Below are 288,358 nucleotides of genomic sequence, written 5' to 3' on the forward strand. Positions count from 1 at the left end.
TATCTGTAACCCTGATCTGCATCACTGTATATGCATCACTGTATCTGTAACCCTGATCTGCATCACTGTATATGCATCACTGTATCTCTAACCCTGAGCTGCATCATCTGATCCTTCTGGTTTCCTCAAGAGCAAAATTCTGTAAAATTGGTTTTCTGAAAATAATGACATCTGAAAATTTGGAAGACTCACCTACACACCTACAGTCTATCAATTTCCAGAGAGGTATCGGTGGGGGCATCTGGACTTTGAGTTGGCATGGATAAGGTTAAACGCTATTGGATGACATGTTTTAGGTCAATAAGGTTTTCACAATTTTTTTATTTTTTCAACTTTTTTCAACTTTTACATACATGTGGACTAATATTGGGAATTGGGAGTAACTTGGTCTGAAGCCATGCGAGGGGATGCAGTAGACTAATGCTGGGTCCATGTGCTCAAATGTACACCAAAGAAATATGAAAAACTCATGTCACCCTTTTTTAAATGTGTTGACCATTTTCATCTTGCTTTGACCTTTTTGCCATGTTGACCCTGTGCATGTTGACCGTTTGTGGTTGACATAGACACTGCCGATCTAATTACTGTCGACCCTGTAACTGTGCTGTCGACTGATCCCATGGATTGGATCAGTCGATGGTGGGTGCGCCATATTGGAGGATCGTAGTATGCCTCCAGGTACTAAGGGGCGGGTGCTATTACCATAGCGACTCAGCAGAGACGCCTTATCCTGGCTGGTGGCTTCCCAATGTCTGCAAATGTATGTAACAGAGATCGCTGCATATCCCATTGTTATGTCGGGTGTATATCTTATTATCTGACCTATTCCTTTGTGCTGGGGGAATATGTCAGTAACACGCAGTGCAGGATATTATTATAAGACAAGCAGAAGACGTCAGGAAGAGAATAGGAGGAAATCCATTCTACTTAATGAAAACAAAACGGAGAAATCTCCAAATATCACACTTCCAGGCTGATACCTTCCTTTGAGATCAGAGACAACTGTGATGAAGGTCAGAACGAGCCCCGAGGACCCTTTGTGCATCCTAGGAGTATTATGAGAGGTAAAATAAGATTTCTATGGAACAAAAAAAAGGTCTTTTATCTAAAGGTCTGAGGAGTTAAAGCAGGTGATGAAATGACTGACTCGCAGACCAAAGGTTCTTCTCTGCTGTCAGACTGCCTGAGTCTATGAGTTATGCTCTAAATTTAACCTGTACATGGTTCATTTGTCCGGGCCTCTAATGAACCTGAAACCATTATTGGAAAAGAGTACTCGCGCGTGACTGGTTGTGTCTCTTGGCATGCAATCTGCATTCTTATGGACAATGAAGGCACAGCATTGCACCGCGTGTTTCATTGTCAGCCACTAGATGGCAGATTTGCTTTGTCTTGCTGCATGATTATACACAAAGACCAGAAAACATGTCTTCTATCTGCATTTATTCACTTCTCTCACAATAGCACAATATGCCATGTAATCTTCAAATATATTTGTTAATCGTTTTTTAAAAGCCAACCCTTATTGTTGGTGTATTTATGACATATGAGGGTTTATGTCAGTGATGGGGAACCTTTGGCCCTCCAGCTGTTGTTGAACTACACATCCCAGCATGCCCTGCTACAGTTTTGCTATGTGCCCATTCTAAAACTGTTGCAGGGCATGCTGGGATGTGTAGTTCAACAATAGCTGGAGGGCCGAAGGTTCCCCATCCCTGGTTTATGTGAATCACTAGTTAAATGCCCATCAAAATGACGGCCTCTGTACTTTCACTTTGAGCTGTGACAGTTTTTAGCCCACAAACTCTCCACCCCACCCCAGTCCCTATCTGCCCCTCCTCCAATCTCTGTCTTCACAGATACAGTATCTTTCTCCATATCCAGCAAATTTGAAACAGTACAGTGTCCCTGCAAAAATAGCTTTCACTTTCTGTTATGACCTCTTTTAGCACACAAAGGAGTACTTTGGTCTATGGAGTGGCATGTAGTGGTCACTGGCAGTATTTCACCTTATAGGCCTTTGAAACGGATTTAAATTGTACACGCCCACATAACACTGGCCACACCCACACAATAATAGTAACACCCACACAACTCTGGCCACACCTCTTCTCACAGTGGGCTTGTGAGCCTTTACAGCCCAAGGCTCACGTGACCCTTAATGAGTATCTGGATGATCCCAATCCGTTCTAGTTTCTCGTAGAGGAGACTTTAACAAACATCCTCATAATACAGAAGCAGATAAAGCTAATGCATAAAACTCCATTTGCAACCAAACTTTACTGAAATGACATCGTTCTGCTGGTAAATGGGCAGAGTGCACCTGCAGATTTATTCTCGGAACAGCTACACATGGCTTTATGTTCTGCCTTATAGAAATAGCTTGTCTCCGTCTCAGCACCCGGCACTTACTATCTCTGACATCTGTCCACAGAACAAGATCCAGTACTTCATTTTCACGTGCTCTCATAGTGAGACGCGGGGCGAGTTCTGTCTTGTCTGAGCTCCATTATTATCCCCTGGAAAACAAACAAGAAGTGACACTTATATAGGCGTGGGGTCCTAGTGCACAAAGGGCTTATTGCATTAATCTGCTTCTTGCTTTATCTCGTGTGATTGCAGCTGTGGAAATTCTAGTTCGTGTTCCACAGTGATGTGGATTTGCCAGGGCGTCCCCGTCTTGTATAACAGAGGGTAAACCTTGTGGATTCGGAATGGGATCATTCGTCAGACTGCATTTAGGTCTACAGTCATTAGGTCGACCCCACTAGGTCGACTGGCAGGAAGGTCGACCTGACTTAAGGTCGACATGGGCCAAGGTCGACATGACTTAAGGTCGAATTTGCATAAAGGTCAACATGAGGAAGGTCGACTGGTCATAAGGTCGACATGGGTTTTTCACTGTTTTTTGATCCGAATGTCGACACAGTCCTTAAGTCAGGTCGACCTTCCTGCCAGTCGACCTAGTGGGGTCGACCTAATGACTGTAGACCTAAGTTCATTCTAATAGATGACCGCATCCCGTGGATTCATTAGAATAAATAAAAAATGGATTGGGGGCTTTCCAGCAGATGACCACAAGACCCCAAAGTCCAGATGCAATGCCCAGTTCCTTATTTTGCATCACAGAGGTGTCTGATTGTGTCCGATTTCTGAATGCGAAAATGCGATTGCACCCCCCCCTCCCCCCCCACTATGTTTATTGCACAAAGGGGCTTCTGTCCTAATTATACAGTGGTGGGTGTGGCTATAATGATGCAATATCACGTGACTCGCAACATCATCCATTAACCAGATGCAGTACATACCGCCACACATTGCACCAGGGGCGTAACTAGATATTCGTAGGCCTCATAGCAAAGGTTTTTAAGGGCCCCCTATTTAGAAACTGATGGTAATAAATGTATGTAAAACATTACTTAAACAGTAAAGATGGGCCCCCTTCAGCTCCGGGCCCCATAGCAGCTGCACCCCTTGCACATATGGTAGTTACGCCCTTGCATTGCACCAATACTAATATCTACAGCCCAGGATAATAATCCCTGGGGCCAATTACACTAGTAAAATGGTAACCCATCACCAGAAGTGGTTCCAGTGCCTCGCAGACAGACAGTGATGTCATATTGCTGCCTCCCTGCTGCTGTCTCCTGGTTACAAAGAACCGGGTCACCTGTGTGCATGCATAGATTATTGGTAACAAACAATATAGATTATTTTCTGAAGAGAATGGAAACGCATCTATATACTGTAGATGTGTACATTTTTTTAGTGTGGCTTCAGTTCAATTGCGCCAAATTGCCCCTCTCTGCCTGTCACATCCTGTGCATATGTTTTGCATCTGATTTACATGTTATTTGCATAACTTATTATTTATTGAAATGGTCTCCTTATTGGCCTTCCCCAAAACAGTCTCTCACCACTACAGTCCATCATGAATGCAGCTGCAAGGCTAATCTTCCTAGCCAGACGTTCATCGTCTGCAAAGCTACTTTGTCAGTCACTTCATTGGTTACCTGTATTCTACCGTATTCAATACAAAATCCTCTTACTTACACACAAAGCCAAAAACCAAACTACACCAACATACATCTCTTCTCTTATCTCAAAATATCTTCCAACACGACCTCTACGCTCCTCCCAAGATCTGCGTCTCTCATCCACACTCATTGCTCGCTCCCATTCCCAACTGCAGGACTTTCTTCGGGCTGCACCCACTCTGTGGAATGCCCTCCCAAGCACAATAAGACTCTCCTCCAGTCTCCAAACCTACAAGCGTTCCCTGAAAACTCATCTCTTCAGGCAAGCTTATCAAATTCCAGAACCAGTCATAGAACCTTGCATTCTGGTGGAATCGATGCAATAAATACAGTATACAGATACAGTATCTATCCTTATGTATCAATGCCTATTTCCCTATAGATTGTAAGCTTTCGAGCAGGGCCCTCCTACCTTTTGATTGTCTGTAAATACCCTGTTTGTTGTATCACTGTCTCCTTTGTAAAGTGCAATGGAATATGCTGCGCTATATAAGAAACTGTTTATAAATAATAAATAAATAAAATAAATACATCAGCTGACACAACGGCAATATTAGCTTACACTGAGCAGTGGTATGTGTGACATTTGTGCATCTGTGTGCAACAGTCTAAGGGACAGCTATACTAAGTGCTGAAAAGAAATAAAATGGCGAGAGATAAAGGGGGACATTTACCAAAATGGATTCGTAGAAAAAAGGTGTATTCGTAGGGAGAAATACACCTTTTTTTTACGAATTTGTATTTTCGGGATTTACAATCCCAAAAATACAACAATTCGTAGTCCTAAAGATGGGACATTCGTATTTGTAGTTACAAATACGAATGCCCTACACCATCGATAGGATACGACAGAAATCACCATTCAAAAGAATGGTGGTTTCTGATTTACTAAGCAGCCGTACTGATAATACGGCTGCTTAGTGGTGTAAAACACCCACGCAAATACGACAGGAAAATAGAACACCATTTTCCTGTTCTATTTGCGTTTTAGCCTGCACGGATCAGTCAGATCCTTGCAGGCTGCAGTGTAAAAAAATAGAAAAAAAAATTAAATATAAAAAAAAAAAACGGCGTGGGGACCCCCCACAGCTGTAACCAGCACCAGGCTGAAGGAGCCGGGGCCGGTAATTAAAAATCAGGGAACCCGACAAATAGGGGTTCCCCGATTTTTAACAACCAGCCCCAGGCTCCAGGTCCGGGGCTGGTTCCCAAAATATGGGGGACAAAATGACTAAGGGTCCCCCGTATTTTAAGAACCAGCCCCAGGCACAACCAGCCAGCAGGGTAATGTCACAGCCGGGGGACACTTATAATATAAGGTCCCGCGGCCAAAACATTAACCCTACCGACCAGTCAGCCTGGCCAGGGGCCCTGGGGGAGTGGGGACCCCCCCAATGAAGGGGTCCTCCCCCCTCCAAGACTTACCTGACGAGGCTGAAGCCTGGTGCTGTCCTCGTTGCCCCTGGGCGGTGGGCATCGAGCTGATAAATGGTGTAAAAAAATAGATAAAACTATTGTTTTTTACTGTGGCACTACAAGTGCCAGCAAGCCTCCCCAGCAAGCTGGGACTTGGAGAACCACAAGTCCCAGCCTGCTGGGCATTAAAGGGCCCGCTGGCACTTGTAGTTCCACAGTTAAAAAAATAGTGCACAAAACACACTGACACACTTTTAAAAAAAAACTTTAATACATCCATTACACACATACTAATACTTACCTATCTTCTTCCCGTAGGTAGCCCTGGTCCTGATGTCCTCCGGTCCTGTGTCGGCGTTCCTCTTCATGTCGACGTCCTTCTTGAAGTCGACGTCCCTGTCGGCGATGGCGTCCGGTGTCCGGGTCCGACGAAATCCATGTGGAAGCTGTGGAAGAAAACCATACTCACCTGTCCCAGCGCGACATAGTCCAGGTAAGGGTCTTGGCAAAAAAACAAACCAAACACCCCGAATCCAGCCGGACAGAGAGCCGCACGGTGTTTACATCGTGCGGCTCCGCCTCCCGAATGCCGCTATTGGCCGCCTTGCGGCCTAGCGGCCAATCAGGAGCCGCTAGGCCGCAAGGCGGCCAATAGCGGCATTCGGGAGGCGGAGCCGCACGATGTAAACAAACACCGTGCGTCTCCGTGTCCGGCTGGTTTCGGGGTGTTCGGTTTGTTTTTTTGCCAAGACACTTACCTGGACTACGTCGCGCTGGGACAGGTGAGTATGGTTTCCTTCCACAGCTTCCTCCATGGATTTCGTCGGACCCGGACACCGGACGCCATCGCCGACAGGGACGTCGACTTCAAGAAGGACGTCGACATGAAGAGGAACGCCGACACAGGACCGGAGGACATCAGGACCAGGGCTACCTACGGGAAGAAGATAGGTAAGTATTAGTATGTGTAATGGATGTATTAAAGTTTTATTTTAAAAGTGTGTCAGTGTGTTTTGTGCACTATTTTTTTAACTGTGGAACTACAAGTGGCAGCGGGCCCTTTAATGCCCAGCAGGCTGGGACTTGTGGTTTTCCAAGTCCCAGCTTGCTGGGGAGGCTTGCTGGCACTTGTAGTGCCACAGTAAAAAACAATAGTTTAATTATTTTTTTACACCACTATCAGCTCGATGCCCACCGCCCAGGGGCATCGAGGACAGCACCAGGCTTCAGCCTGGTCAGGTAAGTCCTGGAGGGGGGGGGACCCCTTCATTGGGGGGGTCCCCACTCCCCCAGGGCCCCTGGCCAGGCTGACTGGTCGGTAGGGTTAATGTTTTGGCCGCGGGACCTTATATTATAAGTGTCCCCCGGCTGTGACATTACCCTGCTGGCTGGTTGTGCCTGGGGCTGGTTCTTAAAATACGGGGGACCCCTAGTCATTTTGTCCCCCGTATTTTGGGAACCAGCCCCGGACCTGGAGCCTGGGGCTGGTTGTTAAAAATTGGGGATCCCCTATTTGTCGGGTTCCCTGATTTTTAATTACCGGCCCCGGCTCCTTCAGCCTGGTGCTGGTTACAGCTGTGGGGGGGACCCCACGCCGTTTTTTTTTTTTAATTTATTTATTTTTCTATTTTTTTTTACACATTGCAGCCTGCACGGATCTGACTGATCCGTGCAGACTGCTAGAAATAATTTGTATTAGCGGCCGTATATACGGCAGCTAATACGGATGGTTACACCATCGGAGGGTTACAAAGCAGTCGTATCTGACTGCTTTGTAACTGACCCTCCGGAACACGAGTTTGCATACGACTTAAACAGTCATATGCAACCGTAGGGGAAATACCAATACGAAAAACTAGGTTTTTCATATTGGTAAATTTCCCCCAAAGTATCAACCAACCAGCTCCTAACTGTTCTCAAACCCAGCCTGTAACATAGCAGTAAGTCGCTGAGAATTTGGTTACATCCCATCCTTTTTTAATGGTCTCTATCGTTCCCTCATGTTCCACCCTCTTCGGTGATCACTCATACCTTATAAAGGCCATTAAGGGATAGAAAGTTATTGATTGGGCGCGTTTTCTGGTAGGCGTTATATGATCAGCGCGACCGCGTGATTTATGGACACATTTATGAGCAGCATAAATACTTTATAGCTTTATTAAGAGAAAATCAATTAATTCATTACTGCGAACCTGTATAGGCGTCAATATCATGAAGGATCGCTGCCCGCAGCTGGAGTGTGATCACAGCTGGGCTGCTGCTTCTCCTCTGTGCTGTGTGTTCTCTGGTTCTCTTCCGTACCACGCCTACAGTATACTCTATACTAGGACACAGAAGGCTTCCCCAAAGGGGCTACATGTTATTGAATGCACCAATGACAAAAGGGCGTGAGGTTTGCCCACCCTATGGATCAAACTCGGGATAACAAAACTTGCAGGGCTTGAATGTAATAGTCAATACCATGGCAGCAATAGATGGCAGTACTGTACTGCCCATACTGAACCATATAGAAGCCTATGGGAATCTTACTACAAAATTCCCAGACAAGGATCTGATAGGATCCCTCCCAGTGTCTTCCAGGAAGTAGGGAGGTACTGTAATAATAATTTTTAACGAGACACTTTTGTTACAGCCTCGGGAGTGTTGATGAGCACGAATAGAAACTAAGTTACTGTTTAATAAAACAAGATTATACTACATTATACTACAATTATACTAGAGTACGTTATAACGAACCCCATTGTAAAATAACACCATCCACTGTTTACTGCAGAATCTGCCCAACTCTCCGTGAAGTTATTATCACTGAGCGAGTCCTTTGCAAAAACCAGATTATCGCAGCGATATTGCAGTGACATCTGGGAAATCTAGGTCATTTTCCATTCATCTCGTGTTTAGTTTTGCTTGTGATCCATCTTCTTCTGTGGCTAAAACAGACGCGACGACTTGCTATGTCAATAGGGCACTCCAGAAAATGAACACTTCAAAACTAGTTGACTTTTCTTAAGCCCAATATAACATTTAAAGATGACCTTTAAGTGGAGTGCTGGATCTCTGCTGTGTTTATTTCTCTGCCTTTTTACATTAATACCAAACTGCGAGAGTTTATGAAGATCTAACGCCCAGAAACGTTACAGTAAATAGATGTTCTTTTCCGTGCTTTGGCTGCTTACAGCATTAGATAATTACCACCTTAGACTTAACAAGATCATGGAGAATTGAATCAGCTAATGAGTGCTAAAACCCGGTTTCAAATTCAAATCTGTAATGAGCTCCTAGTGTTTATGATTGCGCATTTCCAGCCAGCAAGTGTTGACTTGCTACGTTTGTGTCGGAGAGCGCTACCTAGTATGTAGTTGGAATAAATAGATTTTACGTTATGAAGTCTGTTAGGTTTTCTTGTCCTAGTCACAGTATTGACGACCCAATCATCTTTATTTGTTGTGTGATCAATGTATTATTGGACATGACGGTCACCAGATTGGCCATGCACGTGATGATGTTAGGTAAACTTTGTGGAACTGATCTGGCATCACCAGGAGTGCCAACAAAAATTGTGAGGCCCGTTCCTGCCACAATCCCCTCACCCTACCCCTCACCCCACCACGTTGCTCCTGCAACCCTCCCAACTTACCGTTCTTGTGCTTAGGATGATTAGGATGAGACCACCAAGCAGATAAGCTGCCCAGCGAGCCCGTAAACGCCGCCCGCCACCTGGCTGAGTCCCCTCAGTACCATGCGAGGTATATGTACACGAACACAGCCCCTCACATGCGGCCAAATGGGAGAGAAATCATTCGATTGTCGTTGACTTTTGTTTCCACCGGAGCCTTGACATAGCGGGGGCAGACGCTGACATCATGTGACCTCAGCTGTCCACCCCCGAGCAGACATTGGCCCGCTTGTTTTCCCAGATGAACGTCCAGTGTTTTTATGGGGACACCCATAACATGATGGGCGTTCCCTTGCTACCGTCCCCTACATGCCCCTGGTCCTCCCTCCCTGCAGCGGATGGCCCGCCGAGTGCCTGGGTTTGCACATGTGCAGAAATGCGCATGACCATGTGAAAACCCCGACCATTAGGGCTGGGGCCAAATTCGGATTGCTCACCTCAGGAAACAGTGGGGGTTTATTGGGCCTGATTCGGAACAGCGAATTCACAACCCAAACGACTATCAAATCACTGCAAATGCGCATGGTACGCAGTGCGCTGGGTCCTCCTGCGAACAAATCCAATGATGGTTAGCCATCGCTGGCCATTCATAAGGTGATTAACAGCCGGCGACCATTTGTGGTCAGCATGCCAGCGTTTTCTGTGAGTGCACCGGAATCACAAGTGTCGCCCAACTGTTGGGCAGGAGGGCCACTGACGAAGACAGCGGCTTCCAAATCCCTACGGCCATTGCGGCTCTGAGTGTTGTCTGGAGTGAGGTTATTATCTCAGTTTTTGAAGACTTGAAGCTTGAAGCAGTGACGGAACAGCAAAGACAATATGGCAGGAAAACATTGAGCAACACAGGCCGACATCCACAGTCATCAGATACATTGTGCCTTGCTCTTTATATTGAAGTCGTAGGAGCCAAAACCACAAAACAACAACAGTTTAGATCCCGTAAACAGGTATGCAATTTTAATTACTATTGTATTGTTCCTGTAAATTCAGCATTGATTAAGGCCCAGACCAGAAGCAAACAGCGACGCATAACATAAATTGTGTCAGCCCATTACGGCCGTCGGCGTGATGTATTTCCTATACTTTGCCGATTTTTTACCTCTAGCTGTTGTTATATTTCCAAACAGCAAGATCATCAACTTCCATCTACTGTGCAGAAAACAATTTAAAGTCTTAATTAGGCCTAATTAATAGGCTGTAACCATTAAATATTTCCACGCTTTGTTGATCACTGCATTGTAAGTAATTTTGATCACCCACAAATTAGCTTGCACAATGCAGTAGCTGCACTCTTGTTCAAATAATTACCAAACTCGTTAGCGCGCTTAATATTTGTGATAAATAGGTTTAAGCGTTTTATCCTGGGGCGCCGTCGTTCAGGAGCGTTCTAACAATACACAGATTAATGTAGATTTATGCATGCTTTATATACAGTACAGTGTATGAATAATACACATGTTGTTTGGGATGACTAGATGTTTCATAGTAATTATTACATTGTTAAAATGTTGCTTATAATTGATTATTTTACCAGCTGGCTATATGTTGTGTGCAGATTGCATAAAAGGTGTAAAGAAATAAGAATTTCATAATAACACAACATGTGTATGATTTATTTTGTATAATTTCTTCTCTGTAGTATTGGGATCTGGTCACTAGGTTGACAGTAATATTCAGATATGGTCACTAGGCCGACATTTTTTAGGTCGACATGCAATTGGTCGAATACTGAAGGATGACAGGGCTTAGGTTGACAACTGAGATAGGTCGACATGGCTAAGGTCGACAGGGTTGGACACAAGCATTAGGTCGACAATGGAAAGTTACTAAAATCTAGATAGGCTATATCCCTTATCTCCTACTTTAGTCACCCAATCACAAAAGTCAATAAGATTTGACATGATCTCCCTGGAGTAAATCCATGCTGTTTGGGATCCTGTAAATTGTTAGATTTGAGATAATCTACAACAATTTTTTAAGGGTATTTCCATCAATTCCCTTACTAATGATGTAAGAGGCTCACTGGTCAGTAGTTGTTTGCATCTTCCTTGCTTCCAATTATGTGCAGTGGTACTACGTTTGCTCTTTTCCAGTCCTCTAAAATTACTCATGTTTGTAGTGACTGGTTGAATAACTTTGTCAATGGTGGTACCAGCACTCATTTGAAGCTCTTTTAGTATCCTTGTATGTATCCCATCTGGTCTCTTTGATTTATTCACTTTTAGCTTTGATAGTTCTGTTAGGAACTTCTCTTCTGTAAATGGACTTTCATTTTTTTTTTATATCCCTGAAACTTAACTGTGGCCCCTTCCCCTCTCTTTCAGTAGTGAATATGTAGCAAAAGATAATTATTAATATTATCTGCTATTACAGTGTTTCCCTCAACAAGACTCCCACTCTTGGTCTGTAATCTTATAAATCTACCTTTTGTTTTACTCCTTTCACTTATACTTAGAAAAAGTTTTGCCTCCTTTCCCTACTGGCTGGGCCATTCTCTCCTTGCTACTTCTTTCATAAACCACAATGGCTTCTTTTTCCTCATGTTATTCCTTGCATACTTTATGCTGTGCTCAGCCATTTGCATGGGCAAAAGATCTGTCCTCCATGCTGACTTGCTTGCAACACAGAATCATGTCCTCTCTGACTCTAAATAAAATATAAATTCTATTTGGATTAGAGAAAAAGCTGCTTTTCCTTGTAAATGAAATATTGCAATGACAAAGATTTGCCAAAGGTTTTATGTCCAGTATTCATAGACTTTGTTTTACGTAGATCTTATTTGTCACCACAGTTTTCTCGCCCCAATGCGACTACCCTCTGCTACTGTAGTATGTACAGAAATGTTTAACAGTATGATTGGCCACAAACTGTATTATGTCACCCCCTCCCACTTCAAACTTGCCCATGGATTATTATTATTATTATTATAATTTTATTTATAAGGCGCCACAAGTTTTTTGCAGCGCCGTACAAAGGAACAATACAGGGAGACAAAACTTGGCATAACATTGAATAAATAACAAAAATACAGTACAAATAAAGAGCACCACAGTTCAATACACATTACAGCTTAAATGTAAGTAGTGAGGACTCAATCAACATACAACTAGAGGCTTGAGGCCAATGATGGAGATGAGTATGAAGATGGTCACTGAGTGTTGGAGTATAGGAGAGCTGTGAGTGACATGTGAGGGCTTAGACGACAGGAGGGAAGAGGGCCCTACTCGGAGGAGCTTACAATCTAGTAGGAAGGGGAGACAGACAGATTACAAGAGGTGCAAGCGAGGGGGTGGTGGTTAGATAGCAGGATGTAAACAGGCAAGGGGTCGGAGAACCAGCTGGTTTGGATGACTGATTCATATAAACACCAATGTTCTTTATTTGAATCTTGTGTCAAAATTCCCTTTCTCCAATTGGCTGCAGGATGTTTAAACCCTGCCCACTAAGTATCTCAAACATCTGTGTCTGTACTGTCTGTGTTTGCATAGTCTCCTCGGCAGTGGCTGCTGTGCTGTGAGCAGGGCCGGATTAGGGTCTGTGGGGGCCCTGGAAAACAAAAAGTCCACCCCCCCCGGACGCAGACAGGTCTCCCCTCTCCCGATAGAGGCAGGTTCTTCTGCCCACCCCCCCCCCGCCCCCCCCCCCCCCCCACCCCCGGACAGAATCAGGTCCCCCCCCAAACAGAGGCAGGTTCTTCCCCCTCCCCCCGGTACCTGGGCAAAGTAGGGATCCGGGCAGCATGGTCCAGGCAGCATGGTCTGTGCAGCGTTGGAATCTGGGTGCGGTGGATGGGAACTAGTAGCGCTACCAGTTCCCATCTGCCGTTGGGACCCCACTGCTGATTTCCCATCCACCACAGTGACCCCGCTGCTGACTTCACATCCTCCGCAGGGACCCCCTGCCCGCCCTGAACTGCCTGACACCCACCACCGCCGCAGCAGTGAGGTGGCCCCCCGGATGTGTGGGGGCCCCAGAGAGACCACCCCTATCGTCTTGTGGGTAATCCACCACTGGTTGTGAGTCATGATTAATTGTTAAACCCCCCCCTAGAAGAAAAGTCTAGATCTCCCCTTGCAGGATTAACCTGAACAGAATCACCCATATGTGCAAAACACAATGAACCAAGGATACAGATATCCGGTACATACTAGAACTACAGTATCACTGCACCGCAGCTTTGCAAAGTTCCACCCATGATCTCTACAGAGAATGATTCTCCAAAAAATGAGCAAGAAGGCGAATTTGATAACGAGCCAACCGAAACCGTAATGGACTGCTTTGGAAATTGTTACCGTTCCCACAAATTGATTTGTTGGTGATGCTTCCAGCTCTACAGTGCATTAAATGTACAAAATGAAATGACAACCAAAGTAATATGTCTGGCTGTGTCAGGTCTTCAGGAGATAAGGCCGGCTGGGGGCGAGAGGTTTGATGAACGCTGGGCAATTCTGTCATAGACCTACTGTAGATGAGAGGAAGAACTGCGTGTACTGTAGCTATATTTGGGGAGGGGACATCTGCTCAGATTATCCAACTTCAGCAATAGATCCATTATGGAACACGGGAAAAGTAATAGAAAGTGCAGGTAAATTGTCACAAAAACATGAACCGGCGGAAAATTATACGCCGCCAAAAATGTTAAAGGTGGGAGTGGTTATAATGCAGACATAAATAATATGGCATTTTTACAGCTGACATTTAAAGCGACCAAAAAAAATATATATAAAAAAATGAACTTTAAAGTCAATTATGACATTTCAATATAGTTTTACAGGCAAAGTATTTTTGTGACTTTTTTAAGATTACTGGGGAAGAGATGACATTATTATATTCCAATATTTTATTCACTTAAAAATCAGTTACAATTTGTATTTTCAGTCCACCCCAAACATTGTCCTCAGTTTTGCATATTTTTATCATCATTTTTTAAAAGTTCGAACAACAGGTTTTGGTTGGAGAAAGATGCCAGCTTGGGCTGGGCACAGGGTAGCAGCTGGTACAGAGGCTGCCATTGTTGTATCTTGTTCTCTATGCCCAAAGCAAATGAGAGACCATGGGACCCTCCAGGGGTGCCACTAGGGAGTTTCTTTGCAAGGACATTAATTAATATTATGTTGCTGTAGCCACTCAGTAGTCCCTGCTGACGACTCTCATTATGCCCCCTTGTGGGAACCCCTGAGAGATAGAGAAGGCAACACATGATCTCCTTATCTGTGCTGGTGTGCACTCATCCATAGCATGCTGCAGTTGCTCTGCTAGTTAGCACTGTGCACATTTTTGATAGTAATCTTACTATAGTTAATTTAATTCTAGTTTTCAAAAGTAGGCCAGTATAGTCTTGGAGAGAGATAAAGTACCAACCAGCTAACTAGCATTTTTCTATCAGTCTGTAACATACACCATATTGATTTACCCCTACTCTAAACTGTTTACATGTGAGGAAGCAAATCATTACACTGTATATAGAGAATTGTTATTCTTTGTTCTGTTTATATTTAGCTGGTCATTGTGTCATTTTGTATTGTGGATTATATCTTATCCATTGTTCTTTGTGCGTTGTTTAATACTTTTATACTGCTCACTCACTATGTGCAGCGCTGCGGAACCCCTCTGTACTGTACGCTTTAGATACACTGTTAAGCCAGATAATCTGTGCATTAGCGCTCCTTCCGCCAATAGAGGGCAGCGTGCCACCACCGTAGCGTCTGCCTGCTCCATTAAGCAGCTTCAGAAATATATTGCACAAGTTCAAATGACTGCAGCCTTCAGCCTGATCAGATTGATCATATCTGGCAAATTGCAAATAAAACCTATTCAGGCTCCTTCCTACTGTATATGCGAGTCAAATAAAATTCAAACAGACATTCATGTAAAGGAGAATTAATTTTCCATGGAAGGCGGTTGAACACTGATGTTCTCAGGCTTTCGATACATGTGAAGCTTTCCTGAAGCATGACTGTACATCTACATACTAAGCTGATTGTAGCTTGGCGCAGCTCAGCCGCAGAGATTATTCACACATAGGAATCAGGTACGAGCACTGTATAATGTACTTGTCGGTGGGAGACTTACATTATAAGAGGAACGGGTTAACAAAAAATGGGTCGGCTGGTTGGCTCCACCCTTTCCTTACCCCACAAGGGGGGTTTGGGATCATTTGGTCTACAGCATGATGGTCATTAGGTCGACATGGGTCTAGGTCGACATGGGTCTAGGCCGACATGGGAAAAGCTTGGTACACTATTTTATTCTCCCACCACGCCCTCGTGGATGGTAGGGCATGAAAAGCCGCCTGTCAGCACGTCGGCTCAAAAATAGTGAAAAACCCCATGTCGACCTTTTGACTGTCAACCTAGACACTGTCAAACTAATGACCTGTCGAACTAATGACCTTTTGACCTAGAACAATGTCAACCTAGACCCATGTCGACATTTCCCATGTCGACCTAATGGTGTCGACCTAATGACTGTCGACCATTATGCTGTAGACAAAATGACCGCATCCCCAAGGGGGAGATGTATCAAATGCTCGACAAAAGACAACTGGAGTTATTGTTACTAACTAGATAGCATTCATTTACTATATTCCATAAAATGATAGCTACAGTACAATATAATTGGTTGCTATAGGCAACACCCTACACTTGGTTGCTACACTTGACCCCTATAGAAGGCTTGATACTACCCCCCAGGTTTCTCCAGCTGTGTAGAACTTTCTTTAAGATCTCACCCTGCTCCCATCCTCTTACTTGTCGCGCTAAAGGCAACAAACTTCATGGAAAAAGCTTTCTTTTATTTTCTTTATATGGCAACCTATTTGTCTCCAGAGCTTGTGTCTACATTTATTCCGAGATGTCCTGCAAAGTCATTATCTCTAATTCAAAATTTCTCAGGAGAGCACACAAATATGGCTGCCACATTACAGTAAATGTAATGTGTAATGCTGCCACGTAACAACACGTAAATGTACTTAAGCTTACAAAAATTAAAAGAGATTATGTTGCCCAGTCTAATTCTGTCTATAATTTTCTAGGATGCAATAGATATATAATAGACAGAATACGATTGGTTGCTATGGGCAACTTTACCTATTTTCATTTTTTTTGGAAGCTTTAGTAAGTTTACCCCTCAGCATATCATGCGAGGGTGGAGAGGGCAGGATGGGGGATAATTTTACAGTGCATAGATGAGCCGGATCGCAAAGGAGGATTTCAAAGCCTTTCTTTTCACTTCATCGCATGTCATCTGCCTGTGGTTGCCATGGTGTTCCCTAACACTGTGCAGAAATACTCATAGCAACTTGATGGGGGGGGGGGGGGGCAAGGAAAAATAAGCAGCAAAGGTGGGCATCTGTTGAAGTTGGGATGTTGCCCAGAGCACCAATCAGATTCTATCTATTATCTTCTAGAAGGTGCTGAATAAAGTAAAATCTGCTAAATTGCAACATTCCATCTTCAATAGATCTTCCACCTTAGTAATTTTACCCCTGAGTCGGAAGCAATGTCCATGGTGAATGCATTCTTTTTTTCTGTTGCACATTTCACCAGAGACCATGCACCCAGAGTCTGTGCACCCAAAGTGAATGTACTCAGAGGGCGTGTACCTAGAGAACATGTGACTAGAATCTGTGCTCACAGAGGCTGTGTGCCCAGAGTCCGTGCTCACAGAGTCCATGTGACCATCTTGGTAATAGACAGACAGAGAGGAAGAAGGTCCCAAGTTTACAATCTATAGGGAATTCGGCATTGAATCACAAGTATAGGTGTTAATATATAAAACATAAAAAAATAACAATTGTAACATATTTAGACTTTTATTATCAAACACAAATGTGTTATTATTAACAACAAATATAAAGTTTTAACTTTCCAGAAATGACATCAGATTAGCGAGGCGCCGCCTGCTCTCCTCTGCTAGAATACCTTTCTTAAAGCAAATCGTGGCTGAAAGACTCTGAGGCCGCGTCTTACTGCTTGGCTGAATTTGCTTGTTGCATTAGTTACGAACCTTCAGCACTTCACTGACCAGAGGGTAAATAGATCGAGTCACCTTCAATAACCTAGGAAACTCGGTGGAGCTAACCGAGCAATTTGCAATGTGCGACCCAGAAAAGAGGCATAAAAAAATGACTTGTCTTTCAAAAGAATGAAACTACGCTATGTACTATACTGTACGTGACTTGGTATGAGGACAGATTAACCCATCTTCCTCTCATAACTCAATGAAAGCCGCAGGAAATTGTATATTTAATGTTTTCTGCTCTAATGTTCTGCTACAGTAAGTGAGTGGAAATATGAAATTAATCTGAGATATCTAATCTATTGAAAGTGTATTGGATCAATAACTCTTCATAGCATTTAAGCTGGGGTTAGGTGGCTGCTGCCGATTTCCCAGCTGAAGAAGCCAGTGTGTATTGTACCTGATTCAGAGGCGGCTGCACAAGCTGCTGCTGCGGTGCCTTTGGAGGTAGATACTCTGCGGAAATATACGTCACAGTTGCCGGAATATTTTGTGCTGACTGGCTGCTGCAACAAAGACACTGGGGCCAGTGCAACTGTGCAGGCAATCACTGGGTGTGGGATGCAAATTGGTTGTGACATGCCTGTGTTTAAGTGGCCACCGCCATTGGCTCCCAGAAATGCTCCCTACTGTAACTAAAAAATTACTCTGGGTTCAAATTCTCACAGCGAGCAACATCGGTCATCTATGGTGGCACCTGTGCAGTTCTTTCAGACATATGTGCAGTACCAACAACATCGGCCACTTATATAAACTTCAGCATTGCAACAGTCTGTAGATAAAACCCTGGTTTTAAATAGTGAAGAATGGTTTGGATTCTGTGGAATCTGAAGTGCTCTAAAATCAGGGATCTGAGTTCCGCAGCTCTGGTGTTCCCGCCAGACTGAAATCCCAGTGCGAGGATGAATGCCCGTCTTGGTGTTGGATTCCTGCAAAACTTGCATTGCATATAAGGCCTTATTATATCGATGCATGCATGCTACGATGTGTGTTTTGCAGGCTGTACCTCACTGTGACTCTGCAGACTGTACTCCACTGTGCATACATGTACTGTGACTGCTGGCCATACCCCATTAAGCAAACAAGTACTGTGACTTTGAATGCCTTACCACACTGTGTATACAAGTACTGTGACCAACATTGATTTGGTTATTAAAATACACAATACTATTAAGTAAGCAGTTTATTTGTACAACTTGAGTGTGTTCATTAATGTGGATCATGACAACCAACCGAGAGAAGAGCAGAAGCAGCAAGCAAATGCTAGCACTGCAGTTGCTGCAACCAGTTGTGATGATGTGTGTTGTGCTGTTGCTCTGTCACTTAGGCCCTTATTCAGATCTGATCACAGTACACATTTGTTCTCAAAATGGGCAAAACCATGTGCACTGCAGGTGGGGCAGATGTAACATGTATAGAGAGAGTTAGATTTGGGCGAGTTATTTTATTTCTGTGTAGTGTAAATAAAAGCTGCATTATTTTTACACTGCAATTTAGATTTCAGTTTCAACACACCCCACCCAAATCTAACTCTCTCTATACATGTTACATCTGCCCCACCTGCAGTGCACATGGTTTTGCCCATTTTGAGAACAAAATTGTACTGCAATCAGATGTGAATAAGGGCCTTAGTAACCAGCCAGCTCACTGCAGACTTATTTAAACAATATTGTGAGATGTAAGGTGGAAAAAATGAATTGTACTGAGGGTAATAATTCTCTGGGGACCCACATTAAAAAAGGCACACATTATGTAGTTTTAGCTTGTTCGTAATTTTTTTTTTTTTATCCCAATCCAAAACCAGTCACAAATCGAAATTCAAATTCAAAGCCGGCCGACGAATCAGAGCCATATCCAAATTGAGCAAAATAGTCCGGTGCACTCTCCAGTTTAAACCACTGGTAGAAAAGCATGGTTTAATCGATGCTTCCAGTGTCCAGTGGCAGTCCTCTAGATCTACCAATGGTCCACATTTTCCAGATCACCTAGTTGGTGCACAGGTGTAGTCTTTAATAACCGACACATTTTCAAACCTGCTGCAGTCATTCCTACTATAGATCCACAGGTTGTCTGAGACACACGAACTGTTGGTAGATCTTGAGGACAGGTTTGGCCACCCCTGCCATAGACCATCGATGATCACCAAACCATTGATTGCCAAAGGCCAACCGCAATTAGCACATTTCATTACAGAGAGTGAATGGGTTAAATTATCATGATCATTGTAAAATTTGAATATTCCCTGTTTTAAAATATGTTTTGCAATTAGAGCGCCATGGAATTGAAATGGGTTTATATTTACTTATAATCTACTACTTATTTTTTTAGCACCTTCTAGAAAATAATGGATAGAATCTGATTTGCTGCCCATGACAACATGCTATCTTCAATAGAACTACCATCTTAGTAAATAAACACCTGTGTCAGACGATGACTGTTTTTTTGGGAGGCTGCCAAAGTCAGACACACTAAGGGGGTATTCAATTGCCCATGCGGGAGATGGCCGCCGGGCCCTATTCAATGCTGTCATCCCCGACAGCATTGAGCAGGGTTTCTCGGCAGAACGAGCCCGACTTCACTAGCTGTCGGGCTCGTTCTACCGAAAACGTCCGGGAAGTGATGAGCTGCCGGCTGCAGCTCGCCTCTTCCTGGCCACAACTCGCGGCCACGCCCCCTTCTCGCTCCCCGGCAGGCGGGACATTGAATTCCGCCTGCATGTTCTCGGTCGAGCTGACCGAGAACGGGACAAGGTCACGGCGGTCGAGCAAGCTCGACTGCCGTGAAGTAAACATTGAGTACCCCGCTAATTATGCTAATGCAAAATTCCATAGTGCAAACGGGCCAATCACAGCAGCTGTCATACTCAATAAAGGCACTTGCACCAGCGCTGCACCGTATGTGCAGCTCTGAGTCAAGGCCGTGCAGATGAATTCTGGAGAAATCCTTAAACCTGTCCCTACTGTACTGTACGTTGTCTCTGACTTTGTACAAAAAACTCGTTCCAATTCCAAAAATTCCAAAAATTCCAATCAAGCGGTTCTTGTACACGATTAACACAAGCGTTAGACTATCGATGTATTGTATTGCTACTGAGCGAGCTGATTTATGTATCTGAACGAGCCGTACATGGGCAGGCTTGGATCCATTAGTGGTCAGGAGTCCTGCTCAGGAGCTGTCATGTAGACCTTGTCACTACTTGATCACTGAGCCATTTGTCACCAGACCGCAGCAGGACTGATTATATGTAAAGCCGCGAGCGCTGTCTGTCGTGTGAGTCTTTAGATACAGCAGTTACCCGAGAAACACAGGAAGAAAAATGACTGAGGACGCATTAACATTTACTGCACACAGAATAATAGAAGGCCTGGTATTTCCTAGGATAATGGTCTGAGGCGAGTTCCGGACTTGAAACCCTTTCATGGCCAGGACCATTCGCTGCTACGGTTTCTTTTTAACTCACAGATACAATGTTTATATAGTACCATAGTCAAGTATTATTATCCTTTATTTACAGTATATGGCGCCACAAGGGATCAGCAGCGCTCAATTACAGAGAACATAAACGAATAGGCATAACAAGAACACAGTGACTAGAGGTGAGTACACATTATAGGACTTTTTAATTATATACATCAACAATATATTTAATAACATCATGCACATAGTCCAGTGCACTGGTCTCCAACCTTTTTTGGGTGGCGTGAGCTACTCGCGACAAAATAAAGCGCCTGAAGAGCTACTAAAATAAAAAATAATACAAAATCTGCATAATAATCAAAAAATGCCCTTTACACATTATGCCGCACACTGTAATGCCCCTGACACATTATGCCACACACCGCAATGCCCCAGACACAATATGCCACACACTACAATGTCCAATATGCCGCATACATACCTCCCAACACTGGAGGCAGAGGAGAAGGGACATCTGCGCCCGAAGGCACGCACCCGAAATTAGGGGGGATAACTTACTACCATGGTACTCCTGCAAGGCCACGTCCCCCATTTTGTCTTCTATGAGGGCATGGCCAGGGGTTAATTTTCATTCCAAGGTTTTAATGCTTGTTGCCAAGGGGATCACTGCTTGCCCCCCTCCATCTTGCCACCTCCATTATGCCTTTTCACATGGCCATAGTGGGCAGTTGCACCTTAGCAAACTCTTCACTGCTGGCTGCTGCAGCGTTCGGAGCTCAGCTCCGTCATCTCCCTGCTGGCTTAAGGAGTCCATTCCCCGTTGTCTTCAACCACGCTTTTGACTTCTAGCATCTGACATGGAACACACCGCTGCAGCATTACCCGGAGCGCTTAGCGCGGTGCTTCCTGTCAGACGCTAGAGGTCAAAAACTTCTAGTCTCCTCCAAAACAAGGAGTGCAGGCCAAGACAGCGGTGGGGGAAGGCGGTGGCAGCGGGGGAAGGCAGCGGCTGCAGCGGGGCAAGGCAGTGGCAGCCGTGGGCGGGCAGACCGGGCAGAGAGCAGTGGTCGAGCCACCTGTTTTGCTCAGGCGAGCTACCGATAACTCGCGAGTGACGGGTTGGAGACCACTGGTCTAGTGTGCACACACTATATAGTTAACTATGCGCGGTCCTATGGGATGTAAATGACTCCCCTTGTCATCTGAACATGCAGTGAAATGTTGACTGTCTAGTAGCGATAGCTATACTCCTGGATGTGGCCGATGAATGATATAGCTAACCCTATCGTTACGTATGTGCAGTTATGCAGTTAATTATAGAGGATGAGCCTCAACTATGTCTGTCGCCATGAGACCAGCCCTGGAACCTCACAGGAAGCCAGTGCTGGAATCCCAACAGCTAACATCCTGATGAGTGAGTATGCGATTTGGGCAAGTGAGCAGCCAGGGAACGGGGGTTAGATTTAGGCACCAGCGGGGGGGATTTAGGGTTAGGTTATGGAGGGAAGAGGGGTTAGGCTGCAGGGCGGGAAGGTAGGTTTAGGTGGTGGGGTGTGGGGGATAGGATTAGGCACTATCGGGAACAGCCAGGGTCAGGGTGTGGGGGAGAGGGGGTTAGGGTTAGGCTTCTGCAAGGGAGGGTTTAGGAACATACGCTGCCCCTCTCAGGATTCTTTGAGGTTGGACTTTTGACTGCCGGCACTCTGACTGACGGTATATAATATGTAACCAGAAGTAACCAGATCTGGAGGAAAATGCATGACATTAAATGGAACACTACTATCTAATACTAATGAGAAACCTGCACAGAGGACATGCTACATAAAATGATTCAGACAAGTCAGTGACTGTTGTTTCCTATGTGTTGTCATATACAATTGTATACATGTATGTGGTTAGTGATATTGTGCCTCCTCTCTATACATGTTCCCAACAATACATCATAATCACCTGGAAACTACAAAGTGCTCTGGCCAAAAACAATTGCGGACAAGAAGACTAAGAGCCAACCGCCAAACATGTCAGTAAATCAAACATCAAAGTCACATTGGTGCCTCAAGAATTTATCCAGAACAGGTTCAAAAAGTTCTCTGCCGCCACAGACAGAGAGGAGACTGCCCTAATTGTACCGCGTGACGACAGCGGATATTTTGAAATTGCAGAGAGAAAAAAATAAAATAAAAATGATCACAGCAATAACATATATGAGTTCGAAGATTACTCTTGATTTGCGACAAGGTAAATCTGGGACTTCACAATAAAATACGCAACACGTGACCTCAATCTGTATCTTCCTGCAATCAAAGAGTCTGGCAAAGAGATATAGATGCATTGTCAATGGTAATTCCAGGACGTGTAATGAGAAAGGAGATTAGATCCAGAGTTGGGTTTTCTCAGCTACATAACCCACAGTAAGGATGTTTCACCTGCTCCAACGCTGAAGTAATGGAGTTCTCTGATCCCAATGATGGCAGTCTATGTATGTAAGGAAAGAGAAATTCCCCAGGAGACAGAGATAAGATATTTTAATAAGAACTCCAGGCCATTGTCACAACATACCCGGGGACAATCAGAATAAAACCGAATAAGGGAAAAGGCAACTCCAGAATTAATACAACCTATGAAATTACTATGCATAGGCAAATGTCGGGGGGTTTCCTGGTACCCTCCTCTTGGCTCAGATTATACCAACAATAGCAATGATACTGTATATAAAATGATTACTAGAGCTGCAGCTACGTCATTCATTGCAAGGAAGAGAGCAAAGCCGTGTCTACCAAGTTTGCTGGATGTTTGGCTCTCAATCAGTGCACTGGACCAGAGAGCAGCTGGCAGGAAGAAGAGACAGGAGCCTTACCATGAGGTGGGAGAATGTAATCTTAGAAAGTGCAGTAATGGTTCTGTAATGTGTATTTATTTACTGTCACAAGTTTAACCTTTTCCTTAGCACTTATTTGAATGTTTGATACATCCTATACTATATATCATCTATAATGTTCCACGTAGTATCCAGTGTATACTGTAGAAACACCAATGTTTCCATTCATGTCTAGGGTTGTCACTAGGTTCTTCTGCCGCACCCTCAGTCTCCCGCGCTTGCTCCTATGTTCCGTAGAGTGGAAGAATTATGGACTGCATTTGGATAACCCCCTCTAGAAATGATCAAATGTATTTGATAAAATTATACGTAGCAGCTGATGGGTTACCATAGACAACGTCTCCACCGGCTCTTTCTCTACTGTTTTCACTGCTTTGTGAATAGATCCCTATCTCTGAAAATCAACTAGTAAACAGGTACGAAGAAATTGGGATAACCAGAGTGTTGGGACAGTTGCTTCCATCAACGATGGAATATTTCTTAGCTGAAAACGGCAGGTGTGTGAGCGGTGCTGAATGTGTGCTTTGAAGGAGACACCACACTTGGAGGCTAGAGGAATTAGCAGTACCATCAATAGATAATGAGATTGCATTTCATATAGACACGTCCTGCTGCCTTTTTGGTGGATAGAACTCTGGATCCACCAAATCTCAATCAGGCCATAAGAGCAAATATTGATTAATCAATTTCAGGGAAATAAGGGGCAATATATATATATTTTGCTTTGCCTGCATGGGTGCAATAGTTTACACTGCTGTGTGGAATGTGCTGCGCCCCACATTTGATGGCATCAAATCCTGCAGATTTCTGACCCCCTGATACTTATGTCAGTGCCCCCTGCTGATGCAGCTGTGGTTATGTGCCCTGTACTTGTCCTCTATTGTATATAGCTGTAAATCAATGTCTCCTGGGTTATATACTCTGTAATAGGGTGCTGCGGATCCCTTGTTCTCTGCCCCTGATACTTATGTCAGTGTCCTGCTGATGCAGCTATGGTTATGTGCCCTGTACTTGTCCTCTATTGTATACAGCTGTAAGTCACTGTCTTCTGGGTTATATACTCTGTAATAGGGCGCTGCGGATCCCTTGTTCTCTGCCCCATGATACTTATGTCAGTGTCCTCTGCTGATGCAGCTATGGTTATGTGCCCTGTACCTGTCCTCTATTGTATACAGCTGTCAGTCACTGTCTCCTGGGTTATATACTCTGTAATAGGGTGCTGTGGATCCCTTGTTCTCTGCCCCCTGATACTTATGTCAGTGTCCTCTGCTGATGCAGCTGTGGTTATGTGTCCTGTACTTGTCCTCTATTGTATACAGCTGTAAGTCACTGTGTCCTGGGTTATATACTCTGTAATAGGGCGCTGTGGATCCCTTGTTCTCTGCCCCCTGATACTTATGTCAGTGTCCTCTGCTGATGCAGCTATGGTTATGTGCCCTGTACTTGTCCTCTATTGTATACAGCTGTAAGTCACTGTCTTCTGGGTTATATACTCTGTAATAGGGCGCTGCGGATCCCTTGTTCTCTGCCCCTGATACTTATGTCAGAGTCCTCTGCTGATGCAGCTGTGGTTATGTGCCCTGTATTTGTCCTCTATTGTATACAGCTGTAAGTCACAATCTCCTGGGTTGCCATGGACAACGTCTCCACCAGCTCTTTCTCTACTGTTTTCTGTACTATACTCTGTAATAGGGCGCTGCGGATCCCTTGTTCTCTGCCCCCTGATACTTATGTCAGTGCCGGCTGCTGATGCAGCTATGGTTATGTGTCCTGTACTTGTCCTCTATTGTATACAGCTGTAAGTCACTGTCTCCTGGGTTATATACTCTGTAATAGGGCGCTGCAGATCCCTTGTTCTCTGCCCCCTGATACTTATGTCAGTGTCCCCTGCTGACGCAGCTATGGTTATGTGCCCTGTACTTGTCCTCTATTGTATTCAGCTGTAAGTCACCATCTCCTGGGTTATATACTCTGTAATAGGGCGCTGCGGATCCCTTGTTCTCTGCCCCTGATACTTATGTCAGTGACCTCTGCTGATGCAGCTGTGGTTATGTGCCCTGTACTTGTCCTCTATTGTATACAGCTGTAAGTCACTATCTCCTGGGTTATATACTCTGTAATAGGGCGCTGCGGATCCCTTGTTCTCTGCCCCTGATACTTATGTCAGTGCCCCCTGCTGATGCAGCTATGGTTATGTGCCCTGTACTTGTCCTCTATTGTATACAGCTGTAAGTCACTATCTCCTGGGTTATATACTCTGTAATAGGGCGCTGCGGATCCCTTGTTCTCTGCCCCTGATACTTATGTCAGTGACCTCTGCTGATGCAGCTGTGGTTATGTGCCCTGTACTTGTCCTCTATTGTATTCAGCTGTAGGTCACTGTCTCCTGGGTTATATACTCTGTAATAGGGCGCTGCGGATCCCTTGTTCTCTGCCCCCTGATACTTATGTCAGTGTCCCCTGCTGACGCAGCTATGGTTATGTGCCCTGTACTTGTCCTCTATTGTATTCAGCTGTAAGTCACTGTCTTCTGGGTTATATACTGTGTAATAGGGTGCTGCGGATCCCTTGTTCTCTGCCCCTGATACTTATGTCAGTGCCCTCTGCTGATGCAGCTATGGTTATGTGCCCTGTACTTGTCCTCTATTGTATTCAGCTGTAGGTCACTGTCTCCTGGGTTATATACTCTGTAATTAGTTGCTGTGGAACCCTTGTGGTGCCATATAAATAAAGGAGAATCATAATAATCATAATAATAATTGCATTTGTGCAGCATCCCTATTTGCTGCCCCCGATCATCGTCATTGCCATCAGTTGCAATGGTTTCATGTTTGGCCAGGATGCATAATCTGCGGCTTACTGTGCCTGGCCGGTTCCTAGCAGATTGCGAGGCCAGGATTTCCGTGTGCAGCCATGGAGACCCTTGCCTCATAACTCCACAAAAATAGGGGCATTGTGCCCCCATTTCGGCGAATGTTACCCTGACATGCCTTCACTCTACCCCCAATGCGATGTGGCTTGGGGAATCTACGAGTGGATTCACAGGTGGAATGCTGCACATCCACAGAGAGTGCTGCGAGCAGGCCCCAGTGACATGGACACTGGACACGGACTAATGATGGCATTGTGGATGCCTGGAACAGGATCTGTCACTACTGCACTTACTATAGCCGGCCTAGGTGTGATGCTGTAATGTTATTTTCTTGCAGGACAGACAGACAGAGGGAGAAATTAAACATTAATGTGTTTTCTGAACTTCAGCAGAAATCTTAACAAGTTTTTTTTTTTTTTTCCTGAGCACGGTTCCCAGATTCCTCATTGCTGTTCCTTAGCTACCAGTAAGATGACAGAGACTCCTCATCTGTTTATTAGTAGATAAAAAATAGTTTTATTTTGTGATTCTGTGGGGTGAATGTATTAATAACCACTAGCACATACTGTAGCTACGTCCTTGGGGCTTATTGCATTAGCGATAGTAAATTTATTCTCTACATCTGGGGTTATAGTTACTAAATGTCGCTTTTGGTGGGTTTTTGGTTCAATGTTGATCGATCTTAATTGATTTTGGGCTTCTATGGATAGAACACACATTTACTAACATCTAAACATGAATATAAAACTTCTGTCAGTAAATGTGCATTTTAGCCCTGGAAGCCCAACATGGATTAAGATCCATTTTAGATTGGCCAACATTGACCCCATATCAACCTTAAGTAAAAATTCCTCTTGGACTCAATATTGAAAGTATCAATGCAGCACTAATTTAATACAAATCATAACATGCGCCTACTGCAATCCTACACCGTCTGCTTTCATACAGTGACTGGCTGTCAGCACTCTGATTGGTGTATAGCTACAGCCATCGACCAATCAACATGCTGACAGCCAGTAACTTGTCACGATTCGGGTAACTAAAAACACATACTTACCATCCAAGTGCCTGCTCAGACTGTTCTGCGCTCCAAGCCTGTATTTCACCTGCGCTGTTTGAGTGCCGTTCGCTGCACAGTGTCTCTATTGTCTCTCCCCAGTCATTCCGGTGCTGCTAGCATAACAGCTGCTCAGGGTGTGCCCTCTGTTCCATCGGATGGTGCGTCCTGCCCTCCTTGGCCTCCAGAGTCACGGCCATTGCTGTAGGCCTCAGCACACTGTTTTCAAACAGCTATTCTCTCCAGATCCAAACATAGAGGCAGCTATGTTTGGAGTAGTCACAAGGCTCTCAACAGCCAATTGCTGCACACAATATCCTTTGCAATTGTCTAGCCAATCCCTGCTTCCCAGCAGGTATAAAATCCTGTCTGTGCACTTCCTGATTGTCAGTGTTGGATGTCTCTCCATTCTGTGGTTGCTCTGCTCTGTCCCAGGTTCCAAGTCCTTAGACCTTGCTCCATTTAAAGACACTTGCACCACCTTACCAAATTGATATTCCAGCATCGTTCCTGACCACTGGTGTTCCTAAATCGACTTCTGCTACCATCAGTTTCCCGACATCGATCTCTGCTACCATCGGTGTCCCAACATCGACCTCTGCTACCATCTGTGTCTCAACATTGCCCTCTGCTACCCTCGGTGTCTCAACATCAACCTCTGCTACCATTGGTGTCTCAACAATGACCGCTGTTACCATCGGTTCCTGTCTGCACTTGGTGCCACTGTCATTATAACACTGTGATAACTATCTGACGATTATTGAGTCACCCTACGCCTGAGGTTTTCCCAGGTCAACCACCACAGCTGTAACCAGCACCAGGCTGAAGGAGCCGGGGCCGGTAATTAAAAATCAGGGAACCCGACAAATAGGGGTTCCCCAATTTTTAACAACCAGCCCCAGGCTCCAGGTCCGGGGCTGGTTCCCAAAATACGGGGGACAAAATGACTAGGAGTCCCCCGTATTTTAAGAACCAGCCCCAGGCACAACCAGCCAGCAGGGTAATGTCACAGCCGGGGGACACTTATAATATAAGGTCCCGCGGCCAAAACATTAACCCTACCGACCAGTCAGCCTGGCCAGGGGCCCTGGGGGAGTGGGGACCCCCCAATGAAGGGGTCCCCCCCCTCCAGGACTTACCTGACCAGGCTAAAGCCTGGTGCTGTCCCCGATGCCCCTGGGCGGTGGGCATCGGGCTGATTATGGTGTAAAAAAAAAGATTCAACTATTGTTTTTTACTGTGGCACTACAAGTGCCAGCAAGCCTCCCGAGCAAGCTGGGACTTGGAGAACCACAAGTCCCAGTCTTGCGGCCTAGCGGCCAATCAGGAGCCGCTAGGCCGCAAGGCGGCCAATAGCGGCATTCGGGAGGCGGAGCCGCACGATGTACACAAACACCGTGCGGCTCCTACTGTCCGGGCTGGTTTCGGGTGTCGGTTTGTTTTTTTGCCAAGACCCTTACCTGGACTACGTCGGTGAGTATGGTTTCCTTCCACAGCTTCCTCCATGGATTTCGTCGGATCCGGACGGGGACGTCATCGCCGACATGGACAGCGACGTCGTCATGGACCAGAAGACGACACAGGACCAGAAGACGACGACACAGGACCAGGGCTACCTACGGAAAGAAGATAGGTAAGTATTAGTATGTGTGGGCTTTGTATGTATTAACCCCTTCCCGACATTTGACGTACATTTACGTCATGGTCGGGAAGCACTTCCCGACACATGGCGTAAATGTACGTCATGGATTTAAACTGTCACCGCGTCTATAGACGCGGTGACAGTTTCAACATGTCTGCTGTCCCTGACAGCAGACATGTCCGTGCATGCCCAGGGGGGGCTGCGATGCCGCCCCCCCGTCGGCGATCGCTGTGATTGGCTGTTCAGTGTGAACAGCCATTCACAGCGTTTTCCTGTGTCACCGGCGAATAACGTTCGCCGGTGACACGGGATCAGAGGTGATTGGTGCTGTAAAGTACAGCACCAATCACCGCGGGGTGTAAGGGTGACACTGGTGTCACCCCACCTCACCCCGCCCGCCCCCAAAGGCCGTGATTGGTCCGTCGGACCGACGGACCAATCACAGCCAAGGAGGGGGATTTAAACTAACGGTGACTGCACTGCAGACGCCATTCCGGTCTGGAATAGCGTGCAGTGCGGTCACCGTACCCCCTGCCGCCATACTGACCAGAACCTTGCTCCATACTTGCTCCATACTTACCTGATCGCTGCTTCATCACTGCTTCCTGGATCCTGTTGCTACTTGTGCCTTCCTGTGAAATTGTGCTGCTGCAGTGTACTAGCTAGATAGAGAGATAGATAGAGAGATAGAGAGATAGAGAGAGATAGAGAGAGATAGAGAGATAGAGAGAGATAGAGAGAGATAGAGAGAGATAGAGAGAGAGATAGTGTCAGAGAGTGCTATATTTTGTGCTGCTGCAGTGTGATATAGTTATAGATAGAGAGAGAGAGATAGAGAGAGAGAGATAGATAGAGAGGCCTAGTGACAGAGTGCTATATTTTGTGCTGCTGCAGTGTGATAGTTATAGAGAGATAGAGAGAGATAGAGAGAGAGAGATAGAGAGAGATAGTGACAGATTGTGCTATATATTTTTTATATAACTGACTGCTGCCCCCTCCTTTTGTGCTGATCAGTATAAATTAACTGATCAGCAACTTTTTGGGGGCGCAGGTTTTTTTTTATATATAGATATACCTGTCAGTGCTGCTGCTGCAGTGTCATAGAGTGATAGATAGTGAGAGATAGAGAGATAGAGAGAGATAGTGACAGAGAGTGATAGAGAGTGCTAAATTTTGTGTCTGCTGCCCCCGCCTTTTGTGCTGATCACTATATCTGAGGTGATCAGCAACTTTTTTGGGGGTACAGAGGTTTTTTTTTTTTTATATATACCTGTCAGTTGCACCAAAGGTTGTGCACCTGCTGCACCTCACTGGTAATCAGTGTCGCATCACTGATCACCTTTTTTTTTTGTGTGTGTGCTGTGGGGTCTTTTTTTAATTTTTTTTTACACACACTGTGATTTTGTGGGTGTCCTGTGGCCGCTGTGCGCTGATCAGTGACGTACATCACTGATCATCTTTTTCGGCACAGGGTTGATCTATTTTTTTTTTTTTTGATCAAATTCCTGTTGCCTTTGAGCGCTGTTCAGTGACAGACGTTACTGACCAACATCTGTGCTCAATTTTTGGCGCAGGACCTTTTTTTTTTTTTTTAACCCCTTAAATTTTTTATTTTTAACCCCTTCATTTTTTTTTTTTTTATTGGTATAAAGTATTTTTTTTTTTCTGCACCACATACACACTACACACTACATACCCCCCGGATTGAAATAAAGTTTGTACCCCCCCCTACACTATACACGTGTTGAAACATTTCACTACCAGTAACACAAAAATAAAAATGGCATCCCAAATGTCCTCCCAAATGTCCTCCCAAATGTCCTCCCAGTCATCCAGGAGAATGTATTCAGTGGAGGAGGCATATGCCATGCTTGCTTCTGACTCTGACACAGCCAGTGATGCAAGCGGGGAATTTGAAGGATTCGCCTTAAGCTCCTCTTCCTCCTCTGGTGATGAGGGACCCCCTCAAAGACGCCCCCGTAGAGCAGCTGAGACCCCCCCCCCAATAATTGATCTCGTATGGACCCCACCACCAGACAATTTTGAGCCCCAGGTTCCTGAGTTTTTGGCCATGCCAGGAATCCAATTTGATTCCACAGGTCTCAGAGAAATTGACTTTTTCAAATTATTTTTCTCTGATGATTTTATAAATTTAATGGTGGACCAAACTAATTTATATGCCCAGCAGTTTATTGCTCAAAACCCCACGTCATCATTTGCTAGGTGGACCCCTGTAGATGCAGTAGAGATGATGACGTTTTGGGGTCTGGTGTTTCATATGGGCATAGTAAAAAAGCCAGAAATTAGGCAATATTGGAGTACAGATGTTCTGTACAGCACCCCATTTTACCGTATGGCCATGCCCCGGGCTCGATTTGAGACAATTCTTAAATTTATACATTACACCGATAATGCACAGTGCCCACCCAGAGATGATCCCACCTTTGACCGGCTATTCAAAGTCAGGCCGGTCATTGATCATTTCAGTGCCAAATTTGAAGAGGTGTACATCCCTGAAAAATTTATTTGTATCGACGAGTCCCTTATACATTTTAAAGGAAGGGTTAAATTCCGCCAGTACCTTCCCAGTAAGAGGGCAAGGTATGGCATAAAAATGTATAAACTGTGTGAAAGCACCTCAGGGTACACCCACAGGTTTAGGGTTTATGAAGGGAAGGATTCAAGAATTGAACCGCCAGAATGCCCCCCCTCCCTCGTAGGTGTTAGTGGGAAAATTGTCTGGGATTTAGTGCACCCCTTCCTGGATAAAGGTTATCACCTCTATGTGGATAACTTTTACACCAGCATCCCCCTGTTTAAGGCCCTTGGTTCAAGAGGTACAGCAGCTTGCGGTACTGTGCGCAAGAACCAAAGAGGCCTCCCAAAAACGCACATTGCCCAAGTAATGAGAAGGGGTGAAAGCAGGGGAATATGCAACGAAAATATGTTGTTGGTCAAATATAAGGACAAGAGGGATGTCCTTATACTGACAACAATTCACGGAGACAGTACCACCTCCGTCCCTGTACGAGGTACCAGTACCCACACCTCAAAACCTAATTGTATCCTGGATTACAATAGGTACATGGGCGGAGTGGATCTTTCAGATCAGGTACTGAAGCCGTACAGTGCCCTGCGGAAAACAAAAATCTGGTACAAGAAGGTGGCCGTGTATATCATCCAGATGGCACTGTATAACGCTTACGTGCTATTCCGTTCTACCGGCCAGAGGGGGACATTTATGCACTTTCAAGAGGAAGTCATAAAGGGCCTAATATTTGGGAACCAGCAGGCAGAGGGCCCCAGTACTTCTAGTACTGGCCCCCGTATTGTACCAGGGCAGCATTTTCCTGATGAAATCCCCTCCACTGGAAAAAAGGGCAGGACACAAAAAAGGTGCAAAGTTTGCTATAAAAAGGGAATAAGAAAGCAAACTATTTTCCAGTGTGACACTTGCCCCGACAAACCCGGCCTATGTATAAAGGAGTGTTTTAAAATATACCACACATCTATGGAATATTAGGTTCATAATTTCACCGTGCTTCGGGGGTCTTGCTAAAGCCACATAGCACCCACCATTCATTCCACCAGAATCTGAGCCGCAAAATCCAAAAATCACTCCTTCCCTTCTGAGTCCTGCCATGCACCCAACTGGTATTTTTTGGTCACATGTGAGGCATTGCCGTACTCGGGAGAAATTGGGGCACAGATTTTGGGGTGCTTTGTCTCCTTCATTCCTTCTGAAAATGAAAAATTTTGAGCCAGAACTGCATTTTTGTGTAAAAAAATGTAATTTTTCATGTTCACTGCCCACTTGTATCAAAATTGGTGAAACCCCTGGGGGTTTGAAATGTACACTATACCCCTAGATGAATTCCCTGAGGGGTGTAGTTTGCAAAATGGGGTCACTTGTGGGGGGGTTCCACTGTATTGGTGCTTTGGGGGTCTTGCTAATGCGACATAGCACCCACCATCATTCCACCAGAATTTGTGCTGCAAAATCCAAATATCACTCCTTCCCTTCTGAGTCCTGCCACTTTTTGGTCACACATGAGGCATTGCCGTACTCAGGAGAAATTGGGGCACAGATTTTGGGGTGATTTGTCTCCTTCATTCCTTCTGAAAATGAAAAATTTTGAGCCAGAACTGCATTTTTGTGTAAAAAAATGTAATTTTTCATTTTCACTGCCCACTTGTATCAAAATTGGTGAAACCCCTGGGGGTTTGAAATGTACACTATACCCCTAGATGAATTCCCTGAGGGGTGTAGTTTGCAAAATGGGGTGACTTGTGGGGGGGTTCCACTGTATTGGTGCAACATAGCACCCACCATTCATTCCACCAGAATCTGTGCTGCAAAATCCAAAAATCACTCCTTCCCTTCTGAGTCCTGCCATGCACCCAACTGGTATTTTTTGGTCACATGTGAGGCATTGCCGTACTCGGGAGAAATTGGGGCACAGATTTTGGGGTGCTTTTTCTCCTTCATACCTTCTGAAAATGAAAAATTTTGAGCCAGAACTGCATTTTTGTGTAAAAAATGTAATTTTTCTTTTTCACTGCCCACTTGTATCAAAATTGGTGAAACCCCTGGGGGTTTTAAATGTACACTATACCCCTAGATGAATTCCCTGAGGGGTGTAGTTTGCAAAATGGGGTCACTTGTGGGGGGGTTCCACTGTATTGGTGCTTGGGGGGTCTTGCTAATGCGACATAGCACCCACCAAAATTCCACCAGAATCTGAGCTGCAAAATCCAAAAATCACTCCTTCCCTTTTGAGTCCTGCCATGCACCCAACTGGTATTTTTTGGTCACATGTGAGGCATTGCCGTACTCGGGAGAAATTGGGGCACAGATTTTGGGGTGCTTTTTCTCCTTCATACCTTCTGAAAATGAAAAATTTTGAGCCAGAACTGCATTTTTGTGTAAAAAATGTAATTTTTCATGTTCACTGCCCACTTGTATCAAAATTGGTGAAACCCCTGGGGGTTTGAAATGTACACTATACCCCTAGATGAATTCCCTGAGGGGTGTAGTTTGCAAAATGGGGTCACTTGTGGGGGGGTTCCACTGTATTGGTGCTTGGGGGGTCTTGCTAATGCAACATAGCACCCACCAAAATTCCACCAGAATCTGAGCTGCAAAATCCAAAAATCACTCCTTCCCTTCTGAGTCCTGCCATGCACCCAACTGGTATTTTTTGGTCACATGTGAGGCATTGCCGTACTCGGGAGAAATTGGGGCACAGATTTTGGGGTGCTTTGTCTCCTTCATACCTTCTGAAAATGAAAAATTTTGAGCCAGAACTGCATTTTTGTGTAAAAAAATGTAATTTTTCATTTTCACTGCCCACTTGTATCAAAATTGGTGAAACCCCTGGGGGTTTGAAATGTACACTATACCCCTAGATGAATTCCCTGAGGGGTGTACTTTGCAAAATGGGGTGACTTGTGGGGGGGTTCCACTGTATTGGTGCAACATAGCACCCACCATTCATTCCACCAAAATCTGTGCTGCAAAATCCAAAAATCACTCCTTCTGTTCTGAGTCCTGCCATGCACCCAACTGGTATTTTTTGGTCACATGTGAGGCATTGCCGTACTCGGGAGAAATTGGGGCACAGATTTTGGGGTGCTTTTTCTCCTTCATACCTTCTGAAAATGAAAAATTTTGAGCCAGAACTGCATTTTTGTGTAAAAAAATGTAATTTTTCATTTTCACTGCCCACTTGTATCAAAATTGGTGATACCCCTGGGGGTTTGAAATGTACACTATACCCCTAGATGAATTCCCTGAGGGGTGTAGTTTTCAAAATGGGGTGACTTGTGGGGGGGTTCCACTGTATTGGTGCTTGGGGGGTCTTGCTAATGCGACATAGCACCCACCAAAATTCCACCAGAATCTGAGCTGCAAAATCCAAAAATCACTCCTTCCGTTCTGAGTCCTGCCATGCACCCAACTGGTATTTTTTGGTCACATGTGAGGCATTGCCGTACTCGGGAGAAATTGGGGCACAGATTTTGGGGTGCTTTTTCTCCTTCATACCTTCTGAAAATGAAAAATTTCGAGCCAGAACTGCATTTTTGTGTAAAAAATGTAATTTTTCATTTTCACTGCCCACTTGTATCAAAATTGGTGAAACCCCTGGGGGTTTGAAATGTACACTATACCCCTAGATGAATTCCCTGAGGGGTGTAGTTTTCAAAATGGGGTGACTTGTGGGGGGGTTCCACTGTATTGGTGCTTGGGGGGTCTTGCTAATGCGACATAGCACCCACCAAAATTCCACCAGAATCTGAGCCGCAAAATCCAAAAATCACTCCTTCCGTTCTGAGTCCTGCCATGCACCCAACTGGTATTTTTTGGTCACATGTGAGGCATTTCCGTACTCGGGAGAAATTGGGGCACATATTTTGGGGTGCTTTTTCTCCTTCATACCTTCTGAAAATGAAAAATTTTGAGCCAGAACTGCATTTTTGTGTAAAAAAATGTAATTTTTCATTTTCACTGCCCACTTGTATCAAAATTGGTGAAACCCCTGGGGGTTTGAAATGTACACTATACCCCTAGATGAATTCCCTGAGGGGTGTACTTTGCAAAATGGGGTGACTTGTGGGGGGGTTCCACTGTATTGGTGCAACATAGCACCCACCATTCATTCCACCAGAATCTGTGCTGCAAAATCCAAAAATCACTCCTTCCCTTCTGAGTCCTGCCATGCACCCAACTGGTATTTTTTGGTCACATGTGAGGCATTGCCGTACTCGGGAGAAATTGGGGCACAGATTTTGGGGTGCTTTGTCTCCTTCATACCTTCTGAAAATGAAAAATTTTGAGCCAGAACTGCATTTTTGTGTAAAAAAATGTAATTTTTCATTTTCACTGCCCACTTGTATCAAAATTGGTGAAACCCCTGGGGGTTTGAAATGTACACTATACCCCTAGATGAATTCCCTGAGGGGTGTAGTTTGCAAAATGGGGTGACTTGTGGGGGGGTTCCACTGTATTGGTGCTTGGGGGGTCTTGCTAATGCGACATAGCACCCACCAAAATTCCACCAGAATCTGAGCTGCAAAATCCAAAAATCACTCCTTCCCTTCTGAGTCCTGCCATGCACCCAACTGGTATTTTTTGGTCACATGTGAGGCATTGCCGTACTCGGGAGAAATTGGGGCACAGATTTTGGGGTGCTTTGTCTCCTTCATACCTTCTGAAAATGAAAAATTTTGAGCCAGAACTGCATTTTTGTGTAAAAAAATGTAATTTTTCATTTTCACTGCCCAGTTGTACCACAATTGGTGAAACCCCTGGGGGTTTGAAATGTACACTATACCCCTAGATGAATTCCCTGAGGGGTGTAGTTTGCAAAATGGGGTCACTTGTGGGGGGGTTCCTAACTTTTAGCATCTTATGGTGCCTTGAAACCTACATGGTGCCTAAAAAATAATCTCATAAAAAGGAGGCTCCAAAATCAAGTAGGTGCTCCTTCTATTATGAAGCCTGTGGTTTGGTCACCGTGCACACTAGGGCCACATATAGGATATTTATGAAAACAAAAGAATTGGGGGAATCAATTTTTAGTCACATTTCTCTAGTAAAATGTACTGTCTCACATACAAGTCCCTCAAAGTCACATCAGAACTGAACTGGTCCCTAAAAAAATCAGTGTTTGAAATTTTCTTGAAAATTTGAGAATTTGCTATTCATATTGTAAGCCTCCTAGTGTCCCAAAAAATTAAAAGGAAGTTGAAATAATGATGTCAACATAAAGTAGACATATGGTCTATGTTAGTTATTCACTATTTTGAGTGGTAAGATTATTTGTCTCACAAGCAGAAAATTTAACATTTTGCAAATCGCTAAATTTTCCATTTTTTTCACGATATTTTGGTATTTTTCACAAAAAAACACAGACTGTATCGACCCAAATTTACCACTAATTTGAAGTACAATGTGTCACGAAAAAACAATCTCAAAACCACTGGGATAAGTAAAAGCAAAAAAAAGTTATCCCCACTTAAGTGAGACATGTCAGATTTGAAAAAAAGGGCTCTGTCAGGAACGCAAAAACTGGCTCTGTCAGGAAGGGGTTAAACTTTTATTTTTCATGTGTGTCAGTGTGTGTTTATTGTACTATTTTTTTAACTGTGGAACTACAAGTGCCAGCGGGCCCTTTAATGCCCAGCAGGCTGGGACTTGTGGTTCTCCAAGTCCCAGCTTGCTGGGGAGGCTTGCTGGCACTTGTAGTGCCACAGTAAAAACCAATAGTTTATTTTATTTTTTTTACACCAAAATCAGCCCGATGCCCACCGCCCAGGGGCATCGGGGACAGCACCAGGCTTCAGCCTGGTCAGGTAAGTCCTGGAGGGGGGGGACCCCTTCATTCGGGGGGTTCCCACTCCCCCAGGGCCCCTGGCCAGGCTGACTGGTCGGTAGGGTTAATGTTTTGGCCGCGGGACCTTATATTATAAGTGTCCCCCGGCTGTGACATTACCCTGCTGGCTGGTTTGGCCTGGGGCTGGTTCTTAAAATACGGGGGACCCCTAGTCATTTTGTCCCCCGTATTTTGGGAACCAGCCCCGGACCTGGAGCCTGGGGCTGGTTGTTAAAAATCGAGGAACCCCTATTTGTCGGGTTCCCTGATTTTTAATTACCGGCCCCGGCTCCTTCAGCCTGGTGCTGGTTACAGCTGTGGGGGGGGACCCCACGCCGGTTTTTTTTTTTATTTATTTAATTTTTCTATTTTTTTACACTGAAGCCTGCACGGATTTGACTGATCCGTGCAGGCTTAAAGCAAATACGACAGTAAAATGGTGTTCTATTTTCCTGTCGTATTTGCTTGGGTGTTTCACACCACTTAGCAGCCGTATTATCAGTACGGCTGCTTAGTACATCAGGAACCACCATTCTTTTGAATGGTGATTTCTGTCGTATCCTATCGATGGTGTAGACATAGTAGGTAAGGCTGAAAAAAGACTTGCGTCCATCTAGTTCAACCTGGTATAGATATCCATTGCTGATTTGGTAGGTTCTGGTATTTTACAGACAAATTATATTTCTTATTTGTACCCATATATATTTTTCTCCAGTAAATGTTTGTCCAATTTTGCTTTGAACGCATTTAATGAGCCAGCCGTTACCACCTCTCTGGGAAGAGAGTTCCAGAGTTTGACTGTTCTGACCGTAAAGAAATTCTTTCTACTAGCTGAATGAAATCTTTTTTCTTCTAATCTATACTCATGCCCTCGTGTCCTAGATTCCTTTCTAGTAGAAAAGAGGGTGTGTGACAGTTCCTTATATTGGCCCTTGATATACTTGTACATGTTGAGCATGTCCCCCCTTAAACGTCTCTTTTCTAATGTAAATAGTCCCAAATTGCTTAATCTCTCCCCGTAGCTTAAATTCTCCATTCCCCTAATAAGCTTTGTTGCTCGCCTTTGGACTTTTTCTAATTCTATGATGTCCTTTTTATAGTGTGGGGCCCAGAACTGTACTCCATACTCTAGATACATTCGTATTTGTAAATACAAATACAAATGTTCCATCTTTAGGACTACGAATTGTTGCATTTTTGGGATTGTAAATCGCGAAAATACAAATTCGTAAAAAAAAGGTATATTTCTCCCTACGAATACACCTTTTTTCTACTAATCCATTTTGGTAAATGTCCCCCTTTGGGTCAGATGCACTAAGCTTCAAAAGTGATAAAATTGAGAGTGATAAACAGCCAGCCAATCAGCTCCTCCCTGCTATTTTTCAAACCCAGCCTGTAACATGACAGGTAGGAGCTGATTGGCTGTCTGTTTATCACTGTCCATTTTATCACTTTTGAAGCTTGGTACATCTGGACCTTTATCTCTCTCCAAGATATGATATGTGTCTGCCTCAACTCTTTTTCAGATCAATACAAAGGGTTCTATTCATGAAGCAGTAAAGAAAGTGGAGGGAGCCAATGGAGAGTTTGCTCATGGCAACCAATCAGCTTCAACATATGATTTTCCTGACCTTCATCAATGTTACTTCAATGCTGATTGGTTGCCATGATCAACCTCTTCACTGGCTCACATTTCCACTCTTTTCACTGCTTCCTGAATAGACCCCAACATTTCTGAAACCTGTCAAAGTTCCAAGTTGTTGTCTGCCTGGCCCCCCACCACTGGGGTCTGTTGCGTCTGCCTACCGTTTAACATTCCCCTCCAGCAATGGCTACTGCCTTAGAGGACAAAATGATTATGATTGCGAGAGGAGGCGGCGGCCATTTTGGGAAGGACATTTTTAACAGGGAATACGTGACAGACCACTGCAGCGGTGGCCGGTGGCAGGATGTAGAGGGAACTCCACTGCCAATAAGCAGGCACCAAAGGGGGGGGGGGATTCATCTCTTTCTGCGGGGGAGCATATTTTTTTTATAGTTATAGCACTGGTTCTTGCCGACAACCATGCCCACTGCATGCAGTCTCCAGGCCCAGCACTGCTCTCCGTCCCTGAGTATTTCATATCTTACAATACAATACAATGATGGCAATCCTACATTACCAGGGAAGCCCAGGAACAGAGCATTGTCTTCCTGAAGTAGAGGGTCAGGTAGGCAACCCTGTAGTATACTGTATATAATATAATATACCACACCATGCCATATATTACTATACTAGTAAGCCCGCTCAAAACCAATGATTCGAAAGCTATTCTGCTACCTTGTGATTCCCTCTGTGTTTGTGCATGTGAGAGAGAGAAAGAGATGTAGTTTCACTCACTGCCGACAGATGGCAGTGTTTTGGAGATATACAATCAGACACTAGACCAGTGGCGGCTCTTACCATTTTGGAGGAGGGGGGCTGCCGCAATGCGGCCCCTCCCCTCTGCTGCCTCTGCAGCGTTCCCCGCACCGCCCCGCACACGGCCAGCACATGCGCAGTAACTTCATACATACTGCACATGCGCTGGCCCAAGCCTCCATGGGCTGTCTTTGCAGCAGCCCCCGGAGGCTAAATTAGGTTCCTGGGTCCGGTGCATGCGCAGAACCCGATTTGGGACCTGCTGCACATTTGAGCACAGAGATGCATCCCGGAGGGAGGGAACACCTCCCAATGGGACTGCCTTGAGTGACTGGCAGGTCGGACATTCAATAGGAAGTCACTGCCAGTCACAGTGAAGCCAGACTGCATCTGACTTCACTTTAGACTCAAGCATTTAATTCCCTCAGAAGACCTTCCTAAAGTCATACATGCATTTATATCATCACGACTAGACTACTGCAATGCTCTCTACCTGGGTCTTCCAGCAAAAGAATTGCACCGCTTGCAGCTGGTACAAAATGCAGCCGCCAGACTATTAACTAACCAGCCGCGCTCCAGCCACATAACTCCCATTCTCTACGCCCTTCACTGGCTACCTGTAAAATGGCGAATTGTTTTCAAGATTGGCTTACTCACTTTCAAGGCCCTACATGACCAGGGCCCAAGGTACCTGCAACAGCTGCTGATCCCTTACTGTCCCACTCGATTTCTACGATCCACTGAAGAAGGACTACTAACAGTACCCAGAATCTCCCTGAATTCATCTGGGGGTCGAGCTTTCAACTTTGCTGCTCCAACTCTGTGGAACTCTCTTCCTCGCACAGTGCGAGAAGCGCCCACTATAGAATCTTTTAAAAATAGACTATAGACATACTTATTTACTCAAGCATTTCACTGACATCTAGTGTTAAGCTTGTTTTGTATTTCGAGCTGTAAAGACAATGTGTGAAGCACTTTGAGTCCTATTGGGAGAAAAGTGCTATATAAATATCATTATTATTATTATTATTATTATTATTATTATTATTATAGACAGAGACAGTGGTGGATTTTACCTGGGGGGGGGGGGGGGGGTGGGGGCTGCAGCCCATAGGTAAAAACCGCCACTGCACTAGACATATATATATATAGATGATCATCACTCCATACAATAATATATAAAGCTACAAAATGTAACATTTTTTATTATTGTTGGAAACCCTTTAATAAACCTGTCTATGCCAAGCACCGCTGTAATAACTGCATGTACCCACATTTCCTCTTCTTCTAAAAGGACGTTATTTGTTTTCTTCTCCCTGTAACCTTGTAAGCAGGAATCATTGTATGGATTATCTGCGCATTCTTCACTTGCTGTCAATTTACCTTACAGTGCCCACTGATTAATTCAGGAATAATCCTCGGCAGCCGGCCTGGAATATCAATCAGCCCTAGTAAAAGACTCATAAATAACTCCAATAATCTATCGGCAAAGTCACCGAAAAGGTAAAAAAATGTTTTCTCTCGTTTTCTGCTGTCGGTGACAACATGAGAAAAATCAGACTACAACATGTGATCCCGGTGACCGTCTGCGACGTGTCTGCTCTGTGTGAACCCATTTTCATTTTTTAAATAAATCCCCACGCTGCCAGAAATCACCCATGTGCGACAGAAAGCCAATTCCCCCCGTAGTCAGTGATTCGGGGCTGCGGTGTGAGCGCCGGGCCGAGTGGCTGTCGATTCATACATCAATGCATTTCTTTCTAGCCTTTCAATTCTGCTCATGAAGACTTTTAGGCTCATTAAACGGAGAAATTGGTGTGCGCGCTTTGTAATATATTTCCCAGAGTAACCCGTAGTCAAGGTCTCATAGAAAATAGATGTATACTTGTATGTTGCGGAGGTGAAATATTCGCTCATTTTTTATATGCAGGAAATCTGTCACGTTTGCTGTCAAACGCAACAATTTGAAAACTCGTCATTACCCATAGGTCAAGTTTCCTGACATAGGAGCGTTACTAAATTACTTCTTCTGTTATTAGTGCCCGGAGACAGCAAACAGTTATACAGTATGCTTTAGTTCAAGAGGAAGACTGTATCAAAGACTGAAATCGATTTATCGCCGGGGCACACTTCCAATCACTGGCAATATGGTCGCCAGCGACCATATTTCCAGCGATTTCAGCCCCTATAGCCCCCGTGTGTACACAGCATTAGAAAGATATACAACTACAGGTGGTATCCAATTACCTGAGGTATATTACCACAGATAATTGTCTAGCTGGAGGCTATCCAATTAGCCATAATAAACCATGGCTCCGTACCTGACCCTCTCCTTCAGGGAGAAAATGCTCTGTTCCTGGGCTTCCCTGGATGATTGCCAGTGACTCCTTTCGTATCAGTTACCTAGCTCCCCACAGGTGCTGGCAATCATACATTATCCATACCTCCCAGCATGCCCCTCTCCAGGAGGACACAATGCTCTGCTCCTGCGCTTCCCTGGTAATGTATGATTGCCAGCACCTGTGGTGACACCTTTCTTATCAGTTACCTAGCTCCCCACAGGTGCTGGCAATCATACATTATCCATACCTCCCAGCATGCCCCTCTCCAGGAGGACACAATGCTCTGTCCCTGGGCTTCCCTGGTAATGTAGGATTGCCATCACCTGTGGTGACACCTTTCTTATCAGTTACCTAGCTCCCCACAGGTGCTGGCAATCATACATTATCCATACCTCCCAGCATGCCCCTCTCCAGGAGGACACAATGCTCTGTTCCTGGACTTCCCTGGTAATGTAGGATTGCCAGCACCTGTGGTGACACCTTTCTTATCAGTTACCTAGCTCCCCACAGGTCAGGGGCAAACGCAGGATTTTCAGAAGGGGGTTTCCAGAGGGGCGGAGCAAAGCCGGGTCAGTTAAAGTTTTATAGATATACCAAATGTATATTAATAATAATAAATATATATAGTGGAGTGATCTTATTATTCATAATTTTCTGGTGGGAGGACAGCTTGCTTGACTGCAGATATCTCCAGTTCCCGAAAATAGATTTCTTAGATTTTAATAGAATTAAAAACTAGAGAATCCCCCCTACTAAATCCTATTGGGGACTAGGGGATCAGAGTTCAGAGCAATCTGCCAATGATTTATAAAACTACATACCAGGTGTGTGGAGCTGGAGCAGTAACCAGCTGCTGGAAGGCTGATATCTCTGGTTTTGAGAATAGTAGAGACAAGCTACTAGTGTTCATCAAAGGGGGAGTGTCCCAGCTTTTGGAATATACCCTCGGAAAACTCTAAAGGTGGCCATACACATGCAGGTTTATCTGCAGATCTGTCTGGTTGGAACAAAAACATGGTTATGGATGAGAGCAAATAACAGTTGACCATTTGCTTGGAAATGCTGGAAAACTGACAAACTGTCACTCATCCATAACCATGTTTTTGTTCCAACCAGCCAGATCTGAAGATAAATCTTACTAGTGTATGGGCACCTTAAGTCAGACAGAACCTGAAATATCTGACTGGGAAGAGCAATTAACAGGCTTGGATGGGGACCACTGCTTTGAAGTCAGATATCTCCGGTTCCCAAGGGCTCTTAAGGTGCGTACACATGGATAGATTTGTCCAACGATTCAATCTCGTTAACGATTTCCTCTGAACCTCCTGCACAAACGATTTGGTGACAAATGATGAACGATTGAGCAAACGATTACACATGAAAGATTGATCTTTAACGATTTTGGAGGGAGAGGGAGCAAGTCAATCAGCTTTACCAAATCGTTCATCGTGCATACACATGAAACGATTGGTACACATCGTTAACGATTGGTCGCTGATCTTTCTGCATGCAGGAAAGATCAGCGACCTCTACTAACGACTGGCGGGTGCGCGCATCGCTGGCCATATCGTTCCTAAACACGGAACGATTTGAACGATTGGTCTTTTTGATCGATCGGGAACGCCCAGATCTTTTGCCAAATCTATCCGTGTATACCCACCTTTAGACTCATGGGGGGTTTCTGGGTACTCAGAAATCCCCCCTGCGTGCGCTACTGCAGGTGCTGGCAATCTGCTCCTGGGCTTCCCTGGTAATGTATGATTGGCAGCACCTGTGTTGACACCTTTCTTATCAGTTATCTAGCTCCCCACAGGTGATGGCAATCATACATTATCCATACCTCCCATCATGCCCCTCTCCAGGAGGACACAATGCTCTGTTCCTGGGCTTCCCTGGTAATGTATGATTGGCAGCACCTGTGGTGACACCTTTCTTATCAGTTACCTAGCTCCCCACAGGTGCTGGCAATCATACATTATACCATACCTCCCAACTTTTGAAGTTGGGAGGCCGGGACGTTCGCGGGGGACGAAGCCGCGCGCGTTCCCGGAAAGGGGGTGTGGCCTCGAGAAAAGGGGGCGTGGCCTCACGGGGTGTCGCGAAATCCGGCCACGCCCCCGTTTTCGCCGCTCGTCGTAATATAACTTCAGCCTCGTCGCTTCTTAGGAGGCACTGGCAATTCCCCCCCTCCACACACACACCAACCAACCCCCCCCCCCCCCGCCCGCCCGTCTGTCCGTACTTACCGCTCGCTGGCTCTGCAGGACTTCATGCTCCACTCAGACGCGCAGAGATGGCAGCTGCTGGATAGGAAGAGGACGTCACTGTGACCGCCCAGCAGCTTGCGCACATACGCTGGAGGCACAGTGACGTCCTAGAGAGCGTGGGGGCGTGGTTTATATCTCCCAACCGTCTCGGGAAGCCGGGACTGCGGTAAGCAGTACCGGGGTGACGGGACATCGGCCGTAAATCGTGAATGTCCCGCCGAATCCGGGACGGTTGGGAGGTATGATTTTACATACCTCCCAGCATGCCCCTCTCCAGGAGGACACAATGCTCTGCTCCTGGGCTTCCCTGGTAATGTATGATTGCCAGCACCTGTGGTGACACCTTTCTTATCAGTTACCTAGCTCCCCACAGGTGATGGCAATCATACATTACCAGGGAAGCCCAGGAACAGAGCCTTTTCTCCCTTAAGGAGAGGGTCAGGTAGGCAACCCTGCAATAAACCATCTGCCTCAGGCAGGCGAAACCGTATCCACAAAATCAGCCCGGTTTTTGAGCGAAAACACACAGGTTTCACTGTTAATGGGAGAAAATGTATTTTTTCTTTGGGCAAACAAATTGGAAAGCCAGAAAAAACAATATCGGAGAAACACTGAAAAAATTGTGAAAGACATGCATTTTTCGTTTCCGATGTTTCCTCACAGGTAATTGAATACTCCTCAAAGGGGGGTATTCAGCTAAGTGATAGCTGAAACAATGGCACTACTGTAAATCACCCCCTAGTATTTAATATGAGATACATCCGAGAGTGCGGAGAGCAATACATTATCTAGGATATAGTTACATGTTGAAAGTTGCCCATATTGTTCAGAGGAGCAATGATGCAGCCACTTCCTGCGGACAGTAGGACTACATGAACCAGGCAATCTTGAGACCTTTGAGCCTTACTGCTTCTGTGGAACTACAGGGTTCAGTAAGCCACCATGTATCAATGACAACTAAGCATCAAGAAAGAGGTGAGTGTCAGGGCCGTAAGTAAGGTGGTGTGGCAGGTGTCACTGCACATAGCACCAGGGCAGGGGCAGCACTTGTCAATCATGTGTATTAATTATCTTCACTTGTAGGTTCCAAACTCTTTGAAGGCCAGCATCTTCTGACCGCCAATTTCCTTCCCCCAATTCTTCCTTCACTAACACCTGTACAAGGATTCATGAAATTAACTTGAAAACTCTTTGCTATTTAGTCGCACCTTCATTTATTACATTTCAGAATGCTGACATACCCGGGATTCGAACCCACAGCCTGTAGTACTGCAGTCAGAAGTCAGACATTAAACTATTTAACCCTGCATAGAAAGCTAGATAATTCTATATTTTTGGAATCTCTCCTTAATCAGCTGAGCAGATCTATGTAGTGGGTGGCTGAGATAAAATGTGGGGACGATTTTCTCTGGGATCAGTGTTACCATGTCCTTTCCCCAAGGTGCTATGTGCCTTATGGGGAGGGGGGCAGGAATTCTGTTTCTGTCACAGGGCACCCAAAAGTCTATTTACGGCTCCGGATAGTGTGACAGATTAAGGCCTAATTAGTTAAATCTCTGTATAACTTCTGCAAATATGCAACTGAGTAATTTCCATTACTGCCCCATAACCTTGAAATGAGGTGCTACCCATTACCGGAACCACAGGAGAACATTCAAAAAGATCTACTCTCTGATCCATTAAGAAGAATCAGCAGTTTCTCTTCCAAATCCGTTCTACTGCTGTTGTTGGAGTTTATGATTTTGCATTTTTCAGCATTAAGCCTACAGGGTGCAATAGGCACCACCTGCAAAATAAATGGCAGGGCACGTCGCTCTGTGGCGGCACATCTGTCTCCTGGAAATACCACGTGCGCCGGGCTGGCTGGAGCTTGGAATGCAGTCAGTATGCAGTGATTTGGCATCACACAGGCTGATTGCAGAGGAACGCGAGGCTGATGCACCGCAGATCGCACTTGTGAGACATGAAAGTTTCATATTGCAGCATTTTCTTCCTAGAGCTCTTCAGCCACTTCCAGAAACATTGCCGAGAGCCACATATTTCACTCTATTGTTCAGTAGCCGATTTAGGAGAATGAAAGGAAGGAAATATTTAGAGTGCTGTAATGATGATGATACAGAACATTGCGTCTGTGGAGAGCTCTGCACTCATGTTTCCCTACTGTACGGGAGAATGAGAATATTATCTGTATTTAAGGGGATAATTCAGAACTGCTTGCAAGGCTGCAATATATTCTCTGCCTACCGAGCGGGTTGATACCGCTCCCCGCCGAATGCGTAGCCCCACCCCCACTATACAGAGGCTGGATTTCAGTAATCTCTAGCGGAGCTACACCTCTGGCTAGCCCACGTTACCTCTTGCACATACTGGAAAGTCATCCGAAGGTCAGCGACTTGCATGTGGACTTGTCGCTAATCGCCGATCGGCGTAATTTTCGCAAGCCATTCGCAAGGTTTGGACAGCAATTTGCAGGCATACACAGGGTGGGATTTCACACTGGCTGTTTGAGGATTAGCTGGTCACAGGTCTCTGCAATTTAGCAGTCCAGTGTATGGGGCCCTTAGATTGTAATATTTTTAAATTATTTTTATATTATGAGGATGATTCTTATTTAATTAAGATGGGGCAAAACTTACATCTTGATGTACTGTAGGTCATACCTGCCAACTCTCAGATGGACTTTTGGGGCGAGAGAAGTCCTACCCATTTATAGTAAATCCGCCAATTTGCAGCTCTTCGGGGAAGGGGCAGGGATACAATTTTTGCCCAGTCTCCTCCCCTGAAGAGCCGCAAAGTGCGGAATTTTCACCCACAAAAGGTAGTTGTGGGGCGAGACAGAGCTTCCCGGCCATTCCGGGAGGGAAGGCAAGAAATAATAATTTTATATAGTGTGGCGAGCGGGCGCAGAATAAATGTAAAGTAATCCGCGTCCGCTTGCAACGCTTCGGGATTGAATATGAAATTGACTCCATGCGTAGTTGGATAGTGGGGGTATGAAATCACCCATGGGTGACTATACAATTAAAAATTTGGTCTTTACAATGAAAAATCGCATCGCATGCCTTAAGTAGTGGGATGCAATGATAAAATCGGGTGCCCAGATAATACATAAGTACCGAATCTGCTGCGCTATATAAGACACTGTAACGGAATCTGCTATGCTATATAAGACACTGTAACCGAATCTGCTGCGCTATATAAGACACTGTAACGGAATCTGCTGCGCTATATAAGACACTGTAACGGAATCTGCTGCGCTATATAAGACACTGTAACGGAATCTGCTGCGCTATATAAGACACTGTAACGGAATCTGCTGCGCTATATAAGACACTGTAACGGAATCTGCTACGCTATATAAGACGCTGTAACGGAATCTGCTGCGCTATATAAGACGCTGTAACGGAATCTGCTGCGCTATATAAGACACTGTAATGGAATCTGCTGCGCTATATAAGACGCTGTAACGGAATCTGCTGCGCTATATAAGACACTGTAATGGAATCTGCTGCGCTATATAAGACGCTGTAACGGAATCTGCTGCGCTATATAAGACGCTGTAACGGAATCTGCAGCACTATATAAGACACTGTAATGGAATCTGCTGCACTATATAAGACGCTGTAACAGAATCTGCTGCGCTATATAATACACTGTAACGGAATCTGCTGCGCTATATAAGACGCTGTAACAGAATCTGCTGCGCTATATAAGACACTGTAACGGAATCTGCTGCGCTATATAAGACGCTGTAACAGAATCTGCTGCGCTATATAAGACGCTGTAACAGAATCTGCTGCGCTATATAAGACACTGTAACGGAATCTGCTGCGCTATGTAAGACGCTGTAACAGAATTTGCTGCGCTATATAAGACACTGTAACGGAATCTGCTGCGCTATATAAGACGCTGTAACGGAATCTGCTGCGCTATATAAGACACTGTAACGGAATCTGCTGCGCTATATATGACACTGTAACGGAATCTGCGCGCTATATAAGACACTGTAACGGAATCTGCTGCGCTATATAAGACACTGTAACGGAATCTGCTGCGCTATATAAGACACTGTAACGGAATCTGCTACGCTATATAAGACACTGTAACGGTATCTGCTGCGCTGTATAAGACGCTGTAACGGAATCTGCTGCGCTATATAAGACACTGTAACGGAATCTGCTGCGCTATATAAGACGCTGTAACGGAATCTGCTGCGCTATATAAGACACTGTAACGGAATCTGCTGCGCTATATAAGACACTGTAACGGAATATGCTGCGCTATATAAGACACTAACGGAATCTGCTGCGCTATATAAGACACTGTAATGGAATCTGCTGCGCTATATAAGACACTGTAACGGAATCTGCTGCGCTATATAAGACACTAACGGAATCTGCTGCGCTATATAAGACACTAACGGAATCTGCTGTTGTATATAAGACACTGTAACAGAATCTGCTGCGCTATATAAGACGCTGTAACCGAATCTACTGCTCTAAATAAGACACTGTAACGGAATCTGCTGCGCTATGTAAGACCTGTAACGGAATTTGCTGCGCTACATAAGACGCTGTAATGGAATCTGCTGCGCTATGTAAGACACTGTAACGGAATCTGCTGCGCTATATAAGACACTGTAACTGAATCTGCTGCGCTATATAAGACACTGTAACGGAATCTGCTACGCTATATAAGACGCTGTAACGGAATCTGCTGCGCTATATAAGACACTGTAACGGAATCTGCTGCGCTATGTAAGACACTGTAACGGAATCTGCTGCGCTATATAAGACACTGTAACGGAATCTGCTGCGCTATATAAGACACTAACGGAATCTGCTGCGCTATATAAGACACTAACGGAATCTGCTGCGCTATATAAGACACTGTAACGGAATCTGCTGCGCTATATAAGACACTGTAACGGAATCTGCTGCGCTATATAAGACACTGTAACAGAATCTGCTGCGCTATATAAGACACTGTGACAAAATCTGCTGCGCTATATAAGAACCTGTAACCAGTGGCGTAGCTACAGGGGTCGCAGCGGTCGCACCTGCGACCGGGCCCCTAAAACAGGGGGGCCGATGGCAGCAGGTCCCCCCGGCCCGCTTAGCCAGTCACAGGCTGCCCTCCTGCGCTGGCCGCGGCTTCCAGAACACGGCCGCGGCTACAGGAAAATGGCCACGGCCATTTTCCTGTAGCCGCGGCCGTGTTCTGGAAGCCGTGGCCAGCGCAGGAGGCTGCCTGGCCGCAGCCAGTGACTGGCTAAGCGGCCAGGGAGAGCAGGAGGCTGTCTGACCCCACCGAATCCCCCCCCCCTCGCCCAGCAGCAGCAGCAGCAGATGGAGAGGCAGCATTGCAGCAACAATCGTGAGTTGTTGGCGGGAAATTCTGGCACTGTGGGGGCATATGTTTATTTGGCACTGTGGGGGCATTTCTGGCACTGTGGGGGCATATGTTTATTTGGCACTGTGGGGGCATTTCTGGCACTGTGGGGGCATATGTTTATTTGGCACTATGGGGGCATTTCTGGCACTGTGGGGGCATATGTTTATTTGGCACTGTGGGGGCATTTCTGGCACTGTGGGGGCATATGTTTATTTGGCACTGTGGGGGCATTTCTGGCACTGTGGGGGCATATGTGTATTTGGCACTGTGGGGGAATATCTGGCACTGTGGGGGCATATGTTTATTTGGCACTGTGGGGGCATTTCTGGCACTGTGGGGGCATATGTTTATTTGGCACTGTGGGGGCATTTCTGGCACTGTGGGGGCATATGTTTATTTGGCACTGTGGTGGCATTTCTGGCACTGTGGGGGCATATGTGTATTTGGCACTGTGGGGGAATATCTGGCACTGTGGGGGCATATGTGTATTTGGCACTGTGGGGGCATTTCTGGCACTGTGGGGGCATATGTGTATTTGGCACTGTGGGGGCATATTATGTGTCTACATTAAAATATAAAAAGACCAAGATTTTAATTTTGTTGTATGTAGGGGGGCCCCAAGCTGACCTTTCGCACCAGGGCCCATGAACCTTTAGCTACGCCCCTGCCTGTAACGGAATCTGCTGTGCTATATAAGACACTGTAACGGAATCTGATGCGCTAAATAAGACAATGTCACGGAATCTGCTGTGCTATAAAAGGCGCTGTTACGGAATCTGCTGCGCTATATAAGAAACTGTAACGGAATCTGCTACGCTATATAAGAACCTGCGCCGGAATCTGCTGTGCTATATAAGACACTGTAACGGAATCTGCTGCGCTATATAAGATGCTGTAACAGAATCTGCTGTGCTATATAAGACACTGTAACGGAATCTGCTGCGCTATATAAGACGCTGTAACAGAATCTGCTGTGCTATATAAGACACTGTAACTGAATCTGCTGCGCTATATAAGACACTGTAACGGAATCTGCTGTGCTATATAAGACACTGTAACGGAATCTGCTGCGCTATACAAGACACTGTAACGGAATCTGCTGCGCTATACAAGACACTGTAACGGAATCTGCTTCACTATATAATACACTGTAACGGAATCTGCTGCGCTATATAAGACACTGTAACGGAATCTGCTGCGCTATATAAGACGCTGTAACGGAATCTGCTGCGCTATATAAGACACTGTAACGGAATCTGCTGCGCTATATAAGGCACTGTAACGGAATCTGCTGTGCCATATAAGACCCTGTAACGGAATCTGCTGTGCTATATAATACACTGTAGCGGAATCTGCTACGCTATATAAGACACTGTAAAGGAATCTGCTACGCTATATAAGACACTGTAACAGAATCTGCTGCGCTATATAAGGCACTGTAACGGAATCTGCTGCGCTATATAAGACACTGTTACAGAATCTGCTGCGCTATATAAGAAACTGTAACGGAATCTGCTGCGCTATATAAGACACTGTAACGGAATCTGCTGCGCTATATAAGACACTGTAACAGAATCTGCTGTGCTATATAAGACACTGTAACTGAATCTGCTGCGCTATATAAGACGCTGTAACAGAATCTGCTGCGCTATATAAGACACTTTAATGGAATCTGCTGTGCTATATAAGACCCTATAACGGAATCTGCTGTGCTATATAAGACGCTGTAACGGAATCTGTTGTGCCATATAAGACCCTGTAACGGAATCTGCTGTGCTATATAATACACTGTAACGGAATCTCCTGCGCTATATAAGACACTGTAACAGAATCTGCTGCGCTATATAAGACGCTGTAACGGAATCTGCTGCGCTATATAAGACACTGTAACGGAATCTGCTGCGCTATATAAGGCACTGTAACTGAATCTGCTGTGCCATATAAGACCCTGTAACGGAATCTGCTGCGCTATATAAGACACTGTAACGGAATCTGCTGCGCTATATAAGACGCTGTAACGGAATCTGCTGCGCTATATAAGACACTGTAACGGAATCTGCTGCGCTATATAAGACGCTGTAACGGAATCTGCTGCGCTATATAAGGCACTGTAACGGAATCTGCTGTGCCATATAAGACCCTGTAACGGAATCTGCTGTGCTATATAATACACTGTAGCGGAATCTGCTACGCTATATAAGACACTGTAAAGGAATCTGCTGCGCTAGACACTGTAACGGAATCTGCTGCGCTATATAAGACACTGTAACGGAATCTGCTACGCTATATAAGACACTGTAACGGAATCTGCTGCGCTATATAAGGCAATGTAACGGAATCTGCTGCGCTATATAAGACACTTACAGAATCTGCTGCGCTATATAAGAAACTGTAACGGAATCTGCTGCGCTATATAAGACACTGTAACGGAATCTGCTGCGCTATATAAGACACTGTAACAGAATCTGCTGTGCTATATAAGACACTGTAACTGAATCTGCTGCGCTATATAAGACGCTGTAATGGAATCTGCTGCGCTATATAAGACACTGTAGCGGAATCTGCTACGCTATATAAGACACTGTAACGGAATCTGCTGTGCTATATAAAACGCTGTAACGGAATCTGCTGCGCTATATAAGATACTGTAACGGAATCAGCTGCGCTATATAAGACACTGTAACCGAATCTGCTGCACTATATAAGACACTCTAACGGAATCTGCTGCTATATAAGACACTGTAACGGAATCGGCTTCGCTATATGAGACACTGTAACGGAATCTGCTACGCTATATAAGACACTGTAACGGAATCTGCTGTGCTATATGAGACGCTGTAACGGAATCTGCTGTGCCATATAAGACACTGTAACGGAATCTGCTGTGCTATATAATACACTGTAGCGGAATCTGCTACGCTATATAAGACACTGTAAAGGAATCTGCTGCGCTATATAAGACACTGTAACGGAATCTGCTACGCTATATAAGACACTGTAACGGAATCTGCTACGCTATATAAGACACTGTAACGGAATCTGCTGCGCTATATAAGGCAATGTAACGGAATCTGCTGCGCTATATAAGACACTGTAACTGAATCTGCTGCGCTATATAAGACGCTGTAATGGAATCTGCTGCGCTATATAAGACACTGTAGCGGAATCTGCTACGCTATATAAGACACTGTAACGGAATCTGCTGTGCTATATAAAACGCTGTAACGGAATCTGCTGCGCTATATAAGATACTGTAACGGAATCAGCTGCGCTATATAAGACACTGTAACCGAATCTGCTGCACTATATAAGACACTCTAACGGAATCTGCTGCTATATAAGACACTGTAACGGAATCGGCTTCGCTATATGAGACACTGTAACGGAATCTGCTACGCTATATAAGACACTGTAACGGAATCTGCTGTGCTATATGAGACGCTGTAACGGAATCTGCTGTGCCATATAAGACACTAAAGGAATCTGCTGCGCTAGACACTGTAACGGAATCTGCTGCGCTATATAAGACACTGTAACGGAATCTGCTACGCTATATAAGACACTGTAACGGAATCTGCTGCGCTATATAAGGCAATGTAACGGAATCTGCTGCGCTATATAAGACACTTACAGAATCTGCTGCGCTATATAAGAAACTGTAACGGAATCTGCTGCGCTATATAAGACACTGTAACGGAATCTGCTGCGCTATATAAGACACTGTAACAGAATCTGCTGTGCTATATAAGACACTGTAACTGAATCTGCTGCGCTATATAAGACGCTGTAATGGAATCTGCTGCGCTATATAAGACACTGTAGCGGAATCTGCTACGCTATATAAGACACTGTAACGGAATCTGCTGTGCTATATAAAACGCTGTAACGGAATCTGCTGCGCTATATAAGATACTGTAACGGAATCAGCTGCGCTATATAAGACACTGTAAACCGAATCTGCTGCACTATATAAGACACTCTAACGGAATCTGCTGCTATATAAGACACTGTAACGGAATCGGCTTCGCTATATGAGACACTGTAACGGAATCTGCTACGCTATATAAGACACTGTAACGGAATCTGCTGTGCTATATGAGACGCTGTAACGGAATCTGCTGTGCCATATAAGACACTGTAACGGAATCTGCTGTGCTATATAATACACTGTAGCGGAATCTGCTACGCTATATAAGACACTGTAAAGGAATCTGCTGCGCTATATAAGACACTGTAACGGAATCTGCTGCGCTATATAAGACACTGTAACGGAATCTGCTACGCTATTTAAGACACTGTAACGGAATCTGCTGCGCTATATAAGGCACTGTAACGGAATCTGCTGTGCTATATAAGACACTGTTACAGAATCTGCTGCGCTATATAATACACTGTAACGGAATCTGCTGAGCTATATAAGACACTGTAAATGAATCTGCTGTGCCATATAAGACCCTGTAACGGAATCTGCTGTGCTATATAATACACTGTAGCGGAATCTGCTACGCTATATAAGACACTGTAATGAAATCTGCTGCGCTATATAAGACACTGTAACGGAATCTGCTACGCTATATAAGACACTGTAACGGAATCTGCTGTGCTATATAAGACGCTGTAACGGAATCCGCTGCGCTATATAAGATGCTGTAACGGAATCAGCTGCGCTATATAAGACACTGTAACCGAATCTGCTGCACTATATAAGACACTGTAACGGAATCTGCCGCGCTATATAAGAAGCTGTAACGGAATCTGCTACGCTATATAAGACACTGTAACGGAATCTGCTGCGCTATATAAGACACTGTTACAGAATCTGCTGCGCTATATAAGACACTGTAACGGAATCTGCTGCGCTATATAAGACGCTGTAACGGAATCTGCTGCGCTATATAAGACACTGTAATGGAATCTGCTGTGCTATATAAGACCCTGGAACGGAATCTGCTTTGCTATATAAGACGCTGTAACGGAATCTGCTGCGCTATATAAGATGCTGTAACGGAATCTGCTGTGCCATATAAGACCCTGTAAAGGAATCTGCTGCGCTATATAAGACACTGTGACGGACTCTGCTGCGCTATATAAGTCACTGTAACGGAATCTGCTGCGCTATATAAGACACTGTAACGGAATCTGCTGCGCCATATAAGACCCTGTAATGGAATCTGCTGCGCTATATAAGACACTGTAACGGAATCTGCTGCTTTATAATAAACTGTAAGTAAATAAAAAAAGCAACACTAAAGCTTCAACTCACTGGAGCTGGTTCCACAACACAGTAGACCTCCTCCAAGATGACCCCAGAGAGGTCAGCCAGCTTCTTCAGTGCCTGCCAGGTATGCACCAATTCCATCTGTTTCCAGGCGGGGCACAGTTATACAGTCACGTACAGCTACAACATGAAAATAGTGTCAGCGTTGCCTGCAATTACAACTTCCTGTACCGGCAAAGTTTCTCCCCATGACAAAGATTTGATTTTTTGTTCCTAGTAAAACATTTTATGATGGAGTAAAACAGCAGATGGACAATTTGTTTTTGTAATGAACTTTGTTCTAAAGTTGCCTTTAAATGTAAATGCAAATTTGGGTAGACGCCAAGAAAGTAATTCATTTTCATTTCCATAACTACTTTTTTGTTAAATCCAAAATAGCTATAATGTAGACTGTGAGCATTTACTAACATATGTGACTGTTATTGGCGGTGATCTCTCCCCCGACTCTCAGTGGGAATTTCGTTAACCCCATCAAAGACAAAGGCAAGACCCCAGTAAGGGCAGGGCCCTTTCCCCGGCGCTGTGTGGTCGCAATGTGTCAGTAATGATGAGGAATATATTTATAATTTTTAAGTTACTTGTACATTAATGTAACTAAATATGAAGGTTAAAATTCGGCCCATCTGTTCTGCAAGTTAATGTATGTATGAGGAAAGATAGATTATGAAGGCAAGAGAAAGTTGGACAAAAACATTATCCCCAAAAAGTTGTCACCTAACTGAAACAAATGAGCTAAAAAATGTTTTGATATTGCGGCTAGAATTTTCGTCTCAGATAAAGATAACCTCTTTCTTTACCTTCTTTTTTATCGCACTTCACCATTCCCTGGGTGAAATGCGTGTGCAGTAATAGTAATACAGTATTATTTATTATTATTATTACTGTTTATTTATATGGCACCACAAGGGTTCTGCAGAACCTGACAGAGTACATAAATGAGCAAAACCAAGAAAACAATGACTTACAGTACTAGGCCAGTTAGGGTAAGTAGATGGTAAATACAGATTGTTGGACTCTGAAATAATCATTAGGGTGGCATAGTCCTAGGTTATCAAAAAATCAAATAAGATAAAACAAATCACATAAGGAGAGAGGGCCCTGCTCGTGAGAGTTTACATTCTGAAGGGGAGGGGCAAACAGGCAGGAGTGAAACAGAAGGGGTAGCAGTGAGCATATCCAGAAGATTAGAATGAGAGATGGCTGAGTTTATTGAAGAAGTGGGTCTTAAGAACCCATTTATAGTTTTGTAGGGAGGTGTAAAGTCTGATATGGAGGGATAGAGGATTCCAGAGATATTATGCACAATGGCCAGAATAGATTATTAGAGGCGGGAATGGGAGGAAGCAACCAGTTGGCAGGAGAAGTGGTGTGCAACTGTGGAGCGAAGAGGGTAGGTGGGAGTGTAAAGTGAGATAAGGTCAGATATGTAGGTGGGACAGGAGTGGGCGATGGATTTGTTAGTGAGTGTGAGGAGCAAAAATTGTATTCTGAAGGGAACAGGAAGCCAGTGAAGAGCCTGTAAGAGAGGGGAGGTGGACATAGTACGTTTGGTGAGGAAGGTGACCCCGGCAGCAGCATTGAGGATAGTTTGGAGTGAAGACAGGCTTATGTCAGGGAGGCCAGATAGGAGGAGATTACAGTAGTCCAGACTGAAGATGACCAGAGGGTGAATGAGGGTCTTTGTAGCATCCTGGGTGAGAACGAATCTGATCCTGGCGATATTTCTGAGATGGGAATGGGGAATGCGTGGTGTGAAGGACAGTGGGAATCAATGATAAATCCAAGACAGCTCACTTGAGGGCTCGAGGAGGTAATATACAAGGAGATTGTGGGAGGTGAGGTTATGTGGTAGGGTGGGAAGATGATCAGCTTAGTCTTAAACATGAGACACTTCTGCAGTGGTGGGCACACGTGTTGCTGCTCACCGTGACCCCTACCATCATGCTAAACACCCATACAACCTGGTACTCAGTACTGCTCGGCATACACAAAATTACCCCAAAATGTAAATATTGGGGGTTTCAATGCTGGGATTGAAATCCTGACAATTTGGGGCCTACTGTAAATCCTGCTAATCCCGACCTGGGATTGGCCTCCCTACACCTACTACTAATACCCCTTTCACACCAGCCTAATTTCCCGGGTTGAGTCCAGGAACAACCCGCTACTAGCGCTGGTGTGAAAGGTTCCCGGGACAAATTACCGGGCTAATTTGACGGCAATCCCACCCTGCTAGGTAGCAGGGCTGTTCCCGGGTTCAACCCGGGGACGTGGCTGGTGTGAATGGGGTAGGGTATATTTACCCGGGTTGCCGGTCGTCAGTGTCCTGTCTGGCCGGGAATTGATGCAGGCGGCGGGCGCAAATGGCGGGACAGGCGGTGGATGAAGATGACACAGCTCTCCGGTGGCAGTGAGGGTGCCGGAGAGCTGCGTCATATTCATCCACCGCCTGTCCCGTCATTTGCGCCGCCTATGTGGATCCCCGGCCTGCACAGAGGACAAGCCACCGGGGTGAGTATTCTCACCACCTCCTTCCCAGCTCCGCCGCCATCCAGCCGACTGCCCGACGCCATCCTGCTGACTGCCTGCCTCCTCCCCACCTTCTAAAGGCCTCCTTCCCACCCCCTTCACACACCAGAAAATGCAGGGACTTTTCTGGTGTGAATGGGTCCAAACCCGGGAATGTCCCTGCTTGTCCCGGGAACTGAATTCCCGGATATGTCCCTGCATTTCTGATGTGAAAGGGGTATAAGGGTAGTGCTTCTAGAATTTGATCCTAATTGGAATTTCAGTTATCCAAAAGGATTATGCTCAAGCAATCCCACATTTCGATCTCCATTTTGCACTAACGTTGTCAACTTTCCCCGGTTTGGTCCTATCCATTTATTATTAGTAGAGAGAGTGTCGCAGTTGTGCACTTTTTGGCTTTGCTAACATATCCGACTCAGGAATCAGCCTCTCCGTGCAGCAATTCTATAGTAACATGTAACAGAATTGTTTCCTCTCTCTGTTCCGAGCATCCAGAAATGTGCAGTTCTTGTGCTACCTACTTTTATGGGTCAAAGAATTCACATGTTCACAAGCAAAGTCATTGTCCTTCTGTCCATCCAATGTGCACCAGACGTCAGGTTTCGGAGATACAGTACACACGACACGGCACCAAGGAACATTCCCAACATTTGTCCTGCCGGCATCTGTAATGTAATCGCTTCTGATCCTGCCTGTCTGATAATCGCTCAGGTTTCATTTCATTTCTTATAATAAAAGCTACTGTAGTCTGCGCTGACGTTATTTCAAGTCTAACATTTATTAATAAAAAACATTTTTGTTGTCTATATTGGAAGCACTTACAGCGTATGTTCATGAGCTGGACAGGGTCAAACTTTTCAAGGACCAGTATTGTAATGTGTTTGTAGGCATTGCCAACCTTTAGGATCACGATCATGCAGAGCCGGCCCTAGCCCAAATGACGCCCTAGGCAAGATTTTGGCTGGTGCCCCCTAGCACCGCCACTAGTTCCGCCTCTGACCCTGCTCCCCTTTCCCAGCACCATCAACCCTCATCATAGCAGTCATCATTTTGGTGCTCCTACCCGCAATATTGTAAATAGAAACAGTGCACACATTCGGTGCGCAGCCCAAACAGGGGTGTGTTCTTGCTGGGAAGGGGCATGGCCACACAATAGTACCACCAATTCAAACTATGCCACACAGTAGTGCAACTTTATTCACATTATACTAGACTCTATCTACTTGCTAAATTTGGAAAAACAGCTAAGCCGTGTTTTACATGTTGTGACAAATTGAGAAAAAAAGCCAAGATGTATGTGGACACATCTGTATCATGCGATGGTGTCCCTTATTCACGTTACATCACACAGTAGTACCACTTTACCTTATATACATTACTCCTCACATTATTCACATTATATCATGCAATGGTGTCCCTTATTCACGTTACATCACACAGTAGTACCACTTTACCTTATAAACATTACTCCTCACATTATTCACATTATACCCTTAGAAAAAAATCCTGAGAAAATATTTTATTTTAAGCACCTCCATGGCCACACTGCAACCCAGCACAAAGCAGTGTGTGCTGGGCAGAGGAGAAGAGCTGCAGCTGCTGCTGTCACTTAAGGGGAGGGGGCCCGGGGCCCCCACTGGGCCCTTCCATCAGGCTTTGGCCTGGGTAATTTGTACCCCCTACCCCTTTCTCTCGGCACCCCTGATAATTCCACACAGTAATGCCCTTACACATGACACACATTATTAATGTCCTTATAACCATAATGCCCCTTACACATTATGCCAACCTTTATTAATGCCCTTCATACACATAATGACACACGTAATGCCCCTTACACATATGTTGCACATTATTAATGCCCTTATACACATGACACACATAATGCCCATTACACATATGTTGCACATTATTAATGCCCTTATACACATGACACACATAATGCCTGTTACACATATGTCGCACATTATTGATGCATTTATACATGACACACATAATGCTCCTTACACATATGCCGAACACTATTGCACAACCAACCCACCCGCAGACAGCACTCGCACAGCCGCTAACACTGTGACCGCTGCCTCTGCTTGGATACAGATGTTTCCGCATACATCTTGCCTCAATAGGCCATGCAGCTCCTGGCCAGTTCTGCTAACGTTGGGTGCCTTTTTTGCATTGTTATGTAACCATGACACACAAGGAGCTTCGGATGATTAAAATGATATGTGGCATGCCTATATTCTGTGTGCGACTGTGGCTGTACCTGCATATGGAATGCTATGTTACAGTGATTTCCATGAATACACTATTTCATATGCAGATACAGCCTCACTCACACACAAAATATAGGCACGCTGCATATCATTTTAATCAGAAGAAGCTGCTGGTGCCCCTAGGCATTTGTCTAGTTTGCCTATGCCTAGGGCCGGCTCTGCGATCATGGTTAGGAAGCAGTAAGGGAGGGGTACAGTTAGGGCGGCTGTGGGTTGGGGAAGGAGGTAAGGCTGCGGGAGAGGATGGTTAGAGTAATGATGTGGGGGGGGGGGGGTGTTAGGTTTAAGCTTGGAAAGGGGCACATCTAGACTTTTTCTCTAGATTAGGGCTTCTCAAACTCGGTTCTCGGGACCCCACACAGTTCACGTTTTCCAGGTCACCCAACAGGTGCACAGGTGCATTTATTACTCACTGTCACATTGTAAAATATCCACAGGTGGAGTTATTTATTTGACTTGTGATTCTGTAAGGAGACCTGCAAAACATGCACCGTGGGCCTTTTTCTGCTTGATGCGGTCCGTTCCGAATTCTTTCTGAGGGCGCTTTTTAGCCGTCTGCGCATGCGTAGGCAATACAATGCCCATAAATGGTAGTAGTTAAGCGCTCACCTTTGGTTATATGCTGGTGTGAATTAAGTGACAAGATGCTTGTGTTCTGAACAAATGGTTTATTTGTCAACAATAAATACATGCAATGTACATGAAAAAAGGCAGTAATTGTGCAAGTGTGCAGGTAGTGGGGATGTCTGAGATGAGTCCCGTGGGGGAGATGGGGGTGCCAGCAGGCCCCTTTACCATAAACCTGGAAGGATTATGTCTCATTCAGTGGTGGGTGCTGCAGCAGTGGCCTGCAATGAGCTCTTGCGGGTATCAGGGGTCAGCAGAACCCTTTTTACCATAAGCCCTTGGGCTTATGTCTTAAGGAGGTCGCTGTGTGAGTGAGGGAGGGGGGGAGTGCACCCCGTGGGTGGGCGGGTGAATGCGGGGTTAAGTCCAGGTGCACTCGATGCAATGCGCATGTGTAACGTAGTGTCTCCGCACTCGTTCTCGCCAATACCGTCCAGAAATGTGTACCAAACTGGTTAAGAAATATGGGCGTAACATGGGCGTCATGTGGGCGTACACAAGTGCGCGGTTTCAAAGTGGGCAAAACTGGGCGTAAATCTGGGCATACACGAGGGAGTGCTCGAACTGTGGTAGGCGTGCATTCGGACACGACACCAACTGCAAAAGAACCAACACGCATGAAATATGCGGTGTCCATAAGCAAGTTTAACTTTGTGGAGAGCACTTGTTCATGCGCTAGGCATTCGGTTCGCCCAATTAGTACGCCCGCACCTGAAGCAATCTCAGCTGACCACAATACAATCCACTCCTCTACTCATTAGTGATTAATTACACTCTTTTCACAGGTTCAATTGGAACCACTAAGACAGGTAAAGGGGCAACAATGAATACCACTTAACATGATGTACGGGTTAATCTAAAGTGCTAGTAATGTGTTTAATTATCAATTAGGAAATAATTGATTACATTTAAAAATAAACAATTTGTAATGAGGTTGGCTAATTGCATAAGTGTGTCATGTTGCAAAAGCATGAGTTCGGAATAGAGTAGTGAGGTTTGTGGAAATTCACCAACTCGGTGCGTACGGCCAGCTTCCCGTCCGTTTGGACGCTGTAAGACCATGCAGAATCTTTGTGTTCCCACCGCACACGCACGTTTGGATGTAGTCCGAAGACACTCCCTCTTCTTAGAGAGTCCGTCCGAAGGGATGTGGACGACCTGTGTGCGTGTGTTCTTAGAATGTCCGCACGGCATGGTGTTCGGTGATTTCCGAAATAATTCGGAACGGACCACAATAACCAGAATAAGATTTGTGTGGGGTCCTAAAGACCGAGTTTGAGAACCTGTGTTCTGGATTGCTGCAGGCAGCATAATCACTGTAGATCATCAACCCTGGTAAAGCTGCCAGACACACAAACAGCAGGTTGTAGGGATCACAGCCACGTTATGCTAGGCGGGATGATCGCCCCAATCCCCCCGGATCCACCCATGGGCTGGGGAGTTGGTTTTTGGGTTATCCTGTGGAAGGGGAGGGGTTAGGAGCAGAGGGGTTAGAATTAGGCTACGGGAGGTGAGGGATAGGGTAGACTGTACACACATTTTACTAGACATGTCCAACGACCCCCTTGTTTTGTTTTTGGTCCTGGATTTTCCTTTGTGTTCTGGTTTTGGGTTAGGTTTTTCTAGGAAAACTGTGCAAATCTGCGAGTGAATTGTAAAAATATTGCTATCCAGTCACATATTCATGTGTGATTCAAGAACCATCAAAAGACTTTCCCAGTCTGCACCAATGTGATAAACACTGACCCTTCCACAAGTCTGTGGCTTCATTTACTTAAATGCACATTCTATTAAAGATGGAATGTTTCCCAAAGCAACCGGATTCTATTTATTATCTGCTAGAAGGTGCCAAATAAATAAGTAGAATCTGATTGGTTGTTATCGGTAACTGTTATGATGGCCACCAGGGTGGTACTAGGTGGCGCTGTTGCTCTTGCCCAGCAGCCCTTAAAGGCTCCTGCAAGCTAAGGCTTCGCCTATAACAGCCACTTTATCCTAGCAAATTAGGTCCACCAGGTACTGGGTGCCACTAGGTTTTAAGCTGCTACAGGAGGCAGGGCAAGGCAAATACAGGACTGGAGTTAGACTTGGACACAGGAGGAAGGACGATACACACAGGACAAATAAAACCTTTAACACTCTACCATGTGTGACTAGCATGGGATCACTGCGGAGCAGCACCGGTTACAGGCAGACAAACTGACTGTGCCAGACTGTGAGCATCTCCGGTTAAGGACAGGAACATGGACAGGATCTGCAAGGGGCTAGTCCCTGATAGCAACACCAGAATATACACATGGACATACAAGCTAAGGCTACAGGAAAAAGGAGCTCTATCAGAGCAGGTACAGATGGAGCGAGCTCCATCTTTGCAGGGGCTGGAGATTCTATTGCCAGCCCCTGCCAGCAGCCGCCATCTACCGCCTTCCCCGTTACCATCGACGGTCCCCATCGCTGGCCCGAACCCCCCTAACTCTGCCCGTCTCCCAGAAGCGGAGATGGACAGGGCCATGCTGCCAAGCCGCCGAGAGGCTGGGACATGCGTGCGCGAGATGCACGCGAATCCCAGTCTGATGGAGTCATTGTCCACCGGCTCTCACCAGCGGGGAAGGTCTGGTGAGAGCCGAGCAAAAAAGAGAGGGTCTCCATCTGTACATACAGGGTGGAATGCATAGGATATGCACAATAACAGGTGCATGCAAAGAAACAGATAGTTCAGTGAATTCAGGAGTAATCAGGCATGACCAGAAATAGCACTAGAACTAGCAGTATAACCAGCATAGAGCTTAGGGCAGGCATATATAGGGCATAATATCCATCAGAACAGCTAGAATGGATAAGTCCCCTTAATGAGGAGATTCACTGCAGCTGAACAGCCTGGCACAGAGTGCTAATCGCTTAATTATATGACAGGTGAGACTGCATACATGAGACTGGCTGCAGTTACACAGACCCGCCAGAGGTGGCTTGTAACAGCAGCATCCCATCTTCATTAGAAATCCTCTACCCATAAATATCCCCATGCATCTGAGAGAGGCTGACTTCACACACCCTCCCTGAAAATGCCTCGGCACACCTGCATTTTCCCTGACACTGCTAGAAAACGGGCAGTTGCCACACACAAACACTGGCTTCCTGTCCATCAAATTGAAAGGGGATTGTGAGTAGATATTTTCACTATTTCTGTCACTATTTCGGCTCGCACATGCATGCTACTATCCATATGCTTGTGCAGTGATTCGATAATCCGTTCTCTGATTCTTACATCAGCGATCAACTCAGGCTCAAAATCAGCTAAAATCATATTTTTTTCTATAAATCCAAACTGAATCCAAAACTCGAAATTCAGATTTAAAATCTGAATAAAGAGAACCAGTCCAGATCTATTTGCAAAATCCACACGTGGTTTTTGTCGTGGTTTGCAGCCACAAAACTCATGTGGATTCTGATTTCTGAAGCAAACGTCTCTAATATTAACACTTCAGTCCTCCCTACTGTGAAAAGAGGAGGCAGAGTGTTTCTCCCTCTGCAATTATCGTTACAGAAAAATGACGAGATAAAAAGAAAGTGAAGAAAATAAACACGCAATTATACCAACTGACAAAACAAAAAAAAAATAAAAAATACAAGTTGGCGCACACAAAACTGTCCTAAATATATTCTAAATATTGCAGAATCCTTGGTATAAAGGGAACACTTTTTTTTTTGTAGCTATCAAATTATTTACAAAAACTAATTTCATGACAATCATTAAGATTTTAGTGCTTTGTATACTGTGCGTTCATTCATTGCCGGAGCGACGGACAAAAAATTTGAGTGGAATAAATTCCATCTAGGCATGAGGATGCGAGATTCAGGAAAGTGTTATTTCATGTGGGGTATTACTTATGTTTTTCAATTCAGTAAGGCATTTCATTTTGATGTCTGAGCAATCAAAAACAAAATATATATTTATCATAACGTATAAAAATTGACAGCTCCTGCAAATTTTACTTTTTCACTGTGAGAAATGAGAACCTGAGCAGAATTCTGATTCGGCAGCTGTCTGTAGCAGTGCGAATTAGGCATTAGATCCCACAGAGTGGAACCGGGATATTTGGAATGTTTGTTTATTATTATCCCTTATTTGCATGGCGCTACAAGCCAATTTGTGATTTTCTGGGGAGTGCTCGGGCCGACTTTGCTCCCTCTCGAGGTCTCGCCCTACCCCCCGCAGGCCGGTGGTGTGTCAGAGCATCCGGAGGCTCATATTGCGGGTCTCCCAGCCATGGTCCAACCCCTCCCCCCCACTGCCAATCAGTATCTCGGTGCTGCCAATAGTCATCTGCTGTGCAAATTTGCACAGCAGCGATCAGGCTCAATCAGGCCCATTGGATGTCATCTTCTACTTATTGCCAATATTAAATATTTCGGAACATTTTTTGCGGTCGGACGTCAGTGTTTTCACTAGTGACCACTAGCTACAATTTCCGGAACCCCCCTGTATAATAATGAGAGAGGCGCCAGCCACATTCGGTATTGGCAAACTCCTACTCCACTGTAGAACACCAGAGTGGGCAATGGTTCTAGAGGGTAGCTGGTAATGTGCCAGCGTTTGGCTCTGTAGAGAAGCGCTCACCGAATAGCGAAAGCACACGCAAAAGGGGCGTGACTCGGCATGTGGGACGGCCTTGCCCTCTGCTGGGCGGCACCGCGCCGCAGCCTACTGCCGTTGGATGTAGTTATCAGCCAATCAAAATGTGTCTATTAATTCTCTGTTGCACCCTTGAAAATCATAGACATAACGTGGTTTGTTGCTATAGGCAACGTCACCTCTTTTAATTTTTTGATTATTTTTAGTAAATCTACTCCTAGGAATCAGTGGGAGGGATCAGTAAGCGCTCGGCCAATCAGAACCTTGTGCACATATTTAGCACCGGTGTTTGAGCACCTGCAAGTGACCCGCCCCCCCTGACTGAAGCATCCTCGCTGGGGCAGGCATGGCAAGTGTATGTGCATGAACCCCCTTACTTGCACAATACTTGCACCCCCTTCCTTACGGTAGGTAAGCATAATGAGGCACAAGTGTGACCTGCCTCTTTATCTACAGTACATAGGCATAGTAAGATGCAGGAAGAGGGTTCTCACATTTGCACAAACAATACATTTACACCTAAATTTCTTCAGAACCAATAGAATTCAAACCCTTTATTGATACAATGTCTGTCAATCTGTATTCCGCGCATACTGCATTGCTGAGTTTCTGTCTAGATCCATCGCTCTGACCTCCGCATGAACCGCGCTACAAATGACTGCTAATTTACTAACATCTGGTGCTACGAGATGTGCTGCAGCATTATTATACTATTGGTTATTATAGAGCTGTTAAATACTGGAAGCTGAATATTTTCATTTCAAGATTTCTGGAATAGTTTAATGTGTATACATTGCAGGGATGGGAGACCTGGAGGTTTACCGGAGTTCAGGATAGGAAGCCCTCCACTTGCCAGTGATGGCTACACATGTGGGCTCAGAATAAAGTTTGGGGGTTCAGATTCACTTGTAAAGCAGATTTGGGGCCTTATTCAGGTTTGTTCCTTTGCAATGGGGTCCAATGTTGTGCGTGTGCACATGCGTAGGCGCATTTCTGCACATGTGCAGACAACAGGTTTGGAAATGGCAGTTAGGAGCTGGCAGGATGCTTCATTATCACCGGCCACTTTATCACTTCACCAGGCTTAATAGGTCAGCCTCACAGTAACATGGCTCTAAGGAGCTGATTGGCTGCTAATTTATCTCCGTCCTCTTTATCTCTAGCCAAATTTGGTTAATCTCCCCTCTTTCTTTTCCAGAGTTGTAACTACGGCCAGGGCTGTCTTAACAGCAGTGTGGGCCCCTGGGCAAAGCAATGCACTGGGGCCCTTACCCATTCTCCCCTCCTAGGGGTCAGGGGTCAGTTGTAACTACGGCCAGGGCTGTCTTAACAGCAGTGTGGGCCCCTGGGCAAAGCAATGTACTGGGGCCCTTACCCATTCTCCCCTCCTAGGGGTGGGGGTGCTATCAGCAGCAGCTTTGATGTCCCACGGGTGGCAGGGGGTGCTCTATCTTCCATTCAACATGTAGGACCTGGAGCAGTAACTTCTGCTAATTACTCCTTTACTGCACAGGTGGTGGGAGGGAGAACACTAACGTGTGGAAGAGGGCACTGAGCTGAATGAAGGGTCCCTTGTAAATGACTTCCAGGGAGGAAGGGAGTGTTTTATACGCAGGGGAGGGTTGGATAAAGGAGTGGGCTTTATATTTGTAATTTTCCGGTGGAAGGGCAGCTTGTTTGACTGCAGATATTGCCATTATCTGGAAATAGATTTCTTAGCCTTCAATAGTATAAAAACCTAGAGTCCCAACTTTCAGGAGGTGCTGGGGACTTGGGGATCAGGGATCAGAAGCCAGAGCAATCCATTGACAAAAATTTAAAACTGTACACCAGACGTTTGGAGCTGGAGCAGGGACCGGCTGCTGGAAGGCTGATATCTATGGTTCTGGGCATGATAGAGACAAGCCGCTAGTGTCGACAGAAAGGGGAGAGTCCCTGCTTTTGGAATATACTCTTAGAAAAACTCTACATCAAACAAAACCTGAGAAATATGACTAGGAATTGCAATTAACAGGTCGAATTTGGACTGCTGTTTTGAAGTTGGATATCTCGAGTTCCCCAGGGCCGATTTTCAAAATTCTGGTATCCCTGGAAAAAGGGGATCCTCAGCTATCAGGATAGGACCCTTATACACCTGGGACCCCTGGGAAAGTGCCCATTAAGCCCATACGAAAAGACAGCCCTGACTACGGCATGAGGTCCTGGTGGCATGTGTTAAGGTCTAATGACTAAAACAAAAACTGAACTGAACAATCGTTAATCACTACAGTAGACTGTTGTCATCAAGGACGGAGATGAGCAAAACAAGTATTTGTAGTTCTGTGTGCCTGTCGACCTTCCCAATGTCGACCTAATGCATGTGTCCCCCTAACGATGTCAAACTTAGGCATGACGACCCTTTGTCTGTGTTGACCCAAGTCCTGTCGAACTTCATTGGTCAACCCAATGTGTGTGTCAACTTTAAGTGTGTCGACCTGACGACGTGTCCCCTTGTTATTTATCCTGGAAATTGACATATTGGCCAAAAATGGTAAATATTTGGTGAACTGCGGTATTCTGCTGACTCATGTACAGAGGATAAACTGCAACACTAGCTACAGTAAAGGTGTGTACGCAGGGTGCGAGGAATCACTTGCCCGATTTCGACTATGGCCAAGAAAATATTCTGTGCGTGCGGCATAGTCAAAATTGGCTTGCCCACACGCCCTGTTTTCCGTCGCGGTACCGAAGCCGCAAGTGTCCGATTTTGGCTTACTTGCCTGAGGATGTTGACTATATACTCAAAATCGGAAGGAATGATAAGCTAAAAATTTCACCGCGTGTACACGGCTTAACTTCCACCAGCTACAGGGGGAGATTCTCTAAACTGAAAATGCTGTAAAAACCCAGTTATCAGTGCTCTAAACATCCCCCGCTGGGTTACCGCGACAGGGGGCATTACCAAAAAAATCTGGCTAGGCCCCATAGAAGCCTTTGTGCTTCTACCGACCCATCGCCGCCCCACACCGACCCCTCCTCACCTGTGTTCTCCTCCTCCCTGCGCTATGATCCTCTTCCGGGTGCAGGGAGGAGGAGAGCCTGGCACAGCAGCAGCAGCACCGGGTAAGGGAGAGAGGGGGAAGCTGCCGGGACCCGATGGGACCCGCTGACTCACCGCAAAGGACAGTTCTTAACGCAAGAGCTGTCCTTTGCCATAATTTTCGCATATGTTAGAGCATATGCGACAATTATGTATGCGATGGGCTGCGAAGGGGGGTGGAGCTGGGGTGCAGATGTTAGAACATCCCGCCCACAATGTTGCATCTAGACCCCAAGTATTCGTACTTCCCTGGTATCGCTCTCGTTACAACCAATGTCTGCACTCTGTGCCTAGGAGCTTTATGGACTGTAAACTAAAGACTGTATATGTATAGTACAATTAGAAACCTGTCAAATCAAATCCACAGGCCACACTATTTACCAAGGGAAGGAAGTTGTTTCCAAACCCGGGAAAGCATAAAGTTTATAAAATCTTTGCTTAGCAGAGATAACATCTAAAATTCATTACTTTCATGGCTGCCCTCTGTAATTAAAGTCTTCTTTCATGCTGTTCTGAAAAATTCAATTAATTGAGTCTTTTCATTGACACTAGTCCCTCGTCTCCTCTGAATTCTCTGGCAGTTGAGGTGTTACCGTTAACAAATATTACTTTATTTGCTTAATTCTGTGACGGGCATATTCTGCAGAACCGGTGACCTTTAATTTCCTGATGAAGTGAGGGCACCTTAATGCATAAGCTTAAGCAATATATTTAGAAAATCTGTCGCTGATCTATTTGAGTGATTTTTCGTGTCCCCGGTGTAATCTTCCAGCTTTTAGGACAAAATCAATAACGTGACTTATCATACTTGATAATCACAATGCCTAGAATTTTTCTATAGCGTTCTTTACATATCTGTCCACGTTATTTAACGACACGTCTCTCTGGTGGTTTTTCCGAGTTTTTAATTCTAGACAAAGATTAGCCTTGGCTTCATCCAACGATTGGAAACTTTTAAAGCCTTTGGTTTAAAAAGGAATAAAAAGAAAAGAGAATGTCTTTAGGTAACTAGGCAATTAAAGGTAAGGAAAATGAAATGTATCAGAGAATAGTGAATAAAATAAAATAAAAAAAAAAAAAACATTTTAAATTTAGCTTTTATTTAGTCAATAATCCAGAAATGACCATGACATTACTTTACGTGGAGTTGTTTCTGATCTACAGTACTATATATTTTCTATGGCATAAGGGTATAAAGTGCATTCATTTCTTTGTCATAAAGGAATAATAAAAATACATTAGCTTACCTTAACCTCTGGAGCTGAGTGAAAGAGGTAGAAGTTACATTTAAATATAAATACATTATACAACATACAGAAGGCAAAAAAAAAATAAGAAAAATCTATTAAAAAAAACAACCTTGATTTCAGCACTTTAACAACTAAAAGAAAATTCACCATTAATGCGTTGATGCGTATAACCATTTTCAGAAATGTTTGTAAGAGAGAATCTTACAGAATAAATATCCATCTGTTTCTGTCTTTGATCCACAAGTGAACAGTATTATTAATATTTTAATTGTAATTATGATTATCCTATAATTATACGGCACCATAAGGGTTCCGCAGGGCCTAACAAAGTGCTAAATAAATTAGAAAAACAAGAAAAGAGCAACTTACAGAGAATGTAGGACAAGCACATGGTTTATAAATGTTACGGAATCAGGTGACAGGGTACTGAGAGAACCACCAGGGGGGCAGAAAACAAGGGTTAGGTGCCGTTGTAGGGAGTATGGTGTTGAATAAAGTCTAAAATCCAAATGTAATAGGGTGTGAGAATCAGTGAGAGATTTTGGGAAAGTTTTCCTATTGTTTAAAGCGGCATAGTTGATTTAGCTGTTAATTGCACTTCATTTTATCACTTTTTGAAGCTTGAAACATCTGGTCCACAAAGAAAAAACCTAGAGACAAAAGGAGTGGTCTGAGAACAAAACCTTGAGGTACAATTACTGTTAATCTATGGGCTCGATGCTATTAGTTGCGATGATTCACAACAACTGAATGGCATCTCACACTCTTTAGAGCTAATAGGATCGAACACTGTGGGCGGGATGTATTAATATACATCGCCGCCCAGCCGCCGCAATGCTAGGTGACGGAGACCCCCGCGATACCTGTAATGTGGTGTGCAGGGGTCTCCGTCACATCCTGTCAGTGTCCCCCGCGTCTCCTCCTCCCCCCTGCAGCCGGATGTCCTCCCGGCTGTGACACCTGCTGGGGGAGGAGGAGATTGATGGAGGATGGCAGGGGGGTCGCGCGGACGGCGGGCAGCGATAGAAGCCCATAGGCTTCTATAGGGTATGGGGCGGACGGGTAATGGTACATAGAAAAATGCGGTAAAACCCCCGTTTTACCGCATTTTCCCTTTAGTACATCCTGCCCTATGTGTGAGGGATGTGGTGTAATAGACAGTAGACAGACAAAGCAGGAATGGTCAGAGAGGTGAGAGGACAGGCAGGAGAGGACAGTCCCTCGTAGACCAATGGAGGGAAAGATTTGCAAGATGAGAAGATGGTCGACAGTATCAAAAGCAACAGAGTGGTCAAGAAGCATAAGCAGAAAGAATTGACCTTGGATTAGGCAACATGGATGTAATTGTAGACTTGTATTAGGACTGTTTCAGTGGAGTGGGGAGGACTGAAGCCAGATGGAAATGGGTCAAGCAGGGAATAGAAGGAATGGAAGGCACGAAAGTGGCTGTAGACAATATGCTCAAGGATTTTGGAGGCCAAAGGAAGGAGAGATAGGTCGGTACTTGGAGAGAGTATACAGATTTAGGGTAGGTTTTTTAAGAATACGGCAGACAAGGAGATGAGATGAGTTTGAAGGGAAATGGTGCAGTGTATGATTTGTTTTTTTTTTACTAAGATGGGATTTCTGAATCTTTCATCTTCTAGAAGGTAATTGGTTGCCCATAGCAACAGTCCATCTTCAATAGAACCAATTTTAGTACTTAAACCCCTTTAAGAGAGAGATTGAGGAGATGGGCAACATGAGATCAGAAATAAGGAGAGAGATAGTGGATGGGGGGATAAAGGATTGGGCCTGGTGGAAAGGTGGAGACTTCAATTTGAAATGAAAAGTTTGTGGCAAGGGCAGAGACTGAAGAAGGGAGTCGAGGAGGGGGTGGGCAGAGAAGAGAGTTGACAGTGGCAAAGGAACCCCAGGGGTTGAAGACTGGGAGGAGAGGAGATTCTTGATTTTGATTGTTTAGAAGTCTGCATTAGAGCGTAATTTTCTTCACTGCTGTTTAGAGGTACTGCACATGGACATTTTACTGTATTCTAATAAGCTGATATTTAGTGAATCTTACATGTATGGGGTGATCTTAGAATGCACAACCTATTTACATGAGGTGCTGTCATACTGGGACTTGTAGATCTACAAAGAAAAAACACATGGTGCAGATGCACACTCCACATTATTAAGGCCAAGAAATATGTGCCCACCAACCAGCTAGTTGGTGGGCAAATATTTATTTGGCAATAACCTTTCTTATTGATTAATAATATGGAGTGTGCATCTGCAACATGTGTTTTTTCTTTGTGAATTTATAATGCCTCTATTAAAGCGTTAATCTGTGACTGCAAAAAGTAGAAGCAGGACCCTAACACCACCACCATGGCAACCCCTGAGTGGGATGTATGGTGAGGCCCACAGATAGGGCAGCAGAAAAAGTAGGTACTTATGTAGTATCTGGGCTGCCGATTTTCTGATTGTATGCCTTACCTTAAGGCATACAATCAGATGCGATTCGACGCGATATTCGGCAAAATCGCATCGAATCGCATCCGATATCGCATGCGATATCGGATGCGATTCGATGCGATTTTGCATAGGATTCAATGTTAACAAGGTCCTGTTCATTTCCCCACTATCCAAGTGGACATAGAGTTGATTTTATAAAGTTTGGCGAGCGCAGCGAGCCCCGCGAGGGGACGTGGAAAACATTTTATGTAATCCGCGGCCACTCGCCACGCTTCGGGCTCGGTGGCTCACTGCGCTCACCACGCTTTATAAAATCAATCACTTGGATAGTGGGGAAATGAACAGGACCTTGTTAACATTGAATCCTATGGAAAATCGCATCAGATCGCATGCAATATCGGATGCGATTCGATCCGATTTTTCCGACCCGATTTTAAAATCGGACGCCCAGATACTACATAAGTACCAAAAAGTATTTATAGAAATCAAGGTTCTGTAATGGTTAAAAGAATCAAGACGTTGGAGATGAAATGAGAAAGGATGGAGACCAATTTGGGACAGACAGATCTGGCATTCTAGAGTTCAAGGGCGAGAGGGAGCCAATTTGTGGGGGATATGTGAATGGTAAGGCTGTAGCACCAAGGTGAGATTGATTTTGATTGAAGGAACAAAGGGTGTGTAGTGTTGGTATGAGCTCCTAAGCTAGGTACCCCGTGAGGGATGAGTGGCGGGGTAGTAGAGACACAATGGGGCAATGGTGAAAGAAAGTGGAGCAAAAGGATAGGAGGGTAAAGGAAGCAGAGGGGTGGATGGGAGACCAAGAGAGAGGAGGAGATATAGGAGATGGGGGAACAGGGGGAAGAGTAAAAGGTTAAGTAAACAATAAGTTATGCAGGAAGTTGAGGAAGTTGAGGAAGTCTTGGACCTAGTGTGGATGAAATAACTATGGGATGGAAGATTGGAAATAGGAGTGGAGGCTGTAAGAGGGAGACAGGCAGGGACTGATTTAAGGTTCCAGGTGCACTAGGCTAATAGACCTGTAGCTCGCCTTGTAATGAAGGTTATACAACGTACAAACCAGGTGGGTTATTTTATATATATATATATATATACTGTATTAGGACATTCAGGAACTTATTTGAAAGCTGTGGCACACAATAAGGATAAAAACAATCCCAATGGATGGGAGACCTCACCCTGAAATGGTGCTGCGGTGGACTTACAGTATGCCAAATAGCAAAGTGTTTAAGATGAGCTATTATACCCGGCGCCACCGCAGAGAAACATCGCTTATCACCCCAGTGCCAAGTTTTCCATATTTATTTCTTTGGAAGGTTATACAACTGGCAAGTAGGATCTAATGCTTATGGCATGTGAAGGAGACGTTGGCTTTAGGCTGCCCGGCTGGTACTGTAGCATAATGTACATACATAAAGTAATGGTTCCATCAGTAAGTTACATTGGTACAGACATCTGGCAATCACGTTAACTCCCCCCCTATGCTGCAGCCTAATCATTGTATTGGTTAATCAGGCACTGAAGACAGGGCGACGGAATTGCACAAATACAGGTGATAGAACTATGTTAGTAAATGGGTTTGCTTAACGGCAATAATGAAATTGATGATTGTAAGGTTACAGAACTGTAATGTTAAGGTAGACTCTGTTAGACATGAGAGGTTGGGAGAATAGGCAATAAAGGCAATGGTAACGCAAGCTTGATTTTCAAGTTTATAAAGGCAAAATAACATTGGTACAGATGTGCAATCAGATGTTTGTGAGATACTGAAATGCAAATACAGGTAAATGCAGGTGAAGTGGAAAGTTCTTGCAGCGTTTAAAACAGAGTTCAGTGCTGAACATCCAGATTACATAGACTGGAGATGGTTTTTGTGAAATTAAATCACATTTGCTGTTTGAATCCAGTACTTCTGTGTTCCTGATTTAGCCTTGGTGTAACATCAAAATTATATTTCAAATGTATCACACTTTGGTAAATATGCACCCAGCCTACTCAGCCCCAGCCTAAAGAAAGAACCTTAAGTAGAGATACAATGTACCCAATAATTGGAATCTTAACCCAATCCCAACCACCAACAATAACATGGATTTAACCAACCACCATGCCATTCAAGCAAACAAACTAGTCCACACATAATAGTTTAGCCAATTACATTTGTAAGACACTTTACACCAATAGCAATGTGGGGGAACCAGCCTTGACTCCTCCCATTAGAATCTGGACAAAAGTGCTGTAGAATGTTCAGAAAGCAGAACACGCATTTGGACTTTATTCTGTAAATTGTCAAACAAATGTCTACATAAATGACAGAAACTGATAGGGCAACTTCTCCAATGTATCCACGGCTTGATAACCCTCCCCCACTTTGTGTTCCTGTTATTACTTTTTGATTGGTCTTTACCACCTACCTACTGTAATAAATATTTTTACATAAAAAGAGGCACAGAATAAGCATTCACTCTATGGGAAATTCAAAATGAATTATTGGGTGCCAGACGGGGTTCCGACAGTTGGTATCCCAACAGTCATTTACCCGACGTCGGGATCCCGGCTGTTAAAATACAGATGCACGGGTTCCCAACGGCCACATGACCCCCATAGAGGGCGAATGGAATAGGTGGCAAGCACAGCGAGCCCGCAAGGGGCTTTGTTGTGCTCACCATGCTGTCTGAGTCCGGCCAGTCGGGATCCTGACATCGGGCTAATGACTGTCGGGATCCCAACTGTCGGAACCCTGCACCACACCCTGCACCACACCCAAATTATTCTGGGAGATTTCATTTCATCAACTAATTATAGCACTAACATTAATTGTGACACTGGCCACTACTATATTTGATCATATTTGATCATTCACTTTACGATATCATTACTTGGAATTTTGTGTGCATGACTGACGCAGAAAATGTCATTTATTAATGTTAAAGTGTAAAATTTATTTACAAAGCAACTTTTTTTTTGTTTGCTGTTAATTATTAAGTACTGTAAACAATTGTTTTTAATTCAAATTCAGTCATAGCAATTTTCCATGAAAAGAACAATTTTCCCCTATGATTTTCATAATTTGATTCAAGATCTTGAAAACAGACAAAATACCACAGTTCTATTTTTTTATGGTGTTCATTTTGTGAAAATATGATTATCTGTTTTAATTACTTGCCTGGGATCTTCGGAATCTGTGGGGGGGGGGGGGGGGGGGGTTAGGCCCCCCCCCCCCATCTAAAATCTTATTGTAGTACGCCAACTAGGTCCCAGAGTGTTCTCTACAGTATTAAGATAGGATTATTTTATTTTTTTAATAAAGACACTACTTTATTATTACATTAATAATTACATTAATTAATTACATTAATTATCTGGTACAATATTTGCAAAAAAATGGGTTCATATTTTTAATATGTATTTTAGTTGTAGGTAGTGGTACTACATTTATTTATTTTTTTGAAAGGGGGCACTGATTTATTATTGTAAAAAGTTTGAAATGCACCAAAAATATTATAAAATTGCTATTGGGCCACATTTGTAATTGATACAAATGTGGCCCAATAGCAATTTAAGAATATTTTTTACATGATACCTGGAAAGGCTCTAAGTCAGGCTTTTTCAACCAGTGTGCCACAGCAAACTAATGTGCTGCAACCGGTTGTAAGGTGTGTCACAGAGCCATAGTTTGGAGCAATGTGATTGAATTTTTTTGCAGTTAGCAACGTAGTTGTTTTTTTTCACGTGGAGGCCAGTATACATTTTTTCCCTCTGTGCAGTCCAGTGTGTGTTCGTGTGTGTGGTTTTATTCTTTTTTATTGTTATGCAAAATGTGTGTTTTTTTTTTTTTACCATGGGGCACTGATGGTGTGCCTTGACAATTTGAAATATTGTTCAGTGTGCCACAAGTTTAAAAGGCTATAAAACATTGCACTAGAGAATGGGTGGTGCACATACTCGTTAATTTCCCCACCCTTAAGTGGATTGGCCCCAATGCTGACCCAATATACTGTACTTATTACACCTGTTGGCTCAGCCCACTGGAAATATAGGGAAGTGCATTGCAGTAATTAGTATCAAGACATAACGAAATGCTTATTTTTGAATCAAACCAAAAAGAAAAAAAAAAGCAAATCATTTGTGTTGAGACCTTTAAAAAATATTGCGGTTGTGAGTTCTGATCATCGCCTAGCTTAGTTCCCCCGTACTTCTGTGTATGAGTAAGCGCTGAACTTGCCAAGTGTTCGCTGTTGTTCTGTTTTGGCGCGACTCTCTCATCGCTGCAATGATGTTTGTCTGCATAAGATTGATCCTGAAATGCAAACTATGCAGATCTAGAGAGGAACGCAGTATGTGCCCAGACTACATAAGATACTTATTGGAAACCTCGGCGCCATTACACTCATTTATACATAGACCTCAATTTACAGTATTCCAGTATCGTCACCTCAACATATGTCTTGACTGAAAGCCGATCCCATCCGTCATTGCACGCCAGTTGTGGTATTGTTTATCTGTCTGTAGCACCGAGGCAGGTGATGGATACAATCTGTAGGAGAAAATCGAGTCACGGAGACGTGAGATACAGGGGGTTATTCTGGTTCACTCACAAAGGCAAATTCACTCTCTATTGGACAAGACCAAGTGGGGCTGATGTGCAGAGAGAGTTAGATTTGGGTGCTATTTTGTTTCTGTGCAGGGTAAATACTGGCTGCATTATTTATTCACTGCAATATAGATATCAGTTTGAAGTACAAACCCCACCCAAATCTAACGCTCTAACTCTCCCAAAATCTCTTACTTTCTGAAACTCTCATCCTATTACATTTGGCCCAATATGTTTTATTGGTTCTTGCCCCGAATTTTAACATGGACCACTGTAAAATTAAATTTGCGTCATAATTCTGCTTTCTCTTTGCTCATCTCTATGTTAAACTCAGTCACTGGCGCATGTATAATCATTGTACCATTTCTGAATACTTACCCCTACCATGGAGTCCCGCGCTGACGACAGCTGCACTGCGAAAGTATTTTGTGTGTATGTAGTACTAAAATCACCAGGAAATTGGGTTGCATAGATCTGCACGTGCATGTTAACCCCTTCAGTGGTGTTTTTTTTTGGGGGGGAGCACTCCCCACTGGGCGAGTTTTTAATGGGGAGCGCTCCCTTAAAAAAAAACACCACTACCTCCCCTGGTCCGGGCAGCGCCATTGAACTGTCAATCATGTTAGAATGCAGCGCCCAGCGTCTGTCTCCATACACTGTTTAGTGTGCAGCCTACAGACTGCCTTGTCCCCTTGCAGCCACTGTAGCTAGACGTCACCCTGAGTGACAGCTCGCATAGCGAATAGCAGGGCAGAGACCCCTGACCCTGCTGGCAGCGTTTCCTTTCCTGTACGGAAGTGATAGTGTGATCGTGTGCCTCAGAGAGCGTGTGTGACATCCTCCATGCCTGTTTGTAGCTCCACGTGCACCGGAGCGCGTAAGAGCAAGCCCCGCTGTACTCCCGTTACAAGCGTGACCTTTATACAGGGAGATTCATCATTGGCAGCAGCGTCGACTGGGAGAGATACCGCAGCGTAAACCAGTTAATTGCCATTAACCCTGCACAAGCTGAACGCTACAGATAAGTAACGCCTGAGACTGTGATTCCCATGCATCAGTTGTATTACACCTGAAGTTAACTACTGAAGTACTGTTGTATTCTACAAGCCTGTCACTTGAATAAACCTCAAGTTGGTTATATCTTCTAAGTGTGTCGTCTAACAACCACACAGCACGTATTTATAGACACTCTGCCAATAGGTTATGGGCCCAGCACGTCACGTGCGCGAAGATTAACCCCCTAAAGACCAAGTGCTAGCGCAGTACATAAAAGAACACAAAGGAATTATTTCTAAATTGTCATTTGTGGAAGAGTTAACGAGAATGCACAGTACAGGGCATAGGGCGGGATGTATTAAAATACATCGCCGCCCATCGCGGCCCCCCCGCCGCGATGCCGCCGCATATGTACTAACATATGCGGCTGGCATCGCAATGCGGTGACGGAGGCCCCCCGCGATACCTGGAATGTGGTGTGCGGGGGGTCTCCGTCACCTCCCTGCCCCCTCCTGCATCCCTCATGCCGGGGACAGCTATGCAAGCTGTCCCCAGCGCCTCTTCCTCCCCCCTGCAGCCGGAAGGACGTCCGGCTGCGTCACTAGGGGGAGGAAGGTGTTACCTTCCGGGTCCAGGAGGACCTGGACCAGGTAAGAGAGGGAGGGGGAGAGGGGGGTCAGCGGGTTTTTTGGCGGAGGCGTCGGGCGGCGAAAAGAAGCCCATAGGCTTCTATAGGGTATCGCCACCCAAAGGTGGCGATACCCTACACTGCGGTGACGTTGCGGTCGGGTAATAGTACATAGGAAAATGCGGTAAAACGGGGGTTTTACCGCATTTTCCCTTTAGTACATCTCGCCCATAGCATGAACTTTCCAAAACTCAAAGGCTCAGAGAATTACACTACATGGAAGTTCGCTATGGAAATGCAGCTTAAAAGGGAGAAGCTATGGAAAGTCACAATAGCTCCAGGAGATAGTCCAAACCCAGAAGAGGTAGACAAGGCCATTGGCACAATAGGCCTGGCTGTGGAGCAGCATGTTTACTCTACAATCTGTGGAAAAGAGTCCGCTAAGGACATGTGGACAACTCTACAAGGTGCTTATGAGAATAAAGGCCTAATGAGGAGGATAAGTCTGAGACGCACACTGTATGGAACAAAGTTGAATGCATGCAAGGACATGAACGATTACATTGATAAGATACTATCGATAGCTCAGCAATTGGCATGTGTAGGAGCAAAAGTGGATGAGGAAGAAGTGGCGATGGTAATGCTGCAGAATTTGACAGAAGAATTTGACTTCCTAGTTGTCGCACTAGAGTCAAATGAAACCAAGCTTACAACAGAAGTTGTGAGGGCCAAGCTACTACAGTTCCAAGAGAGAATCCACAAGGAAGCCATAGCTGAGGGTTCTGCCTTAGTAGCAAAGGGTGCAAAACCCAAGAAATGCACATTCAAATGTTATGTGTGCCACAAAGTAGGGCACAAGGCTTCAGAATGCAGGATGAAGAAGTGGCATGCACAAGCGGCATGACAAGAAAAACGAGTCAGCACTGAATGTAGCAGACAAGCCAAGGAGGGATCTCTGGTACATGGACTCGGGAGCCTCTAGACACTTCAGCTGCAACAAGGAGCGGTTCAATTCTTTAACACAGTGTACACCCACAACAGTTACCGGGATTGGTGGAAAGGTCCTGACTGCATCAAGTGTTGGGACAATCACAGTGAGACTAAGAATTGAGGGACAGACAGTAGTCACAGATATCCAAGACATCCTGTATGTACCAGAATTGGGAAGTAACCTCATCGCTATCAGCGTACTCGAGGCAAAAGGCTACAGAGTTCAGTTTGCAAAGGGCAGGTGTATGGTGCATAATGAAAGAGGGACTGTAATTGCTTCAGCAACCCGATGCAACCAACTATACGTCCTAGACACAGATGAATGTGTAGCTTTGGCAGCCTCTGCTGAAAATGAGTTGATGGAACTCTGGCACAGACGTTTGGGACACTTAGGATATGATAATGTCCAGAAATTAGCTGATGGGATGGCAACAGGGATCGCAGTGAAAGACACCAGAAGACCTGTGTGCGAGAGTTGCATAAAAGGCAAGCAGACCCGCAACCCATTTCCCAAGTCAGCAAGCAGAGCAGAATCACAGTTAGCTCTGGTGCACACAGATGTGTGCGGACCAATGGAAGAGGAGTCAACCAGTGGTTACAAGTACTTCATGACTCTCATCGATGACGCCACAAGAATGACACACGTATACTTCATAAGGAAGAAAAGTGAGGTGGTCAAGAAAATTGTGGAGTACAAGAACCTAGTGGAAACTCAGACAGGCCTAAATCTAAAAGTCCTGAGATCCGACAATGGGGGAGAGTACGAAAATGAAGCACTAACTGACTTTCTCAAAAGGCATGGCATAAAGCATCAGCTGACGATGGCCTATACGCCTGAACAGAATGGCGTAAGTGAAAGGGCGAACCGAACAATCGTTGAAAGAGCACGAGCGATGGTGAACGATGCTGGCCTGGAGAAGAGTTTTTGGGCAGAAGCTGTATCTACTGCAGTATACCTGAAAAACAGAACACCCACAGTGGCCGTGAAGGGAAAAACCCCCTTAGAGGCCTGGTCTGGGAAGAAGCCAGACATCAGTCATCTCCGTGTCTTTAGGAGCAGAGCTTATGCGCATATACCAAAGGAGAAGAGAAAGAAACTTGACCCGAAATCAAGACAGTGCATACTGCTAGGCTATTGTGAGGAGAGCAAAGGGTACAGGCTCTGGGATGCAGAGAACAGACGTCTTCTAAAATCAAGAGATGTGATATTTCAAGAAACAGCATCACCCACAAAAGCAAAAGAGCAAGAAATGCAAGCACTAGTAGAGGTGTGTAAAATAGAAAGCATACCTGAAACAGAAAATACTGAAGAGGGAAGCGAACCAACAAACAGAGCTTCCATAAGAAGTAACAAGGGCATACCAGCCAGAAGATATGAGGAAGAATATGCGAATATTGCTTTCAGTGAACCTCAGAGTATTCAAGAAGCGAAAGCGTGCAGTGATTGGGCGAAATGGAAATCTGCAATAGACACAGAGCTATCAGCGCTGAAAGAGAACGATACTTGGACCATAGTAGATAGGCCAAGCAACCGCAAGACAGTCAAGAACAAGTGGGTCTTCTGCAAGAAGTTAAATTCAGACGGAGAAGTTGCCCGTTACAAAGCCCGTCTTGTTGCTAAGGGATACACACAGAGATCCGGAATTGACTATGGGGAGATATACTCACCAGTTGCGAGGTATAACACTCTTAGATTAGTAATTGCAGTCGCCACCTTACAAGACTTACTGCTATACCAACTAGACTTCGACTCAGCGTTCCTAAATGGAGAGCTACTTGAAGAAATCTATATGGAATCGCCAGATCATTATAATGAGGATGAACTTCAGACAGAGAAGGTGTGTCTTCTGAAGAAATCCATATACGGCCTAAAACAGAGTGGTCGTTGCTGGTACATAAAATTGGACACAGTACTACTTGAAATGAATTTTATTAGATCAGAGACTGACCACTGCCTTTATCACAAAACTCTGGGAGAAAAGTTGTTCATCATAGCAGTCTATGTGGATGATATACTTATAGCAGGTCACGAAGATCACATCATAAGTGTGAGAGATCAACTAAAACAGAGATTCAAGTTGAAAGACTTAGGTCCAGCCAATCATTTGTTGGGAATGAGAATTGTTCAAGACTTGCAAAAGGGAACAGTCACAGTCGACCAACAAATGTACATCGAGGCAACAATCTTGAAGTATGTGATGGCAGACTCCAAGTCAGTAAATACACCAATTGACAAAAGCATCAAGATTACAAAAGGTATGTCACCAACCACACAAGAAGAAGTAGAGGAAATGCAAGATGTTCCTTACAAGAACGTGGTTGGAAGTCTTATGTATGCAAGTATTGGAACCCGTCCAGACATCACTCATGCAGTCAGTCGGGTGAGCCAATTTGCAATAAATCCTGGAAGGCAACACTGGATCGCAGTGAAGAGGATTCTGAGATACCTAAAAGGTACAAGTTCCTTGAAATTAAAATTCGCCAAGACAAGCAATTCAAATTTGAAAGTCTTCTGCGATGCCGACTGGGGAGCAGATGAAGATGATCGTCGTTCCCACACCGGTTACCTGTTCACACTGGCCGGGGCAGCAGTTAGTTGGGCGAGTAGAAAACAACCAACCGTTGCTCTATCGACAACCGAGGTCGAATACATGGCTTTTACAGAGACATCAAAGGAAGCACTCTGGATCAAAGAGACTTTGTGTGAGTTAGGTCTACTTTTTGAAGAAGAGACTATCAGCATCGCATGTGATAACAGGGGAGCAATAGATCTTTCCTGTACTACCAAGCACCATGGAAGGTCGAAACACATCGCGATCAGACACCACTTCATCAGAGAACTAGTGGAGAACAAGTCCATCGATGTTGAACACATTGCAAGTGAACAGAATGTCGCTGACATGCTTACAAAAGGACTGTCGACAAACTTGCTTATTAAGTTCGTGAAGGACTGTGGACTTGTCTAAGTTCAAAATGTTGATTTGAAGTTTTGATGTTCTGAATGTCTTTTCTCTCTAACCATATTTTCGGTTACAGGTATAACAAAAGGACAAAGTATTGTATTAAGTTCTTTTATGTAGCCGAAGACAGCCTTGAGCGAGGGGGAGTGTTAGAATGCAGCGCCCAGCGTCTGTCTCCATACACTGTTTAGTGTGCAGCCTACAGACTGCCTTGTCCCCTTGCAGCCACTGTAGCTAGACGTCACCCTGAGTGACAGCTCGCATAGCGAATAGCAGGGCAGAGACCCCTGACCCTGCTGGCAGCGTTTCCTTTCGGTACTTGTTTCCTATCTGGGCGCCCGTCGTGGTGATCGCGGGTACATTTATGTGTACCCGCGACGCGACCGACGCGATGACCGCGATTTCCCATTGAAACCCATGTTAAACATGGAAATCGTGTCGGTCGCGTCGCGGGTACACATAAATGTACCCGCGATCACCACGACGCGATGCTCCCGATTTCCCATAGGAATCAATGTTAAAAGGCGCGATGGACCCGATTTTACTGTTAAATGGCTCAATGGACCCGATTTGGCCATAGGAATCAATGTTAAATGGGCCACAGAGCCCATTAACCCTTAAATGTCCCCCCCAATTTTTAACGCCACCCCACGATCCACGCCAACCCGAAGCGTGGCGAGCGCAGCGAGCCCGCGAGGGGCGGCGGTACGCGTCCTCCGACCTTTTCATGCCCTACTATCCACGTCGGCGTGGAGTGAGAATATAATAGTGTGGCGAGCGCAGCGAGCCACCGAGCCCGAAGCGTGGCGAGCGGACGCGGATACCTTCACAGTTATACGCGTCCCCTCGCGGGCTTCACAGGTGTCCGTGGCGACGCCGACACCTGTGAAGCCCGCGAGGGGACGCGTCTACCTGTGAAGGTATCCGCGTCCCCTCGCCACGCTTCGGGCTCGGTGGCTCGCTGCGCTCGCCACACTATTATATTCTCACTCCACGCCGACGTGGATAGTAGGGCATGAAAAGGTCGGAGGACGCATACCGCCGCCCCTCGCGGGCTCGCTGCGCTCGCCACGCTTCGGGTTGGCGTGGATCGTGGGGTGGCGTTAAAAATTGGGGGGGACATTTAAGGGTTAATGGGCTCTGTGGCCCATTTAACATTGATTCCTATGGCCAAATCGGGTCCATTGAGCCATTTAACAGTAAAATCGCGGTCAATCTGCCTTTTTTAACATTGTTCCCTATGTAAAAATCGCGGTCATCGCGGGCATCCTGATTTACCCGCGATGCCCGCGATGACCGCGATTTTTACCCCCGATGACCGCGATTTCAATCGTGGGCGCCCAGATAGGAAACAAGTACCTTCCTTTCCTGTACGGAAGTGATAGTGTGATCGTGTGCCTCAGAGAGCGTGTGTGACATCCTCCATGCCTGTTTGTAGCTCCACGTGCACCGGAGCGCGTAAGAGCAAGCCCCGCTGTACTCCTGTTACAAGCGTGACCTTTATACAGGGAGATTCATCATTGGCAGCAGCGTCGACTGGGAGAGATACCGCAGCGTAAACCAGTTAATTGCCATTAACCCTGCACAAGCTGAACGCTACAGATAAGTAACGCCTGAGACTGTGATTCCCATGCATCAGTTGTATTACACCTGAAGTTAACTACTGAAGTACTGTTTTATTCTACAAGCCTGTCACTTGAATAAACCTCAAGTTGGTTATATCTTCTAAGTGTGTCGTCTAACAACCACACAGCACGTATTTATAGACACTCTGCCAATAAATCGGCCCTGCTCCCCGGTGCCCTGTCCCCCGCAGTCGGCTTGTCATAAGCTGGCACCGGAGACTTGTATAGAAAAGCCAGAGGGGAGGGGGGGGGGGAGGAGGAGGCGTGGCAGAGGGGAGGGAGCCGGGCAGCGCTGAAGCTGCCTGAGTTCAGCGATTGAACTCAGCAGCCCGACTCTAAACACTGGCAATCCCAAGAATTTTCCGAGCTTGCCAGATACTGAGGCACAGCCCGGAAAATACTCGGGATTGCCACTGAAGGGGTTAAGTCTGTGCCCAGAGTTCAACAAAGAGAGAGGTCTTGGACAGAGGGGGCTGCATGCGGGTGTTCTCTCTTATAATGCTTGTTTAGGAAAGCTTTGCTGATCTACTTTAACTCCTTCAGTGATGGGTGTAAAAAAAAAAACACCCCTCAGAGGGTGTCTTTTTAAATTGCAACGGGTCCCTGAAGGCGGGGTGGGTTCCAGAGGGGGCTCGCCAGTGCCGATAGCTAATGCATTACACTGATTTCCGGGCATACCACTTAAGTGGTTAAAATAAGTTGTTGTTAACACAATCACTTGTCCAATTGCTCCAGCTAGTACCCATACTGTACTTGCCTACTTTTGAAAACTAGAATCAAGGTGATTATGTCAGGCACACCGTCGAGGAGGCGTGCCACACTCTTCTTAAAGGGCGTGTCTTGCGCCACATATGGGCGTGTCTATGTGTAAATGCTTGTTGTTGTGAGATATTTCTATATAACATTAGTAACAATATATTTTGGGAATTTTGGCAAGTATAGTCACCGATATTTATTTTCTTCTCACTCAGTGCAGTATACATTGTAAATGTAATTCCTGTCCCATGAACTCCAAATGCATGTGAATTAATTGCTCCGCATATAAGTATGTTTTTGTTGTATTAAATTATATTTTATTGAGATCACTGACTGTTTGCAACTTGTAGGCACTACCTATATTTTTGGGATGTGCTGTTTTCCATACTATTTTGACATTAGCCAAATCATTATGGACACTGGATTCTCTAATTAGACAAATGTGTTTAACTACAGAAAGATTACTAACAACAATTCTTACAGCTAACAACAGCAGCAGCAGCACAGTATGAATGAGTGCACATCAGCACAGATAAGAAGACCCTGTATGATCATGTGCTGCCATCTCTCCTGTCAGAGGGTCCCACAAAGGGGGGGGGGGGGGGGAATGAGTGTCGTCAAAAGGGTCGTTTTTACCGGGGCACCGCGCAGCTCGTCCCACTTTTTCATTGCTGCCGGAGCCTGGACGACAGGCTCCACTCAGGGACTCACTTTTTCTCAGCCCCCCTGATCAGCTACAGCAAATCCCAGTGATTACATCAAATCACTGTCATTGCAAAGAATCTCCTTAGTGGCACCCCTGTCAGAATCTAAAGAATCCAGGAGATTAGAAGTACAATGCAGGACAGCAGGAGTTTTATGACAAAGACAGGAGCCTGCGATATCCCCATTTCATGAGAGACAATATCATAGAAATATAATTTAGCCTAAAACACTATACTGTACAGAATTTCTATTTAATGTGTTTTAACGTAGCAAAGCTTCATAGTACATAAGTTTTTTTTTTTTCATTTAAATGCGATTTCCTTGCATTTTATTAGTGTTAAGAACAAAAAGTTTGCTTTTGTCTCACTTTCAGCAATACAGTAGCACTGACTTTAGTGTTATTTCATCCCAGACAACTTGTGTCAACATTACTCCGCTCTTGGGAACGCTCTGATACTTCCAGCCTGGATAATGTACTTATTGGGAGTTCCGTGTGGCCTTTGTGTCACCAGATGAGAAGATTTTGTTTCATTAAGAGCCGGAAAGCACTGCCGCAGATTCATTAAGAGACAGTACAGTGTGTGTATGTGCATTACTCACTCGCAGACTACTGCAGGGGCTACTGAATTAAATATGATGGCTAAATGGAAAAAAAATAATTTTGAACAGTTTTATTAAAAGAAAAATTACGCCTTTATTAAAAATTGAGCGATTACTTTTTGCTGCACTGTTACTTGTCCAGAGTGGAATAAATAGAGGGGAAAGGTTCATTGGGTTGACCCAATTTAGGTCGACATGCATTGGTAGACCATTGAAGGTCACGTCGACTAAAGTCGACAGAGTTGGAAGGTAAACGCAAACATTAGCTCACAATTGGAAGGTTGACTTTCAAGGGGTCAACTTGAATTTTTCACATAGTCGACATGGACACTATAAAAGTGTACCGCTGCGCTCGCCATGCTTCGGGCATGGTGCCTCGCTGTGCTCTACACACTATTTCATTCTCCCACCATGGTAGGGCATGAAATAATGGCTGTCGGCACATGTCGGCTCAAAAAATAAGGTACTTGTGTAATAGCCCGCCGCCCGGCTACACTACGTTTTCAGCAAAGGCTGCCTGGCGTACTTAGTGTAGTGAATCTGCGGCAGCCCTGCTCTGTCTGCGGCGTCCATGGCTCTGTCTGCGGCGTCCATGGCTCTGTCCCCAGCGTCCATGGCTCTGTCCCCAGCGTCCCTGGCAAGCCTAGTGAGCGCCTCTCACACAGCGCCGGTAACCGCCAGATCCCCTGCTCTGGCAGACGCCGGCGGAGGGGGATCATGTGGGTGCCGGCTGAGAGGCGCTCCATCTGTCTGAGATGCAGGTGCATCCCCCCGTCCTGTTAATACCCCCACTATCCACGTCGGCGTGGAGTTGATTTTATAAAGTATGGTGAGCGCAGCAAGCCACTGAGCCTGAAGCATGGCGAGCGGACGCGCATTACTTTACATGTATTCCGCATCCCCACGCTTCGGGCTCGGTGGCTCGCTGCGCTAACCACACTTTATAAAATCAGCTCCATGCCGACGTGGATGCAAGGGGGGGGGCACCCGGGCACGTGCCTCCCTTGCCATTTCAGACATAAGGAGCTGAGGACCGGGGCTTTCCAATGAGCCCAGCCCCATGTCGCTAGCCCCCCGGGAACCGGAGATATCGCCAGACAAAGCTAGAACGTTTTCCCCATAGGATAAAACGGGACTCGATAATTCTGACCCCAGTTCCGACGGCTGCCATTTTACCCTGCTGCATCACAGAAACTCGTGGTGGATCTCATTTGAACCCAAATCGCTGGTCCTTCAATTACCAGGCAGGTCCATATGGGTCAATTGTTTCCAGAGATATTGTGGGTATTTCTGAAATAATTTCATGGCTGTTCATGTTTTTTGAGGGCAGATTACTCTGGAACCCCAGTCTCACGGGACCAAAATCATTTGAAGCCCACTTAAAAGTTCTTCAACATGATACTTGTCTCATGTAAATGGGTCAGTTGGTTCCAAAGATATAACCGGTTAAACGAGATAGCCAGTTAAAGGGAGGGGAGGGGTGGTTTTCTCTACCCCTCACACCAGAAAATGCAGGGACTACAGATGGGTCTGGCTTCATCCTTGCCATCATGCCAGCCCCGCAAGGGGGCGCGCGCCCCCTGGACAACAGAGCCTGTCTCCGGTCCCCGCTGCCTCCCCCGCCATCGCCGCCCGTCGCCCTCGCCGCCCCAAGCACCCCCCTAACCCTGCCCATCTCCCTGAAGCGGAGACGGACAGGGACACGTAGTGTCCCCGCCGAGAGACTGGGACGTGCGTGCGTGTGAGATGCATGCGCGTCTCAGTTCAGTGAAGCCCCTGCCGCCGGATCTCGCCAGCGGGGAGGGTCTGGCGAGCCCCGGCCAAGGATGGCAGGGGCTCCATCTGTATGCTGGTGTAAAAGGGGCCAAACCGGGAATGTCCCTGCATGATCCTGGAAAAATATTACCTGGAAAATCCCTGCATTTTCTGGTGTGAAAGGGGTATTATTTCAAATATCCGGGACCTGCAGTGCTCTGAATACAGTCGGGCTGTCCCCCGCTCTCTGCCTGGCTGTCAATGGCTGTCACTTCTGCCTGGCAGAGGCTGTCTCCCAGTTACCGCAAGCATGAATTCCCCATTTGTAATGAGCATGTAATCCCACATGGCAACGAGCATGGTACCCCTGGCAATGAGCATGGAACCCTTGGCAATGAGTATGGAACCCCTGGCAATGAGCATGGAACCCCTGGCAATGAGCATGTAGGTAAGCAGCACTTATGTAGCATAATTTTTAATAGGCATTATGGTGTTTGGCATAATACATAATGGACATTATGCTGTGTGGCTTAATTTGTAATGGGCATTATGGTGTACATTTTTAATGCGCGCCTTCAGGATGCAATGTCCCTGTTTATGAAGCATATTGTGAATTTTGATTTAATCTCTGTGGCATTATGTGAATTTTTGCTCTATTTGTGAGGCATTATGTGAATTTTGGCACAATCCATGTGGCATTATGTGAATTTTGGCACAACCCATGTGGCATTATGTGATTTTTGGCTCATTCCATTTGGCATTATGTGTAAGGGGCAAATATAATGGGGTCTAGTATTTTGTTGCATAATGTGAAGAAGTTGTATATGGTGTGGTACACTACACTCAGGGACACGCCCCCTGTTGGGTGGCCACACCCCTTTTCCCGGAGCACGCACAACTACATCCTTCACTTTTGTCGCCAAGGTGGGCCTGTGTACTTTAAACGCCAGGGCCTATTTTGAATCCCATTCTCGCCCTCTCTCTGCTCTCCTCTCTCTCGCCGCTCCCTTAGCATGTACAATGGCACCACTAACACCCTCCCCCTCCCAAACCCTCTCCTATCATGGTGCCCCCCTTTCATTTTCTCCTGGATCCACCCCTGGTCGGGGGGGATGCGTAACGCATGAGCTCGCCACGCTTTGGGCTGCCGTGGATAGTGGGGGTGTTTCAGGAACACATATCTGACAGGGACGCGGACTACCGCGGGAACACTACGCTATCGGGAACACTACACTACTTCTGACTGACTACGCTAACTACGCTGGCCGCAGGAACACTATGCTACTTCTGACTCACTACGCTGGCCGCAGGAACACTACGCTACTTCTGACTGACTACGCTAACTACGCTGGCCGCAGGAACACTACGCTACTTCTGACTGACTACGCTTACTACGCTGGCCGCAGGAACACTACGCTACTTCTGACTGACTATGCTGGCCGCAGGAACACTATGCTACTTCTGACTGACTACGCTGGCCGCGGGAACACTACGCTACTTCTGACTGACTACGCTAACTATGCTGGTCGCAGGAACACTTCGCTACTTCTGACTGACTACGCTAACTATGCTGGCCGCAGGAACACTACGCTACTTCTAACTGACTACGCTAACTACGCTGGCCGCGGGAACACTACGCTATTTCTGACTGACTACGCTAACTACGCTGGCCGCAGGAACACTACGCTACTTCTGACTGACTACGCTAACTACGCTGGCCGCAGGAACACTATGCTACTTCTGACTGACTACGCTGGCAGCGGGAACACTACGCTACTTCTGACTGACTACGCTAACTACGCTGGCTGCGGGAACACTACGCTACTTCTGACTGACTACGCTAACTACGCTGGCCACAGGAACACTACGCTACTTCTGACTGACTACGCTGGCCGCGGGAACACTATGCTACTTCTGAATGACTATGCTAACTATGCTGGCCGCAGGAACACTACGCTACTTCTGACTGAAAATGCTGGCCGCGGGAACACTACGCTACTTCTGACTGACTACGCTAACTATGCTGGCCGCAGGAACACTACGCTACTTCTGACTGACTACGCTAACTACGCTGGCCACAGGAACACTACGCTACTTCTGACTGACTACGCTAACTACGCTGGCCGCAGGAACACTACGCTACTTCTGACTGACTACGCTGGCCGCGAGAACACTACGCTACTTCTGACTAACTACGCTAACTACGCTGGCCGTGGGAACACTACGCTACTTCTTGTCACACCAGGGGTCTGAGTCGACGTGACTGAGACCTCTGGTGGGGACCTGGACCGGTACCTGAACCGGAGAGGTTGGAGAGGACCCTTACGCATGTAATGCGTGACAGTGCACCTGGAGCCAGAAAACAGTCAGGGTAAGATACAACCGAGTTTTATTATTGCAGATGGTTGTACACACAGACAGTAAAGTATGCAGATGATGAATATACAAAGTCACTGTAATGGCAATACTTTACTGCTGGTCCGGATGATGTAATCGATGGTGGAACATCGGAAGGAATATGGAGATGATGACTGTGGGTCCGGAACAACGGACTTGAAGAGGAAAACTGTGGGTCCGGAATGACGGACTGGAGCTGGAGCTGTGGGTCCGGAATATCAGACTTGCAGGAAGACTGTAGGTCCGGAGTATCGGACTAACGATGGTGGAACATCGATGGACCAGAGTCCTGGAGCTAGGCTTGGAATGCTGGGCCGGAGATGCAGGATCACAGGAGATGTATAACCTGGACTTCACAGGAGATGGTATGCCTGGAGTACTCTGCAGATGGAAGATAATATGCACCAGCAAGAAAACAACTTGAACAAGACAAGGACAGCTGATCACACACTGGAGACAACTGAAGCACTAGCAATGGTTCTGAGAGCTCCCAGCATACTTATCCCCACTGGGTGGCCAGGATTGGCCGAGGAAGTATGACAGGGAGATCAGAACCAACAGGATTGGACAGCACAGGCATGTGACTTGGAAGAACATGGCAGCCCCCATGTCTGCTATGGCGGGAAAGTGTGTTTGAGCACACCATGCTGGATACTGGGAGCAATGGCGGCGGACAGGTGGATTGCCGTGCACTGGGGACTGTCACTGGGAGACAGGACGCCGGCAGGGATGACGTCTGGACCGCAAGCTGAACCTGCGGAGGCACTTAGCCGGTAGGAAAATCTGTCTGACAGCTCGGATCGTGACAGCACCCCCCCCTTTAAGGGTGGCCCCAGGACACCTTTTAGGCTTGCGGGGAAACTTGGAGTGGAACGCCCGGATGAGTCTGGGAGCATGGACATCGATGGCATTGGTCCATGATCGCTCTTCGGGGCCATAGCCCTTCCAATCGATCAAATACTGCAGACGACCATATCGGATGCGAGAGTCCAAGATCTTACTGACCTCATATTCTGTTCCACGCTGGGTGCAAACTTTAGGTGCCTTGGGGAGCCTGGAATGAAAGCGATTGAAAACCAGCGGTTTGAGTAGCGAAATGTGGAAGGTAGCTGGAACTTTCAAATAAGGCGGCAGTTTGAGTTTGTAGGCCACGGGGTTGACGACTCGCTCAACTGGAAATGGACCAATATACCGGGGAGCAAACTTCATGGATGGCACTCTCAAACGAAGGTTCTTGGTTGACAGCCAGACACGATCTCCTGGACGGAGGGCTGGCACAGCTCTGCGTTTCCTGTCGGCAAATTTCTTGTACCTGCTGGAAGCTTTCAGGAGAGAAGCACGAATGAGCTTCCAGGCTTTGACGAATTGCCGGATGGTCGTGTCGACCGCTGGAACTGAAGACACAGGTTGCAGACTGAAGTCAGGAACTCGAGGATGGAACCCATAATTGGCGAGGAATGGAGTGGCATCTGAAGAAGAGTGGTATTGGTTATTGTGGCAGAACTCTGCCCATGGAAGAAGTTGAGCCCAGTCGTCTTGAGAAGAAGAAATATATGTGCGTAGAAAAGCTTCAAGATCCTGATTCACCCTCTCCGTTTGGCCGTTTGTCTGAGGGTGATAAGCTGTGGAAAACTTTAGCTTGACTTGAAGCAGGGAGCACAGACTTCGCCAGAATTTGGCTACGAATTGGACCCCTATATCGGAGATGATTTCTAGAGGCAGTCCATGAAGCTTGAATATCTCCTTTATGAAAAGTTGAGATAATTTGGAAGCTGACGGAAGACCGGTGAGGGGAATGAAGTGAGCCATCTTGGTGAACCGGTCGACAACCACCCAGATGGTATTGAATTTGTCAGACTCTGGAAGATCAGTTACAAAGTCCATCGAAATATGAGTCCAGGGACGATGTGGTACTGACAATGGCATCAATTGCCCAGGAGGAGACTGACGACTGATCTTGTGCTGGGCACACTTAGCACAAGAAGACACAAAGTCCTGTACATCCTGTTTGAGGGACGGCCACCAGTAGGACCTGGTGATAAACTCATAAGTTTTCTGAATGCCTGCATGGCCAGCGAATTTTGAAGAATGCGCCCAACAGAGCAATTTCTTTCGTAGAGCTGGCTTTACATAACTTTTCCCTGCAGGGGGCGTGAGATTTGTTACTCCTGTTGCGGAGAAGGCCACCGGGTCAATAATAAAGTGTTGACTTGTGGACTCACCATCTTGCTCCCATGATCGGGAAAGGGCATCAGCTTTTCGGTTTTGAGTCCCTGGACAGAATGACAGCTTGAAACGGAATCTGGAAAAGAAGAGCGCCCATCTGGCTTGACGTGGATTTAAACATTGAGTAGACTTGAGATACAGAAGATTCTTGTGGTCTGTGATAATTGTGACCTCATGAACAGCGCCCTCTAGAAGATATCTCCACTCTTCTAGTGCCAATTTGATGGCGAGGAGTTCTTGATCACCGATGGCATAATTACACTCTGCAGGCAGGAACTTACGAGAAAAGAACCCACAGGGGTGAAGACGTCCATCAGGCGCTTTCTGTGAGAGAACTGCCCCCACGCCCACAGAGGAGGCGTCGACCTCGATGATGAAGGGTAGAGTGGTGTCAGGTTGTTGTAACACAGGAGCTGAAGTGAACCTCTGTTTTAACAGGTGGAAGGCTTCGATGGCATCAGCCGGCCACTTCGCTGGATTAGACCCTTTCTTTGTCAAGGCAGTGATGGGTGCCACAATAGACGAGAAATTGTGAATGAATTTTCTGTAATAGTTGGCAAAACCGAGAAAACGTTGAACACCTTTCAGCGTAGAGGGGATTGGCCAATCTTGAATAGCCTGCAATTTTCCTGGGTCCATTTGAAGACCAGAACCGGAGACGATGTACCCTAGGAAGGGTATAGACTTCACCTCGAAGACACATTTCTCCAATTTATAATACAGATGATTGGCTCGGAGTCGGGACAAGACTTCTTTGACCCAATAACGATGTTCTTCGATGTTATTGGCGTAGATCAAGATGTCATCGAGATATACAACTACATGTTGATATAGAATGTCCCGAAATATCTCATTAACATAATGCTGGAATACGGCTGGGGCGTTGCTGAGCCCAAAGGGCATGACGAGGTACTCGTAGTGGCCGTCTCTGGTGTTGAACGCCGTCTTCCACTCGTCGCCCTCTCGTATACGGATAAGGTTATATGCACCCCTCAGGTCGAGTTTAGTGAAGATGGTCGCACCACTGACACGGTCGAATAACTTGGTGATGAGGGGTAACGGATATCTGTTTTTCACAGTAATGTCGTTGAGACCACGATAATCGATGCACGGACGTAGACCTCCGTCCTTCTTTTTCACGAAGAAGAATCCTGCACCAGCAGGAGAAGATGAAGGACGAATGAATCCCTTTGCCAGGTTTTCATTAATGTAGTCAGTCATGGCCTGAGTTTCTGGAAGAGATAACGGATAAGTTCTACCTCTAGGAGGTTCTTTACCTGGCACAAGATCAATAGGACAGTCCCAGGGTCTGTGAGGAGGCAGAACATCAGCGCCAGATTTGCTAAAAACATCAGAATATTCTCTGTAGGGAAGAGGTGGAAGGTCTGTTGCATCTGATGAAGAATGACGAGCTGGAAGTACCTTTTGGAGGCAGGTACCGGAGCAGGAGGGATCCCAGGAAAGGATTTCGGATGTCTTCCAATCAAGACGAGGATTATGAAGACGAAGCCAGGGTAAGCCCAGGACCAGAGCATGAGTGGCTCTGGGTAGTACCAGGAAAGACAAAAGTTCTGTGTGCAGAGCTCCCACTCTAACAGTAAGTGGCAAAGTTCTGCGGGAGACTGTTGCATCAGGAATCCTACTGCCATCCACAGCAGTGAGGAAAACAGTCTGGGGAAGACATTCAGTGGGTAACCCCCACTTACGGACCAGTTCAGCAGTCACAAAGTTGCCAGCAGCACCGAAATCAAGAAGAGCAGAAACAGTCTTGAAATGCTGGCCAACTCGTATGGAGACTGACAAAACACAATCGATTGCTGTTGGAGAGGACTTGATTACTCCTAGCCTACCCTCTCCTTGATGGGCTAGGAGGAGGAGTTTTCCTGACACTTTGGGCATGCAGAAATCTGATGTGTTGGGTCGGCACAGTATAGGCAGAGTTGTGCCAGTCGACGGCGTCGCCGTTCTCCTGGAGATAGACGGAAACGGTTTATCTCCATGGGTTCTTTAGGATGGACCACCGGAGTAGCAGGAAAAGAAGACGAGGGAGTCGGCATTTTAGCTGGAGTCGACACTTTAACTGGAGAATTTCTGTTGCGCTCTATAGCCCTTTCACGAAAGCGCAGGTCCACTTTAATGCAAAGTGAGATAAGATCGTCTAAGCTAGACGGTAAGTCTCTTGTAGCAAGTTCATCCTTGATGCGGTCGGATAGACCCTGCCAGAAGGCTGCGTATAAGGCCCCATTACACCAGGAGAGCTCGGATGCAAGGATCTGGAACTGGACCAGGTATTGCCCGACGGAGCGGGATCCTTGCCTGAGTCGGAGGAGTTCAGTGGAGGCAGACGCTGCTCGCCCAGGCTCATCGAAGATGCGTCGGAATGATGTCACAAAGTTCTTGTAATTGGACAGGATGGCATCAGATTTTTCCCACAATGGGGACGCCCATTCCAACGCTGCTCCACATAGGAGGGAGATGATGTAGGCGACCTTGACCCTTTCAGTACGGAAGTTACTGGGTTGCAGTTCGAAATGAATCTCGCACTGATTGAGGAAGCCCCTGCAGGTCTTCGGATTCCCATCATACTTGGTGGGCACAGAGAGATGAAGACGAGGTGCGGCAGCCAATACAGGAGGATGAATAGACACGGAAGGTACACTGACAGGCTCGGGGCCACTGAGAGTGGTCTGTAGCTTATCCAGCCGGGAAGACAGGTCGTGGAGACATTGGATCACTTGACCCTGCGCAGCTTCTTGCTGATCCAAGCGTACAGCCAGTTGTTGTACCGGGCTGGGTGGAGGGGCTTGGCTCGCGGCTGGATCCATTTGGCTAGTGCTTACTGTCACACCAGGGGTCTGAGTCGACATGACTGAGACCTCTGGTGGGGACCTGGACCGGTACCTGAACCGGGGAGGTTGGAGAGGACCCTTACGCATGCAATGCGTGACAGTGCACCTGGAGCCAGAAAACAGTCAGGGTAGGATACAACCGAGTTTTATTATTGCAGATGGTTGTACACACAGACAGTAAAGTATGCAGATGATGAATATACAAAGTCACTGTAATGGCAATACTTTACTGCTGGTCCGGATGATGTAATCGATGGTGGAACATCGGAAGGAATATGGAGATGATGACTGTGGGTCCGGAACAACGGACTTGAAGAGGAAAACTGTGGGTCCGGAATGACGGACTGGAGCTGGAGCTGTGGGTCCGGAATATCGGACTTGCAGGAAGACTGTAGGTCCGGAGTATCGGACTAACGATGGTGGAACATCGATGGACCAGAGTCCTGGAGCTAGGCTTGGAATGCTGGGCCGGAGATGCAGGATCACAGGAGATGTATAACCTGGACTTCACAGGAGATGGTATGCCTGGAGTACTCTGCAGATGGAAGATAATATGCACCAGCAAGAAAACAACTTGAACAAGACAAGGACAGCTGATCACACACTGGAGACAACTGAAGCACTAGCAATGGTTCTGAGAGCTCCCAGCATACTTATCCCCACTGGGTGGCCAGGATTGGCCGAGGAAGTATGACAGGGAGATCAGAACCAACAGGATTGGACAGCACAGGCATGTGACTGGGAAGAACATGGCAGCCCCCATGTCTGCTATGGCGGGAAAGTGTGGCGAGCAATGGCGGCGGACAGGTGGATTGCCGTGCACTGGGGACTGTCACTGGGAGACAGGACGCCGGCAGGGATGACGTCTGGACCGCAAGCTGAACCTGCGGAGGCACTTAGCCGGTAGGAAAGTCTGTCTGACAGCTCGGATCGTGACACTTCTGACTGACTACGCTAACTACGCTGGCCGCAGGAACACTACGCTACTTCTGACTGACTACGCTGGCCGCGGGAACACTACGCTACTTCTGACTGACTACGCTAACTACACTGGCCGCGGGAACACTACGCTACTTCTGACTGACTACGCTAACTACGCTGGCCGCGGGAACACTACGCTACTTCTGACTGACTACGCTAACTACGCTGGCCGCGGGAACACTACGCTACTTCTGACTGACTACGCTAACTACGCTGGCAGCGGGAACACTACGCTACTTCTGACTGACTACGCTAACTATGCTGGCCGCGGGAACACTACGCTACTTCTGACTGACTACGCTAACTACGCTGGCCGCGGGAACACTACGCTACTTCTGACTTACTACGCTAACTACGCTGGCCGCGGGAACACTACGCTACTTCTGACTGACTACGCTGGCCGCAGGAACACTACGCTACTTCTGACTACGCTTACTACGCTGGCCGCAGGAACACTATGCTACTTCTGACTGACTACGCTAACTACGCTGGCCGCAGGAACACTACGCTACTTCTGACTGACTACGCTAACTACGCTGGCCACAGGAACACTACGCTACTTCTGACTGACTACGCTAACTATGCTGGCCGCAGGAACACTATGCTACTTCTGACTGACTACGCTAACTACGCTGGCCGCAGGAACACTACGCTACTTCTGACTGACTATGCTGGCCGCAGGAACACTACGCTACTTCTGACTGACTACGCTAACTACGCTGGCCGCGGGAACACTACGCTACTTCTGACTGACTACGCTGGCCGCGGAAACACTTCGCTACTTCTGACTGACTACGCTAACTACGCTGGCCGTGGGAACACTACGCTACTTCTGACTGACTACGCTAACTACGCTGGCCGCGGGAACACTACGCTACTTCTGACTTACTACGCTAACTACGCTGGCCGCGGGAACACTACGCTACTTCTGACTGACTACGCTGGCCATGGGAACACTACGCTACTTCTGACTTACTACGCTAACTACGCTGGCCGCAGGAACACTACGCTACTTCTGACTGACTACGCTAACTACGCTGGCCACAGGAACACTACGCTACTTCTGACTGACTACGATGGCCGTGGGAACACTACGTTACTTCTGACTGACTACGCTTACTACGCTGGCCGCAGGAACACTACGCTACTTCTGACTGACTACGCTAACTACGCTGGCCACAGGAACACTACGCTACTTCTGACTGACTACGCTGGCCGCAGGAACACTACGCTACTTCTGACTGACTACGCTAACTACGCTGGCCGCAGGAACACTACGCTACTTCTGACTGACTACGTTAACTACGCTGGCCGCAGGAACACTATGCTACTTCTGACTGACTACGCTAACTACGCTGGCCGCAGGAACACTACGCTACTTCTGACTGACTACGCTAACTACGCTGGCCGCAGGAACACTACGCTACTTCTGACTGACTATGCTGGCCGCAGGAACACTACGCTACTTCTGACTGACTACGCTAACTACGCTGGCCGCAGGAACACTACGCTACTTCTGACTGACTATGCTGGCCGCAGGAACACTACGCTACTTCTGACTGACTACGCTGGCCACGGGAACATTACGCTACTTCTGACTGACTACGCTAACTACGCTGGCCGCGGGAACACTACGCTTCTTCTGACTGACTACGCTAACTACGCTGGCCGCAGGAACACTACGCTACTTCTGACTGACTACGCTAACTACGCTGGCCGCAGGAACACTACGCTACTTCTGACTGACTTCACTAACTACGCTGGCCGCAGGAACACTACGCTACTTCTGACTGACTTCACTAACTACGCTGGCTGCGCGAACACTACGCTGATTCTGACAGGGACGCTACACTAAATACGCAACGGGCGCCGTGCTATTACACCAGTACCAAAAATAAAAAGAAAAAACTCTTGTCAACCTTTTGACTGTCAACCTTCCCATTGTGGACCCAATGCATGTGATGACCTTCCAACCCTCTCGACCTTAGCCATTTTGACCTCCTTCATGGGTCGACCTAAGCCATGTCAACTTTCATTGGTCAACCCAATGCATGTCGACTCAAATGAGGTCAACCTAACAACCATATTCCCTTTCTGGTACCCTAGGGGGCTGGGGCACTAACTACACATGCTGTATGCCCTAGCCAGGCATGTAGGTGGCGCAGTGCCCGCAGTGGCAAACACAGGATTTTTTAAGAGGGGGTGGGGGTGGGAGGTGTGTTTCCAAATGCAGTCTACAGTTTCCCACTCTTCAGAAGATTATGAAGTGCGGGAGTCCGGGGGAGCGGTAGAAGAACCTGGTGATGACCCTGGTCATTAATGTACACATTGGTTTTTTATACACTGGATACGGCATGGAATACAGCATTAATATTTAACACTCGGGATGGTCTATAGCTGTGCTTTTGATACTTTTTTAACTTGGGAAACACCAAACAGAAGATTTAAAAATTGCCAAGTCACACCGTCAGCCCCCACAGGGAAAAACACATTGGTCCCCACAGGAAAAAAAAAAAAAAAAAAAACCCGTATGTCCATCATAGCATCAAATACCAAAGCCAGTGCCACCACACGGTCAGATTCCCACACCCCCTCATCCTCATTTTATGCCAGTATCCATCTACAGCATTTTAATAAACTAGATTCCGACAATATACTGTAAGACATTTTCTAATGTACAAACCACACGGTGACCTGCCCAAAGACTTACCTGCTTAGTACAACCGCCACCAAACGTTTCTGAAGATGCGCCCTTGGGGAAGCCTCCCAAAATCAATCCTATGGACAGTGTATACTCAATACACACAGATATCAACATATTGCTATTCAGTGGGATCGGACTCCCCAATGTAATCAATACAACACAGTTATAACCGGATTTCGGATATCTGGATAACTGTAACCCTTTCAATTGATCATTAACGTTATAAACTTTTTTGAGGGTAGGATTAAGCTGCGACGAGGAAGGTAAATATTCTTTCCTGACCGGTGTCGGGATTCCCTGTATCAGGATACCAGAGTCAGTGTACTGACATCCTCACCGCCGGTCATCCATATGTACAGTATCCCATTACAGGCTGTGTTTGAAAAATGACAGTTAAGAGCTGGTTAGTTGGCACTTTATTTCTTTACAATTTATCTCTCTGAGCTTTTCATTACTTGACGAATACGATCAGACCAGACAAGCGCATTGATGATGTATTCATGTAGCCAGGTCAGACGGATCTGTGGACGGACACGCTGCGATCCTGCCCGGCTGACCCCTTGCCGCAGACAAACTACATTACAGACGCCGCATTTACTTCCTGTCTCGCAACCGTTTATTATCTATGTGTAGAACTTAAGTCATTCCGTAACCGGTTATTTCTTCCCATGGTGCTTCCTTATATATCCCGGATTACAGCAGATCTCTATTACAGAGGGGAATGGCCTTATTTGGGTGAAAAATAACTTTCATAAACAGCTGCCTGCCACTGGGTTCCTGAGGATTTATCTCCTAGTCAGATCCCTGTCGCCTCCGTCACCCAGCGACTGCACACGTGCCGCTGGGTTCCTGAGGATTCATCTCCCAGTCAGATCCCTGACCCCTCCGTCACCCAGCGACTGCACACGTGCCGCTGCCTTCCAGACACGTTTATTGGCAATATGATGAGGACGCTGGGCCCGGCTGGATGTACCCCCTAGGCGGTGATAATAGGCTGCAAACAGTCATCAGGTTGTCTCTTCTGCTTAAAAGCAGGTTGGCGACTTTAATCAGTTTCTGTACAAATCAAATAAACAGACGGCAACATGTAAATTGCTCATATCCCCACACTGCTGTCTGCAGGGATACAAAGGGTTCTGTTACCATGCAAACATACGGTATATAATATACTGTATGAAACGCTTCCAAACCAGGACAGAACCGAGCCGTGATGGGGATCATTTAATGATGACACAAAGGCCCTTATTCTGATTGAGTCGGACGGCTCTGAGTGCGGACGGACGGCCAATGGTTGGTGTTTGCGCATGTGCAGAGGCATATTTACGCATGTGCGAACGCCTCACACGTACGAACACGGCGTGAGTTCTGTGCAGAAAATGATCGTACGGAACCCTCTGAGCAGGGGGTGGAGAGGGGCATCAAGGGCTGTGTTGGCTCATTACCAAATGCTTACGCCCCACGTTTCATGGGCGTTCCCATGAAAACGCTGGGCGTACATATGGTAATGCGGCTGTGACGCACGTGTGGGGGGCGGACAGCTGACATAGCCGGATGCCAGCTGCCCGCCCATATCCCTGCTTTCATATGAAATAATAAGAAATGTCTGAGTGGTCTGGAGCACTCGGCGCTGCCTGACCGCTCGGTCCATCATTCGATGGTCGGCGACCATCGGAGGATGGGGGAGGTTTCCACAGATGGGGGAGGTGTTCACATGAAACATCCACTCGCGGTTGGTTTAGTCGGCGTCTTACCGCACTCGGACGGTGTGAGCGATCCGTACGGTAGGCGGGGCTAAGAACACTCGGTTCCTGTCCAAAATACGCATCCGTCCGATTCAACTGGAATAAGGGCCAAATGGCGGAATTCAATTGTTTAATTCTCCATCTAAAAAGTGACAGGAGATCACTTGTTAGCAAAGCAAAAAAAGCACATAAGTGGCAAAAGCATGCGGCATTGCAAGGGGGCAGATATAACAGGTGCAGGGTGATTTAGATTTGGGGAGGGGGGATGGGGGGGTTCTAAATCGTAAATTGCAGTGCAAAAATAAAGCAACCAGTATTTACCATGCACAGAAAAATATATAACCCAGCTAAATGTAAATCTCTCTGCACATGCTACATCTGCCCCATCTGCAGCGCAGCATGGTGTTACCCAGTTGTGTGCTTGTCTGCTAACAAAGCTGAATAAGGCCCAAAGAGCGTTACTGCACAGATGCAAAAGAAATACAAAATTCAACATTTAACATTTGCACATGTAAATAAAAAACAACCACAATTTTCGTAAAACAGAAAAAAAGAAAAAGAAAAGAAATACAAGTTTGGAGACGGAGTGGAGTCCATGCACTTATTGTGTGTGGGGGGGGGCCGCGCGGTCTAACAATGCGGGTGCGGGAGGTCAGCTGCTGTAAACTCCCACGACTACCAGGGCAGCCGGCCTACCCACACACCTGACATAGTAAACATGGACTAAAATAAAAAGTTAAGGTGGAGTCAGTAAAACAGGAAGATCCAGAAGACAGGCCTTTGTTTTATATCATGTGGTATGGACAAAGAATCTCCAAATATGCAATCTTGTTATATTTAAAAGCTAAAAGGTCCCTCTCTCGCCCCCCCCCCCCCCCCCCCCTCTGGGAAGGTCGGCAATCCTCCCAGGCAGCCCCTGCACCCCCCTTCCGTGCTGCGGGTCCGTGGCAAGAGGCGGGACTAAAAAGACGCAAATCATGTCATTTTGTGTCATTTTAGCCCCGCCCCCTACTCGCAGACCCGCGAATCACAGCGTTTCCATGGATTGGGGGCGGGGCTTTGAGTCATCAGCCCCGCCCCCCCGTCCTGGAGATCCAGCTGTCCTCTCCGAGCTTCTCCCGGAGAGGATATTTTAAAAGTCGGCAAGTATGCTTCACTGTAGTTAAATCTGGTTGCCGATAAGGGACAGGGTTTGAATCATTGGATAGACACCACTAGGTCGACATACATGAAGGTCGACATGACTAATGCTCTACATGAGGTTAGGTCAACAGGGTCATTAGGTCGAAATGGGGAAGGTCGAGAGTCAAAAGGTCGAATGGGGTTTTCATTTTTTTTGTCCCAAATGTTGACACAGTCATCATGGACACTAAAAAAGTGCACCGCGTCCCCTGGCATGGCTCGCTGCGCTTGGCACACTATTTTATTCTCCCTCCGCACCCTGGTGAATGGTAGGGCATGAAATACCCCCTGTCAGCACATGTCGACTTAAAGAAAGTAAAAAAAAACATGTCGACATTTTGACTGTTGACTAGACATGTGTATTCTAAAAGCATGAAAGAGCTTTGGGGCTGATTCAGAACATATTCATACAGGTAAGAATGCAGCTCACTCGCGGGGGGTATTCGCTAATTGAGTGACAGGCAAGCGGCGGTTGCTGGGGTCCGCCCAGTGTTTCATGGGCTTGCCCACCCAAAACAGTGTTCACGCCCAGAAAAACTGCAGATCCCTGCCCGCTCCCAATTCGGACAAGAACGGCCACCATAGCAGTAAGTCCTGGCTTTATCTGCGACGAGAGGAGAAATCATACGATGCTGAGAGACCATCGAATGTATTTTCCTCTGTGCGGGTACTAGCGAGCGGATTTGTCAGTGTACGCATCGCAGTGCGGGGAACCGGGTGGCGTTGTAGGTGTGCGTTCGTTGGGGTGGCGTTTGCTTTCTCACTAGGCAGTGAATTTACGCTGCGTAGCAAGCAGGTCTGAATTCCCCCCTTAGTGAAAAAGGTTTTAGGGGGCAACGTCTGGTCCTAGAACTGGAAAATTTGTGTGCCTACAGCAGCCGAAACAGCTAAGAACAGTCTATTGAAGTCCCTTTACATCAGGGATGGGGAACCTTTGGCCCTCCAGCTCTTGTTGAACTACACATCCCAGCATGCCCTGCTACAGCTTTGCTATATGGCCATGCTAGAACTGTAGCAGGGCATGCTGGGATGCGTAGTACAACAACAGCTGGAGGGCCGAAGGCATACTTGCCTACTTTTAAATTCTCCTCTCCGGGAGAAGCCTGGAGAGGAGTCTGCAGGCATCACGTGTGGGGGCGGGGACCTGATGTAGACGGCATCAAGCCCCGCCCCCAGCACTGGAACTCCCCCCCCCCCCCCCCGATTTGCGGGGCCTCACGGAGGGGCGGGACTAAATGGTGCCATTTGCATAATTAGCCCCGCCCTCCTGGCGAATTGCTGCAGATTGTGGTAATTCAACGATGCGGCCGGGTAGTTGCAGGGGAGATTCGGAGGGTGAGGCAGAATCCAGGAGGATTGACCCGATTTCCGGGACCCTCCCGGCCAATCCGGGAGGGTAGGCAACCCTGCCGAAGGTTCCCCGTCCCTGCCTTACATAGAGACAGTAGATCAAGCCTAGCAAACCAATGGCTCTAAAGCTGTTGTCCCAGCATGCCTTGCCAGCATAGGCGAATCTAGAATTATGGTAATGGGTGGTCCCAGACCCAGACACAACAGCAGGGGGACCTTTGCGCGGCGTAGCCGCGCGGGAAAAAAGGGGCGTGGCCTCATGGGAAGGAGGCGTGGAATTACAAAAAGGGGTGTGGTATTACACTTTAGACCATACAGAGTAATGCCCATTACACATTTTAGAAAACTCCATAATACCCATTACACATAAAGCCACATGCCATAACGCCAAATACACATAAGGCCACACACCATAATGCCCATTACACATTGTGCCACACATCATGATGCCCATTACATACTATATAACAAACCGTAATGCCCATTACATATTTGCCACATAAGTGCTGCTTACCTACGTGCTCATTGCTAGGGGGTTCTTGCTTGATGGCACCATAGTACCCATTACACATGATGCCGCACACCATAGTACCCATTACACATGATGCCGCACACCATAGTACCCATTACACATGATGCTGCGCACCATAGTACCCATTACACATGATGCCGCACACCATAGTACCCATTACACATGATGCCGCACACCATATTACCCATTACACATGATGCCGCACACCATTGTACCCATTACACATGATGCTGCCCACATAATGGGGTTTATTCTAGTTCATTCTTTCTGACAAAATCCTTCTTAGATGGACAAAACCATGTGCACTGCAGGGGGGCAGATGTAACATGTGCAGAGAGAATTAGATTTGGGTGAGTTATTTTGTTTCTGTGCAGGGAAAATACTGACTGCATCATTTTACACTGCAATATAGATCTCACTTTGAAGAAAAACCCCACCCAAATCTAATTCTCTCTTCACAAGTTACGTCTGCCCCACCCGCAGTGCACATGGTCTTGTCCATCTAAGAAGGATTTTGTCAGAAAGAATGGACTAGAATAACCCCCAATGTCCCTTACACATTATGCTGCACACATAATGCCGCGTACACATGATGCAGCACACCTTAATGCGCCTTACACATTAAGCCACACATTATGCATAATGCCCAGGGCCGGTGCTACCACTAGGCAGCATTAGGCAGCTGCCTAGGGCGCTGGCCACTGGAGTGCGCCCATTGTTCAGCCCAACATTTAAAGGAAACCGCAGGTCACGAGTGGCTATAACATTTCTCCCAGCACCATGCTTTAAAGAAAAATGATTTCTGCGGTGCCTGGGAGATGTGGAAGCAATTAAGCAGACGCCCACTAGCTGCTAGCAACCCCACCAGCGGCGCTCTAATACCCTCTGACGCTACAGTACAGTCCCCGTCTACATCATTAAGCTTCCCAGCCCCCGTACCTTCCTCAGAGGCAGGGCGCAGCTGGCAGATCTGCCATGCTACAGGACGTGCTGCTGTCACTGTGCTGCTGTGGTTAGTGTGTGTGTGTTTTTTTACAAGAGACACTGTGCAGGAGCAGGGACGCTGCGTGCCCCCGCCCCTCAGTGGGGAACTGTGCTGGGGCAGCGGGGGTATGCCTTCAGGTGACAGGTCCACAGAAAACACCTAGTGTCTGTCCAGGGCCAACTACAGAGCCCTGTATAGAGAGAGCTGTAGTCTGTCTGACAGGGTGTGCTCATAACTGTCAGCACTGTGACTGAACTGTCACCGACTGTGTGAGCACTGCAATTAGAGGTGAGGGGAGGAGACAGAAGGGGGTGCACTGTAATAGCATAAAACACTCACAGTACCTACAGCACCTCCTTGTCCCTCCTCTGTCACTGAGAAATGTATAAGCCCTGCCCCCCTGGAGGCGGAGTTCCCGAGGTCATGGGACTACCTTATTGCCAGAACCACAGTGCAGCATGGACAACACTGCTGGAGGTGCCCACCCTGAATCTTGCATCAGACTGTGAGCCAGCCCACTAGCCCTCCCTCTGACACCATGGTGAGTTGTTGCACGTGTGTATGTGTACAGGGACTTGTGTGATGATGGAGCTGTCAGTGGGGACAGGGGGAAGGGAGGATTTGTGTGAAAGAACTGGGCAGGTGGGAGTCAGAGGTGTGATAGGTGTGTGCTGTGCACTACATTTGTGAGGGTAATACATATGCTTGTGAAAGCTTTATTTGCAGGGGCACTGTGCATGCAGTAATTGTTTTAACATGGAGAACTACATCTCCCAGCAATTACAGTGTGCTGTATATGTTCATTATTTTATTTAAAAAGTTTAGGCAACATTGCTTTGGAGATGAATGGGAGCACTGTACATCATTTTACCAGTTAATGATATGTTTATAGTTTTAGCTGTACATTTTACTGCGCACCTTTTAGGTAATGACTGGCACAGGGAGAAAGAAAGTAAAGGTTTTACATCAATAGTGGGTTGTACAATGTTGTTCAGCAATCACTATGTCGACACAGCAACAGTGATTGGTGATGTCGTCGGGGGGGGGGGGGGGGGGGCACTAGGCAAATGTTTTGCCTAGGGTGCCAAAAAACTTTGCACCGGCCCTGATAATGCCCACACATACCGCCACTTGTAGCATCCCTTAAGCAATGCCCCCAAAAGTGCCACTTACTGTAAATTTTTATATGAGCCTTCGCTGCTGCTGCAGGGAGAGATGGAGATCGGTGCAGCTACTTCTATGGGGAGAGGAGCAGAGCGCAGCGCAGAGCACGCTCCCACTCTCCTCCTGGAGTCCCCTCTAGCCAAGTGGACATTTGAAATATTGTGCGCGCTGTTGTTGTGCGTAACGTCAGGGGAGCACACCGGGCGCCGGCACCACATGATTAAAGGGGGGGGGGGGGGGCGGGCTGAGGAGAAAGCGGGAAGAAGAATTGGAGCAGAAGCTGCAGGGGTGACAGTCATTGATAGCTGGGCAGAGAGCAGGGGGCTGCCCGGCTGTATTCAGAGCACTGCAGGTCACGGCTGAATAAAGAAATACCCCTTTCACCACAGAAAATGCAGGGATTTACTCAGGAATATGGTCCCAGGATCATGCAAGGACATTCCCAGGATGACCCCATATACACCAGCCTAGTCCCTGCATTTTCTGGTGTGAGGGGGAGAGACAACCACTCCCCTCTCCCTACCCCCCTTTAACCAACCAGCTATATCTTCGGAACCAACTGACCTATTTACGAGACCAGTATCATATTGAAGAACTTTTGAGTTGGCTTCGAAAGATTTTGGTCCCGTGAAACTGGGCTGTTTGGTTCCAGAGAAATCTGCCCTCAAAGAACATAAACAGTCATGAAATTACATTTAAGAAATGAAAAAAAAAAAAAACGGTTTAACCTCAATATCCCTGGAACCAATTAACCCATATGGATCCAGCCTGGTATCAGATTTGGGTTCGACTGAGATCAACCTCGAGCTTCAGTGATGCTGAAGGGGGAACTGGCAGCCGTTGAACTGGGTGGGGGTCGGAATTAGCGGGTCCCATGTTATCCTATAGGGAAAACGTTCCAGCTTTGCCTGGCAGTATCTCCGGCTCCCAGGGGGCTAGAGACATGGGGCTGGGCTCGTTGGAAAGCCCCATCCCTCAGCTTCAAAATGGGCTAATGGGTGGTCCTGTGCACCCCCGGACCACCCCCTAGATTCGCCTATGCTTGCCAGGTCTGCAAAATATTGATAATAATGAGAATTTCCCACTTGGGACATTTCCCTGTATTGTCTTATCCCTCGTTATATGATTTAACAGTAGAACGGATTCCCGTAATACCTGCTCAGGACGCGTGGATTATCCTATCCAGCCTGTATACATATCAGTTTAATAGAACCTTTAATTTCATATTTAGTTCTGTCAAACATGTACACAGGAGGGACTATATCTGTTAACAGATACAGGAGTAAGTGCCAGAGGGAATAAAATGACTTCAGTGTTCCGTGCCTAAAAAGTACAGTACAGTTATAAATAAGGGACGCGTTTAAAATCCCCCGACTATTGTACAAAATAAAGCACTCAAATACACCTAGTAAACCCTATAAGTAGCATATATAGTTGTTTTCCATTTTACAAGCATAATAATAGTAACTTGCTCACAGATATTGTATCCAGAGGGCCCCTTTAATTTTATTTAAGTGTAAATTTCGATGAAGGCTGGAGTAAAATCAGACTCCTTCGGCATCATTGCTTAGTAAATCTCCAAACTCCTCTATTAAGGACATATCCCAACCATACAGTTCTAGGAGACAGGTGTCGTTTCACGTCTACAGAGCTGTGCATTGGAGCTTTGACACCGAGAAGACTCAAAACCTTATATCCTATTGGCATCTTAATTAACGGGTGTCTGATATTAATTAGATACACTGGTTTATAGCAAGTGGAAATATTTTAATTTGCTCTTGCATTTTCTTTCACTGAGACTATGCGAGATTAAAAAACGCATTTAACTGTGATGAATGTTAAAATTATACATTTTCAAATGACGCATTTATTACCGGGGAATAACTGGGATATCCACTGTACACTAGTTCACAGCAGATTGTAATTAATGACTTCATTCAAGTGGAATGGGACATTGAAAGGCTAAAATTATCTTCCCGGCTTTGACAGCCGTATAGTGTAAAATCCATTACTTCTATATCTCTGCAATTTCCTTACGGAGACATATGAGCAGGTTAGGCCCAAAAATGTGCAAAAAACAATAACGCAAACCTGGATTTATGGGAAAAGTTGTCATTTTCCCTCAAACAGATACATATAAGAAATATATAAGAATATCAGGTTAATGGTGTGCAGCTAGGATGGTTATGTACTGAGTGTCAAGACTATAATGGTCGACATACATTGGCGGTCGACATACATGAAATATCGCCTGACGGCACAAGTCAGCTCAAAACAACCTGAAAAATTCATGTCACCCTTCCAATTGCTTATGTAAACCTTCCGTCCCTGTGTCGACCTTAGCCATGTTGACCTACTTCATGTGTCAAACTAAGCCCTGTCGACTTTTAGTGGTCTACTGAAGACCTAGTGACCATATCCCAGACTGAAAGCCCCCATTCACAATGCGATTTCACCCTTTTCTAACGGTTTGGGCCAAGAATTTGGGTGAAATTGGCCCAAATTGCATCGGTATGACATCCCATCTGATCACGGTCCTGTGCTCATCAGATCAGATCCAGAAGTCAGACCTGCTGCCGTATGACCTCTGATTCAGCCCCCCTACCGGTGACGAGGAACGGGGTGGCATGCGATACATTGCACGTGAAAGGGCCGCACGCAATTTATCACCGGGAAGCTCTTGGGCAGCTCAAGGGGGATCGGATGACCGTACACTGGGGGGGTGGGGGGGGGGGTGGTCAGAGGATTTGCCTAGGATGTTGACAATCCGTGTACCGGCCCTGCTCCAGTTATATACCTTATCTACAGTATGTGTCCTTTATCATCCTTTTTTAATACCCATACACACTATATGATACGCACTAACGATTTCCCTTGAACTTCTGGGCAAACAATCTGGTGCATACACACTGAATGATATGATTAACGATATCGGTCAGTGACGTCTTCCGGCCCCTGCTCAGAACATGCAGACTTTGACAATATCATCAAAATTTGACTGCGTGTTCAGACAACAGCAGGGTCGATGTCAACAACCCGCGAGAGTGCACATCGTTACCGATATAGCGCATATATATATATATATACTAGACCAGGCATGCCCAAAGTCAGGCCCGGGGGCCAATTGCGGCCCGTGCTGTCATTTCAAGCGGCCCGCAGCCTCCAATTGGAAGCGGGCAGAGCATCAGATGTGGGAAGCACAGCACAGGACACTAAAGGTGGGGCCCCGGCGAGCGCGCCTTTACCTTGCTGTCTGCTGCTGTGAGGAGGTGCCGACCGCCACAGTCAGATGTGTTTGGCGTCCTACCCCTGCTGCTGCAATCGTATATCACCCTACTCCACAATCACAGTGACAACAGTGTTTAGGGAGGGGGGCAGCTTGCTCCCATAACATGCAGAGTGGAGGAGGGCAGCAGCGGGAGCCCAAGCATCTCCTGTCCTTGCAGTGCCTGCTTTGCCTCTCCTTCCTCTGGCTCACACAAGGGGCTGGGAAACATACAGAGAAGGGAGAAGGGCAGAGTGGGGGACATACAGTGAAGGAGGATCAGGCTGGGGGACATACAATGAATGGAGGCACTGATGGACATTAAGAGAACGGGGGCATGCTGTGGGACAGAGTGAATGGGTGCAGAGTGGGGAACATACAGTGAATGGGGGACATGCAGTGAAGGAGGGGCAGGCTGGGGGATATACAGTGAATGGGGGCAGGCTGGGGGAAATACAGTGAAGGGGCAGGCTGGGGGACATAGAGTGAATGGGGGCAGAGTGGGGGACCATTCTGATGTGATTAATGATTCAAAGAATGTCAGGCTGAATGGTCGGCCCCCACACATTTACACTTCACCAAATCTGGCCCTCATCGCAAAAAGTTTGGACACCCCTGTACTAGACGATATGCATGATAATTTTGTTAATGATATAGTTTTGTGCACATTGTTTGGAAATATTGCACAGTGTGTACGTACCTTTAGGCTGCTGTAGCCATACTGATCGTCCATTATAGCCATGAGCTCAGAGCCTGGGGCCAGTTATGTACCAGTTACAGTAGCACGTTTCAAGTCAGATTTATCATCGAGTGATCTTCTTGTTATCCCTTGTTACAATGATACCTGGGGCTCCAGCCAATCAGTTCCTGCTATGTTTGAACACCTGACAGGAGCTGATTGGCTAACATGCAAAACGTTGATATTGACAAAGCGTCGGCACAAGCAAATGGTTGACATGAAATCGGCTGGCATGAGATTTTAGCATGTTTTTTTTTTGTCAGTGTCATCACATGTCGACATAGACCACCAATTAGTGAAGCACATACCTCGTACGTTTTGTTCCCAATCAGAGTCCATGTGGATGTTAAAGTATGGAAGAGTCCCAAAAAAGTTTAAAAAAACATGTCGACCCTTTTTAATGTCGGCTTTTTGCTCGCATTGACTTTTTGGCAATGTCGACCTTTTTCATGTTGAGATTTTGGTGTTGACCTATTGACTGTCGACTCATTATCTGGATCAGTGGCGTAGCTATGTTTTGGGCGCCCCCCCGCCGTTAGGGGGGAGGGCCCCCCCCCGTCGCCGCCCCGCCGAGCACCCCTACCCCGCCGCCCATGCAAACCCCCCCCCCTCAATCCCCCACAGCCTTACCTATCACGCTGGTCCCGGCAACACCGTTCTTCTGCTGAGGACCACTAGAAAATGGCCGCCCCCATACAGCAGACAGTTTCAGAGAACTGTGTGCTATATGGGGGTGGCCATTTTGTGGTGGTCCTCAGCAGAAGAACGGAGCCGCCGGGACCAGCGCGATAGGTAAATCTGCGGGGGATTGAGGGGGGGTTTAACTATAGCACCGCAGCCCCCGGCGCCCCCACATGCACAGCGCCCCCCCGCGGTGGCGGGGGATGCGGTGCTATAGTTACGCCCCTGATCTGGATATTGTTTCAAGCATTATAGCAGGGACACAATTTATATATTCAAAGACCCTCTGATACAATGTATCATCATTCGTCAGTCATATTGTACTGTTAATAATCGGCATAGTATTTAATAGTTATTTATAATCATCAGTACCTTATTGTACCCAGGAAATGCCAGGATAAACTCAGTCATTGTCCACTATATGCTCCACCCCATCCCACCCCCACTCTGTTAGCCCTGCCCATATTTTCCATTTCATCTTGACCTCCCTCTCAGTTGCTCTGTCCTGTCCGCCACCCTCTGGCTCCCATAACCCACCCTATTCCTGACAGTCGGTTCTTCTCTTCTAGATCGGTCCTGTCTCCCTTACAATGGGAGCCATTGTAACCTACACCTTGACTGCCTCTGCACCTGTATGAGGAGACAGGCAGACCTTCTGCAATTAATCTATAGATTATAATCAGTAGTTTAATTATAAGAGATACAAAGTAAAGTTTAAACAAAAGTTTAAAAGTATTGACCAAAGTGATTCAACTTCAAGAATAGCTGCAATGTATTCACCTGTTTCAGCGCTCAAACTGGACATCTTGCCAATTAGATTGGTCAGATTTAGCCATAATGTGCGGCTAATTAATGAGTGTGATCAGCATAAAAAAATTGTGACGTAGGAAATGTGGGTGCGTGAGGGAGAACTGCAAAAGGAGGCGGGATGATCGGCATGGTGACCACAGTTGCAAGACTGTAGCCACGCCCCTGCCGAGTTTGCCTGTGGTGGGCAGCCAGTTGCTGTTTCAGGAGGGTAGCCAGTAAGAATAATTGAGTCCCTACTGTAAATTATATTGGATATTAGAAGCCTGCTGGGATTTATATCCTTATAATCTACAGCAGGGATTGAATAATACTATTTATTCATTTACTGGAAATTTTCATCTGTATTTTCAAAAGAAAGACCGATACCAGGCGAAGTGTAAAACCTTCAAAGTATTTTTTTTTATTCCATTTCTTTAGCTAAAACCTATTTTCTTCACTGCTGTCTGTGTGATGACACCTGACAGGCAGCGTGACCTTGTTATTCATGTGTTGGCCGCCGGCGTCCACACAGCGGAGCAAAAATCTCTCTGTCCAATTAATTACACACAGATATCAGGCATTTGCATATAAATTGTGTTTAATAGCCTAGAAGCCTTTCTTAGATAGGTACAGATGAAATGAAAGGTATAAGATGGACTATAAACTGCAGAGCGATTGGAGGATGGACGGATGTGGCATAAGTGTGGAAATAAGCACAGTGCTCTCGCATAAGCCCTCAACAAACAGAGAGGAGCCCAGGAGATTGGCGGGCAGTGCAACGCTGCTGACTTCCCACCAGCCGCGCCTGTAGCTTCAGGCGTTACTGGCACTCAACAGTTTGGATCAAGGCAAACTCACCCCTAATGAAGGGGAATAACACAAAGTGATATATTTTATATGCAAAACAGAATCTTCTAAGGCAAATCATCAAAGGGAAACAGTGGAATGTTCCATAACTGATACACACGACGTCAGATGGTACAAAGTTTCAAATACAGACAGCAAGTGTACCAAACAGAAATAACTGACACAGTTATTTGTCTCGGCAGCTATACAGAAAAGAGAGAGAGAGATGGAGAGAGTAGAGAAAGAGAGGGGAGAGAGAATGAGAGAGAGAGAGTGGGGAGACAAATAGGGTAGAAGGGGGAAAGAAATAATGAAAGAGTGAAGAGAAGAGCGAGAGGGGGGATGGGAGAGGAAGAGAGAGGAAGAGTGAGGAGGGATGGGAGAGGAAGAGAGATAAAGAGGGGAGAGAGAAAGGGGAGAGAAAAAAGAAAGAGGGAAGAGGTGGGAGAGTGAGAGGTTGAGAGAAGAATGAAAGAGGGGAAGGGGGTAGAGAGAAAGAGAGAGTTGGGAGAAGAAGAGAGAGAGAGAAAAAGGGGGGTGTGGTACAGGGGTCGGACAGTCAGGATCCCGACAGTCATTAGCCCAACGTCGGGATCCTGACTGTCCGGACTCATGGTGAGCGCATACATAGTCAGGGAGAAAGATTGAGATAGAGAGAGGGAAGCACGAGAGAGTGTTAGGTAGACAGAGGATGGGGAGTAGGGCGGAGTGACAAATTTGAAATTGAGATATTCAAAATCGGCTAGTGTGGAAAAGTTGTGACTTGACCTGAATAAGAAACATGCAAAAGTGTTTCGCTCTAAGTCAATATCTTCTGTTCCGGCAAGACACCGAAAGTTTCGCTTTTTAGATAAAAATAACCAAACGTATGAGGAAGCTCCGATCTAGTCAAAATTATGTCAGGACACCTTAGAGTGGTTCATTTATATACTTTAGCATTGTATAAAAACAGTATGAGCTTGTCCTAGTGCAGTTACTGACATTGGCGGAAGAAAAAAATCCCTGATAACTGACCTGTTTTCATGGTCACAATTGTGAATATGGTGTGTTTTCACCCAAAAGTGTTTTTTTTTTTTTTTTTTTTTGGGAGAGGATGCTCTGTAATTGAAGTGACCAGGAAAAAAACTTAGGGCAAAAAAAAATCAGGGTAAATCCCTTTTGTTTGTCCTTAATAGAATAATGCACCTTTGTGTATTCTCATGTCCAACTCTTTACTGATTGCTACAGTAAGTTCAGCAAACAATGCATTACGCTGTAAACCTGATGGATTAGAACCAAATCTGAAACTGACAAACAAGGGTCCGTGCATCATAGGTTTTAAATGTACTACACCAGGGGTATCAAACTCAAATTCATCGGGGGCCGCATCAGCTGTTTGGTCATCCTCAAAGGGCCGGTTGTATCTGTAGGACTATGTGTCCACTCTTTATTATCAATAAATTATTGTCACTGCATTCAATTATTACTGTTTTTTGTAATAATGTAAGTAATAACTAGCAGGGAGATTGGCTGGGGGCCTGGGACAGGGCACAGTGACGTGATGTCAGATCGCCCAGCAGGTGACCTGGGCCTCTGGGTTCGCAGGACTCTCGCTAGAGTTCTGGACTGGTGGTGACAGTGGGACAGATAATGATAATGACCCTGGACACAGGCAGCCGCACTGCAGATTTTTGGGCTCAGGCTGCGGCTGTGTGCTGCTGGCCTGGCTCTCTGCCTGCCCAGCCACGGACTCTGGACTGGACAGACTGGTCTGGACAACAAGAGACAACACAACTGTGCCCACCCCACTGCCGAACTTACAGTAAATATACTGAACCAACTGATGCCACTGCTGCGCAGCGCGGCACCACAGGCAGGAGGCAGCTCACCGCCGGGCCGGCGTCCAAGTCCGACAGGTAGCCGCAGCAGCATGCACGGTGTCACTGGCACTGCTTTCAGGCGGCGTGTGTCACACATGGCAGCGCCGTAGCCGCTGCCCGCAGGAGGAGCCTTGGAGGAGTCGGGCACGTCACACAGTGACACTAACAAGTCTGTGTCCACTGTCCTGCCTCCCTCCTCCTCCCAGCGAGCGCCGCGGCGCAGTGACTGTGTCACCCGGCTACCTCACGTTGTTAGGTATGTCTCTCAGTCTCGAGTCGTCATGTGAGTGTCACTGAATGTGTTGTGACACTCACACTGTGATGGCTTCCCGCAGTAATGTAATCGGTGCCAGGCGTTGGTGGGTGGCGGCGGCTGCGCGGGCCACATGACGAGGTCTGGCAGGCCGGATTTGGCCCGCGGGCCTTGTGTTTGATACCCGTGTACTACACCATATTATTTCTATTTTTCCTGCCGAGTTTAAGCAACAATGTCAACTTTATTTCCCCCACAGTGCAAGTACTCCGCGGACAGAATATACTCTTCTCGGCATACTGTTTCCCAGGTGGTGGGTCCGGCGATGTGGGTGCTGCAGCCGAAAATTAGCAAGTTTATATGGCGGCCCCGCAGCGGGACTCGAACCCGTGGGTGCTCATTGATTTCCGCGGGTGCTTGGGCCCTTAAGCACCCACAGAATCGTCACCTGCATGTATCTTCTGGTTAAAGAGTGAGCAAATTACTCTTATGTTGACATCGCCCCTGATGAAGTCCTAACTGGATGAAATGCATAGAATTACTTTTTTCTGCGTGTCTCACATTCTTGAACAAGATGTCGGATGTTAAACAATTGTGAAAATTCCTAGGTGAAAAATTCAACACTAATAATGCACTATCACACTTTGAATGTTTTTTAAATAAATCTATTTGATTTTGCCATTGTCTCACATTTTACAAAAACTTCTTTTGGGTACGCACACACATATATAAATAAATATACACACACACGCATACATACATACATACATACATACATAGAAATGCGTACATACACACTTTTGTTTATGACGAGACATAAAATGTAAGTAGAGCAACTACAGAATAAATGCATTAATTGGGATATTGTAGGATAAAACGAATCCTACCCAGCGCTTGCGGGATCCTTCTCTGGAAATGTTAATCAGACTTTAAAACTGACAAAAGTGATAATTTTCTGTCATAAATTATCCAGTGTCATAATTGATGAGTGGATAAGAGTGAGCACTTTTCTCTGCAGGCACGGAGTCATTTCTGAAAAGGATTCACAATAAAATATTTTTACATTAATTGAGTACAACATAACATCACAGACAATAATGTCTACAGAAAAAATGGCAAAATCCGAATCCTCTGGTGCCCTCTGTTTTGAAGTCTATATTTTTTTTGTATCTGTAGAAAAAGGTTCTGTGAACCCCGGGGTCATGTTTAACCTACAGGAAGAATTTGTATGCTGCTAGTTTCTTTACCACTGCAATAAAAGCATGTAAAATAAAGCCAATTAAGACATTAACACATTACCTGAAGGCAACTATTTTATGTAAAAAAAATGATAGTCAGGTCCGGCTTTTTCCTTTAGATAGTTGAGAAAACTTCAAAGCTTAGATGCATATCTGCACTGAATAATTGCCCCACGAGGTACTGACTGAGGGTGCTACCACAAGATCGCTGTGCCCAATTCTTAATGCTGCCAACTCATTAATGCAAGTTGTTCAATTCTATGGAATGCCCACCTAGGTGTGGGGTGTCAGAATAAGTATATGTCATGCAGATTAGTAGATCTGAGGGCAAAAGTTCTTCCCAGTCTGTATGGCAATAACCAAAAAATAGTAAGACAGCCAGGTCTCCATGTGCATGGTGGAAGCACTCATGAGATAGGACAGCCAGGTCTCCATGTGCATGGTGGAAGCACTCAGGAGATAGGACAGCCAGGTATCCATGTGCATGGTGGAAGCACTCAGGAGATAGGACAGCCAGGTCCCCATGTGCATGGTGGAAGCACTCAGGAGATAGGACAGTCAGGTCCCCGTGTGCATGGTGGAAGCACTCAGGAGATAGGACAGCCAGGTCCCCGTGTGCATGGTGGAAGCACTCAGGAGATAGGACAGCTAGGTCCCCATGTGCATGGTGGAAACACTCAGGACAGTCAGGTCCCCGTGTGCATGGTGGAAGCACTCAGGAGATAGGACAGCCAGGTCCCCATGTGCATGGTGGAAGCACTCAGGATAAAGGACAGCTAGGTCCCCATGTGCATGGTGGAAGAACTCAGGAGAAAGGACAGCCAGGTCCCCATGTGCATGGTGGAAACACATTCAGGACAGTCAGGTCCCCGTGTGCATGGTGGAAGCACTCAGGAGATAGGACAGCTGGGTCCCCATGTGCATGGTGGAAGCACTCAGGATATAGGACATCCAGGTCCCCATGTGCGTGGTGGAAGCACTCAGGAGATAGGACAATCAGGTCTCCATGTGCATGGTGGAAGCACTCATGAGATAGGACAGCCAGGTCTCCATGTGCATGGTGGAAGCAGTCAGGAGATAGGACAGCCAGGTATCCATGTGCATGGTGGAAGCACTCAGGAGATAGGACAGCCAGGTCCCCATGTGCATGGTGGAAGCACTCATGAGATAGGACAGTCAGGTCCCCGTGTGCATGGTGGAAGCACTCAGGAGATAGGACAGCCAGGTCCCCTTGTGCATGGTGGAAGCACTCAGGAGATAGGACAGCTAGGTCCCCATGTGCATGGTGGAAACACTCAGGACAGCCAGGTCCCCATGTGCATGGTGGAAGCACTCAGGATAAAGGACAGCTAGGTCCCCATGTGCATGGTGGAAGAACTCAGGAGATAGGACAGCCAGGTCCCCATGTGCATGGTGGAAACACATTCAGGACAGTCAGGTCCCCGTGTGCATGGTGGAAGCACTCAGGAGATAGGACAGCTGGGTCCCCATGTGCATGGTGGAAGCACTCAGGATATAGGACATCCAGGTCCCCATGTGCGTGGTGGAAGCACTCAGGAGATAGGACAATCAGGTCTCCATGTGCATGGCGGAAGCACTCATGAGATAGGACAGTCAGGTCCCCATGTGCATGGTGGAAGCACTCAGGAGATAGGACAGCCAGGTCCCCATGTGCATGGAGAAAACACTCAGGAGATAGGACAGCCAGGTCCCCATGTGCATGGTGGAAGCACTCAGGAGATAGGACAGCCAGCCCCCCATGTGCATGGTGGAAGCACTCAGGAGATAGGACAGCCAGCCCCCCATGTGTATGGTGGAAGCACTCCGGAGATAGGACAGCCAGGTCCCCATGTGCATGGTGGAAGCACACAGGAGACAGGACAGCTAGGTCCCCATGTGCGTGGTGGAAGCACTCAGTGGATAGGACAGCCAGGTCTCCATGTGCATGGTGGAAGCACTCAGTGGATAGGACAGCCAGGTCCCCATGTGCATGGTGGAAGCACTCAGGAGATAGGACAGCCAGCTCCCCATTTGCATGGTGGAAGCACTCAGGAGATAGGACAGCCAGGTCCCCATTTGTATGGTGGAAGCACTCAGGAGATAGGACAGCCAGGTCCCCATGTGCGTGGTGAAAACACTCATGAGATAGGACAGCCAGGTCTCCATGTGCATGGTGGAAGCACTCAGGGGATAGAACAGACAGGTCCCCATGTGCATGGTGGAAGCACTCAGGAGATAGGACAGCCAGCTCCCCATTTGCATGGTGGAAGCACTCAGGAGATAGGACAGCCAGGTCCCTATTTGTATGGTGGAAGCACTCAGGAGATAGGACAGCCAGGCCCCCATTTGCATGGTTGAAGCACTCAGGAGATAGGACAGCCAGGTCCCCATGTGCATGGTGAAAGCACTCAGGAGATAGGACAGCCAGGTCCCCATTTGCATGGTGGAAACACTCAGGACAGTCAGGTCCCCGTGTGCATGGTGAAAGCACTCAGGAGATAGGACAGCCAGGTCCCCATGTGCATGGTGGAAGCACTCAGGAGATAGGACAGCCAGGTCCCCATGTGCATGGTGGAAGCACTCAGGAGATAGGACAGTCAGGTCCCCGTTTGCATGGTGGAAGCACTCAGAAGATAGGACAGCCAGGTCCCCATGTGCATGGTGGAAGCACTCAGGATATAGGACATCCAGGTCCCCATGTGCGTGGTGGAAGCACTCAGGAGATAGGACAATCAGGTCTCCATGTGCATGGCGGAAGCACTCAGGATAAAGGACAGCTAGGTCCCCATGTGCATGGTGGAAGCACTCAGGAGATAGGACAGCCAGGTCCCCATGTGCCTGGTGGAAACACTCAGGACAGTCAGGTCCCCGTGTGCATGGTGGAAGCACTCAGGAGATAGGACAGCCGGGTCCCCATGTGCATGGTGAAAACACTCAGGAGATAGGACAGCCAGGTCCCCATGTGCATGGTGGAAGCACTCAGGAGATAGGACAGCCAGCCCCCCATGTGCATGGTGGAAGCACTCAGGAGATAGGACAGTCAGGTCCCCATGTGCATGGTGGAAGCACTCAGGAGATAGAACAGCCAGGTCCCCATGTGCATGGTGAAAACACTCAGGAGATAGGACAGCCAGGTCCCCATGTGCATGGTGGAAGCACTCAGGAGATAGGACAGCCAGCCCCCCTTGTGCATGGTGGAAGCACTCAGGAGATAGGACAGCCAGCCCCCCATGTGCATGGTGGAAGCACTCAGGAGATAGGACAGCCAGCCCCCCATGTGTATGGTGGAAGCACTCAGGAGATAGGACAGCCAGGTCCCCATGTGCATGGCGGAAGCACTCAGGAGATAGGACAGTCAGGTCCCCATGTGCATGGTGGAAGCACTCAGGAGATAGGACAGCCAGGTCCCCATGTGCATGGTGAAAACACTCAGGAGATAGGACAGCCAGGTCCCCATGTGCATGGTGGAAGCACTCAGGAGATAGGACAGCCAGCCCCCCATGTGCATGGTGGAAGCACTCAGGAGATAGGACAGCCAGCCCCCCATGTGTATGGTGGAAGCACTCAGGAGATAGGACAGCCAGGTCCCCATGTGCATGGTGGAAGCACACAGGAGACAGGACAGCTAGGTCCCCATGTGCGTGGTGGAAGCACTCAGTGGATAGGACAGCCAGGTCTCCATGTGCATGGTGGAAGCACTCAGTGGATAGGACAGCCAGGTCCCCATGTGCATGGTGGAAGCACTCAGGAGATAGGACAGCCAGCTCCCCATTTGCAGGGTGGAAGCACTCAGGAGATAGGACAGCCAGGTCCCCATTTGTATGGTGGAAGCACTCAGGAGATAGGACAGCCAGGTCCCCATGTGCGTGGTGAAAACACTCATGAGATAGGACAGCCAGGTCTCCATGTGCATGGTGGAAGCACTCAGGGGATAGAACAGCCAGGTCCCCATGTGCATGGTGGAAGCACTCAGGAGATAGGACAGCCAGCTCCCCATTTGCATGGTGGAAGCACTCAGGAGATAGGACAGCCAGGTCCCTATTTGTATGGTGGAAGCACTCAAGAGATAGGACAGCCAGGCCCCCATTTTTATGGTTAAAGCACTCAGGAGATAGGACAGCCAGGTCCCCATGTGCATGGTGAAAGCACTCAGGAGATAGGACAGCCAGGTCCCCATTTGCATGGTGGAAACACTCAGGACAGTCAGGTCCCCGTGTGCATGGTGGAAGCACTCAGGAGATAGGACAGCCAGGTCCCCATGTGCATGGTGGAAGCACTCAGGAGATAGGACAGCCAGGTCCCCATGTGCATGGTGGAAGCACTCAGGAGATAGGACAGTCAGGTCCCCGTTTGCATGGTGGAAGCACTCAGGAGATAGGACAGCCAGGTCCCCATGTGCATGGTGGAAGCACTCAGGATATAGGACATCCAGGTCCCCATGTGCATGGTGGAAGCACTCAGGAGTTAGGACAATCAGGTCTCCATGTGCATGGCGTAAGCACTCAGGATAAAGGACAGCTAGGTCCGCATGTGCATGGTGAAAAAAACTCAGGAGATAGGACAGCCAGGTCCCCATGTGCATGGTGGAAACACTCAGGACAGTCAGGTCCCCGTGTGCATGGTGGAAGCACTCAGGAGATACAGTAGGACAGCCAGTCCCCATGTGCATGGTGGAAGCACTCAGCATAAAGGACAGCTAGGTCCCCATGTGCATGGTGGAAGAACTCAGGAGATAGGACAGCCAGGTCCCCTTGTGCATGGTGGAAACACATTCAGGACAGTCAGGTCCCCGTGTGCATGGTGGAAGCACTCAGGAGATAGGACAGCTGGGTCCCCATGTGCATGGTGGAAGCACTCAGGATATAGGACATCCAGGTCCCCATGTGCGTGGTGGAAGCACTCAGGAGATAGGACAATCAGGTCTCCATGTGCATGGCGGAAGCACTCATGAGATAGGACAGTCAGGTCCCCATGTGCATGGTGGAAGCACTCAGGAGATAGGACAGCCAGGTCCCCATGTGCATGGTGAAAACACTCAGGAGATAGGACAGCCAGGTCCCCATGTGCATGGTGGAAGCACTCAGGAGATAGGACAGCCAGCTCCCCATTTGCATGGTGGAAGCACTCAGGAGATAGGACAGCCAGGTCCCCATTTGTATGGTGGAAGCACTCAGGAGATAGGACAGCCAGGTCCCCATGTGCGTGGTTAAAACACTCATGAGATAGGACAGCCAGGTCTCCATGTGCATGGTGGAAGCACTCAGGGGATAGAACAGACAGGTCCCCATGTGCATGGTGGAAGCACTCAGGAGATAGGACAGCCAGCTCCCCATTTGCATGGTGGAAGCACTCAGGAGATAGGACAGCCAGGTCCCTATTTGTATGGTGGAAGCACTCAGGAGATAGGACAGCCAGGCCCCCATTTGCATGGTTAAAGCACTCAGGAGATAGGACAGCCAGGTCCCCATGTGCATGGTGAAAGCACTCAGGAGATAGGACAGCCAGGTCCCCATTTGCATGGTGGAAACACTCAGGACAGTCAGGTCCCCGTGTGCATGGTGAAAGCACTCAGGAGATAGGACAGCCAGGTCCCCATGTGCATGGTGGAAGCACTCAGGAGATACTGTAGGACAGCCAGGTCCCCATGTGCATGGTGGAAGCACTCAGGAGATAGGACAGTCAGGTCCCCGTTTGCATGGTGGAAGCACTCAGAAGATAGGACAGCCAGGTCCCCATGTGCATGGTGGAAGCACTCAGGATATAGGACATCCAGGTCCCCATGTGCGTGGTGGAAGCACTCAGGAGATAGGACAATCAGGTCTCCATGTGCATGGCGGAAGCACTCAGGATAAAGGACAGCTAGGTCCCCATGTGCATGGTGGAAAAACTCAGGAGATAGGACAGCCAGGTCCCCATGTGCCTGGTGGAAACACTCAGGACAGTCAGGTCCCCGTGTGCATGGTGGAAGCACTCAGGAGATAGGACAGCCGGGTCCCCATGTGCATGGTGAAAACACTCAGGAGATAGGACAGCCAGGTCCCCATGTGCATGGTGGAAGCACTCAGGAGATAGGACAGCCAGCCCCCCATGTGCATGGTGGAAGCACTCAGGAGATAGGACAGTCAGGTCCCCATGTGCATGGTGGAAGCACTCAGGAGATAGAACAGCCAGGTCCCCATGTGCATGGTGAAAACACTCAGGAGATAGGACAGCCAGGTCCCCATGTGCATGGTGGAAGCACTCAGGAGATAGGACAGCCAGCCCCCCTTGTGCATGGTGGAAGCACTCAGGAGATAGGACAGCCAGCCCCCCATGTGCATGGTGGAAGCACTCAGGAGATAGGACAGCCAGCCCCCCATGTGTATGGTGGAAGCACTCAGGAGATAGGACAGCCAGGTCCCCATGTGCATGGCGGAAGCACTCAGGAGATAGGACAGTCAGGTCCCCATGTGCATGGTGGAAGCACTCAGGAGATAGGACAGCCAGGTCCCCATGTGCATGGTGAAAACACTCAGGAGATAGGACAGCCAGGTCCCCATGTGCATGGTGGAAGCACTCAGGAGATAGGACAGCCAGCCCCCCATGTGCATGGTGGAAGCACTCAGGAGATAGGACAGCCAGCCCCCCATGTGTATGGTGGAAGCACTCAGGAGATAGGACAGCCAGGTCCCCATGTGCATGGTGGAAGCACACAGGAGACAGGACAGCTAGGTCCCCATGTGCGTGGTGGAAGCACTCAGTGGATAGGACAGCCAGGTCTCCATGTGCATGGTGGAAGCACTCAGTGGATAGGACAGCCAGGTCCCCATGTGCATGGTGGAAGCACTCAGGAGATAGGACAGCCAGCTCCCCATTTGCATGGTGGAAGCACTCAGGAGATAGGACAGCCAGGTCCCCATTTGTATGGTGGAAGCACTCAGGAGATAGGACAGCCAGGTCCCCATGTGCGTGGTGAAAACACTCATGAGATAGGACAGCCAGGTCTCCATGTGCATGGTGGAAGCACTCAGGGGATAGAACAGCCAGGTCCCCATGTGCATGGTGGAAGCACTCAGGAGATAGGACAGCCAGCTCCCCATTTGCATGGTGGAAGCACTCAGGAGATAGGACAGCCAGGTCCCTATTTGTATGGTGGAAGCACTCAAGAGATAGGACAGCCAGGCCCCCATTTTCATGGTTAAAGCACTCAGGAGATAGGACAGCCAGGTCCCCATGTGCATGGTGAAAGCACTCAGGAGATAGGACAGCCAGGTCCCCATTTGCATGGTGGAAACACTCAGGACAGTCAGGTCCCCGTGTGCATGGTGGAAGCACTCAGGAGATAGGACAGCCAGGTCCCCATGTGCATGGTGGAAGCACTCAGGAGATAGGACAGCCAGGTCCCCATGTGCATGGTGGAAGCACTCAGGAGATAGGACAGTCAGGTCCCCGTTTGCATGGTGGAAGCACTCAGGAGATAGGACAGCCAGGTCCCCATGTGCATGGTGGAAGCACTCAGGATATAGGACATCCAGGTCCCCATGTGCATGGTGGAAGCACTCAGGAGTTAGGACAATCAGGTCTTCATGTGCATGGCGTAAGCACTCAGGATAAAGGACAGCTAGGTCCGCATGTGCATGGTGGAAAAACTCAGGAGATAGGACAGCCAGGTCCCCATGTGCATGGTGGAAACACTCAGGACAGTCAGGTCCCCGTGTGCATGGTGGAAGCACTCAGGAGATACAGTAGGACAGCCAGTCCCCATGTGCATGGTGGAAGCACTCAGCATAAAGGACAGCTAGGTCCCCATGTGCATGGTGGAAGAACTCAGGAGATAGGACAGCCAGGTCCCCTTGTGCATGGTGGAAACACATTCAGGACAGTCAGGTCCCCGTGTGCATGGTGGAAGCACTCAGGAGATAGGACAGCTGGGTCCCCATGTGCATGGTGGAAGCACTCAGGATATAGGACATCCAGGTCCCCATGTGCGTGGTGGAAGCACTCAGGAGATAGGACAATCAGGTCTCCATGTGCATGGCGGAAGCACTCATGAGATAGGACAGTCAGGTCCCCATGTGCATGGTGGAAGCACTCAGGAGATAGGACAGCCAGGTCCCCATGTGCATGGTGAAAACACTCAGGAGATAGGACAGCCAGGTCCCCATGTGCATGGTGGAAGCACTCAGGAGATAGGACAGCCAGCCCCCCATGTGCATGGTGGAAGCACTCAGGAGATAGGACAGCCAGCCCCCCATGTGTATGGTGGAAGCACTCTGGAGATAGGACAGCCAGGTCCCCATGTGCATGGTGGAAGCACACAGGAGACAGGACAGCTAGGTCCCCATGTGCGTGGTGGAAGCACTCAGTGGATAGGACAGCCAGGTCTCCATGTGCATGGTGGAAGCACTCAGTGGATAGGACAGCCAGGTCCCCATGTGCATGGTGGAAGCACTCAGGAGATAGGACAGCCAGCTCCCCATTTGCATGGTGGAAGCACTCAGGAGATAGGACAGCCAGGTCCCCATTTGTATGGTGGAAGCACTCAGGAGATAGGACAGCCAGGTCCCCATGTGCGTGGTGAAAACACTCATGAGATAGGACAGCCAGGTCTCCATGTGCATGGTGGAAGCACTCAGGGGATAGAACAGACAGGTCCCCATGTGCATGGTGGAAGCACTCAGGAGATAGGACAGCCAGCTCCCCATTTGCATGGTGGAAGCACTCAGGAGATAGGACAGCCAGGTCCCTATTTGTATGGTGGAAGCACTCAGGAGATAGGACAGCCAGGCCCCCATTTGCATGGTTGAAGCACTCAGGAGATAGGACAGCCAGGTCCCCATGTGCATGGTAAAAGCACTCAGGAGATAGGACAGCCAGGTCCCCATTTGCATGGTGGAAACACTCAGGACAGTCAGTTCCCCGTGTGCATGGTGGAAGCACTCAGGAGATAGGACAGCCAGGTCCCCATGTGCATGGTGGAAGCACTCAGGAGATAGGACAGCCAGGTCCCCATGTGCATGGTGGAAGCACTCAGGAGATAGGACAGTCAGGTCCCCGTTTGCATGGTGGAAGCACTCAGGAGATAGGACAGCCAGGTCCCCATGTGCATGGTGGAAGCACTCAGGATATAGGACATCCAGGTCCCCATGTGCGTGGTGGAAGCACTCAGGAGATAGGACAATCAGGTCTCCATGTGCATGGCGGAAGCACTCAGGATAAAGGACAGCTAGGTCCCCATGTGCATGGTGGAAAAACTCAGGAGATAGGACAGCCAGGTCCCCATGTGCATGGTGGAAACACTCAGGAGATAGGACAGCCAGGTCCCCATGTGCATGGTGGAAGCACTCAGGAGATAGGACAGCCAGCCCCCCATGTGCATGGTGGAAGCACTCAGGAGATAGGACAGCCAGCCCCCCATGTGTATGGTGGAAGCACTCTGGAGATAGGACAGCCAGGTCCCCATGTGCATGGTGGAAGCACACAGGAGACAGGACAGCTAGGTCCCCATGTGCGTGGTGGAAGCACTCAGTGGATAGGACAGCCAGGTCTCCATGTGCATGGTGGAAGCACTCAGTGGATAGGACAGCCAGGTCCCCATGTGCATGGTGGAAGCACTCAGGAGATAGGACAGCCAGCTCCCCATTTGCATGGTGGAAGCACTCAGGAGATAGGACAGCCAGGTCCCCATTTGTATGGTGGAAGCACTCAGGAGATAGGACAGCCAGGTCCCCATGTGCGTGGTGAAAACACTCATGAGATAGGACAGCCAGGTCTCCATGTGCATGGTGGAAGCACTCAGGGGATAGAACAGACAGGTCCCCATGTGCATGGTGGAAGCACTCAGGAGATAGGACAGCCAGCTCCCCATTTGCATGGTGGAAGCACTCAGGAGATAGGACAGCCAGGTCCCTATTTGTATGGTGGAAGCACTCAGGAGATAGGACAGCCAGGCCCCCATTTGCATGGTTGAAGCACTCAGGAGATAGGACAGCCAGGTCCCCATGTGCATGGTAAAAGCACTCAGGAGATAGGACAGCCAGGTCCCCATTTGCATGGTGGAAACACTCAGGACAGTCAGTTCCCCGTGTGCATGGTGGAAGCACTCAGGAGATAGGACAGCCAGGTCCCCATGTGCATGGTGGAAGCACTCAGGAGATAGGACAGCCAGGTCCCCATGTGCATGGTGGAAGCACTCAGGAGATAGGACAGTCAGGTCCCCGTTTGCATGGTGGAAGCACTCAGGAGATAGGACAGCCAGGTCCCCATGTGCATGGTGGAAGCACTCAGGATATAGGACATCCAGGTCCCCATGTGCGTGGTGGAAGCACTCAGGAGATAGGACAATCAGGTCTCCATGTGCATGGCGGAAGCACTCAGGATAAAGGACAGCTAGGTCCCCATGTGCATGGTGGAAAAACTCAGGAGATAGGACAGCCAGGTCCCCATGTGCATGGTGGAAACACTCAGGACAGTCAGGTCCCCGTGTGCATGGTGGAAGCACTCAGGAGATAGGACAGCCGGGTCCCCATGTGCATGGTGAAAACACTCAGGAGATAGGACAGCCAGGTCCCCATGTGCATGGTGGAAGCACTCAGGAGATAGGACAGCCAGCCCCCCATGTGCATGGTGGAAGCACTCAGGAGATAGGACAGTCAGGTCCCCATGTGCATGGTGGAAGCACTCAGGAGATAGGACAGCCAGGTCCCCATGTGCATGGTGAAAACACTCAGGAGATAGGACAGCCAGGTCCCCATGTGCATGGTGGAAGCACTCAGGAGATAGGACAGCCAGCCCCCCTTGTGCATGGTGGAAGCACTCAGGAGATAGGACAGCCAGCCCCCCATGTGCATGGTGGAAGCACTCAGGAGATAGGACAGCCAGCCCCCCATGTGTATGGTGGAAGCACTCAGGAGATAGGACAGCCAGGTCCCCATGTGCATGGCGGAAGCACTCAGGAGATAGGACAGTCAGGTCCCCATGTGCATGGTGGAAGCACTCAGGAGATAGGACAGCCAGGTCCCCATGTGCATGGTGAAAACACTCAGGAGATAGGACAGCCAGGTCCCCATGTGCATGGTGGAAGCACTCAGGAGATAGGACAGCCAGCCCCCATGTGCATGGTGGAAGCACTCAGGAGATAGGACAGCCAGCCCCCCATGTGTATGGTGGAAGCACTCAGGAGATAGGACAGCCAGGTCCCCATGTGCATGGTGGAAGCACACAGGAGACAGGACAGCTAGGTCCCCATGTGCGTGGTGGAAGCACTCAGTGGATAGGACAGCCAGGTCTCCATGTGCATGGTGGAAGCACTCAGTGGATAGGACAGCCAGGTCCCCATGTGCATGGTGGAAGCACTCAGGAGATAGGACAGCCAGCTCCCCATTTGCATGGTGGAAGCACTCAGGAGATAGGACAGCCAGGTCCCCATTTGTATGGTGGAAGCACTCAGGAGATAAAACAGCCAGGTCCCCATGTGCGTGGTGAAAACACTCATGAGATAGGACAGCCAGGTCTCCATGTGCATGGTGGAAGCACTCAGGGGATAGAACAGCCAGGTCCCCATGTGCATGGTGGAAGCACTCAGGAGATAGGACAGCCAGCTCCCCATTTGCATGGTGGAAGCACTCAGGAGATAGGACAGACAGGTCCCTATTTGTATGGTGGAAGCACTCAGGAGATAGGACAGCCAGGCCCCCATTTGCATGGTTGAAGCACTCAGGAGATAGGACAGCCAGGTCCCCATGTGCATGGTGAAAGCACTCAGGAGATAGGAAAGCCATGTCCCAATTTGCATGGTGGAAACACTCAGGACAGTCAGGTCCCCGTGTGCATGGTGGAAGCACTCAGGAGATAGGACAGCCAGGTCCCCATGTGCATGGTGGAAGCACTCAGGAGATAGGACAGCCAGGTCCCCATGTGCATGGTGGAAGCACTCAGGAGATAGGACAGTCAGGTCCCCGTTTGCATGGTGGAAGCACTCAGGAGATAGGACAGCCAGGTCCCCATGTGCATGGTGGAAGCACTCAGGATATAGGACATCCAGGTCCCCATGTGCGTGGTGGAAGCACTCAGGAGATAGGACAATCAGGTCTCCATGTGCATGGCGGAAGCACTCAGGATAAAGGACAGCTAGGTCTGCATGTGCATGGTGGAAAAACTCAGGAGATAGGACAGCCAGGTCCCCATGTGCATGGTGGAAACACTCAGGACAGTCAGGTCCCCGTGTGCATGGTGGAAGCACTCAGGAGATACAGTAGGACAGCCGGTCCCCATGTGCATGGTGGAAGCACTCAGGAGATAGGACAGCCAGGTCCCCGTGTGCATGGTGGAAGCACTCAGGAGATAGGACAGTCAGGTCCCCATTTGCATGGTGGAAGCACTCAGGAGATAGGACAGCCAGGTCCCCATGTGCATGGTGGAAGCACTCAGGATATAGGACATCCAGGTCCCCATGTGCGTGGTGGAAGCACTCAGGAGATAGGACAATCAGGTCTCCATGTGCATGGCGGAAGCACTCAGGATAAAGGACAGCTAGGTCCCCATGTGCATGGTGGAAAAACTCAGGACAGTCAGGTCCCCGTGTGCATGGTGGAAGCACTCAGGAGATAGGACAGCCGGGTCCCCATGTGCATGGTGGAAGCACTCAGAAGATAGGACAGCCAGGTCCCCATGTGCATGGTGGAAGCACTCAGGAGATAGGACAGTCAGGTCCCCATTTGCATGGTGGAAGCACTCAGGAGATAGGACAGCCAGGTCCCCATGTGCATGGTGGAAGCACTCAGGATATAGGATATCCAGGTCCCCAGGTGCGTGGCGGAAGCACTCAGGAGATAGGGCAGTCAGGTCCCCATGTGCATGGTGGAAGCACTCAGGAGATAGGACAGCCAGGTCCCCATGTGCATGGTGAAAACACTCAGGAGATAGGACAGCCAGGTCCCCATGTGCATGGTGGAAGCACTCAGGAGATAGGACAGCCAGCCCCCCATGTGCATGGGGGAAGCACTCAGGAGATAGGACAGCCAGCCCCCCCATGTGCATGGTGGAAGCACTCAGGAGATAGGACAGCCAGCCCCCCATGTGCATGGTGGTGGAAGCACTCAGGAGATAGGACAGCCAGGTCCCCATGTGCATGGTGGAAGCACTCAGGAGATAGGACAGCCAGGTCCCCATGTGCATGGTGGAAGCACTCAGGAGATAGGACAGCCAGGTCCCCATGTGCATGGTGGAAGCACTCAGGAGATAGGACAGTCAGGTCACCATTTGCATGGTGGAAGCACTCAGGAGATAGGACAGCCAGGTCCCCATGTGCATGGTGGAAGCACTCAGGATATAGGACATCCAGGTCCCCATGTGCGTGGTGGAAGCACTCAGGAGATAGGACAATCAGGTCTCCATGTGCATGGCGGAAGCACTCAGGATAAAGGACAGCTAGGTCCCCATGTGCATGGTGGAAAAACTCAGGAGATAGGACAGCCAGGTCCCCATGTGCATGGTGGAAACACTCAGGACAGTCAGGTCCCCGTGTGCATGGTGGAAGCACTCAGGAGATAGGACAGCCGGGTCCCCATGTGCATGGTGGAAGCACTCAGAAGATAGGACAGCCGGGTCCCCATGTGCATGGTGGAAGCACTCAGGAGATAGGACAGTCAGGTCCCCATTTGCATGGTGGAAGCACTCAGGAGATAGGACAGCCAGGTCCCCATGTGCATGGTGGAAGCACTCAGGATATAGGACATCCAGGTCCCCATATACGTGGTGGAAGCACTCAGGAGATAGGACAATCAGGTCTCCATGTGCATGGCGGAAGCATTAAGGAGATAGGACAGTCAGGTCCCCATGTGCATGGTGGAAGCACTCAGGAGATAGGACAGCCAGGTCCCCATGTGCATGGTGAAAACACTCAGGAGATAGGACAGCAAGGTCCCCATGTGCATGGTGGAAGCACTCAGGAGATAGGACAGCCAGCCCCCCATGTGCATGGGGGAAGCACTCAGGAGATAGGACAGCCAGCCCTCCATGTGCATGGTGGAAGCACTCAGGAGATAGGACAGCCAGGTCCCCATGTGCATGGTGGAAGCACACAGGAGACAGGACAGCTAGATCCCCATGTGCGTGGTGGAAGCACTCAGGAGATAGGACAGCCAGGTCCCCATGTGCGTGGTGAAAACACTCATGAGATAGGACAGCCAGGTCTCCATGTGCATGGTTGGTGGAAGCACTCAGGGGATAGGACAGCCAGGTCTCCATGTGCATGGTGGAAGCACTCAGGGGATAGGACAGCTAGGTCCCCATTTGCATGGTGGAAGCACTCAGGAGATAGGACAGCCAGGTCCCCATGTGCGTGGTGAAAACACTCATGAGATAGGACAGCCAGGTCTCCATGTGCATGGTGGAAGCACTCAGGGGATAGGACAGCCAGGTCCCCATGTGCATGGTGGAAGCACTCAGGAGATAGGACAGCCAGCTCCCCATTTGCATGGTGGAAGCACTCAGGAGATAGTACAGCCAGGTCCCCATTTGTATGGTGGAAGCACTCAGGAGATAGGACAGCCAGGTCCCCATTTGCATGGTGGAAGCACTCAGGAGATAGGACAGCCAGGTCCCCATTTGTATGGTGGAAGCACCCAGGAGATAGGACAGCCAGGTCCCCATTTGCATGGTTGAAGCACTCAGGAGATAGGACAGCCAGGTCCCCATGTGCATGGTGAAAGCACTCAGGAGATTTGACAGCCAGGTCCCCATTTGCATGGTGGAAGCACTCAAGAGATAGGACATCCAGGACCCCATGTGCATGGTGGAAGCACTCAGGATAGAGGACAGTTAGGTCCCATGTACATGGTGGAAGCACTCAGGATAAAGGACAGCTAGGTCCTCATGTGCATGGTGGAGGCACTCAGGAGATAGGACAGCCAGGTCCCCATGTGCATGGCAGAAGCACTAAGGATATAGGACAGCTAGGTCCCATGTGCATGGTGGAAGCACTCAGGAGATAGGACAGCCAGGTCCCATGTGCATGGTGGAAGCACTCAGGAGATAGGACAGCCAGGTCCCCATGTGCATGGTGGAAGCACTCAGGAGATAGGACAGCCAGGTCCCATGTGCATGGTGGAAGCACTAAGGAGATAGGACAGCCAGGTCCCATGTGCATGGTGGAAGCACTCAAGATAAAGGACAGCCAGGTCCCCATGTGCATGGTGGAAGCACTCAGGATAAAGGACAGCTAGTGCATGGTGGAGGTGTTGCCAGCATCTGATGCTGGATTCCACAGAGACTGAGCTGTCTGCAGTGCTGCCTCTACCTAAGTGACTGAAGCAGAGCATTACAGGAGGATAACACACTGCAGCACCTGCTCCTCTCACTGCAGAAGAGCCAGCATTGTGGTGTCATTGCCTCCGAAGGTGACACCCAGATGTGGGCTGCAATCACCACAAACGCCTCATGATGCCACCACATGACTGCCAAGTACAGTATACACTCTGGATTGCTGATGACCTGTTTGGTTTGTTTGTTGAACTTTGATACAGATACTGTACATTTAATAAACGTAATTGAAACCTTCCTCAGTGTCACCTCTATTTGCTTGTATGATTCACTAAACTCCAGTTAGCGGCAAGGGGAGGGGAGGGAATGTCTATTGGAAGGGGCGGAGCTAGAATGACTCGATTCTAATCGAGTCCTGTCATATTAGCTCTACTCCATTTATATTGACCCGTGAATCATAGCAAATTGCCACAAGAGGGCGGGCTTTGTAATATCACACTTGCCTTTTCTCTTCTGCTGGGGGGGGGGGGGGTGTTTTCTAGGTACTCACACCCCCTCCCTGTGTGTGCCACTGCAAGTTATGCACAGATATACCATTTACTATATTCTATATATGTATGTGCCATTAGTCAGCCGAAATAAAGAGACAGGCGCATTAAGCGGGACGTATGATGTATTGCAGTGTTCATTTATAAACCTTTAGATTTACGTTACAATCTGCATCAAACACCAATTGCGAGAGAATATTTGACACATTGTCTAATGCTGATCTCATGTGGCAGACTCCCATTCACAGGAAACCTGAGTAATCTTCCCAACAAATGCCATCACTGCATTAAGTCAGTCCCTGGATTGAGACGGACAGGTTTTTCTACCAAAAGAAAGGGGAGAGAAAATTGTTTATATGGCCATTATCTCTGTGTTTAACATAAAGCAGCCGGCAAACAGCCGACCGTAGATGCAAAACTCAATGGAATTTCCATGACGACAGCCTGATCTGGAGCATATTATTCCTATTGTACATATACAGCGGCAGATTTCTCCGTACAGGAAGTGCCGTAGTTTGTGATGTACAAAATAGATTTGCATTTTAAGCGATACCAGGATATCATTACAAATGAATCACCGTATCTATATTAAAGCACCTATAAAAATGTCTCGTAGTCAATGATTATTAGAACGGGCTATAAGGAAATGTAATAGGTCTTCATTTTTATATCAAATATATTTCTTTGTAACACACGACTTTATGTGGCATATTGGATTTAGCTATTTTTCTGGCTTTTCAGTTAATGGAGATACACTTATTTTAGCAGGGGGGAATCAGAGGCAGCCATGAGTGGGCATGAGAGAACAGAGATACATGGGTGGGAATAGTTGGCCTTCCCCAATACAGACTCTCACCACTACAGTCCATCATGAATGCAGCTGCGAGGCTAATCTTCCTAGCCAGACGTTCATCATCTGCAAAGCTACTCGGTCAGTCACTTCATTGGTTACCTGTATTCTTCCGTATTCAATATAAAATACTTGTACTTACACACAAAGCCATAAACCAAACTACACCAACATACATATCTTCTCTTATCTCAAAATATCTTCCTACCGACCTCTATGCTCCTCACAAGATCTGCGTCTCTTATCCACACTCATTACTCGCTCCCATTCAGGATTGCAGGACTCTTGTCGGGCTGCACCCACTCTGTGGAATGCCCTCCCACATGCAATAAAGCTCTCCTCCAGGGTGGGATGTAGTAATACACATTGCCGCCCCTCGCCGCCGGGCCGCCGCTATGCCAGTGCATATGTACTAACATATGCGGCTGGCATTGTGGTGTGGTGACGGAGGCCCCCGCGATACCTGTAATGTGGCGATACCTGTAATGTGGAGTCCTGGGCTCTGCGGCGTCCCCGGCATCCCCTCCTCCCCCCCTGCAGCCGGAAGGAAATCCCCGGCTGTGACATGCTGCTGGGGGAAGAGGAGCAGCACGGAGGACAGGGGAGGGGGGTGCGGACGGTGGTCAGCGGGCGGCGATAGAATCCCATAGGCCTGGGTTTTAATAAATTTGAAAATGCAGTAAAACGGGGGTTTTACCGCATTTTCGTCATAGTACATCCTGCCCCCAGTCTCCAAACCTACAAGTGTTGCCTGAAAACTCACCTCTTCAGGCAGCTTATCAAATTCCATAACCAGCCACTTAACCTTCATATACCATTCCTGTATACGCACATCCCAACTGTACAGGCCACACATATCCTCTCTCTTTCTTTTTCACATATTTTATTCTCCTGGCCCCTGGCCAAACTGCTGTGTCACCGTATCATTCAGCACACCAGGAACCTTTGCATTCTGGTAGAATTCATGCAATAAAGAATATCTATCCTTATGTATCACAGGGTTGCCTACTTTAGAAAAATCATTTCAGGAAGAAAAGTAAAAGGCAGGGGGCGGACCTTGCGTCGCCAGGTGGCGGGCTTTGCGTCGCCAGGGGGCGGGCCTTGCGTCACCAGGGGAGCTGTCAATTACTTCTTCTATAAAAATATAAATTGTTTTGGGATTGGACAGGGCTAAGGAGGCCGGGAACCAGTGACATCATAGAGGCACAGATTACATAATAATCATTGACCTTTGGAGCTTAGTACTGAAATTTGAAAAAGGAAACACTGCGCTAATTACTGGTAATGGGGCACCATGGATATATTCACATATATAAAACAAAGAAAATACTAATAATAGTGAAATACAAATATTTATTACAAGTTATATAACAGTTAGGTGGCTACCTAAAATAAATAAAACAATCACAGTTGATGTACTACAGGCATATTATCCTATAAGGCTACATAGTAACGTGTATTGTCATATTTTTACATTATATAATACTTCACATGAGCAATCCTATATGATAAAAGGCTAATGCATCAACCAATCTGAAGTTGTGGTGGGTGGCATGTAGTTTATCTTTTCCAGCCGTGACATTTAACCTCCATTTGATCAGCCAGACCTTGGGCGGAGGAGGGGGGCTTTGCAGAAAAATATGCGGGGAGAGATCAGGTCACAGATACTTACCGCTCGACGACCAGTAACCTGTCTCCCGCAGCCGACACTTTCGCCTGCAGCCACCGCTCCTCTGTCCTCACTGCCTGCGCAAGATAACGGCGATGACGCCGCCATTGTGATGACGCTGCATCACGCGTCATTGCGTTGGCGGTGTCATTGTGGTTATCTTGCGCATGCGCAGTAGCCATTGCGGCAGGGGGAAGCGCTGCTCCGGGAGAAAGGGGTTCTCTTCCCGGGAGTCCGTGAGATTACCCACAATTCCGGGAGTCTCACGGACATTCCGGGAGAGTCGGCAACACTGATGTATCAATACCTACAGTATTTCCCTATAGATTGTAAGCTTGCGAGCAGGGCCCTCCTACCTTTTGATTGTCTGTAAATACCTAGTTTGTTGTATCACTGTCTCCTATTGTAAAACACAACGGAATATGCTGCGCTATATAACAAACTGTTAATAAATAAATAAAAATAGGATCGAGGCACACGTGGATGAGTGTGTGTGTGTGTGTGTGAGGGTGGGGCAGAGACACACTTGGTTAGGCGGGGGTGGGAGGGGGGTGGATCAGAGCCACCAAAGCGAGGTCATGAGAGAACAGAGATACATGGGTGAGTGTGGCGGGCAGAGACGCACATGAGTGGGCATGAGGAGGACAGAGGCATACATGGTAAGGATGATCCGGTTTGCAGAAGCACCTTGTAATTTGCAAATGTAAGCAAGTAAATCTTCTGCTATTAATAGTCTATTAAATACCTACATCAGATATATATATATATATATATATATATATATATATATATATATCGCTGGCTGACGGGTGAGTTCAGGGCTTGTGGGGGAATTACTATTTAATTTGTTTGCAAATGTATCTCTATTCCCCATTTACAGCGCCATCTGATACCGAGTCATTGCTTACCATTATTGCTCAATAAACTAACACTTAATCACAGGGTTGTAACTAGACTTTTTAGTCTAGATCAGTTGTAATATATTGATTTGTTTCGCCATGACTAGAGTACCCTTCAGCTGGACTACAATAATTAGTACTTAATAAAAACTATATTTCAGACATTTAGTTTGATTAAATTTTGCAATAAAGTCTCTCAGTGAAATGCACCTTTCCAAACATTTCCTGTAGGTATCTGACTGTACCGGAGTAATGTACTTAGATCTGATAGGGAGTGAAAGACAGACTTTTTAGCCCAGAGACTTGCCAATGGGAAAACCGTGTGTCCCTTTTGCTCAACAATGATTTTGGATTCTTTAGTAATGGAAAGCAGAGTTTGTTTTTGCCCAAGGGAATTCAATTAGACAGCTATTTAAATGAATACCTACACAAGTCACAGTAATTCAGACAGATTAACGGAAGAGGTTAGCAAGCAGTGTTTTCTTTCAGTTGGATAAGGAAAAAGCTTGTGTGCAAGTCAAATGCTAGTAAAATTTTCTAAATTCAGAAAATACATTACTCTGTGCTCTAGCATATAAGAAAGCCACCTGTATCTCACCGTCTGATGTGGAACCAGAAGTTTCAGCATGTCTTTTCATGGCAGAGTTTTACAAGGCATTCTGGGACTTGTAGTCAGCCAGTTGGAGATATAAATAGTGCAGTTCTCTCCCTAGCTAAAATTCTGTATAATCTAGATATCACCATCTTTAATGGCACAAACCTCATACCTCCATACTTTCTTGATTCTGGTTGAACAGTCCAGATTTAAGCGGTTCTTTCAGTGGTGCAATAATAACTGCAGTCCAAGTATTGGTGACGAAGGAGGATGCAGGTTCTCTACAGATTCCATGTTGTCTGGTCATCCGAATGGAACCTGCAGCAAATGGTCCTTTAAGACTGACCACCCTCTTGGAGAAGATAGATGCTAGAGGTCTAAAGGAAGATAGACGCTAGAGATGCTAAAGGAAGATAGATGCTAGAGATGCTAAAAATGTGGACATTTTGACTGTCGACCTAATGCTTGTGTTGACCTTCCAACCTTGTCCACCTTAGCTATGTCGACTTATTTTACTTGTCAACCCAAACCAGGGTTGCCTACCCTTCCGGAATGGCCAGGAGGGTCCTGAAAATCGGGTCCCCTCCCGGCCTCCCAGAAAGGTGGGAAACCTTCCTGGTTTCTGGGGGACCCCTGCTTTCCCCTCCTGTTCCCGGCTACCTGACCCCTGCCCACGCCGTTTAAATAACCGGATTGGCGACCTCCGAGGAGGGGGCGGGGCTAAAGTGTCAGAATTGCGTCATTTTAGCCCCGCCCCCTTGTCGATGATCAGCAAATCGGGTCACTTTCCATCATGGGGCGCAGAGTTTAATGATGCCATGCTCAAGCCCGAACTCCAGCTGAAAGTCTCCTCTACGGGCTTCTCTCAGAGAGGACATTTAAAAAGTCGGCAACCTTGACCTAAACCCTGTCAAACTTCAGTGGTCGACTCAATGCATGTCAATGTAAATTCGGGTCAACTCAATGACCTACAGCATAATGACCATGGTGGCCTTTTTACTCTGAGCTGAGATTTCATGTTCTCTTTTTATAATTATTGAAAACTTTACTTTGATTGACCGACTTTTGACATCTGTTGTGAAACGTCTCAGTGTTCATCAGCCTACTGAAAAATGCACAAAACGTATAACTTCTGACGTTCGTATTAATAAACTACAAGTAAGAACTTTCTGTCATTTATTGTAGAAAGTTCTGCGCTATCACAACAAAAATGACAGCTAATGGCCTTGGGTTTTGTATCTGAGTGGCAAGTGATAGAAATTGACAAATGAGCAGAGATAAAAATCTCATGGGCTATTAAACATTAGCAGAACACAGCTGCAAGTTTACTGCTCAATTTAAACTGAAGGGAATTTTAGAGATTTGATCCGTGGAAAAGGCAAGAGATTGCCTGGCCCGAAAAGTTGTGATATTGTGTTTTATGAATTACCTGGGCTAGAAATAAAATTTATGGAGCAAAAAATGTTACGTTTTGTTGATGCATTTTATTTTGTTGTTAGTAATACAAATGCAAATGGCGATTCTTTTAGAAGAATCCGTATTGTGTTATGGTAAGCAATGTATTTTTGTAGTCAACTTGAGCACATACACAACTTGAGGACACACAACCAGGAATCGAATCCTTTAACCTGGCTTTCAGGAGACGGTCCTTCTATCGCCCCCAACATGGATTCATATGTCCGGGGCAATAGAAGGACACTTTAGAACTCTATGCTGCCCCACACTACCCTAACAACATATGTCATCATGAAATCACTCAGAGGGGGGCTGGCGGCTACATTGGGCTATAGCACAATGGGAAAGGGCTGCAATAAAAAACAACATCCAAAATGTGTAGCTGGACAAGACCATAAGAACCTCTGATGTAATATTCACCAGTGGTAAAAAGCTAATTCCCATACTAGTGTTTTGGAGTAATAAACCAAATATGTTGCATTGAGAACAGACTGCTTCCCATTGGACATTTGGTAATTCCAAAGACTGTGGATAACTTTTTGCAGGTGCAGTAGTGACATTCCTTAAAATGAGGAATAGTTACACCTCTGATGAAGTTGCTTGTATGAAATGAAACGCATCAGCTTCGTTTTCCAATGACAACAAGGGACTGGCAAGGTTTGTTGCTTTCAAGCAAAATCATAATACTGTAGATGGTTCAATTAAAAATAATATGTAAGGAAATTTCTAGAGCACTCCTGGAAGCACAGATAAACTCCTACAAACACAGCTTTATCCACATGAACAGGAGTGTTTTTAAAATAAGATTTAAAAGTTAAAATAACTGTTTTGTTTTACACTAGACCCATTACACTAGATAATGAGTACCGCAATTACCCGTAGGGCAGTACGGACGGTGTAACAGTTAGCATTACTGCCTCACAGCACTGAGGTCATGGGTTCTATTCCCACCATGTGTTATATATACCGGGCAGTACGGATGGTGTAATGGTTAGCATTACTGCCTCACAGCACTGAGGTCATGGGTTCTATTCCCACCTTGTGTTATATATACAGGGCAGTACGGACGGTGTAATGGTTAGCGTTAATGCCTCACAGCGCTGAGGTCATGGGTTCTATTCCCACCATGTGTTATATATACGGGGCAGTACGGATGGTGTAATGGTTAGCATTACTGCCTCACAGCGCTGAGGTCATGGGTTCTATCCCCACCATGTGTTATATATACGGGGCAGTACGGATGGTGTAATGGTTATATTACTGCCTCACAGCTCTGAGGTCATGGGTTCTATCCCCACCATGTGTTATATATATGGGGCAGTACGGATGGTGTAATGGTTAGCATTACTGCCTCACAGCACTGAGGCCATGGGTTCTATCCCCACCATGTGTTATATATACGGGGCAGTACAGATGGTGTAATGGTTAGCATTACTACCGCACAGCTCTGAGGTCATGGGTTCTATCCCCACCATGTGTTATATATACGGGGCAGTACGGATGGTGTAATGGTTAGCATTACTGCCTCACAGCGCTGAGGTCATGGGTTCTATTCCCACCATGTGTTATATATACGGGGCAGTATGGATGGTGTAATGGTTACATTACTACCTCACAGCGCTGAGCTCATGGGTTCTATTCCCACCATGTGTTATATATACAGGGCAGTACAGACGGTGTAATGGTTACATTACTGCCTCACAGCGCTGAGGTCATGGGTTCTATTCCCACCATGTGTTATATATATGGGGCAGTATGGATGGTGTAACAGTTAGCATTACTGCCTCACAACGCTGAGGTCATGGGTTCTATTCCCACCATGTGTTATATATACGGGGCAGTACGGATGATGTAATGGTTAGCATTACTGCCTCACAGCGCTGAGCTCATGGGTTCTATTCCCACCATGTGTTATATATACAGGGCAGTACGGATGGTGTAATGGTTAGCATTACTGCCTCACAGCACTGAGGTCATGGGTTCTATCCCCACCATGTGTATATATAATACAGGGCAGTACGGACGGTGTAACGGTTAGCATTACTGCCTCACAGCGCTGAGGTCATCGGTTCTATCCCCACCATGTGTTATATATACGGGGCAGTACGGATGATGTAATGGTTAGCATTACTGCCTCACAGCGCTGAGGTCATGGGTTCCTTTTCCACCATGGCTCTAACTGTGCGGAGTTTGTATATTCTCCCCGTACTTGCGTGGGTTTCCTCTGGGTACTCCGGTTTCCTACCACTACCCAAAAATATACTGGTAGGTTATTTGTCTCCTAAAAAAATTAACCCTAGAATGTCTGTGTGTGCTTTTACAGGTGGTAGGGGATATAGATTGTAAGCTCCTCTGGGGCAGGGACTGATGTGAATGTTCAATTATTCTCTGTAAAGCGCTGCAGAATATGTGTGCGCTACAGAAACTGTTAATAAATAAAATAAATACATTTTCATACTCCTGTACATGATGTGGTGTGTTTTAGGGCAAATATCAGTCTATACATACCCATATAATGTGTTATTTTAATGGTTTGATCTACACACTTAACTGTGAAACTGATGATTTTTGAATGTTTGATTTTAATTCCCATTGTTCCAAAATAGAATCCATGAAAATGGAAAATAACGGGTGAAAGATGACTGGCCGACAGTCGGGATTCTGACGGTCAGTACTCTGACATCGGAATCCCGACTGTTTAAATGCCCAACAGTCCGGATCCCGATTGACAGGGGCTATTCTCCCTTGTGGGGGTCCACAACCCCCAAGGAGGGAGAATAAAGCCTGCAAGGGGCTTGATTGACCTCCACCCGTGTCAGAACACCGGCAGGCGGGATTCCAATGTTGGGATACTGACCGTCGGGATCCCGATTGTCGGACCACCATACCACAGCCGAAAATAACATGATAAATAAAAATAATAACCTATTTATAAGCCAGAAAAATGAATGAGATTGATTAGTTTATATCCTAAAAATATTCTAATCCAAAAACATTAATATTGTTCTCAGAGTTCACAGGACTAAAAATATTGACCACAAAGAAATCCAAAAAGAAACAATATTATGAAAGGACACTCTAAGGGTATATTTACTAAGGTGTGAGTTTATAGAAATGGAGATTTTGCCCACAGCAACCAGATCAGATTTCAGCTATTATCTTCTAGAAATTATATTGCTTGCTTTGGGTAACACCTAGACTTTTGTAAAACAGCATTTTTGTAAATATAACCCTGTCTTGTTATCGTACAGTATATTGAAAGATCCTCTGTAAAAATGGATTATAACTGATATACTGTACATTTGAAAGTTAATGGACAAGTTATCTAGTGATAAAACAGAGAATACTAAACGTGACTGAAGAGGTGCCCTTAAAAAGTGTAAGTGTAAAGATACGGACGGTGTAGCGGTAATCACTACAGCCTCACAGCACTGAGGTCATGGGTTCCATTCCCACCACGGCACTACCTATTTAATCTGGGTCTGTGTCTGGGTTGGTTACAGTGTTCACATGCAATTTTGACTATGTGTTACAGATCTGTACTATATAGTCTTGCCTGACAGGACTATTTTTCTATTCGATTTACACTACTCGGCAGCGTGTATCAGGATCAAATCTGCATCGAATGTAGAAATACGATTTGATGCACATTCGATATTCGATACGATTTTGCTTCTATAAGCAAAATTGAATAGAAAAAATAGTGCATAACTCATTGTGTGTACCCTCTATTTCTGTGTGGAGTTTGTATATTCTCCCCATGCATGCCGGGTTTTCCTCTGGGTACTACGGTTTTCTCCCATACTCAAAAAATATACTTGAAGTTTAACTGGCGCCCAGCTAAAATAAATGACCCTAGTGTACATGGAAATGTGTTTAGTGAAGACTAGATGGGCCAAGTGGCTCTTATCTGCCATCAAATTATATTATTATAAGATTAAATTAAACATTAAGAACAAATATTTAGTTCAAACTACATAATAATGTCATAAATTGCAATGCTTAAACAAATTAAAATTGATGTATCCGTAAATGTTGAATCAGTAATGTCACTAAACCAAAAAACAATATACAGTAGGGGATATTGGATGACCAGTCATAAATCAGGAGTGGTACTGTGTATAGTCGATAATGTCTAGATCTACCCAAAAAAGGTTGAAATGCACAAGGTTGACACATGAGTTTTTAATGTTTTTTGGTGTCAATGTTGACCCCTGAGCATGTGGATCCCCAGTTAGTGTATCACATTCCCTAACTTTCCTCCCTTGTCTCTTCATTATTTAGGCCAAGTACTTTATCTTTCCCAATAAGGGTCCATGTGGATGGTAAAGTATGAAAAGGTTTAAACAAAAATAAGAAAAGGAGCGCAATTGTCATAAAAATCAATACATTTATTAATACAGTAATAAAATATAAAAAAACTATACATTTCTGAATAGAAATAGAAGGTGATCACAATGACATCTGTGGGACACTTATGCAAATTCATACATTATTAATTCAGTATAACAGTAGTGACATCCATAAATTGCAATACTATCAATATGCACATATATGGGGATTGGAATTTCCGATTGCGTATGGGTAGGCTCAGATTTAGAAAAGCATGGATATACAGAGTCCCAGTATATTAATAAGCAGCCAGCAGTACCAGGTGGTTGATGTTATTATCAGTACTTCAAAACAAATGGGAGCTGATGTTGATGTCAACACTCATGTCGACAGAAATTTTATCCAGGTTAATGTCACGGCACTGTGGCCAAATAATTGCTGGAGTAGAATATGTGCTCACCAATTGTTGAAACCCTCTGTCTCTGGAGGGAAGTTTCCAATCTCCGGGGTTATAGGGGACCACACTGCGGCAGTTTTTCAGGCTCTTACCCCGCTGTCGAGCTCCAGGATCTGAAGCGTCCACACACCTTGTGAGCGCTGTGTGTGGGGGGCGTCTGAAGAAATTGCACAGGTGCAAGGACCGCTTTCAATCAGCTTTCAGATGGCAGCACCGTTGCCGCTTGTACACACTCGAGCTGGGAGCGGAGGATTAGCCGCACAAATACAGCGTCACCATGGGTGGCAGGTGAACTGGCTGTGACGTTATCCAACGTAAGCGCAAAGTGTCCCACAATCGACAATCACTGGGGGTCTTGACGCATTTCTCCGGTATAAACCGGTTTCCTCTTCTGAGGAAAAGTCCACTCTACTTCGAAGTGAAGTCATTTATATGCCAGTGTATGCGGTTATATGGGTGCCCGATAATTAATGGGTGCCATAAACTATTTTTTTATTAATGTATATGTACAGAGGTGGACTGGGCTGGTAATTTCTGGAAGCAGACCTCTTGGAGGTGGGGTCTGTTGAGGGGGTGGGGCCTGTTGAAGGGACGGGATCCTTCCTCATAGGGCTTGATTCTAAGCTGGGCACCGCGTCCTGCATTGGGGTAAATATACTAAGATGGGAGTTGTATGGAAGATGAGATGTTGCCCATAACAACAAATGAGATTATATCGAACTATTATCGTCTAGAAGATGCTCAATAAATAAGAAAAATAACCTGTTTGTTTGTTAAGGGCAACATCTCATCTTCAATAGAAGACCATCCTAGTACATTTACCCCATTGTGTCACTTCTGGCATTGGGGCAGATGTATTAAACTTTAACAAGAGATAAATGCAAGGGTGATAAGGAGAGATAAACGTCCAGCCAATCACCTGCTAACTGCCATGTTACAGGATGTGTTTGAAAAAAGTCAGTAAAGAGCTGATTGGCTGGACGTTTATCTCTCCTTATCACGCTTGCATTTATCTCTTGTTAAGGCTTAATACATCTGCCCCAGTATGCTATAGTAATTCCACTAGGATTCCCTTCTCTGGTTCATGGGCGGATTGGGAATGGTACATGGCCCCTTTACATACCCACATCCACAATCTGCCACCCCCCTACCCCCTAGGACACCCACAACAGTCTGTCACCCTCTACCCTCTCCTAGCCGCAGATGGCCCCACCGATGCACCACCGCTATATATATATATATATATATATATATATATATATATATATATATATATATATATATATATATATATAAACAAGCAATCAGGTGTTCCCCCTGTCTAGACTTAGAAATGAGACACAGGACTGCTCCTTGTGGTGTTGTCTAATGAAAGGTTCTAATTAACAGAGTATATTGCACTCTTCGCATAATTGATAGACAGGCTTCAAGCGCACTGCGAAACGCAGGCTTCTCACTGAAAGAAAAGAAGATATTGAACTATGCCGTTTGTTCCTGTTTAGTGTGTAATTAGTGTTACAATGTTTTAATTACCTAATTAGTTTCATTAGATTAATATACTTCAGTTGAAAGAAAAATGTTGCATATTTGTTGCAAATGTGTTTCTCGTGGTATCAATGACCAGGTACTTGATTATCATTATTACTCACACTGTGTATTTTTTGTATTATTTCTGTAGTTTAGGATTTGCTTATGTGAATTCTCTTTGAACAGAATAAATGAGACATCAGCATAGTCCTCGCCTGCACAAAGTGTGGACGGAATCATGTATTTGTTTTAACAACTCGAAAGAAGCATGTTAATTATCACATCTCACCACCTTCCATCCTTCCTGTCGGGGTCCCTCAGGGTTCCGTCCTTGGCCCGCTTCTGTTCTCCCTGTACACCTCCCTGTACACCTCTTCTCTGGGTGCACTCATTAACTCCTTTGGCTTCCAATATCACCTCTATGCTGATGACACCCAAATCTACCTCTCTGCTGCTGATCTGTCCCCCACTGTTCTCTCTCAGGTTTCCAACTGCCTCTCCATTATATCCTCCTGGATGTCTGAGCGATTTCTGAAGCTGAATATGGACAAAACCAAACTTATTATCTTTCCCCCACCCAGATCTATGCCCCCTACTAATATCCCTATCACTGTTAACAACACCATCATCCTGTTCCCCAACGCCGCTGCCTGGGTGTCACTCGACTCCTCCCTCTCCTTTGCACCCCCCTGGCCCATTCTTGCCAGTTCCAGTTACTCAACATTGCTCGCATCAGGTCCTTTCTCTCACAGTGTGCAACTAAGCTTATCATCCACTCACTGGTTATCTCACGGCTCGACTACTGCAATGTTCTCCTCACCGGCCTCGCTTGATCCCAACTGGCTCCTCTCCAATTTGTCCCACCCACTTGCTTTCACCTATTGTAATCTGTCCGTCTCCCCTTCCTACTAGATTGTAAGCTCCTCCGAGCAGGGCTCTCTTCCTTCCTGTTGTCAAAGCCCTCTTCTCTTACTTGCCAGCAAGTAGGCAAGTATGTCCTGGTGAGGGCCTCTGTTCACACCTGCCTACTATTGAAAATGTCCCTCCCAAAATGGCTGCCACCTCCTCTAGCATCCTTACTAACTGTCTCCTCTAAGACAGTGGACATTTTGGGGTGGGCATCTCTACCACGGTGCTGTACGGACAGCGGTGCGGTTGCCCGGGATAGTTGTCCCCACAAGTCACCTGGCGGGGTCTCCTGGGACTGTTGCCAGAGGGACTGACAGGATGTTGTCTTCACTTGTTTGATATGAGGGTGGATTATGTATATATTATAGTATATTGCTCTATGTTTGCAATATTTATTCGATACGCTATGAAGACTTTCATATAAAGAAACTTAAAAACCACATGTGGGGAAAATTTACCAATTAAATATGGGATGTTGCCTATAGCAACCAATCAGATTCTAGGCCAGATTCTCTAAGCTTCAAAAGTAACAAAATGGAGAGTGATAAACAGCCAGCCAATCAGCTCCTGTCTGACATTTTTCAAACACTGTCTGTGACATGGGAGGTAGGAGCTGATTGGCTGGCCCTCTATCAGTTATCTTCTTGAAGGTGCCATATAAATAAGTAGAACCTGATGCAGTGGCGGCTCCTACCTACTTGGGGGAGGGGGGCTGCCTCTGGCCACGTGAATACCGCAATGCTGGCACCCCCTCCCCCTGCCACTGACGCTCTCCTCCCTCCTCATGGGATCCTTTGATGACAGGCGCCGGGACTGACGCATGTGCAGTACAAACATCTGTACTGCGCATGCGGCCAGCTTCTATGGGCTGCTTCGGCAACAGCCCATAGAAGGAATCTTGGTCCCGGCGCATGTACAATATAAAGGACAGGCACCGGGACCAGCGCGTGCACAGTACCGATATATGTACTGCCCATGTGTAATTGCCATTTTTGCATGGCATGGCAGCCCACAGCAAAGCGTCCTGCAAGCGTACACATCCACTGTTATGCTAATGCGGGGATTTGCACGGTGGCGTGCGTGCATCAAGCGGGGCGGCGGATTGTATTTACCTGCTTGCTAGGCTGAAAATATACGCAGGTCTGAATCAGGCCCAAAATCACTTGTATTTTCTCTTCACCTGAATACTCGCCGCTGTGTTCCCAGCGCTTTGTGTTTGTGCGGTATGACAACTTTGTGTCACCTTGGTCAGAGTTTGATAGGTGTTCCGATGTCAGGATTACAACACTGCGGTTGGATTAAGGTTAATTAATTCAACGCCATTGGTTCATTAATGTAGCAAATCTTATAATCTATCCGGGAACGGCAAAGACGCGTGAATAATGTAATCAGCAGATTAATGAGTTATATCTCGTCAAGCTGGCAAATAAGTGACCATCATTACAGCACTTAGGAGACGGGCGACATTTATTTAAAGTTCTGTTTAAGCTTTTACAAAAGAATTTTAATGGGTCTCCGCAATAAAATATATTTTCCCGTCTATCTTGAAGTTTAACTAAAATGCATATCTTTAAAGAGATGTGTTTAAAACCGTGTCTGTACGAGCGCAGCGGCCATATTGGCGTCTTATTTCAGTGCTTGGATAGAACTTTTTTAGCCTAAGAATTGTAAAGACTGTTCTGTTGCAGAATAAACTCCACTGTTCAAGTAATAACACACATGGCAGATCGGGGGGGGGGGGGGGGGGGGTAACATTATCGCCTGGAGGGTTATCAGAAACACTGGTTCTGATTCAGACCTGTAAGCTCAGCTGTGAATGCGCAGCCTGAGTGATTATCATATGAATACTCATCCGTACAGATCGCAGTGCGCATGCTCAAGGTCTCTCCTTGATAAAACCCAGAGTCTGTTTTTCATTGCTGGCTGAGATTGACAGGCGACCGGCATTTCGGGGTGGCACCTGGCCATTTCCAGGAAGTGTCAAAGACAAATGCAGTACTCAGCCACCGCACACATAGGTACTCAGCCACCGCACACATGGGTACTCAGCCACCCCACACATGGGTACTCAGCCACCGCACACATGGGTACTCAGCCACCGCACACATGGGTACTCAGCCACCGCACACATGGTTACTCAGCCACCGCACACATGGGTACTCATCCACCGCACACATGGGTACTCAGCCACCGCACACATGATTACTCAGCCACCGCACACATGGGTACTCAGCCACCGCACACATGGGTACTCAGCCACCGCACACATGGGTACTCAGCCACCGCACACATGGGTACTCAGCCACCGCACACATGGGTACTCAGTCACCGCACACATGGGTACTCAGCCACCGCACACATGGGTACTCAGCCACCGCACACATGGGTACTCAGCCACCGCACACATGGGTACTCAGCCACCGCACACATGGGTACTCAGCCACCGCACACATGGGTACTCAGCCACCGAACACATGGGTACTCAGCCACCGCACACATGGGTACTCAGCCACCGCACACATGGGTACTCAGCCACCGCACACATGGGTACTCAGCCACCGAACACATGGGTACTCAGCCACCGAACACATGGGTACTCAGCCACCGCACACATGGGTACTCAGCCACCGCACACATGGGTACTCAGCCACCGCACACATGGGTACTCAGCCACCGCACACATGGGTACTCAGCCACCGCACACATGGGTACTCAGCCACCGCACACATGGGTACTCAGCCACCGCACACTTGGGTACTCAGCCACCGCACACATGGCTACTCAGCCACCGCACACATGGGTACTCAGCCACCGCACACATGGGTACTCAGCCACCGCACACATGGGTACTCAGCCACCGCACACATGGGTACTCAGCCACCGCACACATGGGTACTCAGCCACCGCACACATGGGTACTCAGTCACCGCACACATGGGTACTCAGCCACCGCACACATGGGTACTCAGCCAACGCACACATGGGTACTCAGCCAACGCACACACGGGTACTCAGCCACCGCACACACGGGTACTCAGCCACCGCACACACGGCTACTCAGCCACCGCACACACGGGTACTCAGCCACCGCACACACGGGTACTCAGCCACCGCACACACGGGTACTCAGCCACCGCACACACGGGTACTCAGCCACCGCACACACGGGTACTCAGCCACCGCACACACGGGTACTCAGCCACCGCACACACGGGTACTCAGCCACCGCACACATGGGTACTCAGCCACCGCACACATGGGTACTCAGCCACCGCACACATGGGTACTCAGCCACCGCACACATGGGTACTCAGCCACCGCACACATGGGTACTCAGCCAACGCATACATGGGTACTCAGCCAACGCACACACGGGTACTCAGCCAACGCACACACGGGTACTCAGCCACCGCACACACGGGTACTCAGCCACCGCACACACGGGTACTCAGCCACCGCACACACGGGTACTCAGCCACCGCACACACGGGTACTCAGCCACCGCACACATGGCTACTCAGCCAACGAACACATGGGTACTCAGCCACCGCACACATGGGTACTCAGCCACCGCACACATGGGTACTCAGCCACCGCACACATGGGTACTCAGCCACCGCACACATGGGTACTCAGCCACCGCACACATGGGTACTCAGCCACCGCACACATGGGTACTCAGCCACCGCACACATGGGTACTCAGCCACCGCACACATGGGTACTCAGCCACCGCACACATGGGTACTCAGCCACCGCACACATGGCTACTCAGCCACCGCACACATGGGTACTCAGCCACCGCACACATGGGTACTCAGCCACCGCACACATGGGTACTCAGCCACCGCACACACGGGTACTCAGCCACCGCACACACGGGTACTCAGCCACCGCACACACGGGTACTCAGCCACCGCACACACGATTACTCAGCCACCGCACACACGGGTACTCAGCCACCGCACACGGGTACTCAGCCACCGCACACGGGTACTCAGCCACCGCACACACGGGTACTCAGCCACCGCACACACGGGTACTCAGCCACCGCACACACGGGTACTCAGCCACCGCACACACGGGTACTCAGCCACCGCACACACGATTACTCAGTCACCGCACACATGGGTACTCAGCCACCGCACACGGGTACTCAGCCACCGCACACGGGTACTCAGCCACCGCACACACGGGTACTCAGCCACCGCACACACGGGTACTCAGCCACCGCACACACGGGTACTCAGCCACCGCACACACGGGTACTCAGTCACCGCACACATGGGTACTCAGCCACCGCACACATGGGTACTCAGCCACCGCACACATGGGTACTCAGCCACCGAACACATGGGTACTCAGCCACCGCACACATGGGTACTCAGCCACCGCACACATGGGTACTCAGCCACCGCACACATGGGTACTCAGCCACCGCACACATGGGTACTCAGCCACCGCACACATGGGTACTCAGCCACCGCACACTTGGGTACTCAGCCACCGCACACATGGCTACTCAGCCACCGCACACATGGCTATTTAGCCACCGCACACATGGGTACTCAGCCACCGCACACATGGGTACTCAGCCAACGCACACATGGGTACTCAGCCAACGCACACATGGGTACTCAGCCAACGCACACATGGGTACTCAGCCACCGCACACATGGGTACTCAGCCACCGCACACATGGGTACTCAGTCACCGCACACATGGGTACTCAGTCACCGCACACATGGGTACTCAGCCACCGCACACATGGGTACTCAGCCAACGCACACATGGGTACTCAGCCAATGCACACATGGGTACTCAGCCACCGCACACATGGGTACTCAGCCACCGCACACATGGGTACTCAGTCACCGCACACACGGGTACTCAGCCACCGCACACACGGGTACTCAGCCACCGCACACACGGGTACTCAGCCACCGCACACACGGGTACTCAGCCACCGCACACACGGGTACTCAGCCACCGCACACACGGGTACTCAGCCACCGCACACACGGGTACTCAGCCACCGCACACATGGGTACTCAGCCACCGCACACATGGGTACTCTGCCACCGCACACATGGGTACTCAGCCACCGCACACATGGGTACTCAGCCACCGCACACATGGGTACTCAGCCACCGCACACATGGGTACTCAGCCATCGCACACATGGGTACTCAGCCATCGCACACATGGGTACTCAGCCACCGCACACATGGGTACTCAGCCACCGCACACATGGGTACTCAGCCACCGCACACATGGGTACTCAGCCATCGCACACATGGGTACTCAGCCATCGCACACATGGGGGCAGGAAGCAATCATTCAATAGTGAGTGATTGCCAATGGATTGGCAGGTTTTAGAAAAGGCTGCGATGCCATTTGCATCCCCAAAAGGTTGACATGCAATAGGTTGTCAGGATGACAATGTCGACATGGGAAAGGTCTACAGAGTCGAAAAAGTTAAAAGGTCAACATGAAAATATTTTTCAAAACAATTTGGTGTCTATGTCGACAACTGTCTACATGGACCATCAGTCAGGGTAACCCATAACGTCACATGGCTCGCTTCACTCGTCGTGCCTCGGGCTCGGTGCCTCATTACGCTCGGCATACTAATATATTCTCCCTCTCTGCTGCCATAGATGGTGTAGTAAGAACATGCTGGTAAAAAAACTTATGTCGAACTTTTGGGGTAGACCTATTGACTGTGTATCCTGACACTGTAGATCTATTAACCAGAACCACCCTCCGAGATAGACAGTGCACCTACCCACCTTATAAATAAAATGTAATAATAACATTAACAACATACCATACAGCGCCACCTAGTGTCCCTCTATTATAACTTCTCATGCACAGTATACTTTGCTGGTAGCTGTTGTTATGCTCTGTTATGTTTGCATTCATGTGGTATACTGTAGGTTACAGTTAATATATTTTCTGTTCAAACAAATCTTCCCCCCAACAATGTAGAGTGTTTGAAAATATGAGTTCCAAATAGAAAAAGGACCTGATCAGGGAACTAAGACTAAGATTTTTTTTTTTATTTTTTTTGATTGATGGATCATTTGGAGTTTCTGTTCAATGAGTGAGTGGGGGGAGTTGGGGTATATTTTGAAATGTGAAGGTTTGTGGTTACAGCTGCTTAAATTTAAAGGGGCCACTAGGCTGGCAAGTGTATTGAAACCCAGATGTAGTGATGTATGAATCCCGCCTATTTTGGTATTAATTCTGAATATATTTGATGTACTGTAGTAATCAATCAATTCAAAGGAGTTTATGCAACAATGTGGGGGCTCCATAGGAAAGTATGTGGACTGTATCAGCAGAGGAAAATACTGGCCAAATATCCATCAAAAACCACAAGAGTGCATATAAACATTACAATTTATTCCCAATGACACACATTGGGCAGTATTCAGTGCTCCCGATTCACCGTTTTTTTTCCCGGCGATTCGGGCTGTTTTCACTCCTTGCGGTGAATCTTTTTCACTGAAAATCTGATTCACCCTATTCAATGTTCTCTGTTCGACAAAAGCGACCAGTGAGTGCCGGCCAGTTCTCCGCTTCATGCTCGCTGCAATTCGCTGGTGTATTTCAATGGGGTTTTCACTGGGATTCGCCGAGAGTGTATTCAATGCTAGGATGGAGAACTACTTTCAGCATGATTTTCGTCATGATTCACCGTTTTGCATTTGACATCTTTTTAAGGTGAACCGGAAAGTGATCTTTTAAAATAAAGGGGTTTTTTTTGTTGTAAAAAATTCATGCTAAAAAAAGGGGCATGCTATTTTTATTATATATATATATTTAAATTTTCTTTACACATTTGCCAGCAGGGGGCGGGGAGCCGCTCATTAACTATTCACTGCACACTGGTCCCGCTCATACCCGCGTCCCCTGCCAGCTCTCCCAGGGTCAGCTTCTGCTGCCTGTGTCCCCGGGAGCCCTCCTTCCCCCGCCCACATTCTGGGGCAGGCAGGGAGGCTTCCGTCTCCCTGTCTGCCGCCGTCCCCTGGCTCCCTGCGGCATTAACTGCAGGAGTTAAAAATCACCATCAGGGGCAGCCAGCCCCCGAGGCATTGAATAGGGTGAGAGGGAAGGCTGGCAGTGAATGCTCCAGTCCTCCGGAACAGTGCAAATGTGCAGCGAATCCTAAACAGGATTCACTGCACATAGCGATATTTCACATTGAATACATGCCATTGACTTACCTACCACTCTTTTCCCTTGAGCATGTGCAGGTTTGGTCTCTGCTCAGAAGAAGCTCAAATTCTCCTCCCCTGAGCATGTGGGGGTCTGGTGCCTGCTAATAAGGAGCTTCCGCTCTCCTCCCCTGAGCATATATTGGTCAGGTTCCTCCTCCTAGGAGGCATCTCAGAATTAATCCCCATTTTCCAACAACAATGGTAGGTTTTGCCTTTAAGAATAATGTTGCGATGGGTTAGAAAGATCACACTTCTTTGTTATCCGACTTTCTAGTACACAAATCCTTCAATGATGTTTTAAAAAATGAATATGCCGAGTTTGGTTTACAAATCTGTACTTCTGTTATCTTGCATTATGGTTGCACTGTTCTTTGTAAATAATCGGAAATTGTTATTTATAGATGTACATTTGTAGCCTGTAATAAATTCCATTAGACAACCGCTCTTACTATTTCCACCAGTCCTTCTCCCATCAGTCACCATTTGCTGCAATATTATACAAAGGATTTATAGATGCAGCTGCGGATTGTTTGTGATAAAGGAATCATTTTAATTTGCTTTCAACCATTCTCTTCACTCGCTTATTACTTATTATTCCGTATATTGTGGTTTAGGTACATTTCGGAACTTGAAATACTATAATTTAAAAAGCATCAAAAAGACATTAAAGAAAATATGTGTTTCTTTTATTGTAACATTAAGACAATATTATTGAACGAGGCATAATGTATCGGTGCAATTTAAATATGCGCTTAAACTTGTCTGGGAAAATTGTTGCCATCTTTTACAAAGATTTAAGTCTTTGTCCTACTGTATAAAATCAACGACGTACAGAGACCATTAGAACTGTAAGCCCAGTGGAGCATGAAAATCTATGTGATTCTCCACTCATTCATCTTAGATGATTTCTTCCGGAGATTGTTCTAACCATTGGATATATTGCTTTGAATAGATTGTTAGCAATACCCAGGGTTGACTGCCGGAACTCTGGTCCCCAACACAAAAGGAGGATTCTACTGCCAATTAGAGTTTGACGTGTCGTGGGTATACTGACAGAATTGCGAGCCCTGAAACTGAGATTTCAGTGCAGTTTCAGTGCTGGCAATGGGACGGCAAAGCAGCATTGCGGGCGTCTCCAGACCATTAAGGGGGGGGGGGGGGCGGTAGTCAGACGCAGGCGCTGTGTCCTGGAACATGGCCAGCCTATACCTGGCTTTCCAACCAGGCTGCGCAGCCAGGGGGCAGCCGATATTGTGTGACCATTTCACTGTGTAGTGTAGCAATCACACTTTAACAATGTGCAGCCTTGCCCTTTGTTGGACTTCCCCCTCCCCCACTCTGCAGGCAGTGGTGCCAAGAGGGGGGAGCAGGTACATTTACCCGGGCCCGATGGAGGGTCTTGGGTCCCGCTCTCCTCTCCCATGCTGCAGAGAGCTGGGCAGTGGGAGAGAGAGGACAGGCTGCAGCACAACCTCTCTCCCCAGCCCAGCACACACTGCTCAGTGCTTTGTGCTGAGCTAGAGAGAGAGGCAGCGGCAGCCTGTCCTCTCTCTCCCTGCCTGTGATCTCACCCTCACAGGCACCCGCTTGCATGCAAAACAAAGTTTTGCAAAATTGCAACTGAGTCTGGATCAGACCCTTCCTTACTTTATTATTTAGTTTGCTTTGTAATGATTTATTTTTTATTTCTGTAGTTTGAAGATTTTACTGAACTTTGCTGTTGTGCATGAAAGGCTCAAGTTGGGCACCGACCAAGTCAGTAGCTTGCCTAGGGCGGGAGACTCTGCCTATGTTATCAGTCCTGCCCACCACAATTCAAGATGGCTGGCCTGGTGATAATTAATTGGCAATTGGCAGATCTTAAAGATACCATATTATCCACCGATTAGTAAATTCAAGCACTTGCTGTAATGAACAATTTTTTTATTTTATTTTATTTTTGACTTTTTGGAGTGTTTAAGAAGTGTTACTCATTAAACAGATTCCTTAAGTGACGACAAACAGTTGCACATACTTCTGGTTCCTACTGAAGGAAAAGCTCCTTGAACCTCAAAGGTCTTAATCCCTTAATTACCTTCATAATTAAATATTAATATTAGGCACCGATGGAGGTGGATGGTGCTGTAATATGTTCTCACCATTATAATGTTCACATTGGAAAAGTTAGAGTATTTAACTTTATTTAACTACAGAAAGTCTTCTAAAACCAGGTCTGTATTTAATTTTCATGAGGAGTGGGGGTAGGTCAACATATAACCAATCTCAGAATCGAGTGATACCGCTGTTGAATAACTGTTATAATATTGTAGTGTGAAATGCGTTAGCCAAACAATATTATAGAAGCAGAGATCAACTGCACCGCACAGGCTTGCCAGAGAGATTTGATACATATGAGTCTTTATATTGTATTTAAATGAAAAAAAAAATGAAATGTGGTTTTATTGCACACAACCAACCGGCCGTGAAATCGGTAACTTTATATGAAAAGCTTAAAGAGGAAATTGAGCAAAAACAATCAACAGGTCAGGAGATGCTACAGTCAGAGCGGTTATAGTTTTATAGGGCAAGACTCAATGGTGCCAAAGCTATAATCACGTACAACGTGTATTCTTCATAAAACGGAATTAACCTCTGTAGTGTTATAGGCTGATTGACAGTCCCAGAGCTATTAAAGTTACTATAACAGCACCGGGATTGTCAATCACCCCATGACACTGTAGAGCGGTGCCAATCTTTAATCAAACTGGTTGGCGCCGTGCCTATAGTTGTCCTTAGTATTCAGTGAACAGAAGGAAGAAGGTTTACAAGTAGGACTACTGTATAAACTGTAAGACATACACAATAGGACTACTGTATAAACTGTAAGACATACACAAGTAGGACTACTGTATAAACTGTAAGACATACACAAGTAGGACTACTGTATAAACTGTAAGACATACACAAGTAGGACTACTGTATAAACTGTAAGACATACACAAGTAGGACTACTGTATAAACTGTAAGACATACACAATAGGACTACTGTATAAACTGTAAGACATACACAAGTAGGACTATTGTATAAACTGTAAGACATACACAAGTAGGACTACTGTATAAACTGTAAGACATACACACGTAGGATTACTGTATAAACTGTAAGACATACACAATAGGACTACTGTATAAACTGTAAGACATACACACGTAGGACTACTGTATAAACTGTAAGACATACACAAGTAGGACTATTGTATAAACTGTAAGACATACACAAGTAGGACTATTGTATAAACTGTAAGACATACACAATAGGACTACTGTATAAACTGTAAGACATACACAAGTAGGACTATTGTATAAACTGTAAGACATACACAAGTAGGACTACTGTATTAACTGTAAGACATACACAATAGGACTACTGTATAAACTGTAAGACATACACAAGTAGGACTACTGTATAAACTGTAAGACATACACAATAGGACTACTGTATAAACTGTAAGACATACACAATCAGGACTACTGTATAAACTGTAAGACATACACAAGTAGGACTACTGTATAAACTGTAAGACATACACAAGTAGGACTACTGTATAAACTGTAAGACATACACAAGCAGGACTACTGTATAAACTGTAAGACATACACAAATAGGACAACTGTATAAACTGTAAGACATACACAAGCAGGAATACTGTATAAACTGTAAGACATACACAAGCAGGAAAACTGTATAACCTGTAAGACATACACATGTAGGACTACTGTATAAACTGTTAGACATACACATGTAGGACTACTGTATAAACTGTAAGACATACACAAGTAGGACTACTGTATAAACTGTAAGACATACACAATAAGACTACTGTATAAACTGTAAGACATACACAAGCAGGACTACTGTATAAACTGTAAGACATACACAATAGGACTACTGTATAAACTGTAAGACATACACAATAGGACTACTGTATAAACTGTAAGACATACACAATAAGACTACTGTATAAACTGTAAGACATACACAAGCAGGACTACTGTATAAACTGTAAGACATACACACATAGGACTACTGTATAAACTGTAAGACATACACAAGCAGGACTACTGTATAAACTGTAAGACATACACAAGCAGGACTACTGTATAAACTGTAAGACATACACAAGCAGGAAAACTGTATAAACTGTAAGACATACACAATAGGACTACTGTATAAACTGTAAGACATACACATGTAGGACTACTGTATAAACTGTAAGACATACACAAGTAGGACTACTGTATAAACTGTAAGACATACACAAGCAGGACTACTGTATAAACTGTAAGACATACACACGTAGGACTACTGTATAAACTGTAAGACATACACATGTAGGACTACTGTATAAACTGTAAGACATACACAAGTAGGATTACTGTATAAACTGTAAGATATGCACAAGCAGGACTACTGTATAAACTGTAAGACATACACAAGTAGGACTACTGTATAAACTGTAAGACATACACAAGTAGGACTACTGTATAAACTGTAAGACATACACAATAGGACTACTGTATAAACTGTAAGACATACACAATAAGACTACTGTATAAACTGTAAGACATACACAAGCAGGACTACTGTATAAACTGTAAGACATACACACATAGGACTACTGTATAAACTGTAAGACATACACACATAGGACTACTGTATAAACTGTAAGACATACACAAGTAGGACTACTGTATAAACTGTAAGACATACACAAGTATGACTACTATATAAACTGTAAGACATACACAAATAGGACTACTGTATAAACTGTAAGACATACACAAATAGGACTATTGTATAAACTGTAAGACATACACAATAGGACTACTGTATAAACTGTAAGACATACACAAGTAGGACTATTGTATAAACTGTAAGACATACACAAGTAGGACTACTGTATTAACTGTAAGACATACACAATAGGACTACTGTATAAACTGTAAGACATACACAAGTAGGACTACTGTATAAACTGTAAGACATACACAATAGGACTACTGTATAAACTGTAAGACATACACAATCAGGACTACTGTATAAACTGTAAGACATACACAAGTAGGACTACTGTATAAACTTTAAGACATACACAAGTAGGACTACTGTATAAACTGTAAGACATACACAAGCAGGACTACTGTATAAACTGTAAGACATACACAAATAGGACTACTGTATAAACTTTAAGACATACACAATAGGACTACTGTATAAATTGTAAGACATACACAATAAGACTACTGTATAAACTGTAAGACATACACAAGCAGGACTACTGTATAAACTGTAAGACATACACACATAGGACTACTGTATAAACTGTAAGACATACACAAGCAGGAATACTGTATAAACTGTAAGCCATACACAAGCAGGACTACTGTATAAACTGTAAGACATACACAAGCAGGAAAACTGTATAAACTGTAAGACATACACATGTAGGACTACTGTATAAACTGTTAGACATACACATGTAGGACTACTGTATAAACTGTATGACATACACAAGTAGGACTACTGTATAAACTGTAAGACATACACAATAGGACTACTGTATAAACTGTAAGACATACACAATAAGACTACTGTATAAACTGTAAGACATACACAAGCAGGACTACTGTATAAACTGTAAGACATACACACATAGGACTACTGTATAAACTGTAAGACATACACAAGCAGGACTACTGTATAAACTGTAAGACATACACAAGCAGGACTACTGTATAAACTGTAAGACATACACAAGCAGGAAAACTGTATAAACTGTAAGACATACACATGTAGGACTACTGTATAAACTGTAAGACATACACATGTAGGACTACTGTATAAACTGTAAGACATACACAAGTAGGACTACTGTATAAACTGTAAGACATACACAAGCAGGACTACTGTATAAACTGTAAGACATACACACGTAGGACTACTGTATAAACTGTAAGACATACACATTTAGGACTACTGTATAAACTGTAAGACATACACAAGTAGGATTACTGTATAAACTGTAAGATATGCACAAGCAGGACTACTGTATAAACTGTAAGACATACACAAGTAGGACTACTGTATAAACTGTAAGACATACACAAGTAGGACTACTGTATAAACTGTAAGACATACACAATAGGACTACTGTATAAACTGTAAGACATACACAAGCAGGACTACTGTATAAACTGTAAGACATACACAAATAGGACTACTGTATAAACTTTAAGACATACACAATAGGACTACTGTATAAATTGTAAGACATACACAATAAGACTACTGTATAAACTGTAAGACATACACAAGCAGGACTACTGTATAAACTGTAAGACATACACACATAGGACTACTGTATAAACTGTAAGACATACACAAGTAGGAATACTGTATAAACTGTAAGCCATACACAAGCAGGACTACTGTATAAACTGTAAGACATACACAAGCAGGAAAACTGTATAAACTGTAAGACATACACATGTAGGACTACTGTATAAACTGTTAGACATACACATGTAGGACTACTGTATAAACTGTAAGACATACACAAGTAGGACTACTGTATAAACTGTAAGACATACACAATAGGACTACTGTATAAACTGTAAGACATACACAATAAGACTACTGTATAAACTGTAAGACATACACAAGCAGGACTACTGTATAAACTGTAAGACATACACACATAGGACTACTGTATAAACTGTAAGACATACACAAGCAGGACTACTGTATAAACTGTAAGACATACACAAGCAGGACTACTGTATAAACTGTAAGACATACACAAGCAGGAAAACTGTATAAACTGTAAGACATACACATGTAGGACTACTGTATAAACTGTAAGACATACACATGTAGGACTACTGTATAAACTGTAAGACATACACAAGTAGGACTACTGTATAAACTGTAAGACATACACAAGCAGGACTACTGTATAAACTGTAAGACATACACACGTAGGACTACTGTATAAACTGTAAGACATACACATTTAGGACTACTGTATAAACTGTAAGACATACACAAGTAGGATTACTGTATAAACTGTAAGATATGCACAAGCAGGACTACTGTATAAACTGTAAGACATACACAAGTAGGACTACTGTATAAACTGTAAGACATACACAATAGGACTACTGTATAAACTGTAAGACATACACATAAAGACTACTGTATAAACTGTAAGACATACACAAGCAGGACTACTGTATAAACTGTAAGACATACACACATAGGACTACTGTATAAACTGTAAGACATACACACATAGGACTACTGTATAAACTGTAAGACATACACAAGTAGGACTACTGTATAAACTGTAAGACATACACAAGTAGGACTACTATATAAACTGTAAGACATACACAAATAGGACTACTGTATAAACTGTAAGACATACACAAGCAGGACTACTGTATAAACTGTAAGACATACACAAATAGGACTACTGTATAAACTGTAAGACATACACAATAGGACTACTGTATAAATTGTAAGACATACACAATAAGACTACTGTATAAACTGTAAGACATACACAAGCAGGACTACTGTATAAACTGTAAGACATACACACATAGGACTACTGTATAAACTGTAAGACATACATAAGCAGGAATACTGTATAAACTGTAAGCCATACACAAGCAGGACTACTGTATAAACTGTAAGACATACACAAGCAGGAAAACTGTATAAACTGTAATACATACACATGTAGGACTACTGTATAAACTGTTAGACATACACATGTAGGACTACTGTATAAACTGTAAGACATACACAAGTAGGACTACTGTATAAACTGTAAGACATACACAATAGGACTACTGTATAAACTGTAAGACATACACAATAAGACTACTGTATAAACTGTAAGACATACACAAGCAGGACTACTGTATAAACTGTAAGACATACACACATAGGACTACTGTATAAACTGTAAGACATACACAAGCAGGACTACTGTATAAACTGTAAGATATACACAAGCAGGACTACTGTATAAACTGTAAGACATACACAAGCAGGAAAACTGTATAAACTGTAAGACATACACAAGTAGGACTACTGTATAAACTGTAAGACATACACAAGCAGGACTACTGTATAAACTGTAAGACATACACACGTAGGACTACTGTATAAACTGTAAGACATACACATTTAGGACTACTGTATAAACTGTAAGACATACACAAGTAGGATTACTGTATAAACTGTAAGATATGCACAAGCAGGACTACTGTATAAACTGTAAGACATACACAAGTAGGACTACTGTATAAACTGTAAGACATACACAAGTAGGACTACTGTATAAACTGTAAGACATACACAATATGACTACTGTATAAACTGTAAGACATACACAATAAGACTACTGTATAAACTGTAAGACATACACAAGCAGGACTACTGTATAAACTGTAAGACATACACACATAGGACTACTGTATAAACTGTAAGACATACACACATATGACTACTGTATAAACTGTAAGACATACACAAGTAGGACTACTGTATAAACTGTAAGACATACACAAGTAGGACTACTATATAAACTGTAAGACATACACAAATAGGACTACTGTATAAACTGTAAGACATACACAAGCAGGACTACTGTATAAACTGTAAGACATACACACATAGGACTACTGTATAAACTGTAAGACATACACACATATGACTACTGTATAAACTGTAAGACATACACAAGTAGGACTACTGTATAAACTGTAAGACATACACAAGTAGGACTACTATATAAACTGTAAGACATACACAAATAGGACTACTGTATAAACTGTAAGACATACACAAGCAGGACTACTGTATAAACTGTAAGACATACACAAATAGGACTACTGTATAAACTGTAAGACATACACAATAGGACTACTGTATAAACTGTAAGACATACACAATAAGACTACTGTATAAACTGTAAGAAATACACACATAGGACTACTGTATAAACTGTAAGACATACACACATAGGACTACTGTATAAACTGTAATACATACACATATAAACTGTAAGACATACACAAGTAGGACTACTGTATAAACTGTAAGACATACACAAGTAGGACTACTGTATAAACTGTAAGACATACACAAGTAGGACTACTGTATAAACTGTAAGACATACACAATAGGACTACTGTATAAACTGTAAGACATACACAAGTAGGACTACTGTATAAACTGTAAGACATACACAAGTAGGACTATTGTATAAACTGTAAGACATACACAAGTAGGACTACTGTATAAACTGTAAGACATACACAAGTAGGACTACTGTACAAACTGTAAGACATACACAAGTAGGACTACTATATAAACTGTAAGACATACACAAATAGGACTACTGTATAAACTGTAAGACAAACACAAGCAGGACTACTGTATAAACTGTAAGACATACACAAATAGGACTACTGTATAAACTGTAAGACATACACAAGTAGGACTACTGTATAAACTGTAAGACATACACAATAGGACTACTGTATAAATTGTAAGACATACACAATAAGACTACTGTATAAACTGTAAGACATACACAAGCAGGACTACTGTATAAACTGTAAGACATACACACATAGGACTACTGTATAAACTGTAAGACATACACAAGCAGGAATACTGTATAAACTGTAAGCCATACACAAGCAGGACTACTGTATAAACTGTAAGACATACAGTACACAAGCAGGAAAACTGTATAAACTGTAAGACATACACATGTAGGACTACTGTATAAACTGTTAGACATACACATGTAGGACTACTGTATAAACTGTAAGACATACACAAGTAGGACTACTGTATAAACTGTAAGACATACACAATAGGACTACTGTATAAACTGTAAGATATGCACAAGCAGGACTACTGTATAAACTGTAAGACATACACAAGCAGGACTACTGTATAAACTGTAAGACATACACACATAGGACTACTGTAAAAACTGTAAGACATACACAAGCAGAACTACTGTATAAACTGTAATACATACACAAGCAGGACTACTGTATAAACTGTAAGACATACACAAGCAGGAAAACTGTATAAACTGTAAGACATACACATGTAGGACTACTGTATAAACTGTAAGACATACACATGTAGGACTACTGTATAAACTGTAAGACATACACAAGTAGGACTACTGTATAAACTGTAAGACATACACAAGCAGGACTACTGTATAAACTGTAAGACATACACACGTAGGACTACTGTATAAACTGTAAGACATACACATGTAGAACTACTGTATAAACTGTAAGACATACACAAGTAGGATTACTGTATAAACTGTAAGATATGCACAAGCAGGACTACTGTATAAACTGTAAGACATACACAAGTAGGACTACTGTATAAACTGTAAGACATACACAAGTAGGACTACTGTATAAACTGTAAGACATACACAATAGGACTAATGTATAAACTGTAAGACATACACAATAAGACTACTGTATAAACTGTAAGACATACACAAGCAGGACTACTGTATAAACTGTAAGACATACACACATAGGACTACTGTATAAACTGTAAGACATACACACATAGGACTACTGTATAAACTGTAAGACATACACAAGTAGGACTACTGTATAAACTGTAAGACATACACAAGTAGGACTACTATATAAACTGTAAGACATACACAAATAGGACTACTGTATAAACTGTAAGACATACACAAGCAGGACTACTGTATAAACTGTAAGACATACACAAATAGGACTACTGTATAAACTGTAAGACATACACAATAGGACTACTGTATGAACTGTAAGACATACACAATAAGACTACTGTATAAACTGTAAGACATACACACATAGGACTACTGTATAAACTGTAAGACATACACACATAGGACTACTGTATAAACTGTAATACATACACGTATAAACTGTAATACATACACAAGTAGGACTACTGTATAAACTGTAAGACATACACAAGTAGGACTACTGTATAAACTGTAAGACATACACAAGTAGGACTACTGTATAAACTGTAAGACATACACAATAGGACTACTGTATAAACTGTAAGACATACACAAGTAGGACTACTGTATAAACTGTAAGACATACACAATAGGACTACTGTATAAACTGTAAGACATACACAAGTAGGACTACTGTATAAACTGTAAGACATACAAAAATAGGACTACTGTATAAACTGTAAGACATACACAAGTAGGACTATTGTATAAACTGTAAGACATACACAAGTAGGACTACTGTATAAACTGTAAGACATACAAAAATAGGACTACTGTATAAACTGTAAGACATACAAAAATAGGACTACTGTATAAACTGTAAGACATACACAAGTAGGACTATTGTATAAACTGTAAGACATACACAAGTAGGACTACTATATAAACTGTAAGACATACACAAGTAGGACTACTGTATAAACTGTAAGACATACACAAGTAGGACTACTATATAAACTGTAAGACATACACAATAGGACTACTGTATAAACTGTAAGACATACACAAGTAGGACTACTGTATAAACTGTAAGACATACACAATATGACTGCTGTATAAACTGTAAGACATACACAAATAGGACTACTGTGTAAACTGTAATACATACACAAGTAGGACTACTGTATAAACTGTAAGACATACACAAGTAGGACTACTGTATAAACTGTAAGACATACACAAATAGGACTACTGTATAAACTGTAATACATACACAAGTAGGACTACTGTATAAACTGTAAGACATACACAAATAGGACTAATGTATTAACTGTAAGTCCATACACAAGTAGGACTACTGTATAAACTGTAAGACATACACAATAGGACTACTGTATAAACTGTAATACATACACAAGTAGGACTACTGTATAAACTGTAAGACATACACAAGTAGGACTACTGTATAAACTGTAAGACATACACAAGTAGGACAACTGTATAAACTGTAAGACATACACAAGTAGGACTACTGTATAAACTGTAAGACATACACACATAGGACTACTGTATACTCTGTAAGAGGCAATGGCTAAAACTGTACAAGAAAAGTTATTGTCAAAAATGGTCCATGCCGTTCTGTACATATTTTTTTATATATACAGTAGTTACTGTATAAAGACATTCATTTTTTTCTTTAATTTATTATAAATTAAGAACCATTGGGTAAAATTTACTAAAATGGGAATAAGAATTCACATGTGACGTTGCTATGGGCAACCAATCAGAATCTACTTCTGATTTATTTAGCACCCTCTAGAGATATTAGGCAGCAACATCACATGTGAAGTCTTATTTCTATCTTGGTAAATTTCCCCCATTATCTAAGGCTGCATACGTGATAGATATAATATATATTTCGTTCCTATCTCCAGCACTGGTACACTGCATTAAGAGAGTTTTAGAACTTCCCAGGTGCGTTCGATCACTTTGTACTGATTTTTTTCTACTTAGCTGTAAAGCGAAATATCTGCGATATGATGCAATATGTATTAGTGTACAGTAGGATCATTTTACCTTTTGCCGTCTAATGTACAGTACCTTTGGCAGATTCATATGCAAGATGTAATACTGCTCTATACGTTGTATACCTTTGTTTAATGAATCAGAATTACTTTGATGTAGAAACTTAATAGACCAAATGGCAAGTACAAAATACAACTAAACAAGCGACAACACTAAACACGTAAAAATAATTTAAGTATGAAGTCAATTGGTCGATCACTTTTGATCAATTGGTAGAAGGACAACACATTGAAAAAGTCAACAAATTTGGTCGCCATGGTCAAACGGTTGACACAAGTAAAATGCTGACACAAAAAGGTTTTTAATCGAGTTGTTTATACAGTTACCATCTCATCGGTGTAGAGGGAGAAAATAATAGTGTGATGAGTGCTGCGAGGCACCGTGCCCGAAGCATGGTGAGTGCAGTGAGCCATGGGAGGGGAAGCGGTTACACTTATATGGTGTCCATGTCGACTTACTGTATGTCAAGGCCCAAGGTACCTGAGCAGCTTCTGATTCCATACTATCCCACTTTATTACTGCGATCTGTAGATTAAGGCCTTTTAGCAGAACCTAGAATCTCCCGTCATTCATCTGGGAGTTGAGCTGCTTTCCCCGCAAAGTTCTACAGACTTTCCTGTTTACTCGCACATTTCCGTAATTCCTTTAAGTATAGTTTATGAAAAGCTTCTCTGTACTTCAATGTTCCTGTACTGTATTAAATTAATTCTATCTGTTAAGCACCTTGGGCCTTATTCTAGTTCACTCTTTCTGACAAAATCCTTCTTAGATGGACAAAACCATGTGCACTGCAGGGGGGCAGATGTAAAATATGCAGATATATTTAGATTTGGGTGAGTTATTTTGTTTCTGTGCAGGGTAAATACTGGCTGCTTTATTTTTCCACTGCAATATAGATCTCACTTTGAAGTAAAACCCCACCCAAATCTAACTCTCTCTGCACAAGTAACATCTGCCCCACCTGCAGTGCACATGGTTTTATCCATCTAAGAAGTTTGTCAGAAAGAGTGAAAGAGTGAACTAGAATAAGGCCCCTTGAGTCTTATTGGAAAAAGAGCGCTATATAAATAAACTTATTCATAGACCCCAAAAAACTCATGTCAATCTCTCTACTTATTGACCAATAGTTGGTGGCCTGTTGGCCTTATGCTCCATGACCTAATAATTTACACCCTAAATAAATAATAATAATAATAATAATAATAATAATAATAATAATAATAATAATAATAATAATAATAATAATAATAAAAATAATATAAAATCTTAGGAAATTGCATTACTAGACATTTTTATTGCGTCGACTGTTTTTGTTTTTGTCTTTTTTTACAACATTTTTATTTCAAAACTTTTTCAAAGAGCGTTTTTCTTCCAACCTAAGCCAAGAACAGTGTTCTCACCCCCACAGGAGACAATTAAATGATGTGCTATTGATGATCATTTTAATGCTGCTTTCCAGTTCACGGGGTAACTGGATGATTCTCGCAGCACATTCGTTTTAAGATGAAAATAAGCTCAACTTTAGGTTGATACCAAAACACTATCAACTGTGCATTCAAACAAATTCAAAGGATCATTAGTACCTTAATAGTTTCAGTAGAAAACTGTCCAAATCATTACTGCTACAGTAATGCAGGGAAAACAGTCTGCATATGAAATGAACGGAGCTATTACATTAATTAGCTATTGCTTATACTGTATAAGACAATAATAATCTATTGCAGTGCCATAATTTGTCATTAAGTAAATAGACAGACAGATAGGATTCATCAGGCTGTGAGCTGATGTTGCTGGCACTCACGAGAATTGTTTACTGCTGGCAATTGAACTGCGTGTAATGCAGACGATCAATGTCTCATGAATCCCAGCCAAAGACAGACGCTGGAGTGTGTATAAAGAGACACCTTGTTTTTAAAAAAAAAATGTTAAAGAGGTTTTGCATTTTCAGATGACAATAATTCATGCCCTTCTTCAGCTTTTATTAAGTGCATTATTTGAACAGCCTGATACCCTTCTATGCTTTGCAGCTTTGCATTTACATAATCAGAAAGAATTGTTTTTATTTTGTTATACTGGGGTCCAGAGCAAAGCACTGTTGTTCCCATCACAAGATTTGTTGAATAGAGATTATTACTGAGAGTTATGAGTCTTACATAGTCAGTTATCACTAGGGATTGCAAGCTTGATGCTAAGCAGGACCCACGATTTCATAAATGTGACTTATAGCTCTGGCAGTGAACTGATGCTTAGTAAAGGGTTACATAGCAGCTGCAGATCACAGATTGGTTGCCAAAGTCAGCTGAGAAAAAGTGCACTCTGACTGGAGGAGATGTGGTCAGCTGACAAGATCCACCATTGTGATGTCCACGCATCTGCTCCTCAAAACAAATACAACTAGAAAACTGGACCTACTGGAGAGGTATGTGATAAACCATGTCGTACATAAACAGATTCCTGAAACAAATCTAATAATTATTTGTTTCAAATACAATACCATATAGTATACCCTAATTTGTCACTAATATATATATATATATATATATATATATATATATATATATATATATATATATATATATATATATGGGTTCCCCAACCTGCGCACAAAGATGAAAGGAACAGCACCTCTGAAGGATCCTCTGTTAGGAAGAATCCGGAAATAGGTATGAAAAGAAAAGGTTTCAGAGGGCACTATATAATAATATATATTTTTTTTGACAATACTCAATGTCAAATTTAGAAAACATAAAAATACTTTAAAACATGACATAAAAGACACATATATGTGTATTACAAGAGTAAACCGTTTTGGTTATACGTAGACAATTTTTTCACATGAACACTCCTTTGACAGATGGTTATGCTGTGTACACACGGGGGCGATAGGGGCTATAATCACTGGAAATATGGTCGCAGGCGACCATATTGCCAGTGATTGGAGTGCACACCAGCGATAAATCGCCGGGTGCGCGCTCCCGTTTTCTGCCCCATTGTAATCGCTGCAGCTCCCCCAGCAGAGGTCCTTTTCATCAGCGACCATCTCTGGTCGCTGATGCAAAGGAGACACTGGGCAATATATTGCTCAGCAATATATTGCTAGCAATATATTGCTGTGCAATATATCTCCCCCCGTGTGTACGGGGCTTAAGTCGCTGTTAGTACTGTTCTTTGACTGTTTGTTAGTAGGAGTTTAGTCGGTTAGGATGTAGAGTCCAACGCGTTTCGTCAGTATGACTTCCTCAGGGGCGAAAGCAAACCGATACTCGAATATTGAATAGGATGTATACCAAACCAGTATTCCAGAATCTCACAAATCAGGAGTAAACAGCCATGAAATAGAGTACTTCTATGAAGATAGTTAGCTCAAAATGAGCTCAAAATATATGGCCTTTAGTCCAGCCAACAACCATATATAACTGATGTGTCTCAGTTGGATCCCAAAGCTGATATACCCTTAGAAAATCCCCGCCCCAAACAAGGCAATTACAATAGTGATTAGTGCACACCTGAGCCAGCTCAACCAGCCGCTCGTTCCGTAGCCAAGAAGTCGGGATGCCGCCGGATCATCGCATACCTCCGGGTAGCGTCATCACAACGCTGCATCGCCGGTGGAATACATGACGTCCTCCAGCTGCCCAGACTTCCGCCACTGTGAACAGCAGTGCTCAGCCGGCTTCGGGAGTTAGCTGAAAAAAAGAAAACATACCAGGCACATACATTAATTATATGTAACCCCAAGCACATTACATACGTGCAAACAACCATAACCTAAACATGTTTAAAAAGTGATTAAAAACAAACAAACAGAACCCACATCAGATGTTATCATGTATTTGCAACAATAAAGCCTGCTGGCAAAACTATCGCAACCAATGGGTTAATTAATAATTGGAATCCACATCTTATTTGGAGAGATTTTTCACATACACTTGTATACTTAAAGCAACACATATCATATTGTGCAATTCATACATTGAATAGCCCCCAAGCTGACTTAGGGCAGAAAACACACCATAGATAGAGAGCACATCAATACAATATATCCTTATAAAGAGCTATGCAGCCCATGCTGCTCATTTAACCCACGAGGGGCGATGGTGTCCAATACATGGATATATGAAAAGAAGAAGAGAAATCATTTGCTTTTGACGCACTCCTCGTTCACAACATCTAAAATGATTTTAATAATATATCTTTAATAAGTGTTTACATGTTTTCATTTTATTTTTATTTCCTTACAGGCCATCATTTGTTATAATAACAATTTTTAATTTTATTAATTATAATGGACCCGATGATCTGTTCCCCAGTATCAGGGATTACAGTGGCGAAAATATTTAAAAAAGGGGGTGATAGATATAGAGAAAAAGAAATTTGAAAGATTAAAATAAAACTCTGCTACCCGTTGCTATGAGTTACTTTGATATCTTTGTTAGTTAATCCCGCTTCTTTTGCAGGTAAATCTTATATTATTTTATCCGTGCACATATTTTTAATAAATGGTTTCAATACCAATTCTTAGTCCTGTGTTTATTGGTGTTGTGTGTGCTCCTTCACCAGTCTCCTCTCATTTGGAGGGTTCTGTGTTACTGGTATCTAGGCATTTAGGTATACATCTGCAACATTTATTCAATGTAAAATTGTCCCCAAACCCCAATTTGAACCCCCCCTGATGGGTCAAATGCCCCCATTGTGAACGGCACCCCACGATTGACGCCAACCTGAAGTGTGGCGAGCGTATCGAGCCTGCGATATTGGCCCATTTCCAATTGTTTCCTATGTAAAATATGGTTAATCGCGTCCATCGCATCTTGTGCCATTATAATGGCACACGACCGAAACGATCAATGCGATTACGTTAAAAATAATTTAACATTGAACCCTATGGCAAAATCACGTTGATTGCGTCGGTCGCGTCGTGTGCCATGTTAATGCACGCGACCGACGCGATCAACGCGATTTTGCCTTTGCCGGCAAAATGGACCTGATTTCAAAGGAAATCGGGTCCATCGCGTTGGTCGTGTACCTTAACTTAAGGTACACGACCTGTAACGACGGGCGCCGTGCTAGGAAACAAGTACCAGAAATTGATATATCACTGACTCATAAATGATGTATAGGCATATTACCACATGGTGGGTGGTGGGTCACTGTCCACAAACCAAGAAAGGGATGGGGGGAAAAGTGTCACAGGTCCTCTCTGGTGCTGCGGTATCCCGATGTATGGCCGCTGGAGGTGTCTGTGAGGTAAGTTCTGGAACTGCGATCTCAGTACCCAAGGGTCCTCACTGGTGATACAGCTCTCCTGTGCCCGCTGGAGGAAATCACGATGGGATGGCAAGGTGGAGATAAAGGTGTCCTTGGTGTTGGGAGACCATATAGGGCAGGGGTGGCCAAACCTGTCCTCAAGATCTGCCAACGGGGCATGTTTTCCAGGCAACCTGTGGATCTATAGTAGGAATGAATGCAGCAGGTTTTAAAATGTGACAGTTAGTAATGACTACAGCTGTGCACCAGCTAGGTAATCTGGAAAATGTGGACCGTTGGTAGATCTCGAGGACCGGTTTGGCCAGCCCTGATATAGGGAGTCCACCTGAAGATTATTTGCCCTGGATCATCCAGATTGGTTTTGGAGGTTTAGGAGATTTTGTGGGTTCACTGGGAAATTTCGGAGTGGATCCCCACAATAGAGCAGTGACAACAGTAGGTATAGCAATCTGTAGGTCAGGAATAGGTTCAGGAGTGGGTATCACTACCTGTGGCTTTATCAAAGGTGGTGAAACGCGTGAGGTGCTACCCACTCCTGGACCTATTCCTGACCTACAGATTGCTATACCACTTGGACCTACTGTTGTCACTGCTCTATTTTGGGGATCCACTCCGAACTTTCCCAGTGAACCCACAAAATCTCCTAAACCAATCTGGATGATCCAGGGCAAATAATCTTCAGATGGACTCCCTATATGGTCTCCCAACACCAAGGACACCTTTATCTCCACCTTGCCATCCCATCGTGATTTCCTCCAGCGGGCACAGGGGCGCCGTATAACCAGTGAGGACCCTTGGGTACTGAGATCGCAGTTCCAGAATTCACCTCACAGACACCTCCAGTGGCCATATATCAGGATACCGCAGCACCAGAGAGGACCTGTGACATTTCCCCCCCCCCATCCCTTTCTTGGTTTGTGAACCATGATCCACCACCCACCATGTGGTAATATGCCTATACATCATTTATGAGTCAGTGATATATCAATTTCTTGTCCAGGAGTGAGCAAATCAATCCACTTTTTACTTACTATTTTTATCTATAGTTGTATTGTAATAATTGTGTACTTTCTATATATAAACTTATTCTTATACCTATGAAATGTGTGTTATTCATTGTAGCTAAGAAGCGCTGTTCCTCTATTTTTCTTTTTTATCTACCATTTGTTACGGTTTGACTAGCCCTAAATTGAACTGCAGCTTCTCTAGAGGATCAGCTCATACTAAGGCGCCCTAGTCTTGATCTCTGCGAGACCAAGACACCTTGCCTTTTTTGTTTTACATAAAATTAATGTATGTGCCTGGTATGTTTTCTTTTTTTCAGCTAACTCCCGAAGCCGGCTGAGCGGTGCGGTTCACAGTTGCGGATGTCTGGGCAGCTGGAGGACGTCATGCGTTCCACCGGCGATGCAGCGTTGTGATGACGCTACCCGGAGGTATGCGATGATCCGGCGGCATCCCGACTTCTTGGCTATGGAACGAGCGGCTGGTTGAGCTGGCTCAGGTAAGCACTAATCACTATTGTAATTGCCTTGTTTGGGGCGGTGATTTTCTAAGGGTATATTATACGATTGTGGTACCACATTTGGGTTGTACCCTGAGGACGAGCTACACGCTCGAAACACTTGTGTCGGTTTCACCTATGCAATAAAAGCATCTTAAAAAGTTTGGAGTCTCCGAGTGACACCTGTGCTTTTTACCTATATATATATGTATATATATATATATATATATATATATATATATATATATATATATATATATATATACACACACAAAGCACACGGATAGTAGTTGAAGCAAGAAGAAGTCTATTGTACAAACATCCAGCAAGAGTGGGGCAAGTGTTTTGTGTTTAAACGTTATAGGGTCCTGGCACCAGAGCCAATTACTTCTAAATAGAGTGCCATCCTGCGAACCAACCGCACAAGATGCTTGCATGCCCCGTTCTGACGGAGCCTGCCGCCACCCTCTGCCGCCTTCCTGCTGCTCCCAGTCCTCCCCCATAGCTGGCCGCACCCGCCACTAACCCTGCCCGTCACCCATATGTGGTTACAGGCAGGGAATCCGCTCCTTGCTCCTGTACGATGGGGACACGCAAGTGCGTGAGACGCTCGTGTGTCCCCGTCAGATGGAGCGCCACTCTGCCAGCCTGTGCCAGCTCAGGAAATCTTGCTGAGAGGTGCTCCATCTGTATATACATACACACACATATATATATATATATGTCACTCTCAGTCAGCTGTGGTGAGAACTTCCTGTCTCCATTGTGGTTTATTTTCCCTTGGCTGGGCGCTACAAACTTCTGAGCGATTATCAACCTGCATGGTTCATCCTATTTCCTAACCGGTGATATCAGTCATCCTATTAAAGGGATATTGATCCACTTCAGGGATTGTATTTTTACTACCTTTTATTGGTTATCCCTCTCTAGCTGGGAGTTTCAAATTCCAAGTGATCACCCACTTGAGCGATTCGTCCTATTTTCCTTACCTGGAACCTACAGGTGATACCATTTATTCAATTAAAGGGATATTGACCCACTTCAGCGATTATACAGTATGTCTACTACCTTTTATTGAATTTGCCCCTGATGAAGTCGTGTTGACGAAACACGTTGGGCTCTTTTACAATAAAAGATTATTCTTTGAACGAAGTCTACGTGATATTGTTGAAACATCGGAACTCTACTTCACACATTCAATGATTGTAATATCATGTTGATTGTTTATACGGGCTAGGTGGTACTAATAGAGCGCACTCCTGACAAACCCCCCTCTACCCATATCTATTCTTGTCTCTTACTAACAGGAGAGACGTCTTGGAGTTGCGGCTTAATATTCCCATTGATTAGCGCAAGACCCAGACCATACCCCCTGCTTTATATATATATATATATATATATATATATATATATATACAAATGGTAATAGAGAGTGCTAAAAACTCCCACCACCTTTAAGAGATTAGTTCAGCGTAAGAGCAAATATTTCTCAATCAGGTAAGATACAATTTGAATCGAATCTTAATACAAAAGTTTTATTAAAAGTGAATTAAAAATCGTTATGACATCCGTTTGATTGCAGTTCACATGATGATATACAACATGGATTAGACTCCAAACCCTAAGCGTTTCGTCTCACAACACTTCATCAGGGGTAAACGGGTATGCTGTATGTCGGTCCTAAATGTCGGATTCTTTAAAAATACGATAAATCGAAACTGATCCAATTTTGAGAAGTATCTCACTGGACACAACTTCCGATGCAGAAAATAGGTAAGTACCAGAGTGGGAGAAGCCTGTGCATCGCCTCCAACTCCTCGTGTGGAGTTGTACACAGGGATATATATATATATATATATATATATATATATATATATCCCTCACATAATATTTCTGAACTTTGCATGTAATCAAAACTTTTTAGCTTCAGCAAAAAAAAGAAACCCTTGAATATTTGTGACTAATACATTTCCTTCGGCTGCTTACCAAGCCTTATAAACAATGAGGATGAAATAAGTGGATGTTGCAGGAATTTAGGGCAAGGTGCAGCATCCATTATTCTATGTTACGCTGCTGCTGACGGAGAGCCTTTTGTGCTGCCGGCTCCCTCTCTCCCACTCCGAGTAATTCTAAGCAAAAGACAATATTCACTCAGAGCAGATGCGTCTAATGTATCGATCCTCAATTACTTGGCAGGTAGAGAAAGTCCTGCTTCCCTTTGTGGATATTTGAAAGTATAACTAATCAATCTATTTCATTATGCTTTTGTTTAGCTTGCTCCCTATGCTGGGTTTGATTAAATGTGTGTTCAATTAATACATACAGTATTCATTTGGTATATCAGCGAAGCTAACAGTAGGGCTTGGTATTTCAGGCTCAATCAATGGGTGCTTGCTCCGCACATTCTGAAGTGCGCCATACGGTACGTTTAACCCTCTCGTTACCTGTTCTCTCTTTCAGCCATGTGCAATTGTCATGTACCTCTAGGAGCTGATAAACTCTTTGTTTTATACGTTTTATAATAATATGCTGGATTTCACAGGGGGCGATTTCTGAAGTTGCCTCCCCGGAAGAAGCCCAGAGGGGAGAACCAAATATTCACAAATATTAGTCCCGCCCCCTCCCGCGGACCTACAAAGTCCGGAATTTATTTCAGTGGGTCAATGTCAAGGTCAGCAGCCACTAGGTCTACCACTAATGGTCGACAGTGACTAGGTCGACACCTAAGAATGGTCAACATTGTCGACACAAGCTTAAGGACGACATGGACATGAAAAAAAGGAGTACATATGTCAAAATAGACACCAAAAGCCATGAAAAACTCATGTTAACCAGGTCAACCTTCTGTCAATATCGAACTAGGGTATGTTGACCATTCATAGGTGGCAGCGTAGTCACTATTGACCATTAGTGGCCAACTTAGTGACGCGTGACTCAGGCATTGTCTGTCATCTATACCGTAACCTGCCTCTCAGCCTAACCCCCCCCCCCCCCCCGTAAGCGCTCTAACCTGACTCCCCGCAGCCTAACTCTAAGGGCGAGATGTATTAAAATACATTGCCGCCCTTCGCCCCCCCCCCGTCCCGTACTAACATATGTGACTGGCATCACGATGCGGTGACGAAGGCCCCCTGCGATACCTGGAATGTGGTGTGCGGGGGGTCTCCGTCACCTCCCTGCCCCCTCCTGCATCCCTCACGCCGGGGACAGCTAAGCAGGCTGGATTGTTGGCATGGCCTCATGGATTGTTGGCATGGCCTCATAGTTTGGCGGCATGGCCTCATGGATTGTTGGCATGGCCTCATGGTTTGGCGGCGTGGCCTCATGGATTGTTGGCATGGCCTCATGGATTGTTGGCATGGCCTCCTTGATTGTTGGCATGGCCTCATGGTTTGGCGGCGTGGCCTCATGGATTGTTGGCATGGCCTCATGGTTTGGCGGCGTGACCTCATGGATTGTTGGCATGGCCTCATGGATTGTTGGCGTGGCCTCATGGATTGTTGGCATGGCCTCATGGTTTAGCGGCGTGGCCTCATGGATTGTTGGCATGGCCTCATGGTTTGGCGGCGTGACCTCATGGATTGTTGGCATGGCCTCATGGATTGTTGGCAAGGCCTCATGGTTTGGCGGCGTGGCCTCATGGATTGTTGGCAAGGCCTCATGGTTTGGCGGCGTGGCCTCATGGATTGGCGGCGTGGCCTCATGGATTGTTGGCATGGCCTCATGGTTTGGCGGCGTGGCCTTCTGGGTTGAGTTGTGGCCAGAACCCCCAGTTTTCTCACTGTGGGGTCTGGGAGATGCAAGCTGTAGAGTGCCTTAGCTGCAGTGGCATAGAATCCGGATCCTTAATGTTATAGCACCTGGCTCCTGTCACTGTGGGGGAGCCAGCACTGGGATGTCATCCCTCAGCCGGGGGGGGGGGGGGGGGAGACACTTGGGTGCAGCCCGGGTGTCCCCCGCTGATATAACAGTGCCACTAATATAACATAGAGTTGTGTGTTTTACTTATACTGTAGTGGCATTCAGTCATATTGTCGACAGCACTTAGGTCGACACCGTTGGGTTGACAGGTGGCAAGGTCGACAGGGTTCTAGGTCGACATGGGTGAAGGTCGACAGGTGTCTAGGTCGACATGAGACAAGGTCAACATGGGTTTAGGTCGACACATGAGTTAGTTCGACATAGGTTTGGTCAACAGGTCATTTTTTCACTGTTTTATGAGCCGACATGTAGGGTGCCGAGATGAAGCGAAGCGAGCGATGCGAGGTGCTGCGGTTGACTTCCAACTGTGTCCATGTCGACTGTGTCGACATTCGGGTAAAAAAACAGTGAAAAAACCCATGTCGACTTAACGACCTGTCAACCTAACCCATGTCGACCTAATGCATGTGTCGACCTTCACCCATGTCGACCTAGATCCCTGTCGACCTAACTCCATTCGATAAAATGATCCACACCCACTGTAATTAACCTTTGCCACCACCAAAAATCAGAGGCCTGCATATAGTACATGATGTAATCATATCTCCAACAGTGGGGAATCCACAATACAGTCCTATCTATCTATCTATCTATCTATCTATCTATCTATCTATCTATCTATCTATCTATCTACAGTAGCTATCTATCTATCTATCTCTCTATCTATCATCTCTCTATCTATCATCTATCTATCTATCTATCTATCTATCTATCTATCTATCTATCTATCTATCTATCATCTATCTATCTATCTATCTATCTATCTATCTATATCTATCATCTATCTATCTATCTATCTATCTAACTATCATCTATCTATCTATCTATCTATCTATCTATCTATCTATCTATCTATCTATCATACAGAGTGTAACATTCTATTAATGACCTTGCCCAATATCCCTCTCCTCTCCCAATCCTCTGTCTCTTCTGCCACCAATATGACAGCTCTGACAACCTGTGGCTCTTCATCAGATTGCAGATTCCAGCATGATGTTTGGGAACCGAGGCATGGTATAGCATGCTGGGATCAGTAGTTCCACAACAGCCAGCCTGCATAAGGTTTCTTGCTCCAGTACGGGGTGTTCCTGGAGCTGACATACTAATTACATGCACGGAGCGGGGTGAAACATAATGAAAGACAGACGTCAATGGCGAGGGAGCTACTTACTGGAACGTAAAGGTCTAACCATAGTCTTCAGCACAAAGGCTCTGGAAGTAATTACCCACCGCTCTGACAGAGACAATATACTGTAAGACCAAACGGTGTCTAAGGTTTGTTCTCCTAATTAAATGAAAATCCTGAATATGATTTATAGCCATCAATAAAACATTGTGTGGCAGAAGAGACCGTACCTAGAACAGCGCTGCCGTTTATGCATTAAACTTAGTCTATAGGGGAGATGTATCCGACGTGTAGACAGGCGTTGTCCAAAGCCGGTTCCCAGCTGTTATTTACCTAGCGTGGTCCATGGAAGTTAGAAGCTGATTGATTGCTGTGGATTCTTCCCCACTTTATCTCCTTCGAAGGTTGGATACATCTCCCTTTATTTTCTGAAATTACACAGCGAGATGTCTAGTTCTTTTTCCAATTTGCAATAGAAGTTGGAGCTGCCACTTTTTTTTTTTCTCATTGATGTTGCCCGTGATGGACATTCCAAAACATTAGTGGTGTAAGCAGACATTTTACACCCCCCCCCCCCGCGCAAATAAAGTTTTAGGCATGCCCCCCCACCCCCCTACATTAATTATTATTTTCTATCTGAGCAAGTAAAACAAGACATTGGTCCCCTCAGCACACTGAATGATATTAGTAACCAGACTTGAACACTACATGATAATAGAACTCAGAGATATTGGTTACATATACCTGCACAGGTGTATGCTATGCCCCCAAGCCACATCAAGGCTTCTCTGTATATTGGGGGTCCCTAGCGCTATATCTGGGTGCAGGGTGAGGCACCCCGAAAACTATCATAAGCTAGAAAGCCCAGTGCGGCACACCAGTGAAAGACTATAGTGTTAATACAATAAAATAAAAAATGAAATGTAATTATAATAGAAGAGAGATAGTGTTAGTGAGTGAAAAGTGTTAATAGAATGTAAGAGTGTGCCACACTGAAGCCACATAGCTCAACCAGTCCAGGGGCGCCGCACCACACCATTACCCTAAACTGGGTCTACGATTAAATAGCAAGGAGCCACATGATAAAGGCTCCTTACTTGGTATATCTGAACTAAGAGCTACCTACCTTGGAGCAACCCCAGACTACTCCATGTGGCATATAAGGAGCTGCATCTCCGCCTAATACAAGCTCCTTTCTGCCTCTAACAACATACATACAGATAGTCAGTGGCGTAACTATAGCACCGCAGCCCCCGCCACCGCGCAGGGGGGGGCGCTGTGCATATGGGGGCGCCGGGGGCTGCGGTGCTATAGTTACACCTCCCCCCAATCCCCCGCAGGCTTACCTATTTTGCTGGTCCCGGCGGCATCCGTTCTTCTGCTGAGGACCACCACAAAATGGCCACCCCCATATAGCACACATTTCTCTGAAACTGTCTGCTGTATGGGGGCGGCCATTTTGTGGTGGTCCTCAGCAGAAGAACGGAGCCGCCGGGACCAGCGCAAAAGGTAAGGCTGCGGGGGATTGGGGGGGGTTTGAATGGGCGGTGGGGGGTGGCCCCCCCTAACGGCGGGGGGGGGGGGCGCCCAAAACGTAGCTACGCCGCTGCAGATAGTGGTAGATGCTCAGTTAGTTCAGTAATACCACTCAGGTGCATGTAAGGGAGGGGTTAATACTGAGTAAGTAAAAAAAGACATTGGTTCCCCCAGCTCACTGAATAGTATTAGTAACCAATCTTGAACACTACGTGATAATATAATTCAGAGAAGCCTTGACGCGGCTTGGGGGCATAGCATACACCTGCGCAGGTATATGTAACCAATATCTCTGAATTCTATTATCATGTAGTGTTCAAGATTGGTTACTAATACTATTCAGTGTGCTGGGGGAACCATGTATTTTTTACTTACTCAGTATTAACCCCTCCATCATGCACCTGAGTAGTATTACTGAACTAATTGAGCATCTACCTCTATCTGTATGCAGGGGCGTAACTATAGCACCGCTGCCCCCGCCACCGCGGGGGGGGGGGGGTGCTGTGCATGTGGGGGCGCCGGGGGCTGCGGTGCTATAGTTACCCCCCCAATCCCCCGCAGACTTACGTATCTCGCTGGTCCCGGCGGCTCCGTTCTTCTGATGAGGACCACCACAAAATGGCCACCCCCATATAGCACATTGTTCTCTGAAACTGTCTGCTGTATGGGGGCGGCCATTTTGTGGTGGTCCTCAGCAGAAGAACGGAGCCGCTGGGACCAGCGCGATAGATAAGACTGCGGGGGAGGGGGTTAGCATGGGCGGCGGGGCGGCAGGGGGGGGGTGCTTGACGGGGCGGCGGCGGGGGTGGGTATGGGCGCCCCCCTAAAGGCGGGGGGGTCGCCCAAAACGTAGCTACGCCACTGTCTGTATGTATATTATTTTGTTATCTACATGCTTGTTGCCAGGGCTTACATGAACGTTGCCAGGGGTTACTTGTTTGTTTACAGGTGTTTCTTGGAAGTTGCCAGAGGGTTACAGCTCAGAGCGTGCAAGTTCTCCTGGAATCCGCACATCCGGGTAGCGCTGTAATGGGCTGCCTTTCCCTGACTGACGCTAGAGGTCTAGCAGGACCTTTTGCATCTGTCTCCTAGACGGTGGCAGCCATTTTTGTAGGGACATTTTTGCAGATTTAATGCTGACTTCAAAGTCTCTTGGCTTGGCCTTCGTGTCGTTTTTTACGCTACTGCAAAACGTGTCCTCAGCATTTCTGCAAATGTTTATATTTTGCTGTGGAGCAGGTCTGTGGAGTAGCAAATACAGTATTTGGGAGATCATTCAAATCATTGGGCTACAGACGGGTCCTATTTAATGTCCCATTTAATGCTAATTTTGACAGAGTCAAAAGGTCGAAAAGCTTTGTGCCAACAATGGGATGGTCGACGGTCAAAAATTTGACGAGTTTTTCACTTTATTTAAGCCAGCAGGATTTCACTAGGGCATGGGGGGAGAAATAGAACAGTGTGCCAAGCGTAGCAAGCCATGCCAGGGGACACCGTACACAGATACGGTGTCTGTGGCAACTTACGTCGACATTCGGGACAAGAAAACATGAAAATCTTACGTCAACCTTTTGTACAGTTATTTGCTTATTAGAAATTATCTTCATTTTACAGGTGACTCATTTTAGCAGCATCTAAATATGTTCTGTGTTCTAAATAAATCATCCCCCGTTTCTCACACTTGAAGGGTCCAATCCTATAGCGACAGTAAAAAGGACAAATCAGAATTTTGATATGTTGAGAAATGCGCAGCGTGATTGCCGCTTTCCCTCTCTCTCGATGCCGAGTGCAATCTTTTATTTTAAATATTCAGTGAATTCATCTGTAATCACAAACTACACTTGTATTAATAAGCACCTTGTGAATTCAATGTGTCCTTCAAAATGTGCCATCAGCGCGGTGCTCACGGAAGCTGCAGATGTATACGTCTCCCGACAGGAGCGTCAGAACGTTTTTAGGTTGCGGGGGCTAAGATTATAGATCTGGATATAATGGCAGTGATTTTCGTCTGATTTTGTGAAATGTCCGATTTTTACACAAAAATCTAACATTTTACAATGTCGGGCGATGTAAGAGAGTGTAAATCGTCGGAGAGAGTTAGATTTGTGTGGGGTGTATTGTTTCTGTGCAGGGTAAATACTGGCTGCTTAATTCTTAACAGACATTTTGGTTTCAGTTTGAATATACCCCACCCAAAGCTGACTCTCTCTGCACGTTACATCTGCCCCACCTGCAGCTCAGCATGGATTTGCCCATTTGAAAAGGATTTAGCATTTGCGATTGGGTCTGCATAAGTCCTATAATTAGAGCTGATTTGTTTGGGTAAGTTATAATCAGCAATGTTCAAAAATCCCTTTTCTACACAATTACAGAACATTTGGAACAAATAAACATTTTAAAAATGATAAAAATGCCAAATATACTTTGATCTGTCAAAATAGTTCATTTAATGTACATGTCAGTCTCCATTTTTCCTATTAAATGCATCTTATATGCATTGCTATGCTAATTAGATGCACAAGCAGCTTTTGCTAATTAAAATTATATATATTTCATGTCATTGTATCTGCAGAAAAAGATATGTTCTGATACAGTGTTTTCCAGCCAAACAGTGTAACATTTTTTGTTATTCAGCCTAAACCCTAACCCCCCCCCCCCCTTAGTGCTTAACCTTATCCTACCTTTCCAGTGCCTAGCCAGAACCCTTCCTCCCAGCAGCCTAACCCTAATCCCCCCAGGTACCTAAACCTAACCCCCCTGTAGCCTGTCCCTAACCTGCCCCAGTATGCTTACAATTGGTATGCCAGCCGTCAGGATTCTGTTTTTTTCATCTACAGTGATGTTCAGATTCCAGACCCATTTTTTGACCACCAGATGTGATTGCAGCACCTTTATTTTGAGCACTGACATCCCAATCACCGGTGCTCTCAGGGCCGCCGACAGGGGGGTGCCAGGGGTACAGCTGTCCCGGGGGCCGGGGCCTGGGCAGGTGCCCACAGTGGCATGGCACCACCCTTCACCCCGCACCCGCACAGTGTCTCCCACCCGGTGCCGGCGACCAGGCGCGCACAATACACAGTGCAGCGTGCAGAGCGCCGAGCCTAGGATACAGAGGGGCGGAGGGAGAAGATGCTGCGCTGCTGCCACCGCTGGTAAGTAATAATAATGGGGGGGAGCGGGGTGCCGGCGACCAGGCGCGCACAATACACAGTGCAGCGTGCAGAGTGCCGAGCCTAGGATACAGAGGGGCGGAGGGAGAAGATGCTGCGCTGCCGCCACCGCTGGTGAGTAATAATAATGGGGGGGTGCCGGCGGCCGAGGGGGGTGCCGCTGGGGGCCCGGGCTGAAGGTCAGTCCCGGGGCCCCAACATTACTAGTGACGGCCCTGGGCACGCTACCCGCCCATCCCTGATTCCCATTATGCCCTGAGCCACAAATGGAGGGGCAACTGAGCAACATAAGCATCTGAATCACTTGTAGATACAATCGCTCGACTAAAATAGCGCCAAATCCGCCTGCATGTAACCATAATCTCCGCTAGGTCCAAGAAGGAGGCGGATCCCCCACATTGTGCTCCCAGCATCCTCAGTCCCGCTATAAATCTCACTTACTTTGCATTGCATCTTTTTGATATTTTGCACCTCGCTCCGTTTTAAATTACATCTTTGTTGAAATCAGTTGCTCTGATTTACGCCTGATATCTGAAGGAAATGTCCGGCTTACATCATTCTCGTTTTTATTGTGTCGTAAATCGGCCTTTTATTCCGAGGCGGAAAACTCAGCTTATTTGGGCTTTAGCTTCTTGGATCATGGTAATAGTAAATCTGCCCACATTGTACAAGTGATGGATTTATAGCAATTTATAGATATTAATGTAGGAATTCCGCCGCGCGTCGTTCAGATATAAATCTAAGGATTTCCATTTTAATAAACACGGGTTAGCGGTAGTAAATATGAGCAATATACCATAGTTACTTTATACTGGGAATTTAAGGAAAATAGATAATACAATAATTGCCAGTGATGACATTCGCCCATGATCAGGATAAACGTGTTTATATCATTTTTGGAGAGCGGTTACATAGTTATTAAGGTTAAATGAAGACACGGATCAACCCTTAAGCAGATTCCTTTATTGTTTCATTCACCGCCTGAGCTCTCTGCAATAGTAATTACACCTTTGTGTATAATCGAGCCTGGTAGAAGGAATAAAATTCAGCTGAAGCATATGTTACGCAGGGAAACGGTGTTGGCATGCGGCGCTTGGAACCGTGAGGTGCCATTTTGGCTTACGAGTTTAACGCGTTATATTAAGGCAATTATTTTTTTTCCAAATGAGGATCATTGCCGCTTGTTATAGGAGCATTGTTCAATAACAAAGCTGATTGCTAAGCATCGTTCTCGGCAACACAAATAGCTACAGCTTATACCGCACAGGAACCAATAATTAATATTTATTTATTTATTTATGGACAGTTAATGACATAGTGCATAAACGTTCTGTAGCGCATTACAGAGAGCGTATCAGTTACATCAGCCCTTGCCCCAGTGGTGCTTACACTCTGGGGACCTAATTCTGGTCCGTTCGTACTGCCGCGTGGGTTCACACTGGGCCGATATTTAGTAGACGTGGTCTTCCTAGATTTTGCCAAGGCTTTTGACATGGTTCCCATAAGAGGCTGATAAATAAAATGGAAAATCTGGGACTAGGGGAAAGTATTTGTGGATGGGCAAGGAACTGGCTGTGTAATACAGAACAGAGAGTGATAGTAAACAGCGCAGTATCAAATATGATACCAGTATTAAGTGGAGTGCCACAGGGGTCGGTGCTTGAGCCCCTTTTATTTATTAATGGCATTGGGGTGGATATACTCAGCAATGTTTCCATATTTGCTGATGACACAAAACTGAGCAGAATAATTAGATCAACCAAGGATGTCTCCACGCTCCAGAGCGATTTTACAAAATTAGACGAGTGGGCTAAAAAAGTGGAAAATGAGGTTCAATGTGGATAAATGCAAGGTTATGCACCTTGGGAGACATAACCAGTGTGCTAGCTATAACCTAATATATCAGGGGCCAATATAAGGAACTGTCAGATGCCCTTTTTACTGTAAGGAAAGAATCAAGGACAAGGGGGAAGGAGTTTAGATTAGAGAAAAAAAGATTCCGTTCCATTAGATGAAAACATTTTTTTTTTACAGTCAGGGCACCCAAACTATGGAACTCTCTACATGGAGAGTTGGTGTCGGCTGACACAATAAACACATTTAAAATAAGGTTGGACAAACATCTATTGGTTAAAAATATTCAGGGTTTAAAAATAAACAATAATCATAACCTGTCCTTAAAACAAGGGAGGAAGCTAATACACCAAGGTTGAACTGGATGGACGTCTTTATTCAACCTTAACTACTATGTAACTATATGATTGGCTGTCTGTTTTGGGAGACCCACTCCATTCTCAATGCCCTATAATAACTAATAATGCAATCCAATGGATTCCAATAAAGAGAAAGGTTAAGTGTGATTTATAACTCTTAGCGCATCCCATTGTGTTATTGTATAAGCTGCGGTGGTCCTGGCTCCCCTCATGGCTTCATTCTGATGCTATGAGGAATGGACCATTACAAAATGTCCGCTCCCATACAGCAGACAGTTTCAGAGAACTGTCTGCTTTATGGGGGCGGCCATTTTATGATGGTCCATCTCCATAGCATCAGAATGAAGCCAGGAGGGGAGCCGGGACCACAGCAGCGAATACAGGTAAAGCTGCTGGGGATGGGGGTGGTGGATTACAATCTCCCTGCCACCGCGGGGGCTGTGGTGCTATTGTTACACCACTGCACTCAACCCAATGGAGGTGCCTAATAACACATTAAATATTATTTGGTATACAAGTAGCCAGTAGATATTTAACCTTTATACATCTGCAATGTTGTTAATTGTTCCATACTGTACATGTTTCTATGAAACAATTTATACAGTAGCCTTTCCCCTAACAGTAAATTGATCCATATGTAGAATTATACTGTATTTGGTTCTCTAGTGGAGTAAAACAGGAGTAATGCAATACTACTGTATAACTTCAAAGTGTTCTGCTCTGATTTAGCCACAAGGTGGCACTAACTTCCTAGAAGCCTGAAGTGTTCTGTAATTAATCAATAATGCAGTTCTTCAACAAAGGAATAGATGCAATAATGTGCTAATAAATGTATAATAACCTGTCTCCTCCATTATACGGAATATTTATAGAAAACAGAATAAAAACACTTGTTAGCGGGTCTAGCCCTCCCTTTATGTATCCAAAATACTGGCGGTAAATTATGTACAATTGTTTGCTAACCTGCAGCAACCAGCTAACAATAAACTTTGATAAAACGAAGGAAACAATGAAAGCAAAGTACAAGCTGTTGTATCTTCTTATTAAATAACCATCTACTATCTCCAATCCTGTCGGACGCATTGCCACTTATTGGATCAAGTAAACGTTGACGCTAAATTCTGATAAGATACTAGGAGAAAATCAGAACAAAGTTGACTTTAAGGGGTTTTTAGAATTGAAAGAGGTTGCCACAGCCAGATTAAAGGGGGGGGGGGGGGTTGTTCAGGAGATACTGCACAGACCTCCCCCCCCCCCCCCCATGAATTTGCTTCGCAAGTGAACCAGAAGGAGGTCTATTGTCATAATTTGAGGAACTTGTCATAAGGAGGGGGGTTTCTGGGCAATCAGAACCCCCCCCCCCCCCGCTGCATTTGCCTATGCAATGATAAGCCTGGTGCGATATCACTATAGTACCCCTTTCACATTACAGCTAAAACACGGTATATTGCCGATTTTAAATGGCTTTAAAACGTTTCTAGCTGTAATGTGAAAGGTCCAGAGAGAATTTACAGTTTTTAAAATACCTGTAATCCAAAATGGAATTAAAAAGCAGTGTCCTACCCGTTTCAAAGCCAATCCATTTGTAGTGTAAATGGCTCTGAAACAGTATTTACAAGTCATAAGCAGGTCACAGAGGGTGATAGGCTGTCTCCCTTGTGATCTCACTAGGCACAGGCAGGAAGTAAAGAGCAGAGAGGAGACTTTTTTAACCCAATGCATACTGTGCAGGTATTGGGATTATTTGGTCAACAGTCCTTAGGTCGACACTGTTGGTTCAACATGCTGGAAGGTCGACAGGTGTCTAGGTCAACATTGCAGAAGGTCAACATGAGTCTAGGTCAACATGGCAGAAGGTCGACATGAGTCTAGGTCGACTGGGTTCTAGGTCGACATGGGTGAAGGTCGACATGGGACATGGTCGACATGGGTTTAGGTCGACAGGTCGTTAGGTCGACATGGGTTTTTTCACAGATTTTTGAGCCGACATGTGCCGACAGGCGGTATTTCATGCCCTACCATCCACTAGGGCATGGTGGGAGAATAATATAGTGCCCGAAGCATTGCGAGCGATGCGAGTGACTGCGGTTCACTTCCAACTGTGTCCATGTCGACTATGTCGTCATTCGGGTAAAAAAAACAGTGAAAAACCCCATGTCGACCTAACGACCTGTCGACCTAACCCATGTTGACCTAAAGCATGTGTCGACCTAAACCCATGTTGACCTTGTACCATGTCGACCTAGACACCTGTTGACCTTCACCCATGTCGACCTAGAGCCCTGTCGACCCAACGGTGTCGACCTAAGTATGGTTGATAAAACGATCCACACCCTTTAAAATGACATCCACTGTTTTCTATGGGTGAAATCGGTTGAATGTGAATGGTACAAAAACGGTATTGGAATGGTAATTTACCAGTTACAACATGTAATGTGAAAGGGGTTTAACTGGCTTTAGACCCGTTTTAAGAAACGTTTACAAAAACAGGTTTGTAATGTGAAAGCAGGACAGCTGCAAATTTCAGGTGCTTCATTTGCACATATAGATTTTTTTTGCTGAATTGGAATTTTTAACATATTTCCAAAATGTCAGTCTCTGTGTTACATGTTGTGTGGATCAAAGAGCCGACAGTGTCTAGGTCTACATCAGAGTCGACCGTGACAAAAAGGTCAACATGCATAAGATTGACACTGACAAAATGTCGACACAGGACATTGTCAACATAGAAAATGCTTGGCACATGAACATTTCGACATGAGTTTTTCATTTATTTTTTTTGGCAATGTCTAAACCTGAGCATGCAGACCCCCCAAATTGTGTACCCATACATGGTGATCATGGACCAGGTGCCTTGCTCTACTACAACTGCGCCAGACACACTTTACCATTCTCAATCAGAGTCCGTGTGGATCTAAAAGCAGAAAAAAATCCCCACATTTTTTATTTAAAAAAATCATGAAAAACTCAAGTCGAGAATTTTAATCATCAAAAATGTTGACATGATTTTTTCATTTTTTTAATTTTAACATAGCAAAGGTCTACACATTCATATTTAATATGTACACCACCGTTATGTTGACATATTTGCTTGCGTCGGCTTTTTTTCAATGACAAACTAGTACATGTTAAACTTTGTTCTACTTGATTAATAAAATAATTGTAAGCTCTGAAAACTCTTTTTGATACAATCTGAAAGACTTGGAACCAGGTAACAGCGGCCGCGAACAAGTCTAATTGCGCGGCACACGGCAGCGTTCAGAAAACTTTCACTCTGTTCCACGAATTATACAATTTTGAAAGCAGAAAAGCAATAATCAAAAGAAAATCAGAATCAAAATGACCTAGGGGTGATTCACCTTTAGTAGCGGGGAATTTACCATCATAATGAAAGCTCTGTGGTGGAGAAATATTCAGTAGACAGCAGACGACGTGTGTGACCTTCTGACCTGCGCCGGGTGCCTTATCTCCAACCATTTGCGGAACACAGACATAGATAAAATCATCACAATGCCAAGATAGACAAGCCCGTCAATATTTCAAATAAATCCTGTTCACCCGGCAATGGAGAGAGGAGACAGTAATCTGACATCTGACTGTTTCTTCACATCTGTGTGAAGTAATAAAACAAAACTCAAAGAGAAGACCAACATCAGCAGGACGTAAGAGTGAGCTACAGCGGACGGGAATGTGTCGGACTCTTATTACATGATACAAAGGCCCGGGACGCACAAGGATGCGGAGGGACAGACAGACAGGGGTGACACAAAGACTAGACAGCAGTGGCGTAGCTACGTTTTGGGCGCCCCCCCGCCGTTAGGTTGGGGCAACCCCCCCGTCGCCGCCCCGCCGAGCACCCCTACCCCGCCGCCCCGCCGAGCACCCCTACCCCGCCGCCCATGCAAAGTAAGTGGGATGCTTTGTGGCATTTATGTAGTAATGGCTTTCTTCTGGCGACTCGACCATGCAGCCCATTTTTCTTCAAATGCCTCATGAAACAACCACACCACTTTTTTTCAGAGAGTCCTGTATTTCAGCTGAAGTTAATTGTGGAATTTTCTTTGCATCCCGAACAATTTTTCTGTCAGTTGTGGTGACCTTTTTGTTCGTCTACCTGACCGTGATTTATTTTCCACAGAATCCCTCATTGTCCACTTATTAATTAGAGTTTGAACGTTGCTGATCGGCATTCTCAATTGATTAAATATATTTTGATATACCTTTCCTGTTTTATACAGTTCACTTACCTTTTCCCACAGATCCTTTGAGAATTATTTTGCTTTCCCCATGAATCCAGACACATCAGTGCAGCACTGGATGAAAGATGCAAGAGTCTTTCGGGAGACCAGAAACTCACTGACCTTTTATACACACACACTAATTACAAGCAAACAGATCACAGGTGAGGATGGTTACCTTTAGTAGCCATTCAAACCTGCTTGTATCAACTTGTGTGCATGTTATCAGGCCCAAATCTCCAGGGTATGTAAACTTTTGATCATTGTCATTTGGGTAGTTTCTGTTGTCATTATGATTTAAAAAGAGTAAACACAGTTGTCTGACAATAAATGGCTTCACACAACCACTAACTATGAGTGAAATAAAAGTTTGTGAGTTATCATTCATATTCTGACAAATGGCCAGAAAATCACCAATTATGCTACGGTACAGTATGTAAACTTATGAGCACAACTGTGTATAACATTTACGACCAGATAGGGCGGATTTCTTTCCTACTGTTTCCATTAACCCCTTCCCGACGTATGACGTATATATACGTCATACGACGGTTGCAGGGGAATCAAGCCAGCTCACGGAGTGAGCTGGCTTGAAAGAGAGCAGGTAATGGCTGTATATTACAGCCAGGCACCTGCTCTCACGGCCACGAGCGGCGAGTTCGCCGATCGTGGGCGTTTAACCCTTTAAGCACCGCGGGCAAAGCGCCCGCAGTGCTTAAATAGCTGATCGGAGGGGGGGCGCCCCCCTCCGGCGCCGATCGGGCCCCCCGCGGCGAGATCGGAGGGTGCCGATCGGTTGCCATGGCAGCCAGGGGTCTAATGTAGACCCCTGTGCTGGCCATGTCAGCATACCTATTACATCCTGCCTGAGGCAGGATGTAATAGGAAGTGCTGAAAATCACTATGTTCAGCCATAGAGCTCTATGGCTGAACCTAGTACAGGCGATCGCGCCCCCTAGTGGTCAAGTACACTAGGGGGCCTTGTAGTAAAAGTAAAAAAAATAAAAAAATAAAGTTTAAAAATAAAAAAAAAATACAAAAATATTAAAAGTTCAAATCACCCCCCTTTCCCCATTTCACAAATAAAAATAAATAAAAAATAAAAAAATAAACATATTTGGTATCGCCGCGTTCCTAAAAGTCCGATCTATTAAAATATAACATTAGTTATCCTGCACGGTTAAAGGCGTAAACGGAAAAAAATTCACAACGCCAAAACTACATTTTTTGGTCGCATCGCCTACCCAAAAAAATGTAACTAAAAGAGATCAGAAAGTCGCACATATCCCATAATGGTATTAATTAAAAAGTACACTTCAGCCCGCAAAAAATCAGCCCTCACCCAGGTCCGTAGGTGGAAAAATAAAAAAGTTATAAGCCGCAGAACATGGCGACGCGACGCAAATTAGAAAAACCGTAAAATTTTCTATTTTTTTTTTAGTGGTAAATCGTAACGAAAACTATATAAGTTTGGTATCACCGGAATCGTAACGACCCATAGAATAAAGATAATCCATCATGTTAAACGAACTATGAACTCCAAAAAAACCGTAACCAGCGAAAAATTGTGGAATTGCGTTTTTTTCCTTTTTACCCCACATTGAATTATTTCCTGATTCCCCAGAATATTATACGGTATAGTAAATGGTACCTTTAAAAAGTACAACTTGTCCCGCAAAAAAAAAGCCCTCATGTGTCTATATAGCCGGAAAATTAAAAAAGTTACGCTTATTTGAACGCGAGGAGGAAAAAAAAAAGAAAAGTTAACAAAAAAGGCCCCGTCGGGAAGGGGTTAATGTATCTCAAAAGATTGTGGAACAATTAACCATATACATTAACGGGATTTATACATTTTACATCTTTCTGCAAATTTCTAAATGTATGAAAGCATTTGATGAGGACAACAGTATCCGGGAACAGTATAAACCTGTAATAGACATACAATAGCAACACATACATTGAGCATCCTCATAGTGTCCTTCTTGTACACTACAAACATTTGGCTTTTGTACATTATTAGATACTTTAAATAAGTGTGTTGCTTTTAAATGTATTTTTCAGCCCCATCCCCTGAGAGGGAAACAGAAGGACTGGAACCACCTACGGGGACATCGATCTGCTTTCCAAAAGTATGTTCTTGTTTCATTTTTTGGCCTCTTCCAATGTGAAAAAGAAAATGCTTGAAACGTCGGGGGCCATTGTGAATTCCGTCTGTGTCTTATCTTTTCCTGTTTTTATTTTAGGTTTGTGTTGGATGGGATATATATGTATTTTTGACTGTTTGGTATGTCTCTGCCTGCGGGGCTTTCAGTCCGAGCTAATGATGTTCTTTCTCATTAACAACAACAACATTCGGAGAAACTTTCTCCAAGAGGAATCTGGGCTGGTAACTCAGACATGTCAGATGGAACAGCGGCCTACGCTGAATATATAGATCTTACATTGAATGTAAACTCACAGAACAAGGAAACACAGACAATAAATAATTAACCCTCAGTGATTACTTGATAGTATTTATTACTTCTGTCCTCTTTGCAAAAGAAGCATAAAAGCAGGATGAAGTATATATGAATATATTGTAGTCATTAATATTAACGATCACAGCAATATAATAATTTTTTCAATATATACTACGAGGTATATATGATGCAGATTTATGCTCATTAATGGACTGTATTAATTATATTATTAAATATACATTAGGGCCTAGGAAGTAAATGCGTTGTTATCGCATTAATGCTGCAGCACTATAAAGCCGATATTTTTTTAAATTGCCTTAACGAGCTGGAGGGGTGGGGGGGTGGGGTGGGGGTTGGGGGGCGCTGCAGAGGCACAGAGTCTTTGTCAGCATTCCAGAGACCCTGCGCCCAACAAAAAATGGGTGCTGCCACAGAGAAGACACGCTAGAGATAATCCTGCACCTCTAGCGGCTGTCTCATTTGTGTTGGAGAGGTGCAGGGCCTTTGTTTCTCTGCAGTGCTGCTCCACCCCCATCAGCTCATTAACGCAATAAACATATTTAACTTCCCCTCGACAATGAGCATTTAACTCCCCCTGGGCAACAAGCATTTAACTCCCCCTGGGCAACAAGCATTTAACTGCCCCTTTGGCAAAAAGCATGCAACCCCTTTAGCTACAGCATGTAACCCCCTTTGGCAACAAGCATGTATCCCCCTTGTTAACAAGCATGTAACCCCCCCTTGGCAACAAGCATGTAAACCCCTTTGGCAACAAGCATGTAACCCCCCTTTGGCAACAAGCATGTAACCCCCCCTGGCAACAAGCATATACCTTCCCCCCCCCCTGGCAACAAGCATCTAATTCCCCTTGGCAACAAGCATTTAATCCCCCCTTTAGCCCAATATATTTATTTTGTTTTCATTTACCTGTCGATGTTATGTCCATGAATTTAGACAGTTGATATTTTGATGTTGACATTTTGACTACAAGCCAATAAATGCCCCTGTATGTCCATGTGGAAGTCTAGTTGCACACACGCCATTTTAGGATAGTATGGCCGCCTTTTTGGTTCGCAGAGTTGCGCAAATAAAGTTTCCATACCTGAGTATGTGTGACAAAGTGGACCAGAAGAGTAGCCATACTATCACACATAAATTCATAATAACATACTTACACTAAATAAAATATAGTTAAAGGTTTAGAACGCCACACATAGCTTAGTTAGCCCTGCATACATCTGTCTGTATCATGTTTAGTACCGTTCCGTTCCGTTTCTTATGCGTAGTATTCCGGTCATTGCGAATATTTCGCAATAGACACGGCCCGATAGTTATGGACATAATCCATATTCCAGAGACAGTTTCTGTTGAAAGTATGTAACAAAGGAATCTGGATGAAACTGGTTCTTATCACTGCTGACGCCGAAACCATCAAACAAAGGACTCTTGAAGTTCACTCCCCTGCACCTAGTCAAACCAGTTGTATCATCTTACCCCCAATCACAGTGGACCTGACATACGATCTCTGACCAATGGAAATGGCCTTTGACCTCCCCCTTCTGACCCTATAAGATAGGCAACCCAGAGCAGTCACAGTCACTTCGGCACATCTACCTTTCCCTGACTTTCCACCGGGCTATAGTTCATTCCTGAACGATAGCGAGCTCTGACCGGACTGCGCTTCGCATATTTGATGATACGGTAACGGTTGCATTAACGGTATTTATTCTTATTATATTGTTGGCTGATTGTGTCTTGTATCTGTTTCCTTCCCCCTAGCAGAGCCTGATTATAGTATTTTATTGTTAGTCTATTGTATTACGTTAAACCTGTATTTTCTATTCCTGTAACCCCCTTTTGTCCATTAGGGACTTAAATACAACCTTTTTGCGGAGTTCTTATCTCCTTACTTCTATACTGTGGTTTGTGTCTGTTATTCGCATTTAGCGATAAAGGTATATTACGGACACTATCCTTAAAGGTGTATTCGCAGATTAGAGACAAAGTACTGCGAAGGGATCTCTTATTAAGGTATCAGTTCTTGGTGTATAATATACAATAAAGGTAAGCTACGCTGCGCTACGTTTTGTTCGCACGTAGTTAGGTATAAAGGGTACTCAGGTTGCGGACTTATTACGTAACCTGCGCTTTTCACTTATTGTCTCTCTGGTCATATTTAATCGCCATTAACATCCATTACTAAGTAAATGCCTGTCTCTTTATTTTATCAACCGAACAAAACAGTTTAGGTTCTATATGTAGATGGGTGAAAATACTGCTTTATCTGATTGCATTGGCTCATTGTCTTTGATGCATCTATGAGTGATGTGCTTATGATAATTGTTAATGGGAATTTCTCTGGGGCGAGTCAGGAGAGAGTTGAAACTTCAGGAGAGAATGATTAAATATAGTATCTGGGCAGTAAATCTGAAAATGTTTCAGACGTTTGTATCTGAAAACGAGCTTCACATCAGAGCTGTAATTACTATTGACACCGCATAGGTTAGATCGGCCAAGAGAGACAGGGTAGTCAATAAGTGAATGTCTCACACGGCAGTAAAGTAACCTTCTGTATGACACACAAGGCCCAATAAATACCAATATACAGTGTGACAATATTTCTTATACAGTTAAGTATATTAGAGGGTTAAACGCAATCATGACTGATGCATTGATTCATGTTTATTTTACTTCTTCCACTACAACTGTATTTTATTTTTAAGTAGAAGTAAAAAACAAAACAAAAAATAAAAAAACACACATTAGCCAATTGGAATCTTTTACATATAGAGAAGATCAAAGCATTCATACATTTTTTTTTTACCTCCTTCAGATTTTAGTAGTTTGGGGTCAAGACTACTATTTCAAATTTTTAATGGTGCACAGAGAAATATATATATATATATATATATATATATATATATATATAATATATATATATATATATCAGTGGCACACACAGGGGGGGTTTCCGAGTATCCAGAAAGCCCCCTGCACGTATTCATTGCCGTACGCCACAAGCCGATGAGGCCGGAGGTTCTAGGCTGCTGTAAATATGTGCGGTCCCATCCCGCCCCTCTCCTCTCCCCGGGCTTTGAGCGGCAGGGGAAGCAGGCAGCAGGGGAAGCTGTTGGCGGCTCTGTGGTCTGGAGATGCAGCCGCATATTAATCTATGAAGTGCCCAGCGCCGCCGTCCCACCCCTCCCACTCCTCTCACTCGGCTCTGAGCGTCAGGGGAAGCAGGCAGCAGGGGAAGCTGTCGGCGGCTCTGCCCGCTAGTGTGAGTGGCCGGGCTGCTGTGGAGATGCAGCCGCATATTAAACTATGAAGTGCCCAGCACCGCCATCCCACCCCTTCCACTCCTCTCACTGTGCTTTGATCGGCAGGGGAAGCTACTGGTGCTCTGTCTGCTATTTCGAATAGCCGGCTTCTCTGGAGACGCAGCTGCATATTAAATTACGAAGTGGCCGCACCTTCTTCATCTTCTTACAGATATTAGTTTCTTCCCGTATTTTTTATTTGTTTTTATTTGAATCATTCTTGTTACTGCCTATGTCAGACTCTCCCTATATATATTATACTTCCAGCAAAAAAGCGTCATTCCGGGACTCCTTAAGGTGAGTCCCGGAATGATATGATAGGCTTGCCTGAAGAGGTGAGTTTTCAGGGAACGCTTGAAAGTTTGGAGGCTAGTGAAAAGTCTTATTGTGTGTGGAAGGTCATTCCATAGGGTGGGAGCAGCCCGATGAAAGTCCTGTAATAGTGAATGGGAGCTAGTGATCCGTGCAGAAGAGAGACGCAGATCTTGTGCAGAGCGGAGTGGTCAAAATGGGAGATATTTTGTGATAAGTAAAGAGATATATGCTGGTGTAATATGGTTAATAGCTTTATATGCGAGTAGAAGTGTTTTATATTGAATACGATAGATTTGAGTATCATCAGCATATAAGTGATACTGAAATCCGAAAGAGCTGATTAGTTTGCCAAGAGAGGAAGTATAGATTGAGAAAAGCAGAGGACCTGAGCCTTAGCCTTGTGGAACTCCGACTGACAGAGGTAGTGAAGAGGAAGTAGAGTCAGAGAAGTGAACACTGAAAGAGCGATCAGATGTGAACCAGGAAAGGGCTGTATCATTAAGACCTAGGGAGTGTAGTGTTTGTAAGAGAAGAGTGTGATCCACAGTGTCAAACGCAGCATAAAGATCTAGAAGAATAAGTAGTGAGTAATGGCCTTTAGACTTAGCAGTTACCACATCATTCAACACTTAAGTCAGTGCTGTCTCAGTGGAGTGTTGAGAGCGAAAGCCTGACTGAAGCTGGTCTAAAAGGGTGTGAGAGTTAAGAAAGTTTGTGAGGTAAGAGAGAATGTGCCAGAGGGTTCAGGTGGGGAAGAAAGAGGGCTAGAGGTTGTGGAGTATACCATTTCATCTCAGATATTATCAATCTTGTGCTTAAAGTAGGAGGCAAGTTCTTGTGCACTGATGGTAGCCGGTGGGGGAGGAGGAGGGTACAGAAGAGACTTGGTAGTATGTTTGTTTGTCAGTGTCCAAAGCATTGCAGTAGGAGTGGTAGCTAGTCTTATATATGAGGAAATCAGTCATACTATGAGATTTACGCCATTGGCGTTCTACTTTACGTGACTAATTTCGTAGTTGTCTTGTTGTTTTGGAGTGCCATGGTTGGCATCTAAGCCTACGTGCAGTGGCAAACGCAGGATTTTCAGAAGGGGGTTTCCAGAGGGGTGGAGCAAAGCACAGAGATGGACACTTAGGTGACCCAGTATATGCCGGGTCATTTAATGTATTATAGATAGACCAAATGTATATAAATAATAATAATAATAATATATATATATATATATATATACATACATATACATACATACATACAGGGGCGTCAACAGCAGTGTAGACCCCTGGGCATAGCAATGTATTGGTGCCCCTACCGATCCTCGTGCGGGTGGTAGGGGGTATTATATCATCAGCTCAGCATGTAGGGCCTGGATCAGCCATTTCCACTAATTGCCCCTTTACTGCACAGATGGTGGGAGAAGGGGGCATTAGGCTGAATGAAGGGGCCCTGATACATAGCTTCCAGGGTGGTAAAGGATGTTTCATATGCAGAGGAGGGGTGTATAGTGGAGTGGGCTCATTATTCATAATTTTCTGGTGGGAGGACAGCTTGCTTGACCTCATATATCTCCAGTTCCCGGAAATAGATTTCTTAGATTTTAATGGACTAGGGAATCAGAGTTCAGGAGGCAGAGCAATCTGCCAACGAGTATATAAAACTACATACCAGGTGTGTGGAGCTGTAGCAGTAGCCAGCTGCTGGAAGGCTGATATATCTGGTTCTGGGAACAGTAGAGACAAGCTACTAGTGTCCCTCAAAGGGGAAGAGTCCCAGCTTTTGGAATAAGTCAGACAGAACCTGAAATATTTGACTGGGAATAACAATTAACAGGCTTGGATGGGGACCACTGTTTTGAAGTCAGATACATCCGGTTCCCCAGGGCCGATTTTTACAATTCTTGTACCCATGGAAAGAGGGGACCCTCCGCTTTCAGACTAGGGCTCTTAGACTCCTGGGGGGGGGGTTTCTGGGTACTCAGAAACCCACCCTGCGTGCGCTACTGTACGTGGGGTGTAATGGGTAGCTGGAGCCACTTCATCAAGGGCTGTTTCAATAGTCTGGTAGAGGTGGGAAACAGCAGAGTCAGGAGAGGTAAATGTAGAAATTAGTGAGAGCTGTTGTTGGAGGGAGGTGGAAAGTTGTGGAAAATTAATAGCATTAGTGTTTCTGCAGGTTAGAGTAGGCTTGCATGATTTCAGTGTCAGTGAGCTTGGGGTAATGGAGGAGAGTGAGAGGGTAATGAGATTGTGATCAGAGAGAGGGAAGGGAGTGTTAGTAAAATCAGACACTGAGCACAGCCTGGTGAAAACAAGGTCAAGGCAGTGGCATGGTAGTGTAGATGTCAGAGGATAAGAAATGGGGGAGCCAGGCAGATATATATTCTAGAAATTGAGTTTTGGGAAGCCCAGGTGGGCGATAGATAGCAGCAACACGCAGTACTTAGCTTAAGCTGTCTGCCATGGACTCAGGGAAACCCAGAGACTGAAGCTGTTTATGGAACAGCACAAACTGCACAGGATACTTATACAGGATATGGACCGGGACCATGTAACTACAGGAACTAAAACCTATAACCGGCACCAGGTAAAGGGCTGCCTGGGTAATAAAAGGAGACACTCCCAATCAGGACAGCTAGAGAACCCAAGACTAGTGATCAGGAGACACAATGCACCTGGGCAGCCAGACACACAGAGACAAACTGCTAATTATACAGCAGCTGAGGCTGAACACAGGGATACCTGCAGGACCCTGACTGCTGGAGTGTAGTTACACAGAAGCTCTACAAACGGCTAGGAACACTCAGCAAGCTTGGTAGAATAAGCTGCCACCACTGGTCACGTGTAGCAGCTCTGCTCTGTCCATGACATGACGGCAGTTCTAGTAATTATATTTTATACCATTTCTATTGTCATAATATGAGCCACTTGTTTCTGGGCAACTGGAAACCCCGCTCCTGTGTTTGTCCATGACTTCCTTTACCATGAACATATATTTTATCTGCATACATATAGCAGGAAACTTGTACTTCTTGAAGTGTATCTGTTGATGTCAGGATAAAGGATAGATCTAAGATAACATCATCTCAGCCTCACTCACACAACAAACACATCTTCTGCGGTGGAAGCAAGAAAACATGTTTTCTTTGCATTCCATCCAGTGTCATCTAACCTCCAACATCGCATTAACATACTTGAATGATGCTTTGGTACAATGTAATATCTTACAGGCCCAAGGACAAGCAGCACTTTGCAACAAGACAATTTACCTTCTTAAGTCAGGAGACTTCCCGGCATTACGTTACTATTCATCAGGTGAACGGGAACCATTCTTTCTAGTATTATATTTTGAATTCTTTGCTGTATAAAAACCATTATAAAGAATAAACTGACAGATCCTCATCTTAGTGGGTCGAGCTCAGATCACATCATTTCTTGCACTGATATCAGGAGGAAAGACCTTTATCCCTGTACTATATAATATAAATGTAACAGTGAATTTACTAAAGCGCCTAAGAATGAAAAGAGGTTTATGTTACCCATAGCAACCAGATTCTATTATTATAAATTATTCGGTACTTATGTATTATCTGGGCTCCCATGTTAAATGCACCCCATTTTTTAATACCCCTACTATCCAACTACGCATGGAGTTGATTTTATATAGTGTGGCGAGCGCAGCGAGCCACCGTGCCCGAAGCGTGGTGAGCGCAGCGAACCCCGCGAGGGGACGCGGTCTCATAAGAAAAACGGGAGCCCAGATATTACATAAGTACCAATTATTCATTGCATCCTAAAAAATAATAGATCATCATTTGAATGGTTGCTACGGGCAATATCACCTCTTTTTATCTTTAGAAGCGTAGTGAATTTATACCACAGCGTATGATATAGAACAACTACAACCCTCAGCGCTTGGCATAGGGTAGAGCCGCAACCAATTGCCGGGTCCCTTCCCATGATGTCCCTGCAAAATTTAGCAGGCACATCCCTAAAGTGTGACCTAGGCACAGTCCTCCGCATGTTCCGGGTCGCAGCAGCTGCGTGTGAGGTCACGCAGCCTCAGTGGCTCTCCCCACGAGGGATCTGGCCATGCCTGGGTTGTCCGTACCGATCCCACAAAGCGCTGCGTCGCGAGGCTACATCTATAACCGCGGCCTGCACCGCTGCAGTGATCAACAGGACAATCCAGCGGTTACAGATGGATTCAAGTTTGGGCACAGGTACAACTGAGCCCCTTGTATCCCCCTGTCACTGGGCCGGCTCCTTGGTGCCCCACTGACAGGTAGCGTCTGGAGGTCAAAGCCTTCTTTGCCTCCGGGAGTTATGTCACTGATCGCAGCAGTATCATTACCATAGCATTAGCATAACTGGGAGGGTTTCAGATGCATCCAGCCAATCAGAAGGGATACGGTCATATTGTCTACCCGACTTAGGTCGACACCGTTGGGTCGACAGGCAACAGGGTCGACAGGGTTCTAGGTCAACATGGATGATGGTTGACAGGTGTCTAGGTCAACATGGGACAAGGTCAGCATGGTTTTAGGTTGACAAATGCGTTAGGTCGACATGGGTTTAGGTCGACAGGTTGCGAGGTCGACATGAGTTTTTTCACTGTTTTTTGAGACATGTGCCGACAGGTGGTATTTCCTGCCCTACCATCCACTAGGGCATGGTGGGAGAATAAAATAGTGTGCCGAGTGTAGCGAGCGATGCGAGGGGCTGCGGTTCACTTCCAACTGTGTCCATGTCGACTGTGTCGACATTGGGGTAAAAAAAAACAGCGAAAAAACCCCATGTCGACCTTAAGGCCTGTCGACCTTCACCCATGTGGACCTAGAACCCTGTTGACCTTGCTGCCTGTCGACCCAACGGTGTCGACCTAATGACTGTTGACCTAAGTCGGGCCGACAATACGATCCACACCCAATCAGAAATGATCAGTGATCACCATACTCATCATTATCATCACTCTGCTCTTCACACCTACAGGTGATCCACCTCCAAACAGCAGTTGATAGGTCTACAGCAGGGGTAGCCAACTCCAGTCCTCGAGAGCTACCAACAGTTCACGTTTTCTAGATCACCTGGCTGCTGCACAGGTGCACTCATTACTCACTGACATTCTAAAAGATCCACAGGTGGAGCTAATTACTTCACTTGTGATTCTGTGAGGAGACCTGGAAAATGTTAACAGGATTGGAGTTGGCTACCCCTGGTCTACAGTGTCCATGTAGACAATCAATAGGTCAACACCGAGATTAACTTGAAAACGGTTGACACATGAAAAGGTTGACATGTGTTTTTTAATTATTATTTTTTTTACTTCATTTTCTGGACTTAGCTTTAACGTGGACTCTAATTAGAAATGATAAAGAGAGGGTACATGCTGCACTAATTGAGGGGTCCATGTCGACAAGTGACAAAATTGAAACAAAAAAACTTAAATACCTCATGTCAGCCTTTTCATGTGTCAACCTTTTTCATGACCAATTGCTTATATCCTTTTCGCTAGGTATCCCTTTTTATATGTTTACCTTTTGTCACTGTCGACCTTCTATATGTTAATGTTCATTACGTCACTGTTGATCTTTTGCATGTCAACCTTTGGTGTCGACCTATTGATTGTCTACCTAAATACCGCAGACCTTTCCATTCACACCAATTGTATACACAAATTAAATTTTAGGGCGGCATTCAATCCCAGGCCACTGTTTCCGCCAGAAGAACTAGCAATCGTCACCCATTCAGTGCTGCCGTAACCGACCACATTGGAGGCACTTTTCAACAAAACAGATCCAACTTTAAAACAAGTCGGATCTGTTTCCACAGAAACGGCCGCGGATTGTCAACTTCACGGACGTTTTTGAACAATGCACAGCCGTTTCGCAGATTTACTGACTTTCCGACACTTGGGGCCTTATTCTAGTTCACTCTCTGACAAAATCCTTCTTAGATGGACAAAACCATGTGCACTGCAGGTGGGGCAGATGTTACTTGTGCAGAGAGAGTATGGTTTGGGTGGGGTTTTGCTGCAAAGTGAGATCTATATTGCAGTGTAAAAATAATGCAGCCAGTATTTACCCTGCACAGAAACAAAATAACCTACCCAAATCTAATTATCTCTGCACATTTGACATCTCCCCCCCCCCCCACACACACACACACCACCCTGCAGTGCACATGGGCCCTTATTCTAGTTGAATCAGACGGATGCGTATTTTCGGAACCAAGTTTTCTTAGCCCTGCCTTCCGTACGGATCGCTCACACCATCAGAATGCGGTAAGACGCCGACCGAACGGACCGTGAGTGGATTTTTTATGTGAACACCTCCTCCATCTGTGGGAACCTCCCCCATCATTCGATGGTCGCCGACCCTCGAATGCTGGACCGATTGGTCAGGCAGCACCGAGTGCTCCAGACCACTCGGACATTTCTCTGTGCAAAAGTAGGGATATGAGCGGGCAGCTGTCATCTGGCTATGTCATATGTCCACCCCCCACGCGTGTGTCATGGCCGGATTACCATACGCACGCCCAGCGTTTTCATGGGAACGCCCATGAAATGCGGGGCGTATGCATATGGTAATGAGCAAAATCAGTCCTTCACGCCCCTCTCCACCCCCTGTTCGGATGGTTCCGTACAATCATTTTCTGCACGGATCTCATGCCGTGTTCGGACGTGTGAGGCATTCGCACATGCGCAGATACGCCTCTGCACATGCGCAAACACTAACCATCAGCCGTTCGTCCGCATTCGGAGCCATCTGACTCAATCAGAATAAGGACCATGGTTTTTTCCATCTAAGAAGGATTTTGTCAGAAAGAGTGAACTAGAATAAGGCCCTTGGTACAAAAAAAAATTCCTGTGCGCACAGTATTGCAAAAAGTGTCATGTTATGAGGAAAAAATGTGCAATTGTATCAACGTCCAACTTAGCACAAACTCAACTGCGACGTAAGAAACAAAACAAGACACAGACAAGTCGCTGTCCGCCATCATTAGGACCTTCCTGGGGTGCACAGTATCAGGACCTCCCATCACCGTGATGGCATCGTACAGACATCAATCTGCAGTGCAGTGCAACCCAAAACGCCTTCGAGACATCAATACGTGTGACGAGGTTAATGAATTAATCCATAACATGTGACATTGTACATCTGCTTCCTCGCACACATCCCAGTGAATGGGAACGGGGCCGTTCGGTCCACATCGTAAAAGATAAACCCACAATGATGTATCACAGTGATGCCGCATATTAATATGTTTCTCTTGTTTTTGCTCTCTGGAAAACAGACAGTTTGCAGATCTTGTCAGCATACATTTATCTGATAAGGTCAAAGTGATTCCATCGAGGGGAAAAAAAACAAAGCAAATATATTTAAAAGCTCCTGGGTATTTGTGTGTGAAATGAAGTATGCACGGAATAGACACACAAAGCCTGGAAACAGAGGATACAATCTCTCAGGGATTCATTTTTCAAATGTTAAGGATGTACAGTATTGAAAGCTCTAAATTTTAAGAAGCATCTTCCTCCGTTCTGTCTGATAGAAACATCTGCTTGATCTGTCTGTAAAGACTTATAGTGCTAACGATGAAGTGATGGCGTGCTCGCATCTCCGCCATAACGGGCCGCGAGAGCCGGGTATTATGTAAAGTGTATTAAAGCTCAATCAGCCGCCATTAGCAGCTTGGAAGATATAAAAAAAGGAGGAGGTTTCAGAATATTTTTCCTATATCAAGCGCTCATCGTTGCAGGGTCTGCTGGGTAATCGTCCTCCCATGTACTCTTCATACGCCGGGGAGAATTTTCTAAAGGCCGCATTTGAAGCCTGATATTTTCTTCTAGTTAAAAGATAGGAAACATAACAATGTAGCTTCTTCCTTGTGCTATCTGAGCGGCAGCCTGAGCAAGGCCAGTGCACGCTGGACAGCACCACCACCCTGGAGTTTTGTACTGGGGTGGGGTGCACTGGCAAGAAGAATGCTGCCGGTACCTGCCGGGAGCGCACCACGTCCTCATGTTAGCTGAGGCGGGGAGTCAGCGCGTCTCACTGTCACAATGCGGTGACAGCATTTCAAATGTAGCGCCTTTACCTGTGGCCTGGCGTCCAGGAGCTCCCATCGCTGCCACTGTACGGGGGGTGACTGGCCACCAGCTTGCTGCAGCTGCTCACTGTTCGTTCCGGCCCACTTTAACCCCTGCTGCCGTCTTTCCCATTGCGTTGGGCCCCTGGGCAAGTGCCCATCGTGCCCAATGGGAAAGATGGCCCTTGGGAACATATGGAATGTGATTGACATGAAATGTAATAGGGTGCGATTTTTAGACTAAAAAAAAATCGCACCAAATCGCACCTTTAAAAATCGCATTTTTTGCCGCGAATTCGCATATGTAATGAGATGCGAATTAGCGGCAAAAAATGCGATTTGCCGCGATTTCGGGCGATTTTTAGTCATGAAAATGTGCGCATTTTCAGTCATGAAAATGTGCGCATTTTCATAAATGCGATTTTGTTCCCAAAAAAAAAAGTTTAAAAAAAACGGCGTGGGGTCCCCCCTCCTAAGCATAACCAGCCCCGGGCTCATTGAGCCGGACCTGGTTCCAAAAATACGGGGGGACAAAAAGCATAGGGGTCCCCCGTATTTCTGAAACCAGCACCGGGCTCCAACAGCCCGCAGTGTCATGCCACAGCCGGGGGACACTTTTACACAAGGTCCCCCGGCCGTACCATGAGCACCGTGGCTGGTCAGCCTTGGACGGGGTACCTGGAGGAGTGGGGACCCCCCCAATAAAGGGGTCCCCCCCCCCAGGCTTCACCCGTCCAGGGCTGAAGCCCGGGGCTGTCACCGGCGTCCGTGGCCAGTGGACGCCGGCCTGATAGGGTTAAATCCATCATACATATCATTACATTGCTTTTTACCGGCGAACTACAAGTGCCAGCAGACCTCCCCCGCATGCTGGGACTTGGAGAACCACAAGTCCCAGCATGCGGGGCATTAATGGGCCCGCTGGGACTTGTAGTCCACCTGTAAAAAGAATGTTTATAAAAAACACACACACAGAGAAGTAAAAGTTTATTACACACACACACCTCACTTTTACACCCACATACTTACCATTCCTGGATCCAGCACTGGTCTGGCTGCTTTACAGCCGGCTCCCCCCGCACTGACAGGCAGCGGGGAGAACCGGCTTTCTCCGTTGCTTCTAACAGCCTCTGTAGCGCTGTCCGAGTGCTACAGAGGCTGAGAGCGTGATTGGCTGAGCTACAGTATGCGTCTCCATGGAGACGCATAGCTCAGCCAATCAGGACTGAGCTATGCGTCTCCATGGAGACGCATACTGTAGCTCAGCCAATCACGCTCTCAGCCTCTGTAGCACTCGGACAGCGCTACAGAGGCTGTTAGAAGCAACGGAGAAAGCCGGTTCTCCCCGCTGCCTGTCAGTGCGGGGGGAGCCGGCTGTAAAGCAGCCAGACCAGCGCTGGATCCAGGAATGGTAAGTATGTGGGTGTAAAAGTGAGGTGTGTGTGTGTAATAAACTTTTACTTCTCTGTGTGTGTGTTTTTTATAAACATTCTTTTTACAGGTGGACTACAAGTCCCAGCGGGCCCATTAATGCCCCGCATGCTGGGACTTGTGGTTCTCCAAGTCCCAGCATGCGGGGGAGGTCTGCTGGCACTTGTAGTTCGCCGGTAAAAAGCAATGTAATGATATGTATGATGGATTTAACCCTATCAGGCCGGCGTCCACTGGCCACGGACGCCGGTGACAGCCCCGGGCTTCAGCCCTGGACGGGTGAAGCCTGGGGGGGGGACCCCTTTATTGGGGGGGTCCCCACTCCTCCAGGTACCCCGTCCAAGGCTGACCAGCCACGGTGCTCATGGTACGGCCGGGGGACCTTGTGTAAAAAGTGTCCCCCGGCTGTGGCATGACACTGCGGGCTGTTGGAGCCCGGTGCTGGTTTCAAAATACGGGGGACCCCAGATTTTTTGTCCCCCGTATTTTTGGAACCAGGACCGGTCCAAGAGTCCGGGGCTGGTTTCAGAAATACGGGGGACCCCTATGCTTTTTGTCCCCCCGTATTTTTGGAACCAGATCCGGCTCAATGAGCCCGGGGCTGGTTATGCTTAGGAGGGGGGACCCCACGCCGTTTTTTTTTTATAAAAACACTTTTACACATTTTTATTAACAGAACCATGCACAGATCTCAATGATCTGTGCATGGTTCTGTCAAATTCGCCTGTCAGAACCTGGTCTATTTTTTTTGCGATTTTTGGTAACATTTACCAAAAATCGCACCCTATTACATTTGCGAGTTGTATACTTTATAATGGGAAAACATCTGGATGCGAATTGAAATGTGACTAAAAATCGCACTTCTAAAAGTGCGATTTCGCGGTAAAAAGTGCGATTTTTTACCGCGATTTTCAACCTATTAAATGTGCGATTTTCGGAAAATGTGCGATTTCGGCCGTTTTTGACCAAAAATCGCACATGTCTAAAAAATCGCACCCTATTACATTTCGCCCGAAGCGTCAGAATGTTCACAGTTCAAATCTTAAAAATGGACATTACTTGTTTTAATTCAACAGTTTATATAATGCGGCAATCCCACGTGGTCATTCTGATTTACTCGCTATATAGCGAGTTCGGCTCCGTCCGGAAGTTCTGGGGACGGCGCATGTGCGTGGTTTACTATCCGCATGCGCAGTTCCTCTTTGCAAATGGCTTCGGCGAATTGCATAGTCACTGAGCCGTATGCCACCATCAGACGGGTCGGGGGCGGACAGCATCAGGGAAGGGGCTCATGCACGGGTATGCGTGCATGCCAATGTCTGACAGGGGCGGGCGACTGACGTCCCAGGATGCGAGCGGGTGTGAATCAGACCTGATTTCTGTCATACACAGGCCCACCTCTCTGAGCATGTGATGTGACGGCGGAGGGGGGAATAGAAGGCGGAGGACGTTACAGTATATATACTCCATTGCCTCTTTGCTCACTACTGTACATCATGTGCAACAGGACCGCCAACAGGGCCGCAGACTGCACAAATCCCCCCACCCGGCGCCGGCAGCCAGGCGCGCACAATACACAGTGCAGCCTGCAGAGCGCTGAGCCTAAGATACAGAGGGTGGCTTGGTGCTCTGCAGGCTGCACTGTGCAGTGAGTGCTCCGAGCCCCGAGTAATTGGGGGGGGAGGGGTGTGTGCCGTAGCGTACGAGGGGGAGGTGTGCCGTTGGGGGCCCAGGCTGAAGGTCAGTCCCGGGCCCCAACATTACTAGTGGCGGCCCTGATGTGCAATAATACAATAATACTCCCGATGGACCATGACACACCGTGAACAATGCCAAAAACATAGCAGCAGCTGTGATTACGGCTTCCTATAGTGTTTGTTAGTTTTAATGTTAGACAAAAAAAAACATATTTAAAACACATATATGTCATTACAAGCGGTGATTGTGAATGGGGAACAGCAAACCTTGAGCTGCAGATGAATTCTGTTACCGCCTCCGGCTATCTCTGGACGAGGAACGCGAGCTGTAAATATAGAACTAGTAATTCTAATCAACCGGCGAGTGTTCTGCGAACATCAAAATGTTGAGATTTGATTGGAATTCATTGTGGTGGATATTTTGTGCATCTGTATACAAACCCATAATCTATTCTGTATGCCAGATGTACCGCTGCAATGTTTTATAATAATACGAGCGGTATACATATTTATAAAGCTTTAAAGACTGGTTTATGCCACAGATTGTAGCCTGATGGACCAGAATGTGGATTTTAGGCAAAAAAGGGAATTTTTATTATCTACGCTCCGAAGTGGTCAAATCTGATGATTTATTGTAATGGGATTATAAATGTGTCATCTGGGTGACATATGGACCGCACAATGAAAAGTTGCAACTGCCTCATGACTGAAGGGAGTTACTCCCAACTGTCCTGATTTTCACAGGACTGTCCTGTTCTTTTGGGATGATCTCACCCGCGGCTGGCGTTGTCATGGTGTGCGATACATTGCATGCAAACCCCATTCTCCTCTGCAGGTAGGGGGCCAAGTCGGAGATTATATATTCAGCACGTATAATCTACACCTCATGTGCAATTGGATGTCAACATAGGTCTGATTTGGCCACTTTTCACCTGATCCATTGGAATTGGGTGCAAACAAGCCAAATCAGAACTGTGTATGGGCACCTTGAGTCTCTGCTAGGTAGCACATCCCATTATGAGTAGTGAGAGTGTGCAGCCCAGCTCCACTTGAAAAGAACAATTATTATTTTTTTTTTACTTTTTATACGGATTATAAATACACAGATTATACGGACAATACCCATAGTGGCAGCCTGCAGTAGCCTACACTAATTCAGTATTCTCATCACCGGTCGGGGATCTCTGGCCCATACACCCCAGGCAATTTTCAGATGAAAAGCGTCTAGTGTGTATTGGCCTCACAAGAATCATGCACTGTTCATTATGGTACTTATGGTACCCGAATCAGAAGTACAGTAAGGGGGAGGGAGAAGCGACGTTCTGTGTAGTTGATCCTGCCCTAGCAAATTTACCACGGAAGGATTTAAACACACTGTACAATATTCTAAATGGCGCTATCGCTACTGCACTGTACTGTATGTGGCAGCCATGTTGATCCCTAACATGCCTGAAAATCACGATATAACATGCGCTCCTACTACTGTATGCAGTAACTGAGTCTGCGAAACAATCCATTAATGAATGCCTAATTTTGCGAACAAATCAATTAATTATTACACCAACAGTATTACGGACAATACCCCGAATCTAGTATTTACGGACAATACCCATAGCGGCAGCCTGCAGTATCTGAATACAGTATTCTCATCGCTAGTCTCTGGCCCATACACAGCAGTCGATTGTATACAGTATTTTGCACTGGTTGTATTTGAACAGTAGGGAAAGAAGGGAAACAGGTTAATTCAGGGACAAGGTGGGAACCAAGCGCTTCCGCTCAGGGACCATTTTGTCCTCGTAGGAGCCTGGCTGCTTACTGTATACTGTAATGCAGCAATCAGTCAAAATGTACAAATGACTGTACTGTACTTACTGCTCCAGCGAGATTATACTGTACTGTTCTTGTGGAAGGCAGCATGCTGATAAAGCTTGGTAGAAACAGGAATGCAGCAACAACTTGACTTTGGAGTCAGCAGAAGCTGCAGAATGAACAGTACAGTTATCTCAAGTATTTGTATGATGATACAGCCAAGAGATGAAGAGACGATCCGTAGCAATTTTACACGGTTTAGATGCAGAGTTACAAATTGGATAGTTTGACAATTTTGACGTCTGTAGCTGAATTTATGCTGGCAGAGACAAAGGAAAACCTTCACGGCTAAATGCTGATAGGTGCATTTGAATTATGTACAATAGCAGGGAAACAAAAGGAAGGCAGACTGCAATTAACATACTGTATTTTGTATGACTGCAATCAACATCGGTACTTGTGTACTATCAGGACGTCAGATTTAATGTAAATCGTATACGATATCGCATCCGATTTATCGGCTGATTTTCGGCCATTTCCTGCTGATTTCCATGCTATTGCATCCTTGCACACCCCCAGGTACTATGCGATGGTATGCGATTGTATGCGATGCGATTTTCAGGAAAATGCCCCTGATTGTACAATTAAATATCGCATAGCATTGCATGCCAGCTAGTGGCATGCAAAGCGATTCGCAATGTTAAATGCACCCCCATTGTCAACGACGCCCCCACTATCAACGCCAACTCGAAGCGTGGCGAGTGCATCGGTACGCGTCCTCCGACCTTTTCATGCCCCCACTATCCACGTCGGCGTGGAGTCGATTTTAGATAGTGTGGCAAGCTCAGCGAGCCACCGAGCCCGAAGCGTGGCAAGCGCAACGAGCCCCGCGCGGGGACGCGGATTACTTTACATGTATTCCGTGTCCCCTCGCTGCACTCGCCACGCTTCGGGCTCGGTGGCTCGCTGCGCTCGCCACGCTATGTAAAATCAACTCCGCGCTAACGTGGATAGTGGGGGTATGAAAAGGTCAGAGGACGCGTACCGCTGCTGCGCTCGCCACACTTTGGGTTGGCGTTGACAATGGGGGTGCATTTAACATTGTAAGCACCCATCAGGGTGCTTGTACAATTAAAATTCGAATCGCATCACATGCATCGCATGGCATGCATCGCATGTCGATATATTGCATGCGATGCGATGCACTATGATGGAAATCCGGGGTGTGCAAGGTGTGCAATGATGGAACAGCATGCAAATCGGACGGAAAACTAGAAAAATCGGCCAAAAATCGGCCGCAAAAACGCATACGGTTTTTGCATGCGATTTGCGGCCGACTTCGCGGGCGCCCAGATAATACACAAGTACCTCAACATCTTATTGTCTGATGTGTCGGTCTGTGTCTGAGTGCGCTGTTTTCATGGTGCAGTACAGCGTAATGATAGGCAGGTCCTCAAATAATGCTTTGTTTACTCATCCAGCATTAGCAAAGGTTAGCATGACTTCAATGTTCATACAGTAGCAATCTGAACCAACAACATGTGTAACCTTAAAGAGCTGTAGAAGCGAATTTAATCCTAAAACACGGTCCTCAAAGCAAGGACTGTTATATGAAGAGCTAAATCTATTGATGCAAAAAACAACCGTTGTTTGTAGAGCAGTATGTATGGACAATACCTGTATCGTGTACATGGCCATTGTGAATTTTTGTTTGTGGAAAAAGCAGAAGGAATTTGCAAAGCACCAAATACTGTCACTATTGATTTAATAATAAAAAAGCAGTTCCTTTAAAAGGAAAAAATACAAAAAATATTGTACCCAACTGTGGATTGAACCAGTGTTGCTGCTCACAGTGTAGCTGTGTCTCTACCCACTGGGCCACTGTTACCTGGGATTTGATTTGCTCCATTTGTGTATGACATACAGTCCAATACGAGACATGCCCCGTACAGTACGCTGTTTTCATTGCGCAGTGCAGCACCTCAAATAATGCGTTCTTTAGTCATCCAGCATTAGCAAAGGTTAGCATGACTTCAATGTTCATACTGTAGCAATCTGAACCAACGACATGTGTAGCCTTAAAGATCTGTAGATGCGCATTTTATCCTAAAACTCTGTCCTCAAAGCAAGGACTTTTACCTAATGAGCAAAATCTACTGTATTGGTGCGAAAAACAACCATTGTTTGTAGCAAAATATGTACAGTATGGACAATAACTGTATCGTGTACATGGCAGCCTGCCATTGTGAATTTTTTTTTGTGCAAAAGGCAGAAGGAATTTGCAAAGCACCAAATACTGTAACTATTGATTTAAAAATTAAAAAAAGTACGTTTCAAAAATAAAAATAAAAAATTGTACCCAACTGTGGATCGAACCAGTGTTGCTGCTCACAGTGTAGCTGTGTCTCTACCCGCTAGGCCACTGTTACCTGGGATTTTATTTGCTCCATTGGTGTATGATATACTGTAAAGTCCAATATGAGACATGCCCCGTACAGTACGCTGTTTTCATGGTGCAGTGCAGCGCCTCAAATAATGCTTTCTTTAGTCATCCAGCATTACCAAAGGTTAGCATGACTTCAATGTTCATACAGTATCAATCTGAACCAACGACATGTGTAACCTTAAAGATCTGTAGATGCGCATTTTATCCTAAAACTCTGTCCTCAAAGCAAGGACTTTTACCTAATGGGATTTTATTCGCTCCATTGGTGTATAATATAAAGTCCAATACGAGACATGCCCCGTACAGTACGTATGACATGCCCAGTGTGATACTGTAGGTCCTCAAATAATGTTTTCTTTAGTCATCCAGCATTAGCAAAGGTTAGCATGGCTTCCATGTTCATACAGTAGCAATCTGTACCAATTACATAAATAACAGTATGTATCTGCTGCTGCGAATAAAATACAAGCACTCTGTCCCTAAAGTAAGGACAAAATCTGTGGTGTGAAGTTGCATGACTACGTTTTGTAGAAAATACTGTAAAGTACTGTAGATTTTTTTTTCTTTTATAAAGGGAAGAACGTTGATTGGCCAGTTTCTCATACTCTCAATGTCAACTCCAATATCGTTGTATTCGGCACTGTAGTCTTAACGTGGAACATTAGTCACCCAGTGGTTAAACTATGTATTACATGGCGTGGTACATAACGCAGGAGATAACGCAATCTACAACTCGCGACTCAGAGCCCTCAAAATCGTGTTGTGAGCCACGATGTATGAGACCACATCTGTAGTAACATTTTTAGTTCTGTATGTATTTCCTGAGATTATTAAGGAGTCTGATGTCCCTGTGTTTTATTTCTACTTGGACATTATTTCTCTGTGGGACTTTGAGACGTGTGAGCTCAGCGGGATGATTTTTTTCATTCGTTCTTTGGATCCCCAAGAAACAGTAAGGAATAGAAGCTAGGGTCTCCTGCTGTGCTTAAGTAGTGATGGTTCACTGTCCCCCCCTGAGTTCCCACAGTACAGTGACACAGCCGCTACTGTACAAATCACATTCATCGCAGAGAAGCTCAGAAAATGGGATTAATTTAATAACAGTTTATAGTATATATGTATTAACTGGCAAAGCAACAATAGTCATTCCTGCAACTGCGCTAATGTATTGCTGCTGTGTCTGCACAAAAAAACATGAAAACTCGTATTTCCTATGTGTTACACACTGGCCCTTATTCTGGTTCACTGGCAAAGGCAAATTCCTTCGATGTGGGTGGGGTTTACTTCAAAGTGACATCTATATTGCAGTGTAAAGATAAAGCAGTCAGTATTTTCCCTGCACAGACAAAAAAATAACTCACCCAATTCTAATTCTCTCTGCACAAGTTACATCTGCCCCACCTGCAGTGCACATGGTTTTGTCTATTTGAGAAGGAATTTGCCTTTGCAAGTGAACCAGAATAAGGGCCTATGTGTGTGCACAAAGGTGCAGTTGTGATCAAGACTCATAAACGCCTTGGAAATGTGCCGAGCGTTCCAGGACGGTGACTGGGACTTGGCTATTTAGTACACACGGAGATTATCCATCTTGTGGGAGTGTGGCTGCGTTTCCACAGACACTCAATTGCTGACACTGGAGGTCACACTCAGACAGAACATCGGGATGTTGGTGCATGCTTTGATGGTGGGACGGATGTTGGCTTATTAGAGCTTTTATGTTATAGATTCTTAAACATCCTAGCACCTCATGCGTGTGTACCTCTAGCATGTTAAACCTTAATTTAATTTATCTTAACATTAAACCTGAAATAAAGACTCGGAGACAGAGGTTTGGCAGAAATTGTTAGCTGATTTATTATTTGAATATTTAAGCTAGTTTTTGATTTGATTAAACTAATTTAAATAAATGGTGGCCAAGAAAGAACGGCTACTTAACTAAACTCCACCCCCAAACTCAGCATACGTAATCAAACTACCCTACCAAGCGGTATCCACTCGACCTACTACATTGACTACCACCCAGCCAGGTGGACTCGCTGCCCCCGAGCGGGAGATCGAGCGAAAGGCCTAAGTCAATGAATAGGCGAGTGCACCGAAAACAATCTATATACATTGCATAAACGGGTAATGAAGGCTAATAAACTATTAACCTGCCGTTCTTTCCCACCTATCAGCCAACGCGATTAAAACACCCCAAAAAAAAAAAACCATTTAAAACCGATTATCACAGGGAAGGGAGGGCGGGAAAATCTCAGCAGGAAAGAGAGGAAGACTCCTCCCTTTCCTGACCCCATATTCAGCTAGCTCTGCCATTCCCAAGCACCTTATTGGATCCCCGAGTCACATGCTCCCTAATGGTCACACACACAGCCTGGGATGTTTAACCCATTCCATGCTTAGTGCTGGCATTACATTAATCTTCTCATAATTTACCATAGGAAATGCATGGTATCTGGTCGACATTAAGCATCTCAACTTTCATAAGATGAACACGACACTGTTGACATCAGAACGTTGACATTGTTCGAACTATCAACAGGCAGTAGGTCCACACCCTGTACCTGTCAACAGTTTCACAATGTCGACATCTGAAATGTTGTCATGTGAAATATCATCAGTTTGAGGATGCTGACGGTTATTGTTAGGTCGCAGGGGGGACGTTAAGCTGTGTGTGTGGGGAGGGGGGGGGGTAGGATGTGGGTAGAGCTTAGGGTTAGGCTGTGGAGAGGAGGGTAGGGTTATAGTATGGAGAGGGTTAGAGTTATGTTGTGGGTTAGGGATACAAGTTAGTTTAGGGACAGAAAAAATATGTCTATCCCTACTTGACAGGAGCAGGTATGGAAACATGTTTCATATCATCCAGGTGGACATGGTGAATGGTACCATGTTGACAGTTGACCCTGTCAACATTCTCATGTAGATATGATAACTGTCTATCAGTTATACACCATGGGGAGTATTTCATATTTTCTCTAACCATTGGCACTAAATGTTATTTTTGTAGAATTGTTGCTACTTAGCGCAGTGTAACCCTGTTTTCTCCTTGCAATCTAACGGGGGCAGACTACCCCCTTCTCCACACTGCAGCTTGGCAAAGCACCTCCTATCAGTTGCGCCCCCTACACCAGTGGCTAACTTGTTATCCACAACCCGTTCCATACACCATGGGGAGTATTCTGGTTCACTCGCAAAGACAAATTCACTATCAGATGGACAAAACCATGCTACACTGCAGGTGGGGTAGATGTAACTTGTGCAGAGAGAGTTAGTTTTGGGTGGGGTTTGCACTTTATACTGATATCTATATTGCAGTGTAAAAATAAAGCAGCCAGTATTTACTCTGCACAGAAACAACATAACACCCAAATCTAACTCTTTCTGCACGTTACATCTGCCCCATCTGCAGTGCACATGGTTTTGTCCATCCGAGAGTGATTTTTGCCTTTGCAAGTGAACCAGAATAACCCCCTATACCCCAATTGCGCATCGCTTTTAAATCAAAGAGTTTCCAAGATAGCGATGGTCTCATAAGAACAGTTAAGCACATACTGGGCCTTATTCTGGTTGGTGCGGCCGGGCCGTACGCGTACGTTCCGGGGTTTTCCATGATCTGGGCATTCGTACATTCGCTAATGCGCAGGCGCGAACACTCCACAACGCTTACGGACGGGTCTCTCCGTGCGAAAAAACCTGTACGCGAGTGTACGGGCATTGGGGGCGGCATAGGGGCGTGTTGAGGGGAGCGGCCGAAATAATGAGGGAAAATGGGCGTAAATATGGGCGTACACGGGGGTGTGCACCAAAAATGAGCGGTGCTACTACCGCACGATCGCCTAAAGCACCGTTCATTTCGGACACAAAACAGGCGGCCACCAACCGCCAGCTCAGACCACCCCTACAGATACCGCATGCCTGCGTGCGCCTGGGTTTGCTAATTTACGCTGATTACTACTCAAACACATACACCTGAATGTAAAAGGCAATGCTGCAGTCTATTAAGTCCAAACCATGATTTCACTACCTGCAAGCCACACACAGCACTCAAACACATTGGAAGCTTATCTTTCTATACTTCTCTACATTTAAAGGTTTGTTTAATTTAAGGTAAGAATCTTTTTAAGACCTGCTTATATATGCTAAGGTAGGTATTTGTTAAACAGTTAGACACATTCACTACGTGCTTTCATAGACTTTACACAGTAGCACACTCAATCTACACAAGTCGACATGTGTCAACGTGTTCACTCTAATACAAACATAGGTTTTGTATTTATGATACAATAACATAAACCACATCTAACACCTACAAAGGATGTTTCAGCAATGTTTTAAGCCCATGCCCACTATTTTGCACACAATCTTTGTATAGTACCCAAAATACAGAACTGTACCACTATCTGATCTGCTATGAATTGGATTTTACTACACTCTGGATGTAAGATGCCACCAATCACATTATTGCACTCACATCTCTATAACAAAGGATTCCTACATCTGCTTATGACACTGTAAAATCATATATATTTAAAAAGTTATACATGTTTGTTCACAAGCAATTTTCTCATGTTTGGCCGATTAACACATCTTTTTTTAGGGAGGACACATATGCATTCCTACACAAATGTACCTTTTGACCCTTGTTTGTCTGCCTCACCCACTCCATGAGGAAAGCATTGTTCTGGACCTGCTTTTACCTACTACTGTAGGAGCTACCTCACCTGCACACAAACTGCTTTCTCACCTATTAAGTTGCTCTGCACATGTGCTGACACAAACTAATTAGCAGGGAAAAGTTGGATAGGAACATGGGAATGGCCATGGAGAGGGTTACACATGGGAAACTTCTACCACACTTCAACAAATGTTCAAAAATACCCTGGTCAGTAAGTACACATAAATGTAGTATTTGTTTCACACAAGAAATTACACATACAACAATTTTGTTTTAATTGGTAAAATAAATTTATTTGCTGTTCAGCATCACAGCTTATTTGACACTTTAATGTCATAAATCAAGGTATGGGGATGGGGATCTGCACTATTTAATCAGGGAGAAACACAATTTGTGATCGTATTTGGGAGGGGACTGACTGATAATAATTGGATATTTATCCTATATTAGTAATTAACATAGCCTAGTGGCTTTCACCTTCTGGTTTTATGCTTTATTGGCTATGCTCAGGGGTGCACCCCCGAGTTATAACAAGTATATCTGAAAAACTGGGGGAGAGAAAGAAACTCGGGTGGGGTGCACTCCAAGTCCCCTATTTAAATTATTCTGCTTGAATTAGTATTTTATTTTCTTATTTTTATTTTTATTTTTATTTTCTCTGCTTGTGCTCAAATTAAATCTTTGATTCTTGTTTATTTATATGAGAGAACAAAATAGTACAAAGAACCACCTTAATGTGTGCTAATGAAATTAAATAAAATTAGCCTGCGAATATAGATAATAAAAAATATATACAATGGTGTCAATAATACCCCGTCTGTTTAATAATTTTCTCTGAAATAAAGGATGACCATCATATACCCATCAATCACACACCATTGATGATATAGGTGTCACTTATATAAGTGAACAGGGTCTAATCATTGGTCAAATAATAATATAAACAGACAAACGGAAGTATTTACACCTATCTATATTTACAATTATATGGTATATGCCTTTCCCACTTCTCTTTAGAGAAAAATTGTTTGTATGTCTAGACACATCATTGCTGGAATTTATTTAAGATAGCCATACATAGTATCAAATAATGATGTCTATTAGAAGTATCAAAATTGTGCTCACTTCATTCAGTAACAGTGTTGCTATTTAACTCTCGTTCACAGGCAAACTCAGCGCTATACCCACAGTGTAATACTTAATTAGCTGACATCTAATCTGCCACCTGTGAAATCTGGCTTGGCAGCAAAATCACTTAGTTTTTGCATATAGCAAACATAGGCATATAATTAGAATGATCGTTCAATAAGTCCGCCCATTGCCGCTAGTACAGCCCGGTGAGTAAGTGAGCCAAAGAACATATACATAAAATTAGAAGGAGAAGTGGGGGGGACCGTGGTCCTACTCAGAGCCAGCGGCAGCCTTCCCAGGTCGGCTAGCCGCGGACTCACAAGAGGGGTCCCGTTACCAATCTGGCGCTACGTAGCGCTTGTCTCCAGCGGCAGCTAACACAGGAAAATCCCGGCGTAGTGGAGACGGACAGCCGGTCACGTGAGCGCCCACGTGATCGGCTTCTTGCTTGTTTGTGACGTACGTTTCGCAGGGAGGCTTGTTCACACGGCAGCTGCCGTGTGAACAAGCCTCCCTGCGAAACGTACGTCACAAACAAGCAAGAAGCCGATCACGTGGGCGCTCACGTGACCGGCTGTCCGTCTCCACTACGCCGGGATTTTCCTGTGTTAGCTGCCGCTGGAGACAAGCGCTACGTAGCGCCAGATTGGTAACGGGACCCCTCTTGTGAGTCCGCGGCTAGCCGACCTGGGAAGGCTGCCGCTGGCTCTGAGTAGGACCATGGTCCCCCCCACTTCTCCTTCTAATTTTATGTATATGTTCTTTGGCTCACTTACTCACCGGGCTGTACTAGCGGCAATGGGCGGACTTATTGAACGATCATTCTAATTATATGCCTATGTTTGCTATATGCAAAAACTAAGTGATTTTGCTGCCAAGCCAGATTTCACAGGTGGCAGATTAGATGTCAGCTAATTAAGTATTACACTGTGGGTATAGCGCTGAGTTTGCCTGTGAACGAGAGTTAAATAGCAACACTGTTACTGAACGAAGTGAGCACAATTTTGATACTTCTAATAGACATCATTATTTGATACTATGTATGGCTATCTTAAATAAATTCCAGCAATGATGTGTCTAGACATACAAACAATTTTTCTCTAAAGAGAAGTGGGAAAGGCATATACCATATAATTGTAAATATAGATAGGTGTAAATACTTCCGTTTGTCTGTTTATATTATTATTTGACCAATGATTAGACCCTGTTCACTTATATAAGTGACACCTATATCATCAATGGTGTGTGATTGATGGGTATATGATGGTCATCCTTTATTTCAGAGAAAATTATTAAACAGACGGGGTGTTATTGACACCATTGTATATATTTTTTATTATCTATATTCGCAGGCTAATTTTATTTAATTTCATTAGCACACATTAAGGTGGTTCTTTGTACTATTTTGTTCTCTCATATAAATAAACAAGAATCAAAGATTTAATTTGAGCACAAGCAGAGAAAATAAAAATAAAAATAAAAATAAGAAAATAAAATACTAATTCCAGCAGAATAATTTAAATAGGGGACTTGGAGTGCACCCCACCCGAGTTTCTTTCTCTCCCCCAGTTTTTCAGATGTCATAAATCAAATAAACAAATAAAATAGACAAAAAAATAAAAAAACAGCCAGAACAAGAGGTTGCATATCTCCAAACATGTGTTACCCTGCAAATGCAATGGTGAAAGAAATGGGGACACCAGAATACGTACTGCAACAACCAGGGTGAATACTAAGCAAGATACACACCACCAAAAATTTATCCTGCATTTGTAGAGGTCAAAATAAGAACTTTAATACCCATGGCACGAAAATGGATCGATGGCCAACTCAAGAAGTGGATTTCCAGTGCAATGTAAACATTTGGGGTCCAACCACAGAGGAAGTGAACCAGGTCTCATTATTTGGGCCCTTTTTTCCCCCTTTTAGATGGGGCCTTGGGGACAGGGGCCTTTGGCTCAGATGGCTTGCGGCGTCTTCCCCTAGTGGACACAGGAGGGTCAGCAGAGGTGGAAGGTTGGGGAGCAGCTTGGGGTGGGCCAGCAGATGGGGGATTGTCCCTTAGGGACCTGGCGGTGGTCAGCAGCTCCACAAGAATTTCATTCTGACGGCTGAGGTGTTGGCCAATGCTTTGCATGCCAGCCGCCAGAGTGTCATTCATGCGGTTGAAGGCCTCACACTGCTGCCTGTTTGTGGCCTTCCACTCCGCCAGAAATTCCCCAACCTGCTGCTGACGGATCGCAGCATCCACCCCTTGCTGCTCGATCCTCTCCAGCATCACCATCACGCTCTCATCCCATGTCTCCTGTGGCTGGGGGTGTCGTCTTGGTGGAGGCTGGACCACTTGCTCCACCTGTGGCTCTGCAGAGGAAGATGCTGCCGGTTCATCCTGGGTTTCTGCTTCTTCTAGGATAATAATTGAAAACAATGTCACCATCACATACGCACAAAAAAATATCTTTCAAAATACAATGCATTACTGTGACTTACCATCAAAAGCAGCAGCAAAGACCTCCGCCGGGAGCTCACTATCCATATTGGATATCCCCCTGACCTCGGCCACATCAATGACGTCCAAGGCGTCCTGCTCCAGGGGGTATACTCCAAATTATCTGGCATAGGACCTCTCCCGGTGGACATGCTGTGGTTGTCAGTCATCTTCCTCTTCAGTGTCGTTTTGAAGTCTGTCCACCTACAAGTTTAAAAATACAAATATCACCATGAGATATGTGCACCACTGTGCTACGTGACATTTCCTAGTGTGGGTGATCTTATGTTTTTTAGCCATATGTGTCCCACACACACATTAATGTCTCCATTAGGAGGCATTTCAGTGTCTCATCTCATTCATTAGGCCACTAAATGCACATACATAGATCACTATGCAGAAATGACATCATCCATGGCCAAATTATGCACCTCCACCTGTGAAACTACACACTCCACCATAGCTTGACAGTGTGGTTATTATGGAGTAATTTAACTATGGGATGGCATACTGGGATGTGTAGTTTCTCACCAGCTACATGTGCACAGTTTGGTCATTCTTGTTTCAGTAGCATCATATGGAACATGTTACAACAACTCTTTCAAAAACACACTTTCTCTTGTCCCATCACATACTTCACATGAGCAGAACTGTGCCCATAACCTCACATCACACCAATGGTGCATGTTTCATATATCAATGTGGGTTATTAGACATGGTTGTGTTCACATGTGACATTGAAGTGTAGCACTATCTACAAACACACCTTTCTATTATTCTCCAAACATACATGTAACATATGTACACACATATGACATTATCAGGGGGACAAACACACTTGCCTTTTCTTCACCGCTAGCCAATCTCTGACCACTGGTGACACCTGGTTCACTTCCTCTGTGATCTTGTCCCAAAGGTTTCTCCTTGCACTGGCACCCGGCTTCCTGGTTGGCAATTCGATCCATTCGCGTGCTCTGGGCACTAAAATTCTTAATTCTGCCTCTACAAATGCAGGGTTTCTCTTTTTGGTGGTGGTATCCTGCTCAGTCCTCACCCTAGATGTTGCAGCTCGTTTTCTGGTGGCCCCAGTTCTCTCACCATGCACCTGCTGGGTCACACCTGTTTGGAGAGATGCAACCTCTTGTTCTGGCTGGTTGCTTGGCCCTTGTGGAGCTGGTGGAGGTTGAACAGGGCCTGTTAGTGAGGGGCCCGCTTGGTCTTGCAGGCTACTTCTCTCTTGAGCCCTCCTTCTCCGCTCCTGTTCCCTCTTCTGTAAAGCTTCAAGCAGGGATTCTGCTGTAGCTCTCTGTAGAGCGTCCTCAGCTGCGGAATCGTCTGAGCTAGACATGTTTGCAGCAATTCTGGCCTGCATCTGACTGAATATTTATATGTTAATCTCCCGCCATGAACAAGGGGGCGTATATTTTTCCCCGCAATGTAGTTGCTAATTTACGCCGATATTTCCCGCCGATAATTGCCGCTTAAATTACGCAGGTCTCAACGCACCTGATCAATCACCTGTATATGCACATACACAGGTTGTGGAGCATTGTGTGCTACATCGTGAAATGTGTGCACCTGTCATTCCAATGATGAGTGTTGTCAGCTGGTATCTGTTGGAGTTCGTGTATGCTTTGTGAGTCACATTTCAAAACATCACGTTATAATGCTTTCCTTACATATGTAATGAGTATGAAATTGTCATACACCAACATGTTGCATTGTGCCCCTTTTAGCAGCGTATTTATTAGTAGACGGTTGCGTGTATTCTTTTCCGCACACTGTATATACAGTACGTCTCTCCATGGAAATCAGTGTATTGTGCCCCTTTTAGCAGCGTATTTATTAGTAGACGGTTGCGTGTATTCTTTTACGCACACTGTATATACAGTTCCTCTCTATACATTGAATGCATGCTGTTGGTTATGGTGTGTGTATATCGGAACGGTCCGCGTAAGTTTCTATTCGCATCCAGTTTGTTCATGTAAGAAGGATTAATAAAGTTAATACTAAACAAACAATTTTTTACACCAATCAGCAAGCACCAAAAGTGATATATGCACCTGCAATTAATAACTGCGCCATTGCCACTATGACTTCAACCAGGGCTAGGGCGTTTTCTACCCAGGAGCTGTTGGCCTTGGTTGAGGTCATGGACCGGCGCCTGGGGCCCAGGGGCCCATATGTGTCCAACATGGACAAGCGGCGGGCGTATAATGCTGCCCGCCGGCTAATCTACGCCCGGACCGGCGTCCGCAGAAGCCTGGCCCAAGTTGAGCGGCGCTGGTCTGACCTGCGCCGGCGGCAGCCAGTGTTGCTTTCTACACTTCGCCGCCATATTGCCCGATGTAAGTTTTTATTTACTAGTATGTCTGCGTTTTTTTGCAATGTTTTCTGTACTTTTTATAAATATGTTCCTGAGTATGTGGGTGTATATGGGGTGTATATGGGTGTATATGGGTGTACATGGGGTGTATATGGGGTGTATATGGGGTGTATATGGGTGTATATGGGGTGTATAGGGGGTGTATATGGGGTGTATATGGGGTGTATATGGGTGTATAGGGGGTGTATATGGGGTGTATATGGGGTGTATATGGGTGTATATGGGGTGTATAGGGGGTGTATAGGGGGTGTATAGGGGGTGTATATGGGGTGTATATGGGTGTATAGGGGGTGTATATGGGTGTATATGGGGTGTATATGGGGTGTATATGGGGTGTATATGGGTGTATATGGGGTGTATATGGGTGTATATGGGGTGTATAGGGGGTGTATATGGGGTGTATATGAGTTGTATATGGGTGTATATGGGGTGTATATGGGGTGTATAGGGGGTGTATATGGGGTGTATATGGGTGTATATGGGGTGTATATGGGTATATAGGGGGTGTATATGGGGTGTATATGGGTGTATATGGGGTGTATAGGGGGTGTTTAGGGGGTGTATAGGGGGGGGGTTAAGTAGTTGCTCAGTTTTTGGGTGTAGCATATCAATTAGTTTGCATGATAAATGTCTGAAATATAACAGCAATGATAATTTGGAAGGTTATGAGCATGACTAATGTGAATTTTTCTTTCCCCCTTTTTTATGAAACCCAATCTTCGATTTTTATGCCATCAACATGAACATTTCAGCACGGGCAAGAGCACGCATAGAAGCCCGGGAGCAGACAGCCCGGGAGCAGGCAGCCCAGGAGCAGCCAGAAGAGGAGGAGGAAGAGGAGGAGGAAGAGGAGGAGGAAGAGGAGGAGACAATGGGTCCAGCTGGGGCCCACCAAATTTCGCCATCCCCTTCCATCAGCCACTCCCCAACCCCCACCCCCTCCCCAACCCCCACCCACACCCCTACCCCCACCCCCTCCCCAACCCCCACCCCCTCCCCAACCCCCACCCACACCCCTACCCCCACCCCCTCCCCAACCCCCACCCCCTTCCCAACCCCCACCCACACCCCTACCCCCACCCCCTCCCCAACCCCCTCCCCCACCCACACCCCTACCCCCACCCCCTCCCCAACCCCCACCCCCTCCCCAACCCCCACCCCCTCCCCAACCCCCACCCACACCCCTACCCCCACCCCCTCCCCAACCCCCACCCCCTCCCCCACCCCCTCCCCAACCCCCACCCCCTCCCCAACTCCCACCCACACCCCTACCCCCACCCCCTCCCCACCCCATTTCCAACCCCCCTACACCTCTCCACCACCCACCCCCAAACCTCTCCAATCCCCACTCCAACCCACTACCAGTATCCCAAGTCCTATCCCATCCCCCTTGCTCCTGACCCCCCCAACCACCGCACACCCAACCAGCGGCGAGCAGGATGGCTCAACTAGCCGTAAGTAAATAATGTGTCTAATGTTTACCTACACATTTCTACACATAAACAATCACAACAACCACATATGTGTATCCAACATCAACATTAGTTGCAACATATCACTGCAGGGCGACCATGAGGTGTGGCCTGTCCTTCTCCAGGAACAAGGGTCCCCTTGGTGGTTTTTTGGAGTGTGGCCATGGCTCACCCCTTGAATAATTGACATAACAGTACATCCAATGAGATATCCGACATTAGTGGTGTTGTAGTTATGTGGGTCCAGGTGTTGGGTAACTCCACTTCCCAGCATGATGTGCAACATTAATTTATAGATTGTTTTGTTCATAGTGTGTGAGGCCATGCGGATGCATGCTTTACAAACATAGCTTTAGGCCTATAATTTGTACAGCAATGTCCTAAATTTAAAATAGTAAGGAGTGCTTAAGCCGCAACAATGTCATAACCCTTAAATAGCACAGCCTAATTGTGAGGTTAGAGGTGAGTCCCCCAAAACCAAACTACCAATTGGGATACAGCATACATTCATCCAATAAGGAGTATTTTTTTTATTTTTATGTAATATGTACAGTATGTGTGTGTCAACAGAATAGTATTTTGGACCATGTTTACAGCATACCCATCTTCAATGTAGTGGAAAAATGTATGTGGCCTTCACACTTAACTCACAAATTCATATTATGTTACAATGCAATAAACATTTATGTATATGATATATTAATTATAATGTGTTTTTCCCCTTCACTACAGACACTGAACAGCACCAGGAGGAGGTGGACAACATTTTGCGGGAGATATTCCTAACCCTATTTTATTTAAATATTCTTTTTTTACGTTTGGAGGCCCTCATTTAATTTATTTTTATTCCCCCCCCCCCCCCCCCCCCCTTATTATGTTTGTACGAAATAAACGTTTTTGTTGAGTTAGAAGTTGGCTGTGTTTTTAATCATAAATATGTTATAGGGTTTGTAAGGGTAGGTACATACAGATGTGTAATGTAAGTTATATTTGTAATTTGAGGTGAGGGGTAACTATTGCTGTGTGAATGTGTTTGTTTTTTAGTTAAATAACACATAGTGAAAATGCATGAATGTTCGATTAAAACATCACACATAACATCAGGGTAGGTATACATGTTAAAAAAATCAGATCAAACTAATTATGGACATAATTTAGTACATACACACAAACACCAACATAAATTTATTTAAAAGTAAAAGCAATGTGGGGACACATAGATAGTGATTAAAATGCCACATTAGAACATAACAAATATACATGTAATGAGGGTTAAAATGTTGTTTTATTAGGGTCTTTATTAAGGTAGACAATTGAGTTAATAGAAAACAATAATTGAATAACAATTAGAATAATTAATTAATTGTCTGAATTTTAGTTGAAAGGCAAGATTTGCAGGTCCATACATGTGAAGGGTATGCCAGCGTACACGGACGTACGCTCACTCTCACGAGCGGTGACATAAGCTGAGTTTTCCATTGAAAACAATAGCGACCCGTCCGTGCAAGCTGGCGTACGCTCAGATAGCCGCAAGAAGTCGGTGAGAAGACGGACGAGAGACGTCCGTAAACGGTGGCGTACGCTCTGTTGTACGCCAGTTGTCGGAGTGTAAGGGCTGGGCCGTCCGTGTACGTTGGCGTACGCTCAATTGTACGCCACTCCCCTTTGACGTTGTTTCTGGCCGTACGTATGCGGCTGAGTTGTGGGTGGACTTAACCCCAACGGCCGCGTACGGAGAGCGTACGCTAATATGGAACGTACGCACGTTTGGCCGCTCCGATCAGAATAACCTCCACTGTGTGTAAGGAGAAGTGTTTATATTATATTTGCCCTGGCAGGGGATATGTCTGGCATAGTCTTGATATCAAACCCCCTGAGGCACTCATTGAGGAAAGGTGGTCTACAGGGACCCAAAAAAGCCCACCTTTGAATAAAAGGGTGGTTTTAGACCTCATCCCAGCCATACTGTCTCAACATACTGTTGCTATGGGCAACCAATCAGATACTATCAACTATGTTCTAAATGGTGGTAAAAAAATAAGAAGCAACATCCCATGTGATAATAGAACACCCACCCTAGTAAATTATGTGTCATCAGCCACTGAAATCATCGCCAACGTCTCGAGGTGTATGTGGATAATGTCACGTCATGAGCACAGGTCTGGTTGTGGTGATCGGCAGGACAGATATTACCATTGGCCATACTAAACCATCCTCCCAACAGCCGGACCCTGCCCTGAGTGATTTCCATACTGTAGGTTTGAACCAGTGTTGAAGCATTTTGGTGGATGGCGATCCGGAGGATCAGTTGCCATATGCTGGCTTCATACGCTTCACAGGGATCTCTTCTATGCCGGGTTAGATTCCTTTCACGAACCGGGAACAGATTTTTACAGTAGATGGAGACTACAGCTGGAGCGCCCTTCATTCTTGCAGGGGCTGGCGGTGGATTTGCCAGCCGCCGGAAGGGGACGTGCGCGCATGAGACTCCCCTTACTACAGAGCTCCCCGCCGGTCCCCACGGCTTCGTCGCCGGTCCCCGCTCGCCCCCCCCTAACCCTGCCCGTCACCCTGAAGCGTAGACGGGCAGGGTTTGCACTCCCCGCCGCCAGGAAACTGGGACGCACCTGCGTGTGGGTTACTCGCACGTCCCAGTCAGATGGAGCTCCCGCTCACAAGCGGTGGCGTCCTGGCGAGCCCCAGCACTGGCTGAGTGGCGCTCCGTCTGTAAATGATGTGTACCGAGGTGTAGTGGGTAATGTGAGACAGAGGTGCAAACACATAGGCTGTATTCCTGGCTGACAGGTATAGTCTCTGTAACAGCCTCGTACAAAGGACACATACCGCAGTTCATTATAACAGTTCAGCTGACTTATGGGTCATTTAGGGCGACACTGAAGGTCGAGAGGCCTTAGATGGACACCGGAAATAGGTCAACATGGGTAAGGTCAACAGAGTCAAAGGGTTGACATTAATTTTTAACTTTTTTGTCCCGAATGTCAACACAGTCGGCATGGACGCGATCCCACTATTTGTACGGTGCATAAGTTCACACTGGCTGTGAATTTTTGTTTTACATTTTACATCCAATCGCAGTCTTCGGGGGATCACCCCCGGTCGCCGACCATCGAATGATGTGGAAGGTTCACGCCTATCTAAGGTTGCTCAGAGCAAGAGGGAAGAGGGCGGGCAGCTGACATCACTGGATGCCCCCCCTCCCCCCCCCCATCATCGGCCCATTAGCATGAATGCCCAGCATATACTAATGGGCCGCCCCGTGCCCCCCCCACCCTCCACCCGCAAGGATGGGTGTTCGCTGTGGGCCCACGCACCTTGCGTCTGCACATGTGCAGAAATAACCCTGCGCAGGTGCAAAATACCAGACCCCTTGCAAACGAAGGAACGGACCGGAATAAGGTTCTTTATTGTAGCGTTCCTTAATTAATATACACCTTAAACACCGCAATGTCTGCCTGCAATATCTATAAAACATCAGATATTTAATTCTAACAACAAAGACAAATTAGAACTTGTGAGCTGCATAATTTAGCCGGTGTGGGACAGCGAAGGACAAGCCGGCGGCATCGAGCAAGGCTAATATTTTTATCACCCTTAAAACTAAAACGAAAATAATTTCAACACTTAGGCGGTCAGAAATGTCAGAGAACATTAGCCCAAACAATGGCGCGATTCCCACCGGGAACATTCATTCTAATGCTCAGCAGTTCCCAAAGCTATCACCGAGTTTTCCATGGTCACAGCTAATGATCTACATAATCCAGAGGAGTAAGACGATTGCACATACATTAGGCAGAAAGCTATTTCCCCTCACTGGAAATGTTTTACTCATTAAAGGAGTGCTCCGACCTACTTCATCAGGAAATATGTATTGTGCGTCTGGGGAGTCACCGTATGTATGAGGAAGACACTTCTCATTAATAGGCCGTGGTATTGTTAAAACTATCCCAAGTGAGGACGATTTGTACAGTAGTGTCGACTGCAATATTTTCTGAGAGCGCGTTGTAGCGTGTGACACCGACAAATCTGCAGAACAACACTATGGGGGTGATTCAGGTCCAAATTAGCCCCACCGTCCCCGATGGTGTGGGTTTGCCCGTGTGCGAAAATGCGCATATGCTAAAATCTGGATGGAACACCTGGGCCGGGCGTTCGCTCAATGGTGGGTGGGCAGGGTGCGGACAGGGGGCGAAACGGGACTGCCCAGCATTTTATGGGTGTCCCCACAAAAACATTAGGTTACCCATGAATCCTCGGGGCGGGCAGCTGGCGTCACGAGACGTTATCGGGCATCTGAAAAGTTAGTAGAAACGTACTCTACAGAGCGAAGGCTGGAGATCTCATTCGATGGTGAGCGATTATCAATGATTTTTCCTCCGTGCCGCCGCATGAGATTGGATGCTTAAGAGTACAGATCCGCTCGCACGCATTGCTCGCATGTCCCTCTGCCGCCATCGGCCTTGCATCACATCCAATGAACAACAGATCCGCAGATAGCGCACACCTATACCACAGTGTTTGGGTAATTACATCAGTCCCTGGCCCACCAGAGCTTGCAATCTACTATGCGTAGCCTATCTCCTATATATTTGGCTACATCTGTCACTCAAAGTGGGTGTCTGTGTCTATAACGCTCTGTTCCTGGACTTTCCTCTTAATGTGTGATTGCCTTCATCTGTGCTGAACACCTTTCTGAGAAATTAACCTGTTTAAAACAGGTGATGGCAATCATACATTAAGGGGAAGTCTAGAAACAGAGCATTGTGTCCCTCCTGGAGAGGGTCATGTTGGGAGGTATGTGACAGAGAACCAGCCCAGTGAGCCCACAGACAGTGCCAGACACCCACTGCCTTCCCATGTTGCCCAGCACTGCTACTCCACAGCCACCAGGTGAGCGCCCCCCTCCCGCGATTTGCGGCAAAACCTCCCCCCCCCCGCGTGCCCCCCTCCCGCGATTCGCGGCAAAAACACCCGCTCCCCCGCGACCCCCCCTACCGCGATTCGCAGCAAAAACACCGCCGCGACCCCCCCTCCCGCGATTCGCTGCAAAAAGAACCCCCCCACGACCTCTCCCGCAATTCGCGGCATAACCACCACCCCGCGCCCCCCCCCTCCCGCGAATCGCGGCAAACCCTCCCCAGTGACCCCCCTCCCCCGATTCGTGTAAAAAACACACCCCCCCGCGACCTCCCTCCCGCGATTCGCGGCAAAAAGAACCCCCCCGCGACCCACCCTTGCACGATTGGCGGCACCCCCCCTGCGACCCCCCTCCCGCGATTCGCGGCACCCCCCCCCCCCCCCCGCAATTCGCAGCAGCCCCAGGATTAAATGGCACATGCAAAACACTGACATGGCTATGGTCGACAATGAAAAAGGTTGACATGAGTTTTTGAAGATTTATTTTTAATTTTTTTGAATTTTTTCATATTCATTGTCATGTGTCGACATGGACACCAATGAAGTGGCACACTTATGTCAACATTTACATGTGTTGACCTTTCTGTGTTGATTTTTTCTTGTGGCGATTCGCGTCACACCCCCCGCAACCCCCCCTCCCGCGATTCGCGGCACCCCCCGTGACCCCCCACCTCCCGCAATTCGCGGCAACCCCCCACTGGAACCCCTGTGAACCCCACCCTCCCGCGATTCGCGGCACCCCCCCCCCCCGCAATTCGCAGCAGCCCCAGGATTAAATGGCACATGCAAAACACTGACATGGCTATGGTCGACAATGAAAAAGGTTGACATGAGTTTTTGAAGATTTATTTTTAATTTTTTTGAATTTTTTCATATTCATTGTCATGTGTCGACATGGACACCAATGAAGTGGCACACTTATGTCAACATTTACATGTGTTGACCTTTCTGTGTTGACTTTTTCTTGTGGCGATTCGCGTCACACCCCCCGCAACCCCCCCTCCCGCGATTCGCGGCACCCCCCGTGACCCCCCACCTCCCGCAATTCGCGGCAACCCCCCACCGGAACCCCTGTGAACCCCACCCTCCCGCGATTCGCGGCACCCACCCCTGCGACCCCCCCTCCCGCAATTCGCGGCACCCCCCCGTGATTCGCGGCAGCTCCAGAATTAAATTGCACATGGAAAACACTGACATGGCTATGGTCGACAATGAAAAAGGTTGACATGAGTTTTTGAAGTTTTTTTGTCATTTTTTGAATATTTTCATATTCATTCTCATGTGTCGACATGGACACCAATGAAGTGCCACACTTATGTCAACATTTACATGTGTTGACCTTTCTGTGTTGATTTTTTCTTGTGGCGATTTGCGTCACACCCCCCCCCCCCCACAACCCCCACTCCCGCGATTCACGGCACACACACACACACCTCCCCCGCGATTCTCTGCACCCCACCCCGTGACCCCCCCCCCCCGTGATTCACGGCACCCCCCCCCCCGCAATTCGCAGCAACCCCCGCCCCGTAACCCCCCCTCCCGCGATTCGCGGCACCCACCCCCGCGAACCCCCCTCCCGCAATTCGCGGCACCCCCCCGCGATTCGCGGCAGCTCCAGAATTAAATTGCACATGGAAAACACTGACATGGCTATGGTCGACAACGAAAAAGGTTGACATGAGTTTTTGAATTTTTTTTTCATTTTTTGAATGTTTTCATATTCATTCTCATGTGTCGACATGGACACCAATGAAGTGCCACACTTATGTCAACATTTACATGTGTTGACCTTTCTGTGTTGATTTTTTCTTGTGGCGATTCGCGTCACACCCCCCCACCACCCCCCCGCAACCCCCACTCCCGCGATTCACGGCACACACACACCCCCCCGCGATTCTCGGCACCCCACCCCATGACCCCCCCTCCCGTGATTCACGGCACACCCCCCGCGACCCCCCCTACCATGATCCGCCGCAACCCCCGCCCCCGTAACCCCCCTCCCGCGATTTGCGGCAACCCACCCCGCGATCCCCCTCCCGCGATTCTCTGCAATCCCTCCCCTCCCGCGATTCGCAGCATCCACCCCCCCACCACCCCCCCTCCTGCAATTCGCGGCACCCCCCGCGACCCCCACTCCTGCAATTCGCGGCACCCCCCGCGACCCCCCCTCCCGCGATTCGCGGACACCTAAGTTGCAATACAGGGCATCTTTCATACAATTCTAACCATATTTCTCATATACAAACGTTCACAAATTAAGGGGGCGCAGCCCCTTACGACGGTGTGAAGAGCGCCCGTAGGGCGCGATGAATCACCTAGTCACATGTAAGCACCTTACACACTAACAGGGTGATTCATCTAGGCTCAGTGAGAAACAAAACTCTCTGCTTACAAGTACGGATATGCCACCCGCCAGGCGAGTGAATGCCCGCCCCCCCCCCCCTCTTCACCGAGCGAATGTCCCCCCCCTGGCATGTGAATGTATGTGTATGCTGGATGTGGGCGTACTGATGAAAGATCATTAGATGGCCGCCAACATACAGTATATACAGTATATATTTGGATTGTGGGAAAAACTGTCAGAAAACCTGAAAAAGACGGGGAGAACATATAAACTACACACAATTAAGGCCTTGGTGGGAATTAAACACAAGATGTCAGTGCTGTGAGGCAGCAATGCTAACCATGACACCAACCGTGCCGTCCAATAATGTAATCTACAATTCTAATGCTGGCTGCACCTTTTGCAGTCCGAGGCTGAGCAACTTGGGCCAGATGCACTAAGCTTCAAAAGTGATAAAATGGAGAGTGATAAACAACCAACCAATCAGCTCCTGTCCGACATTTTTTAAACACAGTCTGTGACACGTCAGGCAGGAGCTGATTGGCTGGCTGTTTATCACTCTCCATTTTATCACTTTTGAAACCCCAGTGAGCAATTTGGCCGCATCTGAGTGATTCAATTGCGCTGATTACATTTCTCGGGTTTTGGCTCTATAACCAACGGATGATCCGGGTCTGTGATCTCTGCTGCTCTTCCAGGTCCGGGGCTCGGTGAATCCACTCGGCGCATTAGATGCAATTTATAACATCTCTTATTTTGACAACTTTAAAAGTAAGAATTGATCACTGTATTGATCCAGCCCAGTGGCCGTGTCTCCTCCGTCTCTAGCGTATGTATGTCATGCAGCATCCACCAAAGGTGCACAGTGTGCTGTCTGCAGAGATAATGAAATCCTGCTGGCACAGGGAGGTGACCCAACCATGGTAAATATCTCAGACACTGCTCATGTAAGACAAACTGGGGCTGCTGGGAACCAGGGCATGTCTGCAATGTCACATCAGGTGCAGTGGTCATTGTCAGTCCAGGATAACAGCGAGGATGATATAGACAGTGTAACCATATGCCAAGCGAGCAATGGGCCTCATTCACATACGCAAATGTAACTGCGATTTTCTTGGCTACGGAGCTGCTCATGTTAGCAAGTGAAGCTGCCGTCCAGGAAGAAATCGGAGCCATCGGAAACTCATTCGCAACTGACGTTCACCTACTATATGCAAGGACGAGGGACACTGGGTCTACGGGCTGTCATATGGCGTCGCAGCTGGTATCCCAATCGGTGAATATGCGGGGCGAGCTACAGTGCAGCCGGGGAAGGGGGGATTAGGCACCAGTCCCGCACTGGTGCCTATTCCCCCTTCCCCTTGACTTAGGGTTAGGCTGCAGTGTGCATGTGTGTGTGTGTGTGTGTGTGTGGGGGGGGGGGGGGTGTTATAGGCAATAACAGGCAGAGGGTAAGGTTTGGCCAGTGGTTCCCAAACTGTGTGCCGTGACACCCTGGGGTTTCTCTGGACACTTGCAGTTATTTATGGTCATTGTGATAGGCAAAACCGGTGCCGCTGGCTGCCAATCATGAACTACGCAACGGAGCCAGGCTTGTTCATACAGCCGGCGCACCATAACTTTCTGCCTCAGAGCGCTGATCGCTGAGAATGGGATGTGCGTGAGAGACGCTTGCAAGCCCCCTTCTCACCAATGTCACAGCTACGCGCGTCCCATTCTCTGCGACACATAAAGCTATGGTGCACAGACCTCATGAACAAGCCTTGCTCCATCTGTAGCCAGAGTCTTGTCCCTCACCACATAACTAACCCTAAGGGTGACATATAAACACAATTCACTTCATTTAAAAAGAATTGCAATAAGAAACTTTTAGAGTAGGGGCGCAGTAAAAAAAATTCCGATACTCTAGGGGGCCATGATTCAAAAAAGTTTGGTAACAACTGGGTTAGGCTTCAGGGCATGGGGAAAGTTAAGGGATTATGGTAGGGGTTAGGTTAAGGAACTAGCGTGGAGGGATAGGGATAGGTTGCTGCAAGGGAGTGCTAGGGGTAGTGGCGTAAGTTCATCCGTGATGCCCGGAGGTGATACCACCTTCATAGGGGCCCTCACTGTCCTCTCACGGCAAGGATGTGTCCCTTACATTGAATACGGCGAGGGGGTTTGACGGCGAGGAAAAGCCATCCTCGCTGTACAAACCCCCTCACTAGGCTGCATTAAATACCGCCCATAGTCATAGCCAGATTACGGGGAGGACACAGGGTATACTGTACCCTGGAGCACCCCCTGTCAGAGCAATTTTTTATGAAAACTGTTAAAAAAAAACATTTAATACTGTACATTCCAGGTATACTAAAATAATGCAAAATAGGTGTAAAAACACCCTTTTTCTCATTATTTTAGTAAACATAATGTTAATAAATGGGCCTATTAATGACCAGTGACTGCAGGTGTGCTCCTTGATTTTTAAACCTTTGACACAAATTGTTCCAATGTATTACTTGAGCATAGAGCAGCCGGTTTCAACTGAGATAACTGTGTTTCAAATTGAAAGGCAACAATCTATCTTAGCTGATACAGTGGAATCCAGAATGCCAGCAATTATGGGTGATTTATTTATACCTGCAGGATACTAGCACCACCAGGACTGTTACTTTCAGTTACTATAGTAACATTAAATAGCACAATGGTTGGGTGGTTTTTCACCTTTTATGGTTATAATGATATTGTAAGGTGAGGTATAGTATGAGGCACCTCCCATCTGCTTGTCATGTGACAAGAGATATACCTTCTAAGAGGCAATCATAGCGTTTTGTAAAAGCACAGTTACCATACGCACTCAGGGAGTGTCAGCGAGTTTGCGGGTGGTTGGAACCATGGCAAGAGTGGTGGAGAGAGTGAGAGAGAAAGAGAGAGGAAGAGAAAAAGGGGAAAGGGAGAGGAAAAGGAAGAGAGGAGAAAGAGGTAGAGAAATATAGAGAAAAAGAAAGATGGAGAAAGGGGGAACAGGAAGTGACGAGAGAAATATGGAGAAAGAGGGAGAGGAAGAGGAAAGGGAAGATATGAGAGAGAGATGGGGCGTGGAAGAAAAAAGTAAGAGAGAAGTATGAGAAAAAGGGGAGAGGAAAAGGAAGAGAGGAGAAAGAGCGAAAAGTGGAGAAAAAAGAGGGAGAGAAGGTGAGGAATTGGAAGAAGAAAGGATAGAGAGCTGAAGAGAGAAGGAGAGACAGAGGGGGACAGGGAGAGGAAAGAGAGGGAGACAAAACATAAAAGGAGAGAGAGAGGAAAATGAAGAGATTATAGGGAGGGGGAGAGAGCAACAGAGAGAGAGAGAGAGAGAGAGTGGAAGAGAAGGAGGGGGAGGAAAAGGAGAGAAAGAAAGCAAGAGAAGGGAGAGGAAAAGGAAGAGAGGAAAGAGCAAGAGAAAGAGGGGGAGAGGGAGAATTAGAAACAAAACGTGGTGCTTAGTTTGATGAGAAGATATAAATGACATATTAATTACATGCTCTAAATTAAACATATAAAGAAAAAACACACAAATAAAATAATAATAATAATAATAATAATAATAATAATTAATAGAATAAATATAAATACAAATTTAATAAAAAAATGAGGATATTAAAGGACTGTGGGGGATTCAAGATCTTGCAATCAATGTTCCATTCCTATTAGGCCGCCCAAAGATGAGGAGGGGGGGAAATGGACGCAGTTGGAGTAATACAATGCTGTTTTTATGGCGTGAGCCCAAAGAGAATGGATAATTACCCAGTACCGCTAGAGGCTTGTAATCTGGTCAGATGGCATTGCAGCAGTCGTCCTCAATAATATGTGGTCTGGTGCCTGGCTGGGCACAATTGTAATCCAATTGGAAATGGGTATTCTTGTCTTTCAAGTGGGAGTGAAAATTGATTTTAAGCTCTGACTATATACGGTGTGTTGTTGGTTTGGATGTCATATGAATCCGAGGATTGTAAGAGGCAGGCTGGTCCAGCTCAATTGCGTTTGTAGATAAGGGGTTAAGGTCTGGTCCAATAGCTCCTGATGTGTTTCACTGTTTGAGGTACAACTTTATCAAAGGTATAAGGGAGAAGAAAGGAAAGAGAGGAGAGAGAGACGGAGATGAGTAGAAAGAAGGTGAGAAATAGGGGGAGTGATGCGAGGAAAAGTAAGACAGAATAGGGAGCTGGAGAGAGAAGTAGGAGATAAAGAAGTGAGGGAGAGGAAAAGGAAGAGAAGTGATAATGATGGAGAAAAAAAGAGAAATTGGAGGAACAAGAAGAGAGTATATATATATATATATATAGAGAGAGAGAGAGAGAGAGAGAGAGAGAGAGAGATAGGAAATGTAAGAAAGGAGAGAGGGAGAGAGGGAAGGGGAGAAAGAAGGGGAGAGAGAGATGGGGAGGAATAGGAAGAGAGATGATGAAAAAAGAGAGGAGAGAAAGATGGAGAAAGAAAGGAAGATAAAGTGGGGAGAGGAATGGGAAAAGGAAAAGAGGAGAAATAGGGATGGAGAGGGAGGGGGTGGAAAGAATTAGGGAGAGATGGGAGAGGGAGAGGAAATGTTAGAGAGGAAAGGGAAATACTGAGAGAGAGAGAAGAAAAGAAAGAGGGGAGAGTAAGAGGAAAAGGAAAAGATGAGAGAGAGAAAGATAGAGAAAAAAGAAAGATAGAGAAGTCCAACATTGTTTAAGAGCAATTTTAAATTGACCAACAGCAACCTTTAGTAAATATACTGCTCAGTGTCAGTGTACATATATCTGTGAGTCCTTACTAATATTATGGGTGTGGTATAAAATGCCAACAGTCAAGATTCCGACAGTCATTATCCCAATGTCGGAATCCCGACTGCGGGGACTCAGACAGTGGGGGAAGCGCAACGAAGCCCCTTGCTCGCCACACTATTTTATTCTCCCTCTATGAGGGGTTGTGGACCCCACAAGGGAGAAGAGCAGCTGCCCATGTGTCAGTCTTTTAGCAGTCGTGATTCCGACGTTGGGGGAATGACTTTCGGAATCCTGACTGCCGGTGCGTCCTTACATACAGTAGTGCACACTGATTGTGCCGCAGTCAAAGGACATACTGTAATATGAAACAGAAGGTAAAGTTCATCCTACCCAATTGAGCTTACATTCTAAGCTGCTTGGGAAGCACTTTACACATAAAGTACCAGAAGAACCATTATAGCTGCAGGTTGGGAACATGTGCAAGCTTAAATAAACATGTACGTCAGTCAGGTATTCACAAATGATGACAAATGGTTTAATAAATGTGTTTGCAGAAAGTCTATATTCATATGTTATATCTTCAGCATCCTCAAAGAGCGATAAATACAGTTTATCCAAGAATGAAAAGAAGAACTAAGGCATATTCAAATGGCATTGGCAATTCTCACGTCTCTGCTTACTTTCTACAATAAAAGATTCAGAGAAACAGGTCAGAACCCCTCTCAAATAAAGTACTTTGTGTGATGTTTCTGCAGTGCAAATGCACACAATATCCATAATGACACTACAGTGAGAGAGAGGTACAGAAAGCAGAGGGAGGGAGGGAGAGGAAAAGGAAGAGAGGAGAGATTGAGGGGGAAAGGGAGAGGAAAAGGAAGAGATGAGAGTGTTATATAGAGGGGGAGAGGGAGAGGAAAAGGAAGAGAGGAAATAGAGATAGAGAGTAAAAGGTAGAGAGGTGGTAGAGATAGAGAGGGGAGGGAGAGGAAAAGGAAGAGAGAGAGGGGTAGAGGGAGATGAAAAGGAAGAGAGGAGCGAGAGGGGTAGAGGGAGAGGAAAAGGAAGAGAGGAGAAAGAGAGAGAGGGGTAGAGGGAGAGGAAAAGGAAGAGAGGAGAGAGTTATAGAGAGGGAGAGAGGGGGAGAAAAAGGAAGAGAGGAGATAGAGAGTAAAGGGAAAAGAGGAGGTAGAGATAGAGAGGGGAGGGAGAGGAAAGGGAAGAGAGGAGAGAGAGGGGTAGAGGGAGAGGTAAAGGAAGAGAGGAGAGAGGGGAGAGGGAAAGGAAGAGAGTAGATAGAGATATAGAGGAAAAGGAAGAGAGGAGAAAGATATAGAGATAGAGAGGAAAAGTAAGAGAGGAGGTAGAGATAGAGATGGGGAGGGAGAGCAAAAGGAAGAGAGGAAAGATAGAGGGAAGGGAGAGGTAAAGGAGGAGAGAAGATAGAGCTAGAGAGGGGAGAGGAAGAGGAAAATAAGAGAGGTAGAAAGTTGGAGAGAGAGAGAGAGAGAAAAAGAGAAAGAGGGAAGATGGAGAGAAAAAAGATATTGGGACTTATTCTGGTTCACGCTTAGAGGCAAATTCCTTCTCAAATGGACAAAACCATGTGCACTGCAGGTGGGGTAGATGTAACATGTGCAGAGAGAATTAGATCTGGGTGGGGTTTTTCTTCAAAGTGAGATCTATATTGCAGTGTCAAAATAAGAGAGTGGCCAAGAGAGGTACAAAGAGGGAGAGTGGAAAAAGATGGGGGAAAGTGTCAGAGGAAAACAAAAGAGAAAAATAGAGGGAGAAGGTAGAGACAGAAAGAGAGAGAGAGAGAAAGAAAGAGATCGGGAGAGATGGGGAGAGGGGAGAGGGGGATAGAGGGAGGGGAAGAGAATAAGAGGGAAGGGATCTCTACAATGGGAAACAGCAGCAAATGCTTTTATTGGCGAGACTCCAGCAGGTAAAAGTGTCTCATCTGTAGGTCAGAAATAATAATCATATAGAGAATGTTCCACATCTCTTAGGGAGAGAAGACGCTGCATTACGTATCTGACTGCCTTTGTGTTGGCACAATGTACTGTTCTGTGCCCGCGGCGTACTGGTTCAGATGTGGACAGAAAAGATAGATGATCAGGATGTGAGAGTTCAACTCTTTTACTAAGGGTTTTTAATATTAAAACATTCATTATCTGCTATTTTAATAGAAGTACAGTAATAGAAATGTCCTACACTTACTCAGAACACATTACAATAGGACCCAATCATTTCTCAACTGCTGAGAAGCTGCATAGTGTAAGTGCAGGCCATGAAATGAGGCTTATCTATAATAATAAGATAATCATTACTGTAGGTGCAGAGTCAAATGCATCCAGCGCTAGTGATAGTGAGAGCGGGCGATAGTCCCTGGGAATACTGTCAGCTTATACTATATGTACCATGGCTGTTATATAGAGGGCCTGGTGCAGAGCTAGTGATAGTGAGAGCGGGCGATAGTCCCTGGGAATACTGTCAGCTTATACTATATGTACCATGGCTGTTATATAGAGGGCCTGGTGCAGTGCTAGTGATAGTGATAGTGGGCGATAGTCCCTGGGAATACTGTCAGCTTATACTATATATACCATGGCTGTTATATACAGGGCCTGGTGCAGCGCTAGTGATAGTGAGAGTGGGCGATAGTCCCTGGGAATACTGTCAGCTTATACTATATGTACCATGGCTGTTATATAGAGGGCCTGGTGCAGAGCTAGTGATAGTGAGAGCGGGCGATAGTCCCTGGGAATACTGTCAGCTTATACTATATGTACCATGGCTGTTATATAGAGGGCCTGGTGCAGTGCTAGTGATAGTGATAGTGGGCGATAGTCCCTGGGAATACTGTCAGCTTATACTATATATACCATGGCTGTTATATACAGGGTCTGGTGCAGAGCTAGTGATAGTGAGAGCGGGCGATAGTCCCTGGGAATACTGTCAGCTTATACTATATGTACCATGGCTGTTATATACAGGGTCTGGTGCAGCGCTGGTGATAGTGAGAGCGGGCGATAGTCCCTGGGAATACTGTCAGCTTATTCTATATGTACCATGGCTGTTATATACAGGGCCTGGTGCAGCGCTAGTGATAGTGATAGTGGGCGATAGTCCCTGGGAATACTGTCAGCTTATACTATATGTACCATGGCTGTTATATACAGGGTCTGGTGCAGCGCTAGTGATAGTGATAGCGGGCGATAGTCCCTGGGAATACTGTCAGCTTATACTATATGTACCATGGCTGTTATATACAGGGTCTGGTGCAGCGCTAGTGATAGTGAGAGTGGGCGATAGTCCCTGGGAATACTGTCAGCTTATACTATATGTACCATGGCTGTTATATACAGGGCCTGGTGCAGCGCTAGTGATAGTGAGAGCGGGCGATAGTCCCTGGGAATACTGTCAGCTTATACTATATGTACCATGGCTGTTATATACAGGGTCTGGTGCAGCGCTGGTGATAGTGAGAGCGGGCGATAGTCCCTGGGAATACTGTCAGCTTATACTATATGTACCATGGCTGTTATATACAGGGCCTGGTGCAGAGCTAGTGATAGTGATAGTGGGCGATAGTCCCTGGGAATACTGTCAGCTTATACTATATGTACCATGGCTGTTATATACAGGGCCTGGTGCAGCGCTAGTGATAGTGAGATCGGGCGATAGTCCCTGGGAATACTGTCAGCTTATACTATATGTACCATGGCTGTTATATACAGGGCCTGGTGCAGCGCTAGTGATAGTGAGAGCGGGCGATAGTCCCTGGGAATACTGTCAGCTTATACTATATGTACCATGGCTGTTATATACAGGGGCTGGTGCAGAGCTAGTGATAGTGAGAGTGGGTGATAGTCCCTGGGAATACTGTCAGCTTATACTATATGTACCATGGCTGTTATATACAGGGGCTGGTGCAGCGCTAGTGATAGTGAGAGTGGGCGATAGTCCCTGGGAATACTGTCAGCTTATACTATATGTACCATGGCTGTTATATACAGGGGCTGGTGCAGCGCTAGTGATAGTGAGAGTGGGCGATAGTCCCTGGGAATACTGTCACCTTATACTATATGTACCATGGCTGTTATATACAGGGCCTGGTGCAGCGCTAGTGATAGTGATAGTGGGCGATAGTCCCTGGGTATACTGTCAGCTTATACTATATGTACCATGGCTGTTATATACAGGGCCTGGTGCAGCGCTAGTGATAGTGAGAGCGGGCGATAGTCCCTGGGAATACTGTCAGCTTATACTATATGTACCATGGCTGTTATATACAGGGGCTGGTGCAGCGCTAGTGATAGTGAGAGTGGGCGATAGTCCCTGGGAATACTGTCAGCTTATACTATATGTACTATGGCTGTTATATACAGGGCCTGGTGCAGCGCTAGTGATAGTGAGAGTGGGCGATAGTCCCTGGGAATACTGTCAGCTTATACTATATGTACCATGGCTGTTATATACAGGGCCGGGTGCATCGCTAGTGATAGTGAGAGTGGGCGATAGTCCCTGGGAATACTGTCAGCTTATTCTATATGTACCATGGCTGTTATATACAGGGTCTGGTGCAGTGATAGTGAGAGTGGGCGATAGTCCCTGGGAATACTGTCAGCTTATACTATATGTACCATGGCTGTTATATACAGGGCCTGGTGCAGAGCTAGTGATAGTGAGAGGGGGCGATAGTCCCTGGGAATACTGTCAGCTTATACTATATGTACCATGGCTGTTATATACAGGGCCTGGTGCAGAGCTAGTGATAGTGAGAGTGGGCGATAGTCCCTGGGAATACTGTCAGCTTATACTATATGTACCATGGCTGTTATATACAGGGTCTGGTGCAGAGCTAGTGATAGTGATAGTGGGCGATAGTCCCTGGGAATACTGTCAGCTTATACTATATGTACCATGGCTGTTATATACAGGGCCTGGTGCAGAGCTAGTGATAGTGAGAGTGGGCGATAGTCCCTGGGAATACTGTCAGCTTATACTATATGTACCATGGCTGTTATATACAGGGTCTGGTGCAGCGCTAGTGATAGTGAGAGCGGGCGATAGTCCCTGGGAATACTGTCAGCTTATACTATATGTACCATGGCTGTTATATACAGGGTCTGGTGCAGAGCTAGTGATAGTGAGAGCGGGCGATAGTCCCTGGGAATACTGTCAGCTTATACTATATGTACCATGGCTGTTATATACAGGGCCTGGTGCAGCGCTAGTGATAGTGAGAGCGGGCGATAGTCCCTGGGAATACTGTCAGCTTATACTATATGTACCATGGCTGTTATATACAGGGCCTGGTGCAGCGCTAGTGATAGTGAGAGCGGGCGATAGTCCCTGGGAATACTGTCAGCTTATACTATATGTACCATGGCTGTTATATGCAGGGCCTGGTGCAGCGCTAGTGATAGTGAGAGCGGGCGATAGTCCCTGGGAATACTGTCAGCTTATACTATATGTACCATGGCTGTTATATACAGGGCCTGGTGCAGTGCTAGTGATAGTGAGAGCGGGCGATAGTCCCTGGGAATACTGTCAGCTTATACTATATGTACCATGGCTGTTATATACAGGGCCTGGTGCAGAGCTAGTGATAGTGAGAGCAGCGATAGTCCCTGGGAATACTGTCAGCTTATACTATATGTACCATGGCTGTTATATACAGGGTCTGGTGCAGCGCTAGTGATAGTGATAGTGGGCGATAGTCCCTGGGGATACTGTCAGCTTATACTATATGTACCATGGCTGTTATATACAGGGTCTGGTGCAGCGCTAGTGATAGTGAGAGTGGGTGATAGTCCCTGGGAATACTGTCAGCTTATACTATATGTACCATGGCTGTTATATACAGGGCCTGGTGCAGCGCTAGTGATAGTGAGAGCAGGCAATAGTCCCTGGGAATACTGTCAGCTTATACTATATGTACCATGGCTGTTATATACAGGGCCTGGTGCAGAGCTAGTGATAGTGAGAGCGGGCGATAGTCCCTGGGAATACTGTCAGCTTATACTATATGTACCATGGCTGTTATATACAGGGCCTGGTGCAGTGCTAGTGATAGTGAGAGTGGGCGATAGTCCCTGGGAATACTGTCAGCTTATACTATATGTACCATGGCTGTTATATACAGGGCCTGGTGCAGTGCTAGTGATAGTGAGAGCAGCGATAGTCCCTGGGAATACTGTCAGCTTATACTATATGTACCATGGCTGTTATATACAGGGTCTGGTGCAGCGCTAGTGATAGTGAGAGCAGCGATAGTCCCTGGGAATACTGTCAGCTTATACTATATGTACCATGGCTGTTATATACAGGGCCTGGTGCAGTGCTAGTGATAGTGAGAGCGGCGATAGTCCCTGGGAATACTGTCAGCTTATACTATATGTACCATGGCTGTTATATACAGGGTCTGGTGCAGCGCTAGTGATAGTGAGAGCGGGCGATAGTCCCTGGGAATACTGTCAGCTTATACTATATGTACCATGGCTGTTATATACAGGGTCAGGTGCAGTGCTAGTGATAGTGATAGTGGGCGATAGTCCCTGGGAATACTGACAGCTTATACTATATGTACCATGGCTGTTATATACAGGGCCTGGTGCAGCGCTAGTGATAGTGAGAGCGGGCGATAGTCCCTGGGAATACTCTCAGCTTATACTATATGTACCATGGCTGTTATATACAGGGTCTGGTGCAGTGCTAGTGATAGTGAGAGCGGCGATAGTCCCTGGGAATACTGTCAGCTTATACTATATGTACCATGGCTGTTATATACAGGACCTGGTGCAGAGCTAGTGATAGTGAGAGCAGCGATAGTCCCTGGGAATACTGTCAGCTTATACTATATGTACCATGGCTGTTATATACAGGGCCTGGTGCAGCGCTAGTGATAGTGAGAGCAGCGATAGTCCCTGGGAATACTGTCAGCTTATACTATATGTACCATGGCTGTTATATACAGGGCCTGGTGCAGCGCTAGTGATAGTGAGAGGGGGCGATAGTCCCTGGGAATACTGTCAGCTTATACTATATGTACCATGGCTGTTATATACAGGGTCTGGTGCAGTGCTAGTGATAGTGAGAGCGGGCGATAGTCCCTGGGAATACTGTCAGCTTATACTATATGTACCATGGCTGTTATATACAGGACCTGGTGCAGCGCTAGTGATAGTGAGAGTGGGCGATAGTCCCTGGGAATACTGTCAGCTTATACTATATGTACCATGGCTGTTATATACAGCCCCTGGTGCAGAGCTAGTGATAGTGAGAGCGGGCGATAGTCCCTGGGAATACTGTCAGCTTATACTATATGTACCATGGCTGTTATATACAGGGTCTGGTGCAGAGCTAGTGATAGTGAGAGCGGGCGATAGTCCCTGGGAATACTGTCAGCTTATACTATATGTACCATGGCTGTTATATACAGGGTCTGGTGCAGAGCTAGTGATAGTGATAGTGGGCGATAGTCCCTGGGAATACTGTCAGCTTATACTATATGTACCATGGCTGTTATATACAGGGTCTGGTGCAGAGCTAGTGATAGTGAGAGCGGGCGATAGTCCCTGGGAATACTGTCAGCTTATACTATATGTACCATGGCTGTTATATACAGGGTCTGGTGCAGAGCTAGTGATAGTGAGAGCGGGCGATAGTCCCTGGGAATACTGTCAGCTTATACTATATGTACCATGGCTGTTATATACAGGGTCTGGTGCAGCGCTAGTGATAGTGAGAGCGGGCGATAGTCCCTGGGAATACTGTCAGCTTATACTATATGTACCATGGCTGTTATATACAGGGTCTGGTGCAGAGCTAGTGATAGTGAGAGCGGGCGATAGTCCCTGGGAATACTGTCAGCTTATACTATATGTACCATGGCTGTTATATACAGGGCCTGGTGCAGCGCTAGTGATAGTGAGAGGGGGCGATAGTCCCTGGGAATACTGTCAGCTTATACTACATGTACCATGGCTGTTATATACAGGACCTGGTGCAGCGCTAGTGATAGTGAGAGTGGGCGATAGTCCCTGGGAATACTGTCAGCTTATACTATATGTACCATGGCTGTTATATACAGCCCCTGGTGCAGAGCTAGTGATAGTGAGAGCGGGCGATAGTCCCTGGGAATACTGTCAGCTTATACTATATGTACCATGGCTGTTATATACAGGGTCTGGTGCAGAGCTAGTGATAGTGAGAGCGGGCGATAGTCCCTGGGAATACTGTCAGCTTATACTATATGTACCATGGCTGTTATATACAGGGTCTGGTGCAGCGCTAGTGATAGTGAGAGCGGGCGATAGTCCCTGGGAATACTGTCAGCTTATACTATATATACCATGGCTGTTATATACAGGGCCTGGTGCAGTGCTAGTGATAGTGAGAGCGGGCGATAGTCCCTGGGAATACTGTCAGCTTATACTATATGTACCATGGCTGTTATATACAGGGTCTGGTGCAGAGCTAGTGATAGTGAGAGCGGGCGATAGTCCCTGGGAATACTGTCAGCTTATACTATATGTACCATGGCTGTTATATACAGGGTCTGGTGCAGCGCTAGTGATAGTGAGAGTGGGCGATAGTCCCTGGGAATACTGTCAGATTATACTATATGTACCATGGCTGATATATACAGGGTCTGGTGCAGAGCTAGTGATAGTGAGAGCGGGCGATAGTCCCTGGGAATACTGTCAGCTTATACTATATGTACCATGGCTGTTATATACAGGGCCTGGTGCAGCGCTAGTGATAGTGAGAGCAGGCGATAGTCCCTGGGAATACTGTCAGCTTATACTATATGTACCATGGCTGTTATATACAGGGTCTGGTGCAGTGCTAGTGATAGTGATAGTGGGCGATAGTCCCTGGGAATACTGTCAGCTTATACTATATGTACCATGGCTGTTATATACAGGGTCTGGTGCAGAGCTAGTGATAGTGAGAGCGGGCGATAGTCCCTGGGAATACTGTCAGCTTATACTATATGTACCATGGCTGTTATATACAGGGTCTGGTGCAGCGCTAGTGATAGTGAGAGCGGGCGATAGTCCCTGGGAATACTGTAACCTTATACTATATGTACCATGGCTGTTATATACAGGGTCTGGTGCAGAGCTAGTGATAGTGAGAGTGGGCGATAGTCCCTGGGAATACTGTCAGCTTATACTATATGTACCATGGCTGTTATATACAGGGTCTGGTGCAGAGCTAGTGATAGTGAGAGCAGCGATAGTCCCTGGGAATACTGTCAGCTTATACTATATGTACCATGGCTGTTATATACAGGGTCTGGTGCAGAGCTAGTGATAGTGAGAGCGGGCGATAGTCCCTGGGAATACTGTCAGCTTATACTATATGTACCATGGCTGTTATATACAGGGTCTGGTGCAGCGCTAGTGATAGTGAGAGTGGGTGATAGTCCCTGGGAATACTGTCAGCTTATACTATATGTACCATGGCTGTTATATGCAGGGTCTGGTGCAGCGCTAGTGATAGTGAGAGTGGGCGATAGTCCCTGGGAATACTGTCAGCTTATACTATATGTACCATGGCTGTTATATACAGGGTCTGGTGCAGCGCTAGTGATAGTGAGAGCGGGCGATAGTCCCTGGGAATACTGTAACCTTATACTATATGTACCATGGCTGTTATATACAGGGTCTGGTGCAGAGCTAGTGATAGTGAGAGTGGGCGATAGTCCCTGGGAATACTGTCAGCTTATACTATATGTACCATGGCTGTTATATACAGGGTCTGGTGCAGAGCTAGTGATAGTGAGAGCAGCGATAGTCCCTGGGAATACTGTCAGCTTATACTATATGTACCATGGCTGTTATATACAGGGCCTGGTGCAGCGCTAGTGATAGTGAGAGCGGCGATAGTCCCTGGGAATACTGTCAGCTTATACTATATGTACCATGGCTGTTATATACAGGGTCTGGTGCAGCGCTAGTGATAGTGATAGTGGGCGATAGTCCCTGGGAATACTGTCACAGTACTGTATGTACTACGGCTGTTATATACAGGGTCTGGTGCAGCACTAGTGATAGTGAGAGCAGCGATAGGCCCTGGGAATACTGTCAGCTTATACTATATGTACCATGGCTGTTATACACAGGGTCTGGTGCAGCGCTAGTGATAGTGAGAGTGGGCGATAGTCCCTGGGAATACTGTCAGGTTATACTATATGTACCATGGCTGTTATATGCAGGGCCTGGTGCAGCGCTAGTGATAGTGAGAGTGGGCGATAGTCCCTGGGAATACTGTCAGCTTATACTATATGTACCATGGCTGTTATATACAGGGCCTGGTGCAGCGCTAGTGATAGTGAGAGCGGCGATAGTCCCTGGGAATACTGTCAGCTTATACTATATGTACCATGGCTGTTATATACAGGGCCTGGTGCAGCGCTAGTGATAGTGAGAGTGGGCGATAGTCCCTGGGAATACTGTCAGCTTATACTATATGTACCATGGCTGTTATATACAGGGTCTGGTGCAGCGCTAGTGATAGTGAGAGTGGGCGATAGTCCCTGGGAATACTGTCAGCTTATACTATATGTACCATGGCTGTTATATACAGGGCCTGGTGCAGCGCTAGTGATAGTGAGAGTGGGCGATAGTCCCTGGGAATACTGTCAGCTTATACTATATGTACCATGGCTGTTATATACAGGGCCTGGTGCAGAGCTAGTGATAGTGAGAGCAGCGATAGTCCCTGGGAATACTGTCAGCTTATACTATATGTACCATGGCTGTTATATACAGGGTCTGGTGCAGCGCTAGTGATAGTGAGAGCAGCGATAGTCCCTGGGAATACTGTCTTCTTATACTATATGTACCATGGCTGTTATATACAGGGCCTGGTGCAGAGCTAGTGATAGTGAGAGCGGGCGATAGTTCCTGGGAATACTGTCAGCTTATACTATATGTACCATGGCTGTTATATACAGGGCCTGGTGCAGCGCTAGTGATAGTGAGAGGGGCGATAGTCCCTGGGAATACTGTCAGCTTATACTATATGTACCATGGCTGTTATATACAGGGTCTGGTGCAGCGCTAGTGATAGTGAGAGCAGCGATCGTCCCTGGGAATACAGTCAGCTTATACTATATGTACCATGGCTGTTATATACAGGGCCTGGTGCAGAGCTAGTGATAGTGAGAGCGGGCGATAGTCCATGGGAATACTGTCAGCTTATACTATATGTACCATGGCTGTTATATACAGGGTCTGGTGCAGTGCTAGTGATAGTGAGAGCGGGCGATAGTCCCTGGGAATACTGTCAGCTTATACTATATGTACTACGGCTGTTATATACAGGGCCTGGTGCAGTGCTAGTGATAGTGAGAGCGGGCGATAGTCCCTGGGAATACTGTCAGCTTATACTATATGTACCATGGCTGTTATTTACAGGGCCTGGTGCAGAGCTAGTGATAGTGAGAGCGGCGATAGTCCCTGGGAATACTGTCAGCTTATACTATATGTACCATGGCTGTTATATACAGGGTCTGGTGCAGCGCTAGTGATAGTGAGAGCGGCGATAGTCCCTGGGAATACTGTCAGGTTATACTATATGTACCATGGCTGTTATATACAGGGCCTGGTGCAGCGCTAGTGATAGTGAGAGCGGCGATAGTCCCTGGGAATACTGTCAGCGTATACTATATGTACCATGGCTGTTATATACAGGGTCTGGTGCAGCGCTAGTGATAGTGAGAGCAGTGATAGTCCCTGGGAATACTGTCAGCGTATACTATATGTACCATGGCTGTTATATACAGGGTCTGGTGCAGAGCTAGTGATAGTGAGAGCGGCGATAGTCCCTGGGAATACTGTCAGCGTATACTATATGTACCATGGCTGTTATATACAGGGTCTGGTGCAGAGCTAGTGATAGTGAGAGCGGGCGATAGTCCCTGGGAATACTGTCAGCTTATACTATATGTACCATGGCTGTTATATACAGGGCCTGGTGCAGAGCTAGTGATAGTGAGAGCGGGCGATAGTCCCTGGGAATACTGTCAGCTTATACTATATGTACCATGGCTGTTATATACAGGGCCTGGTGCAGTGCTAGTGATAGTGAGAGCAGCGATAGTCCCTGGGAATACTGTCAGGTTATACTATATGTACCATGGCTGTTATTTACAGGGCCTGGTGCAGAGCTAGTGATAGTGAGAGTGGGCGATAGTCCCTGGGAATACTGTCAGCTTATACTATATGTACCATGGCTGTTATATACAGGGCCTGGTGCAGCGCTAGTGATAGTGAGAGCGGCGATAGTCCCTGGGAATACTGTCAGCGTATACTATATGTACCATGGCTGTTATATACAGGGTCTGGTGCAGCGCTAGTGATAGTGAGAGCGGCGATAGTCCCTGGGAATACTGTCAGCGTATACTATATGTACCATGGCTGTTATATACAGGGCCTGGTGCAGCGCTAGTGATAGTGAGAGCGGCGATAGTCCCTGGGAATACTGTCAGCGTATACTATATGTACCATGGCTGTTATATACAGGGCCTGGTGCAGCGCTAGTGATAGTGAGAGCGGCGATAGTCCCTGGGAATACTGTCAGCGTATACTATATGTACCATGGCTGTTATATACAGGGCCTGGTGCAGCGCTAGTGATAGTGAGAGCGGGCGATAGTCCCTGGGAATACTGTCAGCGTATACTATATGTACCATGGCTGTTATATACAGGGTCTGGTGCAGCGCTAGTGATAGTGAGAGCGGGCGATAGTCCCTGGGAATACTGTCAGCTTATACTATATGTACCATGGCTGTTATATACAGGGTCTGGTGCAGAGCTAGTGATAGTGAGAGCGGGCGATAGTCCCTGGGAATACTGTCACCTTATACTATATGTACTATGGCTGTTATATACAGGGTCTGGTGCAGCGCTAGTGATAGTGAGAGCGGGCGATAGTCCCTGGGAATACTGTCAGCTTATACTATATGTACCATGGCTGTTATATACAGGGTCTGGTGCAGAGCTAGTGATAGTGATAGCGGGCGATAGTCCCTGGGAATACTGTCAGCGTATACTATATGTACCATGGCTGTTATATACAGGGCCTGGTGCAGCGCTAGTGATAGTGAGATCGGGCGATAGTCCCTGGGAATACTGTCAGCTTATACTATATGTACCATGGCTGTTATATACAGGGCCTGGTGCAGCGCTAGTGATAGTGAGAGCGGGCGATAGTCCCTGGGAATACTGTCAGTTATACTATATGTACCATGGCTGTTATATACAGGGTCTGGTGCAGCACTAGTGATAGTGAGATCGGGCGATAGTCCCTGGGAATACTGTCAGCTTATACTATATGTACCATGGCTGTTATAGACAGGGCCTGGTGCAGCGCTAGTGATAGTGAGAGTGGGCGATAGTCCCTGGGAATACTGTCAGCTTATACTATATGTACCATGGCTGTTATATACAGGGCCTGGTGCAGCGCTAGTGATAGTGAGATCGGGCGATAGTCCCTGGGAATACTGTCAGCTTATACTATATGTACCATGGCTGTTATAGACAGGGCCTGGTGCAGCGCTAGTGATAGTGAGAGTGGGCGATAGTCCCTGGGAATACTGTCAGCTTATACTATATGTACCATGGCTTTTATATACAAGGCCTGGTGCAGCACTAGTGATAGTGAGAGCGGGCGATAGTCCCTGGGAATACTGTCAGTTATACTATATGTACCATGGCTGTTATATACAGGGCCTGGTGCAGCGCTAGTGATAGTGAGAGCGGGCGATAGTCCCTGGGAATACTGTCAGTTATACTATATGTACCATGGCTGTTATAGACAGGGCCTGGTGCAGCGCTAGTGATAGTGAGAGTGGGCGATAGTCCCTGGGAATACTGTCAGCTTATACTATATGTACCATGGCTGTTATATACAGGGCCTGGTGCAGCGCTAGTGATAGTTAGAGCGGGCGATAGTCCCTGGGAATACTGTCAGTTATACTATATGTACCATGGCTGTTATATACAGGGTCTGGTGCAGAGCTAGTGATAGTGAGATCGGGCGATAGTCCCTGGGAATACTGTCAGCTTATACTATATGTACCATGGCTGTTATATACAGGGCCTGGTGCAGCGCTAGTGATAGTTAGAGCGGGCGATAGTCCCTGGGAATACTGTCAGTTATACTATATGTACCATGGCTGTTATAGACAGGGCCTGGTGCAGCGCTAGTGATAGTGATGTAACCCTCCTTTATAGGAATGTAGATTACTCTAATGTCTGACTGTGCCTCCACCCCAAGCTTTGGTGGTATATAGATATTTTTTATATTTCAATAGGACGGGCTTGGGGAAACACCCTTTGAATTATCCAGTAACCAATAAATTTAGTTACCTAACAATAATATTATGAATGTGTACGTAGGCAATTCCACACAGCACAAATAGGTGAAACAATGGCATAAATAACCCAAACACAGTTTTATTTGACTGGAACTGAAGAATGATAGTCAAGCTCTGTCAGACTTCTTGGATGCCTCCTTTAAATACCAAGGTTATACACTCCTACCTTAGTTGGCTACAACCAATAATACATTGTATTACATGCACAAGAGAAATGATACTTCAAACGTTTGCACACATTTTATATCAACAATGAAGCCTTATACAGTAGTAATGAACTATAAATTATTATTGCGCAATAATATGGGTTTTTTCCTGTGTACACTAGTTAGTCAAAGAGAAAAAAAAAACCTAAGCTTTGGTTTATTTTGTAGAGTTCCAAAGGGAGTATGTCCTGAAGTTCCTTAGATGATAAAGTTCCCACCTGAGTCCTGTAAGGTGAGGTGTTAGCTAATAAAAAGTTGAAACTTCAACAAAATAATTTTTGTAATCCTCACAGGGAATAATCGGACAATTAAATACTGAAGGATTATAGAAATCTGTTCCCTCCGTTACTTTAATAACCATCCATAGGTAGCTTCCTTCCTTGAATGGCGCTTGTATTTAAATTATACCGCCCTTCTTCTCCCAGCGATGTGATATATCAGGTATTTATATTATAATAATAGCAATATTTACATCCAAGCTCCCATATTCTCTTATTTCTTTGGATGTAACCAAGGTAAACTTTAATAAATCTCTATGATGTGTACTTTGACAGTCTGCATTTGAATCTGCACTGTCCTTTTTTTTAGGATAAAGCTGCGGCTCAATATAGCATAGAGTCCAGGTTTTCTATAGTAAGTGATACTCAGTCTCTATAGAGTCTATGTAAAAGTATACTGTAAAGTACTTAGTATATATGACAGATGAAATCTCTCAGCAGGGATGTCCTTTCTATATTGCTCTCTACAGCTCACCCCAATTAGGTGTCAACAATCAGCTTGTAACTTCTCCTCAGCAATCCATTATTAACTGCAACCAGGTATGACAGGGATCATTTATCCACTTTTCCTCAGTAGTCTTTACCAAGTATCGGGGTCTTGCATTTATTGCTACTTATAAAGATACAAAGTCTCTTTTTAGCTTGCAACTTTGCTCAAGAAGTAAATACATTCAACTGCAACCTAATTTAATTGAGGGTCCTAATCCCCCTATGTGCAGCATCAAGTAGATTATTTAATAAAGTATTTTCCACCAACTGATAGTGAGTATTTATCTGGTCACTTGGGATACAGCAGAAATACTTGGGGCCGCAAGCTGTGTAATATAAGGCTCTGGCTCCCTTTACTCGGCTGCCTGCTCTGTCTCCTTAGCTCAGCTCCTGACAGGCAGACACTCCCCCAGACTCTCTGACAGGCAGCCACTCCCCTAGACTCTCTGACAGGCAGACACTCCCCCAGACTCTCTGACAGGCTGCTGTTGTGGCTATTCCTTACTGTACTAGGCTCCGCAGCACAGCCCACTCCTGCAGTAAGGGCTTTCAGTAAGTCTATATTAATGACACTTAGTGCTCAATTGTGATGTACACATATATGTAGGGGTGATGTGTGCTGAACTCTATCACAACCCAGCAGGCTCACCACTCCAGACAATTCCTCCCCTCCTGGGTTTATCTCTGTTCTGCTCCTCTGTCACTTTTTCTCCTCCTACCTCAGGCCTGACACTCACTGCATAATCATGAACAGGCCTCTACTATCACTACGGCAACTGCTCCTGCTTCCCCTTCTGAAAACTGGCTCACCAAGACACTGCCAGCAGATCAGGAGGATCTCTCCATTCACTTGCTCCTTCACTTCCACTGTCCCCCGCCGCTGCTGCTGTGTTTACAGCCAGCTACTTTGCAAGCAGCAGCGGGGACAGACAAGGTGTACAACTCTGGCCAGGGGATCAGCAGTCTCCCAGACTCTCTGTCAACTGCTCTATTTATACCCCTCTCCTCAGCTGGCCACACCCACAACTCTTTCCCGCCTTCGGCCTCCCTCTCACTGCAGCTGACTGGATGATTGACAGCCTCACAGTCAGCCGTGCAAATGAAGTATCTAGTACTTTCTCTCACTGTCATCAATGTACATAGTAATTGATTTAACCCTAAAATAACTGCCTCTAATGTATATAGGTATTTATACACTACGGCCTCTCCCTATGCCACATATATACATGTTGTATAATACATGTTCATAAATATAAATATACATGAAATACATACTGTTAACTCATATATTTACTCATGGATTTATTATTTAACCCCTTCATTGGGTTACAGTTCTGCTCATGTCAATTTAACCCTTTATCAGGGTTACATACTCCCCCTGATGCATTGACACTGTTTTCCCATCTTTGTGTGAATGCATCATCTACCTTTCTCACTTTTGCTACTATATTTTATATGCATTTATATCCATTAGCAAACCATCTCATCTTAATTATTCAGACAGTTGACAAACTAGGGAGGTATTGAACTACATAGCCTTCAAGTCTACCCATAATGGAGCTTTCCTTTTCTGCTTGTTCCCCCTTACTCTTCACTAGATCTATTCTCTGTTGCAATTACTTTACTTTCGTCTGAAGCTGACTTTCTCTCTATCTTGGTCCGAAATACCAACGACCTTCTCCATCCCCTCTTCCTCTTTGCTGATAACAATATCTGCATACTCCTCTCCAGTATGGAGCAAATCGACTCCCTTTCACTGTAACTCCACCTAAGCCAGTCACGTTTGCTGCATATGCACCTTTTACCCCTTTCAATATTTCAAATTCTACAGTCTCTCCATCTCCTACACTGCACAAAAGTTTCATGGGGTTATTCTTGTCTATGGATGTCCAATGAATAAATATGTCTTCTCCAGTGTCATGTCTTTTTACAAAGCCATAGCCTTTCTTGACATGGAACCATTTTACTGTACCTGTTATCCTTGGGGAAGTATACTGGGTCTTCTTACTATCCACTTTAATTAATGAAGATTGTATTGGCAATATATCATCCATTGCCTCTGTTTGTAATGCAATATCTCTAATATCCTTTTGCACAGAAAACTGACAAAGACTATCTTCAGAGCAGGTGCCCACAAAGTTGGTATCCTTTAGTATTTTATTCTCAGATTCTAGCTGAGATAGTCTTTCTTTCATTTCATTTATACAGATCTGATCCTTCTGTTCAGTTTCTCTGCCCGCTTCCAACAATTCAGATATTTCTGTTATTTTTGATTCAAGAGCACGAATATTATATTCCTGCTGCTGGTACCTTAACAACTTTTGTTGCTCCAGCTCTCCATTAGTTTGCCTGTCTTCTGATGTCAGTGTTTCCACCCCTCTCTGTAACCACCAAAGTTCTCTTTCAAGCTCCTGATTCCTTTCATCAATCTTGGAGTTAAACAACTGTTCTTCTTTTAGCTTCCATCTGGTTTCATCTAGAACCTCCAACAGCCGACAAATATGTTTGAACCGGTCCTTTGCTATATGTTTTATCACCTCCATTGGGGTCTGTAGCTTATCTCTTTCCATTGGTTCCTCTACAGAAGTATGAAACAGGGAAAGCAGGTCCTTCTGTTGATCTGTTGGAAGAGCAAATACTAGTTGTCCATGTTCCTTAGAATCCTCAGCTATCTGTTTTATTACATTTTCTATTTCCTTATTTTTTTACTTTACTATTATCTTCTTCTTTCTCAACAACTACTGTTACATCATCTACTGCCCCTGGTAGACTCTCTTTCAATGAAACAAATGTATTATCTTCTGTTGCTTCATAATCATCATTAGTGACCAAAATTTGAGCTAGGTTGCCGCTAACATCTCCATCACTACCTTCTTGGTTGGGATCAAATCTCACTTTCTTACTCTTTGATCTTTTCTTTCTTTTCTCCAACTCTATAGATGCATCTAAAGTTCTTTCATTGATCACTTCTTGAGTGTTATCCACAAACTTACACAACACCTCTTTCTTTATTTCTGGTTTCTGCTTGTACTCTTGTTTATCTATACATGTAAATTCTTTATAGGCTTCAATTCTCCCAACTGACACAGTAAGGGCATTAAGGCCAACTTTATCTCTGTTCCTTTGCTTCTTTCCCATATTTTTTTATTTTTAGATATGTAAATGTCTCTCACAAAAATAAACAATGGCTGCTGAGGCCTGTGGGTAACAACAGACTCTGAGTAGTGGATCTCAGCAGTGCCTCCATAATGTAACCCTCCTTTATAGGAATGTAGATTACTCTAATGTCTGACTGTGCCTCCACCCCAAGCTTTGGTGGTATATAGATATTTTTTATATTTCAATAGGGCGGGCTTGGGGAAACACCCTTTGAATTATCCAGTAACCAATAAATTTAGTTACCTAACAATAATATTATGAATGTGTACGTAGGCAATTCCACACAGCACAAATAGGTGAAACAATGGCATAAATAACCCAAACACAGTTTTATTTGACTGGAACTGAAGAATGATAGTCAAGCTCTGTCAGACTTCTTGGATGCCTCCTTTAAATACCAAGGTTATACACTCCTACCTTAGTTGGCTACAACCAATAATACATTGTATTACATGCACAAGAGAAATGATACTTCAAACGTTTGCACACATTTTATATCAACAATGAAGCCTTATACAGTAGTAATGAACTATAAATTATTATTGCGCAATAATATGGGTTTTTTCCTGTGTACACTAGTTAGTCAAAGAGAAAAAAAAAACCTAAGCTTTGGTTTATTTTGTAGAGTTCCAAAGGGAGTATGTCCTGAAGTTCCTTAGATGATAAAGTTCCCACCTGAGTCCTGTAAGGTGAGGTGTTAGCTAATAAAAAGTTGAAACTTCAACAAAATAATTTTTGTAATCCTCACAGGGAATAATCGGACAATTAAATACTGAAGGATTATAGAAATCTGTTCCCTCCGTTACTTTAATAACCATCCATAGGTAGCTTCCTTCCTTGAATGGCGCTTGTATTTAAATTATACCGCCCTTCTTCTCCCAGCGATGTGATATATCAGGTATTTATATTATAATAATAGCAATATTTACATCCAAGCTCCCATATTCTCTTATTTCTTTGGATGTAACCAAGGTAAACTTTAATAAATCTCTATGATGTGTACTTTGACAGTCTGCATTTGAATCTGCACTGTCCTTTTTTTTAGGATAAAGCTGCGGCTCAATATAGCATAGAGTCCAGGTTTTCTATAGTAAGTGATACTCAGTCTCTATAGAGTCTATGTAAAAGTATACTGTAAAGTACTTAGTATATATGACAGATGAAATCTCTCAGCAGGGATGTCCTTTCTATATTGCTCTCTACAGCTCACCCCAATTAGGTGTCAACAATCAGCTTGTAACTTCTCCTCAGCAATCCATTATTAACTGCAACCAGGTATGACAGGGATCATTTATCCACTTTTCCTCAGTAGTCTTTACCAAGTATCGGGGTCTTGCATTTATTGCTACTTATAAAGATACAAAGTCTCTTTTTAGCTTGCAACTTTGCTCAAGAAGTAAATACATTCAACTGCAACCTAATTTAATTGAGGGTCCTAATCCCCCTATGTGCAGCATCAAGTAGATTATTTAATAAAGTATTTTCCACCAACTGATAGTGAGTATTTATCTGGTCACTTGGGATACAGCAGAAATACTTGGGGCCGCAAGCTGTGTAATATAAGGCTCTGGCTCCCTTTACTCGGCTGCCTGCTCTGTCTCCTTAGCTCAGCTCCTGACAGGCAGACACTCCCCCAGACTCTCTGACAGGCAGCCACTCCCCCAGACTCTTTGACAGGCAGCCACTCCCCCAGACTCTCTGACAGGCTGCTGTTGTGGCTATTCCTTACTGTACTAGGCTCCGCAGCACAACCCACTCCTGCTGTAAGGGCTTTCAGTAAGTCTATATTAATGACACTTAGTGGTCAGTTGTGAAGTACACATATATGTAGGGGTGATGTGTGCTGAACTCTATCACCACGCAGCAGGCTCACCACTCCAGGCAATTCCTCCCCTCCTGGGTTTATCTCTGTTCTGCTCCTCTGTCACTTTTTCTCCTCCTACCTCAGGCCTGACACTGCTTAATCATGAACAGGCCTCTACTATCACTACGGCAACTGCTCCTGCTTCCCCTTCTGAAAACTGGCTCACCAAGACACTGCCAGCAGATCAGGAGGATCTCTCCATTCACTTGCTCCTTCACTTCCACTGTCCCCCGCCGCTGCTGCTGTTTACAGCCAGCTACTTTGCAAGCAGCAGCGGGGACAGATAAGGTGTACAACTCTGGACAAGGGATCAGCAGTCTCTCAGACTCTCTGTCAACTGCTCTATTTATACCCCTCTCCTCAGCTGGCCACACCCACAACTCTTTCCCGCCTTCGGCCTCCCTCTCACTGCAGCTGACTGGATGATTGACAGCCTCACAGTCAGCTGTGCAAATGAAGTATCTAGTACTTTCTCTCACTGTCATCAATGTACATAGTAATTGATTTAACCCTAAAATAACTGCCTCTAATGTATATAGGTATTTATACACTACAGCCTCTCCCTATGCCACATATATACATGTTGTATAATACATGTTCATAAATATAAATATACATGAAATACATACTGTTAACTCATATATTTACTCATGGATTTATTATTTAACCCCTTCATTGGGTTACAGTTCTGCTCATGTCAATTTAACCCTTTATCAGGGTTACAGTGAGAGTGGGCGATAGTCCCTGGGAATACTGTCACCTTATACTACATACCCTCCAACTGTACCGAATTTGCCGGTACAGTACCGTTTTTCAACAGTCTGTACCGGCAAATTCAGTTTATACCGAATGTACCGCTTTTTGACACTCACACTGACTTTGCGCCGCAAAATAATTTCTGCTCCGGGCTGAGCGTTCCCGGTCCCCGCTCCATGCACTGCGGATCTCCCTCCTTGGCCCCTTCCATTCCGATGAGTGTATTGCAGGGCCGGTCCCGTGTGTCATGATGTCAAATGCCGGGACCGCGCACCGTGCGCACTCACGGGAAAAGACGTCTCAGTCTCAACCCTCACTGATGGAGAAACTGAGGGTGCGAAGCCTCGAACCTCTGTGAGGGAGAGGGGTGCCAGGCCAGCCCCGGCGCTCATGATGATGTCATCTTCGCAGCGGACCATCCGGAGCCTGCCACAGTTGTCTTGTCAGCACAGCACATCAGATCCAGTGCAGGGCAAGTTGGTTTAGCCAGGGCTGCACTTTGACTAAATCCAGCATCGTGTGACGCACCTGTTTGCCTGCAACTCATGTCACATGGTGGCTTGATGGGCTGCTGGCATATTTAAATAAGTATATTAATATACTTATTTATTAAATAAGTATATTAAATATACTTATTTAATATGCCAGCAGCCCATCAAGCCACCATGTGACATGCGCTCAGCTGCAGCTGCATCATTTTCTGGGCCGGGGGGTAGGGTGACGGGTCAGGTGCTTGGCCAGGCTGCAAAAACTTTACCATTGAAGGATTGGAAAGTAGGCTTTGCCACGCCCCCTTTCCCAGTGACCACGCCCCCTTTCATATTGTGTACCGAATTCTTCCCCTCAGATGTTGGAGGGTATGATACTATATGTACCATGGCTGTTATATACAGGGCCTGGTGCAGCGCTAGTGATAGTGAGAGCAGGCGATAGTCCCTGGGAATACTGTCAGCTTATACTATATGTACCATGGCTGTTATATACAGGGTCTGGTGCAGAGCTAGTGATAGTGAGAGCGGGCGATAGTCCCTGGGAATACTGTCAGCTTATACTATATGTACCATGGCTGTTATATACAGGGTCTGGTGCAGCACTAGTGATAGTGAGAGCGGGCGATAGTCCCTGGGAATACTGTCAGCTTATACTATATGTACCATGGCTGTTATATACAGGGCCTGGTGCAGCGCTAGTGATAGTGAGAGCGGGCGATAGTCCCTGGGAATACTGTCAGCTTATACTATATGTACCATGGCTGTTATATACAGGGCCTGGTGCAGCGCTAGTGATAGTGAGAGCAGCGATAGTCCCTGGGAATACTGTCAGCTTATACTATATGTACCATGGCTGTTATATACAGGGTCTGGTGCAGCGCTAGTGATAGTGAGAGCGGGCGATAGTCCCTGGGAATACTGTCAGCTTATACTATATGTACCATGGCTGTTATACACAGGGCCTGGTGCAGCGCTAGTGATAGTGAGAGCGGGCGATAGTCCCTTGGAATACTGTCAGCTTATACTATATGTACCATGGCTGTTATATACAGGGTCTGGTGCAGCACTAGTGATAGTGAGATCGGGCGATAGTCCCTGGGAATACTGTCAGCTTATACTATATGTACCATGGCTGTTATATACAGGGCCTGGTGCAGCGCTAGTGATAGTGAGAGCGGGCGATAGTCCCTGGGAATACTGTCAGCTTATACTATATGTACCATGGCTGTTATATACAGGGTCTGGTGCAGAGCTAGTGATAGTGAGAGCGGGCGATAGTCCCTGGGAATACTGTCACCTTATACTATATGTACCATGGCTGTTATATACAGGGTCTGGTGCAGAGCTAGTGATAGTGAGAGCGGGCGATAGTCCCTAGGAATACTGTCAGCTTATACTATATGTACCATGGCTGTTATATACAGGGCCTGGTGCAGAGCTAGTGATAGTGAGAGCAGCGATAGTCCCTGGGAATACTGTCAGCTTATACTATATGTACCATGGCTGTTATATACAGGGTCTGGTGCAGCGCTAGTGATAGTGAGAGTGGGTGATAGTCCCTGGGAATACTGTCAGCGTATACTATATGTACCATGGCTGTTATATACAGGGCCTGGTGCAGCGCTAGTGATAGTGAGAGCAGGCGATAGTCCCTGGGAATACTGTCAGCTTATACTATATGTACCATGGCTGTTATATACAGGGTCTGGTGCAGAGCTAGTGATAGTGAGAGCGGGCGATAGTCCCTGGGAATACTGTCAGCTTATACTATATGTACCATGGCTGTTATATACAGGGCCTGGTGCAGAGCTAGTGATAGTGAGAGCGGGCGATAGTCCCTGGGAATACTGTCAGCTTATACTATATGTACCATGGCTGTTATATACAGGGCCTGGTGCAGCGCTAGTGATAGTGATAGTGGGCGATAGTCCCTGGGAATACTGTCAGCTTATACTATATGTACCATGGCTGTTATATACAGTGCCTGGTGCAGCACTAGTGATAGTGAGAGCGGGCGATAGTCCCTGGGAATACTGTCAGCTTATACTATATGTACCATGGCTGTAATATAGAGGGCCTGGTGCAGCGCTAGTGATAGTGAGAGTGGGCGATAGGCCCTGGGAATACTGTCAGCTTATACTATATGTACCATGGCTGTTATATACAGGGCCGGGTGCAGCGCTAGTGATAGTGAGAGCAGCGATAGTCCCTGGGAATACTGTCAGCTTATACTATATGTACCATGGCTGTTATATACAGGGTCTGGTGCAGAGCTAGTGATAGTGAGAGCGGGCGATAGTCCCTGGGAATACTGTCAGGTTATACTATATGTACCATGGCTGTTATATACAGGGTCTGGTGCAGAGCTAGTGATAGTGAGAGCGGGCGATAGTCCCTGGGAATACTGTCAGCTTATACTATATGTACCATGGCTGTTATATACAGGGTCTGGTGCAGAGCTAGTGATAGTGAGAGCGGGCGATAGTCCCTGGGAATACTGTCAGCTTATACTATATGTACCATGGCTGTTATATACAGGGTCTGGTGCAGCGCTAGTGATAGTGAGAGCGGGCGATAGTCCCTAGGAATACTGTCAGCTTATACTATATGTACCATGGCTGTTATATACAGGGTCTGGTGCAGAGCTAGTGATAGTGAGAGTGGGCGATAGTCCCTGGGAATACTGTCAGCTTATACTATATGTACCATGGCTGTTATATACAGGGTCTGGTGCAGCGCTAGTGATAGTGAGAGCGGGCGATAGTCCCTGGGAATACTGTCAGCTTATACTATATGTACCATGGCTGTTATATACAGGGCCTGGTGCAGCGCTAGTGATAGTGAGAGTGGGCGATAGTCCCTGGGAATACTGTCAGCTTATACTATATGTACCATGGCTGTTATATACAGGGTCTGGTGCAGCGCTAGTGATAGTGATAGTGGGCGATAGTCCCTGGGAATACTGTCAGCTTATACTATATGTACCATGGCTGTTATATACAGGGCCTGGTGCAGCGCTAGTGATAGTGAGAGCGGCGATAGTCCCTGGGAATACTGTCAGCTTATACTATATGTACCATGGCTGTTATATACAGGGCCTGGTGCAGAGCTAGTGATAGTGAGAGCGGGCGATAGTCCCTGGGAATACTGTCAGCTTATACTATATGTACCATGGCTGTTATATACAGGGCCTGGTGCAGCGCTAGTGATAGTAAGAGCGGCGATAGTCCCTGGGAATACTGTCAGCTTATACTATATGTACCATGGCTGTTATATACAGGGTCTGGTGCAGCGCTAGTGATAGTGAGAGCGGGCGATAGTCCCTGGGAATACTGTCAGCTTATACTATATGTACCATGGCTGTTATATACAGGGCCTGGTGCAGCGCTAGTGATAGTGAGAGCGGGCGATAGTCCCTGGGAATACTGTCAGCTTATACTATATGTACCATGGCTGTTATATACAGGGCCTGGTGCAGCGCTAGTGATAGTAAGAGCGGCGATAGTCCCTGGGAATACTGTCAGCTTATACTATATGTACCATGGCTGTTATATACAGGGTCTGGTGCAGCGCTAGTGATAGTGAGAGCGGGCGATAGTCCCTGGGAATACTGTCAGCTTATACTATATGTACCATGGCTGTTATATACAGGGTCTGGTGCAGCGCTAGTGATAGTGAGAGCGGGCGATAGTCCCTGGGAATACTGTCAGCTTATACTATATGTACCATGGCTGTTATATACAGGGCATGGTGCAGAGCTAGTGATAGTGAGAGCAGCGATAGTCCCTGGGAATACTGTCAGCTTATACTATATGTACCATGGCTGTTATATACAGGGTCTGGTGCAGCGCTAGTGATAGTGAGAGCGGGCAATAGTCCCTGGGAATACTGTCACCTTATACTATATGTACCATGGCTGTTATATACAGGGTCTGGTGCAGTGCTAGTGATAGTGAGAGCAGCGATAGTCCCTGGGAATACTGTCAGCTTATACTATATGTACCATGGCTGTTATATACAGGGTCTGGTGCAGCGCTAGTGATAGTGAGAGTGGGCAATAGTCCCTGGGAATACTGTCAGCTTATACTATATGTACCATGGCTGTTATATACAGGGCCTGGTGCAGCGCTAGTGATAGTGAGAGCGGCGATAGTCCCTGGGAATACTGTCAGCTTATACTATATGTACCATGGCTGTTATATACAGGGTCTGGTGCAGCGCTAGTGATAGTGAGAGCGGGCGATAGTCCCTGGGAATACTGTTAGCTTATACTATATGTACCATGGCTGTTATATACAGGGTCTGGTGCAGAGCTAGTGATAGTGAGAGCGGCGATAGTCCCTGGGAATACTGTCAGCTTATACTATATGTACCATGGCTGTTATATACAGGGCCTGGTGCAGCGCTAGTGATAGTGAGAGCGGCGATAGTCCCTGGGAATACTGTCAGCTTATACTATATGTACCATGGCTGTTATATACAGGGCCTGGTGCAGTGCTAGTGATAGTGAGAGTGGGCGATAGTCCCTGGGAATACTGTCACCTTATACTATATGTACCATGGCTGTTATATACAGCGTCTGGTGCAGCGCTAGTGATAGTGAGAGCAGCGATAGTCCCTGGGAATACTGTCAGCTTATACTATATGTACCATGGCTGTTATATACAGGGTCTGGTGCAGCGCTAGTGATAGTGAGAGCGGGCGCTAGTCCCTGGGAATACTGTCAGCTTATACTATATGTACCATGGCTGTTATATACAGGGCCTGGTGCAGCGCTAGTGATAGTGAGAGCGGGCGCTAGTCCCTGGGAATACTGTCAGCTTATACTATATGTACCATGGCTGTTATATACAGGGCCTGGTGCAGAGATAGTGATAGTGAGAATGGGCGATAGTCCCTGGGAATACTGTCAGCTTATACTATATGTACCATGGCTGTTATATACAGGGCCTGGTGCAGAGATAGTGATAGTGAGAATGGGCGATAGTCCCTGGGAATACTGTCAGCTTATACTATATGTACCATGGCTGATATATACAGGGCCTGGTGCAGCGCTAGTGATAGTGAGAGTGGGCGCTAGTCCCTGGGAATACTGTCAGCTTATACTATATGTACCATGGCTGTTATATACAGGGCCTGGTGCAGCGCTAGTGATAGTGAGAGCGGGCGCTAGTCCCTGGGAATACTGTCAGCTTATACTATATGTACCATGGCTGTTATATACAGGGCCTGGTGCAGAGATAGTGATAGTGAGAGCGGGCGATAGTCCCTGGGAATACTGTCAGATTATACTATATGTACCATGGCTGTTATATACAGGACCTGGTGCAGTGCTAGTGATAGTGAGAGCGGGCGCTAGTCCCTGGGAATACTGTCAGCTTATACTATATGTACCATGGCTGTTATATACAGGGCCTGGTGCAGAGCTAGTGATAGTGAGAGCGGGCGATAGTCCCTGGGAATACTGTCAGCTTATACTATATGTACCATGGCTGTTATATACAGGGCCTGGTGCAGCGCTAGTGATAGTGAGAGCGGCGATAGTCCCTGGGAATACTGTCAGCTTATACTATATGTACCATGGCTGATATATACAGGGCCTGGTGCAGCGCTAGTGATAGTGAGAGTGGGCGCTAGTCCCTGGGAATACTGTCAGCTTATACTATATGTACCATGGCTGTTATATACAGGGCCTGGTGCAGCGCTAGTGATAGTGAGAGCGGGCGCTAGTCCCTGGGAATACTGTCAGCTTATACTATATGTACCATGGCTGTTATATACAGGGCCTGGTGCAGAGATAGTGATAGTGAGAGCGGGCGATAGTCCCTGGGAATACTGTCAGATTATACTATATGTACCATGGCTGTTATATACAGGACCTGGTGCAGTGCTAGTGATAGTGAGAGCGGGCGCTAGTCCCTGGGAATACTGTCAGCTTATACTATATGTACCATGGCTGTTATATACAGGGCCTGGTGCAGAGCTAGTGATAGTGAGAGCGGGCGATAGTCCCTGGGAATACTGTCAGCTTATACTATATGTACCATGGCTGTTATATACAGGGCCTGGTGCAGCGCTAGTGATAGTGAGAGCGGCGATAGTCCCTGGGAATACTGTCAGCTTATATTATATGTACCATGGCTGTTATATACAGGGTCTGGTGCAGTGCTAGTGATAGTGAGAGCAGCGATAGTCCCTGGGAATACTGTCAGCTTATACTATATGTACCATGGCTGTTATATACAGGGCCTGGTGCAGAGATAGTGATAGTGAGAATGGGCGATAGTCCCTGGGAATACTGTCAGCTTATACTATATGCAGTGGCGGGCTGGGCCGGGGGGCAGGGTGCCTAGTGCCCCCTGGGCCACTTTGTAATTTAGTGTCCAGGGCCGCATGTTCATCCTTTGCACTAAATTCCCTGGTGGTCCAGTGGTTTACGTCAGAGCTGGGGGCCAGCGCAGGTCCAGCGTTAGGCTGCCTACCGCAATCACAGCTCTCAGCTCCGTCCAATCGGATAGCATAGCTCAGCCGGGACCCAGCAGCAGGAACTGCCCAGAGTGTCTGTGAGGGCAGTGGGGAACTTTAATCATGGCCGCTGGAGCAGGGCTGCTGCGCATGAGCACTGCAGCAGCAGCAGTCCTATGGGCCTTTGTGTTAGTAGTTAGAACACGCAAATGACAACATTATGCCGCGTCAAAGAGGTGTGGACTGCGGAGCGGGGCTATGATGCCATGTGGAGGATGGCTCCTGCGCCGAACTCTCACCGCCCTCACTGCACCATAGCAAAGTGAGCACCTCCGCTGAGATGTGACAAGGAGCGCCAGAGGGACAGCCGCCACCTGGAGGAGCCCCGCAGTAAGGCTAGCTGATTGTGCCAGTGGATCTTCAGGTGCAGCAAGAAGCCAGGTACTGAAAGCTTCAGTGTTGAGATAAGGAGGAATTAAGAGGTACATAGGGTGAGTGTGGGAGGGAAGGAGAGGTGTAGGGTGGTCAGAGGGAAGGAGGGATGAAGCTGTGCAATGGGCAAGAAATGAATGGAAGAATAAGGGCTATGGAAGGTTGAAGAAGTAGGAATACAGGTGAGAGGAAACCCGTCTGGTATTGGCAGAGTGTCTATAAGTACGTGCAGTGTGGTTGTCAGACCTCACACTTAGAAGATATAACCAAATGAAGGGTTTATTCAAGTGGCAGGCTTGTAGGTTACAACAGTACTTTAGTAGTTAACTTCAAGCGGTAATACAAACTGGTACATTGGGAACGACAGTCTCTGGTTGTTACTTAGCTGTAGCGTTTTGGCGCGTGCAGGGTCAATGACAGTTTGCTGGCTTACGCTGCGGTATCTCTCCCAGTCTCGCTGCTGCCAATGATGACTGATCTCCCTGTGCAAAAGGTCACGCTGGTAACGGGATTACAGCGGGGACTTGCTCCTATGCGCTCCGGTGCACGTGGAGCTACAAACAGCATGGACGGAGTCACATACGCTCTGAGGCACACACTACGCGGGGACTTCCTCACAGGAAAGGGAACGCTGCCAGCAGGGTCAGGGGTCTCTGCCCTGCTATTCGCTTAAGCGAGCTGTCACTCAGGGTGACGCCTAGCTGCGTTGGCTGCAAGGGGACAAGGCAGACTGTAAGCCTTACACTAAACAGTGTATGGAGACAGGCGCTGAGCGCTGCAATCTAACACTCCCCCTCGCTCAAGGCTGTCTTCGGCTACATAAAAGAACTTAATACAATTCTCTGTCCTTTTGTGATACCTGTAACCGAAAATATGGTTAGAGAGAAAAGACATTCAGAACATCAGAACTTCAAATCAACATTTTGAACTTAGACAAGTCCACAGTCCTTCACGAACTTAATAAGCAAGTTTGTCGACAGTCCTTTAGTAAGCATGTCAGCGACATTCTGTTCACTTGCAATGTATTCAACATCGATGGACTTGTTCTCCACTAGTTCTCTGATGAAGTGGTGTCTTATCGCGATGTGCTTCGACCTTCCATGGTGCTTGGTAGTACAGGAAAGATCTATTGCTCCCCTGTTGTCACATGCGATACTGATAGTCTCTTCTTCATAAAGTAGACCTAACTCACACAAAGTCTCTTTGATCCAGAGTGCTTCTTTTGATGTCTCTGTAAGAGCCATGTATTCGGCCTCAGTTGTTGAGAGAGCAACTGTTGGTTGTTTTCTACTCGCCCAACTAACTGCTGCTCCGGCCAGTGTGAACAGGTAACCGGTGTGGGAACGACGATCATCTTCATCTGCTCCCCAGTCGGCATCGCAGAAGACTTTCAAATTTGAATTGCTTGTCTTGGCGAATTCTAACTTCAAAGAACTTGTACCTTTTAGGTATCTCAGAATCCTCTTCACCGCAATCCAGTGTTGTCTTCCAGGATTTATTGCAAATTGGCTCACCCGACTGACTGCATGAGTGATGTCTGGACGGGTTCCAATACTTGCATACATAAGACTTCCAACCACGTTCTTGTAAGGAACATCTTGCATTTCCTCTGCTTCTTCTTGTGTGGTTGGTGACATACCTTTTGTAATCTTGATGCTTTTGTCAATTGGTGTATTCACTGACTTGGAGTCTGCCATCCCATACTTCAAGATTGTTGCCTCGATGTACATTTGTTGGTCGACTGTGACTGTTCCCTTTTGCAAGTTTTGAACAATTCTCATGCCCAACAGATGATTGGCTGGACCTAAGTCTTTCAACTTGAATCTCTGTTTCAGTTGATCTCTCACACTTGTGATGTGATCTTCGTGACCTGCTATAAGTATATCATCCACATAGACTGCTATGATGAACAACTTTTCTCCCAGAGTTTTGTGATAAAGGCAGTGGTCAGTCTCTGATCTAATAAAATTCATTTCAAGTAGTACTGTGTCCAATTTTATGTACCAGCAACGACCACTCTGCTTTAGGCCATATATGGATTTCTTCAGAAGACACACTTTCTCTGTCTGAAGTTCATTCTCATCATAATGATCTGGTGATTCCATATAGATTTCTTCAAGTAGCTCTCCATTTAGGAACGCTGAGTCGAAGTCTAGTTGGTATAGCAGTAAGTCTTGTAAGGTGGCGACTGCAATTACTAACCTGAGAGTGTTATACCTCGCAACGGGTGAGTATATCTCCCCATAGTCAATTCCGGATCTCTGTGTGTATCCCTTAGCAACAAGACGGGCTTTGTAACGGGCAACTTCTCCGTCTGAATTTAACTTCTTGCAGAAGACCCACTTGTTCTTGACTGTCTTGCGGTTGCTTGGCCTATCTACTATGGTCCAAGTATCGTTCTCTCTCAGTGCTGATAGCTCTGTGTCTATTGCAGATTTCCATTTCGCCCAATCACTGCACGCTTTCGCTTCTTGAATACTCTGAGGTTCACTGAAAGCAATATTCGCATATTCTTCCTCATATCTCCTGGCTGGTATGCCCTTGTTTCTTCTTACAGAAGCTCTATTAGTTGGTTCGCTTCCTTCTTCAGTATTTTCTGTTGCAGGTATGCTCTCTATTTCACATACCTCTACTAGTGCTTGCTTTTCTTGCTCTTTTGCTTTTGTGGGTGATGCTGTCTCTTGAAATATCACATCCCTTGATTTTAGAAGACGTCTGTTCTCTGCATCCCAGAGCCTGTACCCTTTGCTCTCCTCACAATAGCCTAGCAATATGCACTGTCTTGATTTTGGGTCAAGTTTCTTCCTTTTCTCCTTTGGTATATGCGCATAAGCTCTGCTCCCAAAGACACGGAGGTGACTGATGTCTGGCTTCTTCCCAGACCAGGCCTCTAAGGGGGTTTTTCCCTTCACGGCCACTGTAGGTGTTCTGTTTTTCAGGTATACTGCAGTAGATACAGCTTCTGCCCAAAAACTCTTCTCCAGGCCAGCATCGTTCACCATCGCTCGTGCTCTTTCAACGATTGTTCGGTTCGCCCTTTCACTTACGCCATTCTGTTCAGGCGTGTAGGCCATCGTCAGCTGATGCTTTATGCCATGTTTTCTGAGAAAGTCGGTTAGAACTTCATTTTCGTACTCTCCCCCATTGTCGGACCTCAGGACCTTTAGCTTTAGGCCCGTCTGAGTTTCCACTAGGTTCTTGTACTCCACAATTTTCTTGACCACCTCACTTTTCTTCCTTATGAAGTATACGTGTGTCATTCTTGTGGCGTCATCGATGAGAGTCATGAAGTATTTGTAACCACTGGTTGACTCCTCTTCCATTGGTCCGCACACATCTGTGTGCACCAGAGCTAATTGTGTTTCTGCTCTGCCTGCTGACTTGGGAAATGGGTTGCGGGTCTGCTTGCCTTTTATGCAACTCTCGCACACAGGTCTTCCGGTGTCCTTCACTGTGATTCCTGTTGCCATTCCATCAGCTAATTTCTGGACATTATCATATCCTAAGTGTCCCAAACGTCTGTGCCAGAGTTCCATCGACTCATTTTCAGCAGAGGCTGCCAAAGCTACACATTTCTCTGTGTCTAGGACGTATAGTTGGTTGCATCGGGTTGCTGAAGCAATTACAGTCCCTCTTTCATTATGCACCATACACTTGCCCTTTGCAAACTGGACTCTGTAGCCTTTTGCCTCGAGTACGCTGATAGCGATGAGGTTACTTCCCAATTCTGGTACATACAGGACGTCTTGGATATCTGTGACTACTGTCTGTCCCTCAATTCTTAGTCTCACTGTGATTGTCCCAACATTTGAAGCAGTAAGGACCTTTTCACCAATCCCGGTAACTGTTGTGGGGTTACACTGTGTTAAAGAATTGAACCACTCCTTGTTGCAGCTGAAGTGTCTAGAGGCTCCCGAGTCCATGTACCAGAGATCCCTCCTTGGCTTGTCTGTAACATTCAGTGCTGACTCGTTCTTCTTATCATGCCGCTTGTGCATGCCACTAGTGTTCTTCAGCCTGCATTCTGAAGCCTTGTGCCCTACTTTGTGGCACACATAACATTTGAATGTGCATTTCTTGGGTTTCGCACCCTTTGCTACTAAGGCAGAACCCTCAGCTATGGCATCCTTGTGGATTCTCTCTTGGAACTGTAGTAGTTTGGCTCTCACAACTTCAGTTGTAAGCTTGGTTTCATTTGACTCCAGTGCGACAACTAGGAAGTCAAATTCTTCTGTCAAGTTCTGCAGCATTACCATCGCCACTTCTTCCTCATCCACTTTTGCTCCTACACATGCCAATTGCTGAGCTATCGATAGTATCTTATCAATATAATCGTTCATGTCCTTGCATGCATTCAGCTTTGTTCCATACAGTGTGCGTCTCAGACTTATCCTTCTCATTAAGCCTTTATTCTCATAAGCACCTTGTAGAGTTGTCCACATGTCCTTAGCGGACTCCTTCCCACAGATAGTAGAATAAACATGCTGCTCCACAGCCAGGCCTATTGTGCCAATGGCCTTGTCTACCTCTTCTGGGTTTGGACTATCTCCTGGGGCTATTGTGACTTTCCATAGCTTCTCCCTCTTAAGCTGCATTTCCATAGCGAACTTCCATGTAGTATAATTCTCTGAGCCTTTGAGCTTTGGAAAGTTCATGCTATGCCCTGTACTGTGCATTCTCGTTAACTCTTCCACAAATGGCAATTTAGAAATAATTCCTTTGTGTTCTTTTATGTACTGCGCTAGCACTTTGTCTTCAGGGGGTTAATCTTCGCGCACGTGACGTGCTGGGCCCATAACCTATTGGCAGAGTGTCTATAAGTACGTGCAGTGTGGTTGTCAGACCTCACACTTAGAAGATATAACCAAATGAAGGGTTTATTCAAGTGGCAGGCTTGTAGGTTACAACAGTACTTTAGTAGTTAACTTCAAGCGGTAATACAAACTGGTACATTGGGAACGACAGTCTCTGGTTGTTACTTAGCTGTAGCGTTTTGGCGCGTGCAGGGTCAATGACAGTTTGCTGGTTTACGCTGCGGTATCTCTCCCAGTCTCGCTGCTGCCAATGATGACTGATCTCCCTGCGCAAAAGGTCACGCTGGTAACGGGATTACAGCGGGGACTTGCTCCTATGCGCTCCGGTGCACGTGGAGCTACAAACAGCATGGACGGAGTCACATACGCTCTGAGGCACACACTACGCGGGGACTTCCTCACAGGAAAGGGAACGCTGCCAGCAGGGTCAGGGGTCTCTGCCCTGCTATTCGCTTAAGCGAGCTGTCACTCAGGGTGACGCCTAGCTGCGTTGGCTGCAAGGGGACAAGGCAGACTGTAAGCCTTACACTAAACAGTGTATGGAGACAGGCGCTGAGCGCTGCAATCTAACATCTGGGCAGCGGCTACCTACTCACAGGTCACTATGAACTCTGAATTAGGCCCTACCTGTGGTGACATTATGGCAATCCCCTTTCCTAGCCTCTGAGGATCTGTTTTTCTCTTGACCATCTCCAGCATTAAAACTCCAAGGAGCAGTTGCCCTCCATGCATTGTAGTTCTGGGCCCAGAAAAGTAAATTGTAATACAGTTTTTCTTTCATCCACTGCCTGTCACCCTCTCATTAGCATCACACACTGCCTCTCTTAGTCACCCTTTCCCTCTCTCCCACTGCCTGTCACCTTTCACTGGCATCACCCTTTCACCCACTGTCTGTCACACACTGCCTGTCCCTGGAATAACCCACTGCTTCTCCCCATCATCCTCTCCCTGGGCGATATTTTCTAATCCTCAAAAAGTGATAAAGCATAGAGGATAAACTACTATCCAATCATCTCATAACTGTCATTTTTCAAATCCAGTCAGCAACATGACAGTGAGGAGCTGAATGGGTAGTGCTTTATCACTCTCCATTTTATCACTTTTGAAGCTTAGTACATCTGGCCCCGTCACCATTGTCTTTCTCTATCATTCTCTCTGTCACCGTCTGCCTCTCCCAGTCAGATGTTACTAAAAGAAACTGCTCACCGTTTTTCACATATTGGTAGGCTTGTCTGGCTGTATGTGTACTGTGTAGCGACAGTGGCTGTGCCAGTCTGTCTGCAATCAATATAAGAATGGACTGTTTCTTATGGGCCTGTGCCCTGGACTTGCCCCCTAGGCTAAAAGCTGCCAGCCAGCCCCTGACTATATGTACCATGGCTGTTATATACAGGGCCTGGTGCAGCGCTAGTGATAGTGAGAGTGGGCGATAGTCCCTGGGAATACTCTCAGCTTATACTATATGTACCATGGCTGTTATATACAGGGCCTGGTGCAGAGCTAGTGATAGTGAGAGCAGCGATAGTCCCTGGGAATACTGTCAGCTTATACTATATGTACCATGGCTGTTATATACGGGGTATGGTGCAGTGCTAGTGATAGTGAGAGCAGCGATAGTCCTTGGGAATACTGTCAGCTTATACTATATGTACCATGGCTGTTATATACAGGGCCTGGTGCAGTGCTAGTGATAGTGATAGTGGGCGATAGTCCCTGGGAATACTGTCAGCTTATACTATATGTACCATGGCTGTTATATACAGGGCCTGGTGCAGCGCTAGTAATAGTGAGAGCGGGCGATAGTCCCTGGGAATACTGTCAGGTTATACTATATGTACCATGGCTGTTATATACAGGGCCTGGTGCAGTGCTAGTGATAGTGAGAGCAGCGATAGTCCCTGGGAATACTGTCAGCTTATACTATATGTACCATGGCTGTTATATACAGGGCCTGGTGCAGCGCTAGTGATAGTGAGAGTGGGCGATAGTCCCTGGGAATACTGTCAGCTTATACTATATGTACCATGGCTGTTATATACAGGGCCTGGTGCAGCGCTAGTGATAGTGAGAGCGGGCGATAGTCCCTGGGAATACTGTCAGCTTATACTATATGTACCATGGTTGTTATATACAGGGTCTGGTGCAGAGCTAGTGATAGTGAGAGCGGGCGATAGTCCCTGGGAATACTGTCAGCTTATACTATATGTACCATGGCTGTTATATACAGGGCCTGGTGCAGCGCTAGTGATAGGGAGAGCGGCGATAGTCCCTGGGAATACTGTCAGCTTATACTATATGTACCATGGCTGTTATATACAGGGCCTGGTGCAGCGCTAGTAATAGTGAGAGCGGGCGATAGTCCCTGGGAATACTGTCAGCTTATACTATATGTACCATGGCTGTTATATACAGGGCCTGGTGCAGCGCTAGTAATAGTGAGAGCGGGCGATAGTCCCTGGGAATACTGTCAGCTTATACTATATGTACCATGGCTGTTATATACAGGGCCTGGTGCAGCGCTAGTGATAGTGATAGTGGGCGATAGTCCCTGGGAATACTGTCAGGTTATACTATATGTACCATGGCTGTTATATACAGGGCCTGGTGCAGCGCTAGTGATAGTGGGCGATAGTCCCTGGGAATACTGTCAGCTTATACTATATGTACCATGGCTGTTATATACAGGGCCTGGTGCAGAGCTAGTGATAGTGAGAGTGGGCGATAGTCCCTGGGAATACTGTCAGCTTATACTATATGTACCATGGCTGTTATATACAGGGTCTGGTGCAGCGCTAGTGATAGTGAGAGCGGGCGATAGTCCCTGGGAATACTGTCAGGTTATACTATATGTACCATGGCTGTTATATACAGGGCCTGGTGCAGCGCTAGTAATAGTGAGAGCGGGCGATAGTCCCTGGGAATACTGTCAGGTTATACTATATGTACCATGGCTGTTATATACAGGGCCTGGTGCAGTGCTAGTGATAGTGAGAGCGGGCGATAGTCCCTGGGAATACTGTCAGCTTATACTATATGTACCATGGCTGTTATATACAGGGCCTGGTGCAGCGCTAGTGATAGTGAGAGCGGGCGATAGTCCCTGGGAATACTGTCAGCTTATACTATATGTACCATGGCTGTTATATACAGGGCCTGGTGCAGCGCTAGTGATAGTGAGAGCAGCGATAGTCCCTGGGAATACTGTCAGCTTATACTATATGTACCATGGCTGTTATATACAGGGCCTGGTGCAGAGCTAGTGATAGTGAGAGCGGGCGATAGTCCCTGGGAATACTGTCAGCTTATACTATATGTACCATGGCTGTTATATACAGGGCCTGGTGCAGCGCTAGTGATAGTGGGCGATAGTCCCTGGGAATACTGTCAGCTTATACTATATGTACCATGGCTGTTATATACAGGGCCTGGTGCAGCGCTAGTGATAGTGAGAGCGGGCGATAGTCCCTGGGAATACTGTCAGCTTATACTATATGTACCATGGCTGTTATATACAGGGCCTGGTGCAGCGCTAGTGATAGTGAGAGCGGGCGATAGTCCCTGGGAATACTGTCAGCTTATACTATATGTACCATGGCTGTTATATACAGGGTCTGGTGCAGCGCTAGTGATAGTGAGAGTGGGCGATAGTCCCTGGGAATACTGTCAGCTTATACTATATGTACCATGGCTGTTATATACAGGGTCTGGTGCAGCGCTAGTGATAGTGAGAGCGGGCGATAGTCCCTGGGAATACTGTCAGCTTATACTATATGTACCATGGCTGTTATATACAGGGCCTGGTGCAGCGCTAGTGATAGTGAGAGCGGGCGATAGTCCCTGGGAATACTGTCAGCTTATACTATATGTACCATGGCTGTTATATACAGGGCCTGGTGCAGTGCTAGTGATAGTGAGAGCGGGCGATAGTCCCTGGGAATACTGTCAGCTTATACTATATGTACCATGGCTGTTATATACAGGGTCTGGTGCAGCGCTAGTGATAGTGAGAGCAGCGATAGTCCCTGGGAATACTGTCAGCTTATACTATATGTACCATGGCTGTTATATACAGGGCCTGGTGCAGCGCTAGTGATAGTGAGAGCAGCGATAGTCCCTGGGAATACTGTCACAGTACTATATGTACCATGGCTGTTATATACAGGGTCTGGTGCAGCACTAGTGATAGTGAGAGCGGCGATAGTCCCTGGGAATACTGTCAGCTTATACTATATGTACCATGGCTGTTATATACAGGGTCTGGTGCAGAGCTAGTGATAGTGAGAGTGGGCGATAGTCCCTGGGAATACTGTCAGCTTATACTATATGTACCATGGCTGTTATATACAGGGTCTGGTGCAGTGCTAGTGATAGTGATAGTGGGCGATAGTCCCTGGGAATACTGTCAGCTTATACTATATGTACCATGGCTGTTATATACAGGGTCTGGTGCAGCGCTAGTGATAGTGAGAGCGGGCGATAGTCCCTGGGAATACAGTCAGCTTATACTATATGTACCATGGCTGTTATATACAGGGTCTGGTGCAGAGCTAGTGATAGTGAGAGCGGCGATAGTCCCTGGGAATACAGTCAGCTTATACTATATGTACCATGGCTGTTATATACAGGGCCTGGTGCAGTGCTAGTGATAGTGATAGTGGGCGATACTCCCTGGGAATACTGTCAGCTTATACTATATGTATCATGGCTGTTATATACAGGGCCTGGTGCAGCGCTAGTGATAGTGAGAGCGTGCGATAGTCCCTGGGAATACTGTCAGCTTATACTATATGTACCATGGCTGTTATATACAGGGTCTGGTGCAGCGCTAGTGATAGTGAGAGTGGCGATAGTTCCTGGGAATACTGTCAGCTTATACTATATGTACCATGGCTGTTATATACAGGGCCTGGTGCAGCGCTAGTGATAGTGAGAGTGGGCGATAGTCCCTGGGAATACTGTCAGCTTATACTATATGTACCATGGCTGTTATATACAGGGTCTGTTGCAGCGCTAGTGATAGTGAGAGCGGGCGATAGTCCCTGGGAATACTGTCAGCTTATACTATATGTACCATGGCTGTTATATACAGGGTCTGGTGCAGTGCTAGTGATAGTGAGAGTGGGCGATAGTCCCTGGGAATACTGTCAGCTTATACTATATGTACCATGGCTGTTATATACAGGGCCTGGTGCAGTGCTAGTGATAGTGAGAGCAGCGATAGTCCCTGGGAATACTGTCAGCTTATACTATATGTACCATGGCTGTTATATACAGGGTCTGGTGCAGCGCTAGTGATAGTGAGAGCGGGCGATAGTCCCTGGGAATACTGTCAGCTTATACTATATGTACCATGGCTGTTATATACAGGGCCTGGTGCAGCGCTAGTGATAGTGAGAGTGTGCGATAGTCCCTGGGAATACTGTCAGCTTATACTATATGTACCATGGCTGTTATATACAGGGTCTGGTGCAGCGCTAGTGATAGTGAGAGTGGGCGATAGTCCCTGGGAATACTGTCAGCGTATACTATATGTACCATGGCTGTTATATACAGGGCCTGGTGCAGAGCTAGTGATAGTGAGAGCGGGCGATAGTCCCTGGGAATACTGTCAGCTTATACTATATGTACCATGGCTGTTATATACAGGGTCTGGTGCAGTGATAGTGATAGTGAGAGCGGGCGATAGTCCCTGGGAATACTGTCAGCTTATACTATATGTACCATGGCTGTTATATACAGGGCCTGGTGCAGCACTAGTGATAGTGAGAGCAGCGATAGTCCCTGGGAATACTGTCAGCTTATACTATATGTACCATGGCTGTTATATACAGGGTCTGGTGCAGCGCTAGTGATAGTGAGAGCGGGCGATAGTCCCTGGGAATACTGTCAGCTTATACTATATGTACCATGGCTGTTATATACAGGGTCTGGTGCAGCGCTAGTGATAGTGAGAGCGGGCGATAGTCCCTGGGAATACTGTCAGCTTATACTATATGTACCATGGCTGTTATATACAGGGCCTGGTGCAGAGCTAGTGATAGTGAGAGTGGGCGATAGTCCCTGGGAATACTGTCAGCTTATACTATATGTACCATGGCTGTTATATACAGGGTCTGGTGCAGAGCTAGTGATAGTGAGAGCGGGCGATAGTCCCTGGGAATACTGTCAGCTTATACTATATGTACCATGGCTGTTATATACAGGGCCTGGTGCAGCGCTAGTGATAGTGAGAGCGGGCGATAGTCCCTGGGAATACTGTCAGCTTATACTATATGTACCATGGCTGTTATATACAGGGCCTGGTGCAGCGCTAGTGATAGTGAGAGCGGGCGATAGTCCCTGGGAATACTGTCAGCTTATACTATATGTACCATGGCTGTTATATACAGGGTCTGGTGCAGAGCTAGTGATAGTGAGAGCGGCGATAGTCCCTGAGAATACTGTCAGCTTATACTATATGTACCATGGCTGTTATATACAGGGTCTGGTGCAGAGCTAGTGATAGTGAGAGTGGGCGATAGTCCCTGGGAATACTGTCAGCTTATACTATATGTACCATGGCTGTTATATACAGGGTCTGGTGCAGCGCTAGTGATAGTGAGAGTGGGCGATAGTCCCTGGGAATACTGTCAGCTTATACTATATGTACCATGGCTGTTATATACAGGGTCTGGTGCAGAGCTAGTGATAGTGAGAGCAGCGATAGTCCCTGGGAATACTGTCAGCTTATACTATATGTACCATGGCTGTTATATACAGGGTCTGGTGCAGCGCTAGTGATAGTGAGAGTGGGCGATAGTCCCTGGGAATACTGTCAGCTTATACTATATGTACCATGGCTGTTATATACAGTGCCTGGTGCAGCGCTAGTGATAGTGAGAGCGGGCGATAGTCCATGGGAATACTGTCAGCTTATACTATATGTACCATGGTTGTTATATACAGGGCCTGGTGCAGCGCTAGTGATAGTGAGAGCGGGCGATAGTCCCTGGGAATACTGTCAGCTTATACTATATGTACCATGGCTGTTATATACAGGGTCTGGTGCAGAGCTAGTGATAGTGAGAGTGGGCGATAGTCCCTGGGAATACTGTCAGTTTATACTATATGTACCATGGCTGTTATATACAGGGCCTGGTGCAGCGCTAGTGATAGTGAGAGCAGCGATAGTCCCTGGGAATACTGTCAGCTTATACATTTTGTTTAACATTTTTATTAACGATATTGGGATAGGGTTACTCAGCAATGTATCCATCTTTGCGGACGATACAAAACTTAGCAAAGTCATCAAATCATCAGAAGATGTCATAATGCTTCAAAATGATTTTGCAATTCTAGATGAGTGGGCAAAAAAATGGAAGATGAGGTTCAATGTAGATAAATGTAAGGTTATGCACCTTGGGAGACACAACCAGTGTGCAAGTTACAACCTTAGCGGAGAGGAACTGGGTAATTCCATACTTGAAAAGGATCTAGGAGTCCAAATAGACAACAAATTAGGATGTAGTGCCCATTGTAATGTAGCTACAAAAAAGGCCAACAAAATTCTGGCATGTATTAAGAGGGGAATGGAATCTAGGGACTCGAGGGTAATTATGCCACTATATAAAGCATTGGTGAGACCTCACCTAGGCCCTTATTCTGATCGGTGCGGCCGGAGCCGCATATGCGGCTCCGACCGCACAGACGAATCCCCGCCTTGCATACGGATCGCCACCTCCGTCCGTACGCGGATATGTGGCGATCCGTATGAAATTGGACGGGGATACGCCTCCTCCACCTTGGGAGCAGCCCCTGCATTCGATGGTCGCAGACCATCGAAGGCAGGGCCGCACGCTCCACCAGGTCCCGCAACACAAGACCTCACGGACACTTGTCCGTGTGAAATCTTGTATTGGGGCGGGCAGCTGACATCCGGCGATGTCAGCTGCCCGCCCTCTACACGAGCGTCACGGCCTCATTACCATGCATACGCCCCGCGTTTGCATGGGAACGCCCATGAAACGCGGGGCGTATGCATAGGGAAATGAGGCTAAGTAGCCCCTCACGCCCCTATCCGCCCCCTTTGCGGCGTTCAAAAAAAGTGTGCGGCGATTTCGCCTGCACATGCGCAGAGTGCCCTCTGCACATGCGCAGACCGAAAACATCGGCGGAACGGCCGCATGCGGCCGTTACCGCACGAACCAGAATAAGGGCCCTAGAGTAAGGAGTACAGTTCTGGGCCCCACACTATAAAAAGGACATCATAGAATTAGAAAAAGTCCAAAGGCGAGCAACAAAGCTTATTAGGGGAATGGAGAATTTAAGCTACGGGGAGAGATTAAGCAATTTGGGACTATTTACATTAGAAAAGAGACGTTTAAGGGGGGACATGCTCAACATGTACAAGTATATCAAGGGCCAATATAAGGAACTGTCACGCACCCTCTTTTCTACTAGAAAGGAATCTAGGACGCGAGGGCATGAGTATAGATTAGAAGAAAAAAGATTTCATTCAGCTAGTAGAAAGTATTTCTTTACGGTCAGAACAGTCAAACTCTGGAACTCTCTTCCCAGATAGGTGGTAACGGCTGGCTCATTAAATGCGTTCAAGGCAAAGTTGGACAAACATTTACTGGAGAAAAACATCCATGGGTACAAATAAGAAATATAATTTGTCTGTAAAATACCAGAACCTACCAAATCAGCAATGGATATCTATACCAGGTTGAACTAGATGGACGCAAGTCTTTTTTCAGCCTTACCTACTATGTAACTATATATATGTACCATGGCTGTTATATACAGGGCCTGGTGCAGCGCTAGTGATAGTGAGAGCGGGCGATAGTCCCTGGGAATACTTTCACAGTACTGTATGTACTACGGCTGTTATATACAGGGCCTGGTGCAGTGCTAGTGATAATGAGAGCGGGCGATAGTCCCTGGGAATACTGTCAGATTATACTATATGTACCTTGGCTGTTATGTACAGGGTCTGGTGCAGCGCTAGTGATAGTGAGAGCGGGCGATAGTCCCTGGGAATACTGTCATCTTATACTATATGTACCATGGCTGTTATATACAGGGCCTGGTGCAGTGCTAGTGATAATGAGAGCGGGCGATAGTCCCTGGGAATACTGTCAGATTATACTATATGTACCTTGGCTGTTATGTACAGGGTCTGGTGCAGCGCTAGTGATAATGAGAGCAGGCAATAGTCCCTGGGAATACTGTCAGCTTATACTATATGTACCTTGGCTGTTATATACAGGGCCTGGTGCAGAGCTACTGATAGTGAGAGTGGGCGATAGTCCCTGGGAATACTGTCACAGTACTGTATGTACTACAGCTGTTATAATGATAAGACAGTTATGATATAGTTGAGTCAGATGGGATAATGATAAGTCAGGTGTGATATAATAAGTCAGGTGTGATATAATGGGGGACATTTACCAAAATGGATTCGTAGAAAAAAGGTGTATTCGTAGGGAGAAATACACCTTTTTTTTACGAATTTGTATTTTCGGGATTTACAATCCCAAAAATACAACAATTCGTAGTCCTAAAGATGGAACATTCGTATTTGTATTTACAAATACGAATGTCTACACCATCGATAGAATACGACAGAAATCACCATTCAAAAGAATGGTGGTTTCTGATTTACTAAGCAGCCGTACTGATAATACGGCTGCTTAGTGGTGTAAAACACCCACGCAAATACGACAGGAAAATAGAACACCATTTTCATGTCGTATTTGCGTTTTAGCCTGCACGGATCAGTCACATCCGTGCAGGCTTCAGTGTAAAAAAATAGAAAAATTAAATAAATAAAAAAAAAAACGGCGTGGGGTCCCCCCCACAGCCGAAACCAGCACCAGGCTGACAGAGGCTGGAGCCGGTAATAAAAAATCAGGGAACCCGACAAATAGGGGTTCCCTGATTTTTAACAACCAGCCCCAGGCTCCTGCTCTGGGGCTGGTTCCCAAAATACGGGGGACAAAATGACTAGGGGACCCCCGTATTTTAAGAACCAGCCCCAGGCAAAACCAGCCAGCAGGGTAATGCCACAGCCGGGGGGAGACTTTTTATGCAAGTCCCCCCGGCCAAAGCATTAACCCTACCGACCAGTCAGCCTGGCCAGGGGCCCTGGGGGAGTGGGGACCCCCCCAATAAAGGGGTCCCCCCCTCCAGGACTTACCTGACCAGGCTGAAGCCTGGTGCTGTCCCCGGTGCCCCTGGGCGGTGGGCATCGAGCTGATAGCGGTGTAAAAAATAGAAAAAACTATTGTTTTTTACTGTGGCACTACAAGTGCCAGCAAGCCTCCCCAGCAAGCTGGGACTTGGATAACCACAAGTCCCAGCCTGCTGGGCATTAAAGGGCCCGCTGGGTCTTGTAGTGCCACAGTAAAAAAAATAGTTAAATAAAACACACTGACACCCATTTTAAATAAAAGTTTAATACACACATTACATACATACTGATACTTTCCTTTCTTGATCCCGTAGGTAGCCCTGGTCCTGATGTCCTGTGTCGTCCTCCAGGTCCATGTCGGCTGTCTGCGTCGTCCTCCAGGTCCATGTCGACGGTCTGTGTCGTCCTCCAGGTCCATGGCGGTGTCCGGGTCCGAAGAAATCCATGTTGGAGCTGTGGAAGGAAATCCTACTCACCTGGTCCTGCGCTGAAGAAGTCTTCTCTTGATCCGACGTAATCCAGGTAATCTTCACAGCTGTCGGCGCTCCCCGCTGTCTCCGCTGTCTCTGCATCGCGCTGAGGAGAGATGCTGAGATGTTTCATATTCGGCGCCTCTCCTCAGACTGAATTCTATTGGCCGCCTAGCAGGCCAATCAGGAGCCAAGAAAGTCATTTTGTCCCCCGTATTTTGGGAACCAGCCCCAGAGCAGGAGCCTGGGGCTGGTTGTTAAAAATCAGGGAACCCCTATTTGTCGGGTTCCCTGATTTTCAATTACCGGCTCCAGGCTCTGTCAGCCTGGTGCTGGTTTCGGCTGTGGGGGGGACCCCATGCCGGTTTTTTATTTATTTATTTATTTATTTAATTTTTTTTTACACCTTGCAGCCTACACGGATCTGACTGATCCGTGCAGACTGCCTACAAATAATTTGTATTAGCAGCCGTATATACGGCTGCTAATACGAATTCCTACGACATCGGAGGGTTACAAAGCAGTCGTATATGACTGCTTCGTAACTGATCCTCCGGAACACGACTTTGCATACGACTTAAACAGTCGTATGCAGTCGTAGGGAAAATACCAATACGAAAAACTAGGTTTTTCATATTGGTAAATTTCCCCCAATGAGTCAGGTGTGATACAGATGATACAAATGAGCCAGGTGTAATATAGGTTAGTCAGGTGTGATAATGATGAGCCAGATGTCATAATGATGAGTCAGGTGTGATACATATGAGTCAGGTGTGATACATATGAGTCAGGTGTGATACATATGAGTCAGGTGTGATACACATGAATCAGGTGTGATATAGGTGAAAGTGTAACAAAGCTGTGTGAACACAGACGTTATCAAGCGCTAATTGGTATTGTGATAGAAGCAATGAAAGGGGATATAGGGAAGGATGGACTGGATAGACAAGATGTGAGAATCGGTAAATAGTAAAGATAAATAGAAATGAACGGATAAAAATAAAAAATTAAAAAAAGAGAAAAAGAGAGAAACAAATTAAAATGATAAATAAATATAAAAATATAAAAAGAAACATAAATAAACAAAAGAAAAAGAAACAATAAATAAAATAAAAAAATAACAAAATAAAGATAATACAGTAATAAAAAATAAAGATAATAATCCAAAATAAAAATAAAATAAAAAACAATATGACCAACAATGTTTACTCTCCTTAATTGGTGTTTTAAGGAGCACACCTGGTGGTGAGTGGAGGGACTTTCCCTATGTTACCCTGTAATCTCAGCTCTTGACGCCGCTATCAGTTGTGTTTAAGCGGCTTATCTGCAATGATCGCCGGGATCTGCTCATTCACTGCCGCTGTTTGTTCTGTTCTAGGTATGATATAGGTGAGTCAGATGTGATAATGATAAGTCAGGTGTGATATAGTTACATAGTTACATAGTAGATAAAGCGGAATAAAGACTTGCGTCCATCATGTTCAACCTAGGTTTATAGTAGCTTATCCCTTGTTAAAGACAGAATATGATTCATTTTAGAGACAGGTTATGATTCTTATTCGTACCCGTGGATGTTTTTAACCAATAATTGTTTGTCCAACCTTATTTTAAACGTATTTATTGTGTCTGCCGACACCACTTCTCCTGGAAGAGAGTTCCACAGTTTGACTGCTCTGACCGTAAAGAATTTTTTCTTTTGAGGGAGCAAAATATTTTTTCTTCTAATCTATACGCATGCCCTCGCGTCCTACATTCCTTTCTAGCAAAAAAAAGGGTGTTTGACAGTTCCTTATATTGACCATTGATATATTTGTACATGTTGAGCATGTCCCCCCTTAAACGTTTCTTCTCTAGTGTAAATAGTCCCGAATTGCTCAATCTCTCCTCGTAGCTTAAATTCTCCATCCCTCTAATAAGCTTAGTTGCTCTTCTTTGGGTTTTTTCCAATTCTATTATGTCCTTTTTATAGTGTGGGGCCATATTCAAGGTGCGGTCTAACCAATGATTTGTACAGAGGCATAATTACTTTTGAGTCCCTAGTTTCCATGCCCCTTTTAATACATGCTAATATCCTGTTGGCCTTTTTTGTTGCTATATTACATTGAGCACTACACCCCAGTTTGTTATCTATTTGGACTCCTAGATCCTTTTCAAGTACTGAAATACCTAATGCCTCCCCGCTTAGGTTGTAACTAGCACACTGGTTACGTCTCCCGAGGTGCATGACCTTGCATTTATTCACATTGAACCTCATCTTCCCCGTTTTTGCTCACTCATCTAGATTGTTAAGATTATTTTTAGGTGCGAAGACATCCTCTGTTGATTAAATAACTACTCAATTTTGTGTCATCAGCAAAGATGGATACATTGCTGAGTAACCCCATCCCAATACCATTAATATATATGTTAAATAAAATGGGCCCTAGTACCGAACCCAAACTTAGTACTGGTGTCATATTTAATACGGTACTGTTCACAACCACTCTTTGTTCTCTATTATACAGCCAGTTCTAGAGAACAAAGAGTGGTTGTGAACAGTGCCGTATCAAATATGACACCAGTTGAGTCCGGTGTGATATAATGAGTCAGGTGTGATACAGATGAGTCAGTCGCGGCACAGATGAGTCATGTGTCATACAGGTGAGTCAGGTGTGGTACAGGTGAGATATAGTGAGTCAGGTGTGATATAATGAGTCAGCTGTGATATAGGTGAGGCAGGTGTGGTATAATAAGTCAGATGTGATACTGATGAGTCAGATGTGATACAGATAAGTCAAGTGTGATACTGATGAGTCAGATGTGAAATTAGTGTTTCAGCTGTGGTATAAAATATAATAAGTCGGGTGTGATAATGGTGAATCAGGTGTGATATGTTGAGTCAGTTGTGATATAAATGAGTCAGGTGTGATATAGGTGAGTCAGGTGTGATATAGGTGAGTCAGGTATGTTATAGGTGAGTCAGGTGTGATATAGGTGAGTCCGGAGTGATATAAGTGAGTCCAGTGTGATATAGGTGAGTCAGGTGTTGTATAATAAGTCAGGTGTGATACCAATGAGTCAGGTGGGATACTGATGAATCAATTGTGATATATCAGGTGTGAGTCAGGTGTGATATAGGTGAGTCAGGTATGATACAGATGAGTCAAGTGTGATACAGTTGAGTCAGGTGTGGTACAGGTGAGTCATGTGTGATACAGATGAGTCAGGTGTGATAATGATGAGTCAGGTATGGTATAGTAAGTCAGGTGTGATAATGGTGAGTCCGGAGTGATATAGTGAGTCAGGTGTGATATAGGTGAGTCCCGTGTGATATAGGTGAATCAGGTGTTGTATAATAAGTCAGGTGTGATACCAATGAATCAGGTGGGATACTGATGAGTCAATTGGGATATAGGTGAGTCAGGTGTGATATAGGTGAGTCATGTGTGATAATTATGAGTCAGCTGTGATATAGGTGAGTCATGTGTGGTATAATAAGTCGTGTGATACAGTTGAGTCAGGTGTGATAATTATGAGTCAGGTGTGATATAGGTGAGTCATGTGTGGTATAATAAGTCAGGTATGATACAGGTCAGTCAGGTGTGATACAGATGAGTCAGGTGGGATAATTATGAGTCAGGTGTGATATAGGTGAGTCATGTGTGGTATAATAAGTCAGGTGTGATACAGGTCAGTCAGGTGTGATACAGATGAGTCAGGTGGGATAATTACGAGTCAGGTGTGATATAGCTGAGTCATGTGTGGTATAATAAGTCAGGTGTGATACAGGTCAGTCAGGTGTGATACAGGTCAGTCAGGTGTGATACAGGTCAGTCAGGTGTGATACAGATGAGTCGGTGTGATAATTATGAGTCAGGTGTGATATAGGTGAGTCATGTGTGGTATAATAAGTCAGGTGTGATACAGGTCAGTCAGGTGTGATACAGATGAGTCGGTGTGATACAGATGAGTCGGTGTGATAATTATGAGTCAGGTGTGATATAGGTCAGTCATGTGTGATACAGGTCAGTCAGGTGTGATACAGACGAGTCGGTGTGATACAGAGTCAGGTGTGTTACAGATGAGTCAGGTGTGATAATTATGAGTCAGGTGAGATACAGGTGAGTCATGTGTGGTATAATAAGTCAGGCGTGATACAGGTCAGTCAGGTGTGATACAGATGAGTCGGTGTGATACAGATGAGTCGGTGTGATAATTATGAGTCAGGTGAGATATAGGTGAGTCATGTGTGGTATAATAAGTCAGGTGTGATACAGGTCAGTCAGGTGTGATACAGATGAGTCGGTGTGATACAGATGAGTCGGTGTGATAATTATGAGTCAGGTGTGATACAGGTGAGTCATGTGTGGTATAATGAGTCAGGTGTGATACAGGTCAGTCAGGTGTGATACAGATGAGTTAGGTGTGATACAGATGAGTTGGTGTGATAATTATGAGTCCGGTGTGATATAGGTGAGTCATGTGTGGTATAATAAGTCAGGTTTGATACAAGCAGATGCAGTGATGCACAGACATACTGTAGATGTTATAACAATCACAGACAGGTAACCTGGTAAGAAATAATGTGATTGCATTTCCTTACAGTACATGGTAGCTGTGTGTAACAGACATCTCGCTGGGACACATTTACAGTCTCATCATTCATTGTCATCCCACCCACCGTGTGATAATGGGAAAGGCGTCATGCTGATACCTCCCTCCTCAGACACCCCGGCCATGTCTATTTTCCATGTGACTTTTCCTTGTCTATTATCCCCTGTGAGAACACTGTCCATGACATTGCAGTTACCTGTGTGATAACCTGATGCAACCTCACACCAAGTTATTACTTGGAAAAGACCGATAGCAGAGTCAGCCGGTGTGAAATATGCCAGAGGCCAGCGATGACCTGGTGGCTGAACTACTGTATAGGTGCAAAAACCAATATAGCTGGTACATGTAGTTCTTCTTTGGATCAAGAAGCACTAGACTAAGACAGTTCTAGTTTTGGTGAAGTTGATTCCTCTTACCTGAAATTCCTATGACATACAGTAGATACTAAGGTCAATGAAAATATGTTTCGTCAAAACTAAGAGTACATGGGATATAGGATGTACTATGTATCACATCTGCTGTGCGCTAACGCAGGTGTGTACTCTACCTAGACGTGTGATTAGTATTGGAAGGTACAGCTCTCCCAATAACACCTGTCATTTGCAATAGGATGTCTTCTCGGTTTAAGACCCGGGAATCCTTTTACCCATGTGCAGAATGAAGTGCACCACTGCAAGGCTACTGATAGGGATCCAATCAGATCCCTCTCAGTCCTCTACTGAGTACATCCATCTAAATCATTACTCACCGATTCCGCACTCCAAACTGTATCAAATTCTGAAGCTTTGTACACATGGAAATGAAGCCAAATAAATGGTATTTTATGGGATTCAGCCACATTGTCATGACTAGAACATCACCCCATGGATACTTGATAACCCCATGAATTCCGGGATTGCCCATTCTGCACCTCTGTTTTGTCTACTTTAACGGCACCAGGACAATGGCAGTTTTACTAATCCCCGCAGTTGCCATTTCTTGTGTAGACTGGAAAACCATTTTTCAGAAATGGTCGCTTTGCTCAAGATAGTCAACCTGTGCAGGAAGACAGATCAACCCCACCTACACCAACAAAAAGATGGATAGAAACAGTCAGAACATTGAGCCTAATGAGATAATTGCGTGTTGAGAATAATGGGGGTGAGAAGCCGGAGATGTGGGAGATGGTCCGGGAAGGGACGCATATTTAAAGCAGCAATCATTGAATTGGCAAAACCAGACTTGGAATGATGCAGTACCCTATAGACTAAACTATTAGAAAGATCTATGTCATTTAAGACTATAGTACCAATGCTTTAATAAACTGGCTCCATACAGGGATAAGATGATTGGATTATTTAAATGTAAATTAAGTTTCCTTACAAGATTTTAACAAACTTCTAAAAAGGATAGAACTGGCAAAGTGACAGCAAATGGAACCACAGGTTTTATATATTGTAAAATTCTATTTATTACAACACAAACATTTTTATTTATTTTGTGGGTAATTCAGACCTGACTGCATGGACACAAAATTCAAGCGGACAGCGCTCAGTTTGGCCACAACCCTGCTAGAGTGAAATCTCGCGATCAAACAGGCTTACCATGATATTCATACTGGGTACCAGTCATCGCAGGCTCAGAGTAGGAAGAGACTTACTACTAGACGGTTCAATGGAAAAAGGCATATCCGGCCTGGTGCTGACATCACACACCCTCCCCTAATACAGGTATATCCGGCCTGGTGCTGACGTCACACACCCTCCCCTAATACAGGTATATCCGTCCTGGTGCTGACGTCACACACCCTCCCCTAATACAGGCATATCCAGCCTGGTGCTGACATCACACACCCTCCCCTAATACAGGTATATCTGGCCTCCTACTGACGTCACACACCCTCCCCTAATACAGGCATATCCGGTCTGGTGCTGACGTCACACACCATTCCCTAACACAGGTTTATCCGGACTGGTGCTGACGTCACACACCCTAATACAGGCATACCCGGCCTGGTGCTGACGTCACACACCCTCCCCTAATACAGGCATATCCAGCCTGGTGCTGACGTTACACACCCTAATACAGGTATATCCGGCCTGGTGCTGACATCACACACCCTCCCCTAATACAGGCATATCCGGCCTGGTGCTGACGTCACACACCCTCCCCTAATACAGGTAATATTTCTTTATTTAGAACTTGCAACAGAAAGACATAAACATTTCATACAGAAAAACGGGTACGTACGATTATACATGAGCCCCTTTTCTTGAGTAAAAACATTGTCCATGAAAAGACCGTATAAATTCCACTTACATCGGTCTTAGAATTAAAAGAAAAGAAAAGTGGCTTTGCACATGAATAATACAACAATACATCAGCTGAAAACATAATGCATCATACAATATCACATAACACAACAGACTTATTTACATGCGGTATTTACAACTGCAGGCAAAGAGGAAATGATCTGGTGCTACAGGTATATGTAAAACCGCATATTCGTGTAATGTACATCTAAGGGAGTGAAAGGATAGCAAAGCCACAAGCCAGAGAGACTACCGTAAGTCAGCCGCCCACTCAAGGGGGCCGAAGATGGCGCCACAGCCTGGCCCATCTCCCGGCCTCCATCCGGCGTCTCTCCAGATCCCTCAATTTCCACACCTCGTGCAAAATGTCAGTAACCACCACCACACAGGGGAGGACTTTCTGCCTAATGGATACCTGACACCGTGCATTCCACGTGAAATATCTAACAACTATGCTGACTAAGAACAAAGTGGATAACTCAAACCGACCCGGACGCTTGAACGACCCATAGGCCCACTCCGGGTAACTGAGCCCCGAAAGGCACGGGATTCCCAAGGCCCTGGAAACACCCTTGTAAACCTCCACATTGAAGGGACACCTGAGCAAGAAATGGTCCATAGTCTCCTCCTCCCCCAGACACTCCTCCCGTGGACAACCACGATCATCAGCATTTCTATGCTTCAGGTTTCCCCTCACGTAAAGTCTCCCATGGAAGGAGAGCCAGGCAATGTCTTGATATTTCAGAGGGATCCTCCCGGAATTAACAAGGGCCAGCCCCTCTGATGACAAATTACCCGGGCAGTCCCTCAGTGACAGCTGTTCCCGGAAGTGGGACTGCAAAACCTTCCTCTCCAGCTCCCTTCTAGAAGAACCTTTGACTGTTCCCGCTTCCAGGCCCCACCGCCTTGTCACTTTCAAGACAGGAGCCACGTAGGCCGGGAGGTATCCACGGCGGACTCGCAGACTTTTAACATTCCCTCCCTCTAACCATGCGTTGAGGAAAGGAGACACCCTCTACCCATCGAGGAGGAGCCTCTAATTGGAGGCTTGACAGATGTAATTTAATAAAGGTCATCAAAAAGAATAGCACTGGGTTGACCATACCCAGGCCTCCTTCCCTCCTCGACCTGTAGGTGACAGTCCTCTTGATCAGATTCAGTTTGTTTTCCCAGAGCATCTGGAAAAACAAAGCATAAATCTTTGCCCATCTCGACTCTGGTAAAAGGCACACATAGCTGACGTACAAAAACACAGGGATCAGGTAAGTCTTGATCAGGTCCACCCTTTCCCTGAAAGACAGCTTCCACCTCTTCCAGCGCTCTACCTTCTGGCCGGCCTCTACCAGTCTGGAATCCCAATTTCGCGTGGCGTAATCGCCCGGGCCAAATTCGATGCCTAAGACTTTGATCACCTGGCTCGCCCGGGGGAGACCATCCGGAAGGTCAAATTCCTGGCCCTCCTCCCCCATCCAGAAAACCTCACTCTTGTCCTGATTGACCAGGGAACCCGACGCCATCGAGTATTCCTGGATGGCCGATACCACCGCATCCGCCTCCGATGGATCCGACAGGATGACGGTGACATCGTCCGCGTAGGCCACTGCCTCCAGCGAATGCTCCGGGCTCAGCTGGACTCCCCTCACAATGCCACCCTCCAGCCTTCTAATGAAGGGGTCGATGGCAAAAACATACAGGAGGGGGCTTAGGGGGCAGCCCTGCCGAACACCCGAATTCACTGAAAAGGTCGGACCTACCCAACCATTCACAAGAGGGAAGCTCTCGGCTTGCCTGTAGATTACCCGCAGCCAATTTACCACCCTCACTGGGAGGCCATACCTAGCCAGTAGAGCCCACAGGTATTCGTGGTTTACCCTGTCAAAAGCCTTTGCCTGATCCAACGCCAGCAGGTATTTTCCCCACTTCTCAGCCCTGCACCGCTCCACGGCCTCCCGGATGCCAAGGACAGCACTAAAAGTGCTCCTGCCTTTCACAGTGCAGTGCTGAGAAGGCGAAAGCAAAGACTCGGAAACCTCCATCAGTCTGTTAAAGAGCACCTTTGCCAGAATCTTCCTATCCGTATCGAGAAGGGCGATGGGGCGCCAGTTCTCAACGCGGGACGGGTCCCTCCCTTTGGAGAGCAAGATAAGGGCAGACAATCTCATGGAAGGAGGGAGCAGGCCCTCACCCAGGCACTCATTAAATACTTCCACGAGACGAGGGGCCAAGAGGTCACAGAAACACTTAAAGAATTCGGAGGTTAACCCATCCGGACCCGGGGCCTTTTTCATAGACAAGGAGCCTATGGCCTTCTTGACCTCGTCCACCGTTATCTCCTCACCAAGGGAATCAAGAGCACTACCATGACTCTCGAGACCTGGCGTCTCCAAAAGAAACCGTTCCATCTTCTCCCTGATAGGCGGCTTCTCAGATAGAAGGTCGGAGTAGAAGGACTGCACAACTCCCAGGATGCCCTCCCGATCCTCGCGGAGGACACCCTGGCCATCATACAACCCTCTCACCTCCTTACAGTCAACCGAACTCCTGCAATTCTGGTAGGGATCAGGCGAGTGGTATTTCCCATAATCTCTTTCCAAAATCAAAGAAGCATATCGGTTGTACTGGTACTCCTTCATCTGAGCTTTCACCCGGGAGATTTCCCCACCATCACCCTGCTCAGAGATCAGGAAATCTAATTTCTTTCTCAAGGCACAGTAGACACGGTTCCTGAACAAGTTATTTCTGGCTACGAGGTCGCGAAAAAAGCTGCGAGTCCTTTTTTTACATACCTCCCACCACTCAGACCTGTTCCAACCCGCCTCCAAAAGTGACTCCTGAGATTGAAAGAAGTCCCTGAAGGACTGTCTAACCTCTTCCCTCTCAAGGAGTTTGGAGTTCAAGCGCCAAAGGCCCCGGCCTTTCTGAGGGGACTCTGAGGCGTTCAAGGACACACACAGACAAACGTGATCGGAGAACTCTACCGGCCTCAGCTTAGGAACCGAGGTTTTCGAGCTCTCCTTAACAAAAACCCTATCTATTCTACTCCTACAACTACCTCTATGATAGGTGAACCCCGTGAGGTCTGGGGAGTGTCGAACGTGCACATCCACCAGACCCGACTGTCTAATCATACTCACTAGAAAGAGGGAGTCGTAGCCCAGAGTAGCCCTTGACCCTCCCCTGTCTTTGGGCCTAATTATGGTGTTAAAATCACCGCCAAAGACTATCTGCCGGGCTACGAAGAGATACGGTTTTATCTCTCTGAAAAGACACTTCCTGTCCCACTTAGTCTGGGGCCCATAGATATTAATAAGCCTCAGGTCGTGCCCCTTCAGATTGACATCCAAAACCATACACCTGCCTACTTGTACCTCGATGACTCGCTGGATGGTAACTTCGGTGGTAAAAAGAATCCCCAGCCCTCCGTACGGCTCGGCAGCCAGAGACCAGAAGGACGGCCCACGCCTCCACTCGGTTTTTGCCTTGTGAATATCCGCGAGCCGCCTCAATCTGGTCTCCTGCAAAAAAACAAAATCTACATTTAAGGAATTGAAAAAATCATAAGCTAATTGCCGAGCACGCACGGATAAGATAGATGCCACATTGTGTGTGGCAAACCTTATGGGCTGGGGAGCCATCCTTCAGAGTCACCGAGCGTAGGGACCAGATCACTTTCTCTTCACACGCTTTTCCTGAAGGTCCTCATCCGACCCCCACCTCTTAACACTGACCCCTGGGCCGACATCCTCCTCCTCCACAATCGGCAGGATATCATCTTCCACCACCTCTATTACCTCGACAACCTTCTTGACTTCCTCAAGAACCCCCTTGTCAGGAACACCGCCCCCAGACACCTGAGCCAGCGATGCCCCCAGAGGTATACCCCGAGGAGTGTTGTCGACCACCACGGGAGGACCTGGGTCGACATGAGGACCGATGAGGTTAGAGCCACCGGGATCCGGATCGGGGACAGCGCCAGACAGGGGAGGCCCCGTGACGCCTACCTGGCCGTCACCCTGTCCCAGCTGAACCACCGGTCCCGTTACCTTCTGCTCCACCGGCACATCCTCCACCTCATCTACCCTCAATTGAGGTGCCAAATCCTCCACCGTGCACACTTTTTTTTGAGCCCCAGAGGCGCCCTTTTTCAGGAAGGACCTACACTTCAGAACAAAAGGCTCTACCCCCTCGCTTGCCTTCTCCTGGACAGGACAGGGCTGGTCGTCCACCTTCCTTTTCTTCCTCTGTCTCTGCCTCCTCGGCCTCAACACAAGGCTGCCGTCTGACTCTTTTACCACATCCCCCTCCCCTTCCGCCTCCTCTTCACTTGTCAGGGAGAAGAAACTATTTGACAGGCTGATCTGCTTATCCACCCTAACCTTTTTATTCTTCCCTTTCCCCTTCCCCACCAGCTGAAAAGGACCATCTTCCGCTCCGTTCTCCTGAACCACCACCCTGTCAGGCACACCAGAGGGTCCCTCCTCTACCCTCTGTGATTGGGAGGTTGGGGCCAACAGGGGGCCGGGATTAGGCTGCTGGGGGCCCACGGAAAGGCCCGCCCGGACCGCATCTCCAGCCGACACCACCGACGGAGCCCCCACCAGCCCACCCTCCACCGCCACTGCCGCCCCCTCCATCTCCCCATCTAAAGAGGTGTTGTGGAAAGCCATCGGGCAGCTAGAGAAGGCATGGCCATCATCCCCGCACAAATTGCAAACTATTTTGTCACAGTCTTTAGCCACATGTCCGAGACTATTACATCTTGAACACTTTTGACTTGGACAGTCACGGCTGAAGTGGCGGAAGTCCCCACACCTATGACACTCTCTAGGCTGGCCAGGGTAGAAGCACTGCACCCTATCCTTGCCTATGAATGCAGCTGATGGTATGTGGCAACCTTCCCTTAAATTTGCATAGACTGCCCATGCCCCACCCCACACATCCCTAGCCCCCGGGACCTTCTCTAGAGGGGATAAAAGCTTCGCCCCATGCCTCTGCAACCAGAAACAAATATCCGAGGGGCTCAGGGACTCATTCCGGACAAGTACATTTAC

This window comes from Crinia signifera, chromosome 9, assembly GCF_055691185.1.
Source record: "Crinia signifera chromosome 9, ASM5569118v1, whole genome shotgun sequence".
In the NCBI taxonomy this organism is placed as follows: Eukaryota; Metazoa; Chordata; class Amphibia; order Anura; family Myobatrachidae; genus Crinia; species Crinia signifera.